At 37.6% G+C, this 231,224-nt stretch overlaps 2 protein-coding genes across 10 annotated transcripts; both read left to right on the forward strand.

Annotated features, from left to right (window-relative positions):
- Positions 1–770: 770 nt before the first annotated feature.
- On the forward strand, positions 771–103,289 carry LOC131064231 (uncharacterized). Of its 7 annotated transcripts, XM_057998322.2 has the most exons (12): positions 773–1,746; positions 4,789–4,870; positions 5,012–5,063; positions 5,219–5,239; positions 5,333–5,386; positions 41,674–41,724; positions 66,750–66,812; positions 80,779–80,844; positions 81,024–81,062; positions 102,196–102,318; positions 102,482–102,574; positions 102,671–103,289. In XM_057998322.2, the coding sequence occupies exons 1-12, from the start codon at positions 1,659–1,661 to the stop codon at positions 102,884–102,886; spliced, it is 948 nt and encodes a 315-aa protein (XP_057854305.2). In that variant the 5' UTR covers positions 773–1,658; the 3' UTR covers positions 102,887–103,289. The 7 variants fall into 7 exon arrangements, with proteins under 7 accessions (XP_057854309.2, XP_057854306.2, XP_057854308.2 ...); XM_057998323.2 differs by lacking the exon at positions 81,024–81,062 and having other exon boundaries at positions 772–1,746; XM_057998325.2 differs by lacking the exon at positions 80,779–80,844 and having other exon boundaries at positions 772–1,746.
- A 131-nt stretch (positions 103,290–103,420) lies between these two features.
- On the forward strand, positions 103,421–109,558 carry LOC131064232 (uncharacterized). 3 transcript variants are annotated; one of them, XM_057998329.2, is made up of 5 exons: positions 103,421–108,591; positions 108,700–108,774; positions 108,977–109,051; positions 109,138–109,212; positions 109,312–109,558. In XM_057998329.2, exons 1-5 carry the CDS (start codon positions 108,522–108,524, stop codon positions 109,374–109,376), a joined length of 360 nt encoding a protein of 119 aa, XP_057854312.2. In that variant the 5' UTR covers positions 103,421–108,521; the 3' UTR covers positions 109,377–109,558. The 3 variants fall into 3 exon arrangements, with proteins under 3 accessions (XP_057854312.2, XP_057854311.2, XP_057854313.2); XM_057998328.2 differs by having other exon boundaries at positions 109,309–109,555; XM_057998330.2 differs by having other exon boundaries at positions 108,709–108,774; positions 109,309–109,553.
- The last annotated feature ends 121,666 nt before the right edge of the window (positions 109,559–231,224 follow it).

Consider the following 231,224-nt stretch of genomic DNA (forward strand, 5'->3'; position numbering starts at 1 on the left):
TTACTTACTCTACATTAGAGTTTTATATTTATTTAGTTATTCTTTACCTTCTCTCCAAGATTTGTTAGGGTTTTATTTCCTAGATTTCATTTCATATATGTTCCCTTTCTAGGATTTGTAGCTCATAGAGTAACCTTACTTCCACGTATCTTATCCACCACTGATTTGACCCTTGGGTTTCATTTGAATGTTTTATTATAACCTAAATTTATGATTTATGTCAGTCCCTACCTCAAAATTACACCACTTCTTCATTCTTAGTAGGGTTTAGGCTTTTGATACTTAACATCATCAAACTTATACCTACCCATCCATAGTTTGTGATTACTACTTGTCTTTGTCACCTTCTTCCTCTCTCACTCTTCCCCCTTCTATCTCTAAACTAACCAAATTCTTTTATGTTTTCAACTCTCAACTAAACACACTATTGAAAAGAACTTGATGCATTGTGTCCCTTGTTAAAAACCCTAGTATCCTATCATCCACATAAATTGGATCAACCCCAAAAAAGAAAAATCAAATACAAACATGCAAATATATTATAAAAAATTGTATTTTATATAATGTAAATTCATTTTTTAAATAATAATATAATTATATATTATATTTTACAAGTGAAAATATCAGCATAAATATAAATATATTACAACATATTTAATATAAAATATTTTTAAATAATATGTATTAAGTATATATAATGTAATTGTATCTAATATTATGAAGTTTACAAATCTCTACAAAGTTACAGATAAAAAGAAAAGTGACGGCTCTTGGAGGTGGGCGTAAGGGATAACAGAGACAATTGGACTATTATGAGTAGCCCTTCGAATCCACGCCTCTGTCCAGCATCTTTCACAGGTCCATGCTTCCTTATTGTCTGCTTGTGTTTCACTTTCTCGAAGAAGAGAACATCTGCAGAGAGGGAATGTATTTTGGTGATAATGATCTACCCATTTGTCTGGGCAATCTCTGTGAAATTGCACAAGTTTTGAATTTCATCATCTTTCACAAAAGAGCTAAGCAAACAACGCATATATCCTGCTCGATCTCACCAAAGCACTCTGAAAAATCACTTAATGTCAAAGCAAATAAACGTTCTCTGATTGTGCAGGCAGATGCAGAAGAAGTGGGACAAATGTTTTCAGACAAGCGTTTCAAGTAAGAGTTGTGGATTTTGTGTAGGCCACGCGAAAAAAGAAGGCAACAAATTGAAGGCGGAGATATCTAAGGTGAATCGTGGGATAGTAGGAATACCATTTTAGAAACTTAAAATGCGCCACTGTGGATGTGTTCCGAAACTTTAGGGACAGTCAAAAGTCAAATGAAAAAGTGAACGAAAAAATACCGTTGGAAAATCGAGGACTGAGAAGTGTTCAATCGTCTTGCATTGCGTGTGAGGCATTCTCAGCTGTTGATGATTAAAAGAAGGTTGTTCATTTCATATTAGGAACACCTTCGCTGTAATGAAACAAAACCCGCCAAAACTACTTTACCTACCTAGCATTCCTGAACACGTGATTTTGTTCAAAGGATTCCATTATATTTTTAAGAAAAAAAAGCGGATTCATATTTTTTTTGGCATATATACAAGTTTTCCTCACAATGCGTACTATTTAAGATCCGCACATATTCGCGGATAATCAGAGCGGACGACGTAAATGGCCACGGCCTTTCGTTTCCTTCTCCTCCTCGGCACTGCAGCGTTGCTTTCTCCAGTCCATTCAATCCCCTTCATCGTCCTGCACGGTAAATTACAATTTAAAAAATCCTTTAAAGTATTTAATCTATGCTAAAATTGAGCTCAATTTTTGTCAAATAGCTTGTACAATGGCTTCATTTTGGACTTTCCATGTTTGATTTTGGTCGTGGAACCACATTTAGCATAAGGTCTGTCTTGAATTTAGGGTAATCGTTTGCAGCGAGCAGGCTTTGAATTTTGTTTTTGTTTTGTAAAAAATGTCGGCTTCATGTCTTTTAAGTTTGTGGTTAATCATGTTTAATTTAAGGATTGCTAATTATAAGTTCAGTTGTGTTGAGTGCCCGTGTGGATGTTGTTTGATGACTATTTTGGCCTTCCACAGAACAGCATATTCGAGCATTTCTTAAAATACCCTTCAGTTGTTTCCTTGTTGATCATTGCTCGTTGACAATTGTGAGAAAGAGGTGGTTTAAGAGATATTAACCAGGCCAAATGCTTTGGAAAAAGTAGGCCGTTAGGGGCTTGTCTGGGGTTTATGTGTTAGCATCCTTGCACGTGTATACGAACATCACCCCACCCGTGTTATTGGGTTTAAGTGTCATGCCTCGTGCGACCTCTCTAGCTTGTTGTGGCAATAATGTAAGAGCTATTTACTAGAGTGACACATCCTTTTGATGGAATTCTTTCCACATTAATACTCTCCTACTGCTTCTATTTAGACTCTAAAGGGATTTCTTGTCTATCACCACTTTATTCAGTGTTAATCGTCAACTGATAGCAATTGGGTTTTAACAGAGCTTACGTAATGATAAAGGCGATGGTGCCATAGAGGGAAAGCTAGTATAATTTTACCATAGAGGTAAGGGCATAGTACCACAAGGGCTGAACATGTAGACTCTCTTTCCAAGGGTAAGGTCCCATGGAAGGGGGTTCCTAAAAACTTTCAGCTGCTGCTGCTGAGATTTTTTAGAAATATTTTAAATCTGGTGGTTCCATGAATTTTAGTATGCAAATCAATTAGAAAATAGGGGACAGAGATGAACAGAAGCAAAATAATAAAAACAAATTAATACGGACTTCTTATAATTTTCATTCAAATACATCTTACATATATATTGGATTTCTCACATCGTATTTTACGGGGAACAACCTCCCTATTTAGTTGTGATTGTTACTCACCTAACAAAACACAACTCACACCATATGAGTTGTTTTAACAACTCAAACCATAATATTATAATATTACTAACATTTATATTAGTCTAACAATACTACAAAGTTGTTTGTCAACAACTTTACATCTAATCTAAATACTAATGTGAACACTAATTTCCAACAAAATCAGCTTAAAAGTTTAAGCTTCAGAATTTAAGGAAGCTGGTTGTCTCATGGACACACATAGGTAAAAAGAAATAAAATAAACTTCATTCGCTCTAAAATTCTGTTTTGACTTTTAGATGTTTGACAAGTGGCAAATTAAATTCTTAAGCTGGTGGGGCAATTTCTAGTCCCACCCCATTTGCACCTGCTTAAATATGCAGATCTAAAATGTAGAGGCTCCTATTTTTCTGAAGAAGATTCCAAATAATCCCGTAGCAATTTTTGTACTTCTTCATAAGACCTCCTCTTCCTTGAAAATAGAAGCTGAAGCCCCCCTCACGAGACCTTACCCAAGTAAGGCCCTGGGAGAAGCAATAAAAATTTGAAACCAATTCCCTAGAATTAATACAAGTGACTTTTGATACGATTCTAATTCTGTATTTGTCTTTGCTTATAGGTCTACCTGTCTATTCTTTGTATAGGGTATACAGGTTATTTTGAAAAGCTAAAAAATTGAAAATGTTATGTTACCATGAGCATTTCCTCCACAAGTGCTTCTATTTTCCAATCTCTTGGAATGACATGGATTTCAGGCTGTAGATAGTTTGCCAAGATTTGAGAATCACTTTCAATCCAAACAGAGAGAAGGTTTTCTTTCTTTCTCTTGGGCCTTGCTTCATAGCAATGGCTTGTACCACATTGTTTAATTGACAACCAAGTCTCTGATAAATCAACTAATCACCTGACATTCTGACCTTTATGATCTCGAATAATGCTTCCAGCCCCAGCCTGGCTTTGATTGCCTTTAGAGTCTCCATCATTGTTTATTTTTGCTTTCAACCTGATCTTCATCTTGGGTATTCCGTTTGTATTGTCAATCAACCTTCTTCGCTTCCTCTAAATGGAGAACTGAACTTTCTAGAACAATCATTAAGTTTCTGATAGACTGATACCACGATTCTAAAAATTTTTTGGAGGCCTCTGATATTGTGTCCATGTGTTTCCAATGGTTTCAAATTTCAACTGCTTCAACAATGTTTTCTGTCTTTTCCTTCTTTCTAGTTGTTTCGTTGATAAGTTTATCCCGATGTTTCTAACATTCTTGAACTGGCCCTTTCCACATTTGATACACGTGGTTGAGGCTTCCAAGTACCTTTACAGTTATACATGCATAAGAGACAATCATATTCACCCTTTAAAAGCATCGTTGGCAGAAAATCTCAGGCTTATATACAAGGCCAAAAAGCTAAATAAAATTTGCTATCAATTTTTTGGGAGCGAAAATGCCCTCTTCATGGTAAAAACTGATGTAAAACTTGGTGGCAATACATTCAGAAGATTTAAGGATGTTCAATACGAGTGGGTACTAAATCTTATCTATTTAACAACTTATATATGTGTTTGTTGTCAATCTGGGCTTTTTAAAATAGGAAAAACATAAACAACTCGTAAAACGAAGGATCTGTATCTTTCCCTGTAATGTTGCCTGCTTATGAATTTTAAGGTGCAAGGGCAGGCATTGGTGATAGATGTAGGAACAAAAGTGTACAACTAAAACTTGCCATAAATATTATGGGAGGTGAAATGACATCTTAGTGGCAAAGCTGAAGTAAAACTTGATATCAATACATTTAGCAGATTTAAAGATGCACACTAAGAGTGGGTACTAAATCTCATCTATTTAACAACTTACAAATGTGCTTGCTTTGTAAAATGAAGGCTCTCTATTTTTCCTCATAACATTTCCTGCTTAAAATGGAAATTTGCAGGCATTAGTGATGGATGTAGGAACAAAGGTGTCAAATTCACTGAGCTGCTAAGCAATTGGTCTAGCTCTGAAGGAACATGCTTGTAAGTTATTTCCTAGCTGTGGGATTTTTTTTGAATGTTACAACATAACCTGTTTGCCAGGTCTCTATTAGAAAATGAACTATACAAATATTCATTTATGCCCATTATTTACATTTTAGCCATGTTTTATTTGTCACCCAGAGAAATTGGAGACGGGTCATTGACTTCCTGGATTATGCCTCTAATGGAACAGGTAAAATCAGTCTCCTCATACATGTTATGTGATTATAATGGTATGAGGCGATGAGAATGTGTTTAGTGCCAAAATATATAGATTTTGATAAAAAGAATTTGCATGTTTGTTGTAAAGTGGACAAATACCTAATTGGTTGCCTTGTTTTGTTGCAGACTGAAATTGCATGTGAGAAGGTGAGAAATGATTGTTGTTTTGTTTTGATCACTTTTTTAGGGTTTAAGCATGAAACTAACACAGATACTCCTCACATTGACTAATATTGTCAGGTGAAATCAATGCCAGAATTGAAGGACGGGTACAACATTGTTGGTTTATCTCAGGTGGTCTATAATTTCAGCTTTTACAATTGGCATAAGTTACATAGCAGCAAAAATCCTTTGGGGAAAAAGTCAGCAAAATAAAAGTATAAGATTTTTTTGAAAATAAATGTAGAAAAAGAGAAACACTACTTGTTTTTGAAATTTAAGGGCATTTCTATAGTATAGAGATATAGAGTACAAATAAAATTGAGAGTATAGCCTATGAATTGTCCAAATGAAAAGTTTGTCTAAAATAGCAAAATGTAGTGTAGCAGCTAAGCTATGCTAGTAAATGATTCTTTGGTAAGTTTTGGACGAATTTCATAAAGTTATTGCTAAGTTAACAATAGAAGATTTCGTTGAATGATATCCGAGTAAACCTCTAGTCTTGTTGTATGGTGTGAGTGGATGTTAAAATACTACTAACACTGCATTCCAAATTATTATTAATATCAAAATAATGTTTAATTATAGAGATTGGAATATCATAACAAACATAAAAATCTTTGAAAATCCCTATTAAGACCTCAAAAAAACTACAATAAACATGTTTGCATCCTAGAAGGATAAAAGAATAAAAAAACACTTTATGGTTGAGAAATTTTCAAGTGGGAAACTTCAAAGAATATATCATTCAAATAAACATCTGATCAATCAATAGAAGAGAAACCATTTCTCATAACAGGTAGATCCAAATGGGCATGGATTAAGCATTTTCAAAGATTCAAGATACAAAGCCAAGTCACATTCAAAAGCTTTTCAATTAAACCAAACCTTTAGATTTAGTCAAATTACCAACTCATATAAAGTAGAAGTAGAATATAGACACAACACATTTGAGGATAGATATGCATAATATTGAAATAATTATACAAAATCACATGACCTAGATTTTGATGTCACAAAGATTGAACATCTTGGTGCAATATTGGGTTACATATAAACATCAACAAGGGATTTTGTATTACAATTTAAGAGAAGGATAAATTATTATGAAGATGAAGATGATCTACACGTAACATTACCTCTTCACTTCTAGTAATGAGGCTAGGTAAAAAAAATGAAACCATAGCATTTCATATGCATCAAGCAAACAACGATATGATAGAGAGCCTAAATTGGCATTAAATTCAAGCCATTGATCTAGGAATATGAATTAGTTCTTTCCAAAGAACTGATTTACAAGGCTACACTGTAGAAAAAGATAGACCATCAAATGTTGTTTGAACCAAATAACTGACCAATATTCACAATAACAGTTTAGTTGTGCAAAAAATCAAGAATGATGAGGACATTCAATGTAGATAATTAGACACAATATTAAACCATGATTGACAGGGTATTGATAGAAATCCTAGCATTTAAATATAGATAAAATTAAACCATGGTGAAGTAGATACAAAATATGAAGTATGAACAACTAGATGAAACATAATAGTAAAATACTCGCTCTTTGGATGGAAGCCCAACCAAAATAAAATAGATTTAACTTTTTTTATCGAAAGATCCTTGTGATATGCACATTGAAATTTTTATTTAACAAATTATTCATCTATTTGTATGTGGTGGTTTAATTTTGTGTAAATACTATTTATATGGTGTGAAGTTATAAAATGTTATTACAGCAATGTTACAACAAAAAATCACCTACCTTTGGCTTAAATGTGTTGCCTCTTGACTCCCTGCAAATTTACAATTAGTTGTGCCTTATATGCACGTATTGACGAGCTCCCACTTGTAGTCGTTCCCTAAAAATGTTGTGTGACTGGATTTCACAGGTTGGTAGGAGATTGATTAAGGTTTTATATGTGATTTAAACATGAAAAATTGTTGGACATCATAGTCAACGATTGTTAAAAAAGATAGGATTTTTTGGGGGAAAAAATTACCCGTGAGACCAATTTACAAAAAATCAGGTATAACTGGGATTTTTTGTAGTTTTTTCCTTAGATATGGGCATAACCATTATTGGCTGTTATAATCTGAATATATATTTTGGTATTTAAGCAAAATATACCGTATAGATAATCTAATTAGCTGAAATCCAAGGTAAAAGATGAACTCCTGTCATTTTCTTTGAAAACTGAAATTTGAATTATCTGGAAAAGGATCTGGAGTATTTGACAATAGATGTCCCGAGGAGTCATTTATGAAATTTGTTATTTATAAAGTACATGTAATAGACTGAACATGTATAATAGAGGAAGTGGCTTTCATGTTAGTTGGTGATATAGGTCCTCACAAATGTGATATGCAAGCAAATCTTCTCATAGGGCACAAGTCAGTTCCAAAAGTATGTATGGATTTATTTCATCCAAGATAATGATTGAGGAATTTGGGGGTGTCTTAAAAAAGTTGCACTCAAACTTTACTTTCTTTAGTGCCATGTTTGAGTTTCCCTATGCCACTTTCTATCACTTGTGTGTGGGGAGGGGGATGGATGGTGGAATGGAGGGGTCTGTGTGTGTGTGTGCATGTGGATGTGGGTCTAGGTGATTTTTTGGCTTGAGCTGGCACATCAACTTGATATCTTGGATCCCCTTTAGAAACAAACACTTAAATTTTTGGATTGTACTGCCTAATGATTAGGGTCTGACTGATGATTTATCATTAGGGAAATGCATGAAGCCAAGGCATGCTTAAATTTTGTATGTCATGAAACCTGCTTAGTAGAAAGTATCTTTCATTAGTATAGATGTTGTCTTGGTCCCTTGGATTATCGTATGTTAGATGCAAATCGAGGTAGCACCCAATCAATGGACTTTGCAAGCATGTACAACTGTAGTCAATGTCCCATATAAAGATTTAATTTTTACCAAACATTATGAATGTGTGTATGTAGATGCTTGTGCGTGCGTGCATGTGGGTCTAGTTGATTTTTTACTTTAGGCCTAAGCTAGCACACCAACTTGATATATGAGATTCCTGAAAAAAACGAGTTTTACTTCTACCCTACTTCAAAGACAAACTTTTGGATTGTGTTGTCTTTTGACGTTAGAGTTTTGACATTTTGGTTCTCATTGTTGAACTCATTATCAAGGAAATGCATAAAGCCTATGCCTACATAAGTCTCGTGAAACATTCTTAGTAGAAATTGTCTTTCATGAGTATAGAAGTTGTCTTGGATGGTTGTATGCTAGAGGTAAATCTAGGTAGCATTTGATCAATAGACCTTCCAAACATGTTCAAGTGCAATCAAAGTCCCATATGAAGACTTTATTGTTACCAAACACTAACACTGTGACCTGAAAATTACTAGATCGCTATCTTATGAGTATGCTTAAGTGCTTTTTCTGACTATATTTCAACTCTAGTTCACAATATGATACTCTAAGATTATTTTGGGCCCTTTTCATTTTTTTTAGAAAGAAAACTTTGACAACTTCTCAGTAGCATACCTATATCTATAAGAGGGCACAACTACACAAGAAGTTAAAATAAATAGGGGCATATTTGTAGGGGATTAGACCTACAAATATAAGCAACAATGGAGGAAATATATCTCTAAAAGAGATATTATATGAATAGTAGAAATAGATTATTAAACGGGAGGAATTAAAACCCTAACAAGAGTGGAATGAGTAGCTTCATATGTGGGGTGTTGCAAAACCACATTAATTAGATGTATCATAGATTTTAGTTTGCATGTCACAACATCACATTGTGTCTTTAGGTGTTGTGGAAAATATTTAGAGAGTTTTTATTCCTTCTAGCACGAGCCTTACTGTAGTTACATGCAATGTTAAAACTCCCTTTCTTGTGGATTTCTAAAAAGGTCTTCATAGCCCAAGGGAGTAATTTTGTCAAATTGTGAGTGGATTTATGTTTGGATGACATACTAGGGTTCTTGAATGGTCTCAAGTAGCTAGGTTTTCGTGATTTTTTCAACTTAATTGTAGAGTTAAACCCCCTTTATAACTTTGTGATTTGACAAGAGACCAAAACAAGGAAACCAACAAGATTCATACTTTGATTTCAATAAAGGGGGAAAATGTGGGGATTTAACTCACTGGTCTATATAAGCATGTATGGGAGTAAAAGGTTTGTCATTGAAAATTTATTAGAAATGGATGTGGATGATTTCTCATTGTCACCTGTTCTTTGTGCAGTAAACTTCTTACAAATATTGTTGTAGTAGATGAGCTAGACAATTGTTTGATAGGATCAAAGTTTTTTAATAATATTGCTGTTATTCTACATAGACAAGATGCTTAAACGGTTAAACTCTATAAGCAATTTATTAATGGAGTCACCTATGTGTATCGTCAAAACTACTTGTCATGATTAACTTGTTCCAAACCAGGAGAATTTTAATTGTCAATGCTTTCATGAGTAACAATAATAATGTGCCAATGCACTATGTTCACTTTTAGTGAAAATCTAGACTCCACACTACAAGAAGAGCCTAATGCAATCCAAAGAGTGCTACCATGCAGACAATTTCTTTGAAGGAAATGAGTGTGTGCTAAAAAATAGCCTTGAAGGATGGTGGGGCCTAGGAGTCTTGAATCTTTGGTGGGATAATATTGGTGGAATTCGGAAAGATGTTGGCTAGCTTATAGATGCCATATAGTAGTAGGAGGGCACAATTTCACCAATGCATTGAGTGTTATTCGTTGGGCTTTGATAGACTTGGTGCAATAAGGAAAGCATGTGCATACAATGAATTAGAGCCATGTGCAAAGGCTAGAATGGACACTATGCATAAAAGTAACTAATATATTTGTGCATATGCGTTTAGTAATTCAAGGTGTTTAAATGTATGGACTTGTGTTGCTGGGTATGCATCAATTGATTTAACCAACTGATCTTCCTTTGGACCATGTGTTAGGATATAGTAAAATCCTTGCACCAATGCTTAGGGGTGGGCTGAAGGGGGCGATCTTGATTTGGTGTTTAAAGGAAGACAAAACAATTTGATTATCAACAAGTGTTTAACTATTTCTTGCGATTATACAAAGTTTGATGCAAATATTAGTCTTAATGACTTACAAAAGTGACAATGGTTTATTTAGACTTTGCATGCACTCGTTCTTTAAGTTGTAAATGTAAAAGTTAAATGACAATCCATTGCATGCAAATGGCCAAAAGCCCATAATAATGAAGGATTTATACATGATAATGTAGGGGGAAGTTTTACAACTAGTCAATACACTTAAAAGGGCATACAAAGTATCAACAACGAATCACAAGCCTCATATTAGAAATAGGAAACTAGGAAAAATACAAGACATGACAAATAGGGAAGAAGGTGACACAATTTGCAAAATTAGGAGAATGCCAACATATTGTACACAAGATTATTTTTAAAGTAATGGCCAACAAATTGAAGTTCTTATATCCTAATATTATATCTAAAGAACAAATTGGATTTGTCCCCAATAGATCTATTGCTAACAAAATTATTATCACAAAGGAGGCTCTTAATTCAAGTCACACAAGGTAGGAATGAGGTGTGACTGTCAAACTCAACATAATCAAAATTCATGATAGAGTTGATGAGCCGTTTCTGATGAAAATCATGGACAAGATTCAGCTTTTGTAGGCATTGGAACAAATTGGGTCTTTATTTGTATTTCAAGCCCAAGATTCTTAGTTATTTTGAATGCCAAGTTTCACAACTTCTCAGATTCTTCAAGGGGAATTGGACAAGGAGATCCCATCTCCCAATTCCTTTTCGTGATAATGGTAGAACCATTGGGTAGAGAAATACAAGTGGTACTAAAGTAATATTGTAATATTTAGCTTATAATGGTCATTTAAGTCGGTTAATTAGCTTTTAGTAACTTTCTATTTTGTAAGTTAGTTAGTATTTAGAATCTTACTATTTTGTGTTTAGTTTTCAATTGTTTCCGTTATTTAAGTCGTTAATTAGCTTTTAGTAACTTTCTATTTTGTAAGTCAGTCAGTATTTAGAATCTTACTATTTTGTGTTTAGTTTTCAATTGTTTCCGTTGTGGAAAGATATTTTGTAATTGCTTATATAAGGAGTATTCCTCTCCTTTGTTAATAATAACATCAATTAATATTTCATGGTATTAGAGCATAGGTTCTTTTTTGGCAATTTTTTAAATAAAATTTGCGGTTTTTACCTAGAAATTTCATAGCTAATTTCTAGAATTTTTTTTTAATCAGTTTTTGTTTTCTAAATAAAAATCATGCGGTTTATTTTGATCGATTTTTTTGAATAAAATTGAGGGTTTTTTTGTGTTAGTATTATGTTGTATGTTGCCATTGATGTCAAATCCTGTGGTTTGGTTAGGTCCAGATGTTGTATATTAAGCAGCAGTGGAAGACAGGTATGTATGTGATGTCAAATGGATGTTTGGCGATTTCCCGAAACTCTTGGTTCTTCGGAAGATGTGTTGCAGCTGTTACTTAGTGCTATTTTGGGTCCGGTTTGATCCAAAGGTTGAGGATGTGTAATAGTATTTGTGTAGCGTGCGTATAGTGTTTTGGGTCTGATATTTGTGATGAGTGTAACTTGTTGATTTGTTCTATGAAGTGCGTTGTGATATGGTCCACTTCTCATTCCCTTTCATCACCGGAATGTTTAGTGTTGATCTATCTTAGATTTTTGTCTTGGTCAACTTAGAAGATCATGCTTACCTAAGACAGTATATATATGTGGATGATAGGAATAACTTTGATATAGATGAATGGTAAGTTGTGAAGATATGCGAGACTGAAAGGAAAAATCCATTTGTTATGTGAAGTGTATGTGGTAGATAGTTACCAGAAGCAATCTTGGAAGTGTAGACTCTGTTATAGTGGTGGATTATCTTTTCTCTCTTTCTTTCTTCAGTAGTGAGCCCTCTGACAGTGAGCCTTTCTGGACAATGAGCATTTTGGCAGTGAGCCACCCTTTTGTAAAAATCACCTTAACCGATGTTTCATATTGAGAACTAATATTATATGTGGCAGATAGTTACCAGAAGCAGTTCCGGAAGTGTAGAATGTGTTACAATGGTGGATTATCTTTTCTCTCTTTCTCTCTTCAGTAGTGAGCCCTCCGACAGTGAGCCTTTCTAGACAGTGAGCATTTTGGCAGTGAGCCACCCTTTTGTAAAAATCACCTTAACCGATGTTTCATATTGAGAACTAATATTATTTGTGGTTTTTTCCTACTTGGGGTTTCCACGTAAAATCTAATGTCCATTGTGTCAAATCTGTTATGTGCTTATGTTATCGTGTTATATTTGCTTATTTCTATTGCTTGCTCCGGATCTGTGAGAGAAATTGAAGAAGGTTTAATTGTCATTTGATTCACCCCCCCTCTCTCAGATGCCCGGATATTCAACAATTGGTATCAGAGTTGTGGTTCCTTGGTATAGAGCTTAACCGCTTGAGGTAGATCTTGATCCGATTGCACATAAACTATCTATTCCTATCTTTGAAGGATCTGACTATAGTTTCTAGAAAGTGAAGATGAGAGGTTAACTCGTCTCTTTGGGTTACAACGCTTGGAAAGCTATGGAGACTAAGTATGTACAACCAACAAATGGTCTGACTACTTCTGAATGCTATCTTTAGTGCATTATCAAAGACTGAGTTGGCAAAAGTTATTTCCTTGAATACTGCTTATGAAGTTTGGGAGAAGTTGGAAGAGATCTATAAAGGAAATGAAAGAGTCAAATTATCAAAGAGGTTGATAGCTAAGTGAAGGTATGAAAACTTGAAGATGGAAGAAGGCAAAGATATAGTAAGCTACTTTCAAAAGGTTGATAGTGCAGTGAATGAAATTAGAAAACTTGGAGGTACTTTGAGCAATGAAGACATAATTGACAAAATTCTGATGACTCTATTGGTAAGTTACAGTGATAAGATTTCTGCTATTGAAGAAACCTATGATATGAAGAAATTCACTAGAGAGCAACTATTTGGTACTTTGACCACATTCGAAATGAGGAAGTTTGGAAAGGACAAAGACAAATCGGAAACAACATTCAAAGCCATTGAAGATGATCCAGATGATGCTAGTTTAGATGAGATGGAAGCAAACATTGTGAGAAAGTTGAAGAAAGGCACTGACAAATACAAAAGTATGTTACCCTTTAAATGCTTTAGATTTGGAAAGATTGGTCATATAGCTACTAGATGTCCGAAAAAGGGAACAAGACAAAAGTTTAGGGAGAATAAAGGAAAGTTCAATAAGAAAGCCTACTATGTTAAGGATGATGCTGGCATTTCAAATGATGAATCGGATTATGAAGAAAGTGACCGTTTGTTTTTGGTAGAAAAGGATACACCTAAGATTGATATCTCTAAAACTGTTTCTACTGCTTTACATGCTAGTAGAGATAGAAATGAATGGTTGATTGATAGTGGATGTTCAAATCATATTGGTGATAAAAGTAAATTCATAAAACTTGAGAAATATGATGGAGGTTTTGTTAGGTTCGGAGATGATCAGACAACACAAATTGTTGGGATTGGTTCTATTACTTTTGATGGAAAGCATAACACTAACAATTTTTACTATGTGAAGGGTTTGCATTATAATCTTTTGAGTGTTGGACAGATGTGCGAAAATGGATATAATGTTGTTTTTCAGGATGATGGATGTGAGATTTGGAAGGAGTTCGGAACTGTTATTGCGGCTGGAAAAAAGACAAATGGAAATATGTATTAGCTAGAAGGAGCTACAAGACATTGTTTGTTATCTCAGCTTGATGATAACTGGCCTTGGCATAGGAGGATGTGTCATATCAACTTTGATAACTTGGTACATATTAGTTCAAGGAGTGCAGTAAGAGATTTACTGAGATTGACCAAGCCAGATAACAATATTTGCAAGGAATGTCAAGTAGGGAAGTAGACAAAGAGCACATTTAGAGGAAAGGAATATTTGTCTACCGGATTGCTGGATTTGGTGCACACATATCAATGTTGTCCTACCAGAACAAGGAGCATACAAGGTGAGAGGTATTTCATGTTGTTAATTGATGATTACTCTAGAATGACTTGGGTTGCATTTTTAAGAGAAAAGTTAGAAGCATTAGAGAAATTCAAGATATTCAAGGCAAAGCTTGAGAATGAAATTCATAGGAAAATTAAGTGTTTGATGTCCAACAGAGGAGGAGAATTTACATTTGATGAGTTTAACACTTTCTGTGAGGATCATGGGATTAAAAGACAGTTATCTGCCGCCCTCGGACATTGTAGTAAAACGGTGTGGTGGAGAGAATGAACTGAACTATACAAGAGGTAGCTAGAACAATGATGAAAGGAGCTGAACTATCGGAAATCTACTGGAGAGAAGCAATTCACACAACAGTATACCCTCTTAACAAAATTCTATACCGAAAGAAATATGGAAAGACATCTTATAAGCTTTGGCATGGTAGAACTCTGACAGAGAAATATTTCAAGGTATTTGGAAGCAAATGTTATATACGAAGAGATGAGGATAATCTTGGAAAATTTGACAGCAGAGCAGATGAAGGCATATTCTTAGATTACTCAACAAACAACAAGGCATACCGGTGTTACAACAAGAGGTTGAATAAGATTGTTGAAAGTGCAAATATGAAGGTTGATGAAAATACTTCTAAAGAATCTGAGATACTAGCCGGATATGAATTTGATGAGTCCACGGGAAAGAAAAAGGAAGAAGAAAACAAAGAAGAGAAAGAAAAAGAAGTCTAGGATGCTCCGACATCTTCATCTAAAACACCAAGGTATGTACAGAAGAATCATTTTGTAGATCAGATTATAGGAGATAAGAACAAAGGAATTATAACAAGAAGCAAGGCAACACAAGAACAAGTTTTGTTATGTCTATTATCTGAGACTAAACCAAAATCAATAGAAGAAGCTTGCAGTGATTAGAATTGGGTAAATGCAATGAAAGAAGAGCTAGATTGGATTGAGAAGAATCAGACATCCCCAGACTGGAAGATAAGAATGTGATTGGAACAAAATGGGTATTCAGGAACAAACTGGATGAAGACGGAAAGGTTGTGAGAAACAAGGCAAGATTGGTTTGTAAAGGCTACACACAGGTTGAAGGCATTGACTTTGAGGAAACATATGCCCTGGTTGCTAGAATGGAGACAATTAAGATGTTTTTGGCATTTGCAACATTTAAGGATTTCAAAGTTTATTAGATGGATGTGAAATTAGCATTTTTAAATGAAGAATTGAAAGAGGAAGTTTACATTGAACAACCAGAAGGATTTAAGTTGAGGGATGATTCGAACATTGTTTGCAGATTGAAGAAAGCCTTGTATGGATTGAAGCAAGCTCCTAGAGCTTGGTATGGAAGGCTAGAGAAGTATCTGATTGATCAAGGTTTTCAAAAAGGATCAGCTGACAGTAATCTTTATTTTAGAATTGACTCAAATAAAATCTCGATTGTTGTAGTATATGTTGATGACATAATTTGTGGAGGAAATGATGGTATGTGCAGAAAGTTTGCTGATGAAATGCAGAAAGAATTTGAAATGTCTATGATCGGTGAGTTAAATTTCTTTCTTGGTTTACAAGTTAATCAAAATAGCAAAGGAATTTTCATTTCTGAGTCCAAGTATATCAAGGAATTGTTAAAGAAGTTTGGGTTGGAGAACTTCAAATTGGTATCTGCTCTTATGACTACCGGATGCAAGTTAACCAAAGATGATAAATCTCCTAAAGCAAATGTAAGTCAGTACAGGTCAATGATTGGAGGGTTGTTATACCTAACTGCTACCATACCAGCTATCATGTACGTAGTTTGTTTGGTAGCAAGATTCCAGCAAGAACCGAAAGAATCATATGTTGTGGTAGTGAAAAGGATTTTCAGATATCTAAAAGGCACAAAAGAGTTTGGCTTATGGTATTCTAGAAACTCAAATTTTACCTTGACAACTTACACAAATGCAGATTGGGCCGAAAGTGTCGATGACAGGAAAAGTACAAGTGGAGGAGCATTCTTTCTTGGCTCTCGGTTGGTTGCTTGGTCGAGTAAGAAGTAGGACTCGGTGTCCTTATCTACAACTGAAGCAAAATATATTGCAGCATCTTCTTGTTGCACACATTTTATGGATGAAGTAGACTCTGAAGGATACCGGTGTAATGTTTGATGAACCTATCTCAATCATGTGTGATAATACCAGAGCAATAAATATCTCAAAGAATCCGGTACAACATTCCAGAACAAAGCATATATCTATTTGGTATCACTTCTTGAGGGAAAAAGTGTTGGATAATGAAGTAAGACTTGAATATGTACCCACAAAAAAGCAGGTTGTAGATATCTTCACCAAGGCATTGTGCAAGGATACTTTTGAATATCTTCGGCAGAAGTTAGGGGTGTTACCCCCTCCCAGTTCAAACTAATGTAAATTTGTGTGTGCATTGGTCTAGTGAACAACTTGAATATTCTTTATCTGGACTGATACTGGAATGCTTCCTCTTAGGGGGAGCTGAGCATGTTACTTAGGTGGAGTTTTGCCCGCCTTTGTCATTGTTGTCAAAGGGGGAGAGGGAGTGTGATGTGACATATGTTGAGAGTGTGATTGTAGTCTTGATGAATGTTGTTGATGGATGTTGCCATCAATGACAAAGGGGGAGATTGTTAGCATTATGTTATATGTTAGTGATGTCAAATCTTGCGGTCCAGTTAGGTCTGGATGTGGTATATTAAGTAGCAATGGAAGACAGGTATGTATGTGATGTCGATGGATGTTTGGCGATTTCTCGGAACTCTTGGTTCTTCGGAAGATGTGTTACAGTTATAACTCAGTGCTATTTTGGGTCCGGTTTGATCTGGAGGTCGAGGATGTGTAATGACTTTTGTGTAGCATGTGTATAGTGTTTTGGGTCTGATATTTGTGATGGGTTTAACGTGTTGATTTGTTCTATGAAGTGTGTTGTGATATGGTCCACTTTTCATTCCCTTCCACCATCGGAATGCTTAGTGTTGACCTATCTTAGATTTTTGTCTTGGTCAACTTAGAAGATCATGCTTACCTAAGACAATATATATATGTAGATGATATGAATAACTTTGTTATAGATCAATGGCAAGTTGTGAAGATATGCGTGACTGAAAGGAAAAATCCATTTGTTATGTGAAGTGTATGTGGTAGATAGTTATCGGAAGCAATTCCGAAAGTGCAGACTGTGTTACAGTGGTGGATTATCTTTTCTTTCTTTTTTTGGTAGTGAGTCGTTCTGGACAGTGAGTCCACTTGTAGCGAACATTTTGGTAGTGAGCAACCCTTTTGTCCTTTTGTAAAAATCACCTTAACTGGTGTTTCATATTGAGAACTAATATTCTCCGTGGTTTTTCACTCTGTGGGTTTTCCACGTAAAATCTGGTGTTCATTGTGTCTAATCTATTATGTGGTTATGTTCTCATGTTATATCTTCTTTAATTAATTCTATTGCTTGTTGCGGATCTTTGAAAGAAATTGAAGAAGATTTCATTGTCAACTGATTCAGCCCCCCCTCTTAGTTGCCCGGATGTTCAACATTGTGCTGTTGCAAATTGCTAAAGGTTTTTTTTTTAAAAACTGGAGTTCTTTTTTTTGGGTTCGTGGTAGATCGCAGAGGTTTCTTTCATGTTTTTTTGCGGATTTTTCAAGGATTGCGTTGTCTTTTAGAAGAAATTGTGGAGGGTTTTTTTGTTTGAAATCTTACCATTCTTCCTTTGCGAACTCACACAGTTTGGTTTGCAAAATCGTGGGTTTATTTCTTGACAAATCACAATGACTTCTTATTTCCAAATCGGTGTTGTTTTTTTTGCAGAATCATGTCAATCAGGTCGTGGTGACGGTTCGTGATGAGGGTCTGTTCTGCTCGGGTTTCAAACAATTTCATGAGTTTAACTTAGATCAAGGACTCTCTTTTGCGTGCGATGAATGGGTTTTTGCATATTGCTTGATCCGCCTAGGGTTTTTGGTGACAGGTTTTTAAGTCGGCGTGCTTTTTTTTTCTTAACTTCTCATCCACGACTAGGGTTTCAGATTTGGCCTTTTTTATTTTTGCATAAATTTTTTATATAGTTTTTGGATAAAATTAGGTATTTAAAAAATAAAATGAAATCGTGGGTTTTGATTTTTTGAAATAAAATTGGGGGTATTCAATTTTTGAGTGTCTTGATTTTGATAACTTTTCCACAAAATCATGTTGTTTTGCAGCAACTTTTTGGTGATTTTTGAGCAAAATTGTGGCTTTCCATCTTTGACAAAACTTTTTGATGATTTTTGAACAAAATTGTGGCTTTCCATCTTTGACAAAACTTTTTGATGATTTTTTTATAAAATTGTGGTTTCTTGTTTGTTTTTGCAATTTTTTTGATTTTTAATCAAACTTGGGTTTGCTTCAACAAGTGTTTTTGCACGATTTTTTAAAATCAAATCGTGGGTTTTAGTTTTTCTCCGATTTTTATCAACAAACATCAAAGGTATTTGAGAAGTTGATTTTTATCTCGTTTTTTGTCTTTGGATAGTAGGAGGGATGGCTTTGTTACCCAAGATCATGTTGGAAGGCACTTAGAGGTTCAATGATAAGAATTACAGTACTTGGAAACAGAGGATGCTCACCATTTTTGAGTACTGACGCCTAGATTGGATTGTTCTGGGTAATTCTGCTCATCCCATAGTGGCAGGCAAAGACCAAGACAAGTTTGATGAGTGTAATCCTAGAGTGGTTATGTTGCTCATGTTATCAGTCACTAATGAGATGCTGTTAAAAGTGCTATTTGGCAAGATTGTTGCACAGATTTGGACTCAGTCGAAGGATTTGCATGAGATGTTAGATAAAGGTAGAGCTTTCTTCCTTAAAAATATGTTGTTGTCGATTATGATGGATGACAAGATGTCTTTGCAAGATCATTTAATGAAGATTAAAGACATTTGTGATCAACTGGAGGCCATTGATCGCAAGATGGAAGAAGAGGATAGGTGGTTATCATGCTGAAAAACTTACCATGATCCTATGAGCACTTCATCGAAACTCAACATTACATCCACCAATGTTGATTGGAAGCTCAATGAATTGTTCAACAAGCTCTTTGAGCAAGACAGGTGGAAGAAGCAGTTTGGTAGTAGCAATGAGACAACCAGTGTGGAACAGGCTTTTACTGCCAAGGACAAAGGCAAATGTGAGTCTACTCAACAGAAAGGACAAAGTGATTCCGAGGAGAGTTCCAAGAAGAATATCACATGTCACTATTGTGGTAAACTTGGTCATATGAAGAAGTTCTGCAAAAAGCAGTTGGTTGATAAAAAATCCAACCAGGGAGGGTCTCAATAGTAGGCTCATGTCACAGAGCATTTAGAGAAGAAGGGGTCAGCCTTCTATGCATTCATGGCCAAAAGACCAACAGATCATGACAAGTCTTTTGCATGGTAGCTAGTAGAATGACCATTAAGGGAGGGTGTTAAAATAATATTGTAATATTTAGCTTATAATGGTCATTTAAGTTGTTTTGTTAGTTTTTAGTAACTTTCTATTCTGTAAGTTAGTTAGTTAGTATTTAGAATCTTTCTATTTTGTCTTTAGTTCTCGATCGTTTCTGTTATGGAAAGATCTTTTGCAATTGCTTATATAAGGAGTATTCCTCTCCTTTGTTAATAATAACAATCAATTATTATTTCAAGTGGCACACAATAGTAGAATTTGGAAAGGAACCAAAATATAAAACAATGAAAGTTCGATCTCCCACCAATAATTTGTTGTATTATCCTGAATGACATTTTTCAATAGACTTGCCAAAAATGGCTCATTTGGCTCATCGGCATTTGTCAAACAGTTGGTAGGAAACTCCACTTGGATACATTTTAACTAATGATTTACGGAAGAACTGCTAGTGAAATCACTGTGTTTTCCAACTGGTTTTGCATCAAATATCCTAAGAACTTACAAACTGCTGTTTGGAAAATGTCTGATATAGTAAATTTCTGACAGCAATATGACAAGATAACTGTGACTGCTATACACTATCAATATTATTGAAATTACAGCTGGACACTGCATCAAAATCTCACATAATAGTCTCACACAATACAGTCATGCATTCAATTATGAATATAATTCTATAAAATCTGAATCTGACCTTAAATATTGCAGCAGAAGTTTATGAAGATTTTAGTACTGCTGTTGCAGGCTGAAAGTTACTTATAAGCTGCCCAATAACACTGTCTCTCCATAAATCAGGCCAAAGCTGGGAAAGATTTGAATAAATGAGTGTTAAGGATTATCAAACCCTTACACTGGTCATCCTTGGCTGCAAACGCCCTGCTCCAGACTTCAATTTGGTTCTGCCAGCTCATAAAAATACCTCCTTTGCTGAAATGGCGGCATGAGTGAGGATTCATGTCTTGTAGCTAGTGCCATGATTCTATCTCATAAGGTTGAGATTCCCCTTCAGCACACAACTTACCCAACTCAACGTATCCTCTAAAGCTGGAATAGAAAATATCAAGATATTTCCAAAGTATGGGCAGCTACTTTAGAGTCTCCAATGACTATATTAAGATATTTTACTCTCTTCAAACTCCACATCTCTTCTTCCTGTAATAAGTGCTTAGAATCCTACCTTAAATTGAGTGGCCAGTTAAGATTAAACTGAAACTCCACCAAATTTGTTGTTTGCCCGCAAGCCTCCATTTAATTTATAATCAACAACTCCCGAAACCTTCAACAATGTATTATTCTCCAAACGATAAACCCCACTATGATTCCTATTGAATTCCACTTGCATTGACTAGGAAGAAATCTCTTATCCTAAGCTAATAACGCCTAGGGTTTTCGTCCTATTGCTTGAGGTGAACAAAAATGTCCAATTTTCACAATGAGAAATGAAAATGACCAAAAAATATGAAATTCCTTTTTGCAACTCCTTTTTATATCCTTTTCAACCTTTCGAGAAACTTTTATCCCTTTTAATTCACTTTTGGACTCCTATAAATTCATTGTAAACTTAAATGATCACTTTTTAATAAAATAGTTAATTAAACCAAATTGCTTTGAAATAAGAGTTTAAGACAATTTAAATTTAATTAATTAAGCATGCCCTTTTCAAACCCCTGAATTAGTCTATAGGAATGAAATAGGCTAAACGGTCCTCCCCAAACACCTAGATCGAAGGAGGGCAGATTACATTTGTAGAGCTCAACAAAGCAAGTGATATAAAAGGTATTCTATGAAAATGTAAATATTATTGATTAAATTGATTAATTACAAAAGGAGATGAAAGGCTCCTTATAAAGAGTTTACAAGACTATCTTTCCATAAGGCAAATGATCGAGAATAGAAACACGAATGAAAACATCCTAAAAGGAAACTAAATGACTAAGACTAAGATGACCATTGAAGAAACATTATATTATTATTTTAATACCCTCCCTTAATGGTCATCCTTCTAACTACTTGTTGACGTGTATTTTGTACACTATCAAACACAGAATAAAATACCCAAGGGTACCTTATCCTCTCTTGAGTAAAGCCTTTGATTGCTGAAGATATCGCGGAAAAGGATCAATCAGGATGACTCCAAGGTTCTTCGTTGTAGGATCTCTACGTGTGGATAAGCTCTCTGTGGTATGATGTGATTTGCTGGAATCACAAGGGGACTTACATTTGATGATTGAACGTCTGATTTGCTTTGAATATTGTTGGAACATAGGCTCTTACTAGCTTTGATTTGAAAAAAAGAAAAAAAGATGAGGGTGAGGAAAGGATCTAATTCTAATACTAAGAATGTAGGAGCAATGAATGATCTTTGATGAAATTCTAACTAAGTCTTGTTTTGACATCCCAGGACCATCTCCACAAGGCTAGTGCGATCTTCGAAGGAAAGCTTTATGATGTTCAAATCATCACTGCAGGGATAGACACCATCAGGCTGATGCATATCAATGAAGAAGCGACAATTGAAGTTAAGCTTAAGCTGAATGATTCCAGTTGACTACACAAGGCAAGTCTGCAATCAACAAACTGCTAGTAGTATGGATATGCGAATTTCACCATCAATCAAGCACATTTCTTCCACTCATCTAATAACATGAAATCAAATATGAGAAGTATAAAGACCATGCAAATTGTCGAATCGACCCATAAATTTCACCATTTCTTCAATGAAGTTACAAGTCTTTTACAACAACATCTTGGCAACAATCTTTGCCTTCTCTCTCTACTCTACTCTAATTGCTATTCTATCAACTAGCTAATCACCTTCTAACTACTCTCTATCTGTCTTCTATTAACTGCTTCCTATATATCTTTACAAAATGAAATGCCAGGGCTTATATAGTGCCCTCAATACAATTCGATGGCTTAGATTGATTTGAGATCAATGGCCAAGATTCAACAATGAAAACCCTAATTAGGGTTTGTTACAACCATTACATAACATTTAATGCTTGACCAATGATAAAATTACATTTTATTGGACACATGTCTTCTCTGAAAAATCGACCAATGAATAGTTGGGGTAGGTACATCGAAGTTTGTGCCACCTTCCATGAGTTAGGTACATTGAATCTGGACATGCTGAGGTGGACCACATTGACTGGAGAAGTGATGACTAGGATGCCACCTTGTTTGACACTTGTAACTTGGTAGATATTCGATTTGATGTTGTTGAGAAGCTAGCTTTAATTAATTCATCTGGAACTATCTGCTTCTTCAACGAACCCTTTGCTCTGACTTCTTTTGTCTCTGATGTGCAGGATGATGATGTACCTCGCCTTGGAATGCTGGATTGGAGAAGTTGCCCTTGATGACGTTAGTCCAAAGAAGGCCGTCCTTGCCGATGCTAGACTGGAGGAGGTCGCCCTTATCCTTGCTTGATCGTCCTTGATCTGGCTTGATTTTCCAACTCTGGGATCTCCATTTGATGCCTACACAAAATATTAAAGTTAGTCCTTTGAGCATCAAACCTTAAAGCATGAAATTCAAGACCTTTCAAAGGTAAAACTTAAGATATTAATTTTGAAAAAAGTCATGATAAATCAAGAACTACACATTTTCAAAATAAATTGGATTTTCAAGACTTAGATTTTACAGAATTGCAATGGGATCACAATAAGTCTTGAATGAGATCTTCAAAAAAAGTAATTTTTCATACCTTCTCTTGAGTACTTAAGTACAAAACCTTGAAAAATGAAGGAAGAAGACTGGATTTTGTTGGGCAAGATTTATAGCCATCCCTTGGATGAATTACGCCTCCTCTAGCTTGGAAAAGAATAAACTCCACTAGCCTCTTCAAAAATCTGGAAATTCGCCTTCAAATACCTTCAAAACATCTGGAAATTGTTGGTTGAAAATTTTGTACACTTAGGGGAAATATACAAAATTGTGGTTTCAACCACAGCACACGAGTAAAAACTCTCCTAATTAAGGGAAGGCTCCCCCAATCTAACTAAAACTGAAATAAAAACAGGATGGGACAGCAGTCTTCCTTCTTTCTTCAAGAAAGACAATATCCTTTTCTCTTCACAGAAAAGGATAGCGATTGAATATGAACAGCAATAATTACTTTCAAGTGAAATGAGAGAAAGGAAATGAAGTTTCCTGAAAGCGCAAAGACTTCCGTCACTTCTGTCACTTCCTTCGGGACGGGACAGCAATATCAAGCTCAAAGACTTGACTATTGGAAGTCCTATCTACCCTTTGCTATACTAAAATTTACAACGAATAAAAGATAACAGCTCAAAGACTGAAATAATCTATTCTTTCAACATAAAGACAAGAAATAATGCGAGCTCAAAGACTTGCTGCTATTTCTTATCAAACAATAATTTTTCTCAAGAATGGATGCAAGCTCAAAGACTTGCTGCTCCTTCAAGAGAGTTTCCTATTTTAATTAATCTTCTCTACTTGCAGCTCAAAGACTTCAAATCAGATTGGACTAAGCTCCTTTAGAAATACTTTGCATAGAAGAAATAAAAAGATTCAAACTCAAACATGTAGCTCAAAGACTCAAAACTTGAGTAATCCTTCTTTATTATTCTTCAAAAACTTTCAATCCACATACATAAGCTCAAAGACTTCTTGCTGTAAATTTGGCAGAGTTTTTGCTTGCTTTCCAAAAAGATATAATTACAATGGACTCCTCCAGTATTTATAGAAGAGGAGCCTTGAGAAAAAGGTGGGAGGATCCTAACTAACTTGAGAGATTCTCTCAACCACCAAGACTCATTCAATAATTAACTGAGACTTCATTAACTAACTAAGAGTTACTCTAACTAACTAAGACTTATTCCAAGTACAGTCCTAATCGGACACAACTTGTATTTGCCTTACATGTAATTACAAAAGTGCAAGTAATGTGTAACTTGCATTTTACAAAAAATAGTTTTACATGTAACTTGTCAAAACAAAATTACAAATGCGTAACTAAAACTATTCCATGTGTCTAAAGACACGACTCTAACTGCATCATCCTTTGTCTGTGATGATCTTCATGTTGCTTCAGGATGCAAGAACTTGAAGTATTCTGGATTGGTAAAGACATCTTGAACCGGAACGGGAACTTGCATCCTTGTCTTCTTGCTTGGGGTAGTACTATCTTTTCAGGAGGGAAAGGGTAGCCTTCCTCTTTTCATGTCATGACCATCTTTGTCTTGAAAGCATTTTATGCTCTCAACCATGAATTGTTGTTGTATTTCTTCTTTGTATCATCCTTCATTCTTGAAATTTGCTTGCAAAGTAAGGCCCATGCCTTAATCCATTGATTTGGTAGATCGTGTGTGCAAACCGGACTGACAAGGGAAGAGAGAAATTGATGCAAAAATGGGCTCACAAGTGAATTTCGGGTTTTGGAAGTTGCATTACATGTAGACTTTTAAATGGGGAAAATGAAAAAAAGCGTGAAATGAGTGGATGAAATGGTATGTACGGATGATGAAAATGAATATGAAAATATTTTGGGAAGATCATCTTCAAGAAAATGAGAAGAACTTTCAACATGTAATCTGGTTCTAAAACCCCGATTTTGAAAGAATGGGTATTTTTCATCTTTGCAACTTGGAATTTCAACAAAAGATGGTTAAATCTTTTATCCGTAAGGGAAGAACAATTATTTTCATCCAACTTGTAATCGGGATTTTAAAATCCCGAATACAAGTAAAGAGGGAAAATGGGGAAGAACAATGCAATTCTAAAATTGCTTTACAAAGGGGAAAATCTCTTTCACAAAATCTGATTTTTGGGGAAGAACCAACATATTTGAAAACAAGAAAAATGAAACAAGAAGAAAATAAGAAAACAAAAAAGACAAGAAAAATGAAACAAGAAGAAAAGAAATCTTACCTTGCTCCAAACTGAAAATGCTTTCTTCAAAAAGATGATTAATCTTTGAAATAAAGAAGAATATCTTTTAAAAAGAAATTAACCGTATTCCAAAACCCTAGCCACGTTTTTGAAAAAATGCCCAAAACTGAAAAACATGGCAGCAAATGCATGAGAAATGGCATGGAAAATGGCCAAAACTCTTTCTAACCTCAATACCTTAGCATACCAAGTCAAAACGATTCACAAGATTGCTGATTCGTGGCATTTTTAATGAAGAAAAACGTGGTTTTTTGGCAAAAACGTGTTTGCTGTTATAAAGCTAAAAACCAGCAATCTTAACCTCCATGTGGTGTGAAAGGTGTTTGAAAATGCATAAAAATAGGGAGGAATCCAAAACGCCTTCTATCTCCCAAAAAATCTCCACAAAAATGTGCTAAAAATCCTCAAAAAACATGTTTTTCCTTGCAATTCAGGTTTTTTGGAACAAATAACAAGTTTAAAATGTATGAAACAATGAAAATCGGGTTTTTTGGAGGATATAACAAGTTTAAAATTTCACTTTTTCAACATGTTAGGCAAAATCGGGATTTTTTGGCCAAATAGCAAGTTTAAAATGTCAAAAATGCACTTTATGAGCAAAATAGGGTTTTTTGGACCAAACTGCAAGTTTTAAATACTTGTAAATGGGAAATAAAATCCCTACAACAAGTTATATTTGCTTGCACATATGTAATGGGGATTTAAAATCCCTATTACATGCAAAAACCATTAAAGTAGGGGTTTTTTGACCAAACTGCAAGTTTACTTGTAATTGAGTCAAAAAATCCCTATTTTAACTAAAAAAGACTAAAAAACAATAAAAAAGATAAAAACAACAAAGGGGAAATTTAAAACAAATTACAAGTAACATCTTTTAAATAAAAGTGCACATGTAATAAGTCAAAAATTCCCCTACAAAGACCAAAACAATGAATATCATTAAAACTTGCAGTTTGAAGAAAATTCTCCACCTGCAGTCGGGATTTTAAAACCCGAAATTGAAGGAAAGACATAGCAAACGAACCCAGAATTTGACGAAATTCGAAACATAGTTCGAGGATGGACTGAGGATTAAGCCAGTCCAAGGATTAGTCAAAATTTTGCCTCGGGAAGCGTGCCATAGAGTAAATTTTTTCATTTTTTCACAAGAATTTCATGTAATGGTCCTTCATTTTTGAAAACAAAAATGAGGACAACAGAAATTATCCTCCAATCTAGCAAGAAATTCACCTCTCCAATAACCTTCAATATGAATTTCGCCCTCCTTAGCCTCCACACTTGGTAGAAATTCGCTCCACTCCAGCTAGATTTCGCACCTCCAATTAGCTCTCCAAATTCGCACTTGAAAGGATGATTGAATGATTTGAATTGTGAAAAAACACCTCCAATATATAGAGCGCTCACCTTCCACTTACCCATGAGGCTGACTTAGCAAATAAAAGGTGAAATAATAAATAAAACCTCAAAAGGAGTACGCCGACTTGTCAAATAAAGACAAAATAATGCCTTGTGCCCTCCACCTTTAATTTTTTAATTTCACAAAAAATTAATTTTAAATGCCTTTATAATAAAAAAAATCGATTTTCTAAGGCTCAAAATTAATTTACTAAATACCAATGCGCCTTTTATTAAATTCCAATTTAATTAATATTTTCAAATATTTCGAAGTTGGCAATTTGGCATCTAATGCAATTTGGAGGATATCAACATTGAAATATGGCAAAAAATAATGAATGCCATTAACTTCGCTCTTGTCCCTTGGAGAGGGATAGGAGCACCTTTTGGAAAATCGCTTTGGTCCCTTGGAGAGGGACAGGAGCACTTTTTCGTTTTTAGGCTAGGATTCTCAATTTTTTGAAGTCAAACCTTTGTTCACCCTGCTTTAGAAGATCCTTACCATCTCATACAACTTTGCCTTAGCATAATCTCGAAGGGAATTAGTTGTTTTCATAAAAAGCGCTCTGGTCCTTCAGTGAGGGACGGGAGCACTTTTGAGTCCATTGCATGAATTCTTGATCACATTAACCTTCAATTTACCCTCAAGGTGTAGAATATCACATTTCACTCAATCTTGAGCCTTGGTAATAACAATATCCTTTCAAAATGCAAGGTAAATGGTCATACTTGGAAATTGCGCCCTTGTCCCTTGGTGAGGGACGGGAGCACTTTTGCCAGTTGTCGTCAAAATTTGTAACTCTCGCATCTCAATTCCACTTCAAGGCATTTTAAACACTTTTTCAAACTTGCGCCTTGGCCTCAATTTATCCAAAATTGGTGAGAAAGGCAAGATAACATGTTAAGTGCTCTGGTCCCTTGGTGAGGGACAGGAGCACTTTTGAAAATCGCTCTGGTCCTTCAGTGAGGGACAGGAGCAGTTTTGCAATTCCAAGCCAATTCGTCCTTTGCTAGCCTTCCAAATTATCTTCAATGGGCTAATCATGTCCTCTTCCATTCATTTCGATCACAAACTTGCCTTAGCCTTGCAGGGAATTTACACTTTTTGGAAAATCGCTCTGGTCCCTTGGTGAGGGACGGGAGCACTTTTTGAAAATCGCTCTGGTCCCTTGGTGAGGGACGGGAGCACTTTTTCACTTCTTGGCGTACTTCTTTGTCTTTTAAACCTTCGATCGCGTCTAAAGCATAAAACATGATTCATCCTTCCCATCCAAGTCAAGTTTTGCCATAAAATATCAAACAAAGAAGAGAAACTTGAAAAAGTGGCATGGTCCTTCAGTGAGGGACGGGAGCACTTTTTGTCATTTGGGTTGATTTACTCCTTTGTGATCCGCTTAAATTATATTCAATGGACAAAACATGCTTCCCTTAACCTCTTCAAACCATAAAATCACTTTAATCTTGTAAAGGCAGTGCAAATTTGAAATTCAAGCTCCGGTCCTTCAGTGAGGGACAGGAGCACTTTTTGCCTTCTAGGCCAAAACGCTTCATTTTTTATCTTGAAATTCCTTTGCTAGGGAAGATTTCATCTTACTTCATGCTATGAATAGAAGTTAACGTCCAATAGAGGTCTAAAATTGTGCATATAAAGAAAAGTGCTCTGGGCCTTCAGTGAGGGACGGGAGCATTTTTGACCTTCTAGGCCAAAACTTCATCATTTCATTGTTTTCAATCAAGTCTGGATGCTTTATCATGTTCATTTCGTCCTCCACCATGCCTTTGATGTCTCAATTTAACCAAACAAGGCCAGGAATGGCTCAAATAAGTCTTTTCGCCCTGGTCCCTCAGTGAGGGACGGGAGCACTTCGCCTTGGTCCCTTGGAGAGGGACAGGAGCACTTTTTCCTTTAACCTTCAGAATTCACCATTTTTGTGCCTTCAAAATCTTCAAAAGTATCAAGTCATGTCCAATTATCATTTCGGAAGACCCTGCACAAAACAAAATAGAAAAGTCAGTGACAAATATGCATAAAATAACATTTGTGCTCTGGTCCCTTGGTGAGGGACAGGAGCACTTTTGTCCTTTCTGGCTAAAATATTCAAAATTTAGGTCTCCAATCATTTCACAAGGTAGAGTTAGGTCATCTTCAAGGCTAGGAATCAGTTAGCAAGCCCTCGCAAAACAAGAAATTGCACTTAGAATGAAATTCGTCCTGGGCCTCCAGTGAAGGACTGGAGCACTTTCTCTGTTTCAGGCATCATCTTGCCTCCGAAATTTGATCAAAATTTACCTAGGCAAGAATATACAGTTTCATCTTCAAAGTGCTAACACTTAGACAAAATTTGAATTTTCCCTCAAAAAACCCTGACTAGACCTAACTTGAGACATATCTGACTTCCTGACAGACTTATCTTACTTCAATAATCAACCTTTGGAAGGACGCTTAATAACTTTCAAAATTTGACTGGACTGGGCTTGAAAAATATCCAAAAGAAACCCCTAAGGCTTAGCCCTCGCTCAGACAACTCACTCACTCAAAACCCTAAAAGCAGAGAGAAGAACAGGCAAAACAAAAGCGAAAAAGAGGGGGTCCCCATTTGCAATGGGGCGATGTGTGAAAACGTCACAACACTACCCTACAGAAAACTTGTCATAATTTGCAGGTTGTTTGGCCATGAATGGATAGAAGGCTGCCCCTTCTCCTCTAAACGCTTTGCAACATGAGCCTACTGTTGAGACCCTCCTTGGTTTTGTAGAACTTTTGGATATGACCAAGTTTACCATAATTTGTTGACTACAATCCTTCCAACTTGATGTTGTGTATCAAAGCCATCCCTCCCTTACACCGAGATCAATGTCTCAAAAAACTTCACAATTTTGAAAGAACACTATATTGTCTGAAATACCGTCAAACTTTTGCAGAAGAACATTGTTTGCCTTAGAAACCCTAGGTGCAACCCAAAACAAGCTGCAAGAAACCACGATTTTTGCGGAAAAAAATGTCAAACGCTTGATGCAATGTTGAAATCACACACCTTCATTTTTGTGGAAGAAAAATTAGAAAAGCCTCCAATAGAGAAAGAACCCACAATTTTTGTGTGAAAGAACCCAAAATTAGAAATGTCAAATCTATCTATGTTCTACGTTAAAATCCCCACCAAAATATATGGAGAATTATGAGAGCCTTTCTTTGGGAAGGCAATTTAGATGCTAAGAGATTGCTTTAGTCAAACAGGAGATGGTATGCACACAATTTTTTTGTTTAGAAATTTAACAATCACATGTAAAATTGAACACTTATTTGCACAAGGTGTTGTGACAAAGCACAAAGACACATAAGACATCACCAATGTGTCAAGCATAGTGGCACAAAGTCAAATTCAAAATGGTTGCTTGGAAGGGAAAGTGGTTGTCTTTTATAAGAAAGATCTTGATTTAAAGTAGTATTTTAGCAATTTCAATCTATATTATGTCCTACCTTAAAATCCCCACAAATATGTGGAGAATAATGACACCCTTTCTTTGGCAAGACAATTTAGATGCGAAGAAATTTCCTCTAGTCATATGGGAGATGGTATGCACATAATTTTTTGTGTTTTTAGAAATGCAACAATTACATGTTGCGTTGCACGCTCATTTGCACATGGTGTTGTTACAAAGAACAAAGACACATAAGACATCACCAATGCACCAAGCATAGTGGCAAAAAGTGGAAGACTTTCACTAATCGTGTGACAAAGTCACCATGATGACCATACAAGAGGATGGAGCTTCCTCCATGATGACAACTAGGCACTAACCCAATGATCTTATTCTCTTGTAAACACATGGAGTAGGATGAGAGTGACACTTTCCTCTTGTCCATTCTAAGATAAAATGAACATCCAAACACAAGGGGAAACCTACACAAGAGGTGAATCAACTAGGAGGTACAAGGCCTCACTAATTGGAAGAATAACTAGTTGATTTCATACAAAAGCATACTTCACAATGCAAAAGAGGGGATAACTCTCAAGGTGTGATACATAATCTACAAGTGAGATGATAGGAAACTAAGATGACCAAGGGGAACAACTTCCATTTAGAAAGTTTCTCCAAAAAAAATAGGAAATGCTTGTTGTTTAACGATCTAAGGGCAATAGCATGTAGGAAAACACTAGCTCTCTAGATGGACCCTAGCATATAAGGAGGACTCTAGCACATTACACTAAAGTCCTAGAACTATACTGTAATCTTTCTTCTGTGTTGTAGTCTTGCAGAAGTGTCCAAATGGGAAATTTCTAGAACTAACTTCTCAAGGCCATTTTTAGACTATCTTAAGGGTTTCCCTATGTTAATCTCAATTCCACAACATGATATTCACCTTGGAATAGTCATACAATTCTTTGGAATCTAACCACTAGCAACTTGCACAAGACACGACAAGACCTCTTGAAGCAGGGGTAGATCAAGTGGAATGATACAATGGCTTCGTAGAACGCCATAAGACACCAATATAATATTCCTAGATACACATGCAATAGGGATGACAAATAGACTAGGCATACTATTGACGACTAAAACTTAAAAGCAATTCAATTACATCAATTGATCAAGAATAAGGTTTAATCACACTAGTTTGCATGATTGATGAAACCAACACAAAATATGGAAAATACAATACAAGATGCTATGTGTGTTCAACACCAAATTTGACATGTGCCAAAAGAAAACGTAGATACCTTGCTACTCAAATGGGTTGATTACAATTCTATACAGAAGCATCGATGAACATAATTATAGCATTTCATTTACTAAAGCAAACATGCTTATATATCATGATTTGACTGTTACAATTCATGTCAACATCCTCACAAGATGAGGTGTGAAGACACCTCACATGCTACCATATATTTTATTACAATCAAAGTGTCTCATCCCCAATATGGATGGATCATAATCTGCATAAGAGGATATAATAATGCACAACTATACTCTTTTACAATGGCTAGAAGGACCCAATTTACAATGTTTACAAGATTACAACAAAGAAGAGCTACAAGAAGCATAATGCCATGAGAGTCCAACACACTCTCCAACGAGCATCACCCAAGTCTTTCTAGCCCTAATGGCTGTTTAACACCACTCAACCATGTGGAACCACCCTTAAGCCCTCCCCACTATTCTAGGAGACAATCAAGGGTACAAGGCACACACACAAACAAGGAGTGCATTACAATACTCATGCCAACCCAAAGCATACAACAACATATGTAGTAACTCATGCCAATATAATACATGAGTTTATACATAATAACACACACTAATCCAATACATATGTATTATATTCACGCCGATATAATAAATATGAGAGTATACATAGCAACACATGCTAATCCAATACATACAAGAGTAATGCTCTTGCTAGCATGAGCGTAAAAAAATGCCAACAATATTCATGCATGAGGCTTCTTCACACAATCAATGCACACAAATCAGTATATGAATAGGGAAACCAAATATGCATTAATAAGAGTATCCATACCATCAATGCACATAATTCAACATTTAAGTAAATGCCAACAACCATGAATGTATCCATACCATAAATAAATACTCAAATTTCCAAAATTTCAAATACACCCCTAGATCTAGAAAATGCACACCATCATTCTTTCCTATTCACATAATTTTAAAAAAGGTTTAGGAAAATTTTGCCATAACCTTGTGTTGTGACGTTTTCACACATTGCCCCATTGCAAATGGGGACCCCCACTTTTTGCTTGCTGGCTTTGTTGCTTAGGTTAGTTGTCTTGACTTAGTGTAGATCTTTCAGTTGTTAACCTTTGCTTATGAGTGGAGGTTGGTTCTGTCAATCATTGATGAGGAGTTGAGGTCAGGTCGCTAGGTGATGTCGAGGTTGCAAAGTTAGAAATGTTGTCAATGTTGTCAATATCATCAAATGTTGTCAAGTTGCAAGATATTTTCCAAAGTACCTGGTCACTAGGGTTGGGTGTTGGAGTCAGAGTTAAATGAGACTTGCATAATTAAGTTGTATGAGGTGATCAGGTCATCGAGATCTCATTTGCAAACATGAATAGGTCCTAGGGTTTTAGGGTGTCGAGGGCCTAGGTTTGAAAAATGGTTGCTAGAATCACTTCCAATGATGAAGTGTGAAAACGTTGGGCTTACCAAAATTTCGAAGGTGAAAATTTGACTAAGATTCTTGCTCAGGTCATGGTCTAGGCCTTCGCTTGCTCACCAAGCCAAGTTTATGCGATTGAAAGGTAGAATTTGCGCCCAACTTCAGGAGGAGACAGAGGTGTAATTTTGTGAAGTAAAGAACAAGTATCAAACCTTAAAACAATCAAATTAGATCTGCAAACACTTTGAATCAGACTCATCAATGCATAGAGTCAGGCCTAGAATTTGGACCCAGACCTAAATTAGACCTCCAGATGCAGACATCAGACCTTAAGGGTTGGGAACCAGACCTGAAAGCATTAAGGTCAGAATTGAAAACAAAATTTTTGCTAAGTGTTGCTTTGAGAACACCTACACAATATGGCCAGATTGTACAAGCACACCTTCAATATGCACCCAGAAAACTTAGAGGGCAGATCTTAAGGGGTAAGTATCAGACCTGAAACAACAACAGTTTGACCTGCAAGCAATCAAAACAGTCCTGAAACATGAGCAATCAGGCCGAAGAGTGAACAAATCAGGCTTAAAAAAATGTTAAAATCAGGCTTGGAGCAAAATTAGACTTTGAAGGAGTTGAAGATCAGAATTGAAAACTTGAAATAGGTTACTAAGTGTTAACCTAGGGCACATAGTGCATGCCCTCATGCATTTTGTGCCCCATGTGGTGTATGCCTGGATGCATTATGCTCTCTAAGTTGTGCAAATGCATGGCGAAAAGCCGCCCTAGCAAGAAGCATTGTGCAATTAAACATTGAAAAGTCACTCAACCAAGTGATCTTGTGCAAAGAAGAGGGCAAAAGCTGCCCTTGTGCAAATGACTATCAAATTTGCGCCCTCCTAATGTTTTGTGCAATTGAGGGTGAAATTTCCGCCCTTGTGCAAATGATCCATCAAAATGCGCCTTCCCCTAGATGTTTTTGTGCAAATGAAGAGTAAAATCCTTCCATCCTTGTGCAATTAAACCTCTAAATGCCTACCAAGTAAGAAAGATTTGTGTGAATGAGGGTTGAAATACTGACTAAGAAAGTTAACTTGTGCAAATGGACCCTTAAATGCTGACCAAGCAAGCTGATTTGTGCAATTGTACCCATAAAACCCGCTCCATCATGAACTTTGTGCAATTCAGCATGAAATTTGCGCCTAGGTTGTGCAATTGAACCATGAAAATCCACCCAAACAAATAGGGCAGGCCTAAGGTCAAGTGTGTAGGCCTAAAATGCATTTAAGAGGCCCTCGTTTGAAATGTGTGGACCCAAAGCTGAAGTGTGTAGGCTTGAAAGGGTGATAGGGCAGACTTAAAATGAAATATGTTGATGAATAGGTCTTGACCCAAGCAATGTGAGGATCTAAGCATGAAACGCGTGGAGGAGACCTAAATAACACAGGGTCCTAGCTTAAAGAGTGAAACGTGCGAGTTCAATGTGAAGCGTGGACTCATAAGGACTGGCCTAAAGGGTGACCCTAAAGGTTAGCATGTGGGATCAAATTCAAGTTGAAGCATGTAAAGCAAGTGGACCTAAATGCTCAAACGTGTGGACCTAAATAGGTCCCCACCTATGTTGAAACATGTGGACTTGAAAGGGGTAGCATGGAGGTAGGATAGGTCTAAACAAAGTGTGCATACCCAAATCCTAACATATAAACATCAAAATGTGTGGTCCTATCTTTAAACATGGCGTGTGAAGCAAAGTGTAGCGTGTTGAAGAGCAAGGTGGGCACATGAGGATAGAAAAGACCTAAATGAGATGTGTGGCATAGGGGAGATCCTAATTCAAATGTGTAAGATAAGGACCTGACCTAAATCAAGGTGTGTAGGTCCCAATCTGAGCCCTGATCTGAAGTAAAACATGGAGGTGAGGGATCTAAAGGTGTGACCTAAACCAGAAACGTTCTAAGGGAATGAATATAAGTCCTCACAAAGTGTGTAAACCTGAATTGAGGTCCTAATCTAAATTAAACATGTAAAGTTAAGTCCAAACCCAACACACAAGACACATGAAAGGAGAAATAGGATCTACTTAAGGCATTGGAGTCGAGAAAGCATGTGGGGACTTAAGGTGAAACTTGAAACATTAAGCAAATTGCAAACAGAAAATTGATCAATATGCAAGGATTTCACACCAAGATAAGAGGTGAGCTATGAAGGGAAATGAGTTGTTTGACAATACAAGCAATAACAACAGCAGTCACAGCAATGATGTAGTTAATACCAACAAGGGAGCAGTTCAAATCAGAAGCAAAATTCAGGAACCAGACCCTATTCAGACATTATCAGACCTGAAACATCACATAACCCAATCCAAAAATAAAATCAGAGCACATAGAGATGAAGGGTAGGTGAAATTAGCATGTATTATATGTGTTTGATACCCTCTTGTTTGTTGTGCAGGAAGAAAGTAAAGGAACAGGTCTGATTGTAGGAGGATCAGAACAGCACTTCGAGGAAGGATTTCAACAGCATGAGTAAAGCAAAGAATCTAGTGAAAGAACTCAGCAATGCAAGTGCAAAGACTAACAGGTTCAAGTGAAAATCAAGAAGGAAGACACAAATGTAGAACACAACACAAGCTCAAAGAATGGAACTTAGAGGAGCTGATAGAGAAAGACTTAAAAGTGAAGCAGCTTATGATCAAATTTCATCAAGAAGTCAGCTACTTTGAGCAGGAAGGCAAATTAAACAATCAAGGCAAGATAGGCAAGCAAGGGTAGAGGATCAATTTGATCATGACGATGCCAATCATCATCATACCAAGCTTGGAGATGTTGAATATCAAGGGATGTTGCTCAACATCAAACTTGCTTGTGATGAGGTATCAAGCCCACCAAGCAGACTAAGGTGGCATCTTTGTCATCACTCAACCAATCAAGAGGACTCCAAGTTAGCACATCCAGATGTAATGCACTTGACTCATCTTATAGATGTACAGAGTTCAAGATACCTAACCTCATATTTCATTGGTTCACATTCAAAGATGGACATTTGTCCAAAATGATGAAATTTTCTCATTGGCCGAAAGGAGTTTGTTGTAGCAAACCCTAATTAGGGTTTTATCCTTGCAATCTTGGCCATTGATTGTGAATCAATATGAGCCATTCATTGTAAAGAGCTATCTATACAAGGCTCAAATATCCCATTTGTAAAGGTTAACAATTGGAGAGTAATAGAAAATAGTGAAAGAATAGACAACAATTAGGAATTAGAAGTTAAAGTAGAAGTTAGAATAGGAGGAGAAGGTTGTTACAAGTGTGGTTGCCATTGCACCAAAAGATTGACTTGTTAATGCCCGATACAACCACTAGACTTATAGAATCCACAGGAGGCGGTTAAGTCATGTCACAAACCCAAGTGTTGTGCCCCACAACACAAGGAGACCAAGGGCACACACCTTGCAACAATCCCCCCCTAGTGCAAGCGAGGGGTTTAAACCTGTGACCAAGCTCTGATACCACTTGTTACAAGTGTGGTTGCCGTCGCACCAAAAGATCGACCTGTTAATGCCCGATACAACCACTAGACTTATAGAATCCATAGGAGGTGGTTAAGCCATGTCACAAACTTGAGCGCTGTGTTGCACAACACAAGGAGACCAAGGGCGCACACCTTGCAACAAAGGCAAAGATTGTTGCCAAGATCTTGTTGTAAGAGACATTGTTTTCATTGAAGTTATGGTGGATTCTCTATGTTAATTCAACATGTTGCATGGTCTCTACTTCTCATTTTCTTTAAAGTTGGTTAGATGAATGGAAGATATCATTGTTGATGAATGGTGTACCTAATGTTCATACTACTTGTAATTTGTTGATTGCAAATTGCAGTGCATAGTCAACTGAACTTGTGTGAAAGCTTAATTTCTATTACTCCATTCTCATTGTTCATGTGGTTGATGTGCATTGATGATATGAAAATCATTCGTTTATCCTTAGGAGATTGTACTAGTTTTGTGTAATTGTTTCTTGATGGTGAAACCAGAGTTCCCAAACTCGCTGCGAGTTAGGTGAGTTCGCCGAGTTGGCGAGTCGAGCCAAGCTCGGCGAGTTTTGCTGACTTGGGACTCGGACTCGACGAGTTTTGACCATAATTCACCTGACTCGCAAGTTAGGCGATTTATGGCAAAAGTCACCGAGTCCGAGCTCCAAGACTCGGCCACGACAGGTCAATGTTTTGTCTTGAAAAAAACAAAAAAAACATGAAGTTGTCTCCGTGAGGATTCATATATGGAATATAACATTTAAGTATAAGTGGCATTTCCTTATGTCTTTTCTCTTTCTTATACTTTAAGTTATATTCCATATATATTGTCAGGACGTTTGAGAGTGGTTTCGGACCTCCATGAGTTATAATGCAAAATCTAGTTTTTGGAAGATCCTTCAAATTTCCAGACAGTCAAATTTTAGGTCATTTCAGGATCAGGATGACATTCCAGACTTTTAAGGCGAGTTCACTTTGACCTTGATGTAAGGGACGGGACCTAGGAGGACACTATACATTCAACCAAGGTTTGATTTAGCAACTTTAAACATGACCGGATAGTACACAAAAACCCTAGGAATGATCTAAATAACCCCTAATCATTCAATTGACCTAACCTCCTTCACTCCACCTTGAGGAGATCCACTTGACTTGATGACCTTTGAGAAACTCAATCCCTTCAATGCAAAGGCTAAGACACTAAAACGGCCAACAACAAAACTAAAAGAGCTAACAATAGAAAGCAAAAAGTGGGGGTCTTCATTTGCAATGGGGCGATGTGTGAGTACCTCACAACAGGGATGTTTCTTAAAATTTTGAAAAAAGGGGGTGAGTTGGGTACATTTCCTACCTGTACATCCCAAAAAAACCCCCCATGGGGCAGAAGGTTATTTTTGGCAAGGGACATGTCTCTGAGGAGCATATTTTCAAACCCTTCTGTCCTCACAATTCCCCCTTCCATCCAACATATATATAGCCTAAAAACTAAGAGGTCCAAGAAAGACCAAGGTCAACTATAGTCCCAAGGTAAAACCTAAGTTCAACAAGCACACTATCTAATGCTACCATACACAAGCACTCCTTACAGTTTCCAAGTGAAGATGTTCATGATGTCTCATGTTGGTGCTCCCAAAATTTCAATTTGGCCAAAGAAAATACTAAACAAAAGCCCCAAACAAGTAGATACTCTACCAGCATGCCTTTCATGGCATAACAAGCTAGCACACATTATAATTGGGCTTTATTCAATAATGGGTGCATGAAACAAGTTTTAAATCGTTAAAAATCTCTTAATTTCAAGGGTTTTTTAATTTTGCTGAGTCATTGCGGAGTTGTAGCCGAGTCATAGCCGAGTCACGAGTCGAGTTGGCCTTGCCGAGTCCGAGTCGAGTCCGAGTCTGGGAACTATGGGTGAAACAAAGTTTGGTTTGGTCACACCTAATCAACAATTAGTTCCTAAATTCTTAGGATTAGATTAGCTTTCTTAACCCTTAATTCCTTTTGCTATTTGTTTTCCAAGTAAGTAAGTCTTCATGTTCCAGCAACATTCATGTTCAACGTAAGTCCCCTTGTGATCCCAACAAATCACATCAACCATTGAGCTATCTACAAGTCAAGACTTGACAATAGAAACTTTGGAGTCATCTTGGTTGATCACATAATTTAGCATCTGACGCGATTTTGATCAAGAGAGGATAGATTGCCTTTGGTATTTTATTCTGTGTTCCATAGTGCATAAAAACGCATCAACACCTTGTCTCTAATTTTTGTATTTTTCAAAATTAAATAATGCATAAAAAAATGCAAAAATTCATTGGAAAATTCTTTCTATAAGCAGAAACCATATATCTCCACTTGATGTGGGCATGGCAAATGAAGAAATATCCTTTTAATGCATAAAATCATGAGGGCATACCTTTCAAATTAAAGTTTGAAATCAATAGAGAAGAGGCTTTTTCCTTGAGCATCAACTTTAAACAATAAATCAAGCAAAATGGTCCTCCATCCATTACACTACCAAGCATTATCCTTTTCATGGTTATGGACACTATTGTTTGTCTCCTGGTTTCATCCACTCCATGCTTCTTTAAGGGGCCCTTCATTCACAAGGCCTTTCTACATGCACAATATTCAGTGGCATGGGGTTTAACCTCTTTGGGTTTTCCCCCACGTTGTTTGTTTACATTGCTTCAGTGCTTACTTTAGTTATCACCTCAATAACATACTGCAGTGCTGCTCTATTGTAATTGGATGTTCCTTTCTTCAGTCCCAATGATTTTCTTTTGGTCATTTGTTGACAGCAATATACATTTTTTTTCCTTCTTTTTGATCATTTGTTTTCTTCTATAGTCACCAAATCAACTAACTTAATATTTTCATTCCTTACGTTACCATCCTTTTTATAAACTTGATGCTTCTTGTTTAAATACAAAATTGAAAGGTTTGAAATTGTAGAGGGAATCTTCCTTGCCGGATAGTACAAAAGTTTTTGTTAAACTTAGATGTTGATGCAAAATGAAAGTATATTGAGCACACTAAAGGTTATAAGGATAGTCTCTAATGGCCGCAATCAAATGGCTTAAGATAGTTTTTGATGGCTTCAGTCAAATGACTTCGGATAGTTTTTGATGGCTGCAGCCAAATGACTTAAGTATTTTCTAAATATTAGTCTATCCTCACTATTAGACTATTGTACAAAATAATAATGTAAATTATGATGTTTTATGGTTATATAAACAATGGAATCACTAGATTCATTATCTTATTCTTTCATAATATAAAATATCTTTTTAAAAACTATTTGAAGTATACTTATACTAAATTTCCATTTCTCTATGAAAAAGTTATTCTGAAATATCCTTAAAAAATAAGCTACATCGGTTTTTTTTTTTTTTTTGATAGGTAAGTTGTGGATTAGGGCTGACTCTCGATGTAAAACAAATGAGAAACAAGATGACAACTTCAGACTCATGGATGGGGAATACAAGTATAATGAATTGATAGAGGAAAATAATAGGTGCAAAGAACTCAAAAGGGAACTAGGAAGCATATATGAGACTATAGGATTGGATGGAACACGTATAGACTAGACACTATACTTAACCAAGAACCCCGCAAAGGACAACATCAAGTCATCACATCCATTTGACTACTCCCTTCCGCCTGTTCCTACAGAGAAGGGTATCCATGGTCTATCAAGTTCCATCATTAACAGTACCTCGATCTTCTATTTGTAGTTTCTTTCCTTCTGATTTTCGTCCTTTCTTCTTCTTTGGAATGCTAACGTGAAGTATCTGTTAAAAAAACTTTCACCTTGGGCTTCTGGCTCCAAACGCTACTCCCTCCCCTACAAATGTTAAACAAACTTTCAACTTTGGGTTTTAGTTGGAGCCAGGAGCCTGAGAAGTATCTGTAGCCAAATTTGGTGTCAGTTTCAAAGGTAGAAGGCTAGGAGTCACCAAAATAATCCGTTCTTTGCAAAAGGCACTGCATTCATGGAATGGATTTGTGCTATTTTTGTAAGTCTTGAAGGAGAGAGGGATCAGTTGGGGCATTGGTGCCATCGAGTCTGTGGCATTTGAAGCATGTAGGGTAGGAGTAGGGAGTCCCTTTTGTGTGCCACCTGCCGTTGCCCCAAGAGGGATCAAAACCGAGGCTAGAGACCAAGGACAGACCCATCGCCTTCTTCGAGCCTTGTTTTGTTTCAGATAACTATATATTGCTCTGCCTTTCACCATTTTGCCTTGTCTCAGCTCCACTTGCTTGTTGAAGCTCCTCGCTTTGCACGCCTGTAGAATTCCAGTCACATATGTTGCTGGATGTATTAAATTTTTCTAATTTACCTCTGTTTATAGTCTAGATTAGTGCCACACATAAAAATGAACCCTAAATAGATGCTAGATGCACCTCATGATAAAATGTCATGTCATATTAATAAAGCTAGCTTGTTGTGTATATGTTAAGATAATTGATTTAAGCCTTTAAAGATTGTTCAGTTACATGCATACATGACAGCCAGTTGAAATCATCACTTTGAAAGTTAAAATGAATTTGATAAGTTTTAATTTACATTGTTTATGGCATGCATTACAATAAACTATATATCTGTCAATATGGCCCAATGTGATGCCATGTTCATCTTCTAAATTTTAAACGTTGGTGATCAAATTTTTTATTTGAGTGTTTATGTATTGAATTTTATATATTTTAATGAAGAAGATTACTATTCATCTTGTATATACTATGGTCTTCTAACTCTGCAGTTGTTTGCTTTCTAGTTTGTTTCCATTGTTTAGTTTTTAAAAATTGTTTGTTGCATGGAACCATGTTTTCATTTTTGACTAATTTATCATCATTTTTATTCAAAATATTGAAAAGAATTTTGTGACAGTTCAAACACATTCTTTTGTTTTGTCATAAGTTAAATTTCCAAGTTGACAGGTGCATTATGAGATTCTACATTCGATTTGCTTAAGTTTTGGTATTTAATAATCAGGGCAATGTAATAGGACGTGGAATTATTGAGTTCTGTGATGGAGGTCCTGCTGTAAGTTTTTTCTAAACCATATATGATTAAATTCAGTATTTATGAATTGTTTTTCAAAAAACCTTTGTCTTTATGTATCATAATTATGAACTGTACGAAGATTTGTCTTTTTTATACAGTTTGGCTTGTTTCAAATGCAAGAGTTTAATTTTATAATCTTTACTTAGGTCATCATAGGGTTACATTTTCTTAGATTTAGTTTTACTAAATAAAATTGATAATTTCAACTAAACATTTTGTAGAGCAAAGGGGATTTATGCATGCGTTTTCTGCTCATTACCAATAACTTATATGTATTATTGGTTTATGTTGATAAGATATATAAAACAAGTTACACAGAATGGATTCTTTTTCTTTCAAGCATTCTGACACTGTCTTATATGCATGTTTAGCATCATTTAACAAAGCATATAAGCAAAATGCCAATGATAACCTTAAACAAAAAATTTACCTAGACAGGCATAATGTTATTGTGGCTTAACTACACAATATAATCTCACAGCAAGTTTCAGATGCTATACAAAGCTCTTCTTATGGGTTAAAAAATATGGAAACAGTAAATTACCATCTGTAGAAATGGGAAAAACAAGTGGTTTCAATAAATTTGAGAAGCTCAGCCTTAAATTCACTCACAACCTGTTGCTTTTCTAGTGCGTAACTTTCAAAATAGATTTCCTAATGTCACTTCGGAAAAATATTAGAGAAGGAGAAGATGATACATGGACGAGAAACTGATCAAGAACATCAAATACAGAATTGCCAGGGGAGGAACAGGTTTTGGGGCCAATTTTAGAAGAGGGATTTTTCTTTGGGAAGAGGTTATAGGTTCAGTAATGTCTCAAGCACTAAATAGTTGATATAAATTAATCAATTATTATGTTGTCCTACTTGAATTTTACTTCAAATTGATAGAGATAGAATGTAGATTCTGCTAGAATTAGTGTTCTTAAAGTTGTCGGAAGGAAACAAGTACTACAATTTCATAAAAAAGATGGACACAACCATTAAAACAACAAAGTTCAACCACCATACAAATGACATGAAGATTTTAACTTGTACACTCAGCAATAGGGGAAACCATCTAGAAGTGGCTACTCAATCCAAATTGGATCATAAGAACGTTAGTACATTTGACTCATAACCACATTTTTCTTTCTCTAGTCAAAAACTAATTATGTAACGTGAAACATTCCCAAAACAATCTTAATTCTTGATCATAGCAGCTTGTGCAAGTTTTGACAAAGGTTATAGACAGTTCTTGTCATGTCCATTTTTTTATTAATTCATCATATTTAGGAGTCATGAGCCCATTTGCAAATTTCCCAATGGGCAATGGGTAAGTGTTAGGGAAATATTTCATAATAAGTGTTTTTTGTTTTTTTGTACATCAGGTGTTTGAAACTCATTTCTAGTGTTCAAAAATTCAAAACAGTGTTCTCATCTCTTATTGAGGAAATCATAATTTATTAATTATCTGGGTAGATTTAGTGGAACATAGGATAAATAGTATAATATTATTATTTCTCAATTTGGATTTCTTGCAGGAGGCTATGACACTTGGCATATAGATTCTATGATAGAGCACTATGAGGAGTTACAGGTTGGCTTTAAGAGGATGTTATGATGGCCAAAGGTGGGACTGATTTTGAGGAGGAATCATGACTTAAACAAGCAGTCGCTATTTTTGGTGAAAGGACCACTCGTGGGGGCAGTTGGGATTTGGGTTGACTTTCTTGTACTATAATTTGAGGTTCTTGGATAGCCATTATCATCTTTTGTTTCTCTCATATTTTCTGTATTAATTGGACTTCGTGTTCATCGGTTGAGTCAAAGGTGAAAATCCTTTGATCTGGAGATCAGAGGACAAAACACCTTCGGTTTCATGTGGGCAATCTTATTCAGGGATTTCATTTATGCTGAATGTATTTTTGTTTACTTTACCAACAAGTGATTTGTAGAGTGGAGCAACAACATATAGCAACAGTAGATTTGATTTGACTTCTTCCAACATCTGTATTTGTTTATCTTTAAGTGATTTATTCTAGCATATTCAAATAATATTATTCAACTCCAATATGATTGTAATGTCCCCTCTTGGGATAACTTATGAAATTGAGACAATTAGCTTGCAAAAATCAATTGCAAGAGACTTCTTTCCTTAAAGTCTTAAATACCACTATAAATTACAATATATGATACCATTTTATAAACTTATTGAATGGATAAGATATAGATAATGATAATGTTATTTCGAAGAATAATGTATATATTTAATATAGGTCACTGCTATATCTGATATAAACTGATATAATTATGCAGAGATGATCTTGATAGCTTCCTCTGTTTTAACAATGGGGGACGTGCTATAATGTTGTTTTATAATCGCTTATGGTGATTGAATTGCTATCTCTAATACAATCTTTCAATTCATACAATTGATTCCACTTATTGCTTATAGAAATAATTGCTGTGTCTAATATGTTGATATGCTTGTGCAATTCTGAATAATGCTGCTATGTCTGATATCAATCCTTTGATTTATGCAACAAGGTGCTTGTTGGCCGTAAAATGCCGACTAAGAATAATATTTTGTTTATGTTAGTTAACTGGCCATGTGGGATTCCTGTCACGTAGGGGTAGTTGGCAGTTGCGGCAGTTGGTATCTCCGCCAAATGCCAAGTAGTATATGTATTGTTGTAAGGAACCCCGACAATAGTGATTATTGTACATCCATTACTGAATGCAATAAAGAATATCTTTTTGGCTATACTGCGAACTTGTGATGTTCTATGAATAACTTAATGCATAATATCTGTGTATTTCCATTCAGGTTGCTCTATGTTCTACATTGACACTGTAGGGAGTAAACATTTTGGTGCTGTGGCCAATATGAATTCTGGAGATCAAGATGGTGGCAGACGGTAAACACTAATGGGCCGACCATTCAATCAACACTTAATTGTTACTGAAAGTGATGCACACGACGAGGTCACACAAGCGAAAGCATGGGAGGATCAACTGACGGAGGATTTGGTGGATCTGTGGGAAGTTTCAGTCACCTAGTACATGCAGAGGGAAGCTCGAGACAGAGCGGTCCCTGAAGGCACGGTACGTGGCAAACTCACAGTCAATCCTGCTGTATTTGATCTTCTTGGGAGCCTTTCGAGGTTGTTGGCACGAAATCTCATTGAACGACAAGACAGAAGGGAAGAGACCATTCGTGAACGTTGCCGACAACAAACGATGCATCGGTACGAAGAAAGGAGCCGTAGGGAAGAGGAAGAAAGGGATAAGAGCAGATGTCATACCCCTAGCAATTAATGCTCCTACGTTCGAACAAAGACCGATGACGTACTAGTACCAATCGAGAAGTAGGCAAGGGGTCGATACAAAGATCCCTACATATCAGAGAACAAAGTGAAAGGAGATGACGGCTAAGGGAGATTGCTGAAGGCTCGAAGAGTCCGGAAAGGCAGAGCAAGAGTTGGAGCCACAGTCGGGAGACGCAAAAACTGTGTATGTGGAGGCTAAGAGAGAAGAGTCTGGAACAGAGTCTGAGAGCAATCCTTTAGAACACTCTGAACGTGATGAAGAGGTAGTACGGGACATAGAGGGCGAGGTTGTTGAAATTTTCGAAAATAATCTGTATAGAATTGGGAACTTGTCTCTGGCGGAGCATTAAAAAATAGGAGGGTCGGAGCCAAAGACTCTAGGAAGGAGGGATTATAGAAACGAAGGTGACCAAGGTGCGGAAGTCACAAAAGGTGGACACATAGAAAGGTCGCATGTGGCCGAGGGTGCAAAAGAAGCACCGAAACTCGTAGGGTAGAATGGTCCAATCTGGTCGAACGCATACAGTACCTTCCAGGCGACACATAATACCTTCCAAGCGACACACAATACCTTCCAGGTGAGAACAATTAGAATACCCGAGAGAGACAAAAGCTTCCAAGATTCATGGGAGACGGGTCGGAGGACCCCGTACAACATTGCAAAACATGTAGAACCATTTGGGAGGCAGATGGCCAAGATGACCAGGATTATTGGTTGAAGGCATTTCCAGCCACCCTTCAGGGGATTGCAATTGATTGGTATACAGACCTCGACACCCAACACAAAACAAGATGGAATGATCTGAAGAAGGCCTTTCAGGAGGAATTCAAACTCCCGAGGGATTACAACGAGATAGTGGCCGAAATTTACAATACCAAGCAAGGCAAAAGTGAAAGTGTTCGGGCTTACAATCGTAGGCTGAAAGTATTATTAAACAAGATGGAAAACCAGCCAGCGGATGGACTGAAGAAACTGTGGTTTGTGGAGGGACTCGTACCATCCCTCAAGAGAAAGATGAAGGTGGTCCCTTCGCCATCATATGAATGATGAAGCTTATAACAGAGCGATGGATATTGAGAGCGAGAATAAAACATCAAAAGGAAAGAGGAGGGCGAGTGATGATGACAGTATGGATGGAAGTAGCGCCGAAGAGTCCAAAACCTTACAAGCCCTCCGTAGGGACATGATGCGGATGATGGAGTTGAAGGCTGACAAGGAGAGTGGCAAAGAGGGTAAAGAACTTTGGTGTATTGATTGCAAGGTAGAAGGTCATACTAAGGGAACATGCCCAAGAAAGCCTTTTTGTGACTTCTGTTAAGTGTTGGGACATTCTAGTAAGGAATGCCCGTACAATCTAAAAACATGGAGCACACAAGTGCTCTTTGCCCAAGGGGAACAAGCTACTTCGTTAACCACACCACCTAAACCACCAACAAACTTCAATGCTTCACTAGGGGGATACTGCAATAATCGGTGAGGGAACAATCGGTCCAATAACAACATGCCGATGAGTAAAATCCAGTATGATGCGAAGGGGCGACCCATGATTCAATGCTGCAAATGTAACGAGTGGGGCCACTTTGCTCGGGAGTGTCAGAGCGAAAACAATAATGGAAGTTTGTTGTGTAAGTGGTGCGGTCCTGGGAACCATGAGGACACTGACTGCCCAAAGCAAAAAGGGGTAAATATGTTGGACGTCAAGGAGCCAAACGAGGAGGTATTGGCAATTATAAGATTGTAGAGCAAAAAGGCAGTGTACTCCGACCCCTGCACAGAGAAGGAAAGACTCCGCGAAGCAAAGGCTGATGTTGAACGGGCGATGGCAGAAGAATGAATGTCCTCACATAACGTTGCTAGTACCCCACTTAAGTCAGAGTCCAAAAAAACTATAATCAAACAGATGTTGCAAGCCACCGTACTAGTACGAGTAACCGACCTTCCGCAGACGATGCCATAATTGAAAATGGCTCTCACAAATGTAGTCGGTGACAACACCATCAGCCAGGAACACCACCAGCTGGCATCAAAATCACCTGGAACATCCCCATGGAACCCATGTCGGCAGCAGAATCACTTGGCATGTTTGCCATGGAACTCATGTTAGCAGTAGAATCACTTGGCACGTTTGCCACGAACCCCATGCTACTCACTGTGAGTATTGGCCGGAAGCCAGCCGTAGTAGAAATGGAGATAATGGGACGAAAGTTGACGAACACCATCGTCGATGGCGGCTGTGGAGTGAACGTATTGCTAGAGGAGATATGGAGGGGTTTGGGCAAACCAACTCTCTAGCCACCAACATTCCACCTTGTAGGTGTCGACCAGCATAGTATCAAGCCCTTGGGAACAGTGATGACACAAAAAGTTGTGGTCGGCACCCAACATTTCTTCCTTGACTTCGTCGTCATTCCACTGGAGAAGAAGGCCTACAACGCTCTCCTGGGGAGAGGTTGGCTGATCATGGCAAAGGCAAATCATAACTGGAAAAAGAATACACTCTCCATTGAGAGTGAAGGCCATAAATATGTGATTGACCTGGAACTAGGCCATAAGCGAGGAACTGACATCATCTGATTTTGACTTAGATGACTCATAATTTTGAATGGGGTTTGCAAGATGGAAGGGGAAAGATGGAACCCAAGGACAAAGGGGTATTGGAGTTGGACGGATGCTTGGAGGATGAAACTAGCTCTCTCAACGGGCTTTTCCATTGGCAAATGGAGGACTATGAGGTGTTTCACCCCGACTGCCACATGCTGTAGATCGAGGAATCACACGGAAGTACAGAGGATGTAACCTTTCCTCCAGAGTACAAAGAATATCGAGAGGGTATAGCATAGGTGGATGATACCCCCGCTCATCGGTTTGAACGAGACAAGGCCATCAAGTACGAGGATTCGAATGTGAAGAAAGTCAACCTGGGGAATGATGACAATCCGAAGGTGATCCTCGTAGGGGATGACTGGAATCCCGTACTAAAAGAAGCAACCTTCAAAATATTCCTGGAGTACAAAGACGTCTTTGAATGGATGTACAAGGACTTGAAGGGGATACCTCCAGAATTGTGCGTACACTGAATACCCCTTGTACTTGGTGCTCAACCCGTATAGAGGAGGCCATATCGCATCAACAACAACCATGCTGCGAAGGTAAATGAGGAAATTGAGAAAATGCTGGAGGCTGGCATTATCTTTAAAGTTGAAACCAGTGAATGGGTTTTGCCGATCGTCATTTCTCTAAAGAAGGAAGCAAACCAGATCAGAATTTGTGTGGACTTTCGGTGCCTAAATGCCGTAACCATCAAGGATCCCTTTCTAATTCCATTCACGGACAGTATCTTGGAGGAGGTGGTGGGCCACAAGATGTACTCGTTTTTGGATGGGTTTCCGATTATAATTAGATCAGCATCATAGATGAGGACAAATTGAAAATCACCTTCGTAGTGGAAGACAAAGTATATGTGTGCAATCAGATGCCCTTCTGTCTATGTAATGCTCCAGCCACCTTCCAACGAATCATATTGCACATTTTTGATAGGATGTCTGTCAAGAATTTTAAAGCCTTCCTTGATGAGTGGTCTATCTACAATGAACAAGAAACCCACCTGAAGGCACTCGAGAATGCATGGAGAGGTGTTGGCGGGCCCGACTAGCCCTCAATCCAAAGAAGTGCCAATTCATGGTACCGCAAGGCAAGTTGCTGGGTCACATCGTGTGCAAGGAAAGGTTGAAAACGGATCTAGACAAGGTAGGGGCCATCGTGAACATGGAAAGTCCGATCGACTTGACGGGAGTGAAATCCTTCCTTGGACATGTAGGCTATTATCGGAGGTTTATCAAAAGTTTCGCACAAGTTTCCTACTCTCTGGATAGGCTGACAAGGAAAGGCGAACCGTTCGTGTGGGGAACAGAGAAGGAAGAGGCATTCAATGAGCTCAAATCCCGACTAGTGAGTGCACCAATCTTGGCATATCCAAACTGGGACAAGGAGTTCCATGTTCACATGGATGTCTCCAACCATGCCATCGGTGCCACCCTCGCACAGGTAGGCATACAAGGGTTGGGTCATCCCATCTTTTTTGCCAGCCGGTTGCTCTCCAAGGCCGAACGAAATTACAGCACAACGGAGAGGGAGGCACTCGAAATGGTGTACTTCGTACAAAAGTTTTGCCATTACCTCCTGGCGACACCGTTCACGTTTTATGTGGACCACCAGGCCTTGATGTACTTAATAAACGAGCCAATAATTCAAGGCTGGGTGAGCCGATGGCTGTTGCTACTTCAGGAGTTTATGTTCACAATCATAGTACGACCAGGGAAGAGCCATGTGATTTCTGACCAGCTATCGAGAATTAAGTCTAAGAAGCCTCCAGAGGGGGTGAATGAAGATTTCCCGGATGCACACTTGTTCCAAACAGCAGCGTTACCTCCTTGGTATGAGAACATCGACGAGTACTTGTCCACCTCAACGTTTCCGTGAGACATGCCGCTAGGAGAACGATGTAAGTTGGCATTGAAGAGCAAAACATTCTAGCTGATCAACGACCTACTGTACAAAATGGGACCCGACCAAATCCTTCAAAGATGTGTGATGCAGGAGGAAATTCTTGGTGTACTTAAAGAAGCATATGATGGGTTTGCCAGAAGCCACATGGGACCTAACGCCACCGCACAAAAGGTACTATTGGCGTGACTATGGTGGCCAACCTTGCAGACCGATGTGCGTGAATGGGTAGTCGGGTGCGATACATGCCAATGGACGGGTAAACCACTTAAGCAAGATTTTATGCCTCTGTTTCCCTCTTAGCCGCAGGAATTGTTCGAGAGATGGGGGTTGGATTTTGTGGGACCTCTGAAAGTGAGCAATGTGCACAGATGTCAGTACATTGTTGTAGCCACAGAGTACCTAACGAAGTGGGCAGAGGCGAGAGCCCTCCCGGACAATACTGTTGTGAGTATGACAAGGTTCTTGTACGAGCAAATTGTAACCCGATTTGGAATCCCCATCTGTTGAACACAATGTACCACTGAGAGGGGGGTGAATCAGTGGTTCCTAAATTCTTTTCCTTTTTAAAACCTTACAATATCGGTTATCACCCTAAGTACTAAACAATCAAACCGATAAGACAAATGTGGATATCAAAAGAGGCAAACACACAAATGCAACCCACAACACCAGATGTATGAGGAAAACCCAATATGGGAAAAACCTCGGTAAGAAATGCTGCTGGAGTCTACAGCCCCAATCCTGTTTCACAAGTGAAACAAAGAATTACAATGATTTAGGGCACCGACCCCTACTGATTTAGGGCACCAACCCAAGGAGCACCAACCCTTGCACCAAGCTCCAACTCGATGATGTATAATGAAATACAATTTTGATACAGTTATAGCATTTGGTTGCAAATGAGTTATGCAACACCCGATCAATAGATTTCTGCCGGTTAACAACCTTCTCTTCTTCACTGGTTCTCACATTGTCGGCTATTAGATTACTCCCTCCGATCACTCACCGGTTACTCTTAGCCTCTCTTCTTTCTCTCTTAGCCTCACAACACACTATGTCACACTCGGATGCCTTCTTGATCAATCACACCTCACCGGTTAGCTTAACTGTTAGACTTGCAATAGTTTACCGGTACTCTGTCTCTGTTAGTTAAACCCTCTCACCGGTTCGCCTGCTAACTCACTCTGCAACTTTCTTAGAATCAATTCTAAGGAAGATGATCTTTCTCCTTGCTCAAGCTCTCTTCTATCTCGTTCTTTGCATCAAGCATCAATGATTTCTGTGTCGAGCTCACATATTTATCATCTAAGGTTCCTGCCAAAATCCACATTCAAACAGTGTCGTGTTAGGTTTTGCCTTCACCAACTCGATCCATATTGGATTTGATTCGATTTGCTTTTCCAGGGAGATGATCTTCATGTCATCGATCAACACCACTAACGCTTCGCATTCCAATGTGTGTTTTAACTTTTCTATAACTGGAGGTTTGCACCATGCTTTTCTGCATTTCTCTGTCATACACCATTAATGGCTCGAATGTTTCCTTCAGAAAACGGGTACGAAGATCAAATCTTCTTGCAGGATAAGTTCAATCGCATGCCAACTTGTCTTCCTCGAGCCACAATCTTCTGGTGTCCTCCATGACTTGCGGGTTCTTCATAAAAGTCAACCTGTTTCCTGACTGTTACGTCAATGCACACTTCACCAACCTGTGCTTTATTGCCACCTGGCTTCCAGCTGTCATCTTTGTTGACATCCACCTCTGCTTGGTTTGCTATGTTGGTTTGACATTCTTCGTTGACCAAGATTGACTACCGATTTAATTCACCTTACCGGTATAACTAACAAACTGAACAATCATTCTTAGCGACAACCCATCCTCCTTTCAATTCATCTTGCCTTCTGGTATGCCTTCATGCCATTCTTTTTGTTTTGCCCACCAGGTGTTGTTGTGATTCATATAACATTCCTCCTCTTCATCACAAACAAACAACCAACCTTCATACCGGTTTATGCCTTATCGGTAAGCTTGCCTTACCGACAGATGACACAATTCATGTGTACCGGTAACCTTCCTTCTGTTTGCGTACTCACATATGGATTGACATCATATGTCTTACTTTTCTTATATCGGTCACCACTTCTTACTTACCGGTGACCTTGCCAAACCAGTTGACATCAATGACAACTTATTGCCAATAATGCCAACACCATCCAGATCGCAAGTGATCGGGGAGTGCATTTTCTTAACCAAGTCATCAAGACAATGACAATGGAGTTCAAAATTTTTCACAATCTGTCAAGTTTGTACTACCCTCGGGCAAATGGTCAAATGGAAGTGACGAATAAAGTACTGGTATCAATTATCTACAAGTCTTGTGGAGTTGAGTAGGAGGACTGGGAGGAATGTCTTCCGACGACACTGTGGGTGTACCGTACTACATACAAGGTAACAATGGGTCACACGCCGTTCTAGCTCATGTAAGGCTAAGAAGCTGTGGTGCCGATAGAATACACCGTACCAAGCCTATGAATTGCAGTAGATAACACACTTGGGGATGGGGAGAGCCTGAATGCACGTCTTATGAATCTCACACGGCTGGATGAACGTCGGATGGTGGCACAGTGGGCGACAGAGGTTGCCCAATGCCGACAGAAGTGTTGGCATGACAAACACCTTCGGAAGACAAACTTTCGTCTCAGCCAGTTGGTTTTGAAGTATAATGGTTGCAACGAACTTCGACCCGGGAAGTTCAAAGTTCGTTGGTTGGGACCCTATAAAATCAGGGAGGTCAAGAAGAACGGAGTAGTAAAAATTTCTATGTTGGATGGCAACCCCATCCGTGACCTTGTAAATGGTTCTAAATTGAAGATTTATCGAGAACGTGATAAGCTAGTAATAGCAATCAACATGTTGGGTTATGCAATTAAGGGAGACTGGACCATTGACAGGAGCAAGGAAATAGAAGATCTGGTGGTCGTCGCAGAACCTTACAGACCTGATGAGAATTGGGCCGAACCAGTCACCTTCATAGAAGAAAGATTGGTGCCAAAGCAGGTCGAGGGCATTGCAGTGCCTCAAATCCATAAACACCTCACTAACACATACTTTGGTGACCCAGCCGTGTGGATAAAGCTTGGCAGACACTAGATGAAAAAGACTTCGTATGAAGGACCTCATCAAGGGTATATAGCCTATGATATTGACGAGGAGGCGGAGGCACGAAGGAAGGAGGAGCTGTCTGGAAAGGAGGAGGAAATTGACTTAGAAGAATATGGTGCCACATTGGGGCCATGTGTGAAGATGGTAATGAAGGTGGAGGATTATTTCATGGTAGCAATATATCCTGGTGAGAGGGAGGCGACCCGCAATTCGCTCTATCGAGTAATCCCCAATCCTGCCGACCCCCCACAGATCAAAGGAGAGAATGTGACTTGGTACTGGCAGTATGACAAAAGGTATATAGACAGAGGATATAGGGGAGTGGGACTAGCACCGTTGCTTGCCAAAATTTTTGATCAGGAATATGTAGGTACTTATTGCCTGGAAGAATGTTATAGACAATCACCATACATTTGTGTTTGGCTACATGATTTTGAGATCAGAATGAGACCTGAGGGAGAGCCTACAGGGGTCAAATGTAGAATGGAGGATACTGACAATGGTGCTGTGGAAAGGCTGAGCAAAAAGGAGGAAGAAGCCGACAACCTAGTAAAAGGGAGGAAGGGAGCGAAACTTGCATGTAAGACTAAGTTGCCTAGGCCAAAGAAAACAGTGAAAAGCCGTACAGAAGAGGTGGTGCACTTGGGAGCGCAGAAACGCAACAAAAAAAGCACCCGGAAGGAATTACAAGTTGTCAAGTACCGGCGCACATTAAAGGTACAATGAATCAAATTTAAAATTTCGGGGCAAGCTAAAATATTGAAAGGGTATTTTAAAAGAAAAATATTAAATTTGGGAAAGGCAAGGCAAGTGATAAAAACTAAAGGGGAAGGGTTGAAAATTATGAAAAAATTAAAACAAATGAGAGACATTGTAAAGTTAGGGAAGGAGAAATTACATATAGTGAAAAAAAGGATATTTTATAAAAAATTGATAAAATATGCCCTAACCCTAAAAGTGAGAAAATTTTATAAATACCCCTATCTGGCCATTCGAAGAAAATCACGCAGACAAGAAGGTGTAAGCTGGCTGGAGGAAACATCAGACAAAGTTGTGCAGAGTGGAATAGTCAAGTTGAATCTGTACGGTTCCCTACAAACAGTGGAGACAAGAGCATACGGACCCGTACAATATCGAGGAAGGGACAGCTGGAAGAAGCTGTACACATCCGTACAGAAGCATTTTGGCCACAGGGAACGAGGACAACCGTATAAATCCATATGGGAAGCAATGTCGAGCAGAAGGAGAAGACAGCCGTACACACCCATACAAAAGTATTTTTGTCACAGAGAACAAAGACATCCGTACAATTCCGTAGCAGCCCATCAGGAGTATTGAGGTAGATCTATCCCTGCTGCAGCAATCCACAGGCTGTACAACATTGATTTCATCCTCATTTTGGGCACAGTTCTAGTTACATGGCCAGTTGTATCTCATATTTGCATTACTGAGTGGATTTCAATTTCTACATATCAGGACTATATTGGTATACCTGAGGCTGTATGTTTATCATGAAACAATCGAATATTTGTTATACTTTCAGCTGATAAACTTTCCGCAGAATTAGTACATTATAATTTATATAAAACAATTTGCTCTGAATTCTAGTGATTGACACACATTCATATTTCACAGATCTGCAAATTTTCAATTTCATTTGAAGGTTCTAATGCTATTATCTACTGCCAAGGATTTTTCATCACGAAATTGTGAGTTTCCTAGCAGCTACGGTTTCTATTTTCAGAACTGAACTATCAGAATTAAATTACTTATATGATAGATCAGAAATTTGATTAGTATTTGGCATAATTCTGTTTGGGAACATTACAAGTTTAGACAAAGTATTAATGTTTGTAATATTGTAATGACTTATGTTTCCCCCTTGGGGTGTCAGGTTAAGACATTGCATAAATGACAAAAGTACACAGAATATATGGAACTCACAAGTGTTCTATTGATTCATAATAAGCCAGTACATACAATGATAGCAATATGTTCGACTACAATAGCATGTCCAAAGACTGGAAACAGATACAATATAAAGGAGTCTGGTCAGTTACCCGGTGCCAACTATCGACAACCGACGGGTTAACTGCCGACACTAACACAATTTACCTTAATGCTTAATTACCCGACAACATCGTCCCCCCAAAAAAGAAACGTCGTCTCCGGACGACAGACAACCAAAATGGGAATGATGTACAAGCAAAACTGAAACCCCAAAACAACAAATTACTGGGATTGGGGTAGAGATGGCGTCCCTAATGGCCCCGTGGATGAGGAAGAGGCCAACTGCTCCCGGGGCTACAACACCTGCTTTGTGCGGTGGCGAAGATCCCTCTCAGCCACCAGTTGGCGCTCCTGAGACCGTTGCACTCTAAATACGGCCTCCATTAGCTCGGTATGCTTCTTATCCAGCTCTGCCCTCGTACTACTCAGACTGGCCTCCAACAAAGCCTTATCTGCCACCTGTGCGGCTAAGGCTGCTGCTAACTCGGCGTGGACACGAGCCAACTCCTCCTCCATACTCCCTGTCCGGGCTCTCTGCTGAGCCAACTCCAACTCCAATGTCTCCCTAGTGATATCTGCCTCCTGTTGAGCACGACGATGCGCCAGATGACTATCCCGTATGGCCTGCTCGATCCGCCTGAGTAGGCTCTGCACCTGACTCTCTCCAGTTTGTCCAGGGTGCTGCCACTCCTCCAACATCACAGGAAGATCCACCCGAGGCCATCCTCTATCAGCAAAGCACCGCTGAAACGCCTCAACAATTCCTCCGGTAGCAAATGCCAGGAGACCCTCCAACGCTGTTTGCCCTAGGGTCCCTTCCTCATCAAGGCCAAAAGTCTACGTGCCTCACTCTCTACTGCTGCCAAAAACTGAGTCAAGGCAGTGGGCTGGTTCTCTGTAGAAATAGGCATCGGAATGTCTACCTGTGGCACCGTATCCTCTGCACCACCCATGTGCTGGAGTAGGTCTGTAGGTTCCCCCTGTGCACGCATCTCATGAGGAGAGTCACTGCCCTCTAAATCAACCACCTCTTGACGATGAGGTGTGGTAGGTGGGGGTCCTACTGGGGCTTTCGGTTGCGCTAAGTATTGCTCCAACCATGAGTCTGTATCATCTCCCTCAACGTCACCCCTGTCTAACCTGATCTCTCCACCTCCATCCACTGGCTCTGTCACTCGGCTAAACTACACTGTTGCTAGGGACCTATGAAATCTGCCCGAGGGAGGGACGAGGATGCAGTTGGCCAAACCCCGGCACAGGGATTGCTGATATGGCTCCCACTGTCACTCCTGTTGCTGATAATGGTGTCACGGTCCCATCTGTAGTCAACACAGCGGGTGCATATACTAGCCTCCTTGTTTGAACACTCGTAGGTCGGACCACTCTTCCTCTTGGCAGTCCCCGCGTCCCCTTCGGTATCCGGTCGAGGGCAACCCTACCACCTGCGCCTTCTTCCATACCCAACTCTGGATACGGTACCTCCTTGTGTGTGAGGCAAAATCCGGTATCCCCACCCGAACAACGAGAAGATGTCTCCTCCGACTCCGCCCTTGAACTACTCTCGGTGGCCGAATCCGACTCGCTAGCAAAGACTACCTGTATCTGGGGCTTCCGCTTCCTGCTGGATGGTGCATCCCCTGTGTGTGTATCCAAATGAGTCCAGTAAAAAATGGAGGGCGCGGTAGGGTCAATGCTGTCCCGCGGCTGCCACCCTCGCCTTTCTTCCAGCACCTGTATACGGATTGCATCCAGGAATAACCCAATGGCGTGGTGGGGCATATAGAATGCCTTGTGCTTTAGTGTGAGGAACTGATGAATGCGGTTTGACAGCACAGTAGCCCATTTGTACACCGTCCCATTCCGGAGCCTGTTCTGTAAGAACCCAGCTTGGCTCTCCTCTGCTGACTGTTTCTTTTGAATGCAGTAGATTTGAATTTGTTTTGGTTTTTGAATGTTTATAGATTTTTTTGTGTTTTTTTGGTAATAATGAGCAATGATACAATACTGAAATAAACTCCTATGCTTAAAATAATACTGAAACAATAATATTACTGCTGGAATTAAATTAATTTACGAGACTATCAAGGGAATGTTTGTTCTGTTTTATGGCCAATATGCTTGGAAAACAAATTCATTACAATGTAAGATAAAAACCTGATTTTTGCTGTCCCAGTAGATGAAAAATCTGCAAACTGCAAATTTTAATTTTTTTTGAAAAAAATTACCGTTCACTCGGCACTGTAGCAGTCCGTACGGCGGCACTGTAGCAATCCGTACCGTACTTTAATCACCAAAATTTCTTCAATAAATCTACAATAATTTCTCGTGAATTTATTCTTCAATTCTGTGCAATTAGATGCAAATAAGACCTCTGAATGAAGTCTTCCTGAAACCAAATATCACTGAATATTTCATCAGCTCAGATGGTGAACATTGAAGCAACTACGTTCTCCAATGGTGGCTGAAAACCCTAGTCTCCAGAGCAAAACCCTTTCAATTTCACAATGTCAAAATAAAAAATAGCCATCCTCTTCTTTCCAAACTCAATGCTATATATCCTTTTTTGCAAGTCGTACCCTAATCCTCTTAATTACAATTTTGCTTGTAATTTCATTTAATTTCACTTTGGGTGTCAAAATGATTTTAATCATTAAATGGGCATTTAATTTTAATATTTCAATAGTCTGGCTCAGATAATTTAATTAAAAACATGGCCCCGTCTAATGATGAGTTGACCCTCAAGTTAAGTGATTATAATATAAAGTCACTTTATAACTTTATTATTAAATCACTTAATAATAAATGCTAAGTCATTCAAACTTGTCTAACTCCACGAATATTTTGAATTTAGCTATGCCGTCTAAAACTGGAGCTCACTAGTTGACCACCTATATGACCGTGATGTCTGCTAAAAATAGCAGGGGTCCATCTCCAACTGCTAAAAATAGCCTGGTAGGGGTCCATCTCCAACTGCTAAAAATAGCTTGGCCAAGCCAAACTCAAAGCAAAACTCATCATAAACAAACTCTGGCAACCCAGAAGTGTAGTCTGCTCTGTCCCCGGAAGATCTCCACGCCAAGGTGACCCTCTATCCAATCCTACTAGCCTAAAAGGGTCTTTGATAGGCTAATCACAAGCTAGAGTGATGTCTCTAGCTAGAAGGGGACATCACATGTTCATCAATGCAGTCATCGGCACGGCTGTGTCGGAGGCCCTACTAGCTCCTGTGAGACGGCTCTTCATCAAGTCGAGAAAGCACTGCCATGCACCAGGTACTATGTAAGATTTTTTCAGTCCTTGTCCCTTGGGTGCCGTAATCTTGTCCCACTCTGCTCTGGTCAGGTTATCCCGACATATTTGTTGTAGTAGCTGATTTTTCCTCTTGGCAGACATCTTCATCGCCTGCTTGTCCACCTTCTTCCCTTTGTCAGGAATGCCAAAAACCCTCGCAAAGTCATCCCGAGCAAAAGACACGGTAACGTCTGTGTGCTGGTACTTGAACGAGGAGGTGTGCAACTCATAATTGTACGATTTTATCATGTGCAGGCAAGGCTCAAAATCCCGAATGGTAAATATCGGCATCCGAATGGCCCAATGCACCCGTGCCCTTCCTAACTGTGTTTTCACCAAAATGTCATCTAGGGACTATGCCTCCAACCACCATTGCCTGCACACATTGCCGTTCAACCCCTCGAAAGTGATTGTGTCCACTGTGACTTTCGGCTGCCTTTCTTTCTTGCCTGTATCCGGTACAACAACCTTCCCTTTATCCATAGGACAGTCTGTAGACGGTTTCCTGGGTGTCTTCTCCGAATCCTATAGTCTCCTCCTCCAATCCAGTTTTTTTCAACTGCCTGGCGCTAGACGCCATCAAATGATTTTTATTTTTTTTTCCAAACTTATATCTTTCTTCCGATTGCGATCTCTTATTCCCCTTGTCTCAATGGTACTTTTAGTCTGCTTCTGTGGTCCGTACGACCAATAATTTACTTCTTGGAAAATTTGTTTTCCTTTGGCCCCCTTGAATCCGTACGGACTTTTTCTTGACTCAGGCAGCCCCTTGGTTCGTACGGAATTTGTCACGCCAAATCTGGTTACTTACAGAGGTTGTACGGACTTTGCGTCTGAATTCCGTACGAAATTTCGGTTCTCCACTTTCCGTACATAAATCTTTGGCACTGTCGCCAAAAAATAATAATTTCCGTACGGTTTTGTTCCTCCTTGCCACTTTAATATCGTGCGGAGTTTTCCCAATTTCTGTACGGAAGGTTTGTCTCCCCGTCGTACCAGATTCCGTACGGAATTCGCTTTTCCTTAATATGTATGGGCCTCTGCCTATAAAACGTATGGATTCTTTCCTTTGTTGGCACTCCTCCCCGTACTCTAATTTTCGTACGGTTTTTTTCTTCTGAGATCCGTGGAGTGTTTTCTATTGATCGTACGGTATTTTCTTTACTTGTGGAATCCATACGGATCTCTGTCTTTTAGTTTCGTACGGACTTACTATGAACGAGTCCCCCTTTAATTCTTCGGCACTTAAAAAAACATTCTTTTCCAACTTGTAAATTTTCTTCTTTTTTTTTTTTTGCTCCCCACTTGCAAATTTCCCTTCATTTTCACAAAAATAAGAAAGACAAGTTCCTGCAAAAAATAATGAAAACGGTGTGCGCCATGAAGTTTCGTGTGGTTCTGAAGGTTGTAAATTGGCCCCACAAGGGGCGCTGCCCCTTGACCCTACGAGGGGCGTTGCCCCTCGACCCCGCAAAGGTGTTGGCATCAAACGTCCGTTTGATTTGGTAGGTACACTGCAAGTTGGTCGGGTTTTTATTTTTTTATTTTTATTTTATTTTTTTATTTTTTTATTTTTTATTTTTTTATTCATTTTTTTATTTTTTATTTTTTATTTTTTATTTTTATTTGGTTTCTTACTTGTGCCGTTGGCTAGGTCCTTCTCGCTCATGGTATACCTTCAATTTAGAGCCATTCACTATGTCCTGCACCTCCTGCCCGTCGAGTGTCCACAGCTTGATCGCCCCGTTCGCGCCGACCTCACGAACTTTGAAAGGGCCCAGCCACTTTACCTTGAATTTTCCGGGCTTGATCTCGTTGTGCCCATTAAACTTTAATACAAGATGCCCTGGGGTAAACCACATTCTTCGCAAATGCTTGTCGTGCCAACTCTTTCGCCTTTGCCGTGCCGTCTCTATCGCCCATTGAGCCATCATCCGTCGCACATCCAATTTGTTCAAAGCGTACTGTCTCTCTCTCAAGCTTTCCATGTCGCCAAGTCGATTATCGATGGCGATTCGGAGACTCGGCACCATGAATTCAACTGGCACCACGGCTTCTTGTCCATACATTAGCTGGAAGGGAGTCTGTCCCGTAGTTACCTTATAAGTTGTTCGGTATGCCCAAAGTATCGACGGTAGGCGCTCCTCCCAATCATCCTTCTCCACTCCGCAAGACTTATAAATCACCGACACGATTATTTTATTGGTCGCCTCGGCCTGCCCGTTCGCCCGCGGATAGTAGGGGCTTGATAAGGAGTGGAAGATTTTGAACTCCGTTGTTAGCAACCGGATTATATGATTTACAAAATGTCCTCCTCTGTCACTCGTCAGTTGGATTGGAATCCCATACCGCGTAATGATTTGTTCATAGATAAATTTTGCTGTATTGACCACCGAGTTGTTCGGCAAAGCCCGTGCCTCGACCCACTTGGTCAAGTATTCTGTCGCCACTACAATGTATCTGCACCGTCGGGCTCTACTTGGTTTTAATGGTCCGATGAAATCCAATCCCCATCTCTCAAAGAGTTCCTAGGCATTTGATGGGTTGAGGGGCATAAAATCCCTCTTCAATGGCCGTTCGACCCGTTGGCATGTATCACAACTTGTCACCCACTCTCTGGCGTCATTATGTAGTGTCGGCCACCACAGTCCTGCCAACAGAACTTTCCTAGCCGTGGTGTTGGGCCCCATGTGTCCACCTGTGGGCCCTTCATGTGCTTCCCTTAGGACACCTTGAATTTCCTCTTCCAGGACGCATCGCTGTAGGACCTGGTCGAGTCCCATTTTGTACAAGAGGCCATTAATAAGTTGGAATGTTCTGCTCCTCAGTACCAGTTTCCTTCTTTCTCCTGGTGGCATCTCCCTCGGAAACCGTGATGTCGACAAGTATTCCCCCCCGCTTGTGTACCAGACGGGGAGAACGGCGATGCAAAATAAGTGAGCGTCTGGAAAATCTTCATTCACTCCTTCGGCTGGTTCTCCTGACTGGATTCTCGATAGCTGGTCAGCTATCACATGGCTCTTCCCGGGTCTTACAATAATGTTGAATGTAAACTCCTGAAGCAGTAGCAGCCATCGGCTGATTCGTCCTTGGATAATTGGCTTGTTTACTAGGTACATCAACGCCTGGTGGTCCACATAAAATGTGAACGGGGTGGCCAGTAAGTAATGTCGAAATTTCTGGATGGAGTACACCATCCCGAGGGCTTCCCTCTCTGCGATGCTATAATTTTTCTCTGCCTTCGACAGGAGTATGCTTGCAAAGTAGACCGGGTGATCTAGCCCGTGATCGCCAACCTGCGCCAGTGTGGCCCCTATGGCGAAATTGGATGCGTCAACATGTACGTGAACTCTTTGTCCCAGTCAGGATATGTTAGGATTAGCGCACCCACCAACCGCGACTTCAATTCTTGGAAGGCCTCTTCCTGAGCCATCCCCCATGCGTACCGTTCACCTCTCCTTGTCAGCTTGTCCAGAGGGCAAGATACTTGACCAAAATTTTTGATAAACCACCTGTAATACCCTATGTGTCCTAGGAAGGATTTGACTCTTGTGCCATCTGCCGATGCCTCCATTTCCATTATCACTCGAATCTTGTCTGGGTCAGTCTTGAGTCCAGCCTTACACATTATGTGTTCTAATAGCTTCCCTTGAGGCACCATGAATTTGCATTTTTTGGGATTGAGTGCTAGGTGGGCTCGCCTGCATCTCTCCATGCATTCGCCAAGTGCAGCTAGATGTGCATCCTGGTTACTGTAGATGGACTAGTTGTCAAGGAACGCCCTGAAGTTCCCTACTGACATCTTGTCAAATATGTGAAGGATTATCCGTTGGAATGTCGCTGGCACGTTGCATAACCCGAATGGCATTCGGTTATACGCGTACACGCCATCTTCCACTATGAAGGTCGTTTTTAATTTGTCCTCTTCGGCAATGGATATCTGGTTATACCCAGAAAATCTATCCATAAATGAATAAATTTCATGACCGGCCACTTCCTCCAAGATGCTATCCGTAAATGGTATTGGAAACGGGCCTTTATGGTGACCGCGTTAAGGCATCTGAAATCCATGTAGATTCGGATCTGGTTTGCCTCCTTTTTAAGAGATATCACTATGGGCGATACCCACTCGCTGGTCTGCACTTTGAAAATAATCCCAGCTTCGAGCATACGCTCGATTTCATCATTCACTCTTGCAGCATAGTTTTTATTCATTCTGTACGGCCTCTTCCGTACAGGTACGGCCCCAGGTACGAGTGAAATTTGATGTACGCACAGTTTTGGCGGCACCCCCTTGAGGTCCTTGTACGTCCAGGCGAATACATCCTTGTATTCCATGAATATTTTAAACGCGGCGGCTTTCAGGACTGGATTCCAGTCGTCGCCAACCAGGATGTTCCTTGGCTCTGCTTTCGTGCCGAGGTTTGTAGGTTTTATGGACTCTTCGTACCGGATTGGTTTCGTCATGTCAAACCTATGTGCTGGTGTCTCGTTGACAGAAGCATCCCCTTTCGTGTATTCCCCGTACGTTAGCGGAAATTCATTTTCGTCCGGCTCCTCGTCAACCTCCAACATGTTGCACCCATACAACAGCTTGTAGTCTTCCATTTGCTAGTGGAAGAGCCCATTAAGGGAATCGGTCTCATCTTCCGAACATCCTTGGATTCCCAGGACGCCTTCCTCATCTGGTTCCCTTCCGTACTTTCCTTCGTCAACTCCGCCCTCGTCCGATTTCGATTCTGACGCAAGTTCTTCACCCACGAGTTGTGTTTTTAGGTCGATAATAAATTTTCGCCCGACTTTCTCCATGGACAGCGTGTTACGCTTCTAGTTGTGATTCGCTCTGGCCGCCACCAACCATCCTCTACCAAGAATGGCGTCGTATCCTTTCTTGGCGAGCAGAATCACCATGAAGTTGAGGACAAATGGTTGTGTCCCGATGGTCACTTGTTGTGCCATGAGCGTTCCAAGAGGTTTGATACCATGTTGATCCGCTCCTAGTAAGTTGAAGGTTGACGGCCATAGTGTCGGCTTTCCAAGCTTCTTCCAGGTTTCTTCCGAAAGCACATTCACTCTCGACCCGCAGTCGACAATGGTGTTAGTCAAAATGGTGCCAAGTATTTCCATTTCTACCACTGCCGGGTGCCGACCACTGTATAGTGTCAGCACCAATGGGTTTGTTGGTGTTCCGCCGGAAACATTTGTATTCCGGGTCACCCGACTCTATGGGGTTACTTGCATCGTACGTAGGAGTGCCGTACGTAATTGCGGCATCGTTTCCAGGAGGTCCTTCATCTTCACAGGTACTTCAATCTGCAGCATTTGATTCAGGATATTTTCCTCAGCCTCAGAGCGAGAAGTACTTGCCGCTTCCTGAGTGTTCCCTTGTGCCAACATTTCCTTCGCCACTTCAGCCTTCGCCTCCAGCGCCCGTTGCTTCTCTGTGCGGGGGTCCAGGTATGTGGCCTTCTTTGCTTGTGACCGTGTGATTGCCAATACTCGTTCCTCCGTCCTGTCAATGTTGAGCAGGTTCACTCCCGACTTTGGGCAAGTTCCATCATCGTGGTCTCCAGGCCCACACCATTTGCATAGTTTTTGTGGGGTTTCTTCTGAGGTGCATTCTCTGGCAAAGTGGCCCCATTGATTGCAGGCTTGGCACTGGATCATTGGTCGTCCCTTCGCATCATATTGGATCCGGCCCCTATTATTATTGTTATTATTGGTCTTGCCCCCTCGCTGGTTGTTCCGATATCTGCCAGATGATGCATTATTGTTGGCGGTTTGCGAAGTTTCGGCGGTCAGCTGCTCTTGTGTGAAGAGAACTTGTTGGCTCCTAGTTTTCATATTGTAGGGACATTCCTTTGTGAAATGTCTGGCAATCTGACAAATGTCGCAGAAAGCCTTCTTGGGCCAGGACCCCTTGGTGTGTCCGTCACTCCTAGAATCTGTACACCACACGTCCTTTTCTTCAGTCTTACTTGTACTCCCCTTCATGGCTTTGAATTCTTTCAACATTCGTTCCATGTCCTTTTGGAGCGCGTGCACCTTTTTACTCGATTCGCCACCGCTGCTGCTTTCCCCGTCAAAGTGTTGATCATCATCGGATGAGTATTTATTACTTCTCTTCTTCTTTGATGTTTTGTGTTCGCTCTCTAGGTCCATCGCCCTATTATAGGCGTCGTGATATGACGTCGGGGGTACAATTTTCATCTTCTTCCGTAGGGAGGATTTCAACCCTTCAACGAACCATCGTTTCTTCAATCCATTTGTGGGTTGGCTTTCCATTTTACCCAACAATTCTTTGAGCCTCTTGCTGTATGCCCGTACTGTCTCCTTGGTACCTTGTTTGGTACTGTATATCTTGGCTACGATTTCATTGTCATCACAGAGCAATCGAAACTCCTTGAATTCCTTCTGTAGATTGGCCCACGTGACCACTTTTTGCTTGTCAACATCGGAGTACCAATCTATGGCAACTCCACGTAACGTGGCTGGGAACTGCTATACCCAGTCATCCTGGTCCGTCACTCTGTTTGCGGACCAAATAGTTTCACATGTACGGCAGTGGTGTACGGGGTCTTCCTTGCCGTACCCTATGAACTTTGGCAATTTTTGTTTACTTGCCATCCCACTGCTAGGTCTCGTTCCTCTGATGCCTTGTGTGCTTGTACCTGGTGATCCTCCGCCTCCGCCTCCTACACCTGACCCTCCACTCGTGGATCCTCCAAAGAAGGTTGACCCCGAACCCAACAAATTGCCTCCCCTACGGTACCCTTTTGCTCCCCCGACACCTTCGGCCGTACCGTCACCTTCGGTCGTCTCCCTTCGGTTGGTTGTCTCCCTCTGGTTGTCCTCCGAAATGGACAAGTTCTTTAGTAGGTCTCTGGTAGCGTTGATCATGTTTAGATTTCGCCTTGTTTGTTCCACCAACTCTTTGCGACTTCTTATCCTATGGTGGTATTCTGGCGAACTGTAGAGTTCTCCTTCGGCACCCTCCGTGACTTCTTTTAGGTTCCCTTCGGGCAACCCTACAACAGTGTAGAGAGTGTAATTCTCTGCGTCTATCTTTGCCTCCGCAACCTCCGTGACACCTCCTGGGTTCCCTTCGAGCAACCCCTCGGCCGGTCGTTCGTCAACAAGCTGCCTTAGCCTACGCCTTCGTTCTATCTGTTGTTTGAGATTCAACGCTCTTTGTGCCACTTCCCATTCGTTACTTTGTATCTTTTTATTTTTGTCCTTATTTAATAAATTGGGCATAAATCACTTCCGTATACAACAAGCACACACCATGTACACAAAACACAAAAAAAAATAAAAAAATTATTACTTCATCCTTCGTACATAATGTATGTCATTGACATACTTATTACAATGGGGGCGTTCTTATTTATTCTCCCTGGCCGTCAGAGTTCATGTATTGCGCTCATCTTCTTGGCGCTCCCTAAATTCCTGTAGAATTTGCTGCCGTCGGTTCTCCCGGTAGATGTCTTCCCTTCGGTTCTGGAGAGCCAAAAATCCTTGTGCCAAAAGGTTAGGTAGTTTGCTCATCAACCGATTCACAGTGGGGCTTACTCCGAGCGAATTCCACACAGCATCTTGTGGGACATCTTCGGCTGTGGCTTCCCTCCTTACGTGCGTTTCGATTGTCGCCTGTAGGATGCAGGAGAAATCATTCGTGAGTGTCTTTTCCCCCTTGAACAATTCTTCAGGTTCTCTGTCAGGGTCACTCGTTCCTTCTGGTAATGGTTGTCCCATTATCCATGTAGTACGTCCTTTTCCCCGTTGCTCCCAGGTTTTTACTTAGGCAATGGCGCCAAATGTTTCCCCCTTGGGGTGTCAGGTTAAGACATTGCATAAATGACGGAAGTACACAGAATATATGGAACTCACAAGTGTTCTATTGATTCATAATAAGCCAGTACATACAATGATAACAATATGTTCGACTACAATAGCATGTCCAAAGACTGGAAACAGATACAATATAAAGGAGTCTGGTCAGTTACCCGGTGCCAACTGCCGACAACCGACGGGTTAACTGCCGACACTAACACAATTTACCTTGATGCTTAATTACCCGACAACAACTTATATGTTAATTATGTTTAAGAACATAATTAACTTGCACAATAGAAAATCCACGTGGTATGATAAATGCCTTTCAATCCTTGTGCTCTGATCCGTGAGATCAAAAAGATAGGTCTAGTTTGCTTTTCAGTATTTTACTTTTATGCAAAAAACTCCCATACCAAGTTGTATAATCTACGTAGGTAGCAAGATTACTTACTGCTTTAGAATTTAGGAGTAGATTTGATCAGAGAGCTTCTCCTACAAATTTGAAGAGAGAATTCCTCACATACAGTTCTGGTTTAAGATGCAAGAAACTTCATTTGAATTCTCCTAATGTATGGAGACATTCCCATATGCATCTCCAAGATTCGACACATTTCAGATATGGGAGATAGGTACCAAGGGTCAGGGTTTGAGTCTCCTGGTAACTATGAACTAAATATTGTTCATGAGGTAAAGAGCTTGACTCATTCCTAGTCACATCTTCAAATGAAAAGAATAAGACTGATCATTAACATCATTTTTGCTAGTGTCAAGCAGGAAACGTGCCTTCTATTTTATATATAACAAATTGGGGTTTCTATTTGCTGTTATTTAATTCATGTTGTGCTTCCTTTTTTGAATCACATAAGTAATATTGATGTTTGGACAGGTTAAAAATATGATCTCATTAGGTGGACCACATGCTGGAATTGCGTCAGTGCCTCTTTGTGAGGTAAGCTTTTTCACGTTTTCTCTCAACTTGAATAGTTATTACTCAGTAATTGCATCAGATTGCAAAAAGCTTGTCTATAGTGATATGTCTATCAGCTAATTCATATCATGGATGTTGAAATGGCTTTCTGACATAGTTAGCAATTGCATCAACCTACTTATTTATCTAATGTGAATGACTATGGTTATGTATGTAACAGCTCGTTCATGTCATCGATGTTAACATGACTTGATGACATGTAGCTGTTGTACCAAATCGCTGGTTGAGAGTTGTGTCCTGAATAAAAATACCATTCCCTTGAGTTGGAATGGTAGAGGTGGTTTGTAGTATACTGATTCATATTGTTCTATAGTGTCTTGCTCATGTACCTGCACATATTTTACATATCTAAGTTCACAATCAAGATGACTATAAATTAAATGATCATCATTTTCTGTGCTGTGTTTTTTAATTTAACAGGCATTATGATAGAAAATATGGCAGTATATATAGTGAGTTTTAATGTAAAATGGTAGCTGTGTTTTCCATTATTGGTAATGTTAGTTGAAATTATTCTACTTCAGAATCGCCTCAAGCTCTACGTTACAGATCTTTATGCCCGTAATAATCACATAACATGTGAGTAATATATCATGACAAAAGCTGCATATAATTGTACTAAGGAATTTTTTTTCTGTATTTATTAGAAACGTTTCAGAGAGTATAGACCAGTGATAATTGTAGTAACTACATGTACCATCAAAAATCAGAGGGTCAATCATTGTGGTAGTAGTTGAGAACTTGAAACAGCTCATAACTTTTCTGCATGGAAATTGTTTTTACGACATTTAACTAAAATTAAAGAAATGATTATGTAACATTGATTTATATCTATATGAAAAATAATCATCTACAAAAGATTAATGTAGAAATATGCTTGGAGCAAAATGATTTTTTGATTTAGTCAATTTTAAGGAATAAATTCTCAAGCAACAATGAAGGAAAATCTTCTATTTCACTTATCAATTATTCTTGAGGAATTCGATCCCAAATAGTACTATTGCTACTATCATTGTCACTATGGACACATGATCACTGGGGTACATGGATGTTGGTTACAATGGCGTTTTTAAATATTGTTGTCATTTTATGACACCCTTGGTCCATCAGCGAGAACCAATCAGAGATATGTTCCATGGACCAGCGCTGCCCCAGTTGATCAAGGAGAAAAGCAATCATGGTTTGAAGTGTTGCCTTGTTGGAAGTTCCTAGGCCCCCTTTTTTTTTCTTCCCTGGGACTCCGGAACCTCGAGGTTCAAAAGTTCCCTTCCTTCCCTTAGCTGTTCTCAAGTTTCTCCGGAACTCCAGAACCCCGAGGTTCTGAAGTTCTTTCCCTAGCTTAGCCCCTCCTCTCTTTAGTCTTTCTCTCTTTTCTCTCGGAACTCCGGAACCTCGGGGTTCCGAAGTTCCTTGTCCCTTTTCTCCTTCCCTCTTCGGAACTCCGGAACCCTGAGGCTCCGAAGTTTCTAGCCTTCCTTTCCTTCGCCGAAGTTTTAGTTAGATAGGGGGAGCTTTCCCTTAATTAGGAGAGTTTTTACTCGTGTGCTGTGGTTGAAACCACAATTTTGTATATTTCCCCCAAGTGTACAAAATTTTCAACCAACATTACGTTTGACTGCTTGAGCGTTTGATTTGCTTTGGATATTGCTGGAACGTGAGATTTTACTGGTCCTAGATTTTGAAAAAAAAAGGAAAAAGGAGAAGGGTTGAAACGGGATCTATTTCTAATACTAAGAATGTAAGAGCAATGAATGACCTTTGATGAAATTCTGACTAAGTCTTGCTTTGACATCCCAAGACCATCTCCACAAGGTTAGTGCGATCTTCTGAGGAAGCTTTATGATGTTCAGATCATCGCTATAGGCATGGACACCATCAGGCTGATGCATATCACTGAAGAAACGACAATTGAAGTTAAGCTTAAGCTAAATGATTCCAGTTGACTACAAAAGGCAAGTCCGCAATCAACAAACTGCTAATAGTATGGATATACAAATTTCACCATCGATCATACACATTTCTTCCACTCATCTAATAACATGAAATCAAATTTGAGAAGTATAGAGACCATGCAAATTGTTGAATTGACCCATAGAATTCACCATTTCTTCAATGAAGTTTACAAGTCCTTTACAAATACATCTTGGCAACAATCTTTGCCTTCTCTTTCTACTCTACTCTAACTATTTCCTATTCTCTGACTATTCACTATTAGCTAACTCTATCAACCAACTATTAACCCACTATCCACTATTAACCTTTACAAATGAGGAGCCAGGGCTTATATAGAGAAACCCTTTACAAATAGATGGCTCTGATTGGTTTAGAATCAATGGCTAGGATTACAAGATAGAAACCCTAATTAAGGTTTGTTACAACAAACTTCCTTAGCCAATTAGAAAATTACATTCCAAGAGTGAGGACCAATAAGAAGCAGGGGTAGGTACATCGAAGTTTGTGCCACCTCCGATAATTTAGGTACATTGAATCTGGTGATGTTGAGGTGGACCAATCCGATTGGAAGAATGATGACTGGGATGCCATCTTGTCTGACACTTGTAACTTGGTTGATGTTCAATTTGATGAAGTTGAGAAGTTAACTTTAATTAACTCTTCTGAAACTATCTGCTTCTCCAACGTACCCTGGTATCGACCTTGGTTGATTCTCCTCTATCTTTGATGTGTTTGATGAATGGAGTACCTCTCCTTGAGATGCTGGCAACGCCTTTCATTGTCATCTTGTGGTTCCTTAGTGTGGCAAAGTGAAGGTTCTGGAGGTAGTTGGCAATTCCTTGAACACCTTGAGTCTTCCCTTTTGCCTGTGGACCGTCCTTGACGATGATGGACTGGAAGAGGTCGTCCTTGATGATGCTAGACTGGAAGAGGTCGTCCTTGATCTGGTTTTCTCCATCTGCAAAATAAACCAAAAGGTGATTAAGTACATATGACATGTTCATTTCAACAAAGCATTTTCCACCTTAAACCATCAATAAGAAGACTTCAAAATAAAGTTCGCTCAAAATCCTTCCCAAGGACAGGCCCTATAAGAATTTCGCCTTGGACCATTTGGAAGGGTCAGGAGCGAAATTTGCATTCCTGGCCAATTTAGACCTCTTTTCAACATTATCTCACAACTAGCTCTTTGCCTGGCCCAAACAAGGTGAAAAATAGGAGTTTCAAAAGATTTCGCCCTAGACCCTCTGGAAGAGTCAGGAGCGATTTCCTTGATTTTGCCTCAATTGCCTCATTTTTTACTCCAAATTCCTCTTTAAGGTGAGCACATGCTAGCTTTAGTTCAACAAAGCCTAGGGATTCAACTTTTTAGCTTCCACCAAGGGCAAATTAGGTGATTATAAGAATTTTGCTCTGGACCCTTTGGAAGGGTCGAGGGAAATTCACTTTTTAGGTCAAAATTCACCCTTCTTTCACTCACAATCTCTTCTAAGGCAATCTCTAAGGCAAATCCACCTTGATCACTGACTTGGCTCAACACCATCCTGGAGGAAAACATGACATTTTGTGAATTTCGCTCTGGACCCTTTGGAAGGGTTAGGAGCGAAATTCACCTTTTAGGCTTAATTCTTCAACTCATCTTGCAAGGCTAAATAACCTTACTCCAATCTCAACCACACCGTAGGAATCAAAATCCTGTCTTGACACAAGGAGGAAAAAGTGGATTTGAAGAATTTCGCTCTGGACCCTTTGGAAGGGTCAAGAGCGAAATTCACCTTTTGCTTGCTTATCCACACTCAATTTCATTTTCTTCACTTCAAATCATCTAGACTCCCTCATTTTGAATCCACTTCTCAATTTGACAACATTTGCTTGATCCTCACAAGGCCTAAAAAGGAAAATTCACTCAAAAAACCTAGCCTGGGACAGGACCTATCCAAAATTTCACTCTGGACTCTTTGGAAGGGTCAGGAGCGAAATTCAAGTTTTAGCTCAAAATACACATTTTTTTGATAGTCAAAATCTTTCCAAGGCAATCTAAAGAGCTTTTCTCACCTAGGTCTAGGACTGACTTCACTCAAGTTTTGGAGAAAAAGATGGTTTTTAGGGTTTTCGCTCTGGACCCTTCGGAAGGGTCAGGAGCGAAAATCTTGTTTTAGGCTTCTTCCTCCATCTTTTCAACTTGAATCAACCTCAAAAGGCAAGAAAACAACACTCCTCACTCATCCAAGCTATTAAAACCCAAGTTTGACTTGATTTTGCAAGGAAAATAGGTGATTGTAGAATTTTCGCTCTGGACCCTTTGGAAGGGTCAGTAGCGAAAATCTTGGTTTTGCTCAATTCCTTCAAATTCATGGATCACTAGCAACTTGAAGTCACTCCTAAGGACCCCTCCCATCTCAATTCACTTTAGTCTGCAATTGCCTTGGCATAAAATTGGGAAAAAAGGTGGTTTTAGTGAAATTTCGCCCTGGACCCTTTGGAAGGGTCAGGAGCGAATTTCCATTTCTAGGACAAAATCTCTACCTTTCATCGCTTTCAAACATTCCCATAGGCAACAACATGTCCATTCTTCCTTTCAACATGTCTTGGATATCAAAATTTGGTCAAACAAAGAAGGAAATGAGTTCTAGGTAGATTTTCGCTTTGGACCTTTTGGAAGGGTCAGGAGTGAAAATCATGTTCTAGGCTTGATTGTTCATTTTTCCTACTTCAATCTTCTCTGGGAGGCAAACATAGATCATTCTCCACCTAAGGAACAAGGTTTGAAGCCCAAACAAGTGAGCAAATGAGGTTTATAATAAATTTCGCTCTAGACCCTTTGGAAGGGTCAAGAGCGAAATCCTCACTCTGGGCAAAATCTTCATCTTTCAAAGCGTCCAACTCCCTCTCAAGGCAAGAACATACCAATTCATCCTCCAACATGCCAACGCCTAGCCAAAACAAGGAAGAAAATAAGAGCTACAAGGATTTTCGCTTTGGACCCTTTGGAAGGGTTAGGAGCGAATATCATGTTTTGAGCTTGATTCTTGATTTTTTCAACTCCAATCCTCTTTGGGAGGCAAACATAGATCATTCTTCTTGTATCTCCACCAAGATCCTGACTTTGGCTAAGGGAAAAATGAGTGTTTTCAAGAATTTCGCTCTGGACCCTTTGGAAGGGTCAGGAGCGAAATTCACCTTTTAGGCTAGAATCCTTCATCTTTTCCACCTTTACTCACTCCCTAAGGCTAGAACATTCAAAAACACCTCCAAACATGCCTTAGAAACTAAGAATTTGGCTTAGACAAGGAAGAAATTGAGGTCATCAAGGATTTTCGCTCTGGACCCTTTGGAAGGGTTAGGAGCGAAATCCTCACTCTTGGCTAGTTTCTCACTTTCTTTCATCTCATTCTCCTCCAAACTTGATCAATTCAACTTCCTTCTATCGCAATCCAGACAATACATCATCCAACTGGGTCTACGCAACGTCAAACTAGGTTTTCAAGGCCAAAGGAAGGCAAAATGGAAGATTTCGCTCTGGACCCTTTCGAAGGGTCAGGAGTGAAATTCTCCTTTTAGGTTGATTTTCATCACCCCAAGGTCTAAAATCTCCTCTCCAAGAAAAATATACATCAAAACCTTCTCATCAATGCCTCAAAAGTCTACAATTTTGGTCATATCCTTGAGCAAAGTGGAGAAAAAGGTAGATTTCGCTCTGGACCCTTTGGAAGGGTCAGGAGCGAAATCCATGCCTTAGGTCAAAATCTTCATCTTTTCATTTTTTCAACCACCTTCTAAGCAAGAACATATCAAAAACCTTCACCACAAGACGACTTGAGCAAAAAAAAAAGGTGTCTTCTTGGAATTTCGCTCTGGACCCTTTGGAAGGGTCAGGAGCGAAAATCATCCTTGGGCTCAAATCCTGACTTCATTTTCACATTTTTTCACTTTAAATAAGTGTTTTGCCTTCACAAATGCCTGGGAATGAGCTAGTTCATGACTTTGGGCAATGTAGAATGTCTTATGGAGAATTTCGCTCTAGACCCTTTGGAAGGGTCAGAAGCGAAATTCGCTTTGGACCCTTTGGAAGGGTCAGGAGCGAAATTTGACATTTTGGTCTCTCCGTCAGGATTCATGTATGGAATATAACATTTAAGTATAAGAAAGAAGAAAGATATAATACTTTAAGTTATATTCCATATATATTGTCAGGATGTTTGAGAGTGGTTTCGGACCTCCAGGAGATATAATGCAAAATCTAGTTTTTGGAGGATTCTTTAGTTTTCTAGATAGTCAAATTTCAGGATCAGGAAGACATTCCAGACAGCCAAATTTCAGGGCATTTGAAGATCAGGATGACATTCCAGACTTCATCACTCACCAACTTGACCTAGCTCAGACCTTCAAGGATGATACTCACTCACCGAGCAAGACACAATTAGCAACAAGAGCAAAACCAGGCCCTAAGGAAGACTTTCAAAGAAACCCTAATTCTGGGGCCTCGTGGACTCACCCTGGCTCAAGTAGAGCCTGCCATCCTAGTGATCCCTCTGGCAACACTCAGCATGCAAAGGCTAACAGACAAACCCTAAAAGACCGAGAAAGCAAACCCCAGAAAGCAAAAAAGTAGGGGTCCCCATTTGCAATGGGGCGATGTGTGAATACGTCACAACACTATGTAGGCTTCCTCTTTTCTTTAACCATGAAAACTAGTGGTAGGCAACTCTTGGTCTTGCTATGATGTGCAAGTAATCATAGAGTTGATGGGTAGGTGACAAAAGAATTGATCTAGCCCATTCTCTACAATTGAGAGTAACTGTAACTTCAAGAAGTGCGATGTCAAAATCAATGGATTGTTGCATCACCCCCTCTCCAACCAACCATGTGCTTCCCTCTCTCTAACTAACCATACACTTCACTCTTTTGTTCTGATTGTATGCTTCGCTATCTCCATTTGAACATATGCTTCATTCTCTCTAGTCGATTGTATTGTTCACCGTCTCTCCAATTGATTGTACACTTCACTCTCCTAGCTGATTGTATATTATGTTTCTCCCAACATACCACTACTACTCAAATGCCTCTTCACAATCTCCTCGACAACATGATTTTTCTCCTTGATGATGTGGCTTTGCTTCTTGACAATGTGGATCTACTCTTTCTTGGCCCCTCCTTAGGCCATAGGGATAGATAGAGTCGATAGACACATACGAGTTGCTTCATTAGTACGGGAGTTCACCAGCCTTGGATGTTAGGAGATATTTTAGAGGGAATACTTTGCTATCTCTTCTTACCACCATGCCTTGCTCCCCGACCCTTGACACTTCCCGATGAGCACTCAGATCATGTATTAGCCCTTTCGCAATTATCGAGAATGGGATGGATGATTCCTTCCTTCTATGTAATGCCCCCCCTCTTAGCAGTGATCACTTCAGTTGGCTGTTAGCCTATTTCGAAGGGTCGTAGGCTAGTCGGGAGCAGTAATTAGGGTTTCCTATTTTCTAGGAGGATGCTTTGGCAGTTTTGGTGGCTTGTATGTTGGAGTTTTGCAGTTCTGAGTCTGGATTCCTTTTGGGTTTTTAGAGAGCTTCACGATGATGTGACATGCAATTGGATCGGAGGACTTACTAATTTTAGTAAGTTGTGATGGCTGCTCAATATGTGATTAAAATGCATTTGGACACTTACTATTTTTAGCAGGATTTCAACAGGACAGTTCTGAAAGATCCCTGATGGATCCCCTTGCTGATCTACTATAATTTTTAAAATAATAAACTATATTTTCTTGTGATTTTGCTGATGGTCTTACAGAATAGAGAGAAGTTGCAGAATGTTTGGTTCCTTTTGTATTCTTTTGAATATATAAGCAAGTAATGAATAAAGAACAACAAATAAGGAAGGAAACTGAAACAAGTAAGAACATTCAATTAAATCAGAATTGATACAAATCGTAGCAGGCAGATTTCTGATTTATAATACCTAGATTATTCCCTACGCACTGGGGATGTGCTTGCATCCAACAATGGCACCAACTGAAGGGTAGATGATGAACACAAACCAAGAACACCAGCTATGGCTGAATGAAAGTCTTCACCACTTCCAGCGTATAGTGTACCTGCTGTAATGGTGGCATCAAGCTGAAACAATCACGTCCCAGCTGGAAATTCAACCACCCTACTGAAACCCTCACCAAGCAATCTAAATCTCCACAAGGAATAGCGCATACACTCTGATCAATATTGCCAATGCCAAAAGAATCCACTGCCAATCAATAGCTTAGGGCTACGTCCCAGCCAGTACCAATCATGGGGTTTGCGTCCCAGATTGAAGAATTGCTCTACCAGAGCACTATTGCACCAAACAAGTTTTCAATATGTAAAAAGATAATGAGAAATTAGGTTTCCTTCTTATATCTCTTTCCTTCCAATTCGAACACTAAAGATATATGAAAAGTGCGCTTTAATATAAAGTCTTATTTCCCAATATTGGGCACCCGAGTATAGAGAAAACACCACTTTTTCAATATAAAATAACTCCAAGCGCCAAAAGGACCCTGGCAAGTGAAAATCATTTAGAAAAGTTCAAGACCTTTCCAATGAGCTATAACACATGGGCATACGAATCCAGATGAAGCCAAAAACCCCTTATTACTCCGAAATGGCTATAGACTGCCTTATTTAAAATATTAAAACGCCAACTTAGGAAATATTTAAATATATTAAAAATATAACCCAAATAGCTACAGAAAGCTCAAAACACACCAAAAGCCTGAAACTGAACCTGTCACCTGTCTGTGACTGATGTTGGAAATCATGGATCAATTGGCAGTCTCATCCTTAAAATCTAGGGATGCTCCTAGAAACTAGGAAACACACCCAAATCTCCTGAAACTGAAACCAAGGAATGGTCTTATGGAACCCCAACCCTGGACGTTGTCACAACCTCCTAAAAAGTAGGATCTGCCTCCTAAAATGTAGGAACTGCCTCCTAATATCAAGGAACTGCTCCAAACTAGTCTACTACTGCCAGAAACACCAAATCCAAACACTGAATATCCTGACTGAGTCTCTATCCACCATTGCTAGCCTACAAGACTCCATAATAGGCTAACTCACATGTCTCTGCTAGACAGAGCTAAAGAGGGGACATGACAGTTTGTGATTTTGCTGATGGTCTTATAGAATAGAGAGAAGTTGTAGAATGTTTGGTTTCTTTTTGTATTTTTTGGAATATATAAGCAAGTAATGAATATAGAACAACAAATAAGGAAGGAAGCTGAAACAAGTAAGAACATTCAATTAAATCAGAATTGATACAAATCGTACCAGGCAGATTTCTGATTTATAATAGCTAGATTATTCCCTACGCACTGGGGATGTGCTTACATCCAATAATGGCACCAACTGAAGGGTAGATGATGAACACAAACCAAGAACACCAGCTATGGCTGAATGAAAGTCTTCACCACTTCCAGCGTATAGTGTACCTGCTGTAATGGTGGCATCAAGCTGAAACAATCACGCCCCAACTGGGAAATTCAACCACCCTGCTGAAACCCTTACCAAGCATTCTGATACCACTAAAAGATCCCTAATGGATCCCCTTGCTGATCCGCTGTAATTTTTAAAATAATAAACTATATTTTTGCTGTGATTTTGCTGATGGTCTTACAGAATAGAGAGAAGTTGCAGAATGTTTGTTTCCTTTTTGTATTCTTTTGAATATATAAGCAAGTAATGAATAAAAAACAACAAATAAGGAAGGAAACTGAAACAAGTAAGAACATTCAATTAAATCAGAATTGATACAAATCGTACTAGGCAGATTTTTGATTTATAATACCCAAATTATTCCCTATGCACTAGGGATGTGCTTACATCCAACAATGGCGCCAACTGAAGGGTAGATGATGAACACAAACCAAGAACACTGGCTATGGCTGAATGAAAGTCTTCACCACTTCCAGCGTATAGTGTACCTGCTGTAATGGTGGCATCACGCTGAAACAATCATGCCCCAGCTGGGAAATTCAATCACCCTACTGAAACCCTCACCAAGCAATCTGAATCTCCACAAGGAATAGCGCATACACTCTGACCAATAATGTCAATGCCAAAAGAATCCACTGCCAATCGATAGCTAAGGGCTATGTCCCAGCCAGTACCAATCATGGGGTTTGCGTCCCAGATTGAAGAATTGCTCTACTAGAGCAATATTGCACCAAACAAGTTTTCAATATGTAAAAAGATAATGAGAAATTAGGTTTCCTTCTCCTTATATCTCTTTCCTTCCAATTCGAACCCTAAAGATATATGAAAAGTGCGCTTTAATATAAAGTCATATTTCCCAATATTGGGCACCCGAGTATAGAGAAAACACCACTTTTTCAATATAAAATAACTCCAAGCGCCAAAAGGACCTTGGCAAGTGAAAATCATTTAAAAAAGTTCAAGACCTTTCCAACGAGCTATAACACATGGGCATATGAATCCAGATGAAGCCAAAAACCCCTTATTACTCCGAAATGGCTATAGACATAGCCTTATTTAAAATATTAAAATGCTAACTTAGGAAATATTTAAATATATTAAAAATATAACCCAAATAGCTATAGAAAGCTCAAAACACACCAAAAGCCTGAAACTGAACTTGTCACTTGTCTGTGACTGATGTCGGAAATCATGGATCAATTGACAGTCTCATCCCTAAAATCTAGGGATGCTCCTAGAAACTAGGAAATGCACCCAAATCTCTTGAAAATGAAACCAAGGAATGGTCTCATGGAACCCCAACCCTGGATGCTGTCACAACCTCCTAAAAAGTAGGAACTGCCTCCTAAAATGTAGGAACTGCCTCCTAATATCAAGGAACTGCTCCAAACTGGTCTACTACTGCCAGAAACACCAAATCCAAACACTGAATATCTTGACTGAGTCTCTATCCACCATTGCCAGCCTACAAGACTCCATAATAGGCTAACTCACATGTCTCTGCTAGACAGAGCTAAAGAGGGGACATGACGAGTTCAAATGGCTATTTTTGGCAGGTCAGTTTGAGCATACGATCTTCCAGCATTCGTGGAGCTATTTTTGGCAAGTCAGAGCTTATGTTGGGCGATTCCTTGTTGAGGAAAATGTTTTATTAAGTGAAATATTAGTTAAGGCACGATGGACGCCTTAGGGAGAAATTAGTTAATTTTGTAATATATTTCACTTATTCACCTTGGATGCCACATTATATTTTATTGACATTTTTATAAAGTATATTTGCTCCCTAGTGAAGGTCGACTTGGGAAGTAAGGAGAAATGAAATGTAATTTCAAAATAATGTGAAGTGAATCTGCATTTGGGTTTGGTGTCCATTTGGAATTTGGAGGGAATGTGAATTTGAATTCAGAGACATAGTCTATAAATAAGAGTGCCGGGCTCTTGTTTTTGGCATCTATGAATATTTTGTAATGAAGTGCTGCCGAAATGGAGATTGATTTGCTTCGAGGAATGCATACCTCCTAGCTTGTCTTGGCTTCTTGCTTGAGAGATAGCAACTACTTGGGATTGTGAGGCTGTTTCTTACACTGAAGAACAAATGAAGTTTACTGTTAGGGTGTCTATTGATGTTTTCTGATATTTTTTGGGGTGCTTGTGAGTTGCTTGTTTACTGCGGAGCTGAAAGTGAAATTCAATCATAAGTCTTCGAGAGATTTTTTGTTGCTTCTGGGTAATCTCTCTATGTTTTCCTTTTGGCCAAGGTGTCCCTTCTTGTTAATTTTCAGAGGTTTTTATGCAGATTTGAATTTAATAATAAAAATCGCCCCCCTCCCAGGCTGTACCATGCCTGTGGCTGCATTGGAAAGCATGCATAATATGTTAGGTCAGATTTGCTGCTGGTTAGGGGTTTGGGTTTGGACGTCTCCTCTCTAGGCTTCTTTAGCATTTGTTTTCAAGTCAATTCGTTGAGTTTTGGAGGAGATAGGAGCCTTTTACTGTGTTTCTTTTTGCTGGTCTGTATTTTTAGTTTGATGGTTAAGTATATCAGACTTAGTGTTTTGGAGTTTTGGGGTTGTTTTCTTGGTAACGAGTCTTTGAAACTTAGGAAAAAACATTGGACATCATTTGCAGCTATTGAACAATGATATCACTTGATCTGCAATTCATGCTTCATATTGTAATGCTGATTAGTAGTACTAACAGCAAACTTCATTCTGAATTGTTCCTTAATGCCCACCAAATAAATGGAAGAGTTTGGTTTACCACCTGGTATTGTTATTTTATCTTTCCAACATTTTATTTATCAGCTAGTAATGTATTGCTCCCACTGCATAAGTGGTTGAGCCTTCTTTGGTTTGTAATTTCCCCCATTGGATAAGTGGAAGTGGCAGGTTATACCACCAAGTTGTTTAATTTTTCAGTATTTTCTTATCCCGCTATAAAAGTGGAAGTGGCTGGTCCAACCGCAAACATGTAATGCTTCTCAATGTTTCATCTTTGCTAACGCTAATGGGTGAAATTGTTGTGTTGAAATTAGGAAAAAACTAAGGGGATTTTTCTTTCTAGGCCTTGACAAAGATATTTAATGAAAGTTGTATCCTATCCTTCTAGTCTTCTTAGTCTGTTGTGGTCCAATGCTTCATTTTATTTTTATTGCTTTTTTTAATTTATTTTGCTTCCCTAGGATGCTCTTTTCCTAGGACTTTCTATTGTGAGCTGATTTATTCTTGAGTCCATTGGTATACTTTTGGTCACTTGTGGACATTAATATAAGTGTTTTTATTCTTTTTCTCCAACTAACTGTACACTCTACTCTTCTTCGGCAGTCCATACACTTCACTTTTCAATGGTTTCTCAGGGGTTGTTTTCATTAACACTTGTGAAAGAGTGTTTCAGCCTGTATGCTTGTGTACAAGACTCAATACTATCTGATGACTTCCATGATAATGCTATAGATTAATCAGGTTGTCAAACACAAACACACACAACCACAAACCAAAAATAGAATGACGAGTCTTTTGTTCAACACGTGATGACAACAAGGGGTCAAAAGAATATATTATAAGCAGTATCCATCATTAGATAAACTAACTTACAAACATGAGTTTAATCAATCACAATGTACATAATATTTTGAAGCCCCAATCTACTCAATTAGGTGTTTCTTCTTGGATTGAAGCATAGTTCACAAACTCTGCAAGTACTCTCCAAGCTGCCGAGTACTCTATTTTTTTTTGCTGCACGAGTTCTTACACAGGTAAAAATGATGACGTGGGTCAAACACTGGTTAAAACATGTTCATCACACTTTTTTTTGGCTATAAAACCATGTATTTTCTCTTTTGAGATGTCAATTTTTAATTCAATACATTTTGTAATTGAATTCTGCAAAAACAAATATAACTTTTTTAAAAGAAATTTAATTTTTTTAGTTATTTCTAAGTTGCTGGGGTTTCGCTGAGTTTTTGTGGAGCATTTGCCCAGTAGAAAATTTTGGGCTCGCTGAGTACTCTCCAAGTCCGAGTTTGCGAACTATGGATTGAAGTTCTACCTACTTTGCAGAAGTTATATGAAGATAGTAGCTTCATATTTAATGTCAAATTACCTTGAGACATTTATGTTGTAAATAGTTAACACTTTGTTTTTAATATTTATAAAATTCACTTCATCATTTAGAATCTTTAGATATGCGGAAACTAATGATATCAAATTAAATTGTGACATAGATCAAAGGGTGTGCTCTAAGAAGAATTCCAAGTTTCTAGAAAATGCAACTTGTGTCTTTGTAATAGAAGTAAGGACATTATACAAGGATGAAGGGTTTCATTTATGTCTGATTTTATTATCCACCATTGAATGTGCTTTGAAAATGTAAGCTTCATCTTCAGCAGCTTAGGATACAATTTTGAGTTACACTGATGTTTTTATAGGTAAGGGTAAATATCTTTGATTTACTCATTCAATTTCCTATTGGATACTTATTATGATTACTGATATTTTGTTCAGACATCATTTATCTGCGCACTCATTGATGCCTTGATTGAGGGTGAATTATATTCTGAATTTGTACAGGTCTTCTCCTCATACATTTAATTTGCAATGCATTTTTGTGGCCCAAAGTGTTGCCTTTTCATAATTTGCTGATTTTACTGGATATTGTAATGAAACAAAAAATTGAAAGTTACCCTAGACAACGGAGAATAAGGGGCTTTGAACTGTTTTATACTTCTTAACGTGTGTGTTCTATGCAGGAACACCTAGCTCCAAGTAATTATCTCAAAATACCAACGGTATGTCAGAAGTTGCATAACATGAACAGTAAATGATTCAAAAGATTTTAAGTGGGGATTAGCCAGCATAACACACACACAACTGTGGCTACTTTTTGGTTTAAAAGTCATTTATGTTTGTGTTTTAAGCATTTTTGCCATAATTTGGTCTCAATTAAAAGAATAAAGAAAATGTTGGTGCACGAACAGACTTTCTGCTCAAAAAAATTGCAATATGAAAATTATTGCTAGTAGTGTAGTGAACTAAATTGTATTTAACATTTCATTGAAAGTCTTTCATTCACAATAACAATTAGATTATGGATTGTTGCAATGATTAGAGAATTATGTGATTCGGATTGCCATATTCAGTTATGGAATTTGGATAGATTTTCCAAATGCATGGAATGGAGCTTCTGTCATTTTATCTATAAAATTCACACAGGTGTCTATTAGCAAATCATGAGTATCTAACCTAAATCCAATCTAAAATTTTCCATGCCAAACCTGTCTAGCAGCGAATCCTAAATTATAATAGGGAAAATAAAAGAAACAGCTTAGTTTAAAATTTAAATACATATTTTTCCTTTAAATTGATGAAATTCAATCAATCACAATTGAAATTAAACAATATTTGAAAGAAAATATGCATAATTTTTTCTTTTATATCAAGCATTGATCCATATGGATCCACAGATAAAAGTCATCAAACCACCAAGAACTTCAGCAAAACAAAACAAAATACAGAGAGCATTTTTTACAGTGACAATACTGCCACATATATGGTAACAGATGTGTTGTTGTCAGGATCGTTTTGAATATGCAATGGAAGTTCTGTTTGTAGCATGGTGGTTCTGAACTTCTGATGCTCGTAGTAGTTTAGAATCATTAGGTCATTCAAACAAAATGATAGCAGTGGCATGAAAGGTCTCTCTTCATGTTTCTTGACACTCAAAAATCTTTTAGTTCACAAAAGGACACTTATAGTAAAACCTATTTGTAGAAGGCATAAACCCAAGAGGCAGCATGAGAGTATAAGAGTGAGAATTGGAGATTTTTGGTTGGTTGTAAGAGTATGATTTGTTGGTGCAAAAATACCTGAGTAATGGTATAAAGATTACTGAATATGCCTCATCTCAGCTTTTTGTAACTTGGCCAAAGGAGGTAGAGGAAGCAGAATATTTGCTACATCTAGCTGGTTTTATTAAAATTAGTACATAATGAAGTAGAGCCAAAGGCTTAAACGTAGGAATCAAACAATCATCTTCAACATTATTACAATGATGTGAGTAATATATAGGATTTCTCCCATAACCACTTCTGTAACCATTCACTAGCTAGCCCAAAACTAACAACTTAATAATCTAATGTGATTATTATTTAGTTACTCTATTCTCTCCACATGGCACATAGTATTTATCTATACACACTAATTAATAAATATTAATTTGAAGTCCAACATACTGACATCCACATGTGAGGACTAGTTCCCAACATTCCCTTGCTGGTGCTTACATGCGATGTGGAACTTTATTCTAGTGCTGCATTGACAGTAGGCTTGGTTGTTGTTGCCTTTGTCTTCTGTGTTGCTGCTGAGGTTTTGTGATGCCCCCATCCGAATCAGAAAATATAAGATTGTCACACAGACATCATCTTGTATGGATCAATATTTGCAGAATTGATCAACAGTCAATAACACATAGCAGACAGGATTAGTTATGGAAAGAAGATGGTTAAGCCATGATGGAGATCTGAATAGGAAAAATCGTCTTGCCTCAAGACTTCACGATTTTTCCAGAGGAGCAATCAAAGATTAGAATTAATGAACATCAGCTGGATTAATATCAGGCAGCAATGCAATTGTCTAGGATTAACAGTGATCATTACCAATGTCTATAGCATTGATAACTATTAAAATACATAACAGCGATTATTATTATCATCTTAGCATAACCAAAGAACTAACAATTAGTTAAAACTTAAGATTAATATTAAAATGAGGCAACGATTATGAGAGGTTGTGATTAATGAAAGGTTGCGTCCATTTATGGGAAGGCAGTTGTTTCCAAGGGACACCTTACTTAATAAATGATTAACACATATAAATGGAAGGAAGGACGGCTAGGGGGGGGCATTAAAAAAAAGAAAATAGAATTAAGGAGCAAAAGTAGAAATCCTGAATTAAGGATTGGCAGATAAATTTGTTTCAGACCTATTCCCAAAGGCACAAAATCCAGGAGTGAAATTTAATTACAGTGGTAGTGCGAAAGGCAGGGCCAACCATATCTTGTTCACAGGCTACTAGAACCGGTATTTATACAAATAAATATAATCAGATATTAAGCAGATTCCAGAACTGTGACGGATTATGGATAAATCAGAAATTTAACCTATTAATATAATTTCTGTATACTGCATATTTGTATACTCAATCCAGATTTTCTATTTCCAGAATTCATTATATTTTCTAGTGGAGTCACTGTGAAACACTTACCAGCATACATCTCAACATTTATTCTGCAAATAGAGGATTTTCATTCTCAGTTTTCATATAATAAATCTGTAAGACTCTACTCAGTGGGCTTATATTGGAACTGTCACTCCCATTTTATCATTTCTCAGCCAGTGAGAAAGAATCACCCCTTTAGGGATCATTGCAGATTTACCCGTTCAACCATTGTACAAAAATCCACCTTGTCCATTATATGAATATTAAAACAAATATTAATTTTCCTCCTATTGTGACGTTTTCACACATCGCCCCATTGCAAATGGGGACCCTTTGTTTTTTTGGTCCTCTTGGTCTTTTGGTTTTGGTTCTTTGGGTCTTTTCGTGGCTATCTCTTTGGTTTCTCTGATTTGCAAGTGTTGTGGGGTCAATTTGATCAAGTCTGCAGGTCGTTTAAGCAATTTTGGCAAGTTTGGAGCTCGTTTCGTCAATTCTAGGGTTTTGCCCTTCAAACTTGGATTTGAGGCCTTTCCTTTAGAGTTTTGGAAAAACTAAGCGTTGCATCGGAATCAAAGCCCTCCAAGGAACATATCTGTGAAATTTGAACAAATTCTGAGCAACTCTATTTTTAGAAAGTTCTTAGTTTTTAGGGATTTCACTGCCTCCCGGATTGTCTTCATTTCACCAAAAATCAAGATTACTATTTTTAGCAGTTTCTATTTTTAGTGTGTGTCATTTGCATCATGTTTTGCCCTAATCCCAACTATTTATAGTAAGTCTATTTTTGGGCAGGTTCTTCACAGGCAGACACTGAAGACTAAGCAATCCTAAACACTTCTAAATCCGGAAAATTCGAAAAAGCAAGCTTCTGAGAGAAAAAATGGCTAAGTGTGGGAATCATCCCAGAAGTGGAAAGCATTGAAAAATCCTCTGGCAGGAAAATCACTTCAATTCTAGATATGGCATCCTAATCTGGAAAACGATCAAAATTGACTAAGTTTGGGAAGAAACAAGTGAAATTCCTCCATGTAGTGGAAATAGCGCCCAGGGTTAGGGATGAGCACTGAAAAGGGCGTGCCATGGAAAAGTTTGAAAATTGAAAATTCCATCCCCATGGTGTTTTAGTGCCCAAGGAGAAAGAAGGGTGCTAGAAAGGGGGTGTTTCCTCCACACCAACTTTTCCTCCACCATGCTTGTTTGGCGCCCAAGTCCAGTTGAGGGCGCTAGGAGAGGGGGGTCATGGAAAACTCATCAAAATCCAAAATTCCTTCATTGCATGGAAATAACGCCCAAGTCCAAGTCAGGGCACCGAATGGAGGTGATGAAGGAAAAATGCAAGAAACATGGAATTCCTCCATGATGAGGAATTAGTGCCCAAGATGGTTGAGGGGCACCAAACTGGAGGGGCTATGGAAAAGCAACAAGTTTAAGAATTCCTCCACTATGCCAAAATAGTGCCCAAGTTCAGGATAGGGGCGCGGGGCGCTAGTTTCAAGGAAAAGCAAGAAAGTTGAAAATTCCTCCTCATGATGAATTCCGCACCCAAGTTTGAAGAGTAAATTCCAAGGCAAGCAAATTGGAAGTCAAGGAAAAGTTGACAAGGAAGAAATTCCTCCTCAAGTAAGAAATTCCGCCCAAGGCTAGCGAAGGGCGCCAAACAGAGGGGGTAATGGAATTTTTTCCATGGCATGGAATTCCTCCAAGGCATTAAATTCACACTCAAGTCCAAGTCATGAGCGCTAGGTGGAGGGGGTCAAGGAAAAGCATGAAAGTTGAAATTCCTCCTCATGATGAATTCCACGCCCAGGCTTAAAGAGTAAATTCCATGGCAAGGAAATTGGAAGTCAAGGATAGATTGAAAAAGAAAATTCCCCTCAGATTTTTTTTTGGAAAATCCATGTTTGGGCATGAAAATTCATCATCCGAATTTAAAAAAAAATCAAATTTAGCTAAGTGAGAATTTTCTCTCTCAGCCCTGGAACTCAAATTTGAAAAAAATAATATTGAAAACTGATGAAAAACTTGTTCCAGGACAAGGCAAATTCAAAAACGCATGAAAATTCTTTCCGGATTAAATTTTCTCTCTCCAAGGGTTTCTCGCCAAGTGGCAGTCGGGTCAACACATGTTGAGTTAATGGAGCATCTTTTTGCATGTAGCCACCACATTTATGGCATCATGGCTGATTCTTTTGCATGTTGTCATCGCATGTGGAGATGATGGTGCATTTATGACATAATGGAGCGATTTTTGCATGGAGGAATAGTCAGTGCATGTTGGGCGAGTTTAGTGAAGAGTGGTGTATTTATTGCATTTTGGATATCAATTGTAATGGATGCCATTTTTGGCAGGAATGCAATTAATTGATAATGGGCGTGATGGGCATTTATTGTTTATTCCCACCTTGTTGCATCTTGAGTGTGGAATCTTTTTGGGAAAACCCTAATTAGGGTTTGCATGTAGCCAAGGCTTGAAGTGTTCGAATTGTTTGTCGTTGCGCCAAAAGCTCGAACTATCAATGCGCGATACAAATGCCAGATTTAACCCGATCCACGGGAGGCGGTTAAGCCATGTCACGAGTCTCCAAGGCGATGCTGACCACCAAGTCAACAATCCCCTCCTCAACACCGATTGAACCTTTAGCATGCACTGAAGGGAGACTCGAACCCGTGACCCAAGGCTTTGATACCAATTGTTGGAATCGTTTGCCGTTGCGCCAAACGCTCGAACTATCAATGCCCGATACAAACGCCAGATTTAACCCAATCCACAGGAGGCAGTTAAGCCATGTCACAAGTCTCCAAGGTAGTGCTGACCACCAAGTCAACTTGAAGCCTACATAAAAGGGGTGACCCCTTCATTTGTAAAGTAGGGAGATTTGTATGAAATTGTTGCGATAAGTTTTTGAGATAATAATAATGAAACATTGTTCTCTGATGGTGTCCACTTAAGTTATTTTTCAAAACTTGCATGGTTTCACCTTCTTCACTTAGACTAGAATTTTATTTTCCTAGTTGTTAGATAAAGTGCTTTGATTTCAATGTACAATGTGATGGTGTTTGATGAATTTCCATGGTTCATACTTTTTGCATCTTGTTGATTAGAAGTTGCAGTGTAAAGTTAGACTAAGCCACTGAATTCATGCTGAGTTCGATTGTGGATAGTCATTTGGATTGTGCCGTTTAGGGTATTCAAATGCACTTTTCTCGATGTGAAACATCCCCGGAAGATTGCACCAGTTCTTATGGAGTTGTAGTTAATCTTGGCGAAGCAGAACTTGGTTATTTGGAAGTTGTCCATTAGAGCACTATCTATTGATATCACTGCCCTTAGGAGTAGATTTAGATCCTTCTAACCCCTTTCCCCTTTAATTTCAGCTCATTCCAGTTCAGTTCGTTCGAAGTAGAAGCATCATAGAATTGCCATATCTGATGATGAAGATCCAGCCACAACAAATAAGTGAAAGAATGATTCAAGCGTAAGTTCCCTTGGATTACCAGCATATCACATCAAGCCAACTGAGTCACATACATTGCATAATTGGAACCTTGGAGTCAATTGTTTGAACTTATTGCAATCTTAACATACAATTGAACTTTGATCAAGAGAGAGTAAAGTGACTGTTGGAAAACTTTATTCTGTGTTAGGTGCTGTCATAGAAAACACGTCAACACCTCCCTTAAAAAAAAAAATCTCCACCAGATATGCAATTACACCATATTGAAATTACTCTAAAAATATCCTTATTTCTCCATATATACAAAGATTAATGTTTTAAATAACACAATTTCACCTTATTTCTTCTTTAAACATACGACAAACAATCTATCCAAAGCAAATTTACCCCTTAATTATCTTATCTTGCAACTGTAACTATTGAAGCTTTCCTAAATCAAGCAAAATATGTACCAATCACTGCTTAAATAACCACTATACAGGGCAGCAACTGCTATGTTGGATGGTGGACATGAAAAAAGGTGGCTTTGCAAGCAGATGCTTTAGTGTTCAAAATATGTACATCATTTGGTGTGACTCTCTGCTTTGTGACCATCTGGCAAGATCAGCCTCGCGTTGTACTCTGTCTTTGCAGTCAAACGATATGTGAAACCCCTCTTCAAAACAATGGGCCTGGAAAAGCATCACCAAACAATGCATGGCTCTTCTGGGATAGATATATTTTTGTTTTTGGGTGCACAGCAAATTGGAAAAATGCTGTAATAAGTGCCATGTCTGCTGTCTATGATTGGGCTGTTTTGTGACCACTCACCAAGTTGCCCAAAACTAACAACTTAATAATCTATTGTGATTGTTAATTACTTACATTATTATCTCCACATATTATTTATCTACAGACACTAATAATAATGGTAATTACAAGGCAAGAAGATTACCACAATGTTGCATGTTTGCAAGGATCTAAAGATTCATTGTGTTAGAGATGGGCATACCAAGACACAATGTTTGAAGTTGCATTCTGAATTGCACTTAGATAAGTACACCAAGTGGAACTCCAATTAGGCCCTGGTCAACTTGGTTTATGGAGAAGAATTGGAGATAAAGGATGGTTAGGATGTAGAAGATAAATTTTGTTTTGTTGCTACTAATGTAGCAAACAAGGAACGAGTGGAGTCGAACAAGTTCTTTCAAATTAAAATTCAAATCAAGAAGTAAAAAGTAAATACATTTTTAAAACAACTTTGGCTAACAATCTAATTTGATAATGAATGAAATTAATAGACACAATATATCCTTAGTCCATATTAGTGATCAAGAGTGCTTATAGATGTGGTTGTGTGGGTTTTTTTTGACAATTTCATATTCTCTTTATCCTAATGATAGATTGTGGAGTATGACTTGAAATATTGTTTCAAAAAACTCACACATTTACAACAAAGCATTTTTGATCAACAAAATGAATTTGTTAAAAACTTAAAAGAGTTAGTTCATAAATTTATGACCATCCACATCTATATGATATATCCTTAGGGTTGGGTGAAGAAAGGTGTGGAGATTCAAGTAACCAAGAAATGTAAGGTTGAATTAGCTATTAATTTTGTTTATATTGATTAGGTTGAAGCAAATGCAATTTTAATGAATGTATTTGATTGTTTTTGGATCATAGTTGAAAAACTCAAACTTAACACTTCAACATTTCACCTTCTAATAGGGGAGATGATATTGATGTTGGAGGATGTATGTTGCAATTATAGATCTTGATTCATGGGAGTTGGTTTACTATAGCACGTGATTGTCACTTAGGGAGCATTGTGTTCATTGGCAGGGAGAGCTCGAGTACCCATCTAGGGGATGGCACTAGACGGTGATGCATGTGTAGAGAGAGTGCATTGGGTGCCCTTGGTTTTGATGACAATTGTCAGTGACATGTTGCTAGATGACAACATTGGGGAGTACTTTATGATAAGTTTCACAAACATGGCGACAAAGATGTTTGAGATGGGTATAGCATTTGCACTAACCTTGTGCATGTTGGTGCACCTATATAGAGATTTTCATTTGTTCATATATCGAGAGGGGAGGAACATAGAAATGTCAACACTATTATAGGTGTAGGCATGGGAGTATATAGCTATTGGTTAGTTGGAGAGAGTGTGTGTAGTGCGAGCGGAGGACAAGCTTGCAATATATGGATTGAGGATGGTGTTGATACTTGTGTGAGATCAACTACCATAGGTGAGGTATGGATCATTCGGTAGTTGCAAACATTAACAATAGGCCTTTTAGGGTTCTAGATATTTGTTGAGAGCAAAGGATTCATTTTATTTAGGCTTTTGTCATGTCCTTTTTTTAGGATTAGATCCAAGGATAGAACAAGGGAAATACAAATAATAATATTTTGAGTGGGCCCGATCACTTTGTTAAATGTTTTCAAAAGGGTAACTTAAATATTATTTTTGGTCTCATGTAATATTTAAAATATGCTTTTTTCAAAGTGTAAGTCAAAAAGGGACCTGTTGGTTGGTGTTTTGTGACCACACCAACACAGAATAAAGTTTCCAATGGTCACCTTATCCTCTCTTGGTCAAAATCAAATGTATGCTAAGATTGCAGGAAGATCATACACTGACTCCAAGGTTCCAACTGCGTACTAGCGACTTTATGGTGGATATAGGTTTGTTCGGTTGATGTTGCTGGTAATCCAAGAGGACTTATGCACACTTGAAGAACTAGACAAATTTGTGACTCCAAGGAGATTCTTGCGACTGATTTGGCAATGATATAACTCTTTCTTTTTTGGGTCTTTTCAATAGGATAGTGTGGAAAATAAAATGGGAAAGGGTTTAGGAAGATATTCTAAATCTAAGAACTCAATAGATAACTATGATTCAAATGAGATCAACCACACTTTGCTTTGCCACTAGCAGACAACTACATAAAGGGGGTGCAATCTTTAGAGGTTGTGTTTGAAAAAATTTAAACCGTTGATGAACACCATCAGAGAACAATGTTCATCCAACAATTTAGATTAAGCATACACATATAAGAGCTCTGTCCAACCTTACACTATGGATAGAAATCATCTATCAACAAAAGGTATGAGCAAGTGATCTCACCATAAAACATTGCAATCAACTTCGTTCATCTAAATGCTTGAAACAAATCTAAACTAAGCGAGGAAGGTGAAATCATGCAAGTTTTGAAATAACATAAATGAACACCAAAGCCAATGTTTCACTATTATTATCTCAGAAACTTATCGCAACAATTTCATACAATCTCCCTCCTTACAAATGAAGGGGTGATCCCCTTTTAGGGGCCTCCAAGAGGAGAAATGGACGGCCTAGATTACAAACCGATCAACAACTAAGATTGAACATGCAAAACCTAATTAGGTTTTGACCAATAAATTCCCAAATACATGAGGCCAAGTAGTGGGGAGAGTCATAAATGAGGAATCTCGCCCACTGCACATTAATTTTCTTTTGCCCAAAATGGCACCCATAATGCATTAATTACTCTATCTCCAAACCCGCCCAACATGCAATAAATGCACCACTATCTCCTTAAATATGACGGCTGCCATGCATTGAATCAGCCACCACTTGGTCAAACATTCCCAACAATGAATGTGCCACCATGCCCTCATGCAGTCAAAAGATTCTCGTCCAAAATTGGACGACCATTATCCCATTCATTAATGGCGAATGCAACAAATTTGGCAATGACAACTTCCAGTTCTCCTATGGAGACACTTGGCACAATTTCAATTTGGAATTCCAACAACGAAATATCCTCTTCACACTTGGAGAAAAACTTCTCCCAACTTGACGTTGCTTCTTGAGTCCTCCACATCGTGCTAGAGAACAAGGAATCATTTTCCAGATGTTGCTTGGAAAAGGATTCCACAAAGAAGAACTCGCGCAACTTGTTCTTTAGGAAGTCAACTATTAGCTCTTCCTCAGTCAACCTTCTTGCAAACAATGCCTCAATTGCATTAAGGACTTCTTCCTCTATCTTCCTAATTGACTCTTTCAATAATGTTGACTCCTTGCTAAATCTTTCAAGGAATTCCTTCCCAGTGCAGACTACATAAAACCTCCAAGGGAAGTCGTAAATTTTATTCTCCTGGATAACCTTCCCATCAATCAATGTCTTCCTGGGAATTCCATTAATACTTTTAGTCATGGAATTGTCAAGTCCTGGTAAATATGCGCATCTTCCCATGAAGTATCCGCAGTCTCCAGCCTATTCAGGATAGCAAGAATTCTCTAGTGGAAGTGAGCCAAATCTTCAATGAATTTGTTGGCTGAAGCAAAGACATCCTCTACCCATTCCTTGGAACACTGAGCTCTTCTCCTCATTTCTTCGATGCCACTAATGGATTCCCTAGGAAGAGAATGGGGAGGAACAAAGGATGGATCTTCCTCTCTGAGTGGACGCTTTAGGCGCCATAGATATTCACACAAGGCTTTGTTCTCGCTCTTCAGCGTCCTATTCTTTTCATTTGCTCTTTTAGTGCCAAAGATGATTCATCAAAGTCTTCCACCACCTGTCCCTTGGAAGCATGCCATAAGTTGACCTCTTTGATCTCATATTCATCGGGTATGATTACACTCCTATCCTTATCCACTCTGGGCACAACTAAGTGCAATGTCCTGGATCGTGACTTGTCTCTTGTAATCTTGAAAAACTTCTTAGCTGCCTTCTTCTTTGCTGGCTTATCTATTCTGCTCAGAAGTTCTTCCAATTCCTGTGCAAGATCTATCTCCTCTGGCTCTTTTCTCATCCTTTCCTTCAGGCAGTTTGGAGCGGCTGTCGGTTGATCTTGAACTTCCATCTGCACTTGTTCCTGTGAAACCTCCTCAAAAGTGCCTTAAGTCTCCAAGAATTGTTTCCATGAAACAATCTTGATCTTGCGGTTCCTCGATTAGGAGGAAGTTCCTGCCTTTGACTCTCCTGCTAAATAGGTCTATGAGAAGCACTAATACTGAGAATATCTTGTGCTTGCACCATGCCAAGATCATTTTCTTGCGGCTGGCTTCTTGCAACTTCCTATGTGAACATTTCAACCTCGTGCACGTTGTAAGAACTGGCAAGTGATTGTGCTTCCTCCATCCTTGGCCTTTTCTATTGTGGTTCTTCGGGCTGAACTTCCTTTCTCTTCTTCGTTTGTGACTTCCTAGGAACGTTTTTCTCTTTCCTATGTTCCATTCCTTCCTGTGGAATTTCTTCTTCCCCGACCTAGGCTCCTAATGACCCTTCCATCACTTCGCCATGGGAGTCCAGGTCTCCCATCAATTGGTAAGTTAGGCGAGCATTATTTGCCTTCAACTTTGTGGTGTGCTACTCAACCTAGTGCCTAGTGAATTTTAGGATTGGCCTGCTTAAAAAAATCAAATCATCAATCTCTACCTCTAACCAATCTGGAGCCTGAATAGGCGTATCCTTTAGATTTTCATACTCCAGTTGAACCACGTTTTTATCTTCCTTACCTTGATCTAGCACTTGAATAACTTCACAAAGTCTTGTCATGTTAAGGGACAATCTGGAAAACATCCTCATCTTGACTTCAAAGTCATCCTTGGCATTGGCCCAATATTCTTTTAGCTAGATTTTGTGCTTGTGCTTCACTCAGGCAACCATTTCGATCTTGTTGTATGGATCAAAGAACAACCTAGCCGTATGGAATGTCAAGTGATAAAATAATAGTTCATCTATAGATTTTTCAGCCAGTGCCAATGTTGGACACATCTCCGTGTAATCTCCTATGACAATTGGAAATTTTATTGACAACTTATTTTGGATTTTGTCATAGGTGGTCAACTGCCTAGTAAGCTCTAGCAGCACCATCTTGTCCATTGGATATCTTGGCAGCTTATACAGTTTGTCAAAAAACCCTTGTACCTGGATGTGGGTAAACTTCATGTTGTGACCTAATCACACATCACCCCATTTCAAATGGGGACCCCCTACTTTTTAGGCCTTTTCGGTCTTTTGGTTTTGTTTTTTTTGGTTTTGTTGTGGCAGTCTCTTCGGTCTCTCTGTTTTGCAAGTGTGTTAAATTTGATTGAGTTTGCAATTCATTTGGGTGATTTTGGCTAAGTCTGGAGCTTGTCCTATCAATTTTAGAGTTTTGCCCTTCAAACCTAGTCTTTAGGGTTTTTGAAAAGCTGAACATTGCATTGGAATCGGGACCCTTTGAGGAGTAGCACCATCTTGTCCATTGGATATCTTGGCAGCTTATACAGTTTGTCAAAAAACCCTTGTACCCGGATGTGGGTAAACTTCATGTTGTGACCTAATCACACATCACCCCATTTCAAATGGGGACCCCCTACTTTTTAGGCCTTTTCGGTCTTTTGGTTTTGTTTATTTTGGTTTTGTCGTGGCAGTCTCTTCGGTCTCTCTGTTTTGCAAGTGTGTTAAATTTGATTGAGTTTGCAATTCATTTGGGTGATTTTGGCTAAGTCTGGAGCTTGTCCTATCAATTTTAGGGTTTTGCCCTTCAAACCTAGTCTTTAGGGTTTTTGAAAAGCTGAACATTGCATTGGAATCAGGACCCTTTGAGGAACCTCCCAGTGAAATTTGAGCGAGTTTTGAGCAACTTTCTATTTTTAGAAAGTTCCTATTCTAAAGGGATTTCATTGCCTCCCGGATTGTCTTCATTTCACCAAAAATCAAACTTACTATTTTTAGTAATTTTTATATTTAGTAAGTTTCTATTTTTAGTGTCTCTACGTCCTATTTTGCCCTAGCTCTCACATGTTGAAATACTTTCTATTTTTGGAAGGTCTATTCGTGGCAGGTTTGTTTACCCTATGGGGTGTGTTATTAATATTGCATATCAACAATCAGATGATAACCATAGGATAGAATAGTAACCAGAAACTCAGAGCAATGCTTTCATTAATGCCAAAATGTCTAGTACAATAGTCATTCTTTGCATCAGTGTATCCAACAACAAGTACAAGAGCATATATAAAGACACGGTCGAGGGTTGCGGTTACCACCCATGGGGAACTGTCGTGCAACGAACAACTACCCTCGATGACACTAACATACTTAACCAACGTAGCTTAACAAGTAGTACAAAGCCCATTTTACGACCAACAAGGTTCTTTGCAGGTAGACACTGAAGATTGAGCATTCTTGAACCCTTGAATCTAGAAACTCAAAAAGTAGGCTAAATTGATCAAAATTGGCTAAGTATGGGTACCCCTTCTAGAAGTGGAAAACAAGAAAAATCTTTTTAAGTCTGGCAGCAAACCACTTCAACTCCTATCATGGGATCTCAGGACAAAAATGTGCAAATTCCATCACCTTAGAGATTCTGTGCCCAAGTATCAAGATGGGAGCTAAAATGGTTAAGGCATTGAAAATCCAAGAATGATGGAATTCCTTCAGCATAGCAAAATGGCGCCCAAGTGTGCATTGGGGCGCCAAAATGAGGTGGCCAAGGAAAATTCAAAAGATGCAAAATTCCACCACAGTGAAATTGGTGCCCTAGTCAGGTGAATAGCGCCAAATTGAGGTAGGCATGGAAAGTGAACAAATTGCAAAATTCCTTGGCATGGGTGAAATGGCGCCCAAGTGTAGAGAAGAGTGCCAAACTCAAAGGGCCATGGAGAATGAAAAATATTGAGAATTCCTTGCTCAAGGTGAAATGGCGCCCGTGTCCCAGGTGGGGCACCAAAATGGGAGTGCCATGGAAAGTGTAAAGATCTCAACATTCCTTCATCAAGCCAAAATAGCGCCCAAGTAGAGAGGGGGGCGCTAAAACCTCAATGCCAAGGAAAGTTTAAGAAATTGACAATTTCCCCTCCATGGTGATTTAATGCCCAGACAAGGAGAAGGGTGGCAAAATGAGGTTGTTAAGGAAAACAGGTCACAAGCAAAATTCCTTCTCTATGGTGATTTGGTGCCCAAGTCAAGCAGGGGGTGCCAAAATCAAGGTGTAAAGGAAAAACATGAAAAAGTGAATTTTCCTTCATAGCATGATTTCCACGCCCAAGTTCAAAAAGATGAAAATTTTCCGAGGCAAAGAAATTCAGGGTTAAGGATGAATTGGAAAGAAAAAAATTCCCCATGGGGAAATTTTTGAAAAATCCATTTTCAGGCACCAAAAATCATCTGAATTTCAAAATGTTTATAGATTTGGGTTTGCGATAGAATTTTCTCTCTCCTAGACCCTGGAACCCTAAATTTGAAAAATCCCTAAAAATAGATGTTGAAAAATCATTGAAAATCTCCTCCAGAACAAGGAAAGTTCAAAAACTTCAAGAAAATTCTTCTTGAGTCAAAGTTACTCTTTATTTTTTCTCTCTCCTAAGGTTTTTTCCGCCAAGTGGATGGATAATAAGAATCTTAACTCAATTATTCAAAAATCTCTCCAAAATTCAAAAAATGGAAGGTTGGCGAGTTGGCGACACGAAAAGAAAGAATATTCCAAATTATGACACACATCTCAAGGCATTAAAAGCTACGAAACCCGGGGACGCGTCCCCTACCTGAAAACCCCCGTCCCAGTCCCGGGGACGTTTCGGGGACTTGGGGACGGCCAGGGGACGTCCCCCCCCCGTCCCCAAATTGTCAAAATTTTGAGGGGACGTCCCCGAAACGGGGGGACGGCTTCCCTAGCTGTGGGGGACGTCCGTACGTCCCGGGGACGGCTGGGGACGGATTGGGGACGTCCCAGCCGTCCCGAGGACGGCCAGACGTCCCCCACATCTAGGGCTAGGGAAAAATATTAAAATAAAAAATGTCGTATTTTCAATTTTTTTTAATGATGTTTTTTGCGTAATTGAGGGAGTGAAATATCTCATGAAGGGTTTTTTGCCAATAGAAAAATAACACCCGATGCCTATATAAAATAATAAAAGTATTTTTGGCCTCGCGGGGCGCTGCCCCTCGACCCCGCCCTGTATCGCGACAGGGAGCGCGCAAGGGGTGCTGCCCCTTGACCCCGCAAGGGGCGATGCCCCTTGACCCCAAGTTGGGGGCGCTGCCCCCAAACCCCCGTCAAAAAATATAGGGGGGAACTGCGCTGATGGAAGTAGTGAAAATTTAACCTCTGAGTCTGATTAGGCTCCATTATGTATTTTATTTCTTTAATATCTATTATGATATGCATATTGACAATGTGAATGAATTGAAATTCTGAATTATGAGTGCATATTGAGTATTGAGTCTATTGATAATGTTGTATGTTCGATGTTTGCATTCTAAAATGTTTTCATAGTATCATACACATGCTATATCCATGTTTTCATATGAATATAATGTATAGATGCATGCTTTATCCATGTTTTCATATGAACATTTAGAATTTTCCTATATATTTTAAATTTTCCCTATATTTTATACAGCCGTCCCCTTTGCCGTCCCCCCCGTCCCCAAATTTGGGAAAAAAATTTGCCGTCCCAGAAACTCGTCCCCCCGTCCCCCCGTCCCAGAAACTTGGGGTAACATAGATTAAAAGAAATTTCCATTTTGGAACTCAACTACAAGAGCGGGACCCATTTGCATGGCATCTTGGGGAGGAAACTATGATGCATCATTAAAACAACTACCCAAATTGACCTTTGCTAACTTAGCAGCATGTTGGAGAAATTCTATATAAACATGCAAGTACAATTCATTTCTCATGTGTGAAGTTGAGAAAGAAAAGTTGTAGAGAAAGTGCAAAAGTTAGACTTGGAGAATATTTTATCCTTTCAAGAGGCTTTGTTTGCAGAGAAATGGCTGAATCAAGTAAAGCGACGACTATTACCAGGCAAGCACAAATAAAAGCTAAAATGAAGGGATTCCTTCCAAAATCCAAGATGGTGTCCAGGTGGAAAGAAATCAAAGTCACAAATCTAGGAACATTCAACTAGGCTGCTTTCCAAATTAGGATGTTTGGGACAACAGGGCACACTTCATCACCTATTACTGCCAAAATTGTTAAAAGCGGTATTGTTGCAGCAGCTGGTTTTCTCCCTTCTATTCAATGTCTAGAGTTGATCCTGGAATGTGCAAAACACTACAATTTGGAAAGAAGAACTATTTCAACATCAAGTGGCAAGCTTTTGGCCACCTTAACTTCGGAAGCTATCGGGGAGGCCTTTGGAATTTCCTCTCATCATTCCATGATCTACAGGACTATGAATGGAGCTAGGACAATGTATGATGCAGGTCTTGACAGATGCGCTGGAGTTATAAACAAGAATTGGTTGTAGAAATCTAGACCACACATTTCCAAAATGTCTAAAATGCTCACCATTTTTCGAATTCAAGCAGGAGTATGTGGACTTGATGATGATGTTGAGCAGGATTATGGGGTGTCCACATGCCATAATTTTGAAACATGGATGTTTTTCTACATTGGCGAAGTCATGAATGCCAATGGACTAGTGGTTTGGCTAGATTAATCAGCCATTATGTGCATGAATAGCTAAAAGATTTGAAGGAGAAGAAGCCCCAATCCTTTTATATGAGCTCATATGTGATTTATTTACTTGCAAGGATGGGTGGCTTCGATGGTTTGCCGGGAAAAGGGCCCATGGGATGTGGGCCAGCGGAGTTTAAAGTTTATGAATGCTATCCTCGGTTACACCTATACAACCCCAGTTCTTTCAAACTGGTAAATGACACTTTTACTGTGTACTTAACTAGATTTATGCAGAATGAGCTTCATACAAGAGTGTCACCACAGGCTAGGGCTCTAGTATAGAAGTTTGGGGCCACGTTCCTGCAGTTTCCAAAATTCACTTATATCAGGATGCAAGAATTCTCCTTCCAGCCGCACAAATTACCGAGATATCCGTCTGATAAATTGGTGCTCTTGGAGCTTATGAGACAATTGACGGCCTACGACCAAATTTAGATAAAGAAAAGAAAGTTGTCTATTGAATTCCCTCTTGTTCTCAATGATTATTTGGAAGTTTGCCCAAACCTGGCAGTAGCTTAAAAGGCAGTAGAGGAATTGGCATTCTACCGCTTGACATTACATATCCAGATCTCACTATGATCCACATCGTAAAATCAGGAAGGTTGCCGGATTAAAATTTGTGCACAAGTTTCACCTAGAAGATTATTGGGCAGGTGCCAAGGATGATCTTGAGGTTAGGAAGAAGATGTTTTCCAGGCTACCCCTTGACACAATCAGGATAAGTGAAATAATTCAAGTGCCGGATTAGGTGAAGGAGGATTTAGACTTAATTCAACCAGAATTTGAAAAGGTGAAAGATCAGCCCATTCAACTTCCAGATTGGTCAAAACCTGTTATTGATGATCTAGTTATTTTGGCTAGACCCGTTTTGAAATTCACCAGATATTGGATTCATCGGCATGTTAGGAAGCTAAAAGAAGGAAATGTCTGCCTGAGCTACCAGTTAATGGGAAATCTGAGGACAAAAACCCTTAGAGTTGAAGGCGTGGACAAAAACCCATCCCTTCCCGTGGAGCGTTTTCGAGGTGGTAGGTATTATTGAGCAAATTTGTGATGTCTCCAATGGAGACGAATTTGCATTGATAGGAATATTTTTAGAGGTAGTTTTGTACCTGTATGGAAAAATAATAGTAATCTATTGTGAGTATATTGTGCGAGTTTATGATTTTGCCGTAAAAATAAAGGGAGCCAATATTACTCCATTTGGCGAGTTCTATGTATATTTCATATCGGATGTTATGAAGGCCTTGGATTATGCCGTTTTCTATCGGGCTAACTTCCAATATAATTTTGGCTTGTAATTGACCTTTGCTGTGTGAAATATACTTGAAACATTAATATTTTCTGTGGAGGATAATTGTTGGAGCTGATACTTGTCTGTGTAGCGAGAGAGGGCTTCTCACACATCTGCCCGAGAACATCTTCTTTGCTGTGAGATTGTGGAATGGATATCTTGGATGCGGGAGGTCTACCTTGTGCATGATAGGAGGATTTGGGGCGATAACCTCCAGTATCTTGATCCGAGAAGGAGCCAAAGGTGATCGCGGAACTCACAATTGAAGGAGTAACTGAGTCAGCTAAGGGATTACAGCTAGATTGCTTCTGCATCTGTGCGATTGGCGAAATTCCTTCAACAAAGAAGCTCTTGCATTCACCGGAATTTCCTAGAACAGTTTGGGCTAGGCGTGAGTTCTTTCCCTATTTGCGCAGGTCTTTTAGAGTTTACGGTGTTGCTTCAGCAACAACCTTGCTCACAGTCTAATCATTCATCCCAGGCACTGGATATTATTTCTACTAAGGTTCTCTATATTGGTGCATAGGAGCCATAAAGGATTAATTGGGAAGACTGTTTAGTGAGTGAATGTGCACGAATGTGCCTGCAACTTCCAAAGCAGGCTATATTGTCTTATGTCAGCATTCATGGAAAGACCAACCTCCTATCACAGCCATGCTGATTGATTCATTCGTACAACACAGAGATATCAATTGGAAGGAAGAAGGTGCACTTCAGTGGGTGAGGTTCGAAGATATATGTGCCTTGTTTCAGATTCAGTCTCCGGGTATTTCTGGATACCTTTGTATGAACTTTTTCCATCTGCACTGTGGTTCGAATATAAGTTCTTAGATAGTTGTCTATTTTGTGTTGAGTAATTGTGGTTATGGTATGAATAGTATTATGTTGTCGATCTACGTATCTGAGAAGTACAGAATTATCAAATTTTCATAAAGACAATCAGATACTAGAGTTATATTTGTTAATTGTTACGAAGGATCTGCAATAGTTGAGTTGGGAATCTTTCAGATATCCCAGATGGAGGTGTGCGTCAGCCTTCACCAACTTACTCCTTCCTCATCAATGGATTTTGTTTGCTTGACTCAAGTTATCAGGTCATGCTGTCACATGGCATGAGTACTATTTATTCTCCAATTGAGTTTAGAAAAGTAGCTTCTGTTTCAAAGTGGGAAGATTTCAAGAGGCTCTTGAAGAAACTGTGTTATTTAATGACACTACTTCTGGTAGTGTCAAGGATAGAGTGTATAGGGGAATACCAGTGAATTCCTGAAGGGAGTAGTACAACTGGGCAGGGATGTCAGGAAGACGTGCTGATGAAGTATATAGGTGGACTATTTGGGCACCTAACAACACTATTACTCATTAAAGCTTCAATATATTAATGAGCCATGTGTTTAGGCCCATTATGTGGAGTTAAGCAAGGATGAGGCATCTTTGTATGAGAATAAAATCAGAGAAAAGGGGCAAGAACAAGGAGGTCAGAAGCACAAGGAGAAAGACAAAGTAAAGTCAAATAAGGATAACAATACAACTGTATAAGAGGACAAAGGGAAGAATACAATTAGATCTTAGTTTGTCATAATAGAAAGGAAGGGCATGTGGAAGAGAAATGCTAGAGGCTTTACCCAAATTTGAAATTGTCTTGAAGAAATAGGAAAAATGATGCCAAAGCTGTTTTGATGAACAAAGGAAAATACTTTTGAGGAAATTTTGACTTGGTTGATATTATCTTGTGTCATGCATGAAGAGGTGTGTGGCCACTGAGAACCTGAAAGCAAAAGAAGAAGAGATGACAAAACTATTCCATATTAAAATCTGCATCAAGGACAAATAGGTAGTCTCTTTTTTGGATCCTTGATCTCAAGCCAATTTTTCTTAGAATCTAGAAGATGCGTTGGGGATGTACATCATGTATCACTCATAGCTTGATGCTCTTGCTTGGCTGAAATGTGGAGTGGAAATCATGGTGAAGAAGCAGTGTTAAGTTTTTTTAATGGGTCTGAATACAAGGATGAAGTGCTGGTGGATGTGGTTCCATTAGATGTGTGTGGAGTGATATTTGGCAGCCCATTCTTGTATCTCAGGCATGCTACATAGTATAGGAGCTTAATTAATATAGACTGGTCCAAAATGGATCACTATGCTGTTAACTGCAGTAGAGAAAAACATTCAAATGACCATGGTTTGTATGTGAACTTTTCCTCAAGAGAAGTGAAGTTATGAAATAACCCTTCAAATATAAAAGGGAGATAAAAATAAAGGATATTATGATCCTTTGGTTAAAAGAGAGACTAATAAAGAATATTTATAAGAACTCTTATAAAAGTGGAGTAATAATTATTTACTTAATTAATAATTAAAAGAAAAGACAACCTTTTCAAAAGGGTGCGATGGTTTGGAAACCACCCCTTGAAAGGTTATATAAAGCATTCATGTGAGACTTGGAAGGGGATGGAGATCACTCAAGGAAGAAAAAGGTAGCTTGGTGGACCATGGGCATGGTAGAAGGGGGCACAGAGTGTGTCCATCTCAGGGTACAATTTACAACCGGGACGGTCCTGGCCAGGGCATGGTGTGCACTTGTGTTGGGCATTATTCTGTTGAACCAGCACCTGTCTAAAGTGCAATAGTGTTGAGCATTGTTCCGTTGAAACAGCACTTGCATAGAGCGCAATAGTGCGCTATGTTCCGAAAGGAATTGCTTCCTCCCGGATGTGCCATAGCTATAAGGGCCAAGAACACTAAAATCTTCCTAATGTGAGAATAACCATTTCAAGTGCTCAAGATTCATATAAGTATTGGAAATCCTTGATGATAAAAGATATTGAGCATACTTTATATATGATTTAATGATAATATGATTGAACTGTGTGGCTATGTTATTCAATTTACTATTTTAATTCCTTAAGAATTCTTGCCAAATTACTTTTGAAAAATTACTTCGAATAATATACCCAATCATGTCCAAACACAAGAAAATCTGTAGAGTTTATCGAAATCCAATTGATAAGGCATGATGTTTGGGATGGTTATGGATTGCTTCGTATATTAGTAAGAACAAAATTAGGGTCCCATCAGATCTCTTCAACAGCTTTATTTTGCATCTTGCTCTTCATAACAATGATTAACTACTATACATATAAGGTTTGAAAGTATTCTTAAGAACAGTAGAAATATGGAGCCATGAAGAGCAAATGAAACCAATGCATAAAAAGATAAATTCCACAATGAACTGTTGAAATATTACTCTGAATAATATGTTACAAAGTGAGAGTCCCATCAGTTCTTCAATGGATTTCGTTTACATCCGACTCTTTGTAACTGTGATTAACTACTAAGCATTTCATAAAATACATAAAACAATAATAATTATGTCTTTGTAAATTGGCAAGGATTGGAGAGGCTTGCTGCATGCATATTCATGTTATCATTTCTGTTAACATTCTTTAAGGTTTTTCTTTTAAAATGGTGCGGACGATTGGAGGGAGGACAAATGTGCTAACTGCATATTGATTTCTTTTTCAGGATATATTTGCATACTTAAAAGGTTGCAGATTTCTCCCGAAGCTTAATAACGAGTTGCCTGGTCATAGAAATTCCACATATAAGGAGCGCTTCAGTAGTCTTGAAAATTTGATCCTGATCATGGTGAGTACCAAATCTGAGTGAATGGAAAGTTATTATTAACAAAACGCCTACATCAAATTAATGTTAACTGTAAAAATGATTTGAAAGTATAATCAAGTTAAGAATTTTAAGAGGCCTTTATAATGTGTTTAGATGATATATTATGTGCTTGTTTTTGTGATAGTTCGAGCATGATACTGTTTTGATCCCACGAGAAACTTCATGGTTTGGATATTATCCGGATGGTAACTTCAATGTGATATTACCTCCACAGGAGGTAAAGCATCATCCCTCTGGAAAGTTGATTGAGAACTATTGTGCTTTTTGAGATTGCTGCACTAAACAAAGCATTTCTTGTTTGATTGATTTGCAGACTGCACTATACAAAGAAGATTGGATTGGGTTGAAAGCTTTGGATGATGCTGGAAAAGTGAAATATATCAGTACACCTGGGAATCACCTTCATATCACTCATGATTGCATGCTGAAGTACATTGTTCCATACTTACAAGATGCAAGTGCACATGAATTTGTTAAGAAACCAATTCTAGAGCCACATGGATTGAACATGCAAAACCAAACAATATAGAGACATTTTCCTGCATACAGTAAACTATAGGCATCTGTCACACAAAACATCTTATAATAATCAATCATGAAAATTTACTGTGGTGTTTGTGTTCTGCTAGGTTTGATCAAATGAAAAACTCCCTAATCTATATTTGAACCTTACAATAACATTTTATAATGAGTGTTTGTAAATTGATTCTTGGGACAAGCCAACGTATGGGTATCCATACCATGGACAGTAAACCTTTGAGCTTATTTTGGTATAGATATATAGCCAAAGGAAATAGAACCCTCTCAACGAGCTGCTTCACTTGGTGTGGTCGAGCATTTGACCAAGTGCAAACTGGTGTATCTTCAGGAAGGATATTTGTAAAATGAGTTATTCTAATGATTCTTGCTTGACAGAAAGGGTTATGTTAGAAGCGAATGTAGGTAATGCTGGTTCTACAAGAAATTGTGTGAGTATTACACACAACATAATTATTTTGCATATTATTTGTCCCAATTTGATTTCATTAAAAATTTGAAAAGAAACTGACAATGGAGGCTAGTATGATTATTCATTCTTGTTTTGGAAAGGAAGCTTAGAGATTTCCTTGTAGGAAACTTATTGCCAAGCCCTTTAGATCAGATCAACTGCCTATTTTAGATCGAAAATTCCACTCTTGCAGCAGACTTTTAAAAGCCTAATTGGTAGCTAGGAAAAGAAGACTGTATATCCGACATGCTCCTCTACGTCCTCATGCAAACTAATGGACTTAAGGATCTCCATTTGTTAATATGACCATATTGCCTGCATACATGTAACTACCGGCCGATGGTATGTAATTTAGTAATGCTCATCATTTTTAAGTATATAGTATATTTGTGTTGTGTTACATATCTATAAGATGCTATCCATTATAAATGTATTTGTGGATTGAAGACATCTGCTCTTCAATTGAATTAGATAATTGGGTTTCAATCCTTTCTATCTGGACATTGGTCTTTTTACTAAAGGGAAGCACTACAATGCATTTGTGATTTTCCACAATTACACGTATCATTAAAATGCATGTTATTGTGAAGCTCTCTTTTCAAGATTAAGCATGCTTATGAAATTGATGTCTCGAGTGGTCTCGATGGTTTCAAGTATTGTCATAGCCAATATCAGATATCTAAATAGTAGGTAGAGAAAAATACTTAAAAAGTGATTAGTCCAATTTTATGTCATAAAAGAAGACACAACAAAGAAAAAGGCTTATTATGATTTTACCAAAGTCAGTGAAAAACAAATCTACTCTAGCTATTAAGATGCGTGACCTGGCAGTTGATCATACATGTCACGGGTGGGACAAAGGCAAAAATAAAGAGGCTCTCTCTTTCAATGACACACATGAGGCAAAACAAACCAAGACTGAAACTTTTGCGCCAAACAATGGGGTGAGGGAGGACGGATATCTAGGCAATAAGGAATTATATAGCCCCACGTCTTTTCATTTGTTATGGTTATCGAAATTTTATGTAAACAAGCTTATGAACATGAAGAAGAGGATTGAATTTTAGAAGCAAAGGATCAACAAGAAGACAAAAAACTAAGAGAAATTATAGAAGCTAGCTAGAACCTTGAAAGGGAGAAAAAGTTGTTAAAAGAGTAGGAAATAAGTTTGCAAAACAGTGCAGAGAGAGGGCAGCAAGAGTTAAACAAGGTAAAACAAGAAACAAAACAAACAAGAGCAGCAGAGAAAGGCAGCTTAGAGTCAATGAAAATAGATACTCTGCCATAGTTGGAGGAGTTTCAATCGATAGTGGAAGACACGACAGTAAGAGAAAACAAATTAAAGGAGTAGTTAAACGAAGCCAAATCTTGGGTTCAAGTGGTAAACGAATTGACAATTGGGCAAAAGGAAGTCATAGAAAATCAAATCAAGAGACAAATGGGAGAAGAAAAAGATAAACAAGAAAAAGAGGTAAATATCATCATCAAAGGTTTGAAGGATTTTGGAGAGAGAGAGAATGAATATTCTAGCAAGGGATTTTTTCAAGAAAAAGCTAAAGTGGACAGGCTATATTCAACAAGCGAATGTAATTGGAAAGAAAATAGGAGAAGGGATAGACATGTGTAAGTAACTTTAGAAAACTTGGAGGACAAGTCTATAATCCTATATGTTCAGGTACTCTTATTCTAGACCTCATAGATTTTTGAAAAGCCTTAAAGTAACCCCATACCTTATCATCTCTAAGACTTCCCAATGCAACAATTGATTGCTTAAGTTGTCTTCCTACTGGGATGTCAAAAGCCCATTGCTTCCTTCCAGAACCGGGAATATCATTTAAAAAGTATAACATTAAGCAGACCAATAGATTTCCATACTGGAAGGTGCCCTTCTTCTCACCTTTAATCTTCCCTAAATTGATCAATAACTCCTCGAGCATCCAGTCACAAAGATCTAACTTGATATTTTCTCTCATCATCCTATATGCGGCCAAAATACATGAACTTGAAACTGAATTCAGTCGGTTAGACTGAGTTACCTTGTAGCTTATAACCATGCTTCCAAATTTGATGTCGGTGTCAGTGATAGTGCTCACTTTCATCGATCTCGTCTGATGTAGCGTCGGTGATCTTCCTCATGAAGTCATTTGATACTTTCTTATTCGGATGTGGCCCTGTCGATGACAAGCCATTAATTGCCCAAATGGCTTCCTTAGTGATTTTGTAGGGTCGGTCCAGCCATATGAATTCCCCATGTACTCTGCTCAGTACATATCTGACTATCTCATCCTCGAACTCCAGAATATCTAGAATACTAGTGAACCCTAGATCTTCGATGTGTTGATATGTTGGTTTGATCTTACTAGATTCTCCCATGAGTTCATTCATATGCATCCCCTTGATCTCCGAAGTGCCTAAGTCCTCTATATGACAATGAATATAGGCCCTAACATCTTCCACATATACCACTCCCTTCGGAACGCGAGAGAACGCTCCAACCGAATCTTCCTTGGTAGCCACATGTGGATACCGTTTGAAAATTGGCCTAGGGCGGTCCTTAACCTCTACTATAGTTGGATTTGCAATGAAAATAGGAACAAAAAATGATCCTGATTCCATGATTCAAGAAAAATACCTTTAGAATACTTCTGGTGAAAACCTCTAACAAATCCTTCCAAATGTCAATGTGATCACTCAAGAAGAAATCTGATCGCCTCTGAATAGCTTCTAATTGCATTAAGTTGCTATGAATCACTCTGAATGCTGGGTGATTAACAATGAAGTGTAATTAACCTTTTATCCATCGAGAAAACCCTAATTTTTTGTTGACATAAATGACTATCGGTGAATGATACCGGATCTCACTTTGAATATATCAATGCCGGATAATCCTCTCCAATATCTGGAACATCTTCAAGAATATCTTCCAGGGGCATATGCATCATCTTCCATGAAATTTTCCTACCCCTAAGGCATCTACCTTAGTTACTAGATGAGCTCACTGTCGGTGCAGGAGCAACCTCTTCTGCCAGATAGGTAACCGAGACATTCCCATCTGATGATTGCTCTTTAGTCTTCCTTACCCATCTCTAAGTATGATTTTGTCGGATTTCACTAACCATCTCTTTGCCTCTATCATTTGATCCTCCATTGCCAATTGATGGATTTCTGCTTCTACATAACTTAGCAATATGTCCAACTTCATTGCATGCATAACATGTAACATTGTTCTTTTGAATTGTCTTGCTAAAACCGATGAAATTGCTTGACCTGCACTGATTAGCCATATGTCCAAATTTTCCACAAGCATAGCACTTTACAGTCATTTTGCAATCTTATGTCTTATGACCAATTCTATTGCATTTAGAACATTTATCAAGAGCAAAATCAAGGTTCCGATTTGCTCTGTTTCTACATTGCCTAGCCATGTGTCCAAATCTATTGCAAACAAAACATCTACCATTGAATTTATAAGCATTGAATTGTCTTACCAGTGCCTTATGGTTTTGATCTTCATTAGCAGTACCAGAACTCTGTCTTTGCTCAAATCCAAGTCCACTGGAATCTCCAATCGCCTTTGTCTCTTCAGTAACTCATCAAGTTGTGTTATACCAGAATAATAGATTTTAGCTTTAACAAAACATTCATTCACCAACCAGTATATTTATATAAACAGAATTGAAAGAAGTAATACAACCAATAAGCTAAACACATAAATGAGAACCATAACACACAAATTTATACGTGGAAAACCTCAAAGAGAAAAAACCACTGTGAGATTTGTGACCCACAATATCAATTCACTGGCCATATGAAGAGATATTACAATATATGATGGGTCTGCACTTGCAGGAAGACTTACAACCTAGAGCACACTGCTCATCACAATAGGAGCCTCGCCGACTACATAAAAATCCAGACAACAATCCGGAGAAGTATGAACTACTTAATATAGCATCTCCTATGCCAGAATACAGTTTCGGCTTAAGCTTTGTCTATTTCGGTTAAAACCCTAAACCTCAGTACTGGAATAACCCTTACAATGAATTCCTCACATACATAATCTCTCTGATATATTTCGCATTACATCACATCCATATCTCCATCCTATCATTCATTATTATCCTTATTACAAAATGATCTAATCAATCTCCCATATATACCCTAAACAAATTTATGCCTTACGTCGGCTTACAAAGATATATACAATATCATATTTACATGTCGGTCATATAACATAAATGAATAAGCATTAAAACAATTTGTTGATGCCAGATCCAAGATGTGTCAACCTCCAATACCGATGACCTTTACTATACCATGTCGGCTTGCATTACTGGTGACCAAAGAAATCTTCTACCCTGCCGGTGTCGGTGTAGAGTCTTGTGAAGTACCTGTCGGTACACCATATGAAGTTGGAACCCAAATTCATGTCGCCATCAATGACAACATAGTGAAACCAACTAATAGTGTCAATTTCCAACATGCTAGTATATGACACATTTAGAGAAGAACAAAAAGTACGAGCGTCCCCCCATGATTCCAAAGAGGGAGTAGAAGGACCTGATTTTGGATGCAAAGGAGAGAGTTGAAAGGAAAAAAGGAAATACACAACCAGGAAGAAGAAGGTATGTGATACTATTAAGAATGTAATTATGTACTAATTATTCTGTATATTTATATAATTTAACATATTTCAAACTTTTCATAAATTGCTCGACACATCAAAGGCAACTAAGACAAGACTAGAAAAGCACAGGCAACACAAACTTGGCTCTGGTGGTTATATGAAAGTTGCCACACGAATTGTAAGTATCAATAAATGATATATCGCATCGAAATAATAAATTGCAAACAATTTTTTTAATCATTAATAATACAAGCAAAATTCATGATATTAAGCAAAAAATGCATGGCTCTGAATTCAATAGAGTGCCCACAGAAGATGACATGAAAATTGTCTTCTAGGAGGGCTATAGAGTCGTGGCTAAACGTCTAAAAAGATTGAGTGGGCAAACATAAGAATCTAGTGCATCCGTCAATCATGTAAATAAGCTAAATGAAAATTATTTAAAATTGAATACTTGAGCTATAATCTATTCGATGTTAATTTCCAACATAATGTGACTATATTTGTTTTAAATAATCAAGCAATCATAACAATGCACATGACATTGGAATGCAACCTGCACAGGGTGGAACACAACTTGCACATGATGAAGGTCGTGGTGTGCATCCCGGTACTGGAGGTATTCACGTGCTAAACAATTTTTTTTTATGTAGTGATTATTACAATCAAACATCTTTAATTGAAATTGGTGTAGTAATTAATTTAACCTTTTTTGTTTTTATTTGAGAGCATGTAGACTGTGGTGAGAAAGTTGAGCATGGTCCAGGTAGACAATATCAGGAACATGATGGGGCCCCACCAGGTAAAAAGGACCACTGTTATTCCTTTAAACAAATTTAATTGCAATTGGTGTACTGATTAATGTAACATTTTGTGTTTCAACTCCAGAGGATTTAGAGGGTGTTCAGGATGTTGAGGATGAGCATGTAATGATTATTACAATTAAACATCTTTAATTGAAATTGGTGTAGTAATTAATGTAACCTTTTTTGTTTTTATTTTAGAGCATGTAGACCGTGGTGAGCAAGTTGAGCATGATCAAGGTAGACAACATCAGAAATGTGATGGGGCCCCACCAGGTAAAGAGGACCACTATTATTTATTTAAAATAATCTGATTGCAATTGGTGTATTGATTAATGTAACCTTTCGTGTTTCAACTCCAGAGGATTTAGAGGGTGTTCAGGATGTTGAGGATGCGGCTAGACAAAATAATCAGGAAGATGATGTGGCCTTATCAAGTAAAGAGCACCTCTGTAATTTTCTTTTAATTAATGAAATACTTGTAACAATAATAACAAAACTCGTAAATTTAACCCATTTCTTTGTTATTGCAGCAGACCCCCCTTTGCATACGCGTCCTCAACGTGAGTACAAGACTAGGCATACATTAACTAGATCATGAGCAAAGGACAAAAGAACTGAAGAGGGGACAAATGATGAAGACAACGATCATCCACTTAGTCTTTACCTCCAAGCTTCAAAAAGAAAGAAAAAATAATGATTTAATCTTATTATATGTTAACAACTGGATTTTATGTGTTAATGAATTTAATTATTTGTTAATAAATGATATGTGTTGATGAATGTTACGTGTTAATGAATGTTGATGAATGTTACGTGTTAATGAATGTTAATGAATGTTACGTGATAATGAATGAATGTTATGTTTCATTAATGGATGAAAGAATGTTAGACGTTAACGGGGAATTTAGAGTGATATTAGGGGGGGTAGGGGGGCAAATGAGCTTCCACCTTCGCGTGGTTGGCCCTATTAAGTAGAGAATATTAAAGTACTTGAAACAAAGAGAAGCTTAATAAGGTAACACACTTTTCAATATTCCATTATGCTCCACTGTTAATCTTATTGATGCTAAGCATCTTGTTTGCAGGTTGTGAACATGCTTCTAGGAGACAATTCCCCTTTACAAGTGAATGCATGCCTCATTGGTTTTGTGAGTTTATTTTGTTCTAGAATAGACACACTTTCTTTGTTCATTCCTTAACATTTGTTCATTTTGTTTTAGAATAGACACACTGCCTCATTTTGTTCATTCATTGTTCATTTTGAGTTTATTTTGGGTTGAATTTGAAGAAAGAGCATGCATAAAAGGAGGTGGAACTGCTAGAAACAGATTGTTAAACTAAGTTAATGATTCTTCACTAAAACCCCTGGATCTTGATTCTGATTCTACGTGGGTTCTGGTCTGAGCCTGATTCTTCTTGGATTCCTCCAAGTTCCTTCTTAGGTGGTTGGATCTTTACACAATTATCAACTGATTTTGAACTTTAACCCACAGGATTACCAACTTACCCTTCAACACTAAGCCCTCTCAAGGGACCAAAAATTGACTTCAACCTTCCCAACTTGGTTTGCCAGTTCCTAGAGTCTTCTCATACCCCAAACAACATTATTCAACATAATTAAAACTCCCAAATGACTGGTTTATACCCAAACCCCAAACTAGGTACCAACTAGGCTTATTTCCCCAATTAGGTCTCCAAACCCTGTTTTTTGGACTTAACTTCCAAACTTCCTAAAAAACTTGGAAAAATAATCACTTATTCAAATACTCTTTTCAGAATTACACAACATATAAAAAATAATGATACTAATCCTTTGGACAAACTGTACAGAATAATGACTTTTACCCCAAAACTAGGCCTAATTAGGCCACTTTTACTAAGTAAGTACCCACAAAACTTACAACCAAGACTCCAAACCCAAAAAAATTCTTTATTTACCTTCCAAAATAAAGGATTTCATTCCCATTCAAAGATCCATGCTCATTTGTTACCCCAAAACACAAACCCTCCTTTGTAGGAACAAAAACTAGGGCCTTCTCAAAATGAACCCCACAAACACTTCCAAACCAAAAAAAATGTTGTCTCACCTTAATTCAACATCTTAACACATTCCATCAGAAAAACGTACCCTCATTAGGGAAAATCTTCTAATCAAATACATGGTACCATGCACCCCCTGCTCACACAACACACAACTTGCTCATTTGGTAATCACAATTCAAACATTCATGCTTCTCCTGCACACCTATGGTTAGTATATGTTATTTTACAACATATTGGATCCATTCCACAAGCCACAGTAGAAACAAAAAGTGGAATGGGTCATTCATCCATAATAAACCCCAAAATCCAATAAAAACTGTCAAATAACAGCCTTCAGGATAGTCAACGTTTTGGTGCACAAAATGACTGATTAGACATTCAAAATGAATTTAAATTATTCTCAGAACATCCACCAAACATTTTCCAATGGGTGCAAATCAATATGAAGAAATAAAACCACAATATGCTTCAGATTTCACTCATGAAATGCAAGGAAAACGTTGAATTTTTATTGCAGTGGTTTGTTTTCACATAGATCAACCTTCAAATCAACATCAACAACCTCTCCACACGTGAGAATGATGTTTTTAAACACTATTATGATTCCTTATGATAAGTCTTCTCATGCATTCTTGTAGCTATTTCATCTTTATCTTCCTAATAATGAAGTACCTACTACGCTTAATACTTTGTAAGGTCACTGATATTAATGTTGCTGATATTAATCCTTTGTAATCTACAAAAGTCAACTCAATGGTAACACCGACAAGTAGAAGCATGTGATCGGGATAGCATACACTGTTTAAGTCCATCAACAGAACACACACTAGCGGCAATGGAGAAATCTTGTCTTGCCGATAGCCGATGAGGCTATCAGTAAGACTTATCCCGATGGACACTGGCAAAATGTAAAATGCATCGGCAAAGGTTATGACAATAAAGGGTCATTGGTGTAGACAAAAGCAGTCGGGATTTTTTTTTTTTTTAAAATGTTGGGGAAGGTTGGAATTTCGAAGAACACCACCAGACAATCGACGATGTTGCCAAACCTGCGACGACAAAAATGTCACAGGATGCAGCCTCGTCCATCATCATAATCGTCAAAATTCCGACATCTCCTCGAAGATGGTCCATCGACAGAACACACACTAGTGGCAATGGAGAAATCATGTCTTGCCGATAGCCGACGAGGCTTTCGGTAAGACTTATCCCAATGGACACTACCAAAGTAAAATGCATCGACAAAGGTTACGACGATAGATAAAGGGTCATCGGAAAAAGGTTACGACGATAAAGGATGCAACGAGGTCGGAATTTCGACGTCTCCTCGTCAAAAAAACATGTCACGGGTGCACAAAAAGTTCCAACGTGGTGTCATTTGTATTTCAACATGAATCCCATCGTCAGAATTACCGACAAAAAAATAGCGACGAACAAATACGTCAAAATTCCAACGTTTTCTTGTTTGAGTTCCAACGAACAGTCATCGGAAAACTGCTCCAAATGTACTAGTGAATAGAGCAGATCCAATGAGGGATGATATAAAAAGAAATAAAATGTCCAATGATATCCTTGAATGATCGATGGGAATCTCTTTTTATATCATCATTCTTAAATGAGGAGTTACCTTCGATGAGACAAGTCTCATCTTCATTCATATTTGTCACCCTTCATTATATTAGTAATCATACCATTTCTATATTAATCGTTGTCTTCATGCCTTTACACTTGGTGTAGTCATTGTATCCCTTCATAACTTATAAAAATTGTGCCTCTTACTAATTGATGTCATTAATCCTCTTATGGCGATCTTTTGATCCAAATGCTAACAATTGATTATTGACTAACTAATCTTTGTGTTAAAATTGTTGATTGGTTTGTGTCTCTTGTGTCATGTGTATCAAATCTATGACTTCTCCAATGATGTCCACAAGATGGTATTTTGTAACTTGATTTCCTCCTTCGACCATGATTATATAGCAATGATATACTGATGTATTGCATATATGATTTTTGTGCTAACTTGCTTACTCTTATTGATATAGATGTATTACAGATTCTGTTACCATTCTCATTATCTGAATTGGCCCAATTTATAGATCCTCCTAGCTACTTCATGAACATATATATCTATACCTTCCAATGATGTGCATCATTATATTCTTGGTGATGGGTTTGGAACAACTCCTTGAAATTATGCATTTGATGAATGGTCATGAGCTCATATGTGTGAGAGAGTTGTTTCATGATGAGAAATTGGATGCTTGCAAGACTTTATGCCGTGATGGATGGATAATATATCAATCTCTTATCTTAATCCTCAAAAGATATACAACCTAATACTGGTACTATGTACTCTTATTACTTACTAACTCTTAACTACTTAGATTGATCAAGACTACCACCCTTGGTCATACAACCTATTTTTAATTTTCTAGGCCAAGGTTGGGGACATTACAATCTCCCCTTCTTTGAGAAGCTTGTCCAGAAGATTGCCAAAATGATACCTTTTAGCTTCTGAAGTTCCTTCCTTCTTCCTTATTTCTTTGGTGATAAAAATATTAGGTTGTGACTATCCCTTGAAGAACATGTGTACTACTTCCTTGAATCTATTAATGTGCTTGACAAGCATCATAAAAATGGTGCCAACATTGGTTTGTTGATGCATATTTTCTTCAAGGATTTTGCTTACTTGCCTTTGGAGAGGGTTGTGTACATTCCTGATACACTTCTTTTGGGATCCATACTTTATTTTAGAGCATTTATCTTGGGTAATTTCATCAAGTAATCCCTTGAGATTGATCCTCTCACCATTGATCTTAAATTTTAAAGTAATGGTCTTGAAGTTAATGGTGAACCTACCAATAGATTCCATCCATTTTATTCCTAATGTCATGTCTATGTTCCTCAATTATATCACATATAAATCATCACGAAACTTATTTAACTCCCAATTGTGACTTGAAGCAATTATGTTATTGGGTGGCATCGTACATTTGTATTGTTGGACATTACTATGGTGGATCCTTCTTATTCATGTCACAATTTATTGGGATTGGATAAGAGTACAATTTAAAAAATTATGTGTGGCTCCACTATCTATTAGGATGGTGATGGGATGTATGTGTAAGATTCCTTGGACCCTAAATGTTTAGGCCCATAAGATCCCATGACAATGGCTAGAGTGACATCCTTCTTTTTGAGGGAAGGTGAACTAGCTTCATCTTTTGATTCATTTCTATCCAAATCATCATCTTCATCTCCTTCACTATTTGGCCTAACTTCAATGTAATGAATTTTTCCCTTCCCCATATATTAGTGTCCTGACTCCCATGACTCCTTGCATGTAAAACATTTTTTTCTTCTCCCTAAGTCCTACCATGTTGCTTCATCCAATTGATTTCTTCTTCGAGTCTCCCTTTGGAAAGGTGGGTTGGTAGGGTCCTTGGGTTTTGTTGGTTCCTGGAATGGTGCTTTGTTGTTAATTGTTCCTTGATCCATGTCCCTATATTTCTTAATGGCCTCTCGTAATATTTTCGAATTGAGAGCTTTTATCCAACCTCTTAATGGATCCATCAGTCCATCCATGAATAGCACTAGTAACCTTCTCTCAGATATCTTAGTGACTAATATTGATAATTGTTGGAACTCCATTATATATTCATCAATATATCCGTTTTGTTTAAGTTGAGCCAGTTATTTGAAGTGAAGTTCTAGGTCTTTGTTTTCAAATCTTTCAATCAATCTCTTAGTGAATTCAACATAAGAGGTGATTTGTGCATTCCCCATGGTGGTCATTTCATCGTATCACCATTTGTGTGCTACACCATCTAGGTGTAGTGTTGCATATTTGATGGCTTCCTCTTTGGGAATAGAGTTTAGTTGGAAGTAGGTATCGATGTTTTGTACCCATGCTCATGCAATGGTCTTTCATGGTCCATCAAAGTATGGTATGTTGATCTTTCCTACCTTCGTTTCCAACTCTGAATAATTAGCATGGTTCCCCCTTTTGGGTATATGCCTCATCCTTAAGTTCATGTAGTCTTTTAATGAAATCTCTATTTGCAAACCGCCATCTATCCAATCTTGTCTCAATTGGTCTTGAAGATATACTAAAGCGAGTTCATTTTCTTCTTGTTGTTCAACCCTTGGTGCAAAGGTTGGTATCATGGGTCGGGAGCTCTTCGTGGTTGTCTTACGGCTTGAAATTTCATTAGTTGATTGTCCTTGGCTTCCTCCTTGATTATTATTATTATTAAAGACACTAGTCACTATTTGTGTGAGCATGTGAAGTAAATGAGCTATTCTATGTTGAGTGTTTCTTTGTTCAATAAAAAATTGATCCATCTTCCTAGCAAGATGTGTGTCGCCCATGTTTGTTTTCCCTTATTGTTTGTTCTTGTTCTTGGCCTAACTTCTTACATTGATAGGTTTTTAGTTTTTTATCACTCATCCATGGGCTAATAGGATTTCTTGCTTTGATATCACTTGTAATGTCCCATAAATAGAATAACTTAGAACGTTGGGACTTTTACCTAATTTCTCATTCTCACTCTATCAACTAACTACAATTAAACCAAGTAATGGAAGTTACACAAGATATCAACTACTATTTCAGATATAAAGATATAACTGTATGCAAGATGTGTTGGAATCAGGGATCACTGAGAGGGGGGGTGAATCAGTGATCTACTAGTTAGCAAGTTTTTAGATTAAACTTTAAACCACTAGAAGCATAAACATGAAACTGAAATTCAGGAACATAAGACCATCAACCATAAAATCATAACACCAGTTTTTTACGTGGAAACACAAATGGGAAAAACTATGATTGTTTTGAACCCACAATATTATTTCACTATGGCCAATAGAAAAACAATATTACAATATGGGAATGCACAAACATTCAGACACACTCCCTAGAGCTCACTGCTCAAATACATTAAGGGCTACAACCCCAAAAGGCTCACTGCCTTACTGATTAATTACAATGATGAATTACAACAAAGGAACTCCAAAATAACATCTACAATGCTTGGATGAGTTCTGGTTAGGTGCCAAATATACTGACTGAATCACCTCTGTTGTTTTCCTTTGTTATGCCCTGTTCACTATCTCAGTCAGCTACCAGATCAAGAATGCGCACATTAAACTGCGTCGAAATGGATTCTCGATCACCACTCGCTCGCAAAACAATCATATCCTTTTCCAAAAAGATCATCTACACTGGTCTTATATATCTGCAATCACAAAATAGATCATTTACCATGTCAACCTGCTAATGTAACATGTAGTCATATGTCGGCTTGACCGAATCACCAAAGGTAAATGCAGATCACCAAAATAACAATAAGATGATGTCTCTATGTCGGCTCAAACAACCAATACACAATTCCTAGCTCCGCAATCACCGAAAAGCTTCTGAACCAAAACTACTCCGACCAATCCTGAAATACCAGTTAACACTTGCTTCTGGTTAAGAGGAATTATGGCTACTGGATTGAATCTCCATGAAGATTTGTCATCAATGACAACCCTAAACCTATAATAAACCATCAGAAGCCACCAAATGAGTGTCAATTGCCAAAAATCTCCCCCTTTGGCATTGATGGCAACACTCGTGAAAAATGGCTAAGTGTTGAGAATTGTACACCAGATTAAAAGAATTGCTAAGGCTCCCCCTTAGACAAATAATTTTGAAACCTGAACTATACATTTTTCACCTTTTCTCTCCCCCTTTGACTGCAATGCCAAAGATGGGATGTTGTCCAAAATTTATATACAGAGATACTTGTCAGGGACTTTACAAATACTTGAAGATGTAAGCAAAATTGGTCTTCAAAAATCCTAGGTGAGTGTCCCACCCGCTCTTCAAGTTATCCAAGACTGTAATGAATGCACTAAATAAAGTTGCATGAATCTCTACTTCCTTCTGATCAAATGACATAGGTTGAGCCATTGCCTTCATGCAGTCTACTTATTGCTTAACATGGTGTCCAACTGAGGGGCAATCAAGTTTTGGAGTTCACCAACTCTCCTCAAAATCTTGTCCTTGTCTACATTGTGGCTTGAGATATAATCATTTAGAGCCAAAATTTGTCCTTCAACACTATTGGTTGGAGCTACATTGGGATCAAAGGACTGTGAGATACTAGCAAGTTTGCCCTAGAAAACACTTATCTACTTGTCTATATTTGCAGTGAATTTGGGCAAAATTAGACAAGACATACAATTTACCTAGTGCACCGATGTTGCCACTTGATGCAGTGTCATTCTTTTGTATCTTAGGGGTTGTTGAATCTACCACCGAAGTATTATCACCAGTTTTAGCATCAAGAGTTGTGTTGCCTTGATCTTCTGAATGTCCCTCAGTCTGAGTTTCATCCTTTTGATCATCGAGAACACCACCTTTTTCTTCCAATTGAGAAGATTTAAATGCATCTTTGTACAAAGGATCATTCACCATTATTTTTCTCCATATATCTTATGTCTCCTTTCTTACCTCTTCCACTTTTCCTATCATCAATCTGTTTACCCTATGTTTGCTTCTGAATTCTTTCTTATTGGCTTCCTCAATGAGTCTTTTGACTTCATCTTGGGTGATACAGGTGCAAACATTTATCAACTCTCTTTCCTTCATTTCCTTATCTGTTCTACTAGCAGTCGGTCTCCTTGCATCAATAATGTTGAATAGGTCTTTAGAAATGCTCTTGTCCATCTCAATCAATGTTTTATTAAAATTGTGCACATATTTCTACTTTTCTCTGATCAACCTCATTCAGTTTTTCATAATACACTCTAATATTCTTCAAATTACCATCCACAATTACCTCATCAATTAATTGGTTTGTTGACAATGGAAGAACATATATAGATTTACCTCGATTGTCATTGGATTAAGGATCTATATCAGGTCGAGTTTTGACCTGTCTTCGTCTTTTGGGTCTTCTAGTAGGGGCAGGATCAAATTTGGCTTTCTTGCTATGCAAGGCTCCACCAGACTGCGGCTTCCTCACCACTCTTACAAATTCACCCTTCTTCTTAGCCTTGTTTGCTTCCTCCTCATATTTTGTCTCAGAGGTCACCAGAGACACAACAACATAAGTTCACTTGGACTTCTCCTTTTGCTTCAACACTCCCTTTTTGGATGGGCTCGATCCTAAAGATGGTACCACCGGAGCAGGGGAAGACTTGGTCTCTACTTGTTTAGCCTTGGAGGGAACCAGATCGACCTTAGGCTTTTTTATTTCCTCTTTGGCCTCCATCTATGCATGTTTTTCTCTTGCCTGCTTCACCTCCTCCCAGGTGAATCCCATCTGCACTGCCACTTCCTTAGCCATCTTTGCAACTTTCCTTTTTCTAGTAGGTGCAGTGAACTGTTTGTGCAATTCAAGGTCTTTCTCCTTGAATGTTCCAAATCTATCTTCTTTTGGATCCACTGGTTGGCTCAATAGGTGTTGAGCATACGGCTCAAGTGTGATAGAGTCAACTTCATACCTCATGGGCATGATCCAAATTGTCTTAGGCTCCACAACTTCAATTTGACATTGATCTTTATCAACCATGAAGTAAATAGTTTTCTCATACTTCTCCACAATCTCCTTAGGGATTCTTTTTCTGTTCTTCATTGTGGTTTGGAAAGATTTAAAATATCCCTAGAGAGAAGATATTCTCATTGTGGCATCTCCTATTCCCCCACAATCCCTCCTTGATTTGCATTGCCACCAGTCTATCAAAAGCCCATTGGACCTTTTCATTTACTCTGGGTATCTCATTCAAATAAGGCCAAGCAAATAAGAAGAGTTCCATATTTAAAAGTGTGCTTCTTGTCTTGCTTAATTTTCTTCAAATTACTCATCAGATCATTCAAAAGGATTATACATAGATCATACCTCATGTCATTCTTGAGCATCTGATATGTTGTATATATGGTAGTTCCGGAGACAGAGTTGTCTGCTTGACTGGTAAACTTTGTATCTGACCACCATTGATGCAAACTTCACATCATGCTCTAGAATGTCACCGATAGTCATTGCTTTGTTGTTGAACTTGGAACTAGTAGTTGTTATCACTGTGTTATTCGATACTTTTCTTAGGCCAAATACTTCATCGGTTTCATTGAGGCATGTCACAACACGAATTGCCTATTTAGTGATCTTGTGAGGCCTATCAATCCATATGAAACTCATCATGGGCTCGATTGAGAATATACTGGATCCACTCTACTTCGTCGAACAATGGAAAATGGACGAACTGTGAAAAACCCTTGTCTTGAAGCACCTTATACTCTTGTTTCAGGTTTCCCAAACTATTCACCAAGTGTTTGTTATACAGGTTCAAAATATCAGCATTGCCAAGCTCCTCAAGATCATAATGGATGTATGCCCTAATATCCTCATTGTGAAGGATGTCGTAGGGTACCAAAGAAAATGCACCTTCTGGATCATCTTCAATGGACTTGAAAGGGTGTTTCTTGAAAACGGGTCTGGCTCTATACTTAATCTCAACAACCAATGGGGTAGAAATTCTAGAAGCTAAAGCCATTTCAAACTTAGGGTTTGCAGAAACTGATAGTCTGAAACGGATAAATACCTTGATTCGCAACCGAGCACTGGAATTCTCTTTAGGATTGTTGAAATCACTGTTGAGATCACCAAATCACTTCACTCTTCTTCTCTACACTATTCTCTTTATTGCATTGAGACGAATGAAGCTTTGAAATGCCCTTTTAACCTTCGAAAACCTAATTCTTCATTGCAATAAATGTTGCAACCGATTACCTTGATTTTCTTAGAGTCGCTTACCAGAGCATCTCATCTTCTCTGAAACTTCTGGATAATATCTGCATATAAGATTTAATCTTTCTGAAACCTTCTGGAATCGATTGCAGATCACCGAAGAGGGGGTTCTTAGAATCTGCAAGAAAATTCCCCCCTTAAGGCATAAAACCCTAGTTACCAGATGAAGATCATGCACTGGATTTGGGTGCAGATCCATTGTCTACTTTGGATTCATCTTTTCTGACCCACATCTTCTCACGTTTGTCTCTAATATCTTCTACCTTTGCCTTTTCCTTCTAATCTGATTTGTTCTTGTCTACCAGAACACTATTCTTTCTTCTGCAATACTTAGCAATGTGACCAGTTTTATTGCATCCACGATAAACAACATTCTATGCAGGTGTGAAGTTCATCTGATTTGGTCTCATCCTGCACTGGTTAGAGATATCTCCAAACAACCAACAAGCATAGAACCTCTTGTTTTGGAAGTTATTCATTACTGCTCTACACATATTTGACTTGTGATCAAAATTATTATATATGAAACACTGACCGATAAAGGTAGGAACATTATTCATGTTGCTCATTCCATTATTCAACCTGCTTCTGCATTGATTCACCATATAACCAAATTTATTGCAAGTAAAACATCTACCACTAAATTTATGGGCATTAGGTTGTCTTACCAGAGGATTCTTGCTCTTCTTTAGATTAAGTTTTGCATTACTTTGTCCATGTCCAGATCGGGAGGATTCTCCTTTCTCAAATCCAAGTCCTCGCATGTCCTTTCCATGTCTCTGACTTTCCATCATCTCATCAAGCCTTGCTGAGCTAGCTTTGAATTTGTCTTTGTAATCATTAGCTATAGCAAGTTCATCCCTTAAGGCAACAATTTGTCTTTCGAGTTCTTGACCATTAGTCCTTGATTGTGTCAACTCAAGCTTTGATTGATCATTCTCGTAGGTAAGCCTGAAGAATTCATCATCTCTTTCCTTCAATGATTGTGCTAGATTCTCTTCATTTTTCTTCTGGTCCTCAATCTCTTTAGTGAGCCTCATCACAATGGATTGCATCTCATTTTTCAATGTACCATTCTCTCTCTCAAGCTTGTCAATTTCATTAGCTTTACCATGATTTTTCATGATTTGATCTTCTTTCTCCTTCAGCTTGTCCATCACTTATTTCCTTTTATCTCTTGAAGTATTCACTTGATCCTTCAAGTCATTAATGAAATCATCACCAACATTCAATTTTATTTTCAAGGAACTAATCTTATTTCTTGTTGCATCAAGATCCTCAAGTGCCACACTGAGTTGTCTCTGAAAACCGGAATCCATTGAGTCAATCTCCTGGACCTTCCTCAAGCGGTTAAGCTTCCTCAGAGGAACTAGGCTCTGATACCAATTGTTGGAATCGGGGATCACTCAGAGGGGAGGTGAATTAGTGATCTACCAGTTAGCAAATTTTAAGAATTAACTTTGAACCACTAGAAGAATAAATATGAAACTGAAATGCAGGAACATAAGATAATCAACCATAAAATCATACCAGATTTTTATGTGGAAACCCAAATGGGAAAAACCATGGTGGTATTTGAACCCACAATATAATTCCACTATGGGGTAAGTGCACAAAGATGGTGTGTAGAAAAGTGGACATACACCTAAAAAAACTTGAAAAATCAGGCACCGCATTCGCGGTACTTAAAATTTAAATCATCTCGTACGCGCTAAGGTTTGTTGTCCCCAAGCCTAAAGGGACAAAAGTGCGTACAAGGTTCCTTTGGAAAAATGACCACGTATGCGGTTCTTTAGGTTTTTAGAACCCCGTATTTGGTTTTAAGTCCTAAAGCACCGCGTACGCAGTACCTGTCAATAAATTAAAAAAAATGGTCAACTGTGTCTTATTTTTCACGCGGCCGCGAGTTGAGAATTTGGATTTTTTCTCCCTAAATCGCGCATGGACTCCCTCTTTTCTCACCCAAACATCATGGATCAAGGTTGGTTTTGCTTGATTTTTGTATTTCTTTCATTTATTTTGATTAGGTTTATTTATTTTTTGTTACACAAACTCAATTCTGAAAATCCACAACAACAACAACAACAACAAGATACACCTCCTCAAAACCCTGAATAAAACCCACATAATACACCTCCAGGTCCTCCTTTCGACCGTACACCTAATTCACGGGAGCAATTGCTTAATCAGTTAGGACAAAACAAAGCTAAAATAAATAGACTGATTAATAAATTGAAAATATCTGAGCTTAAGCATTATAAATCCCTCGCCACTAGCCTAGAAACATTAGCTAGTGGTGCCACTGCAGTTTCCACTCAAATTACAAAATGGGGAAACTATAGGGATAGGTGTTGTCAATATTAAGCTAGTGGGTTATCATATGAGGGAGTGTAAAACAAAAACATTACTAAACAACAAATATGTGCCCTTTTTGTTAATCCTAGAATTGGCGAGTCGTTACATCTTAATGCAAAGAGGTTTCCCATACATTAGTGTACCAATGTGCAGATGAAGAATCTGTTTTGGTAGAGGTGGTGGATGGTCTTTGACGAACCACCTTGTAATAATTTTGAGGTGCCATTGTATTTTTTGAGGAAAGTATACTGTGAGTTTGTCCTTAATGTGCTGCCTAATTATTTTGACATGAGAGAGTTACATGGTAGAGGTGGTGGCTCTGTCCAAGATAAACCTGGAGCCCGTAGGCAAGTAGCCCAAGAGAGTCGTCGCCCCCTAGCACCCAAACCCAAGGTGCATTTGACTGTCCCAGTAGACCTAAAAGAGTTGATGGAGCTACAGACTCTTCAAGTGGCCACAACATAGACTAATGTGATCATCCAACATGAGACACAGTTAGCACATCCTCTTGTACCGAATGATGAACCATTAGTTGCTGCTAGTGGTGCTAGTAAGCCCATTCAGCATGTGTGTGCCACTTGCTCAAGGATATGCACAGGGATGGATGACGAAGCCACTACAAATGGATTCACATCCCATTTGTGCACAATTTGTGGGAGTAGATGTCAGACTCGCACGACTGAGGATGTGGCACTAACAGATGAGTTGGTGGACATGTTGTTTGGCAATCAACTGCAGACACAAGTGTGTTGATTTGAATTCATAGCATTTTATTTATTAGTCACTTAAAATTTGTAATTGTAAATGAGCTTTCATTTATAGATCAATTTAAATTGATACAAATAATATGCATTTCAGGATGCAATAACGATATCTGATATTGCTCCCGCAAATACTGCAGCGGCAACTTCGACGTATGAGGTATAAATTTTGTAACATATTAAAATAGAATAGTATACTTTGAATTCAAAAAAATTACAAGTGTTTATGGTGAAAGTGGGAATAACAATATTGAAAGACTAAATAAATTCAACCACAAAACCCTAGCCTAACAACAAAGATCCACCATAACATATGAAGATTACCTCAGATAAATGCAAATTAAATGAAATCACAAAGATTATACCATCACATGTCCAATAGGGTTTGGATCTCCATTCTTCCTATCTCCATTGATCTTGCTTGATATATTTTCTCTCAGATTTATATGTGCACAAGAGCTCAACAAAGAACGGAAATGTGGTTGATAGCTAGATCGCATATGAAAGTTCAAATGCTAGAAGGCTTCAAGGATCAATTATGAGATTGATTAGGGTTGATAATAAAGGAAGTATCTCCTTATATAGAAGACACTATAAGAAATGGAGGGATAAGATTGAGAGGTGTAAAAGATAAATGGTCGGCTAAAATTAGAGGGTAGGTAGAGGAAATAAGAAAATAATGAGAGGCTAGGTAGTGTAGGAATTAAGAGATGAATGAAATGTGTCAAAGGTGGAAAAGGTTAATGAATTAATTAAATAAATAAAGATTTATTTAATTAATAGAGGAAGTGGAATCAATTAAATAAATAAAAGTATTTATTTAATTTAGGAAAGGATAATTTAAATAAATAAATAAATTTATTTAAATGAAAAATAAGGCAAGAAGAGGATAAATGAATTAATTTCTTTAATTAATAGAAGAATTAGGCCAAAATAATTTAAATAAGTAAAAATATTTATTTTATTAGATAGGACAATTATAGGTGTCTACATTTTGCCCCTCTTTGAGACAATGCAGCTTGTCGCATTGTTTCAAAGAAGATAAGATGAATTGATACAAAGTTGCTCCAAGATGGGAGTTATATTCCCTCTCGAGAGATTGGATGAAAATGTCTAAAAAGATCCCAGACAATCTCTCGATAAGAAAGAAAAGCTAGAATGGATTGACAAGATAGGATGGAGTGACAGAGTCACGGGATAAAGGAGACTAACTAGGGAAACTAGGGCTAGGGTAGTCTATAAGATAGACTAAAAGGGAAAACATCCTCATTGTCATCCACACACCTAAGAGATCAGAGTGCGGACAGAGCAGAGAGCAGTTAACAATGATGACATTGGTGCATAGATTCGATCGCGTTCGTCGATATCAAAGGCCAGTAGATGCAGGAGAGCCTGTAAGTACCACAAAACCTCCTTGTACTTTGTTGCATTAATTGTTATCATAAATGCATGTCAGGTAGGGCAATAAAGGCGCTTTAGGTAGGTTGCAAAAAATGTCAAGCGAGGTAAAAAAACACTAAGGCGCGTCTACGTTGGTGCCAGATGCGTCTGGGTAGGCTAGGCGCGTTTACGTTTTTAAGGACAAATCAACAGTTCTGTGATAAACATACATTGTTGATTGGATAAGCTACTAAGAGGATACACTCAAGCAGGTCCTCTAGGAAAGATTAGGATAGCAGATAGGGCTAGGATTAACAATTCTAAGATAGAACATATGTTGCCAATCAGGAAACTTCTCAAGAGGATACACTCAAGCAGAGACCCTAGAATATGATAGATCGAGGCACTTTGTGATGAACAGGGAGTACCAAAGAAATTGACAATTTTGTGATAGAACATACGTTGCTAATTGGATCAGGCTGAAATTGACAATTTTATGATAGAACATACGTTGTCAATTGGATAAGCTACTGAAGAGGATACACTCAAGTAGGTGCCCTAAGAGATAAGATAAAAGCAACACTTTGTGATGAACAGGGAATGCTACTAGGATAAAAAAATAGTACTTTGTGATGAATAGGGAGTACTAAAAAGAGCAACACTTTGTGATGAATAGGGAGTACCACTAGGATAGAGTGCCATATGATAGATATAAGCACTAGGATAAAAAGTAGCACTTTGTGATGAACAGGGAATGTCACTAGGATAGAGTGTCATATGATAGATATACGAACTAAGACAAAAAGCAAAACTTTGTGATGAACAAGGAATGCCACTAGGATTGACGCAATTGATTTGCTTGATTGCAAGAGGACATACCGATGTTGGAGTCATGGGACAGATTACCTTCGACTCAGAGTTTACGACTAGAGCTGACATTCGAAGATAGAGTAGCAATTCAGGCTATGGGCTTGCAATATATTCTGTATGTGCCTGAGTTTCGGGCGAACATAGCATTGCTGACTACATTAGTTGAGAAATGGAACTCAGAGACATGTACATTTCATTTTCCAATGGGTGATATGACAGTCACCTTGGAGGATGTATATAGGATACTGAGGATACCGATCATTGGGGAGTTAGTTCCTTACGATTGAGAGGGAGACAGGGATGCACTGAGACGAGTGTTTCGGGATCTAGGATTGGAGATGAGGGTAGGACATGTGGCTTGGGACATCATGACACTGATAGGATTGACACTACCAGCGGTGCTGGTAGGAGTTATTAGCGGGTTCCTATGTCTGGACAGGGCAACACAAGGGTTGACAGTGGGATGGGGGAAGACTCTAGAGACATTGGTGACAGAGCACACCAGGTTTGCATGGGGACCGTGTCTGCTGGAACACTTGTATTATGAGTTGCATCAGTTTGTGTATCACAGATCGGTAGGATTGGGATGCAGAGTGACACTGTTGCAGGTATGGGCATATGAGCATCTGTCGGTTACACGATCGGTACACATTAGAGGCAGGGGACATGAACGCAGCTATGTACACTTGTATGATATGATCACTTCTCAGCCACGGATTGGGAGGCTAGAGTACTGACGTCGGGTTATCGACGAGATAGACAGTGTGGTATGGAGGTCATACTTAGACTGTGAGGAGTGGGAGGATGATGTAGTGGAGCTATTGTATGTATTCCAGAGAAAGTATCTGATTGGTCGAACACCATATGTTATTGAGCGACAGTTGATAGACAAGGTATGTAGGTAGTTCAACAAGATACATCGGATGCCACGGGGTTCAGGGATGTATACACAGATAGTGAGGGATCAGGTGCATTTGGGGCCATTGCTTTCTTATGATCAGGTTGTGACATAGATGGTAGAGATGGTTCCCTTGCCTTGGGATATATGGGCAGATATAGAGGATGCAGGCATGGATGCAGAGTACACTGCATATTGGGAAGAGCATCCATTTTCATGGCTGACGGATCCAGGGGAGCCGATAGATGGAGACAGTGGAGGTGATGGAGATGATAGTGGGGATGGTGGAGGTAGATGCCGACAATGGAGGCGGGGCGCAGTGGTAGAGAGGAGAGTGGATCAGAGGAGAGAGGATGGAGAGGAGAGACAAGCTCAGCAGGCTCATGTAGTGAGGGTCAGAGGTGGATTATCATTGTAGGTGCCATCAACGCAGGTTCCCAAATAGATACAGGCTCCTAGATAGGGACAGGGATGGGGACAGGGACATGAGCAGCCACAGGGATAGGGTGAGGGGGGAGAGGAGGAGGATGAGCTACTATCCTTGAGGGAGATCTGCTAGGGACAGGCAGATGAGATCCGGGATCTGGAGAGGGATACAACTAGACTCAGGAGACAGCTAAGGGATATTGAGCGGGAGAGGGATTGGGCTATTTAGCGCTATACAGAGGCCAAGACAACACTGAGGACAGGGAGGCAAGCAACAAAGGACACAGGGGCCAGATACACCTATGTTCTACAGGCAGGGGAGGAGATAGCCTACTGGAGAGACCTGTACTATGGAGTGGTACCACCAGATCAATGAGCTAGGAGCTTCCAGAGACCATCGCGGACGATGACAACCACTAGAGGGAGAGACAGGAGACAAGTGTCTAGCGGTGGGGTCATGGGTCCTCCACCACCACCAGATAGAGGGGGCAGGAGAGATGATCTTTGGGCAGGTCCTTCTAGGGCTCAAAGTCCGTCAAGGCCAGCCGGCTCCGAGGGAGGGAGTTCATCATAGTCTCAGAGGGCTCCCTATGTATCAGTTTTGTACCATTTTGTATGATGATGTAGACACCTTCGGGTGATTGTAGCCATATATATTTTGACATCATTGTATCATGACACTTATGATTTTGATATATATATGAGATGATTCATCCTTGCGGTAGCTATATGCATGTGTACCTATGTGATGTTGCTTCTGTGTGATACATGTTTCTATGTGATGTTTATGATATTGATGCAAATATGTACATGATGAAATGCAATATTTTTATTTTTTTAATGTTTTATATGTTATACAAATGCAAATGTGAATGTATGAAATGCAGATGAATATGATAATGTACAAGATGAGATACATAAGGATGTAAAATGTGCTAACATGTGTTGTGTGCAGGATGTGATGCAATTGTGATATCTATATGTATGTATAAAATGCTAACATGTGGTAATGCTTGTGAAAAACTACATGAAATGCAAATTTTTTTGGTGTGTCATTATACTTAGTCATGTGATAACGGGCTACACAGACTTGGGGATGATGGAGGTCAATCAAGAAAGAGGGATGGAAAAGAGAAAATATGGAAGTGAAAGAGCTTATTGTGCATTATCATCATTGAGTTTTATTATGGCAAATAGGTTATGACAATCTAGATATATGTTCAACCCAGAAAGTCATTGTACCTATTTGCATGGAGATCAGACAGTCGCAAACAAATAATGCTACAGTTCACACTAGACTCACAGTGTCCTCATATCCTTGGACAAGTCAAAGCATTACTAAGAGACAATCCACAGACAACAAAGAAAAATAAATAGGTGTCGATACCCCATCCTTTCCTTTCTAGTCAAAGACATCTTGGAGATAGAATCTCTGGTCAGAGACATCTCGAAAAAGCTAAAAGACATGTCACCAAAAGATAAAATCAAAAAGAAAACCAAGACTCAACACCAACATCCACTGTAGTCCTCAAGTTTAGTGTCTCTTGTCACTTGTATAAGTCTATTTGATTGTGGTCACAATGTTTACTTTCACAAAAGGATAGATAGCACTGAACCATAATGTTGTCTGAGTTTGTTAAAATATTTGATTTTTTGAAGCCCATTGTTGTTGCAGTGTCTCATCTGAAACTGACTGAATCCATGAAACTGATACTTTATTGCGAAGAAGACGAAACTTTATTGCGGATTGGCGATGCAAATGTTGCTTTATAGCGGATTGTGTGTGGATAGACTGAAGAAAACTGGAAGAAATTGTACTCCTCGAAACATGTGATGCTCTCTGTTCCACACCCATCACTAGACGTAGGATTTGCCTTAGCCATAGATAGGAGTTGATTTATTATGGATGGAAAGAGGTGAAAAGGGAGGTTTATTATAAATGGTTAACCAATCTTGGGTAGATCAATAACAAGTCATGATGGGAATGTGTAAATTTTATTATGGATGGATAGGTTGTGAGTGTGTGCAAAGTGAAAGGATGAGATTGAATTCTGAAGGAGGGAGGAGCAATGTCTATATACATGGTGTAGTACCCCTACTCGTTTGAACTCATTAGACTCATATTTTATTATTGTTTGTTTTCAGTGGATACACTACCATGATGTGTTATTCAGACTTTTATGACATTATTTCATGCTTTATCTGGATATGAGATGCATAATTTACTTGCAGTATTTCAGTACTTATGATTTATGGCATTTTATGGATTATTGCTATGTACTAACATTTTACTTTATCTATGCAATGTGGAATTATATGGTGTGTCTGCGAGTGTATTGGATGCAAGGGGACGATTATCTTTCACTCATTTCGGTGAGACAAGAAGCGTCGCGATTCTCCTTCATCGATGTGTATGTCGTGTTTTCTATATTATATATATGCATGTGTGGTTCGGTGATGCAGGATATTGCAGGTACAAGTACCGAGTAGGTACGGGGTATCCTCTCCACCTGACTTCACAGGTCTGAGTATGCCTTATATTTTCCGATGGAAGTGGAGGAGATAGTAGTTGACCCTATTTTACTTAGTTACACTCGTGTGAGTGCCGTTAGTTGGTCGTCCAATCAGTTAGTTCGGCCTTCGTATTTTGTTGTTTGATTTTTTTATGAGTGTTTGCTTGATATTTGTTCAGTTTGTGTGTTTTAGTGGATTTGATTAATTAATTAAGTTTATGGAGTTATCCCATAGTTGAATTATGTATGCATTGAGATTATAAATTTATTTAATTAATTAAAAGAAGTTATTAAATTAAGTTGCAAGTTGCATAATATTAGAAATATATTTTATTTAAATTTTAGTGAAAAATAAATTAGATTAATTTCATTTATTGTTTCTTAGAATTTTAAATAAATAAAAGAATAAATAGAATAAAAGAATAAATAAATAAATAAATGAATAAAAGAATTCATTAAAATTATAGCATTGCTTTAATTTCTTTATTTAGAAAATTAATTAATTTGCATGAGAAAAAAAAATAATGAATAATGATTTTTAATTATTGCATGTGAACTTATCTCTTTGTTAGAATATTGGAAAATAAAAGAAAATTGCTTTTATTACTAAATTTAGGTTTCTGGAAAAAGATATTCAACCTAGAATTTTAGTTTAAAAAGAGAAATAGGTCATTATTTTAGGATACACAGGAAACAAGTTAGAGATTTAGGTGAAGAAATTTATTGGAAGCTTGTTGAAAAAGATTAGGGCTCTTCTACAGATTTCTTCCAAGAAAGCTATACCAGGTTGGGTGGCTTCTTTTGATTATTGTTTTAAGAAAATATTTGTGTTTCTTCTATCTTCTGAATGATGTGTGTGTTAAGATGATTATCATATCCTGTCTAATTAATTATGTTCTTAGCTAAAGTCCATACCTGAAGTTAATTTCTAGTTTAATGGAAAGAAGTTATTTCTGAGTGTTTGTGGATTAAAATTTGAGAAAATTAGGAAAATTATTATAGCAAATTTTGCCAAGATTTTATTACGCATGGAAGTTGCAAGGTTTGAGAGGAATGGGATTTACCAGAGAAATCATTCCAACTTGTTTGTTTTGTTCCGATATTGGCTATGATAGTCTTTTAATTGTATCTCTGTGAAATTCTTATTTACTTTAGAAATAAACTTAATTATTAATTAAATTTAATGGATTATGTAAGTTTTGGGGAAATGGTTTTATTTAATTATTTCTAGAAAAAGAAATTGTATTAAATTCTTGAGAAATAAATTTCATTAGAAAATTAATATTGAAGTTTGGAAATTGTAGTTGGTATACTATTAAAATAAATTTAAAAAATAAAAATAAAATAAAAAAATTATAGATCTGACTGTAGCAGGCTACCACATAGGGTAGTAAGGCTACCGATGGTAGCATGTGCTACCATAGGGTAGAAACTGCTACCGTGCGGTAGTAGTGCTACCGTAGGGTAGCATATGCTACCGTGCGGGTAGCAGTGCTACCGCATGGCAACACGCTGCCCTAGGGGATGCGCTGTGTTTTCCTTGCTTGGTCATCGAATTTTATAATTCGGATTTGTTGATTTTATTTAATATGTTTTAAAAAAAAATAATAATAATAACAATATTTTATATATATATATATATATATATATATATATATATATATATATATATATATTATTGGTTGTGGTTTTAATTAGATTATTTTAAAAAGTAAGTTATTTCATATTTAGTGGAAATGAGAATTATTTCAAATTTAAATCTTTTTGTTATCATATATTTTATGTGATATAATTATATAATATTATTTTCGAAGGATATACATAGTATGTAATTATAATATATTCTATTTTATTTGGGATTTAATTTAGATTATTGATATAGTCAAATTGGATCTGGTTCTTAATAATTTATGAACATATACATTAGGAGATTAATTTTTATGTGCTTGATTTGAACCTTATTGGACAAATGAGAAAATTGATTTATTTGTATTAATATAGTTGTAATTCTAGAAATTCTTGAAATGCAAGTTATTTATGCTATTGTCTGTTTAAAGAAAAGATTGTCTGTATTAAGATCTTATGTAAATGGTGTTTGCAGTCAAGCTTAATTTCATTGCAATTCTAGTTGAGTTATCATTATGTCATATGTTGTTATATCTCCTTGGTCAGGTGTTGTTGTATAACCTTATTGATATGAGCCATTGTGTGTGTTGTCCAAATGGTCAATCTTGGGTTAGTGATTGTGTATCCTTCACCTATGGTTTGTCAGGATTAGTTAAGGCTATCTGTTTCACCATAGAGTTCTCGTAGAGAGACCTTTTCTGTTAGTGTCCTATGAGAGAGAGTGGCTTTCGAGTGGGGGTCGTGCCCGAAGTGGATGACAAGATAACCCATCGGAAGTCAGTTAATAAGTGATAACCTAATAATTGATTAGGGGGTGGGTAGAATAAATATTAATTAAGATAATGTACCTTGTGCATAGGTGTAGTGCTTGTACAGGGCTCATAATGCTACGAGAAGGCCTGGAATGGAAAACTTACCACCTTGTCTTCACGAAAGGATTGGTAGGATCCGCATGAGACTTAGTTGGAGCCGAAAGATGGGAGAGTTTACTAGGACAGAGAGTCGGGACCTAGGAGGCCTACCATGGTAACCATCAAGCTATGCGATGGCACTCTCTCCTTAGAGTCACTAGTGTTTTGTGAGTTGAGTCACATGGATGTTTGCGGAGTCTTGTAGTTCTTTTGTACTTGTTTTTACTTTGCTTGCTTGAGGGTTTTGTACTATCTCCTAGCACAGTGGGGTGGTTCCATTTTGGGATCACATGGTCTGGTGGTAGTGCCACTTCCCATCGGATGTTTTGGATTGTATCTTCAGGTGAGGAAAGGCTTTGTTGGTGTTTCTTGGTTCGTGGTTCATGTACCAGCTCATATTCGTGATCATTGTTCAGTTGAGACCTTGTGGTCATTGTATCAGACTTTTATGTAACCTTGATATTGTAACTTTGTAATCCATGGTATTATTGGAAGCCATGTATTTATGGATATTGTAATATTATGTCAGTGGAATGTATGTTAATTCAGTTGCTTAGATCTTATGTATAAATGATTTATGAATAAATTGAATGCAATAGAATACTTGATTTCTTTCATTATGGAATTTAGATGTATGTGTATTTTTGAACTTAAGCATTTACTTTATCTAATTAAATGGACAATTGGATTAACCATGGTGTTAATATGATATGTGATTAATCTTCGTTGGTAACCCTTAGGAAATCATGTGTTAGTCTTCCGTTGTGTTATTAGGCATGCAATGGTTATAGTTAATGCACTTAATCTTTAAAAAAAAAATTATTTCACCCTTTAGTTGCCTAGTTGTGTGGTTTTCCTTTAGGGCTTCTGGCGGGGCATTACATTTGGTATCAGAGCCCAAGTTTCAACACTGGGTACTCTAGGTTTGTAGTGTTCCTTTCAGTTGACCATCTTGCTTAGGTCATAATGTTTGTATATCTCTTGTCTTATCCTTGCTATAGATCTGAACTGTTCTCTCTTTTATGGTACCAGGTCATGGCTAGAAAAGCTAGAGGAGGTAGTCGTACCGGTGGTCGCAAAGGAGGTAGAGGTGGAGGATAGGGCCGTGGTTCTGACCATCACAGTCCTTCACCACCACCCACTCATGTGAGTGTTGAGCCGGAACAGATAGTTTATTAGGAGTAGGAACAATTTGTGCATCAAAATTATCAGCATGCAGGAGAGCAGGTTCTCGAAAGGGAAGAGTTGAGACAGATGTTTCAGGAGGTTCTGGCTAGGTTAGGCCAAAGGCCTGAGTTTGAGCGGCCCATTCATGCTGAGGTTGAGTAGCCGCTTCAGCAAGTTCTAGAGGAAGCGGTTCCAAAGGAGAGAGAGAGGGAGAGATCACCCAGGAGGAGGGAGATTCCAACTGCCCGAGATCCACCTTCCTTGGGTCACATAAAGGACTTGATGAAGTCCAATCCTCCTTACTTTGATGGTATGGGTACTAGTCTTGAGGCAAAGACCTAGCTCATCGGTTTGGACCGGTGTTTGGCTATGTTTCCATATAGTAGCAACACCAAGGCGAGATGTGCTATTATGCGTCTCAATAATTTTGCTTCAATCTGGTGGAGATTAGAGGAGGAGGAGATTGGTGTATGCATTAACACCGTTACATGGGAGTTGTTTCTGGAGAGATTCAGGGCATGATTTCTCTCACCCCAATGGAGGAAGACTCGAGCAGATGAGTTCTACGCCTTGCATTAGTATGGGATGACAGTAGACCAGTATGAGCATAGGTTCTATGAGCTCAAATGGTATGTCGGGATTGGTAATGATGAAGCTATGCTTGTCCAACACTTCTTGAGGGGGTTGAATGACCGCATTAGTGGAGGAGTGAGGGTGTTTGAACCACCTTCAGTTGAGATAGCCATGGTGAAAGCCAGATTGGTTGAGTTGAACCTTAGTCATGCACTTGGTGGTCAGACATGTGTGCAGATAGGGAGTGGACCTTCCAGTTGGAATAGAGCTCGGGGAAATCAGTCTCAGTCAGCTGCACCATTTAGGACCCCTCAGACACTCGCTAAGGGTGGAAAACAACAATAGCAACTGTCAAAACTAAAACACTTCCAGGGCCAACAAGGTGGCAACTCTCAATATAAGAAGAACAGGAACTAGCAGAAGGGCAAACAGGGCCCTACAGGGCAATCCTTATAGAATACATCTCACGCCCCTAGTCAGAGAAGTTTCCAGCAGTCTAGTGGGCCGACAGGTAATAGAGGAACTTTCTTCTCTTGTGGACAATTTGGTCATAGAGCTGTGCAGTGCCCTCAGCGTTTACACAATACAGGTAGTCAGAGCCCAGCAACATCTGAACCTACAGTGGGAGATGTAGGGAGATCCCATAGAGTGTTTGCAGTGGTAGATGACCGCTAAGCTGATCATTAGGGTACAATCATTGAGGCATCAGGTATGTTGCATGGAATCCCTATCTCTGTACTTTTTTATTCTGGTGCTTCAGATTCTTTCATTTCTTCATCTATTGTGAAGCGGTGCAGACTTACGTCTGCTAAGCAAGTGGATAGGTGGCAAGTAGAGTTGGCTACAGGTGTCTATGTTTCTGTAGATGCTTTCATTCTCAATTGTAAGTTGGACCTAGGAACCATAGTTACCTTTGTTGACCTTCGAGTTATTCCTTTGGGTTCTTATGGAGTTGTATTGGGGATGGATTGGCTATCATCTCACAGTGCTCGTGTGGATTGTCACAAGAAGACAATGGAGTGTTTAGATGACCTTGGCAGAGAAGTGGAGATTGTTGGAGTCCAGAGGCCAATATCCCTACGTATGATCTCCGCTATGCAACTTAAGCGGTGCATGCGTAGAGGGTGTCAGATTTTTGCACTTACTCTTGAGGAATTGGATGAGTCAGAGAGTTGAGAAATCACTCTTGATAGTCACTCTATTCTTAGAGAGTATGCTGATGTGTTTCCATTGGATATTCCTGGTATGCCTCCGTAGCGAGACATAGACTTTCGTGTCGATTTGGTTCTTGGTGCAGAACCTATTTCGAGAGCTCCATATCGGATGACTACTCAAAAGTTGAGTGAGTTGAAGTTTCAGATAGAAGAATTGTTGGCCAAGGGGTTCATTCGCCCTAGTGTTTTCCCTTGGGTTGCGCCTGTTATCTTCATTAAGAAGAAAGATGGTTCTCTTCTATTATGCATTGATTACCAACAGCTGAATAAGGTAACCATCCAGAATAGATATCCATTGCATCATGTAGATGACCTTTTTGATCAGGTTAAGGGAGCCAAGGTGTTCTCTAAGATTGACCTAAAGTCTGAATACCATCAGTTGCACATTCAGGATGCAGACATTCATAAGATAGTGTTTCGTACTCGTTATGGTTACTATGAGTTCACAGTGGTGCCATTTGGGTTGACAAACGTGCCTTCAATTTTCATGAGCTTAATGAATGGGGTTTTTTGCACCTACCTTGATCATTTCGTCATTGTATTCTTGGATGACATTCTTATTTATTCTAGATCTATGGAGGAGCATGAGGGTCACTTACGTTAGGTATTGCAGTGCTTGAGGGAGAATCAACTTTATGCCAATTTGGCAAAGTGTGACTTCTTCCAAATTGAGGTGAACTATCTTGGTGATGTGGTTTTGGGAGAAGGTATATCCGTGGATCCTTCAAAGATCAAAGCCATAGTTGATTGGCCAACGCTGACCAATGTTTTAGAAGTTAGGAGTTTTATGGGTTTGGCTGGATATTACCATCGCTTTGTTGAAGACTTTTCCTGGATAGGACACCCGATTACTTCTCTTCAGAGAAAAGGGAAGAAGTTTGTCTGGTCAAAACAGTGTGAAGCAAATTTTAGGACCTTGAAGGAACTCCTTGTCAGTGCTCCAATTTTGGCAGTTCCTGATCCATCTAGAGATTTTATGGTATGCACAGATGCCTCTTTGGAAGGTATAGGTGTAGTGCTTATGCAAGATGGACGTGTGGTTGCTTATGAGTCTCACAAACTCAAGAACCATGAGTTGAACTATCTATTTCATGATTTAGAGTTGGCAGTTGTAGTTCATGCTTTGGTTAGATGGCGGCATTTCCTGTTAGGGCGTTAGTTTGAGCTACATAGTGATCACCGCAGTTTGCAGTATATATTCACGCAATTGAACTTGAATGCTTGACAAAGGAGATGGATGGAATTCTTCTGCGAGTATGATTTTGAGGTTCGTTATATTCAAGGGAAAGAGAATGTAGTGGCAGATGCTTTGAGTCATAGGCAACATGAAGTTTCAGCATTGTCCCTTGGAGTAGACTTGAGAGAGATAATTCTAGGAGTTCTTCCTTAGGATACTTGGTATCAGGATGTTAGAGTAGTGATAGAGTCTAGAAGGCCTTTAGAGGGTAGGTTTTTTGGATATAACCTTGAGGCAGATGGAATTCTTCGTCACCATGGACAAATCTATGTACCTCCTTTGGAGGGTCTTCGTGTTTTGATCATGACTGAAGCCCATTCAGCATATCCAAGTGTCAAAAAGATGCACGCAGATCTTAGACAAATTTATCATTGGGCTGGTATGAAGTGTGACATTGCTGATTTTGTGTAAAAGTGCTTAGAGTGTCAGCGTGTGAAGGCAGAGCATCAGCACCCAGCAGGGCTCTTACAGCCTAATTTGGTACCGGATTGGAAATGGGATATCATTTCCATGGATTTCATTGTTGGATTGCCTATCTCTTCGCATTGTCATGATGCTATCATGGTCATAGTTGACAGATTGACTAAGGTTGCTCATTTTGTTCCCATTCGAGCTTCCTATACAGCAGCAATGGTGGCACGAGTCTTCTTGGAAGATGTAGTGAGATTGCATGGGATTCTGAGGTGGATCATATTTGATAGAGATCCTGTCTTTACCTCATCATTGTGGACCTCACTCCAACATGCTTTGGGGACTCAATTGAATTTTAGTTCAGCTTATCACCCAGAGACAAATGGTCAGACAGAGCAAGTGAATCAAGTATTAGAGGACATGCTTCGCATGTATGTGATGGACCAACAGTCACGCTGGGAGGACTATATCTATCTAGTGGAGTTTTCTTATAATAATGGATATCATAGCTCCATAGGTATGTCCCTTTTTCAGGCATTGTATGGTTGTCCTTGCCGCACTCCTTTGAGTTGGGATCGACTAGAGGATAGGGTGCTTATAGGACCGGATATTCTTCGGGAGATGGAGCAGCAGGTAGAGCAGATTCGTGAGCATTTGGTAGCTGCACAGGATAGGTAGAAGAAGTATGCAGATGCTCATAGGGTAGATCGTCAGTTTTTTATTGGTGACAATGTGTTCTTGAGAGTGTGTCTGCGGAAGAGTCCGATTCGTTATGGAAAGGGTTCGAAGTTGGCACCTCGGTTTGTTGGACCTTTTGAGATCCTTGAGAGGATAGGACCTGTTACCTACCGTCTAGCCTTGCCACCAAGTCTATCCCGCATCCACGATGTCTTTCATGTTTCAATTCTTCGACCTTATCATCCTGATGTGACACATGTTCTTAATTGGAACTCTTTGCAGGTCGAGGACGGGTAGCTTTCCATGGAGCCCGTGCACATTTTTTAGTGTTGGGATTTGATCCTCAGGGGCAGCACCATCGACCGGGTAAGGGTCCTATGGGACCCAAATGATGAGACCTCGGTGACTTGGGAGAATGCAACCAAGATGAGAGAGTTGTATTCTTATTTGTTTTAGGCTTCCAGGAGTAAGCCTAGTTTTGGGGGGGGAGAATGTAGTACCCCTACTCATTTGAACTCATTAGACTCATATTTTATTATTGTTTGTTTTCAGTGGATACATTACCATGATGTGTTATTCAGACTTTTATGACATTATTTCATGCTTTATCTGGATATGAGATGCATAATTTATTTGCAGTATCTCAGTACTTATGATTTATGGCATTTTATGGATTATTTCTATGTACTGACATTTTACTTCATCTATGCAATGTGGAATTATATGTTGTGTGTCTACGAGTGTATTGGATGCAAGGGGACGATTTTCCTTCACTCATTTTGGTGAGACAAGGAACGTCGCGATTCTCCTTCATCGGTGTGTATGCCGTGTTTTCTATATTATATATATACATGTGTGGTTCGGTGATGCAGGATATTGCAGGTACAAGTACATGGTAGGTATGGGGTATCGTCTCCACCTGGCTTCATAGGTCTGAGCATGCCTTATATTTTCTGATGGAAGTGGAGGAGATAGTAGTTGACCCTATTTTACTCAGTTACACTCCTGTGAGTGTCGTCAGTTGGTCGTCCAGTTAGTTAGTTCGACCTTTGTATTTTGTTGTTTGATTTTTTTATGAGTGTTTGCTTGATATTTGTTCAGTTTGTGTGTTTTAGTGGACTTGATTAATTAATTAAGTTTATGGAGTTATCTCATAGTTGAATTATGTATGCATTGAGATTATAAATTTAATTAATTAAAAGAAGTTATTAAATTAAGTTGCAAGTTGCATAATATTAGAAATATATTTTATTTAAATTTTAGTGAAAAATAAATTAGATTAATTTCATTTATTGTTTCTTAGAATTTTAAATAAATAAAAGAATAAATAGAATAAAAGAATAAATAAATGAATAAAAGAATTCATTAAAATTATAGCATTGCTTTAATTTCTTTATTTAGAAAATTAATTAATTTGCATGAGAAAAGAAAATAATGAATAATGATTTTTAATTATTGCATGTGAACCTATCCCTTTGTTAGAATATTGGAAAAGAAAAGAAAATTGCTTTTATTACTAAATTTAGGTTTTTGGAAAAAAATATTCAACCTAGAATTTTAGTTTAAAAGGAGGAATAGGTCATTATTTTAGGATACACAGGAAACATGTCAGGGATTTAGGTGAAGAAATTTATTGGAAGCTTGTTGAAAAATATTAGGGCTCTTCTATAGATTTCTTCCAAGAAAGCTATACCAGGTTGGGTGGCTTCTTTTGATTATTGTTTTAAGAAAATATTTGTGTTTCTTCTATCTTTTGAATGATGTGTGTGTTAAGATGATTGTCATATCCTGTCTAATTAATTTTGTTCTTAGCTAAAGTCCATACTTAAAGTTAATTTCTAGTTTAATGGAAAGAAGTTATTTCTGAGTGTTTGTGGATTAAAATTTGAGAAAATTAGGAAAATTATTATGGCAAATTTTGCCAAGATTTTATTATGCATGGAAGTTGCAAGATTTGAGAGGAATTGCATTTACCAGAGAAATCATTCCCTCTTGTTTGTTTTGTTTCAATATTGGCTATGATAGTCTTTTAATTGTATCTTTGTGAAATTGTTATTTATTTTAGAAATAAACTTAATTATTAATTAAATTTAATGGATTATGTAAGTTTTGGGGAAATGGTTTTATTTAATTATTTCTGGAAAAAGAAATTGTATTAAATTCTTGAGAAATAAATTTCATTAGAAAATTAATATTGAAGTTTGGAAATTGTAGTTGGTATACTATTAAAATAAATTTAAAAATAAATAAATAAATATAGATCTGACGGTAGCAGGCTACCACATACGGTAGTAAGGCTACCGACGGTAGCATGTGCTACTGTGCGGTAGCAGTGATACCGCATGGCAACACGCTGCCCTAGGGTATGCATTGTGTTTTCCTTGCTTGGCCACCGAATTTTATAATTCAGATTTGTTGATTTTATTTAATATGTTTTAAAAAATAATAATAATAACAATATTATATATATATATATATATATATATATATATATATATATATAATTGGTTGTGGTTTTAATTGGATTATTTTAAATATATATATATATATATATATATATATATATATTATGTAATTATAATATATTTTATTTTACTTGGGATTTAATTTAGATTATTGATATAGTCAAATTGGATCTGGTTGTTAATAATTTATGAACATATACATTAGGAGATTAATTTTTATGTGCTTGATTTGAACCTTATTGGACAAATGACAAAAATGATTTATTTGTATTAATATAGCTGTAGTGTTGGAAATTATTTAAATACAAGTTATTTATGCTATTGTCTATTTAAAGAAAAGATTGTATGTATTAGGATCTTGTGTAAATGGTGTTTGCAGTCAAGCTTAATTTCATTGCAATTCTGGTTGAGTTGTCATTATGTCATATGTTGTTATATCTCTTTGGTCAGGTGTTGTTGTATAACCTTATTGATGTGAGCCATTGTGTGTGTTGTCCAAATGGTCAATCTTAGGTTAGTGATTGTGTATCCTTCACCTGTGGTTTGTCAGGATTAGTTATGGTTGTCTGTTTCACCATAGAGTTCTTGTAGAGAGACCTTTTCTGTTAGTGTTCTATGAAAGAGAGTGACTTTCGAGCGGGGGCCGTGTCCGAAGTGGATGACAAGATAACCCGTCAGAAGTCAGTTAATAAGTGATAACCTAATAATTGATTAGGGGGTGGGTAGAATAAATATTAATTAAGATAATGTACCTCGTGCATAGGTGTAGTGCTTGTATAGGGCTCATAATGCTACGAGAAGGCCTAGAATGGAAAACTTACCACCTTGTCTTCACGAAAGGATTGATAGGGTCCGCATGAGACTTAGTTGGAGCTGAAAGCTGGGAAAGGTTACCAGGACAGAGAGCCAAGACCTAGGAGGCCTACCATGGTAACCATCAAGCTATGCGATGACACTCTCTCCTTAGAGTCACTAGTGTTTTGTGAGTTGAGTCACATGGATGTTTGCGGAGTCTTGTAGTTCTTTTGTACTTGTTTTTACTTTGCTTGCTTGAGGGTTTTCTACTATCTCCTAGCACAGTGGGGTGGTTCCATTTCGGGATCACATGGTCGGGTGGTAGTGTCACTTCCCATCGGATGTTTTGGATTGTATCTTCAGGTGAGGAAAGGCTTCGCTGGTGTTTCTTGGTTCGTGGTTCATGTACTAGCTCATATTCGTGATCATTGTTCAGTTGAGACCTTGTGGTCATTGTATCAGACTTTTATGTAACCTTGATATTGTAACTTTGTAATCCATGATATTATTGGAAGCCATGTATTTATGGATATTGTAATATTATGTCAGTGGAATATATGTTAATTCAGTTGCTTGGATCTTATGTATAAATGATTTATGGATAAATTGAATGCAATAGAATACTTGATTTCTTTCATTATGGAATTTAGATGTATGTGTAGTTTTGAACTTAAGCATTTACTTTATCTAATTAAATGGACGATTTGATTAACCATGGTGTTAATATGATTTGTGATTAATCTTCGTTGGTAACCCTTAGGAAATCATGTGTTAGTCTTTCGTTGTGTTATTAGACATGCAATGGTTATAGTTAATGCACTTAATCTTAAAAAAAAAAATTATTTCACCCTTTAGTTGCCTAGTTGTGTGGTTTTCCTTTGGGGTTCCTGGCGGGGCATTACACATGGCGCTAGTGACCCAGTTTTCACCATGGTACTTGCCCATGGCGCCACCGAAGTGGTTTTCACTATTGGATGGATTTATTTCTCTTTACTTTTTTTGAATTTTGAATTTTGAATTTTTTGAATTTTTTGAATTTTTTGATTTTTTGATATATTTTTTTTTATTTTTTTATTTTTTTTGTATTTTGTTGAGTTTTTTTCATTTTTTTGTATTTTTGAAATTAGGATACTCTGAAGAGCTATGTGTAAAACCTGCGAATTGCATGTTGTTGATAGGATCCTCCAAAGGTTCGCCATCTAGAGTTGAGAGCTGATATGCACCTGATCCATAGGTTGTTGTGATGATGTAAGGACCAAGCCAATTTGGTTCGAACTTGCCCTTCTTCTCTCTGTCTTGCTGATTTTTAGGATTTTCTCTGAGAACTAAGTCACCCACTTCAAATGTGCGAGGCTTTATCTTATGATTTTAGTTGTGTTGTTCCTGGACTGAATGATGTATAGCTCAAGTGACTGTCTTCCTTGATAAAGAAATTGAGATAGAATTACTAGCGTGTGGACTACACAGGTCCGTATGCGTGTCACCTAAAGAAATTTGGGCATCCCTGATAACAAAGTCCTTCAAGGAAGTTCCATTAAAGGTCCATGATGTATCGCTAGAAGGGAAAGGATGTGCGGAACAAGTGGATGAGTTATGAAGGCTTATGATTGCGAAAATAATTGAAAGTAGGATAGCATGATGGAGACTTAGGATCAACAAGTATGCTTTTTGACTTGAAATTTTAGAACTTTTGGCCCCAGTTATTTTGATGTTAGGAGAGATCAATTATTGTTCTTTTTCCTTCATAGGATTTTTATCCTTGACTTTGATTTTTGCAGAGCCCAATAGCTTTTGATTTTGATTTGGACTAAAGGATTTTTCTTTATTTTTGACTTTCAGATTTTTTTTTTTAAAGCTTGATTTTTGATCCCCGATGAGTAAGGGATTTTCTTATTCTTGTTGATCCAAATCTAGGAGAGGAGTGAAAATGTAACGAGTGGATGAAATGGTAAAGCTATGTGAGTTCTCAAGAGGGTTGGTGATATGCTCAATAGATTCTTCACTGGAACCACTCTTAGGGCTATTGATATCAAGAGTTGCTTGCACCACTAGAGGAGATTTGCATTCAAACTTAGTAGCCACAACACTAGGTGGTTCACACCCAATTCCTTGATATTGCAAATTATTTGTAGGTTGTTCTTGTCGACTAAATATGTTAGGAAATAGTGGGAGTTGATCAACATGAAATATATACTCACCACATCCCATGTCTTTAATCTTGAATTTTTATTTGATCTTTGTTTGCTTCAATGTAGAAGCTTTTAAGGATTCTGGATCCACATATGCTGAAGATGGAACAGTCTCTTGATTCACTAGGATTGTTATTTCTGATCTAGGTTGCAGATTGCTGCAACATATGAATGGGTTAGGATCACCATTAACAGTCACTTCAACTCCATTGTGAGGAAACTTAATGCATTGGTGGTATGTAGATGGGACTTCCCTCATCTAATGAATCCATCAACATCCTAGCAATATGTTGTATGTGAGCTCTATATCAAGGAATTGACAAACCACATCCTTCATAACTGGCCCAAGTCTGAGAGGCAAGGTGATTGTGCCTTTGGATAAACGCTCTTCATCATCATATGCCTTGATGGTAATTTTGTTTGTAGCATTCACAGCTTTGTCTGAATATCCCAATTGTATTATAGTGTTCAAAGTACATATATTGAGACCAACTCCTCCATCTATCAAGACTCATTTTATTCGATGTTTGTGTAGAGAGGCTTCAATGTGTAAAGGTGCATTATGTGGTTGGCTTACGGAGGCATCGTTAGCTTCAAAGAATGTAAGCGAGTGTGGAATGGAAAGGTATCCAACCATGGATTGAAACTAGCCCACATTCAGATCAGTGGGGACGAAAGTGTCTCTCAAAGTTTTGTCAAGAATGGCTTTATGTGCAAGGGATATGCGCAAAAGTTCAAGGATGGAGATAAGTGTGGGCGTCCTCCCTAACTATTCTACCAGATTGTACTTAGGTTTGGTTGATGAGGAAGTGATGGTTTTAGCTAGAGCACCTTGAAAAGTGACCTTACCTTGATGGGTTGTGACATTGCATTTAGAGGTAGATTCAGAAGAAGGTCCAATGCCTTTTACGACAACTTTGGGTCTTTGGGTAGAATTTTCAAGTGTTTTGTGCTTTATGATAATGGTAGAGACATAATTGTCCATCAAAATGTGATTAACAGTTGAATCATAATTATAGGATGCTCTGGTATAGTTGGCTTGCTCATCTGTGGCTTTGGCTTTTCCCTTTTCATTTTTAGGGAATGGTTCCTTAAACATCTCATGTTCTTGATTAGATGAGTGTCCCTTGATCTCAATGTCGCCTCTATCAATAAGATCTTGTATGATGTTCTTCAGTCGATGACAATTTCTTGTTTTATGGCCCTTTCTCTTGTGATATTCACAGTATTCATCATCATTCCACCAATTTGGTTTGACCTTTGGCTCATATGGAGGCATATCTGGAATTGTTATTATTTTGTTTGCCACTAGCTTCTTGAAAGCTGAATAAAGTGGTTCTCCCAATGGGGTGTATTTCCTTTGTGGTTTTGAAGTTGTTTGAGTATTCACTTGATTGTTTGTAGAGCTTGATCTAGAAAAAATGATTTTGGGTCATATTGTATTGGCATCAACACCATCACTGAATGTGTTCTTGTTTTTATTCCAAAATCTTGGCTTGTCTTTTCCTTTAAAGTCCTCTTTGTTTTGTTTGAATATCTTAATTACTCCTTGTTCAATTAGGACCTTCTTTGTTGCTAAGCCTCTTTCAATGACGTCCTTGAAAGTGGAAAAGCAAGCTTTTCTTAGATCATAACCAATTTCTCTATGGACATTCTGGGTGAACATCTCTACCATTTGTTTTTGTGGAATTTCACAAGACCATCTACTAGCTAGATTTATCCATATTTGTAAAAATGATGAAAAAGATTCTCCATCCTTTTGTTTGGTGTTGCACAAATTAGTGACTGATATGCCTGTCTCTATGTTGTATGAGAAATGGATAAATGCCTCTTCTAAGCCACCCCATGACTTGATTCTAGGTGGGAGTTGGGAGAACCATTCCATAGCTTGATCACCTAAGCTTTGTGGGAATAATCTCATCAAACATGTCTCTTATGTTGCTACCTCAATGCAAGCTGTGAGAAATTGTCTTATATGTGCCTTAGAATCTGCTTTTCCTCTGTACTTATCAAACTTAGGTGTCACAAAGTGTGTAGGAAATGGAGGCATTGGAATGTTTTTTTCAAGTGGATAGGGACATATGTCTCTCATTGTGTAAGATGGCTTCAATGTATTTATGTCCTCCATTTTCTTTTGTAAGTCCTTGATTTGTTGTTCAAAATTGTTCTTAGGTGGAGAACGACTCCTTGGACCATACCCCATTCTTGAGCCACCGGGTGGAGGAGGAGCATGCTCCATATATGGATGGTATTGATCATACACATGTTCATATGGAGGAGGTCTATAGTGATGTTGCGTATAAGGACCATTTGGTATAGAGTCATGATGAGGAATGAAATATATGTTTTGTCCATGTATACCATACTCTACATGCATGTCATGAGTTTGTTCTAATGTGTTGCCCCAAAATTTGACGTGGGGTTTCCTTGTGTCCAAATTTTGAACATGCCTTTGGATATCCAATTGCTTTGGTGGTTGGTCCTTAGCATTGGCATGTGATTGAGTATATTTTTTTACATAAGACTTCCATAATGGTCTGCGAAGGTGAGTATCATATGCTTGACCATGTGTATGTGGGACCTCGGGTTTTTGAAACAAAGATGCTGGTGATTCAGGCACAAGATGTGGTCCTCTATTTCCTCCACTATTAGGCCTCCTTTGATCCATGTTGAGTTGAGGTTCTTGCAAAGGTTGATTTTCCATTATTTGAGACATGTCAAAATCATGAGGGATCTTGGTTCAACTTTGTTCCATCGCTTGTAAGAAATATTGTCTATCTCTACTCATTATTTCCTCAACCAATCGATTGAAACGGGGATCCATAATGGAGTATTCCACTTCTGTTGAAAGTACATAAAAGTTGTCCATATTGTCATTGTGTGTATCATTGTTGTTTGTAGTGTCCATGTTCTCAACATTTGGAATGTTTCTATAGGCATCCATGTCAGGTAATGTGGTATGATCAGAATTGAAAAAGACATCATTCTCATACTCATAGGCACTCATGTTTGTGGACTCTTGAGCCTCTTTAGCTTCACTCCTAGATTTTTGGGAATGGGTTTCAACCATGAATTAGGTCTTGACCAAGATGTGTGAGACTAGATGAAAATGGAAAAGAGTATGGAAGACCAAGAGTTGGATGGAATGTAAATGAATCTGAGATGTACTTGCAATGTCCAAATTGTAAGACCAAGTATGTATGTAGTAGAGTAGGTGTGGCTTCCAAAGAGATGATAGTTTCTCTTGATGAGGTAAGTTGACCTTGACTCTAAGTAAGACCAAATGAGACCCAAAGGTGATAGACCTTGATGAGGGACCACTTAGCAAAATATTGTTGTATGTAATGTGTTGACAAAACAAGATGAGGACAAGCAAGTGCCTTTTGACTCAAGTTTAGACAAATGAAAATGTAATACAAGGTGTAAAACAATGATGAACTTTGTGAGACCCAGAGGTAGGTTGAATGCTAGATGAAAATCTAGAGAAATAACTTAGGAAGCTCAATGAGTCTGAAACTGATTGCTCTTGTTTGTTGGACTGTAAATTTTTCCAATTCTGAACACAAACATGCATGTATACTTCACAGACGCAATTAAATGACATAGATGTAGTTGAACACTGCACAGATGTGTTTATGAGATTTTGTGAATGCAATTTTCTTTAGGATAACACAGACGCATTTATGCCCTTCACAGATGTGGCTAAATGACATAGACGCGTTTCTAGAGACTAAGTGCAATTTTTCCAACTTTTGTGAAGTTGCTTGTTGTGACCAAATTTAAATTTTTGACTGTTTTTTGTGACAAGAGGACACAATGTTGATGAGGACTCAATGTTTGCAAGTGTTTCGACTCAAAATGACTCAAAGAAAAGTATGTTGTTTGATATAAAAATATTTTGCATACACTTGAAGACACAAAAGAGACAATGTTTTGATGTTTGATCTTGAATGTTTAAATGAAGACAAGCACAATTCTTATGGTTGGCCAGGACAATAGTTGTTGATACCACATGGGGTTTCCCCCGAGGCTAAGCTATTCAAAGCAGATACTTAGATGCTTGACCCCACTGGCTCCACCCTCGGCACTCACTTCTCCGGAGCAGCCAAGCATCAATCCCCATGAAAACTCCTCGTGGAAAATTTTGTATCTCTACTAAGAACTGTATGTGTGTGGGCCGCTCCAGAGGTCCGACCTCCTACCCAAACAACTAGAAGGATTTTGGCTTTCTAAAACAAAAAGGAGCTAGTAAGGGCATCCGCTCATGTGGCCATACATGCGGCACTTTCAGTTCTGTAAATACAGAAGGCTCTCAGTGGGTAGGGGTTATGCCCTACAACTGATCAAATAAATTTGATCAAACGGGTTTATGGGGAGACATAGTGTCGGCATGAACTAATCAACACACGTTACCCATGGCTTTCACCATGGATACAATTATTTATAGTGGTTCGAAAGAGGAGGGTTTTCTTTGCTACCATTTGGATCATTCTCTCCTCACTAGTAGTCCTAATGACCACACGGTGAGACTGGCCCTCTAGAGATAAACAAAAAGAGCCTATTGCTCAAGACACAAAAGACACTGGTTCAATTTTAGTGCACCAATTGAAGTGTTTGGTAATCTATGAATACAAGGCACACAATAAAGATCAAAAACCCTTGCCAAAATTCTGCAGCAAAGTTTTGTTAGTAGTTTTTCAATAATACCCCTCTTGCAAGCACACAAGTTAGGTAAATTTTAGATCCAAAAGACTTTGTGAAATAAGGGGCCTTCAACAATGTGTTTTTTGACAAATTGAAAGATCTGGTTTTCCATGAGTACTTTTGCATCATAAAAAAAAAAAAGAACCTATAAAATTTCAAGACATTTAAAAAAATGTGAGAAAATCCAAAAAAATTGCTAATTTGTTGCAAAAATTATTTTTTTATGAAAAATCATAAAAAAATTAATATAAATGCACAATTGATCCAAAAAATCTGAAATTTTTACTGGACACTCTTGATAGCCTTCCAAACCTTTATAAAATAATTCTTGCAAAAATTCCAAGCAGTTTGTGCGATATGATCAAAATAATGCAAAACCCTTACTTTTAAAGATCCAATTTTTTAGGAATTATTTTGCTTCAAAATTAAAATTACAAAGAATATATCCTATGTATAATTCTAATAGATTTCCAAAAATATAAGAAAATCCAAAAAATTTGCTCATTTGCTCTCAATATTAATTTTTTATGAACATGCATAAACAATTCATAGAAAATTCAAATATGCTCCAAAAAATCTAATTTTTTTACTAAGCACCTCTGATAATGTTCTTGACCTGCAACAAAAATTTGATGCCAAAATGCAAAGCCGTTTGTGAGATCTAATCAAAATAATGAAAAACCCCAATTTTTAAAGATCCGATTCTTAAGGAAATATTTTGCATCAAAATTAAAATCACAAATAACAAATCCTGTGTATAATTCAGAGAGATTTCCAAAAAATTCTCTCATTTTCTCTCAGAATTATTTTTTTTATGAAAATTCATAAAGTATTCATGGAAAATGCAAATGTGCTCCAAAAATTCTAAATTTTGGATTGAGAGCTCTTGATACTGTATTCAACATGTGAACAAAATTTGGTGCAAAAATTTCAAGCTTTTTGTGAAATCGAATCAGATCTCTCCAAGATTTTGATTATGTCCAAAACCCTAGATGCATAAGGTTATTCTGCAAATTGTTTTACAAAACAACAATATAGGGTTAGAAAATCCTGCAAAAAACACAAATCTAACAAAAATCCATGTCCAACGGGGCATGCCAAAATGTTTATGGCGAAAGTGGAAACAACAATATTGAAAGACTAAATGAATTCAACCACAAAACCCTAGCCTAACAACAATAAAGATCCACCATAACATATGAAGATTACCTAAGATAAATGCAAATCAAATGAAATCACAAAGATTATACCATCACATGTCCAATAGGGTTTGGATCTCCATTCTTCCTATCTCCATTGATCTTGCTTGATATATTTGCTCTCACATTTTATATGTGCACAAGGGCTCAACAAAGAACAGAAATGTGGTTGATAGCTAGATCGCATATGAAAGTTCGAATTCTAGAAGGCTTCAAGGATCGATTAAGAGACTGATTAGGGTTGATCATTAAGGAAATATCTCCTTATATAGAAGACACTTTAAGAAATGGAGGGATAAGATTGAGAGATGTAAAAGATAAATGGTCGGCTAAGATTAGAGGGTAGGTAGAGAAAATAAGAAAATAATGAGAGGGTAGGTAGTGTAGGAATTAAGAGATGAATGACATGTGTCATAGGTGGAAAAGGTTAATGAATTAATTAAATAAATAAAGATTTATTTAATTAATAGAGGAAATGGGATCAATTAAATAAATAAAAGTATTTATTTAATTTAGGAAAGGATAATTTAAATAAATAAATGTATTTATTTAATTTAGGAAAGGATAATTTAAATAAATAAATGTATTTATTTAAATGAGAAATAAGGCTAGAAGAGGATAAATGAATTAATTAAATAAAGAAGGATTTATTTAATTAATATACGAATTAGGCTAAAATAATTAAATAAATAAAAATATTTATTTAATTAGACAGGACAATTATAGGTGTCTACAACAAGATATACTAACTCTCTTTAATGTTTGATAATTTTTTGTTCATGGGTATTGTTAGGGGACTAAATGTCCCAGATTGATAATGTCACGCTCTCAGCGATCGATTTTGGCCTACAAGGCTATACGGTATCATATTTTGTACACATTATTTTATGTATTCTTTTGATGGAATATGCAAGTAATTTCATTTTAGATTTGTTAAATTATGTTTAATATTATATGTACTAATATCTCATGTTAATTTTGTTTTATAGGGTACCCCCTTCGTGTCTAGGCCTCATCCTCAGCAAAAGAAATACTTGAGGATGCCAAAATGTGGGAAGAAGGTAATTGAACACATTTTTTAGTTGTACAATTGTTTGAAAAGGTTGAAATTGTCTTAGTTGGGATTTTTAGATTGAATAGTGTTTTTTGTTTGTTTTATATGTACAGCGTTCATTGAGCTATGTAGATATGTTGAATGCACTTGATACACCTGAGGATCGAGAGAGGGCAGAGGTATGTATATCTACTTTATTTTCTCGATTTGATGATTATACGCACATGTACATGTGAACTTGTGATAAATTATAATATTATCATTTTTTCATACAGAAAATATCCATAGTTGTTTCATCAATGGCGAGCCCTCCTCCATGTACTGGAGAAGCATCTCAGGCTTCCATACACTTTTGTTTGATATATTGCATTAATTGTATTTAACCTACAATACTTATCATTATATTAATTGTATTTAATTTTTAATCATTTTTCATATACATAATAGCCACAGCTGCTCCATCTATGGTGAGCACTCCTTAGACTACTGGAGAAGCATCTGAGGCTCTGGTACACTTTTATTCTCTATATTGTATATTTTTAGTGGTTTTGATCTATATATGTTAGTACATTGTATTAATTGTATTTAATCTACAATAGGCCCCTTCGCGGTTCAACCATAACTTGGATCCTTTCAAGTTTGTGTTCAAGAAAACTCCTAAGACTGACAAGAAGAGAAAGAAGATAGTAGATCCTAGATCAGTAGATGAGGTAATCTACATTTCAATTCCAAAGAAATTATGGTTAAATGCATAGTTATGTTGATAATTGTGAACTATTTTCTACAAAAGGATTCTATCCTGGCTATTGAATTGTGGTTGTGCAACCATCTACAAAGTCACGTACTACATCAAAGAGGCTCTATTTTGATGATCCACCGCAAGTATAAGATCATATAGTGTTAGTTGTGGTCATTGAATGATCAATACATATAGATATATTCTACATTTTTATTGTATATCGATTTGGACATGGCATATGCCACATTTTTGTAAAACTTGTATTGACTTGGCATATATGCCTTTTTTGATATATATAAATGTTGATATTCGATCTAATAAATGTGTATTGTGTTCATTATTGTGCATTTCATTGATATTGCTAGGCATATTTGATACATACAAAATTTGTTCATTGTGTTGATTATTGTGCATTTTGATATATAAATGATTATTTATAAAAAATTATTGTGTCTTTGGTGGCTGCCCTTTTATAAAGTTAAAAGAATATTTGTCTTTGTAATCAACAATATGAATATAAACAACAAAAATCTATGATATAAAACATTGCAATCATGGAATATGATTTGATAAACTTTCTAAAATGTTGAATTAACCCTACAAAACTCTTTGTTTCAATGAAAATGGAATTCAAAAGTAATCGTCAGATTTGATCCATGGTAATGATCAGTGGATGCTTTTGATTCCTTTCATTTATATTTGTCAATGTTTGTGGTGTGAGAGCACCCTCATGCTCACAATGGTCAAATTTTGGTTCTCGTCTTGTTTTACCATTTTTTATCTAAATAAGATAATTTGGAACCATTAATGATCATTTGAAGCCATTTGTGAAAGTTTGGGGTCATTTGGATAAAAGATGTAAAAGTTGCTCAATTGTTGTCAAAGTTGCTCAGCTGTTGTCAAAGTTGTCAAATTTTGGGCTCATTTGGATAAAAGATGTCAAAGTTGCTTAGTTGTTGTCAAAGTTGCTCACTTCTTGTCAAAGTTTCTCAGTTGTTGTCAAAGTTGTCAAAGTTGACAGAGTTGTCAAAGTTATCAAAGTTGTCAAACTTGCAGGATAGGCTAGAATTGATTCAGTTCATCGTGTGCACAAACCAACGTCACGAGCGCGTCTGGGTGGAAAATTTTATACTAGGCATGCTCCTTTTGTCTCTCCCAAAGCATCGGAATGTCGAGAGACATACCCTACCGACGCGATCTCTTAAGTGCCCCGAGTCCCAAAAATTGTCAAACTTTGACATACTATTTCTCCCAATCAAGGACACATATGTTCAATCCGTTTGAACCTGTAGGGTCACATGAGGCTCTTCTACAATGGCCTATCTCGGTTTCTGATGACTCGGAGCCATTTTCAATTGGTAGCATTTTTTCGTCTGTTGCAAAAATCGTCAATTGCATGCAATGCAAAGATGCAAGAAAGGCTAGAATTCATTATGTTCATCGTGTGCACAAATCAACATCATGAGCACATCCGAGTGGGAAATTTTATGGTAGGCATGCTCCTGTCATGCCTCCCAAAGCATCGGAACGTCGAGAACCATACCCTACCGGCATGATCTCTCAAGTGCCCTAAGTCCAAAAAATTGTCAAACTTTGATGGATTGTTTCTCCCAATACAGGATACATATGATCGATTTGTTTAAACCTGTAGTGTCACATGAGGCTTGTCTATAATGGCCTATCTCAGTTTCTAATGATTCGGAGCCATTTTCAATTGGTAGCATTTTTTCGCCTGCTACAAAACCCATTAGTTGCATGCAATACAAAGTTGCAAGATAGTCTAGAATTGATTTCGTTAGTCGTGTGCACAAATGAACATCACGAGAACGTCCAGGTGGACAGTTTTATGCTAGGAATGCTCCTATCATACCTCCCAAAGTGTCAGAACATCGAGAGCCATACCCTACATGCACTATCTCTCAAGTGCCCTGAGTCCAAAAAAATGTCAAACTTTGACGAACTATTTCTCCCAATCCAAGATACCTATGATTGATCCATTTGAACCTTTAATATCATGTGAGGCTCATCTACAATGGCCTATCTCAGTTTCTATCGACTCAGAGCCATTTTGAATTGGTAGCATTTTTTTGTCTGTTGCAAAAATTGTTAGTTGCATGCAATGCAAAGTTGCAAGATAGGCTAGAATTGATTTTGTTTGTCGTGTGCACAAACCAATGTCACGAGCACATTCGGGTGGAAAATTTTATGCTAGGTATTCTCTCGTCTTGCCTCCAAAAGCACTGGAATGTTGAAAGCCATACCCTACCAACACGATGTAGAAGTTGCTTGGCAACTTTTTTTACAATAATGATATTTTTTGCTCAAATTGCATCTAGACTCAATCTATGACTCAAATAATTCTCTATGATTATAAAAAAATCAATAATGCTCATGATTGACCTTATCAATAATGGTCATGATTGACCTTATCACATCACATAAACTCAAAACATAGTCACAAAACATTGTCACATATTATTCAAAATTTTGCCTCTAAATATGGACAGATCAACTCTTGGCTATTTAAATATACAAAAAAATATGTTACAAATCATCTCATGGGATTTTAGACAAAATTTGGCATTTAAATATGTCTGATTCAGCTCATAGTCATTTTAATATACAAAATTTGGCATCTAAATATGTACAAATCAGCTCATGGCCATTTAAATATACAAAATTATGCCCCTAAACATATACAAAAAACAAATATAGAATAATTTGTCGACGATATATACAAAATTCTCAAAATCATTCTATTCTGAACCGTAGAATCAATCAAGTGAGTCTTCAGGATCAGCTCTAATCCGTATTGTGTCAAGTATTGCCTCGTAGTCAGATTCACGAACTTTCCATAAAATATTTTTATGAGGTCTACCACGATACTTCATCAAATTTTGTGTGTTTCAAAGTCCTCGAACAACCAAACATCAGAATTCTACTTAGGGTATCTCCTAAGCCATGTTCCTGTCACGACAACAGACCCTATAGGGTACTTAATAACCTCTCTGCCAATGATTGTGGTTGTCAATTTTCTTTTAGGCTCAACACATCAACACAAAAAGTAATTTGTTCCTTATTCATTGTTCTCTTCTGCAGCAACTGCATACACATGACCTGCATTTTATAAAGTGATAATTAATACCAAAAATAAAGTGTGATGTACAACAAAATGAACCAAAAAGAATACTTGCAAAAAAATTAACTCAAAAAATCACTGAATCCACTAGGTCGGATACATGGTCTCCATTTGACTCAATTGTAGTGTTTTGTAAATTTGACATGTTTCAATGGGAACCAATGGTCTACAAGACCATTTGTCAACTCACTCTTGTGATTCACATTCTTCCTAGAAAAAATACATGCATGAAGAGCAAAAACATACCATCTATCTCGTATAAATTACTAGTGAACTTGCATTTGAACTCATAAATGAGTGCATGCCACTCAATCCTACAACTGTACAACAATCTAGATAGTTTTCAATGTTAGATTCAGTGATCAACCAAAAATATCAACGAACCATTGATGTACTTGGATTAACTAGACCCATTGTAGAGGGAGAGAGAGAGAGAGAGAGAGAGAGAGAGAGAGAGAGAGAGAGAGAGAGAGAGAGAGAGAGAGAGAGATGGGAAAGGGAGAGAGGGAGAGTGAGAGAGAGAGATGGGAAAGGGAGAGAGGGAGAGTGAGAGAGATGATGGAAGAGGGAGAGAGGATGGAAAAGGGGGGGAGAAAGAGAGAGAGAGAGAGAGAGAGAGAGAGAGAGAGAGAGAGAATAAAGTTTAATTATCATTAATAAAATATCTGTAGTCACATAAATATGTCCACTTAATTAAATGAATATTTAATATTTATTTGATTATTTAACCATCAATTAATAATTAATTAAATTAATATATTTAATTAATTCATCTTAACCCTCTTCTCCTATTAATTAAATAAATTATTCAATTTATTTGATTTAATTCACTTAACCAAATTCAGACCATTAATTAAATAAATAAATCATATTTATTTAATTAAATATTCTCTCATTTGTTGCAAATTATTATGTTTACTATGCTTCTAACAGTCTAGCAAAGTAAGTTGCAATAAGGTTTTGCAGATTCGGGATACAGGACAAAAGTTAAAGCTCAAAGTATTAGTGGATTCGCCAAATTTGTGAAGATGGATCCAACCAGAAAAGTGTTGCAAGATTTTATGTACAGAAAGAATCTAAAATGTCTAAATAAGATAGCCTCCATCCTCAGATGAGGATTTGTAAAAATTTACAGTTGTTTATAATATCTGATCCCATAAGGGATCTGGGCTAGACCGGAGGTTTTCTTATCTCCATTCTTTCCTACCGGTGCCCACACTGAATGGAGATGTAATATTTTTATAAAAGAAATAAATTTTGGCTTCGGCCTTTTATCGATCAAAAAAACAAAAAAAAAAAATCGAATATTCTCTCACATTTAAATAAATTAGTATTTATTTAAATCCCTCAAAATCCCACCTCTCACATTTAAATAAATTAACATTTATTTAAATCACTTTTATCCTCTACCCACTTGCATTTTCCTACAAATGCAAGTTACACAATTATTTTAAATAAATAATTTATTTAAAACACCTTTATCCTCCACCCACTTGTATTTTCCTACAAAAGCAAGTTGCACAACTATTTTAAATAAATTATTTATTTAAAATCCTATTTATCCTCACCCACTTGAAACCTTTAATGGTTTCCCTTAAAGTATTCAAACTTGATGGCTTCCTTCTATAGTCTTCTTAAGACTTTAATGGTTTTCCTTAAAGTCTTCAAGCCTTTAATGGTTTCCCTCAAAGTCTTCAAGCATTTTAATGCTTTATCTTCATTTTTCTCATTTAAATAAATTAATATTTATTTGAATATTTATCCAAATGCAAATTACACCATTTAATTGAAATAAATGATTTTATTTTAATTGAAAATACCAAAATTTCTCCCACTTGCATTTTCCTACAAAATCCACTTGCATGCCTAAACCCCTTCTAGAATTTTCTAATCACTTCTAAATAACCTAACCCCTTCTCTAAACTTTGTCAAATTCCTAAGCAAAAGGGAAGTCACTTCTCAAACCCTCAAAGTCTTTGATAACCATTAAAGGCTTTCAACCTTCAACCACTAAATGGCTCAAAGTCTTTGATAACCATTGAAGGCTTTCAACCTTCAACCACTTAATCCCCAAAGTCTCCAATAACCATTAATGGTTACCTCAAACCCTCCCACATGGTTAAAACATTTGTTTTGACTCAACCTCTACCCAACCCAAAGGTCTCATTAGGCCATTAATGCTTTGACCATGATTATCTCTTAAACATTTGCACAAAGGTTTATCCTTGGATTAACTCTTAATCCAGTGGGTAATCTTAATTTGGACTTGACCCTTAGCCTCTAGATAACCATGAGGTCTTCTCAGGCCTTTAATGCCTCCAACCTCTTCTTTCAACCCAATCCTATGTTGACACTTGTCACCATTTTATTGGTGCCAATTGTGCACATGGATCCCCAACTTTCAAACTTGGCCCTTGATTAAACCATTCAATCTTAACCCTTCATTTCCCCATTTCTTCTATAAATAGAACCCTTCTCCTCAAGCAAAAGGAAGCATTAGAGTATTGTTGTTATACTGGCATTACCATAGAGCTTTTTCATAGCATCACTATCTACTCTTGCATAGTATTTGCTTATCATATTCAACCATCTTGAATCTCCATATGGCATCCATGGCTAGTGCTAAAAGCTGAGACCTACACTCATTTGGGAATTGGAGAGGAGAGGAACAAGGGAGGAGCAACTATGAGCATCTTGATTAGCTATTTTATTCTATGTTTATATGCTTTCTATTTCATGCTTAATATCTCTCTTGATATGCCTGTTTAGGATAATCTTTTGTTGCTAACACTAACGTTTGTTTCTTGTGCTCTTGTGTGTGTTGCCATCAAACAGATTTTCTAATCCTTTTTGCAGAGCATCATTTGGTGAACCCGACGTGAATCCAAACACCAAAAAGATCAACTTTTTTTTAACCAATAACATGTTTGAATGTTGAAAATGTCACACAGGTTGCGCTTTTGACACTGTTTTGGTGCGTTTGACATTATTTTGGCACTATTCACCCTGTTTCAGTGCTTTTGCCTTCTCTGTCTTTCCCTTTCTTTTAGTGCGTTTGTGTTAAATAGTGCCTCTGTTCAAACGTAGACTAGCGCTATTGTAACAAAACGTTGTACAAATCACCTTGTAACCAAAAAAAGAAAAAACCAAAAAGAAAAATTAGGCTTGTAGAAGCCCACCAAATAGGCGGATTTTATTAACTATTTTTCTCTTTTGTGTAGATTTAAATTAGATTAAAAAGTAGATTTATATTTTTTACTAACTTGTTTTTTGAAGTTGGTTTTAAAAATGAATTCACTTTTTATTTTGGTTTAAAATTAACTTCACATTTCAAATTTGGGCTTTTAAAAAAGAATCACACATTTGTTTGGGGGCTCTTAAAAAGAATTTCATTGTTCCAAGGTAAAAAGAACCACAAACTTATACAAAAACAACTTTATTTTTTTTGCAAGTTAGGAAACAAACTTCGTTTTGGTGCTTAAAATCAACAAGGCAAATTTTATTTCTTGCATCAAGATAAAACTCACAATCCACACTTCCATTTTTGGTGCAAATAAAATTCACAATCAACTTGTCTCATTTTTAAAGCAATTTTACTTCATGCAAACGTGTTTTTCATTAAGTTGACCAGGATTTTCAAATTCTAGTTTACTCAAACAATTGCCTTTGAAAATTAAAAAGAACACCATGATTGTTGGAGCAACATCTCCAAATAGTTAGATCACATTGCAATGATAGATTAAAAAGAACAAGTGTTTTTCGTGCTTGGCAAACTTGTGCAAAGAGTTGGTCGAGTGGTCCTACTTCTAACACACACTATCCTCTCCCTTAGCTTTCATTGTCCTAGGTGCAAGAGAAAAGTGTTAGTAACACTCAAAATTTTATCTTTTTAAGAGAGGCCTGCCAAGAGACACATCACTCTTGGGAACGATCTCGAGCGGTAAATCCTTCGAGCCGCTATAGAAATCAGGTGTGAGCGAAAGCTGTAGCCTTGGGTATAGCTGTTCCTACAGTGTAACTGGCCGAAAGGACAAATGGGCCCCACCACCAGTTACAAGGCTCTTAAGTGAGTCACTGCAGAATGAACTTATGTCCAAAAACATCGAACATGACTAAACACCTTTAAATAGTATCCCACCCGTTCTATTGATTGAGGATATTTGAGATATAATTTAGTGCAAGATCATAGATGGTTTTGCTCCCAAGATACTCACCATACATATTTCCTTGAGTAGAAACATAGCTTTTTGAAAAGTCACTTGTGGCTTGATAAAAGTGGTGACTCCCCCATCATAGGGATCATCTATTTGTTATGCTCATGCAAGACTTAGTATATCACATCCTTACCTGCCACGGCGGGATTCATAAGTTATGTAGTACCAAAGTCGAAGAAATATCAAGATGTGGGCTAAATTTATCACAACAGGCCATTTGACCTTAGGGATAAAAAGTGTTTGAAGTATGTTCGTTTTAAAGACCTAGTGCAAATTGAGCCGACTTCAGGCTTTGGAAATACACCTTAAAATACATCTAAAGGAAGGGTTATATACAAGTCCAAGGATTGGGTTGATCTAGACCCATACTCATTTGTGCCTTTGGAGGCAACATTCTTGTGTTTGTGTGCTTGCTTTGTTTTCTTGTCAAAGAAAAATCAGAAAATCAATTCCAAAAACAAAGTATTCATCCAACATTTCTCAAAGACAATCAAAAATACCAAAAACAAAGTGCAAACAACAAAGAGACAAATTTTATGACCATTCTTCACATCTTGTGAAAGAAGAAGTGTCATCAGAATATCAACTTGAAAAGGAGACCATTAAGCTCAAAAGCTTTTATCAAAAGGAGGAAATTCTTCTATCTCAATAGACAAATTTTTGTCTCACATAGAGTCTTTCTACATCGCGTGCGTCTATACCTTCAAGGTAAAACAAATGAGTTTGATTCAGAATCATTGAACCACAGAGCTTTTATGAAATATAGAGCTCTGAGTTATCACAAAAATCAAGGAAAGATTAATCCCAACTTCTTCCCAAACATCTGTATCACCTACAACACAGCTCGAGAAGCGCCACCAACGCCTGAAAGGGAAGAAGTAGAGTTTGTTCCATTTGTAACACAAAGTTTTTATTGAAAGTTGAAAACAAAACATCCAGCATCTTACTCATACATCATCACTTCATTATCAATCCATCCCAACTCTCAAAACATTAAGAGGTTCTTGTCCCAAGATTCCTTTTTAAATATTGCTTGAATCAAACACATCACATCACTTTTTTAGATTGTTTCTACATCTAGGATAAGCTCATCCTAAGAGACACATCTAACGCAGGTTAAAACTAGTTCATGAGTGAATCCTCTCATTGCTAGGTAGTCAAAATTTGTAACACATCTCAGATTTCTCTACACCTTATCACATCCAAACTCCTCAAACAAACAAGCAATTCAAAAAAGGAATTTCGGTTACATCTACCTTAAAGTGCTAGAGATCCACATATAACACAAATCACCAACCATCAATCTTTCATTTCATCAACAACTCATCATCATCTTCAATCAACTTCAACAACAAACTTGTAAGCAAAAATGGCTCAAACCCGATCACGGTCAAGGCAACGAGAAATAGAAATTGAGGAAGAAGAAGACAAAAATCTCAATGAATTTCAAGAAGCACTTGGAGGAAATATAAATGATGAAAACCCAAGTACTCCCACTCCTTCAACAATCGAAAGGGTTCAGCATAACCCTCACTTTAACAGATTGTTTGATGAAATACTCAGGAGCAATGCGGATGCTCACTTTTTAAAACTCACTCAAGAAGGAGCCAAACTCCCCTCTGACTTTGATCTTGCCCAATTAAGACAAGCATCAGAAAGACAAAGTCACCATGAGGAGGAAAGAGGTAGAAATCACATTAGATATAACATTCCTCGAGGTAACCCACCACCTCCTCCTCCAAATGAAATGGAGATGTTGCGGCAACAAGTCGAGAATCTCGCCCAACAACTTCATAGTGGTGTTAAGACCAATCAATTCTCACTTAACGACATCTATCCCTATCTGTTTGATAGGAATCTTTTATGCCACCCTTTCCACGAGGATTCAAAACACCCAAATTTGAAAAATATAGAGGAAAGGGAGATCCTCATGATCATGTCAGAGAATTTCATTTCGCTTGTCTTGAAGTGGCATCTGAAGACACATACCTAATGCGCCTTTTTCCCCAAAGCTTGGGAGGAACAACCACATCATGGTTTTCCCGACTACCAGGTGGCATTAGAACATTTGAGGAACTCATCCAGAAGTTCCTATCTCATTACTCTTATAACATTGAACGCGACATCACCATGGCTGATCTGTGCAATACCAAACAAAAACCAGGTGAACTATTCTCAGTATTCCTACAACGATGGCACCAAATGTCTAGCAGACGTTCTCTTTAGTTACCTAAACGAGAACTAGTGGAAATTTTCATTTCCAACTTAAACGAAGAAATGGAATTTCACCTAGATGTCAAAGACACAGACTCTTTTAATGATATGATCACCAAGGGTTTAAAATGTGAAAGGGCACTCATCAAGAAAGGACTCATCAAAATCTTTAATGAACCAAAAGATGGTCCTCGCCCGCGCTTCAATAGTGATAAACCAAACTTCTGGAACAAGAATAAGAATATCGTCAACGATGGGGTTGTGGATGCTCGAACTATCCAAAATGCACAACCTGTGGTTCGGTTTGCAGGACAAAATCCTCCACCTTAGAACAACACAAATGTTCCTTCTAATCAAGGTCACATCACATCTCACGATGAACCTAGACCTCGTCAGCAAAAACAAAAATGCACATACACTCCCTTAGGGGAACCCATTGAAACAGTGTTGCGACAACTCATTTCTCAAAATTTGATCACTCTACCTAAGCTATCAAACTATGAGCCTCAGGTCAAACTGGCATGGTGGAGAGATACTGAACACTGTGAGTTCCATCAAGGAAGAGGACACAAGACAAGTAATTGTCACCGATTGAAAGATCTCATTCAGGATCTTATTGATCGAGGAGAAATTGAAATTGAAGGACATGACCCAAAAATGACCAATAATGATCATCTGATGTTCAAGAAACCACTTCCATCACAAGATCAAAGGGTTCCTTCCACTTCTCGGCGAGGCACTGATACCACTGATTATACGCAGGCTGCGTATAACTACACTGTAAATCACCTGTATGATGCTAGTGAACAAATTGCAACCATAACCTTCAAAAATCCCACCTCAAATTGCAATGTTGTTACACGTCGTGGCAAGGTCACCATCAAGGAAGCTCCACAGGGCACCACCTCCGTCCCAAAGCAGTACAGTCTTGTGGAACACTTAGATAAAACGCCTGCACTTATATCCATTTTAGAGCTATTGCGCCTATCGCCATCTCATAAAACAATCTTGGATCAAGCACTCCAAGAGGTGTCAGTCCCTGCAAACCTGAACACAGACCAATTTCAAGCCATGGTTGGAAATCTAAAGTCATCACCTTGTCTCACTTTTTCCGAAAGTGACAACTCTTCCTTCCAACAACCTCATAACGCTTCACTACACATTGAAGGCTTTATTAACCAGCATAGGATCAAGCGAGTCTTGATCGATAATGGAGCAGGCCTAAATATTTGCACACTACAGTTGGTCGCAGCATTGGGATATGCAATAGAATTAGTGGATCCCCGCAAGAAGATCACCATCAAGGCCTATGATGATGCAGAGCGTTCATCCAAAGGAGCTGTGGTACTACCAATCTGAGTCGGTCCTGTGGTAAAGCACATCATCTGTCAGGTTCTGGACCTTCCTCTGCCATATAATCTATTATTAGGGAGACCTTGGATACATGTCATGCAAGCTGTTCCATCTACCTACCATCAATGTATCAAGTTCCCACATAACGGTACAGAGATCACAATCCTGGGCGATGCAAATCCCTTTGCGTTTTGCCATAATATCAGCCATCAACCAGAAATTACTGTTCCTAATAATAGGGAAGCCATTTCCTCCACATCATATGTAAGTCCCGCCTCTCTTGCCAATTCGAACACCCCTATACCCAAGCAAGAAAAGCTTAAGATGAAAGTAGCAGAGGAAGGTCCTGGAGAATACAACTTGAGTCAGCTCTTTTGTGTGGGACAAATGCCCACTTCTCCTAGAACACATGGTAAACCACAGCAGTTACTCCAGCAACCACTGATCACGCCTGCATGTGCCTTGACGCCTTTCGTCCTTGGAAAGAGTCAAGAGGAAGAGACACAAGATGAGGACCTAGCGGACTGGATCTATAAAGATCCCATCACCACTGATAAACCGCGAGTTACACTTCCTACGAAACAGTATGGCAAAGGCCTCCTCATTATGCAAAGAATGGGATATGATGGTCAGAGTGCTTTGGGATACTGCAAACAAGGACGACATGAACCTCTGCTACCAGAATTCAAACCCAAAGGTAATACAGGCCTGGGCTTTGAAAAAGAGATCCTTCCTAAACTTAGATTCAAAGGAAAACCCAGCAAACCATTTTGCCCACCTACTGCAAAGAGGACACCTTTCATAATCAAAGCACCATCAAGCACTATCCCCACTGCCCCATCGAGGCTCACAACCCCACCGCCACCATCATCAATGTCATTCATCCCACCAAACGAACCAGTAATCCCATCAGCAACACCATTTGTAGCAACAACTGTATCAGAACCCGCAGCAGCATCTATGGCACCAGCCATTCCAACAGAAGCCACTAAATCAACACTGCCGATACTTCCAGTGACAAATCCTTTAATCCCCATCACAGTTCCTGCAGCACCGATCACTACAAAGGTCCATAACCCGATCACACCTGCGGTATTTAACTCAAACGACATCCCGGTATGGTATAGCAATCGGATGCTGGAAAGTGATTCAGAGACCGACTCACATGAGTGGGAATTTGATTCTGTATAGCTTAACACTTCAGATGAGGAAGACACATCACCACCTCCACCACGCAAAGACATCCCTGTTTACGGAGAAGCACAGATAAAGACCACTTGGGTTCCTGAGCTGGAAACATCTTCCACAGACCCTACGTCTCATCCTACGCTTGATTCTGATAGGGAGAGTACCATCAATGACCTTCACCACACTGTCTTAACCCTCACTGATACATCTCCTGCACTTAACCTAATCGATGAAGTAATGCCTATTATCCACCCTGAACTCATCGAATGGAACCAACCAAATCCACCATGTCTTGACCTCTTCCAAAACGATGAGGCTATCATTGACTTTTTGGAATTAAGGGATAATCTACCAAGCAGAGATCACAAAGCTGGATTCGCCATTGAACTTAATAGCGCAGCATACTTCGGGGCGGATGCCAAACCCTTCAGCTGCAAAAACATAACAATAAAACATGGATCTTCCAGTGAAAACCACACTGTGGCACTGTTTGATCCGACAAAAGTAAAAAGAAAGAGCGTATCCAACGGTGAAAACCTCTCTGAGGCGCCTGAGGAAGAAGGGTTTGACATTCTCCCTGCTAGTACACAACAGGAATGATCAACGATTCTTATCGAGGAAACCAATGAATACAATGTGGGGACTCCTGAAAATCCTCATATTATACATTTGGCATCTCTTCTCACTCCAGAGGAACAGCCTAAATTTATAGAGTTCTTCCAGCAACGTCAGATCAACTTTGCATGGTCATATGCAGACATGCCTGGGCTTGATCCTGATTTAGTTATGCATCATCTCACCATAGCAGAAGGAGCCAAACCTGTCAAGCAGAAGCTTCGTAAGATGCATCCCCAGATTGCAATGCTAGTCAAAACAGAACTCAAGAAACTCCTGGATGTTGGTTTCATTAGACCAATTGATTATGCAGAATGGATCTCCAACATTGTGCCAGTTGGCAAACCAAAAGGGGGCATCCGCATTTGTACTGACTTCAGAGATCTGAATAAGGCATGTCCTAAGGATGATTTCCCCCTACCAAATATCGACATCATAGTGGATTTGACAGCAGGACATGCCATGCTTTCACTCATGGATGGCTTTTCAGGATACAATCAAATAAAGATCGCATCAAAGGACCAACATAAGACAACCTTCACATGTCCATGGGGCACATACTGCTGGAATGTAATGCCTTTTGGTCTAAAGAATGCAGGAGCGACCTATCAAAGAGCAATGACCACCATCTTCCATGACATGATGCATACTATGATGGAAGATTATGTGGATGACTTACTAGCAAAATCACTCACTAGAGATGGGCATCTCCACATCTTAGATAAAATCTTTGATAGACTGGAACAATACCATGTTCAACTCAAGCCAAAGAAATGTGTCTTCGGAGTAACCTCCGGGAAGCTTCTAGGATACATTGTCTCAAGCAAAGGCATTGAGGTCGATCCAACAAAGGTTAAGGCAATCGTGGACATGCCACCTCCAAGGAATATCAGTCAGCTAAGAACACTACAAGGACGGCTTCAATCCATCGGCAAATTCATTGCACAATTGGTTGATAAGTGTCACCCATTCACACACCTACTACACAAAAACATCCGCTTTCAGTGGGATGACAAATGCCAACAAGCATTTCAGGTGCTTAAAGACTATCTCATGAATCCACCATTGTTGATGCCACCAGATCCAAGTAGACCGTTGTTACTTTATATCTCAGCAACAAATACAGCATTGGGTGTCCTACTGGCACAACATAATACAAAAGGAAAAGAGTGTGCTATTTACTACATCTCTCGCACACTGGTGGGCTATGAACTCAATTACACACCTATTGAGCGAGCTTGCCTAGCAGTAATCTTGGTAGCTACTAAACTTAGGCACTATCTATTAACACATAAAGTGCAACTCATTGCAAAGATTGATCCACTCAAGTACTTACTTAGCAAAGCAGCATTGACAGGTCGCTTGGCCAAATGGGTGATGATTCTAAGTGAATTTGACATTGAGTATGTGGACCGTAAAGCTATCAAAGGTCAGGTTATTGCAGATCAGTTGGCCGATGCACCACTCATAGGCGATCATCCTCTCATTTCCAATTTTCCAGATGAAGAGATATTTATGATCACAGAAGCACAGCCATGGAAACTATATTTTGATGGTTCATACACTAGGCATGGCTCGGGGGCAGGCATTCTGTTTATCACACCTCAAGGTGATAGCATCCCGAAGTCTTACAGGCTCACATTTCCATGCACAAACAACATAGCAGAATATGAGGCTTTGATCATAGGACTCAGGCTAGCCATACAATGGAAATTAAAAGAACTACAAGTATATGGTGACTCACAATTGGTCATTCGACAAGCAACAGATGAATATCAGACCAAAGATGATAAACTCATGCCATATAAGCAAATGGTGGACACTCTAAAGACATCATTTACTACTATCACTTTTGAGCAGATACCAAGAGATCAGAATCGAGCTGGTGACGCTATGGCTACCATCGCATCTCTCCTAGATCTTCCACAAAATTCAACACGTTACGAGTTCTTGGTAGAACAGCTTTGGATCCCCGCTTATGATACCCCTGAATCCGAGATGATATGTCGCCTTGTCGGTTCTGAATCCCCATGGTACGGTGAGTTCTACACCTATCTCCGTGATCACACCCTTCCTCCCAACCAATCAAATAACCAACGTAAAACCTTCATTCGCCAAACTGCTCGATATACCATTATTGCCGAAACCCTATACCGACGCGGTCTTGATGGTACTCTCCTTCGATGTCTGGAACAAGATGAGATAACAAAGGCTTTGGAAGAGGTACATGAAGGAATTTGCGGGACTCACTCAAGTGGTCCGTCACTAGCCAAGAAACTCATGCGAGCTGGATATTATTGGCCATCTATGGAAAAGGATTCCTACTACTTTGTCAGAAAATGCAAGAAATGTCAAGTTCATGGTGACCTGATACATGCACCGGCCTAGGAACTGCAACCAATCACGACACCATGGCCTTTCTGTCAATGGGGCCTTGACCTTGTGGGTAAGATTCATCCATCTTCATCCAATGGCCATAAATTCATTATTACCGCTACCGAATATTTCACAAAGTGGATCGAAGCTGTTCCACTTACCCAAGTCACCGGCAAGCAGATCCCCTCATTCATCCTCAACTACATCATCTGTCGGTATGGTGTACCCATGTCCATCATCACAGCTAACGGTCTTCCTTTCAAAAATCAGGATGTCCGTGAGCTTTGTGAGAAATTTCATATCCAACACCGCTTTTCCACTCCCTATTACCCACAAGGCAATGGTTAGGCCGAAGCATCCAATAAAAACATATTGAGGATCCTAAAGAAGACAGTCAATGATGTCGGTCGTGATTGGCATGTTCAACTAAATCCAGCGCTATGGGCATATCGAACTAGCATTCGAACCCCTACAGGTGCAACTCCTTATTCATTGGTCTATGGTGCAGAAGCTATCTTGCCTATTGAGGTCGAGATACCATCATTACGGGTTTCCTTGCACAAACTCATCAATGATGAAGCCTACAGAGTATCCCGTCTTCAGGACTTAGAGTTACTAGATGAGAAGCGACAAGCTACATACAATCACCTCAAAGCCTATCAGCAGCGCATGAGTAGAAGCTACAATCACCGAGTTAGACCTCGTACATTTGAGGTAGGTAATCTTGTTCTTCGAGAGAATCCTCGCAACCAACCAAACAGAGAACATCAAGGCAAGTTTGAATCAAACTGGCTCGGCCCATATGTTGTCACTGCTATATTCAGGTATGGGGCATATCAGTTGGCTACATCAGAAGGAGAACCGCTTGTAGATCCAATCAATAGCATGCACCTCAAATGGTTTTATACCTAAGCTGAACAGAGCATCAGGCTCCCCTACATATCAGAAAATACCAAAAACATTCAGAAAATGTCCTAAAGAAAATACAAAAACATTCAAAAAAGTAAAGAAAAATCATGCATCCAAACGGTGAACAACCACTCCGGTGGCACCTTGGGTAAGTGCGATGGCGAAAACCTGGCAAACAGGCACCACTCGTAAAGGAAATGGCTCCAGTATCTTTCAGGCTCGTTGCGATCACATTCATACATACACACATCCATCCATCTAACCATGGCTTGTTATTTGATCTGTAATCCAAGAAAGTTCTTCATGCGTCTGGCATCCCGCTTTTTCATAAATCATGTCCAACTTGGGGGCAATGCCCTTACAATCTAGATGATGGAAGTGGATTCTACATTACTGGTGATTCATTGGCAAAAACATTCAAAAATGTCTCGCAAAATCCAAAAACATTCAAAAATGACTCACAAAATCCAAAAACATTCAAAAATGTCTCGCAAAATCCAAAAACATTCAAAAATGTCTCGCAAAATCCAAAAACATTCAAAAATGACTCACAAAATCCAAAAACATTCAAAAACTATTACACAAAATCCAAAAACATCGAAAAACCATCGAAAATCACACAAAAACATGGCAACACCTTGTACATATTCATTCAAGCAGATGCAAAACCAACATTAACACAGTACTCACACAATGACCATTTATCAATCGACCACACAATCCACATCCAACAAATCAAAAATTGTCTTTAAAACAAGGATGCATCCTTCCTTACCAAAACAAAGACAAAAGTGACGTTTTCTTTGACAAGAAAATTATGATAAGCTATCAAATGCTTGGTTGATTCGTGAGTAATTCATTTGTTTATCTGTATCGGGATCTTTCAGCATTGTTTTGTATCATTTGCGCATTATTTCCAATGAAGTTCTAGGGCATGTACTAATGGTGTCTACGTGGAAAGTTCACCAAGCTACGTGATCATAGGCAAAAATGCAGTCCTAGATCATTACGGCTTGCTGACTACAGCGTATACCTCGACCATATGGACATGAACCATTACCAAGGATCCATATTCTTTATTCTTTATGTATATACTGTTTGTTTACAGGTACAATGCTCATTCTTTGGTTCCTCCTCATCCAAATTGGATAAAGGTTTTATTTTCTTAGTACGGTATGCACTTGTCTCAGGATCTGATCAGCCTAAGATCAAGAAGGACGATCCAAGTCATGCATGAACGGAGATAATCCTTGCCTATTCTGCAAGCAATACTCAGGTCAACTTGATCCATTATATCAAGTTGCTTGTATTAACTTGCTATATCAAAATCCATGTAAGAAATACTCTGGTCATCTTGAATCTTTATGTCAAGTTGCTTGTATTTTCTTACAACATTTTAAAGCTCAATGATGAAAAATAAAGCACCATGGATCATCATTCCATCTCATCTGTATATATTGCATTTCGTTGCATTCCACCCATCCCTACATTCATAATAGCTGCATATCATGCATACATAGTCATAATAATGCATACTCTATTTTACTCATCTTCTTCCATAGGACTTGGTCCTAGTCCTCCATTTCTTCTATCTAACATTGAACCCCCCCCCACCCTTCCCATCTTGATAATCACCATCACATACCCTTCATCGTGTCCCATCAAATCAATCAAGCCACATTCATCACCATCCATCTCTAATATGAGGGACTGTGTTTCCCATCCTAAGTCATCCACAAAATTAAGCTAGTTACTATGTCTACACAGATACATCGACTCCCACACACCTAGACTATCAACAGATACTCTGATCAAGTATCTTCGGGTCTCAACAGGTAATCGATTATGGCAATCCTAGACTACATCAGGCATTTATCATAATGACCTAGTCTCAACGGGGCTACCATGATTCCCCACAACCATCCATCACACGTACACACTATCAATTGATCAACCAATCAAGCACAATCCAACGGACAATTACATCAATTGTCTACGTCTCAACGAGTATTTTTCTTCATATACCTTGACTTCATCGGACAATTACATCAATTGTCTAAGTCACCATCAGGTCACTTTGATTCACTTACTCAGACTTTATCATGTCCAAGCAAACAACTGACATCCACTGTCACGCTTTGACTTGACCGGGGCAATTAAACCGATTGCACCAGATTGTCTAACCAATTTTGATCAATTGTATAGCATCAATCCAAACCCCACACTACATCTGCTGTGTATCTCTTGCATGACCTCAGGGTACCCACTGGCTTGTTGTTTCTTCATATTCACTCCATTTTCTCCCATTCTTTCATCATTAGTTCTAATTTCTTCTATTCTACATCCCCTCCACTTTTCATTCTTTTTCGAGAGACCGCCCGATTTTTCAACAAAAAAATCGGCCCATCTCTCGAGGGGGCATACCACCCATTAAATTTACATTTATGGGGCATTTCTTCACACCTATTTTTCTTTCTTTGAAACGACGCGATAAACCGCACCATCTCAAAGAGGGGAAAATGTAGTCACATAAATCTGTCCACTTAATTAAATGAATATTTAATATTTATTTGATTATTTAACCATCAATTAATAATTAATTAAATTAATATATTTAATTAATTCATCTTAACCCTCTTCTCCTATTAATTAAATAAATTATTCAATTTATTTGATTTAATTCACTTAACCAAATTCAGACCATTAATTAAATAAATAAATCATATTTATTTAATTAAATATTCTCTCACATTTAAATAAATTAATATTTATTTAAATCCCCCAAAATCCCACCTCTCACATTTAAATAAATTAACATTTATTTAAATCACCTTTATCCTCTACCCACTTGCATTTTCCTACAAATGCAAGTTGCACAATTATTTTAAATAAATAATTTATTTAAAACACCTTTATCCTCCACCCACTTGTATTTTCCTACAAAAGCAAGTTGCACAACTATTTTAAATAAATTATTTATTTAAAATCCTATTTATCCTCACCCACTTGAAACCTTTAATGGTTTCCCTTAAAGTATTCAAACTTGATGGCTTCCTTCTATAGTCTTCTTAAGACTTTAATGGTTTTCCTTAAAGTCTTCAAGCCTTTAATGGTTTCCCTCAAAGTCTTCAAGCATTTTAATGCTTTATCTTCATTTTTCTCATTTAAATAAATTAATATTTATTTGAATATTTATCCAAATGCAAATTACACCATTTAATTGAAATAAATGATTTTATTTTAATTGAAAATACCAAAATTTCTCCCACTTGCATTTTCCTACAAAATCCACTTGCATGCCTAAACCCCTTCTAGAATTTTCTAATCACATCTAAATAACCTAACCCCTTCTCTAAACTTTGTCACATTCCTAAGCAAAAGGGAAGTCACTTCTCAAACCCTCAAAGTCTTTGATAACCATTAAAGGCTTTCAACCTTCAACCACTAAATGGCTCAAAGTCTTTGATAACCATTGAAGGCTTTCAACCTTCAACCACTTAATCCCCAAAGTCTCCAATAACCATTAATGGTTACCTCAAACCCTCCCACATGGTTAAAACATTTGTTTTGACTCAACCTCTACCCAACCCAAAGGTCTCATTAGGCCATTAATGCTTTGACCATGATTATCTCTTAAACATTTGCACAAAGGTTTATCCTTGGATTAACTCTTAATCCAGTGGGTAATCTTAATTTGGACTTGACCCTTAGCCTCTAGATAACCATGAGGTCTTCTCAGGCCTTTAATGCCTCCAACCTCTTCTTTCAACCCAATCCTATGTTGACACTTGTCACCATTTTATTGGTGCCAATTGTGCACATGGATCCCCAACTTTCAAACTTGGCCCTTGATTAAACCATTCAATCTTAACCCTTCATTTGCCCATTTCTTCTATAAATAGAACCCTTCTCCTCAAGCAAAAGGAAGCATTAGAGTATTGTTGTTATACTGGCATTAGCATAGAGCTTTTTCATAGCATCACTATCTACTCTTGCATAGTATTTGCTTATCATATTCAACCATCTTGAATCTCCATATGGCATCCATGGCTAGTGCTAAAAGCTGAGACCTACACTCATTTGGGACTTGGAGAGGAGAGGAACAAGGGAGGAGCAACTATGAGCATCTTGATTAACTATTTTATTCTATGTTTATATGCTTTCTAGTTCATGCTTAATATCTCTCTTGATATGCCTGTTTAGGATAATCTTTTGTTGCTAACACTAACGTTTGTTTCTTGTGCTCTTGTGTGTGTTGCCATCAAACAGATTTTCTAATCCTTTTTGCAGAGCATCAATATCTATGCACATCTTTTGAAGAACTCTTATTTATTTGACATGACTGCAAAATGTGAGAATATTTATTTGACGTGAATGCAAAAATGTGAGAATATTTACTTGAGACTGTTAGCTAGACCGTCAGCTTAGAAACAACTCCATCGTGTGGCTCTTAATATTCTGAGAATTGCAGGGGGACAAATTGGAAAGAAAAAATGTGCATTACCAAAGATTTCCCAAAGCCCAACAACATGAGGAGTGTGGTTGAGGGATGATGCACAATGGGTTTTGTACATTGATTTAAATGCTAAGAATATCAAGGAAAGCATAGCCTTTGTTGCTCAAACTGTGGACCTTGGGATTATTAGGTCTATTGTTCATCCAAATGGTGACCACTACATGGCAGACCTAATTCCAATACAACAATATAAAGTAAGGGAGATAAAAGGGGTTGGGGGAGGGAAAGAGTGGGAGGGAGGGAGAGGGAGAGATAGAGAGGGAGGGAGGAGAGAGAGGGAGAGGGAGGGAGAGAGGCAATGGAAAAGGGGGAGAGAGAGAGAGGGTGGAAAAGGGAGGGAGGGAGAGAGAGAATGGAAGAGACAGACAGACAGACAGATAGAGACAGAGAGACAAAGAGGATGGAAAAAATGTGCATTACCAAACATTGCCCAAAGCCCAACAATAGGAGGTGTGTGGCTAAGGGATGATGCACAACTGGTTTTGTACACTTATTCAAATGCTAAGAATATCAAGGAAAGCATAGCCTTTGTTGCTCAAACTGTGGACCTTGGGATTATTGGGTCTATTGTTCATCCAAATGGTGACCACTACATGGCAGACCTCATTGCAATACAATAATATAAAGTAAGGGAGATAAAAGGGGTAGGGGGAGGGAAAGAGTGGGGAGGGAGAGAGAGAGAGAGAGAGAGAGAGAGAATGGAAAAGGGAGAGAGAGGGGGTAGAAAAGGGAGGGAGAGAGAGAGAATGGAAGAGAGAGAGGGAGAGAGAGATAGAGAGACAGAGGATGGAAAAAATGTGCATTACCAAAGATTGCCCAAAGCCCAACAACATGAGGAGTGTGGTTGAGGGATGATGCACGATGGGTTTTGTACACTGATTCAAATGCTAAGAATATCAAGGAAAGCATAGCCTTTGTTGCTCAAATTGTGGACCTTGGGATTATTAGGTCTACTATTCATCCAAATAGTGACCACTACATGGCAGACCTAATTGCAATACAATAATATAAAGTTTAGTGTCATAAAATTGCGACCCTAGAAATTTTTGACTACAGTAGGGTCCTCACGTATGCAAAATAAAATCCTCTAGCCTAATTAGAGACCAGAGACTGATCAAACCTCAGAATTAGCTTCTTTCTTGGCCTCTACATCACCCTATTCGCACTCTGCCCTGGAGAAAGGGGACAGGGGCGTGGCACCCTTGTCCTCTTAGGATAGGGGTGTGGCACCCTTGTTCCGGCCCTATTTTGGGGTAGGACCTTCCTAGAGCATGCATCGTGGGTTGTGGATTGGGCGAGAAACTTCCCTGATGTCAGCCTATGACGAAAATCAAATACACTAACATGTATTTAAGGGGCATTTGTCCTCTCATTTGCATAAGTAAGTTGAAGTTGGAAAATATTGGAGTTTGTCAAGTGGCATAAGCGATCAAGCATTAAAGAGCATTCAAGCATTCAAGCATTATTTTCCAGCATTGAGCATTCTCAAGTTTTCCTTCAAGGCTAGGTGTTGCATTCAAGTCAAGGATTCAACCATGAAGAGGAGATTGATTTTAACATTCAATTCCACACAAGCATGTCTATCAACATTGCTATCACAACCTCCCTTGAGGGTATTTACAATTCAGTCTTTCATTTACATCTACTTGCAAGTACTTTCTTTCATTACTTGGTTAATTCCAAAACTGGGGTTTGACCTAAAGACAAACCCCAATCCCAACCCATTTTCCTCTCTTTTGTGTGTGTAGGTTGTAGGTGCGCAGCTGTACTTTCAGATTCAGGCTCCATTTGCAGAGGCGGAAAAACCCTTTTCGTTTTGTGGATTTTTTGGAGGACTGTGTACATTCCCGCCACAATCCGAGCAACTTTTCCTCAAATTCGCAGGGCAACTTCGTCTTGACATATTACTACCAAATCCAGGTGCACAGCTTCATCCCATACTCCAATCTCAAGTTATAATCATTTCTTTGTCACTTTTGCACTACATAATTCAATTAATTCCTTTCCATTTCAAATAAGAAAGAGGGGATCAACTTATCATTTCCATTTCATTTAGAACTCAATCTTCATCTTTGAAGGTTGAATCTAGTGAATTTTCCTCTCCTCTTTCAATGTAACTAGGTGAAAAGTGTTTGAAGGAAAATCCGTAGTGAAACTCTCATCTCTCCTTGGAGGGCAAGGGTAGTTTTCCTCTTGATCTCTCATTCACATTTCACCACATTACATAAAGTAAGGGAGATAAAGGGGGTAGGGAGAGAGGAAGAGTGGGGAGGGAGAGAAGAAGAGAGAGAGAGAGAGGGATGGGGTATGGAGGAAGGGAGAGGGGGAGCATGTTGGTTTGTTATTATTTTAAGCAGTATTGGTATTGTTTTTTATATTATAATAATGGTAAATCTTGCCAACTTAGGATACCGTATGACCCATTAGGACGTCATATGCTCCTAAAGGGCCATGTGGTGTTATGTGGGGTCATATAGTGTCCTGTGACCTCTTAGGACACCATATGACCCCTTAGGTGTCATTATGGGTCATGTAATGTGTCCTTAAGGGTCATATTGTGTCCTACCACCCTTTAAGACACCATATGGTGTTGTTATGGGTCGTATGGTGTTCTAAGGGGTCATATGGTGTTCTATGACCCCTTAGGACACCGTATGACCTCTTAGGTGTCGAAATTTGTAAGCAATATTGGCACTGCTTTTTATATTATAATAACGGTTCATCTTCACACCTTGGGACACCATATGACCCCTTAGGACATCATATGCTCCTAAAGGGTCATGTTGTGTTATGTGGGGTTTAGATGGAGGGGGGAGGGAGAGGGAGAGAGAGATAGAGATGGGGGAGCAAGGGAAGGAGATGGTGGGAGAGGAAGACATGTCGCATGATGTCATTAGGGGTTACGTGGGGTCCTAATTGAGCCACGCATGTGTCACCATATGACCCCTTAAGACACCATTTGACCCCTTGAGATATCATACATGATCCGAAGAGGTCATTAGGTGTTATGTGGGGTCGAGAGAGAGAGAGAGAGAGAGAGAGAGAGGGAGGAATACAATACGGTACAATAAGATATCAAAAGACAATATATATCAATATACGTACATTCACATAAAATATCAAAAGGCAATACACATACATACACGCATATGTGTATATATACATTATATATTATATATTATATAGATATATATTACATATATTATATATATTATATATATACACATTATATATACATATATACATGAAATATCATATTTTACATATTATACATATACATATATGTATGCACACACCCACATTTTAAACACAGGCAGAAGTGCGTACTTGTTGTTTTAGCTTTAACACCACGTACGTGCTGCTTATTGTAAAGACACCCCATACGCGTTGCTTATTGTAAAGACACCCCATACGCGGTTTTGATTTAAAAATACATCGTATGCGTTGTTTATAGTACAGGGACCCCATACACACTTTTGAGTGTTTAGGCTTGTAAATAGACCTGGATGACAAAGTTGTGGGTTGGAAGTTTGATTTCCCTCCATTTCCCTCCTTTTTGACGTGTTTTGTTTTATCAACTTGGTTTCTCAACTTTGTCATCATCAGGTTTACACTTCATCAAGAGGGTATTTCTAAAATTGCCACCATATTTTCACCCATCTTCTGAGCCTTCTAACCATATTTTTTTTTAAAATTTGAACAACAATAACATATTATTATTGAATTTCTTTTACCAATGTCTCCATAGTTCTCAAAGACATACGTGTATCATTTTTGTAATTTTTGATCTAATTACCCAAATTTAAAAGACATTATATATTATTGTAGTGCACTTGATTCTTTAAAAAAAAAATTAAAAATTGTATTTTCGATTGTTTTTGTGCAAGGTATGCTTCACGCACGAACAAGTACCTGATTTTCAGGATGTGCTCGATTGGAAAAATCATAAAAAAAAATACTTAACAAAAAAATACACAACTTATAGTGCTCACTCTTAATTATCTTTCTGCCAAAAGATTTATCAAAATACTAAATCTAACTATGACTTTTTTGATGCGCATGTAGACATTATGTTATGTTTTTCAGAAAAAATCAAGGTTTGTTTTTTGTGCGCAAAGGATTTGACCCCCTTAATCTTATCCAATTTTGAAAAAATTTAGTAGTTTGGAAACTAGATTCAGAGTACTATAATATTTATTATTTGATTATCTTCATATCTTGAGTGCATGATTTTCAACTTTCGCCTCCAAGTTTAGGTTCACACTAATATATTTGGTCTATAATTCCGACGAAGAAGGTATATTGTGACAAAATTTGATTTTTTTTTAAGAAATGCATGAATTAGTCGGAATTCCGACGATAATTTCACATTTGGTTTCGACAGAGAAGGCATTAGCAATTAAATTTGTTTGTTTTTTTCAAAAGAGTGTCCGCGTTCATCTAAATTGCGACAACAACGGGCATTATACTTTTTAAAAAAAAAGAGGGCAAGTCATTTATGCATTTGCAATCCCGAATAGGCTTCCACGTCGAGCTCAACCCCTCGAAAGATTAAATGAAACACTCACCATTCGAGGTAGAATCTTCACCTTCATTTTGGATTCCCATAATATGAGGAATTTATGAATCTTCACCTTCATTTTTTTGAATCTTTAGATTTGCATAATATTTGCATGAGGAATTTCGGATTTTCATAATATTTGCATAATTTATGGAATTGCTTGGGTAGAATCTTCACCATTCGAGGTAGCTAAATCTTCGCCTTCATTCATTGATTTGCATATATGAGGAATTGCTTGTGTCCCACCCATTGCTTGAGCTATCCACTGCATTTCACAACTACATGTGCTTTGTCATTCCTAGGTCAACATCATCGGAAGTTTTTTAATGTTGCCCCCATGCCTCGGTTGTCAATGTTCAATCTTCCCCTTTCGCCACCATGAATTCTATAAGCCCCAGAGGGCAATCGACCTCTCTTTCTCTTTTCTCTCTCTCCCACCCTGCCCCTACCATGGCACTAGGACGTATACATAGTGAAGAGTGAGCTAACCAGTTCTAGGGAGGTATCTAGCAGAGGAAGCAGATATGCCTAAGTCTGAGAGCATACTATAAAGCATCTAATTTAAAGAGACTTGATTATTACAGTCATGGTCAAACACAACATGCATCTTTCCAAAGAATTAGTTTCATGAAGATGTATCTAGGCCTAGAAGACAAAAAAAGTAGCTATAAGTTACAACAGTCAAAAGCACAAGGATATATACCTATGAATAAAATTAAAAGGAGTAAATGATAGTCTAAGTTAGATTTTATAGTGAAATGAAGTGCATGTTATCACAATAGTCTTATCAATGAAAATGATTATCATTCATCATTAACTTCAAATAAAATAATGACATCATCACCATGCTAGATCACATTTAAAACAGTTTCAGATGGGAGTCATAGTTATTTTAACTGTCACAAAGTACACATTCATGAAGTATTAAATAGAATAGCCAAGATAGAGGTCCTCATGAGAGGAATACAAGAAGTTCATTGTATGTGTAAACAGTCTTTAGGATTACAACACACAAATTTTCATTTACAGTCAAAGATAACAATGATAATGAAGACCTACAAAGTTCTAGAGGAAGTAAACGGACAACCCAGGCTTGTTATTTGGGTTCAATATCAACATCAATGAGTACCATAGCAGTAGTGAGAGAAAAAACAATGATCACCCCATACCCAAAACATAGTGATCTTGCAAGCTAAGGATTAGAACAAAGATGGAAATACAGTGCACAATTAATTCTACAAGAGCCCTCATCATCATTGAAAAGACAAGATAGAGTTGCAGACCAAGTCTTCTGTTCAAGTATCCTAAAGTGTTTTGGTGTTTTGAGACTGCTCTCTTTCCTATTTGATAGTGAACATCTATTTTACTACTTTATCTCTATTCTTAGATTTGGTCTGAGTCTTTTATGTATATAATTTGACAATGATTTTATCATTTTGACTATGTTTCCAATGAAAATGATGGGCCATTTTTATTTCTTTTGAAACATTGAATCTACAATAAATCTTATCAAACACAGTAGCCAGTGATGACTCTTTTTTATTGTGTTTTCCTATATGTTGCCCTCTTACCAGCCAAATATATAGTCTCTCTACTTGAGGATTCTTCATTGGTTATCTCACTATCAAAATCAACTTTTGGGTTTTCTCTTCATGGTATTAAGGTTTGTGATTTTAGTTGTTCTATGAATTATACCATGGATTGATCTATCTTATTTTGTATAGACTACTTGTTACTATTTTGTGTCTATCTCTTTTTTATAGGCTTTGTCCTAACTTTTTCTCTTTGGTTGGGTTGTCATTGAGATTTACATTTCAAATCTTCACCCATGATCTCACTATTATTAATTTGGTTAGGATTGTTATCGCGTGTACTTTGCCATGTGTATTTGGTTCTTATTGTGTATCATCTTCTCATGACTTCTTCAGGAGGCTTTGTGTCTTCTCTTAGCACTATCCTAGAAGATCTTTACTATATTTTCAATGAAACTTGGCTTTGTTTACTTCTTATTCACTATTTTGTTGGTGTGGCTATTCCTTTCTATGTCTTATTTTAAGGTGTGCTTCAAAGTGATGTGTTGCTCACAATTCTTTTCCTTAGACCTATACATAAGGCTTGTCATTGTCATTGTCATCTACATACCTTAGTTATACTATGCTCTCAGACTTAGGCATATATGTGCGTGAGAGTCATCTTGAACCAGTTCTAGGGAGGTATCTAGTAGAGGAAGCTTCATAACATTACAGTTTGTGTTAATATGCTCCAAACATATATGTAAATAAAAATTTGACAAATATACCTCAATTTTGAAATGCTTTAATGTTTCTAGAACATGTTAGTGTATGCTTTCATCATGGAAAAACATAATGTAGTTGATCATAACTGATGTAACAAAGTTGTATCTTTGAATGCCTTGTTCCTTGATTGAAAAATTGGTAGATGTGGGTTGGAGTTTATAGGGGTTTGAAATGAGAAATAGACTTGTATCTATATGTAGCTTGCACCTTTTCAAATTGAAATTTTGGAAAAGTCCAAATTTGGAGAGGAAATTCCTACTATTTGTGAGTCCAACATTCATCTTTCAAATTTTAGGTCCAATTTCCATGAATAAGGGTTCCCAAGACCCTAGTCCTAGAAAATTGAGCCATGGGGAACATCATGAATAAGGGAATGAACCAAATTTATGGAAACGTTCTAAACCTACGTACAATTAGGCATAAATAAAGTACAACCACTAAAGTGAGTCCAGATCTAGTGTATATTTATAAAGAGATACAACTTATGATGCAATATTTAGCCCCTTATTAGAAAGAGTATGAAATTATGCTCATGTACTCTTGGGAAAATATGGAGAAACCAAATATTCTTTCACCAAGATATTGAAGAGTCAAGATGACTACAGGTTTGGAAAGGTGGTAGCTCCCAAGACTTATGATATTGTCAATCTACAATATTGAGATAAAAGGGAAGTACAAAGTGAGTAATATGAGTAACATTGGTAACACGCATGGAGCATGCAAAATACAAAGTTATATTTAGAACTAGTAAGATTTATATATTCTTACTAGGAACCATATCAAAAAGACAAGGCATAGATCTAGGACTAGTAAGAACCTTATATAGTTACCAGGAGTCATGTCAAAGACACATAAAAGCATGATACCCAAGTTAGTAAGATCCTCTAATACTTAGTCATAGATCGCATTCTAACAACAAATAGAAGGTCATGTCTGAAAAATAAATTGAATGAATGATTCAATAATCAGATGATTACATTGAACGATATACACACGTATATATAGAGGTTACAAGACGATGTTCTATAATTAGAACATGATGTTAAAGTAAAAGATTAAAGAGTTAAACGCTAAATTAAGCTTAAAAGCTTAAAAGCTAATTAACTAAAAAGCTAAATACATAAAAAAAAAAAAAAGTAAATGACCATTAACCAAGGAACTAAAAATAGGTGACTAACATAGGATTAAATAGTCTAATACCCTCCCTTAATGGTCATGCTAGCTATCACACCAAGCTTCCGTCTAAATTTGAGAAACTTTGTCGGGCTCAAGGACTTGGTGAGGATATCTACAGTCTAATCTTATGTAGGAATGTATTGCAGTATCACTGATCCATCTTCAACATGTTGGCGGATGAAATGACAATGAAGCTCCAAATGCTTTGTCCGCTCATGGAAGACTGGATTTTTGGCTAATTTTAGAACCCCTTGATTATCACAAAACAAGGGAGTAGGTCCTAGTTGAGACATTTGCATGTTTGCAAACATCCTACGTAGCCAAATTTCCTCACATGTTGCCTTAACAGCTCCTCGATACTCTGCTTTGGTCGAGGAAAGAGCTATTACCTGTTGCTTTTTGTTGGTCCATGTGATTGCACCTATACCCAAGCTGAAAACATACCCAAAAGTTGATTTTCTATCATCAACACAACCTGCCCAATCTAAGTTTGTGAAACCAACCAGCCTAGGATCTTTGCTTCTGTTGTACAGAATGCCAAAAATTGGGAGTGCACTTCACATATCTAAGCACACGCTTTGCTACAACCCAATGTTCAACTTTTGGGGCTAACATGAAGCGAGAAATACAGCTCATAGAATAACTGATGCCAGGTCTAGTGGCGGTGAGATAAATGAGGCTGCCCACTAGTTGCTTGAATGAAGACTTATCCACTACAGGTGAATCTGATTCGGCTAATAATTTGAGCCCTATCTCCATAGGTGTAGATGCAAGTTTACAATCTTGCATTCGAAACTTATCTAGTAGGCTCTTGGCATACTTTAACTAAGAAATGAATATGTGGCTATCAGTCTGCCAAACCTTTACACCGAGACAATGCCACCTATTGAGAAGATTTCCACAAAGCCATTAGAACAAATTAGAGTGGAGCCATTGAGAAGAGCTTTAACCTCCTAGTGAAGCTGCCTACTCGGCCCCCTACTATTCTAAGGCGGGCAGGTTGGTTCGGAAGATTGGATAATGGAAAAGTCCCAAATCTGTCATGTCAAAATGCTGACACAAATTTTCTTTGACATGCATGATCAAATGTGTTGCATTGCCAATAATAATGAGATCATCAACATAGACTATTAGGAATAGAATATCATCACTAGTATGTTTGACATACAAATTGGGATCTGAAGGACTCCTCCTAAAGCCTTGATCAATCAAGTACTTATCAATTTTGATGTACCATGCACGAGGAGCCTGTTTGAGGCCATAGAGTGCTTTGACTAGTCTACATACCTGGCGTTCCTTAACGGCAACCTTGAAACCTAGAGGTTGCGTCATGTAGACTTCTTCCTACAAATCACCATTGAGAAAGGCACTCTTGACATCCATTTGATGGACTTTCCATCCAAATTGAGCTGAGAGGGTGAGGACAAGCCTAATGGTACTCATCTTGTCTGTGGGAGAAAATGTCTTCTCATAGTCGATGCCCTCCTTCTGTGAAAACTCTTTTTCCACCAACCGAGTCGTGTACTTATCAAGGCTCCCATCAGCTTTATACTTGACTTTAAACACCCATTTGCAGCCAATGGGCTTCTTTCTTGGAGGAAGATCAGACAATACCCAAGTGTTGTTTTTTAGAAGACTATGTTGCTCTGTTGTCATAGCCTTTTCCCATTCACGTACACCTTTAGCCTCTGTATATGTTTGAGGCTCATAAATACTGTGAATGTTGGCCATAAGAGAAAAATTAACTGTGTGTTGCTTGCTCTTACCTCTAACTGATCTACCCTCAATGAGCTCATCATCATGAAGATCACCAATGGTCTTGGCCCACCACTTAGGCTAGAGAGTAGAAGTACCAACATCTGTTGTGGGATGAAGAGTGCCTGGAATATCTAGAGAAAGCTCCTCTGGATGTGGATTGAGAAGATCCTGAGGAAAGTCAGGGGGTGCAATGTCATGCCTATGAGACCCCACAACTTCAGAGTCAACTAAATCCCTCCCATCAGGTGGAGCTAAGGGAAGATGAACACCCATACTTACAGCCTTTGGAGGGTGATCCTCAGTGCTCAAATCAAGAGAGGAAGGCTGAAAAGGCCCTCTTTCTTCATCAAATACTACATCTCGACTGAATATGACATGATTAGTGTCTATATCAACCAGTCGATATGCCTATGGTTGTCACTGTAGCCGATGAACATCAATTTCTGACTCTTTGGATCCAGTTTGGTGCACGTGGCATTTGGAATCCAAACATAAGTTGTAGAGCCAAAAACTTTCAAATGACTAATTTTGGGCTTCCTGTCAGACCAGGCTTCCTCTGGAGTCATCTTCTTAACGGCCTTTGTGGGAGACTGGTTCAAAAGGTAGACTACAGTGAAGACCGCTTCCACCCAAAAGTGTTTTGGAACATTTCTATGCTCCAACATAAACCGAGCCATCTCAGTGACTATACGGTTCCTGCGCTCAACAACACCATTCTGTTGTGGGGTGTAACGTGTCGTAAGTTGATGCTTAATACCATGTGATGCACAAAAGTTGGTGAACTCTGTAGAACAAAATTCCCCTCCATTGTCAGACTGAAGAGTGACTATCTGACAGCTAGACTCTTTTTCCACTAAGGCCTTAAACGTTTGAAACATGGTGAACACCTCTTATTTCTACTTAATAAAATAAACCCACATGCGTCTGCTGAAATCATCAACAAATAATAGAAAATACCTACATCCAGTGACTGATGGAGTATTCATGGGACCACGGATGTCTACATGAACGAGTTGCAAGACCTTGGATGCTCTCCAAGAGTCTCCATCTGAAAACGGAGTCCTATACTACTTTCCAGCTTGACACGCTCCACAAATTCCATGATTCTGAGTTTGAATCTCAGGTAATCCTATGACTAGATCCTCTCGAACCAACTAAGAGAGATAGTAGACATTGAGATGCCCATATCGCTGATGCCAAAGAGTGTTGATGGAAGCACTCCTAGCTGCCATGGCGAGCTCCTGAGAACTAGTAGAATCAACAAGTCTATAAAGATCATGATCCTCAATACCAACTGCAACTGTAGTGTGAGTCTCCCTGTCAACAATGTTGCACTTGTGCAACCCAAAGACGACATCCAACTGTGGTGAATGCTACATAATCTGACTGACTGACAATAGATTGAGCTTCATACCATGTACAAAGTATACATTGAGGAATATTAAAACCCTCCCACCAGATGAAATCTGAACGTTGCCCTTTCCAACAACAGTATACTCTTCGCCTCCACTAAATATCACTGAATTAGTGAAAGGCATGTACTCTGTAAACCAATCCCGATGATGTGTGAAATGACGAGAGGCTCCAAAGTCAATGTACCAGGTTGATGATTGAACATCATCAAAGGAGGTTTGGGCCATGAACGCATAGAAGGCGAATTCCTTCTGATCAGGATGCGAGGCAGAATTGGCTTTCCGCTTGGACCCTCCCTGTTTGGACTATTGGGATGCTATCAATTTCTAGCAATCTTTCACCAAATGGCCATATATATGACAGTAGGAACACTATAAGCTCTTATTTTTGGAAGATTGTTTAGGTTGACCTTGACCTTGTCCTTTCTTCTAGAAGGACGGAGCTTTACCCTTGTACTTATGCGAAGCTGAGGCTGTGAAAGCCTGTTCAGTGGATGAACTAGCGCTGCTTCCAAAGTGAGGCTTCCATCGATCTTGTTGTAGCAGCTTGTTGCAAAGATCAGGAAACTTCAAATCAACACTAGTACAGGAGATATTGAGTGTATCAATGAAATGCTCGTAGGATCTGGGAAGGCTTTTCAATGTGATCACTACCATATCCTCTTCCACCATGGTTCGGCCTATAGCTTCTAACTGATCACGGATGTCCTTGATATTCGTAAGATGTGCCTGGATAGATGACTTCTCATCCATCATGATAGAAAACAACATATTATTCAGAAAGAAAGCTCGGCTCTTGTCGGACGTTTCATAAAGATCATTCAAAAGAACCCAGATCTCTTTTGTTGTTTTACCTGAAGGCACCTGTGGGAGTTGATCATCTGTGACGGAGAGTTTGATAAGCATGACAACCTCTCGATTCTTCACATAATGTTTGTCTTGATCATCACCTGTTGTTGTAGGATGAGATTCCTTGCCCAAAACAAGTTGATCAAGGCAACCATACTCAAAGATGGTAAGCATATGTTGTTTATAGGTGTTATAGTTGCAGTCGTTGAACTTTTGACTGTGTTCCAACATGATATTGGTTAATGATGCCATCACAAAAATTGAGGTTGATTGAGGTCAACTAAGTGAAAGCAATAGACGAAAGAATCTATTTTTTTTTTAAATCAAAATAGAAGCAGTTGCTGAAAAAACTAAAATCCTATAGAAAAATTCTGGCACAAGTTCCAAGGCACAAATTTCAAGGTTTGGAAGAAACCCAAAAATTAAAAAATTTGCACACTTAAAACAGCATAAATGGTGCCCAAAAAAAAAGCAAAAATCCCAACGTCCACAGAAATAGCAAAGATTGTGAACTGTTTTTAAATTCCAAGGCAAATTTGCTGGCAGAAAATTCGAGGTGCAGAAAATGAGGCACCCAGAAAAATCTGAGACCAACCCAAAAAATCTCTCGAAAAACCCACTAAGAATCTAAAAATAGAATGCAGATCCGACGGCTCAAAAATCGAGGTATGGAAAATGATGCACCCCAAAAAATCTAACAATGACCCAGTTGAGGTCTCAAAAAACCCACCAAGAATCTGCAACCAGAATAAAATTTCGTCTTGAACTGAAGGGTCAAACCCTTAGTCGAAAATTGCAGAAACCCTAGGAAAATTTTCAGCTTGCCAAAAAAAATCTACCCAGGAAGAGAAAAAGAATCTGCTCTTTTTTTTTTTTTTAATAGTTTTAAAAAAATCTTTTCAATAAAAACTTCGAAAAATTTTAATAACAAAAATTTTTGAAATTTTTAATTTCCATGCTCTGATACCATGAAAAATAAATTGAATGAATGATTCAGCAATCGAATGATTACATTGAACTATATACACGTATATATAGAGGTTACAAGATGATGTTCTATAATTAGAACAGAACATTAAAGTAAAAGATTAAAGAGCTAAACGCTAAATTAAGCGTGAAAGCTAAATTAAGCTTAAAAGCTAAATTAAGTGTGAAAGCTAAATTAAGCTTAAAAGCTAATTAACTAAAAAGTTAAATACATAAAAAAAAAAGTAAATGACCATTAACCAAGGAACTAAAAATAGGTGACTAACATAGAATTAAATATTCTAATAATATCTTGGTAACCTAACTAGTCCATGAGTAGTAGCTCAAAATGTTATCAAAGCTAGGTTAGGTTACAAGCCCCAAGAACCTATAATGTGTCTTATAATGGGTGTTGAAAATAATCTACACTCAAGCCAACAATGGAATGGTAAGAAAGGGGGTAGTAGCTCAATGGTAGAGAAATTTATTAACAAATAGAATGCCTTAAGTTGGATTCCTAGCTATTTTATGAGTATTAGCTTAACATTTTCACACGTAAATAACATCTACACCCACCTCTACCATAGATCCAACTTCCACCATTTCTCCTTCAACAACCTCTAGTCACCTTCACGTACCAAAGCCACTAGTGCCACACCTTTAGTACTTACATCCTTCACTTATCATCCACCATATGGCCTATTTATCAAATTTATTTCTTCTACATCTAAAAGCCATATGCACAAGATGGAATGGCAATTGGTAGATGTAAAAGCCATATTCCACAACCTTTGCTAAAATCCTTTCTGTCAGTGCCAAAATGTGAGGTTTGTAACAAGATGTGACATCCATCAAAGCATAATAGAGATGAGATTTCTAACAAGATGGCAGATCAAACAATGTAGGAAAGCATCGATTAAAAATAAATACAAGATTGCAGTTTATAGAGTTAACTTCATTTTGTCTTTTTGTGGCATTGAATTTCATAGTGTTTTAAAAAATATATCATAGTTTTTTTTCCAAAAAAAGTCAAAACCCTGCCTAGTGCTTACCGAGAGGAGTAAATAATGTATAGTTTGGTCTCCCATGCATATAAATTCACCCAAATGTGTGGGAAGACCTTTGTTCATGTTATGTATCATATTATGTTGTGTACAGGGCTCCAAATTAGATTTGGTACGTGTTTGGGCATGAGGACAGTCTGATATCTCTATGTATCAGACAGTAAAAGGCAGTAAGAGTGAATAATTTGGTGGGAAGACCAAGCGATTGGTATTTTGAAGTGGTTGATGGCAGAGAGAGGGGTGAGGGGACCCTATGCAACCTTCGGAAGGGTTTGTGGATCAAAACCAAATGAAATAGATTAAATTTCTATGATTGTCCTAAGGGTATTGATTGTCACAATCATAGTTTTACTAGTGATATTGCTTTTGTTTTTATAGAGTTGTGTTTGTAACCCAAGTGTGGACATGTAATGGAGTCATGAGATGTCTTAAGACTACATCAATACTTAACAACAACATAGTGTGTAGGCACTTAAAATATGAAAGGACTACATATTGGAAGGCGTGTGTGATGATGCCATGAAAGGTCTGATATCCCTATGTATCACACTGAAAAAACTAGTGAAAGACAAAAAAAAATGCATTGAGAAGGCAAAAGGTTGAATTGCCTAATGTTTGGAGTTGAAGTGATGTGTGGGGACCCTGCCAAGTCAAATACCTTGTTGTAGTTTCAAGGGGTGGAAAAAGAATAAGCATTTTATTTACCGTCCTAATAGACCATCCATCATAAGAATGATTACCAATGATGTGTGTGTTGCAAACAAAGTTCTAAAGGAAGGCTCTTTCTATTGTAATACCAAGTGAGTGTTCATAGACCTTGTGTAGGGTCCTCCAAGCCTAGTGTAAGGAGTTTGAAGCCTAGATACATTGATTTGGCCTTGTGGCCATCAATGAGTGTTGACCCAATAGGGGAAGTCTTGAGACTGACAATTTTGGAAGTGTGCTATTGTTGAGAACCAACACTTATGTGTGAACCTTGTCTTCACGTATTATGATTAGTTGCCATGATACTTGACCCTATCCTCATGGTGTTGGCTTAATTCATATTAGTGTGTTTTGTTGAAGAAACATGATGTGAGAAGTTTGATGCAGAGGCAAGGGTCGAACTCAGTACTTCATATTAGGACAACAACCACATTGATTAGGCAAGTCAGATAAGGTCTCTCCAATGTTTAGGATACACAAGGGCAGCATTAGTCATGTAAGTATGCATGAGCATGGGAATGGATAGTTGCTTTCCTTTTAGACTGATTTGGACAGTATTGAGAGGATCCTATAAGGAATGACTATCACCATACTCTCGATGACTTCACAAAATTGATAATGAATTCACATTAGGCACTCATGGATTACCCCAATTAGACATTAGTCAACTTATGATATGATACAAGGATTGCATACCACAAAGCCATTAGATATGTTTTGAGATGAAAAAGAAGAGTTAAATGGTTTTGGTTCAATTTGCATAATTTCTATGTTCAAGTAATTTAATTTAGTATATTACACTAAAACATGATTTCATAACTAACATTTCAACTTCTATATAACTAGTTCTATAGCCCAATTTTCTTGCTTATGAAGAAAGACCATGTCAAACAACATCAGCGAACAACAAAATAAGGAGACAATTGCTAGATTGTGGTCTCACTTGAAAAGAAAAGGTGATGGAAAATGTTATTGTCCCTGCAAAATTTGTAAGGGGTTAAAGACTAGAAGACTTCTAATCAAAATAGCTAAGAAACATTGTAGACTGCATGGTCACATTGAAGGTGGACATGATTATCATCCATTGGTAAGTTTTTCATTATATCGTTTTAACAATTTATATACATAAGAAATCACTTGATGATGAGATCATGATCATGGTTTATTTATGTTTATCAATTTTATATAGGTCGAGCACCCCAGAGCACATGATATGGATCAACACAATCTGGAGAATATGGTTTTCGAAGTGGACGAACATGGAGGTGTGAATATCGAAGCTGAAGATAATGATCCCATTGAAGATGACGATCATGAGCCACAAAACACAATTGAAGATGATGGTACAAATGCATTGATCCATGACACATTTAGTACTCGCGCAGCTGATCATGATGATGAAGATGACCTTGATGTTGTTCATGATGTCCCTCTACTTGAGAAGGCATCTGAGGCCCTTTACGAAGGCTCCCAGACAACTCTTCTCTCTATTGTATTGTTGTTGGTGAACTTGAAGGTTATGAATGGTTTATCCAATATAACAATCTCACATATGTTAAGGCATGTCATATATGTCATAATAAATGGTGAATCATGTTGTACCATTAATATTCTTTATATTAACAAATTATATTTTTTTGTTGTAGATTTATAGGTGAGTTCTTGTTACCACCATCAAATATTCTACCTCGTTCATACCGAGAATTATCTGCCATTATGAAAGATATGGGAATGGAGTATCAAGCAATAGATTCTTGTCCCAATGATCATATTATATATCACAAACAACATGAATTTTGAACTGAATGCCCTGAATGTCATATCAGTAGATATCGAACAAATCAAATAACAAAAAGGGTTCCTCGCAAGGTTGTTCGCTATATTCTCATCATTCCACGTATGCAACGATTATTCAAGTGCACTAGCTTGGCACAATTAATGGATTACCATGCATGCAATAGAAGTCGAGATGGCATTATTTGAATGCCTGCAGATGGTTCAGCATTTATGGACATAGAGGAAAAGTGTCTACACTTTAAAGAAGAACCTTGTAATCTTAGGCTTTCATTGGCAGTGGATGGTGTCAATCCATTTGGAGAGATGAGATTTGTTTACTCAGTGTGGCATTTTTTTGTTATCAACAATAACATTCCTCCATGGATGTCAATAAAGAGGGAGCACATAATGTTAGCAATGATTGTTCTAGGTATTTTATCATTTAAATATAGTTGTCTACATTTAATTATAAATATTGCAGTAAAATGGTCATAATAATTATGTGATGTTTTTGTTCATTCGATTAGGTAAGTACCAAGTTAAAGATATGAATGTATATATCGAGCATCTTATCGACGAGTTGTTGGATTTATGGAATGGTGTCACTATGTATGAAGCCTCTAGACCAATAGGACAAATACAATTTCAATTCCATGCAATGCTTCTATGGACAATACACGATGCCCCAGGGCTAACACATTTTTGTGGTATGTTATAGTGTTCAAGTTGTGCATGAACATTATAATTCAAAAAATTAACATATTTAATCCAATTATACATTATCTTGTAGGTCTTCAAACAAAGGGAAAATTTGCATGTCCAGTTTGTGGTCCAAAGATGAAATCTCGTCATTCAAAAAGTTTAGGAAAGCAGGTGTTTGATGAGTATAGGAACTTTCTCCACAAAAATAATAAGTATCGAAATACCGAAAAACATCTTTTCAATGGGAAAGAAGAGAATACATCAAAGCCACGAAGAATGACACCTCACCTATGGAAGTTGGAATATAATAGAATTAATCGTCAAGGTAATGTCATTCCATCTAATGGTTTATGTCATAAAACATCTTTTCGATTGTGTTTTGTTTATTGATGATGTGATTGATGATCGTGAAGGTCGTGAAGGCATAAATGACCACCTTCCTAAGGGACTAAAAATTTCTCCCCGACAATTTAGTAGGTTGCCCTACTACGAGCAGTTACAAATTGTGCATTTGTTTGATACTATGCATATTGGAAAGAATATAACAGAGACATTATGGAAAATATTGGATGGAAGGTGTGACAAAGAAAAAATTGTCAAAATATGTAGTGACATTCCAATAATGCAATGATAAATGCCATTCAATCAAATAGCCATGGAGACCAGATTAATATAAGTGAGCTTCCTTGGTTATTAACAGACCAGCAAAGCAAGTCTATAAAAGAAGTCATACGAAAAATTTGATTTCCCACAGGATTCGTTGCAAACATAAACAATCTCATATCAAAGAAAAGTGAATTTGGGCCAGGGATGAAAACGCATGATTGGCATACCTTCATTAAGGTAATTCATGTTCTTGTATTTTTACTATGTATTTAAGTACTGCACATGTACTTTTCATTGTATTATGTTAGAAAAAAATGAAAAGATAATTTTATAATTGTTGCAGTAAATTCTACCTCTATCTCTCCCAGACGACTTCGACAATAATATCAAGCAAGTCATATATGATCTTGGAAAATACATGAGGTAAGTAGTGATATTTGTTCAATTCGTTGTATAGATATTATATTTGCGATTTGTTTTACTTGTTATGTAATATATTTTTTTTCGTCTTGAATATCTTGTAGGTGGTTGTCATGTAAAGAAATCTATAAAGAAGATATAAAATATTGGAAGAGAAAAATTCCTCATCTAATGTGTGAAATCCAAAAGTGTCTTCCTTCAGCTTTTTTCAATGCACAAGAACACTACCTCATACACCAAGTTGAGGAGATTGAATTGTGTGGACATGTACATACTAGGTCAATTTGGATGGTTGAGAGGCACTTGAAATTTTTTAAGGCTTTGGTTCGACAAAGAGCACATCCTGAGGGTTAATTAATATTAATGAATGTTGCGTGTTAATTAATGTTAATCAATGTTATGTGTTAATGAACGTTATGTGATATTAATGAATGAATGTTATATATTATTAATGGTAGAATGAATGAATGAATGTTATAAGATGTTAACGGGGAATTTAGAGTGATGTTAGAGGGGGGGAGGGGCCAAATGAGCTTCCACCTTCACGTGGTTGGCCCTGTTAAGTAGAGAATATTAAACTATTCTCGAAACCAAGCGAAGCTCAACAAGATAACACACTTTTCAATATTTCACTATGTTGCACAGTTAATCTTATTGAATAATGTATATTGAATCTTAATTGCAGGTTCCAACAAAGCCAACACGAACAACAACAACACAAGTTGTGGGTATAATGAACTCCCATGTTGTCTTGTATGTACAATAATAGTATGAGTTGCTTCTAGTGTTGATATCCATGGCAAGACTGCAAAAGTTATGAATATGCGTCATCCTTGTAAGTTTTTTTATTACTTGTCATTTTCTTTAGCATTTTGTTACTTCATGAATGAGATGCTTTTAGATGTCTATTCCATGAATACCTCTCTATTCTATGCTTCATGATCGATGTGTCTTCAGCATGTCCACTCCATGAGAACCTTTCTCATATATGCTTGTACCTTATGTGTATTTATGTATTACTTCAGCGTTTACATGTATGATTCATGCCTTGCATGTATTCATATGTATGGTTTGTGCTTTACATAGCTCCTTCATGCCTTATGAGCATTACTTCATGCCTTGCAGTCTTCTCAAAATATTGCAAAATCATTCAACAAGAAAAAGAGTAGTAGAGGCTACATACCAAAATAAATTAGATCTCCCTCTTTATTTCTTCACTTTCTTCCCTATTTTCTTCCTCCCTTCTTTATCACTTCCCTTTTTCTTTATTTTTCCTTGATATAACTAATATTTTCTCCTTAATATTCTTCATGAATCCAAAGACTCCTTTACACTCCCCACTTTACATCCATGGCAACTACCTCCATAACTTCACTTAGTGTGAAGTAATTATTCTCCTCTACCATGGCCTTCATATATATTTCATATATCCTTTCATATATTACCATCCATATATATATCGACCTCATTCTAAGACTTTGAATCTGCCTCTTCTACCTCATTATGTGACAACAAAATGTGAGGATTTAAGAGAAGCTTCAAATCATAATAGCCCTTAGCATTGGTTCAGAAAGAGTCTCATATTATGCCTCCTAGATTGGATGGCTTTGATCCTCGTCACACTATTCAGCTTTGTCCTCCTCACTGGATTGTTTGCACTCGTGATGACAGAATTGTGAAGATTATATTTCAACATTTTTTCATTTTTTTCTCGCTTCTGATTCAACTCTTTATATGTCCTAAAATTGTATGAGCCTAATAGCTTCTACTCTTGTTGATAGTTTGCTGGCTCTAAACAATGGCTCCTTCAAAGAAGCGTGATCCTTGTAATTTTGGCCTTCCATGATGTGAAAAAGAGGTTATGTTATGAATAATGGTCTAGATGATTTAGTTATTTCTTATTATGTTGAGTATGAGTAAATTTGGGCTTCATTGGCTATGGTCACTATTTTGTACTAACTATTGTCATTTAGTGTGATTTGAGCATGGACTTCAAGTAATCATGAGGGTGGAAACAATCTTCAAGTGTTAGGGGGTACGCGGCCTTGACCAAGGGATGAAAGTATCGGGAAAGTACAAGTGATTCATGTGTAGATCAATGTATCATTCACCTATTAATTCCTAGCAACATTCTCAAATAAATAAGCAAAGAGGTATGTTGAATGCATATATACATTTTATGTTGCCATGATATAAGTAAGATATCAAACATGTAACTTAGATTGATTTGCAATTTCATTCATAAATATTAGATCTTCCTTGTGGATTTTTGAATGCATAATGTCTCGTTGATTTCAATATCTTTATTGCAAGTACTCTTTTCAGCATTAAACTCCACTCATTGAGGTCTCTTACTAAATGCAAGTCAATTATCCTATCAATGATAATACGTTTTGCATGCATTTTATGGGGAAATCTTATTAATAGCTATGGTTGGGTTGTTAATTGTTTTGTGAAAATATATACAAGTGTATTGGGACATTAGAGTTATAAACACCATAAATTGTGTTTGAGATCATTGTCCTAATTGTAATTGTCAACCACCATTTGCCCAAGGCCACACCAACACCGTTGTGACACCAAGGTTTGTGCATACTGGTGTAAGGGCTACTCTTAGGACATTTCATTACCATTACATATAAACACCTAGTGGGGTTTCCAAACACAACTTGTTTGAGTAGGCAATATCACAGGTAAACTTGTGATTGTCACAATTGTTACCCTTAGGATAGTCATTAATATTTGGTCTATGGCACTTTTTTATGGCTTCTAAATGCTTCTATGGGGTGTGCAGGGGTCCCACACATCTCTTCCAACATTCCATCCAAGACACTTCACTCTCACCTATCTTATATTCCACTTTCTCTATGTTGCTATCACACAAGTCCGATACATGTTGTTAACATTGCTTTGATAACTCCAAATTCATATCTAAGCTCATCCTAAGGTAACATGTTCATAGTCAACCAATAAGCTTTCTCTATGTGATTTCAAGTAAGATATTGATCTATATAGTTAATTTTGTGATTGATTTGAGGGATACATCCATTGTCAAACCTTAAGAAAATTTTGTTCCATATCCTAGATTTATTTTGTTTTAATTCTCAGTGAGTAATTTTCAATAGTAATAAAGTGGTATATATCCTTATATTTCAATGACAAAAGATCAATTAGTTGAATAAAAACATATAAACATAAAACATATTTTTCAAATCTTATCTATTACAATTAAATATATTTAATGATACCATATTATACATATCCCCATTTATATAATGAATAATAAAGACTTCTTTACAGTATTATATATTCATTATAGCTGATAATGCTTGCCAAAAAAAAGAAAGATAACAGTTTATATGTTGAACCATTCTTAAATAGATATGGTTGCAAATTGCTTTGATATATTATGTATAACAGATTGCTATAACCGAATTTTTGTGCTATACTCTTGGATCCAATACTCATGATTTTGGATTTTAGATAGCATACATGCCTCACTAGATTACTTTGGACTATAGGTGTAGATTCATTGTGGTTTATGCTAAAAGAATTCAAACAATTGTACATAGTTTATGGGTAACTTCACTTAAGAAACTCATGTCTCATCTCAATTATGTTCAATTACATTGTCAATTTGAAGATTTGGTCAAGTTTGAGGTAGGAACTCAAATTCCTCCTTTGTTTTTCAATTGAATTGATTTTAGTTTGTTGCAAAGGAATTGTTGAGTGAATTAAAGTATTCTTCCAATTTAAATCTCTCCATTTGGATGATTATATGATTTGTATGAACCAAATTTGGAAATTACGAGTATATATGAGGTTATGTTGTTCAATTCTATTTGGGATGTTGAAATGACAAATCGAGGGAGTATTGTGTTGTTGAGTTGATTAGAATCAAAAGGCTATTCTTGCATTTTCATTTTATGCACTTTGAAATTTCAATCTTTTTGAGGTCCAGTTAAGGGTGTTTGTCTTGGTCCCATAGACTATTTAGTCTCGTGGACGTCATTAAAATCCTTCATTCATTCATTCATCAATGGTAATTGGCTTCATGACTGGTTTTTGGTCCAAACTTGGGAATTATTAAAAAGTGGTATTTGATGATTTTGAAATGATATTCTATTATGGAATCATAATAACATATATGTGAATTTTGATAAGGGATCAATTGGGATCCGTTCTCTTGGTGTTGTGCCCAATTGAGTATGTCTTGCTTATGTATGAAAATGGCATTTTGCAATTGAGACAATTTGATGTATTTGAGATGTCTTGCATTTAGATATGGCATGAGCTTAGTCCTAGAGTGAGTCTAGGGAGTGGCTCCCACTCGTGTCCCTCGTCTGAAAGTGGTATGCTTGGCATTCGTGTTTGGGGAGTTTAGTAATCAAGTGATAACATAACAATAGACTTGGGTTAAAACAAATAATAAGATAATTGGTTCCTTGAGCACGCCTTGAGAGCTATCACAACACCAAGGTTGTTTTGGGAAGGCATGCTCGCACATGGAGCATTGGGACTTGTGTGAAGAGGCATGCCCACTCACACAAGGATTATGTGATTGTTGTTCTCGTTCACATGAGAGAATGCTTGGTTCCATATGGTTCGTCCCCAAGATCACATACGATGAAAGGCATGCCCGCACATGGAGTGTTGGGACTTGTGCAAAGAGACATACCCACTCATGTAGCATAGGGATTGTGTGATTGTTGTTCTCATCTGTATGAGAGAATGCTTGGTTCCATATGGTGCGTCCCCATGAGCACATACAATGAAAGGCAAGCCCGCACATGGAGCATTGGGACTTGTGCGAAGAGACATGCCCACTCATGTAGCACAGGGATTGTGTGATCGTTGTTCTCATCTGTATGAGATAATGCTTGGTTCCATATGGTGCATCCCCATGAGCACATATGATGAAAGGCATGTCCGCACATGGAGCATTGGGACTTGTCGGAAGAGACATGCATGCTCATGTAGCACAAGGATTGCACGATTGTCCTTATCATCTATATGAGAGAATGCTTGGTTCCATATGGTGCGTCCCCATGAGCACATACGATGACACTTCCTCCACTGCACTCTAGAATCTAATGCCTTGTGTAGTTTTAAAGTAGTGACCCTATGTGGATTCATGACTTGGTATCATCCTTCTCTATTGATGTTGCAATGTATTGTTCCATTACTTGTGTCATGTATGCATTGTGTATGGCATGTGTGAGCCTATCACCCCACTTCTATACTTTGATTGACTATTTGGAACTATCTCCACTAGAATGATGGGGTGGACCTAAGGGTTCCACGTGGTCGAGTGGCATTGCAAACCACCGTTGGGGACCGATGGACTCAATTCATGATCACCTCGGAGAGCACTTCCACCTCCCTCAACACATGTTCTTTCTCTTTCATCTATTCTCGCAAGTTGTAATTCAAATGTATATTGAAATAAGCATTGTAATCATTGATGATATGTATATTAAACAGTCCAAGTGGAGATTGATGTAATTGAACATAATTGATATGGTTTATGCTAACTTCACTTAAGTATATTATGGGCCCATAACCCATAGGTCCCAAGATCAATTTCGTAACTAGAAAATAAGATATCTAAATGAGTTGAAAAATTTTAGGAGTAAACATGTGGACATGTTGAACTATATAGAGGGAGAGATGACCTTTAAAATTTTATTTTTTTATACCAAAATTTAAATTCAAATACCCTAGTTACTTAAACAAAAGAAAGGTTGGAACTATTTTATATCAAGTGTTTTGTGGGTGGTCATAATGCATTTTTGTTTTCTTTTAAGATGCTAGTAACATTATTTTTAGTACTATCTTTACCTATTGTACTTTGCTATTGGACTCAATCAACCCAATAACCTTGTACATGTGATTTATTTTATTAAAGAGGATATTCATGTAGTCCGGAATGCATGATTATCGTCTTTGAATATATGTTGAATATATAATAACGAGTGACTACTTAGTATGATATATATACATGTCATTCAATAGGTATATGTCATGTATTGACATAGGATGCCACTTTATATGAGATTATCAATTTGGGATACACTTATAAGAAATATGTGTATATATAGTAGATAAATTCATTTCATGTATATATATAGTAGATAAGTTTTGGTAGCTCCCAAGAACAACTAACTTAGATAAGGTAGATAAAGTCATTTCATCTCCCTGATTGGCTTTAAAGGCTCTTGTATTTGGGTTAGCTAATTCCCTATCAGCACCATTTTTAATAGGTTTACCAGTACTCAGTGGTTCATATAGTCCTCTTAGGAGTTGGACCATCTCAACCATAGTGTGCCTGATCATATTAGCTTGAAACTAGTGCACCTCATATTAGCTTGAAACCTATGCCCCTTATTAGTAGCTGATGGGGATAGAATATCATTCGATGTACATATCAATGAGGTGTGCTTTACATCTAGATAATTATTTTTTATTTTTTTTTAATAAATCACCATTGGAATTACGACGGAGACTAAACTTTGCACCGACAATGGAATCGTCAGACCAAGTGCATTCTCATTGGTGCAAAGTTTTTGGCTTTCGTCGCAATTCCAATGCCAACTAAACAAACATCTGACAAGGATGTTGTATGTCCGATGGCACTTCCTTGTCGAATACTCGTCGATGCATATTACTGGACCAACGACCAAACTGTCGGACCAACAACATTCTCGTCAGTGCAAACTTTCAGGCTTCCGTCGAAATTCTGACGCAAACTAAACAAACATCCGACGAGGATGCTGTATGTCCAACGACTTTTTTGACCGGAAGAGTGATCATGCCCGTCGTTGGCAGAGTCCACAGTGTCATCGTAATTCTGATGTTTAAATGCTTCGTCGAAAAGTCCGACGACGAGTTTTCGACGGCTTCTTTTGTCAACAGTCCGATGAAAAGTAGTCGCACTTTCAACGATCGACCATCGGAAATTAGCCCCAAATGCACTAGTGTCACTTGATTTCAAAAAAAATAAAAATTGTCCACTTATACCCCCTTTTTGTGCACCATCTTTTTCACTTACCCTATGGCCAGTAGAAAAACAATATTACAATATGGGAATGCATAAATATTCAGGCACACCATCTAGAGCTCAATGCTCAAATACATTAAGGGCTACAACCCTGGAAGGCTCACTGCCTTACTGATTAATTACAATGATGAATTACAACAAATAAACTCCAAAATAGCATCTACAATGCTTGGATGAGTTTCAGTTAGGTGCCAAATACACTGACTGAATCACTTATGTCATTCTACTCTGTTCTGCCTTGTTCACTGTCTCAGTTAGATACTAGATCAAGAATGTGCACATGAAACTGCGCCAAAATAGATTCTCAATCACCACTCGCTCGCAAAATAATCATATCCTTTTCCAAAAAGATCATCTACACCGGATATATATTTGCAATCACAAAATGGATCATTTACCATGTCGGTCTACTAATGTAACGTGTAGTCATATGTCAGCTTGACTAAATCACCAAAGATAAATGCAGATCACCAAAACATCAATAAGATGATGTCTCTATGTCGACTCAAACAACCCATACACAATTCATAGCTCCACAATCACTGGAAAGCTTCTAGACCAAAAGTGCTCTCACCAATCCTCAAATACCGGTTAACACCTGCTTCTGGTTAAGAAGAATTATAGCTACCAAATTGAATCTCCATGAAGAGTTACCATCAATGACAACCATAAACCAATAATAAACCATCAGAAGCCACCGGATTAGTGTCAATTGTCAACAAGATGATATAGAACCGATAGCAATTTTTGATATACAAATGGAGTATGTTATGAATGAGATTACTTATCGCTTATACTGATAAAGAGATGATGATATGTCTAGTATAAACGATATATTTATGCAATCAATTTATATTGCTTTCAACAATAGTTTGATATATCAATTTGATTATCCAAATATATTGATATCGCTAGAAGCGTTAGTTTTAGATCGATATTTGAATGCTTGCAACTTGATAATGGGTAATGTTTATATATGATATGAAATCTTTAATACTTGCAATCCCTTGGTGTCATCTCTGATTTATACAATATTACTTGCAACCGATAATGCCAATGGTATTGGAAATATTGTCATTGATGTAAAGTAGGTAAGTAGACAATCTCATAGACAAAATGTCATTATTGTCAATGGAGGAAAGATATTATCATTAATGTCTAAGTTCAGGAAGAAATTGTTCATGTCAAATAAAGACATACATGAACAGCTACACAAATGACTCAAGGGTCATAGGGTTGAAGTTGAAGCAAGAGACCTACCACAAGCTAATACAATAGCAAATTGATGATACAGATGAAGACATGAAGGACTTTGAGTTTAGATCACTGAAATATGAAGCTCCGATATATAAACAAGCAGTTTGTGAGGACATGATTGGATTCTATGAATATAAATGTTGTTGAAGATCATTCAATTCAAGAGTAGAACCATTAAGATTTAAGAAGGATGAAGTCTATGTTGTGGTCTTTCCCTTCCATTAGAGAGCCAGTTCGTTGCAAGTAGAATCAACATTGACATGAGGAGAGATTGTATGATGTGGATCAATAAATAAATATACAGTGACGACAATATGTGTGTACAAATATGGAAATCAGCCAAGGAAAGATTCTAAATGATGAATCAAGTAATACAAGCAATCAATATTAAACTAACAAGTCAGCAAGTCAACGAGTTTGATATGGACAATGATTTTCTACGGCAAATGGTTGGTGATTTAGAGTGGTTTCTTACCAAGTCGATTAATGATGAATTTTTGAGAGATAAGCAAGCTACAGGCTAAAGTAGATGCTCGTATATGCTCGTATATCAGTGAAAGCATAGTCAAAAAAAATATATTCAAACTATGTTTGCAAAACACGATATAGCTATCTATGAAAAGAAGAAGAATTACTGTAAATGCTTCTGGATTAGATTGGGTAAAGATTTTTCCGCATCAACGTTTTGGATCACACTCTGTGATCCATCATCAAAATGAAAATGAGAGCATAAAAAGAAGAATGTCAATTATTATCAGAAATTACTATCTTAAAAGCAGCTATGAAAATAATAGTTAATACTGGTATATTAGAATAACAGCAATGATTATAAAGAGATTGTAAAAGATAGAAGATAAACAAATGCAGATTGCAGAAATAAAAAAAGATGAAAAACAGAGCGCAAATACTAAACACCAGATTTTATCGTGGTTCGGCAAACTTAGCCTACATCCACACTAAGAACAGAGGTCTTTTATTATATCAACAGATTAAGTTTTACAATGATACAACAGCAGCTTTAAATAAGCTTCCAACTACACTGGAAACTGAAGAGACACAGTTTTGGAGGGAAGGCAATGATGTCCGTTGGTCTTCATCTTAACAATCTCCCATCTGATAGCCAACAGATGCTGCTATTGAGCAATCATTCCCCTGCTCTTCCTGTTGATTTACTCCTTTATGAGCCCAAGAGAAGTCCTAGCACTTTCGAACTTCTCCTTGGACACACTTTTAGTAAAGATATCTGTCGGGTTGACATTTGTGTCAATTTTAACAACCTTCAACTTGCCTTCTTCAACCATATGACGAACAAAATGAGCATGCACATCAATATGTTTAGAACGTCGTTAAGAGGAATGGTTATGAGCCATAAAAATGGCACTGCGACTATCACAAAACATAACATAATCGCTTTGTTGGTACTTCATTTCACCAAACAATCGTTGCAACCAGATCATTTCTCTCGCACCTTCAGAAAGAGCCAAATACTTAGCCTCTACAGAAGAAAGGGCAATAGAACGTTGCAGCCTAGAGGCCCAACTAATGGCAACTCCAGCAAACATGAAGACATAACCAGTAGTAGATGTCTATTTTTCTAAATCTCCGGCAAGATCTGAATCCATGAAACCTTGTAACTGAACATTGTTGCCACCAAAGCATAATGCATAATTTGAAGTTCCTTTTAGGTACCTCAATATCCACTTAACCGCTTCCCAATGAATCTTCTCGGGATTGCTCATGAATCTACTCACAACTCCCACTGCATGAGCAATGTCAGGATGTGTAGAAAGCATAGCATACATAATGCTACCAACTGCTGATTTGTAAGGAATTCCTTCCATGAAATCCTTGCCTTCTTGTGTTTTTGGGTACAAATCAGAAGATAACTGAAAATGAGTGGCAAGTGGGGTAGAAACAATATTGGCATCAGTGATACCAAAATGATCAACTACTTTGTCAATGTATTCCTTTTGTGACAAAGTGATCTCCTTCTTCTCTCTATCTCGGGTGATCGTCATGCCAAGAATCTTCTTGGCTGCCCCTAAATCCTTCATAGTAAATTTACTTGCCAATTTAGTTTTTAACTCACCAACAATTCTAGAACTTGTACCAGCTACCAACATATCATCAACACAAAAAAGAAGAATGACGAATTCACCATTTGGAAGTTTCTTGTAGTAGATACACGGATCAGATTCACATCTTATGAAGTTATGTTCAATCATAAAAGAATCGAACTTAACATACCACTGCCTCGGGGCTTGTTTGAGCCCATACAAGCTACGTTTTAGTCGACAATAGAGATGTTCCTATCCTTTTTGCACAAAGCCTTCAGGCTGATTCATGTACAATTCTTCATTAATGTCTCCATGTAGAAACATTGTCTTCACATCAAGTTGTTCCAACTCAAGGTCCCATACAGTTGTGAGTCCTCAAACAATTCAGATTGATGTCATCTTCACAACTGGAGAGAAAATTTCAGTGAAATCGATCCCCTTTTCTTGAGCATAACCCTTTACCACCAATCTGGCTTTGCAATGCTTCCTACCTTCGCCTTCTTCTTTCAATTTATATACCCACTTGTTCTTAAGTGGTTTTCGATTTGGTGGAAGGACAACCAAATCCCATGTGTTATTAGCTTCAATCGAACTCATTTCTTCTTGCAGAGCACCCTGCCATTTATCCCAATTTTCATCCTTCATAGCTGCTTGAAAATTTGAAGGTTTTGTATATTCAGAGAGCAATAAAGTAGGCTCTGCCTCTTCAACGAAGAGGCTCTTCAGCGAAGAGAAGTTCATAATCAGAGAATTTGGATGGAATCTTTCTCTGTCTACTTAATCTTCTGACATTCCCTAAATCAATTTTAACATCAACTAGGTTTTTTTCTCTTATATCCCCATCACTATGTTCTTGGTCTTTTTCAAATGGTGAATGCCTTTTATCAAAGCAGACAACACCTTTCTACACCCCAATGTTTTCATCATTATGACCATTATCACCACTACTTTTGTGCATATGTTGGTCAATACTACAAATTGGAGAGTCAACAGATGGTTGCATACCAAGTTGTGAGTCACAGACAGGGGAATAACTTGTAGGCTGCATATTGAACAAAGACTGTTGTTGCACTGAAGATAGACCATCATGCCACCATGTAGTATCCAAACCTGCTGAAGTGTTATGAACAGAAGAATTATTTCGAACAGAATTGCCACCACTTCCTCTATGAGTAGGATCGCAACAAGTATGTGGCTGCATATATGACTGCAATTCCAAGGGGCGGTGTGGGATGGTTTGCGCTGACTAGGAAGAGCACTGGGGAGTGCATAGAAAGGGATGTGGAGAAATTGGCATGGCACCTGAACCTGCCACAATGTCAGTCAAAATACCATCCTACATATTTTGTGCAATATGAGTTGTATGGTTTTCAATCACTGTGTCATTGAGTGTATGCTTGGGGTGTTGAGCCTGTGCTATGTAGGGATTAATATTTGAAATCACTTCCCTGCCTGTGTCATTATTTGGAGAAAACTCCATCATCAATTGGGATGAAGAAAAGGCAGGGGTTGAAGATAACACAGAGGTAGGAGAAACAGGGGGTGTCAAATATCTTGGAGAATCACCATTATTACATAAATCTGGCAAATGTATGTATTCATTATTTGAATTGTCATGTTTCTCCAATCTTGGAAATATTGTCTCATTAAAGACAACATCTCTACTACGGACTATTTTCTTTCCAACGGGATCCCAAAGTCTGAAACCAAATTGATCTTCGCCATAGCCTACGAAGATGCCTCGCTGTGATTTAAAATCCAGCTTTGTCCTCTTTTCTTTAGGGACTTGAACATAGGCTTCACATCCAAAAACTCAGATGTGTGAATATGAAATCCGTTTTCCTAACCATTCCTCTTCCAGAATACCGAAATTCAATCGTGATGAAGGACTCCGGTTGATTAGATACACAGTTGTATTACAAGCATCAACCCAAAACTCCTTGCTTAAACCAGCATTTGAGAGCATACACCGTGCTTTCTCAAGGATAGTTCGGTTGAGCCTTTCTGCTGCCCCATTCTCTTGAGGGGTGAACGGAACAATTTTAATTCTTCTAATGCCATGATCTACACAAAAGTTATCAAACTCCAAGGAACAAAATTCACCCCCATTATCCGTTTTTAAACACTTTATTTTGTGACCACTTTGGTTTTCAACAAGTGCTTTGAAAATTTTGAATTTTGAGAACACTTCAGATTTACGGGACATCATATAAATCCAAATTTTCTAGTACAATCATCTAGGAAAGTAACAAAATAGTTTGTGCCTCCATAAGAAGTTACCTCTATAGGTCCGAAGACATCTAAGTGCACCAATTCTAGCGATGTTGTCTTCATGTCATGTCCATTCTTCAAGAAGTTGACCCGTCTTTGCTTCCCATGAAGACGATGTTCACAAAACTCTAAATTTGTTGATTGTAGACCCGGAAGTTGGTCACGGTTGAGCATCACCTCAAGGCCTTTCTTGCTCATGTGACCTAACCATTGATGCCAAAGGGCTACATCGCTTCCCACAAGTGTCATAACAGCTCCCACCTCATCAATGGTTTTCACAATGTAGAGATTACCCATCTTGTCTCCTTTTGCAATAGCTAAGGAACCTGTGGCTATTTTCCATGTGTCCATGAGTTCGGTTTTAAAGCCTTGTGTATATAATTGGCTGATTGAAATCAGATTTCTCTTTAATTGAGGAACATGTCTAACATCTTTGAGCAATAATTTGGCTCCTCCATCTAGATGCAAGACAACATCACATTTCCCAATGATTTTACAAGCTTTGTTGTCGCCCAAGTATACTTCTCCAAAATCGCCTTCTTGATAATTTGTGAATGCATCTGTGAGAGAGGAAGCATGAAAAGAGGCACTGGAATCAATTACCCACGAATCAGATTTTGTATCGGTTGTAGCTAGTACTAGAATCCCATCATCTTTATCATGGACTATGTTTGCTTCGTTGTCCAATACTCTGTCTTGTGCCTTCTTGTACTTTCCACAATCTTTCTTGACATGACCAGGCTTCCCACAAAACCAACAACTGCCTTCTCTTCCTCTAGACTGCGATCTTCTAGCTGATTTGGACCTCCGATAGTTATTATTTATGCCTCTACATTGGCTTCTTCCTCTATTTTTGGTGCTCACCATTTTGAGAGCATCACCGGATGAGGGCTCATCATTCTTCCTCCTTAAATCTTCGGAGCGAAGAGTGGTTGAAACTTCATCAAAGGCCAACTTCTTGGAGCTTGATGTCGTAGTGCTTATGGTTGTCACAACTCCATCCCAGCTGTTTGGTAGAGAGTATAAGAGAAGAATAGCTTTATTTTCATCGTCTTGAGTCATTCCAACCGGATTCGCTTCACTGATCAAAGTGTTGAATTCATTAATATGGTTCGCCGTTGCACAACCTTCCTTCATCTTGAGTTTTTAAAGTTTCTTCATGATGAAGACTTTATTTGCAGCAAACGCCATAGCATATGTTTTTATCAGTTTGTCCCAAACTTCTTTTGTAGTTTTCTCCTCTGCAACATTGAACGAACATTTTCATTGACAGCGAAAGAAAAATTGTTGCCTTGGTTTTTTCATCAAGAGTCTCCCAATCTTCGTCTTTCATGGTAGAAGGCTTCTTTGATTTTCCTTCGAGCGCAAGTTTAAGGTCTTGCTTGATCAGCAAAGATTGCATCTGAATCTTCCATATCCCGAAATTCTTTCCAGAAAATTTATGCAACTTCAAATCCTCCATCTTCAGGAAATTCAATTACCAAATTTCCAAACAGTTGTGCACCCAGCTCTGATACCAATTGTAAAAGATAGAAGATAAACAAATACAGTTTGCAGAAATAAAAAAAGATGAAAAACATAGCACAAAGACTAAACACCAGATTTTATCGTGGTTCGGCAAACTTAGCCTACATCCACACTCAAAACAGAGGTCTTTTATTATATCAACAGATTAAGTTTTACAATGATACAACAGCAGCTTTAAATAAGCTTCCAACTACACCGGAAACTGAAGAGACACAGTTTTGGAGGGAAGGCAATGATGTCCGTTGGTCTTCATCTTAACAGAGATGTAATTATTAACATGTTTTAATATATTAAAATGTGATTCAGATTAAAGAGTGACCAACGTGTGTTGAAGCACTGAAGAGAATTACTAAGCGATCAAAGTAGAAACAAAAATAAACAAAGACAAAGATACAAATCACTAAAGGCAAATATCCTACAGCAAACCAGAAAAAGACAAAAGCAAATAAAAATAAAAATAAAAATAAAAACAGAAAGAGACAAAAGAGATGTCAGATATATGAAAGAAATAAAAACAAACTAAAGGCAGTAATGTCTTTTCTATAATGGCAGCAATTAATTTAAGAACAACAATTCATAAACAAAGACAAAGGAAAAGTATATAAGACAAAATAAGACAAGTCAACGAATGTCTTAAAATGAAGGAGATTTAATTACATTTTGGATTAGTATAAATCCACATGGAATTCGATCAGACCTCTTTTAAAGAGATGAGTGTACGGGGAACTTACAAAATTATAAATAAAATAACCAGAGACAAACCATTAAAGATTATGGAGAACCATCAAAGAGTGCGATTAAGATAATTATTTGAAGAGGTGCGATTTAATTTGAGATATGATCATGCAGCGATCATTTAAGGATGATATAAATTAATATTAAAAGTCACAATAAAGATAAAGTGGTACAAATGGTTGTAGAAAAAGATCAGAATGAAAGTGAGGAGAAAGGGTGTGAGTGTAGAAAAAGAATATACCAATAAAGTATACACAGATCTGTATAGCAAATAAAATGAATAAAATAGACACAGATCTGTATAGCAAATAAAATGAATATTTTGAGTTAAAGAACAGATATAAAGGAAGAGAAGAGCAGAGAATATAAAGTATAATTCAGATTTAATTCTGAATATATTTATGTTATTTCATGCACAGATTTGTAAGAAAAGTTTGAACACAACTTAAGGCAGCAATTTAAGTTTTCCAAGACAAAGGTTGTGACTATTTGAAAAGGCATCTCTTTTCTTAGAGATATCTGGAGAAGTATGATAAGAACATATTGAGAAGAGTTTGTGTAGTGAGTGTTATGTGAAACGAAAGAGAAGAAGATGGTGCAGATTTAAAGACAGTCTGTAGGAGTTCTTTGGTCAGTTATAGAGAGGAATAAGTGCAGATTCAAGAGCAGCTAATGAAGAGTTTTCCGAGAAAATTATTAGCAGATTTTTGAAGATCTTGTGAAAGATTTAATGACCAGATTTCATGTAGAGAAATAAGTGTTTGGAGTAGCTTTATGAAGCATATCAAAGAAGTAGTGTAAAAATAGGATGGTAAATTTGTAAGAATTTTGTAAGATTTTTATCAGTTTTGTGGTAGATTTGTTGTCAACATTTTGGCAGGTTGAAGAAGAGAGTTTGAGGAAGAAAAGATTGAATTGTCCATCATCTGTTGAAAAGGCAACAATCAAGATAGAACCTAGTTCTGATTTGGAGGTTGGTGTCTCGTAGAAAAGAGATTGGTGTCTCTTGCTGAGTTGGTGCTCAGTTGTGGGAGTTGGTGCTTTCAATGGGTTGGTGCCTACAAATTCAGAAGTGGGAGTTGGTGCTTCCAGTGGGTTGGTGCCTCTAGTAGGTTGGTGTCTACAAACATTGTAAAAGAACAAATATATAAAAGTATTAATTTGTCGTGGTTTTCTCCCATAAGGGTTCCCACATATATATCTTGTGTTCTATTTGTGTTCATACTAGTTATATCTCATGTGAATAATAATATACAATGAATATGCTTATGAGGTAACTTATATGATTGTGATTGAAGTTCAAGAAGTAAACCTTTATTAATTTACCAATTCACCACTTCCCTCCCCACCTCTCTCCCCTCTCCACACCCCAGCTCCCTCTCAGTATATTCTTATACTCTTCAATTGGTATTAGAGCAAGTTCCTTCTATAAAGCCTAACCACATGAAGGTAGATCTTGTTAGCACATATGGGTAAAAGAAAAGGAAATAAAGGAAAAGGAAATACTAAAAAGAGTATTAATAGAAAGGCACCAAGTACAAGGGATGAAGTAATAGATAATGAATTCTTTGAAAGAGAAACCCACTCTGTATGCAGTGATGATTTTATTGATATCATAGAATCAAATGTATGTGATAACATAGAAGCTAGCAGATGTGATGAGATGGCACTTGGAATACACTTGGCAATAACAAATGATGAAGTGACGAGTGAAGATGACCTTGGGAGTGAAATAAAGGAAAAGACAATAGGGGAAGAGAATATTGAGGATGATGATTCAAGAAATAGCTGAGCAATAAATATGATGTAAAGGAAGTTTTTTTTGTTAAAAAACCTCAAAAAAGGAATTGAAAAAGAAAAAGAAGCATGTAGTGAAGAAGAGGATGTAGATTTCATGGAAGAACTTCATTATACTTTACAAGGAAAATGAAAAGCTCAAGAAGAATCAAATGAAATAATTGAGAATCTTAAAGTACAACTAGAAGAGGCCAAACGGACTGAGGATGTAATGAAAGACCAATTCAAGGAAAAAAAATCAAATTGTGATAGATTAGAACTTGAAGTTGACTCCTTAAGAAAGAAATTGGAAAACTCAATGAAACAATTAGATCACTCAAAACAAGCTACCAGCTCTAAGGGTGTGGACTCTACACAAAGAGAATATGAAAAACCAAGAAACTACATGAATTCAACGAAGGACAACAGAAAGGAAAAAGTAAAGAAGAAGAACACAATTCCACAAAGAACCAATCCACCTTCAAGGGCAAACAGGGACAACTAGAGAAAGCCTCTTCATCAAACACAACCACATATGACTAGGTCTTATTATTCTTTTAATGGATATTGTTTCTCTTGTTACAAATTTGGGCACAAAGCAACAAATTGTAGAAGTCATACAAGGAATGTTCCAAGTTTCACTCAAAGGAATTATAACTCATTTTCCTCTTTAATGAATTATGATATTATGTGTTACAAGTACAAGAACTTTTGACATATATCATGTTCTTGCAGAACCATCTTTGTTGAGCCTCCAAAACAAAGCAAGAAGGAGAAGGATGCCAAAAACAAACAAAAGGGAAGGCCTATTAAATTTTGGAAAAAGAAGATAACAAAAATATAAGGTGAAACCAATGCAAGTGCAACTTGCATTTCATATACCTCCTATCTCATTAGGAGAAGCACGAGTTTAGAGGGAGTTAAGTATGAAATTTTCTTTTACCTCATGAAGAGAACAATGAGATGATTGAGAGAAGTCGATGTCTTGAAGATTGAGACAAAGATTGAAAGAGAGGACTCCACTTATTGGTGATCTTTTGATCCCAATGCTAATAATTGATTATTGATTAACTAATCCTTGTGTTAACATTGTTGATTGATTTGTGTCTCTTATGTCATGTGTATCAAATATATGACTTCTCCAATGACGTTTATGGGATGCATCTCCACTTTAGGTGGCATTATCATGTTATCATTTCCACTTTATGTGGTGTCTCCACCTTTAGTGCCTTTATCACATTATCATAAACACCTTTTGTGGTTGCACTTTTTCACCTTTGGTGGGTGATCCACCTTTTGTGGTGTTATCATTTGATCACTTTTCCACTTTAGGTGGGATGATAGGTTATCATTTTTTGTCTCATGTCATAATATTATGGCACTTGTCCTAATCTTATGCACTCCTAAATTCTCGCCTTGGTTATATAACCAAGGGGTCTCCTATGTAATATCAATTCATTGCATGAAATCCAATTGATTCTATTCTATTCTTATTTATGTGCTTTCCATTTGGTCTTTAGATCTTGGGTGGCTATCTTCATAGTAAATTCTTACATGGTATCAAAGCTTCTAGAGAGTCGTTAGCTTCCCTCTTGAGATAATTTCAGTGCAATTTGGAGTTTTGGATTCATGACTTTAGTATTGCATGGTGAAAATTGGAGTTTGTTGGGTCAGATCTGAAGCCACTATTGTATTAAAAAGATTTGAGAGTGTCAAAAGTATCTTTTGTTTCATCCAAATCCGACTCTAGAGGCCAAATCTACAGCCATTTGAAGTTTGGAGGTATGACGATAATTCAGGCGTTATAATTACACAAACGGTTTTCACACAAAGATATCTCAGTCATCCGAACTACTTTTTTCTAGCATTTTTTTTTATTTGGGGTAGAATTTCGTGCTCTTCATAATGGTGCAGGATTTTATCTTATTTTTGTACATGGATTTTTTAGAAATTGCAAAATCCCTATATTTACAACTTTTGGGGCATCATTCAAGCTCATATGGACTCCTTTTCAGGTACAATTTTTTCCATCTCTCTTTTAGGGGAAAGTTTTTTCCATTGGGTTTTTCTCTCTTTCTCCGATTGCCAAAGACTACATTGCATTTGTTCATGGGCAACTAATACGGCCTTATTGCTAGAACCCGTCTTGCATTGTTAGCTTTTGTGTAAATTCTCCATATGTTGCACTTAAGGTGGGGTGTTGGTGTAATTAAGGCATTTTACCTTGGTTTATTCTTTCCTAGGTCCTAATTACACTTTACTTAAGCTTACTTAGGGAATTGCATAGGAGTTGTTGTAGCATCTCCACTTTAGGTGGCATTATCATGTTATCATATTATCATTTTCACTTGATGTGGTGTCTCCACCTTTAGTGCCTTTATCACATTATCATAAACAGCTTTTGTGGTTGCACTTTTCCACCTTTGGTGGCTGATCCAGCTTTTGTAGTGTTATCATGTGATCACTTTTCCACTTTAAGTGGGATGATAGGTTGTCATTTCTTGTCTCATGTCATAAAATTATGACACTAGTCCTAATCTTATGCACTCCTATGTTCTCACCTTGGCTATATAACCAACAGATATCCTATGAAATATTAATTCATTGCATATCTAGTTCATTGCATGGATCCAGTTGATTCTATTCTATTGCATTGTTGATAGGAATATAGCTTATTCTTGTCACATTATTTCTCTCTTATTTATGTGATTTCAATTTAGTCTCTAGATCTTGGGTGGCTAGCTTCATATCCAATTCTTACATTATATAACCCGATTCCCTCCTTCGATTAATGATTATATGGCAATGGTATGTTGATGTATTGTGGATCTGATTTTTCTGCTAACTTGCTTACTCAAATCGGTGTAGATGTATTACATGATTTTGTTACCATTCTCATTAATCTAAATCGGCCAATTTATAGATCACCCTAGCTACTTCATGAACATATATATGTATACCTTCCAATGATGTGCGTCATTGTTGTCTTGGTGATGGATTTGGAACAACTCGTTGAAGTTATGTGTTTGATCAATGGTCACGAGTTTGTATGTGTGAGAGAGTTGTTTCACCATGAGAACTTGGATGATTGCATGTCTTTATGCCTTGATGGATGGATAGTATATCAATCCCTTACTTATCTTAATCCTCAAAAGATATACATCCCAAGCTTGGTACTATGTACTATTATTACTTCCTAACTCTTAGCTACTTAAATTGATCAAGACTACCACCCTTGATCATATAACATGTTTGTTGTTTTCTAGGCCAAGGTTGGGGACATTACACATGAGGATGAGGATGATGAAGAAGAAGATGAGGGTTCAAAAATAGGTACTAATCAAATAGAAGAACTTGAAGAGGTTGAGCAAGATCAAGAACAATAGCCCTGTACTCATATTCTCTAAAGATCCACAAGATAATGAAATCTAGTTGATAGGTATAACCCACCAGATTTTCCTTGAAAATTTTCTTTATTAAGTATTGATGATGAGCCTAGATCCTATAGGGAAGCTATTTTAGCAGATGATTGTGATTCTTGGCAACAAGCCATGCTAGAGAGGATGATGCATTAGAATCATGTGATACATGGGATCTTCTCCATTTGCCCAAACGAAAAAAACTATTGGTTGTAACTAGGTCTACAAAAACAAATTTGGAGCAAACAGTCATTAGTAAAAGTACAAAGCTAGACTGGTAGTTATTCAAGAGAGAGGGAGTTGATTTTGGTGATATTTTCTCTCGTTGCTAATTGTCCTCTATTAGATTGAATTTATTCATTGATGTAGCTAACGATTTGTAAATTGAGCAAATGGATGTTAAAACTATTTTTTTGAATGGAGACTTGGAAGAGGAAATTTATATGCAATGACCTAAAGGATTTGAGGTAAAATGAAAGGAATATTCGGTTTGCAGGTTAAAACGGTCTCTTTATGGTTTGAAATAGTTTCCCCAAATGTGGTATCAAAAATTTGATTCATTTATCTTGAAATTGGGTTTTGTTAAAAGTGAAGAAGATCACTGTGTATACTTTAAATGTATTGATGATCATATTCTAATAATTGTCTTGTATGTGGATGATATGCTACTTATCAGTAATTCTAAGACAATGGTTAGTGAGCTAAAATCTCTACTTTTAGGGGCATTTGATATGAAGGATTTGGGAGCTGCAAGGTATATACTTGGTATGAAAATCAAGAGAGAATGGGTATACAAAAAGCTTTGGTTATCTTAAAGTACATATGTTGGCACTATTTTCAACAGATTTAATATACAAGATTGTAAACCGATAAGAATTTCTTTACAAGTTGACACCAAGCCTTTGTTAGATTTGTGTCCTAAGAATGATGATGGTTTAAAGAATGTCTAATGTGCCTTATGCTATTGATGTAGGAAGTTTAATGTATTCAATGGTTTGCACTAGACCAGATATTGCACAAGTAGTGGGAGTTTTAAGTAGGTTTATGTCTAACCCTAGTAGAGAACATTGGAATCATGTTAAAAGGGTGTTTAGATATTTGCAAGGAAATTTTGGGTATTGTTTAGAATATTTTGGGACTAACATTGTGGATGAGACATTGGACCTATATGGATTTGTTGATGCACACTGAGCAAGTAAATTAGATAGTCAAAGGTCCACTAGTGGGTATGTGTTTACTTTGTTTGGAGGAGCAGTGATTTGGATGAGTAAAAGGTAGGCTACAGTTGCTTTGTCCACCACTGAAGCAGAGTACATAGGTGTTACCCATATTTTAAAGGAGGCAATATGGTTACAGAGATTTTGTAGGTATTGGTTTTGATTACAAGATAGTAAGTTATTTGTGATAGTCAAAGTGCAATTTGTTTAGCTAAGAATCCTATGTATCATACACAAACTAAGCATGTGGATCTAGAATACCTTTTTGTTCGCAAGTTGATTGCAAATTGACAAATTGAGTTGAAGAAAATTGACAGTCAAGTGAACATTGCATATTTTCTCACTAAACCTATAAGCACAAAAACATTTACTTGGTGTAGAAAGGTCACAAGCCTTGTTTCTTGTTCCTAGTTGACTCCATGATGGTGAGATTCCCTTAGCTCTTGCAAGGTATTCGACAAGTAGGATAATGTTATGAATTAAGGTATCTCAACCTTAGGAATTCCAAATTATTTATTTATCATTATTTTACATTTTCTCGTGATTATTTGGCATTTATGCTATTAAATAATTGTGTTCCATCATAAGGGGCAAGGGTTTTATGAGTTGGCAGTTTTGCCACATCTCAATGCATTTAAAATCATGTTATTAGTTGTCAAAAGATGTCCATCAAGTGGTATAACTTGGAAAACCTATATTTAGGGATGTTATGACAGATTCTATGACAACTGTAAGGGTTAAAAATGGGGTGAATCATTTTGGACGTGAGAATCAATTGTTATGACACACATAGGATGATCCTTACATAATCTATTAATAGTCTATGACGCATGTAAGAGTATCTCCTATTTTTGGAGGATTCTTATGACAACTTGTAATAAGGTGTAATGTTATGTAAGAGACTATGTTTGAAATGTAGGGATCATATGGATTTTTACCATGGTATTTGGAACCTTGTTTTGACCCATGGTAATGTTTAATCGTGATATTTTGAGCTCCCATGAGTCTATATATTAAGGGGTTGAGTTGGAGACAAGTATGAGTTTGTTCAAGTCTTGTTTTGTAGGGCATATGCTATCAAATTCAAGACAAGAGTGGATTTTAATAGTTGTATCGTAATTTCATATTGCTGATAATACAAATCTTTCATCTCTTCTTGGTGGAGTTTTTTTCTCAGAAGGATTTCTCCACTTAATTTGAAGCTACATATATTGTTGTTCACCTCGTCTTTTCTAACAAGATATAGGGAAGTATCAACATGGGAAATACCCTTAACCCTATGTACCCTAAACCTTGTACCATTAATCTTGTACCTTAAACTGTATACCAATATCCTCAACCATAGAGCTTGTACCCTAAACTCTATCTCACATACCCTAAACAATTTATATACCCTAAACCATATACCATATAAATAAGAGGTAGAGGTAATGACCTAGAGAGTGGAGGGAGGAAGAAGAGGAGAGACAAAAGAATAAAGAGACAGAGAGAGGGGATGGAGGGAGAGGTAGAGATGGACGAAGTGACGGACCTGGAGGAGGGGAGAGGGAAGAGGGAAGAGGAGAGAGTTCATAAAGGGTGATGGGTAAGAGGGGATGGAGAGAGAGGTGGAGAGTGATGTAGAGAACTTAAGAGGGGGCATATAGAGAGGTGAGATACCTAGAGGGGAAGAGATAGAAGTGAGAGACCTAGATGGGGAGAGAGGGATGAGATAGATAGAGGGGGATAGAGAGAGGTGGGCAATAAGACATGGATGGAGAGGTGTAGAGGTGGAAAGGGAGGGAGAAATGTAGAGAGGGGAGAGAGAGAGAGGATGGGAGCGAGAGGCGCAACCTAGACAATGGAGAGAGAGAGAATAAGAGAGAGTGGGGGAGGGAGGAGTAGATAGAGAGGGAGAGAGGAAGAAAGTGAGCCAGAGACCTAGAGAGGTGAGAGAGAGAGGGAGAGAGGGAGAGAGGGGGAGAGATAAATGGAAGTAGATCAATACGGGAAATGTACCCTCTATTGGTTGAAAATTGTGTACACTTGGGGAATGTGCAAAATTGTGGTTTCAGTCACAGTGTGTAAGTATGATACTCTCCTAATTTAGGGAAGGTTCCCCCTATCTACAAACTAAACTAATCTAATATGGATGGGACAACGGTCTTTCTTCTTCTTTCAAGAAAAACTATATTCTTTTCTCTTCACAGAAAAGTAATAGCAATTGGAAATAAATAACAGCAAATAAGAAATGAGACTTTTTGTAGATTTTTGGAACATAAAGAGAAGCAAAGTTTCCATGAAGGCACAAAGACCTTTGTCACTTCCCCAGGATGGAAAAACAGAAAGGAATCTCAAAGTCTTCAACTATTCTATTGTCCTATCAACCTTTGTAGATGATTTTCTAGTAACCAAACACAGTATGTAGCAGCTCAAAGTCTAACTACATGTTGCACTTCACCTTATATGCACAAGTCTAAAAAATAGAAGCAGCACAAAGTCTACAAGCTATCTTCCCTCTTGAGCTTTCCACACTAGCTTCAAATATGATAAGCAGCTCAAAATCTGCAAGACCAAATCTGAAAACCAAACATATAACTCTAAATACAATTAGCATCTCAAAGTCTACAAGATTGAATTTAAATCTCTCTTGAACAATAGAACAAAAATCACAATCAACTCTAGAAAATGTCATCACATAACAACTTGAATTGGCACAAAGTCTCAACACAACTTGCCTCTTTTATTGAAAGCAATTTGATTTACATCTAAGCTCAAAGTCTTAGAGTGCACATACAAACTGGCAAAATTTTGTTGCATTGCTAAAAGATATCCATTACAATAGACCCCCTCAAGTATTTATAGGAGAGGAGCCTTGAGAAAAAGGTGGGAGGATCCTAACTAGCTTGAGAAATTCTCTCAGCCACCAAGACTTATTCAACAACTAACTATGACTTATTCCAACCACAGTCCTAAGTGAACTCAACTTGTAGTTACTTTACATGTAATTACAAAAGCGCAAGTGATAAGATAACTTGCCATTACAAAGTTATATTTTTCACATGTAACTTGTCAAAACAAAATTACAAATGCATAATTAATCTAAGTGTTAAAAGACACGACTTCAACTGCATCATCCTTTGTCTATGATGATCTTCATGCTGCTTCAAGATGCTAGAACTTGAAGTATTCTGGATCAATGAAGACATCTTGAACCAAAACGGGAACTTGCATCCTTAATTATCTTTGTGTCCTTGGCCAGCGAACTTCAACCTTATCTTCTTAATTGGGGTAGTATTGGCTTTTCAAGAAGGAAAGGGTTGCCTTCCTCTTTTCATGTCATGACCCTCTCTATCTTGAAAGCACTCTATTCTCTCAACCATGAATTGTTGTTGTATCTCTTCTTTGTATCATCCTCCAATCTTGAAATCTACTTGCAAAATAAGGCCCATGCCTTAATCCAATGATTTGGTAGATAGTGTGTGCAAACCAGACTAACATGGGAAGTGATAAATTGATGCAAAAATGGGCTCACAAGTGAATTTTGAGTTCTGGAAGCTGCATTACATGTGTGGGAAAAACAAGAGCATTAACTTGCATGTGTGGAGAACAAACATGCAACTTCATATGTGTAATATGTAAACACAAGTTTGCACTTGTAATTGGACCTTTAAAACTCATTTTCAAGTGTTTTTTGAGTCCATTTTAGACCAATTTTGGATCTTGGGGAACGTTTTAGAAGTATACAAGTGGGGAAGGACAAACGTGCAATCGGACTTTTGAAACCTGAATGCAAGTATACTTGTAAAAAGGAAAATGGAGAAACAGGTGGAAAATGAATTTTGACATGCGGGAATGATATGCACGGATGATGGCAATGAATATGAGTGAAAATGGAAATATTTTGGGAAGATCATCTTTATGAAAATGGGAAGAACTTTCAACTTGTAATCCGGTTTTAAAAATCCAATTTTGAAAGGATGAGTATTTTCCAACTTACAAACTTGGAATTTCACCAAAAGATGGTTAAAATTTTCCAACCAAAGGGGATGATCAATTATTTTCATCTTTCTTGCAATCAGGTTTTTAAATCGAATGCAAGTAACGAGGGAAATGGGGAAAGACAATGCAATTCACAAATTGCTTTGCAAACTTGGAACAAAGGGGAAAATCTCTCACAAAACCGATTTTAGGTAAGAACTAACAAAACTAACATATATACAGATTGATCAAGGAAACCAAACAAACAAGAAATAAAAACAAAAAAGAAAGGAAAGAAGCATACCTTGATCAATCAAAACGTCCTCCAAAATACAAGAAGCAATCCTTGAAATGGAAGATTGAAACTCTTAAATAGATACAAGGAGGAGATTCAAACCCTAGCCACGTTTTTCCAAAATACCATGTGCAGCAAAAACGGCTATCAAAATGGCATAATAAATGGTCAAATCTCCATCCAAACCCCACGCCTAGGTGAAGCAAGCAAAAACGACTTAGGAAAGAATGGATTTGTGGCAAATTTCAAAGGCAAATCATGGCATTTAGAAACACGTTTTTTGTTGTTAAACACCATAAAACCAGTGATCATGACCTCCAAATGGCGTGGGACGTGTTTGAAAATGCATGAAAATAGGGAGGAATCCAAAACGCCTTTCACCTCCTAAGATTTCTCCACAAAAATTGCTTGAAATCTTCAACAAACTCCACCTCTATAGTTGGTCGGGTTCTTGGGAATGAACAACAAGTTTTAAAAATGCATGTAATGAAGAAAATCAGGTTTCTTTCATCTTATTAAAATTTTAAAAATGTCTTTATTTTCAATTCTAGAGCAAATCGGATTTGTGAGAGAGAAATGCAAGTTATAATAACTTGTAAGGGGAAAATAAAATCCCCTCAACAAGTTTTAATAACTTAACTTTAAAAATCACTTGTAATAGGGAAATAAAATCCCCTTTACAAGTGACTTGAAAATAAAACATGTAATAGGGAAATAAAATCCCTATTACAAATGAAATCACTTAAATAGGAACTTTATAAAAGAATTACATGTGACTTTTAAATTTAAAATTTAAAATTAACTTGTAACTTATCCAAAAAGTTCCTATTATGACTTAAAAAGCCAAAAACCATCAAGGGGAAATAAAAAGAAAGTTGCAAGTTCTTTTTACATAAAGTGAACTTGTAACTAACTAAAAATTTCCCTACAAAGACTGAAACAAAGGAAAACATAAAACTTGCAACTTAAGGAAAATTTCCCACTTGCAGTTAAGGAGAAAAAATCCGAAATTGAAGGAAAAACATAACAAACGAACTCGAAACGCGATGAAATTCAAAACGTGGATAGATGATGGAATGAGGGTTAAGCTAGTCCAAGGGTAGGGCAAAATTCTACCTCGAAAAGTGTGCCTTAGAGTAAAATCATTTTTTGACAAAAATTTTCAGTAATGGTCCATCATTTTTTTAAATAAAAATGAGGACAACACCCTCAACCCTATGTACCCTAAATCCTGTACCATCAATCTTGTACCCTCAACCCTAAACCCTATATCCTACACCCTATTCCCTAAACCCTATACAAGGGAGGAGAGGTGATGATCAAGAGAGGGGAGGGAGAGACAAAATGAGAGAGAGAATAAAGAGAAAGAGACAAGGAGGGAGGCATGGAGGAAGGGAGGGAGGGAGAGGTAGACAAGGACTGACTGAGAGACCTGGAGAGGGGAGAGGTAGAGAGGTAAGGGAGAGAGAGAAATTCACAAAGGGAGAAAGAGGGACAGGGAGGTAGGGAGACAGGTGGAGAGGGAGAGGAAGAACTAGAGAGGGGAGAGATATAGAGGTGAGAGACCTATGGGGCAAAGATAGATGTTAGAGAGATAGAGTGGGGGAAAGAGGTGGGTAATGAGATAAGGAGGGAGAGGTAGTGAGGTAAAGAGGGAGGGAGGGAGAAACCTGAAGATGGAGAGAGAGAGAGAGAGAGAGAGAGAGAGAGAGAGAGAGAGAGAGAGAGAGAGAGAGAGAGAGAGAGAGAGAGAGATGGGGGTAAGGAGGGAAGGCGAGGTAGAGAGGGTGGGAAAGCCCTAGAGAGGGGAGAGAGGTGGGAGAGAGATAGGTCTAGAGTTTGAGAAAGATACAAAGAGAGATAGAGAACGAGAGAATGTTGATAGTAGCATGTTGATTACTAAAATTTGACTAAATCTAAAAATTTATATGATCTTCTAAAACCTAGAATCTTTTTTAAACCCCTATATATCTAAAACCACTCCCAAACATCCTACCAATATATATTTGTAATATAACTTAAAGTATAAGAAAGGAAAAGACATTGAAATGTGACTTATACTTACATTTAATCAAAGTGAGAGGCACACAAAGAGAGTGAGAGAAATGCATTTTTCCAAAGCAGAACATTTGGCTAGCACCTAATAAAAGGTTTGAATTTTGGCACTCCCCAAACGTAAGAAGTGTATTTTTTTCATTTGGTGCTCACTAAATGTTGCATTGGGAAATAAAAAACCTTTGGTTTGGATTTGTCTTGGGCATCGCCAATGATGTGTTTTTGTGTAAAGATAAAAAAAAATCACATATTTTAGGTGTGCTCTTCATTAGGCTTGCACGAGTTTCAATGGAAATAAAAAAATACCACGACGTCGTTAAGCTCTCTCTTGACTATATAACCATCTAATTTGTTTTACATTTTCATTTTGTGAAAGTTTTCATCTTTAATTTCTTTTGTCACTATGTCCTTTTTTTGTCAAACACCAACATGTGCTATTTTGGGTATAGTTTTTTATTTGTTCATCATATTTTGAAACAAATTACATTTTTAGAAGCTAAACTCCATTCTACATGTATTTTTTAAAAAATGTTCTAATTTTTTATTTGTCTTCAATAATTTTAAGAGGGGGCATGCTCAAATTCGTGCTTTTTAGGATATGTCTACTTCAAATATTAGTTAAAAATCATATATTCATGAAAAAATTTGCTGAAATTTTTGGCATAAACTACTTGGTGTTAGCAAATTTCCCACTAAAATGATTTTCAAAATTCAAAAAAAAAGTTAACATTTTAAGAGGGGCACAACAAACATTATGTGATGTTCTTTAATAAAAACAAGACCACTTTATGTGGCCCCCCTTTTTCAAACTCTTAATCTTCATCATTTTAAAAAACAATAGTAGTTTAGAAAGTAGATTCAGAACACTACAACTCTTGTTCTTATTGCATCTTCAAATTTTGAGTGTAACTATCTTCAATTTCTCGTTGCATTCAAGATTTGCTGATTTAAAAAATAAAAATAAGAGTATCTTAAAACCTCCCTTAATATTGTGGTGCACCTACCCATGTATAATTAATCATTATTTGTCATTAATAAAAAAATTCATTGAAATAAAATAATTTCAATTATGTGCATAAGATAAATGATATATAATATTTTCGATTGTATCAATTATTTCAATCACCTAAAGATTTGTAAGAGGGATGACATTTAATAGAAGGTTGTTCCTTCTCTTGCTGGTTTAAGTTAACAGGTCACTCAATTTCTTATAATCTATATTTATCAAATAATTCTATCATAAAATTAACTCTTAGCATTTCCTCGTATTTAACTTGGATGTCTACTTAAGATTTGATATCTCTATCTACTAACAACTTAACCTTACAAACAAAAAATTCAAATTAATAAAACTTCTTTTTTGTTATTACACACCTCAACCCCTAAAAAACTATGTTACCATTACATGACAACCCTTTGACAACAACCATCTTTCATTACTTTTACATCAATTTAATTTTAATAAATTAAACTTTCATGATATTTAAATGTGAAATAGGTATAAAACATCTTAACAAAAGTTCTAGACTAAAGGTGGCCATAACACTTATCTTAATAGTATTCCTTTGTACAAATCATCACCTTTGTAGCATAAAAATGCAGAAAAGAAAAAAAAAATTGTTTATAGTCAAGCATGTTCCAAAGGCCATAACACTCATCTTAATAGTATTCATTTTTACAAATCATCGCCTTAGTTACATAGAAATGATGTTTGTTTTATTTCCTTATCATTTATAGTTGAGCATGTTCAAAGGCCATAATACTCATCTTAACAGTATTCCTTTTTACAAATCATCACCTTTGTTGCATAGGAATGCTTAAGTTTTTTTGTCGTTTATAGTTAGGCATGTTCCAAAAGAAAATTTTACCCATGTTTATTTTAAAAAATTTATTCTTTAGCTTGCTGAAATTTCAATTTAAATGATTCTTATGCTTTCAAATCACCTGTGAAGAAAGTGAGTAGGGATTTGACATTATCTTTAGTTGTCTTCCTTTCCCAAATACCGACCTTTGCTACATAGCAATGCTGAAAAAATCTTGTCGTTTATAATAAAGCATGTTCCAAAAAAATTATTTGAAGGAACATTTTGTTCATGTTTCTAAACATTCGTATTCTTTGGGTTGATGAAATAATATGTTTAATTGAAATAGTTCATATGCTTTCAACTTTTCAAGTCATTTGATAAGAATACGAGTAGGGATTTGACCTCATATTTGTTAGTTTTAGGATCAGACTGTAATATATAGATAGCAAAATCAGAAAACCAAAAAATCAATGCACATAAAGAATGCCAGAATACCCTAGGAAAACCTCCCACGTGGAGGTGAAAAACCCATCTATAATCTCAAATCTTATTATGACAAATCAGTATGAGTCTTTAACAAATCTGCTTCAACACTTGAAGCAATCAGAACTGCAAAATGTGAACAGTAGTATGGAGTACTCAAACTAGGGCATACACAGTAATGAAATGACTTATTTGCAGTACACTTGAATGTCGATTCAAGACACCATTTGCAGATCAGTTCACTGCCTCAAGAAGGTTCGTTGCCCTTTGTATCTAGTTTGTTGTCCTCATAATAAGGTTCGTTGTCCTCTGAATAAGGTTCGTTGTCCTCAAGCTGGAGTTCGATGTTTCCAGAAAGCAGTTCGTTGAGCATAGAAGATGATTCGCTACTAATTAGAATGTATTCCCTGATGACTACATGGATTCCTTGATTACTACTGAATGAATGTATTCTCTGATTGTCACTGAAGGAGATCACTGTGTGAAAAAATGAATGTGTAATAAGCATGAATGATGCTTTGTATATATATGTGACATAGCCTCCCAATTTACCTCAGTCGGCTTTATTGTTTTGGCACCAAGAATAGGATCAAACCTATAGATTGCAAGTTACATTCATATAGGTCTTGTCCAATACAATTGCAAGTTACATATAGGTCTTGCTTAATTAAAAGTTACATTCAATAGGTCTTGCCCTATCCACAAGTTACATTATATAGGTCTTGCCCAATATTCATAGCAAGCTATAATTACATGTAATCCAAACTTAGTTATAATTTCAGCACTCCCTCTTAGCTAGGGAGGATTCTAACCAAATAACAAATCATCATGAACCTTTCCATGATATCCATCTTGCATTGCCCACAAAGGATGGATTCAAAACTTTATTATGCACACCTGCAAGAAATGAATACACACAAATATATAAATACACATCATGAACTTCTTTCATGATATCTATCTTGCATTGCCCGCAGAGGGTGAGAAGAGGTCTTACACCTCAAAACTTCCCTACTTAGAAGAATAGCCTGCCACCTTGTTTTCCGCAGAGGGTGGTTCCACCTTGCATTGTCTGCAGAGGGTGGAGGAGATCTTTGACCTCAATCTTCTCCCAAAGAAGGATCCAATGTCACCTTGCATTGCCCGCAGAGGGTGACTCCACCTTGCATTGCCCACAGAGGGTGGAAGATGCAACTTAATGCATCACTAGGACTGAGACTCCCTCTCAGCCAAAGTTGTGTTCTCCACAACTCCAAGTCTCTCTCTAAAGTACACAAACTTCACTCGAGCAAGAAGCTTGGTGAGAACAACTACAATAGTGCTGACATATTTCAGCTAAATTGCACTTTTTTGTATCACAAATGTAGTGATAATGAAATTCCACATGTTTTGACCTGTCATAAAACACGGGATTAACAAACATCTTAATACAATTCTGATTGTCATAATTAAGTATTGTGGGTTCCCAAGGTTGCCCAAACAACTTAGCAAGAAGCTTTGTGAAGCCACATTGCTTCACACTTGATGCAATGTACTCAGCTTCCGTTGTACTTAATGCAATTGAGGATTGATACCTGTTGGCACAAGAGATCACGGCTGAACCCAACCTGAAACAGATTCCTAAAGTGTCCTTCCTGTCAGTAATACATTATTCTCAATCAGAATCAAAGTAGTCTTCCAAGGAAATGACAATGTTGATTAGATACTTCAGCCCATAGCCAACTATTTCTTGCAAATATCTCAGGATACCTTGGTTGCAACAAGATGAGCATGTTTTGGTTTGTTCATAAACTAGCTGATAACAAATGCATCAAGGATCCAATCAACTGTTTGTACTCTGATGGATCTGCAAAAAATGAACTCAATTTCTTCAAGTTAGTTTCCATAGGAGTAGACATAGATTCACAATCCATCATTCCAAATCTATTCAGTATACTTCCTCGACTTAGAATAATTTCATTAGATGTTATCATACTTCTAACCCTAGAAAGTAATGCATTAAGCCTAAGTCCTTTATTTCAACATCTAAAGCTAATTCTTTCTTCATGTAGAGATGAGACTATTTTCACCAGTTAGAAATAAATCATCCAGAATTAGCATTTCACCAAAAAATACTTTTAAAGTAAAGGTTAGAATCAGCATCATTCTTGCAAGATCTTAAACTAATCAAATACTTGTCAATAGTTTCTTTCATACCAAGCTCAAGAAGTTTGTTTGAGGTCGTAAAGAGTTTTTCTTTAATCTGCACACATGAGAGTCTCTATCTTGATTCTTATAACCTTCTAGTTATTCAATATAGACAACATTAAGAAAACAGTCTTTATATCCAACTTCCAGCCCGCAACATTAGCTATAATGGTTCTAATATTAATATATCTAGCAACAAGAGCAAATGTTTCCTTCTAACTATGAGCTACACATCTAGCTTCATATTTTCTAAAAAACTTCCATATGGAACTCCCTCTTGATTTCTTAAAATAAAATTGTGGTAATCAAGTCTCATGAAGATTGCATGATATAAGAATCAATCAACGAAGGCAGCCATAAATCAAAGATGAGAAATGTCAATCTTTTCCTTACTTCACTTTTACGAAATGGACCCATAGCACAATCATTATGATCATCGCCTATCTTCAAGTGAAGAAACCAAGCTCCCTCTTAAGCTTGAAGGCATAGTAATTCAAGAATGTCTTGAAAAGAAGCATCAACATGATTAAATATCTCAATAGAATCAATTTGTTAATGTTTGTAGCTTCAGTCGAATGATCATTTAGAATACATATAATATATGTTGATTAATAATAATATATTATTATGTTATATTATTATTAATCATATAAAATTTAATATCCAATATTAATCTATTATATTATTCTAAATTAATAATTGATCGATGAAACATTATAATATTGATTAAATTATTATAATTAAAGGAGAGACATGTCCATTCAAGGACATGCCTCTCCAAAGGAATATATATATAGTATAATGTTATTCAATTTGAGAACACATAGAATTCCAAGAATGCAAGTATCAGATTGAATCACATATATACATTAAATTACATCTAATAAAACCTGGGAAAATCAACATGGTATCAGAGCTCAGGCCTGTGAAGTTTAATTTGGAGGTTGGAGAGGGTTGGAGAATTCAGTTTTTTTTAGAATTTTCAGTCTGAAATATGTCATTGTACGGCCCTGGGTTGGCCTCAAAATGAGGACTATAATATATGGATGGAAAGATCTATGTTTCTAGTTTTCAAATATGTTTATCTCATCAAATTTGATTTAGTTTTGTGCAAAATATGACGACTTTGGTGCAAGTCACTTGAAACCCTACCTAGGGTTAGCAATTTTGGGGAAAATGTCATAATTTTTGTTTTAACCATTGGATCTGGCTATAACTTGGAGTAAATGTTTGTAATTAGATTTTATAACATCTCACCGAAGAGATTGGATAAATTTGGTAAATTGCAAAAGTTATTAACGACTGTGTGTGGCAGATCATAATGAAAGTGTTGATCAAAATTATGAAAATGTTCTACATCATTCAAAGGGAATTATGATAAAAGATGATTCATGCGTGATATTTCTTATATGGGCTCATCTTATGAAAGGAAATGTTTTAAACTTAAGGACGAAAGCATAATAAAATTGAATTAAAGGGAGAAATAAATGGATGTTTATAAACGAATTGATGATTGAGACCAGATGCAGAGGGAGTCTAACATTTCAAAAGAGGACAAGAGGTTCATACAAGAACTTGAGCTTCAGAGGGAGCAGATGGTTTAGTCAACTTGTGACAATTTCGATCATAGTGATTGAGAGGGATTTTCACTATTGAAGGTGAAACACTTATGAGGTAAAACTTGATTCAATTGATTATTATACTAATGAAATCATTTAATGCCTTATGGGCCCTGTGTAAATCATAAGGAAGTGACGACTTAAAAATGATTTCCACTTGTATTTTTGAGGTTATTGGAAGGTGACGATCTTACAATAACTTGAGCTTGTGGATAGAATCGTCAACAGAGGCAATCCACATGAGAGCTCGTGGATAGAATCGCCGACTGAGGCAATCCACGTAAGAGCTTACGGATAGAATCGTCGACTGAGGTAATCCACTTAAGAGCTTGTGGATAGAATCGTCGACTGAGGCAATCCATGTGAGAGCTCATAGATAGAATCGTCGACTGAGGCAATCCACGTAAGAGCTTGTGGATAGAATTGCCGACTGAGGCAATCCACGTGAGAGCTCATGGATAGAATCGCCGACTAAGGCAGTCCACATAAGAGCTTGTGGATAGAATCCCCGACTGAGGCAATCCACATAAGAGCTTGTGGATAGAATCGCCGACTGAGGCAATCCACGTCAGAGTTCATGGATAGAATCGTCAACTGAGGCAATCCACACAAGAGCTTATGGATAGAATCGTCAACTGAGGCAATCCACACAAGAGCTTATGGATAGAATCGCCAACAGAGGCAATCCACGCAAGAGCTTGTGAATAGAATCGCCGATGGAGACAAATTCACACCTTGAGACTATGGTCCCCTGTGATGAGCATCATATGGTTGATGCAAATACTCCCAATATCATGAGATGATATTTTTGAGTTATGGTGAATATTATGTGCCTTGATATTCTTGTTTATACCATACTTCCTGATATCATAGTGAGATAATATTTTCTCTATTCCATAATTAATCTAGACTTAATGCATTTGCATTGATTTTATCTTCCCTAGCTAAGAGGGAGTGTTAATTATGTTTTGTGTATCTATGGTGAGGGCCATAAGTGTTGACATGGGAGATCACTACACATTTTGTTTGATCATCCTCCCTAGCTAAGAAGGAGTGTTAATGTTTGTAGCTTCAGTCGAATGATCATTTAGAATACATATAATATATGTTGATTAATAATAATATATATTATGTTATATTATTATATTATTATTAATCATATAAAATTTAATATTCAACATTAATCTATTATATTATTCTAAATTAATAATTGATTGATTAAACATTATAATATTGATTAAATTATTATAATTAAAGGGGAGACATGTCCATTCAAGGACATGCCTCTCCAAAGGAATATATATAGTATAATGTTATTCAATTTGAGAACACATAGAATTCCAAGAATGCAAGTATCAGATTGAATCAGATATATACATTAAATTACATCCAATAAAACCTGGGAAAATCAACACAATTAACATGTAAAATAACTTATCTCTTTATTGATTAGACTTCTACCATTGACAACATATGCCAAGATTGTTCAAAAGGATATTGTCAGTCTATGATCAACTTCAATCATAGTGTAAAGCTACACAACATTCTTTAAATGTAAAATTGTTTTCCATAGTTGAATAACAGAGAGTTAGTTGTGCTTGATCATATCAGAAAACTAAGACAAGTGTATGACTTCAGAAAACATTTTACAAAATCCATAAGCAAGGTATATAAGCCAAATTGTCTTTCCAGCCAATGCATAAAATCATATATGAATATCAACCACTTAAAAGGATACACATTGTAGTTGAACACAAGCGTATGATCAAAAGCCAACTTCAATAAGTTAGATACCTCATTCATCTTATAGGTTTCATCATCAAGAGAATACTTACTTCAAAAAAATGTAATAGGCAGTATGCTCAAATTGAAGAGATTATATCACAATGAATATTATGTGAGGATGGTGAAAGCCATGACAGAAAATGCATTAGAGTTAAAGGCAATCCTCTACACAAGAGGAGTCGAGCAAGGTTATAGTAAAAGTATAACAAAGATCATGAGAGCTTTACGAAGAGCTGATGAGAACCAAGAGTTGCATAGTCACAACCCTACATGACAACCTTATCCAAACATAAAACATTCATAGAACAAAAAAATACAGCCCATACGATGTTAAAAAATTTGATGCAAATCAAGAGACACAGCATAAGAGTATATAATTCCAAAGCAGCAAGACTATTGAGCATTTCAAGACTTAGATAGAATACGGTGCATCACAACTATGCAACAAGTATCATAAAGGATCAGATCATAATATGAAGATAGTAAGGTCATCATTAGTCATAGCTACTGAATAGGATGACTAAGGCATCTTACCTTTACATGCCTATCACACCAATGATTAAAGGACATTATTCATTATATGTTTTCAACTAATGTTCCATATTTCTAAATCTCCTATAAGTTTCATTCATCTTTCAATCTTCCTATTTATGTTTGCTGGTATATCCGTCAGGATACTCCTAGTTTTATATCTGCAACATATGCTGATAATATTAAATGTCAAAGATGATATATTCATATCAATGCATCAAATTGGATCATTGCATATTCATAGTAAATCACATCGGGAAGGATGAGAGATAAACATAATCAAAAATAGAGAGTAAGACAATCTGAATACCAACTTCAACAATCCGAACTAAGGATTAGAACAAATTCTTAAAGCAAGAACAAAGCTCGAACTAAGGTGATAGTTACAAACCTTAGGATGACAATTATACTGCCCTTAATGGAATAAAAGAAATACTTAAGATCTGAAGCTAGAAGGAAACAAGGGCACAAACCAACATATGAAGGCACTCTCTAATGAAATAGTTAACAAGCAAGAGAACCATGTGCACTAGTTAAGATCCCAAACTAGGGTTGTAGGAAAGAATTAATACCAATAATGACAAGGCGGGCAGATACAAGTCTCCAAACCTTTCTTAACAGAGGTAAGCAAAGACATGTGAGTCAGCTTATTTTGGGGTCTTGTAGGCTGACAGTGGTGGATAGAGACTCAGTGAGGTTATTCAGTGTTTGGGATTTGGTATTCTGGCAGTAGTGGACCAGTTTGGAGCAGTTCCTTAATTTTAGGAGGCATTTCCTTCTTTTGTGGAGGCTATTCGTACTATTTAGGAGGATTTGACAATACCCAGGGTTGGGTTACCATGAGACTATTCCTTGGGTTCAGTTTCAGGAGATTTGGGTATGTTTCCTAGCTTCTAGGAGCATCCCTAGATTTTAGGGACAAGATTGCTCGAGGATCCATGATTTCCGACAACAATCACAGACAGGTGGCAAGCTCCGTTTCAGACTTGTGGAGTCAGATGAGCATTATACGGCTATTTGGGATATATTTTTAATATTTCCTAAGTTAGCATCTTATTAATTAAATAAAGCTATTTATTTAGCTAATTGGAGTAATAAGGGGATTTTGGCTTCTTCTGGTCAGGCAGGCATATGTGTTATAGCTCGTTGGAAAGGTCTTGAATTATTATAACTTATTTTCATCATCCGGAGACCTTCCGACACCTTGAGTTTTGTTATTTGACGAAAGGGGTGTTTTTCCTATACATAAAGGCATTTTTAATTAAGAATATGTCATTATTTAATAAAGGTAAAAGCATATTCTCCCTTTAGGGTTCGAGTAGCTTTGAGAGGGAGATAAAAGGAGATGTTGGCTCATTTTTTATTATCTTTTTACATCTTCAAACTTGGCATTTGTGAATTTTCTCTGAGAAGCGATTTCTGGAGAACTGGGACGCAAACCCCAGGGCAAAGATATTGGGACGCAAACCCCAATAGAAGGTTTCGGCAGCTTCATTTGGTTTCAGACTTTGATTGGAGTGCAAGTTCAACATTGGAAGAGGTTTGGATTTGGACGCTGGCTATATTGCTTGGCACGTGGGAGTTCCTTGGCTGCCTGGACATGACTATAGCAGTCGTACGGCCTCCTTCCAGCTGGCATGTGGGTTGTTGATTGGTATTCATCAGCTATCTCTTTTTTTGTGTGTGGATGGTCTTTCTTACAGTCGGCAACATTATTTTGGTTGGTAGATACTTTGCTGGCATATTGTTTATGTATCTTGCCTGGTACGATTTATAGCTATTCTGGGTTGGCTGAATATTATATTATTGCACATTATTTTCCAGCCTATTTCATATTTGTTGCTGTTGTTATTCATTGTTTACCTATATCTGGAAAAATACAAACAAAAACAAAAGACACAACCTTTCTGCAACTTTTGTCTCTCTCTGAAAGATCATTTAATAAACAGGAAGAATTTATTTTAAAACAAATAATTAGAAAATTACAGCCTGTCAACTTAAAAGATCCATTAGGGATCTTTCAGTGGTATCAGAGCCTTGATCTTGCCAGCCTGTTGGGTGAAGATCAGTAGTTTGATTTTATATTGAAGCTTGGTTGCAGACCAAATTGGTCATCATGACAGGGTTGTCTATGAATAAACAAACAGGGAAAAAATTTGAACAAACACCTTCAGGGAGTTCCAAACACTCTAAGGGTACGACTTCATCAACTAGTACAAAGAGGAGGTCTCCTGCAAAGACATTGAATGATATAGTTATGAACAACTATGACAAGTGTTGTTCCCTTCCGAAAAAGATACGTGACTGTTTTTCCTTCACACAATTCATGGGAATACCCGATGAAGAGGACTTGATGCTTTCGAGTCCACGTCATCAACCAAGGAGGCAACATGAATCATTTGAGAACCAAGGAAGCAGTGGAGGAGCAAAGGAAATGATGTCTGCAAATGAGATTGGCAGAAAATTAGTTGATGACTTTGATAGCCAGGCAGATTTGATTGGTGAAAATAAAATCTCAGCTTTAGGGAATAATTCATATGAGACTTCTACATCCTTGCAAGGTGTCTAACAGGTGGATTCCGTTAGAGAGTATGACAGTAGAAATGGCTCTGAAGGAATGAATGTTGAGTTACATGAAACAGATGCATTCTCTAGTGAATTAGTTGACTCTATTGTTGAGACCAATTCCATACATGAAGAAAAATCAGAGGTTAGCATGAATGAAACAACCCATCATAAATCAGATTTTGTGTACTTTGGGGCAGCAGATATAGAGCATTGCCAAAGGTTGAATGGAGATTGGTTAGATAGAGCTATGCAAGCAAAGATGCTTGCTACCCAAGCAAGACAGCACTTGCAAGAGTTCAAGGAAAGATGTAATCAGCTTAATAATGCAAGAAGACAAAGAGAGCCATACATTAGATCGTTATTTCTTCCAAGGGAAGAATATGTAGATGAAGAGCTTACAAGGGAAAAGCTTCTTGAGGTAAGCCCACAAGAAGAGCATGTTACATTGTGTGAAGAAGAAAGGAGGTATGATTCAAGAAATTCAGTTTGGTCTAGTTTGCCTTATGAAGTCTATGACTTCCCTCTTTGAGAGAGCCCCTTGAAGACTCTAGCCACAAGTGACATATCCATTTGTGTGGAATGGAACATATTTCATTTCAAATTGGCTAATCATGCATCATCTACAATGAAAGGATAGTTATTAAGGTCACATGAGGCATTTTATCTTAAAGAGCTTATTATGGAGTCCAAGAGATTGTCTACTAAAAAGATCTTGCATTTTGATAATGTTTGGTTTGTTTTGCATACTACACCTTGGAGACAATTGGTAAGGAAAAGCATAGCAATCATGGAGGTGAAGGTATGTATTAGATTAAAGGCAGCTATGGAAGCTATAAATCCATGTTACTTGCAGTAGGGTACACTTCATAGGTCAACATTCATGAAAGGAGACCCTACCCTCAAGAACAATACCAGGAATGGCAATGAAGACACCTTGGGAAGGTTTGAACATAATTCTGATTTCCTAAATTGGGACATAAATATTTCGACTTCATATGGGCACAAATCCAAGAAGGATAGTGAAGACAACTATAGCATGGTTGACATTTATGAAAGGATAAATAAGCATGAGGTTGTGGTGGGAACTTCTATTTGCCCACAATCTGATTTTATAATAGCAGTTAGAGAAGAACACAAATCAGATTGTATGTTGATGTCTCACCTTTATGATGTTGACACTTTGCTTGAGTGTAAGGATGTCCTAATCTCAAGTCTTGATATGTTACTTGATTGGACTGCCAAGTGTATGCAAGTGTACTCTTGCATTGAAGTTTTCCAAGGTAATGGAAGAAGGCTACAATCATTCATAAGTCTATGATTAAGGACAGCAGCATCATCCTCTTTCAATTACATGAATTTGCAGCTCCTATTCATGGAGCAAGTAGTGAAATTGAATTTGCAAATGTTGGTATACATGATACATTAGTTAAGCATGGTTATTTTGATGATGTCTCTTCCAAGAGGACTGGATTTGTTTATATCAAAACAACAGTATTAAATCAGTCTGAAGAAGTTTGTGACGTACACTACTCCATACATAATGAGGAGCAAGACTTATCTTATGCTGAGTTTGTAGTTGATGTTGACAGCAGTACTTCAATTGAGACAAGAAAAATCAATAACACACCGACAATAGGCATATCAGCAGTGAACAAAGAGCCAAGGAAGCTAATGGTTATTGTTGAAGATGTTGTAGCCAAGAGTGTGCAGGTACAATTCAGTGTTGAAGACTTCAAAGGAAACACAAGGAAAGCTAATAACAGTGAGCTAGCAGCCCATACTCATGTAGAAGACAATGTTATCGAGTCATCTAATGTTGGCATTCAATTTTGGGAAGATAGACATGAGACAAGTCAAGAGTTGGTGATGTTTGATGATTCGAAAGAAAGTATAAAGGAGGAGCCCAAAATTCTGATTAGAGACAATAGTTGTGTACATTCTCATTCTCAAGAGTTTGCCACCATGATACATGGAATAACAAATGAAGGATATTCTATAAGCGATAGCACTCAAAATGCTTGTGTTATTTTCAATAAAGAGGTACTCGTAAGAGTTGATGACATGACACAAATGCATGACAGTCATTCTGATTTTTATAACAGCAGTAAAATACCTTTTCTTTTTCAAGTTAATGCAAATTCTAAGCATGAAGAGATGAGTGTTAGAGATTCTACCATGGGTGTTACACAAGGTGAATTCATGTTGTACGATAAGTTTGATGATGCATCTCACCATGGGACTGATTTTATGCGCCTTGGAGCAGCTCACATAGAACAATCTGGAAGGTTGAATGAAGGGGGTCTAGAAAGGCATGGCAGGTTAAGTTGTTTTTTGTCCAGACAAGGCAGCACTTACAACAAATCAAGGAGCGCCACAAACGTTTAAATCAGGCAAGACAACAAAGAGTTGCATATCTTCGATCATACTTTCTTCCAAGAAAAGAAGACTTAGAGATTGAGCATAAGCAAAGTAAGTATGTTGATTGCAAACCAATTTTAGAGGAGTCACATATTGCATCATTGGATTTTCATGATGATCACAAATTTGAAGGATATGCAATCATGGATGAACACAGTGACTTTATGGATATCATTCGTAGTGGAACAGGCACCCAAGAAACAATTTTGTTTGGTGATAAGGGCATCTACAATTCTTCTTTGGATGTGTCACAAATTTCATGTGATATGGCAGCTATGTGTTTGTTGGTTGGTGATTCAATCTTCCTTGACTCTCCAGTAATTAGTGGTTGTCCTACTGCGATTTCCCATGCACTTGCAGATTTATCATGGTCTACATCAGCTCGAGTTACATGGGAGTGTGAAGAGATATGACTACTTGATGGACATTGAGATCGGGATCGATATCCTTGGTTGGCATTGGTATAATAACATTTACAACCCCATTCATGATGTTGGTCTAAGTTATAACAATAGCTTATGGGGAGCTGAGAAGCTCAAACGTCATTTTTACAGACCATATAGAGTATTTAGGCGAGTTGGAGAGGTTGCTTATGAGGTTGAGTTACCACCTGGCAGTAAAATTCATAATGTGTTTCACGTGTCATGCCTGAAGAAGGCCCTAGGACAACATATTACAGCATCACCCGATTTGCCTCCCATGGATGAAGAAGGTAAATTGACTCTGGTTCCTAAGGAGATTCTTGAGGTGAGGGAACGACGGCTGAGAAACCGGGTGATTCAGGAGTATTTGGTACGCTGGAGAGGTCTTCCCATAGAGGATGCCACTTGGGAGGGTGAGTCTATTTTGCAGCATCCAGCTTTGCAGTTGCTTGTGGGCAAGCATCTCCGAGATAGGAGGACTGGCATGTCCCCTCTTTAGCTTTGTCTAGCAGAGACATGTGAGTCAACTTATTTTGGGGTCTTGTAGGCTGACAGTGGTGGATAGAGACTCAATGAGGATATTCAGTGTTTGGGATTTGGTATTCTGGCAGTAGTGGACCAGTTTGGAGCAGTTCCTTAATTTTAGGAGGCATTTCCTTCTTTTGTGGAGGCTATTCCTACTATTTAGGAGGATTTGACAATACCCAGGGTTGGGTTACCATGAGACTATTCCTTGGGTTCAGTTTCAGGAGATTTGGGTATGTTTCCTAGCTTCTAGGAGCATCCCTAGATTTTAGGGACAAGATTGCTCAAGAATCCATGATTTCCGACAACAGTCACAGACAGGTGGCAAGCTCCGTTTCAGACTTGTGGAGTCAGATGAGCATTACATGGCTATTTGGGATATATTTTTAATATTTCCTAAGTTAACGTCTTATTAATTAAATAAAGCTATTTATATAGCTAATTGGAGTAATAAGGGGATTTTGGCTTCTTCTGGTCAGGCAAGCATATGTGTTATAGCTCGTTGGAAAGGTCTTGAATTATTATAACTTATTTTCATCATCCGGAGAACTTCCGACACCTTGAGTTTTGTTATTTGACGAAAGGGGTGTTTTTCCTATACATAAAGGCATTTTTAATTAAGAATATGCCATTATTTAATAAAGGTAAAAGC

The sequence above is a fragment of the Cryptomeria japonica genome, chromosome 6, assembly GCF_030272615.1.
Source record: "Cryptomeria japonica chromosome 6, Sugi_1.0, whole genome shotgun sequence".
NCBI lineage: Eukaryota > Viridiplantae > Streptophyta > Pinopsida > Cupressales > Cupressaceae > Cryptomeria > Cryptomeria japonica.

What these genes read in the sequence shown, in the direction of transcription:
- LOC131064231 (XM_057998322.2), top strand. Translation starts at nt 1,659, where the DNA reads ATGGCCACGGCCTTTCGTTTCCTTCTCCTCCTCGGCACTGCAGCGTTG. An exon ending in TCTGTGATGGAGGTCCTGCT is followed by an intron (nt 41,725 to 66,749) that starts GTAAGTTTTTTC and finishes ATGTTTGGACAG; the next exon opens with GTTAAAAATATGATCTCATT. An exon ending in TATATTCTGAATTTGTACAG is followed by an intron (nt 80,845 to 81,023) that starts GTCTTCTCCTCA and finishes TGTTCTATGCAG; the next exon opens with GAACACCTAGCTCCAAGTAA.
- LOC131064232 (XM_057998328.2), top strand. Translation starts at nt 108,522, where the DNA reads ATGCAACCTGCACAGGGTGGAACACAACTTGCACATGATGAAGGTCGT. An exon ending in ACATGATGGGGCCCCACCAG is followed by an intron (nt 108,775 to 108,976) that starts GTAAAAAGGACC and finishes TTTTTATTTTAG; the next exon opens with AGCATGTAGACCGTGGTGAG. An exon ending in AGATGATGTGGCCTTATCAA is followed by an intron (nt 109,213 to 109,308) that starts GTAAAGAGCACC and finishes TTGTTATTGCAG; the next exon opens with CAGACCCCCCTTTGCATACG.